The 288,358-nt window shown below is 33.9% G+C and overlaps 2 pseudogenes; both read left to right on the top strand.

Annotated features, from left to right (window-relative positions):
* The first annotated feature begins 74,959 nt into the window (after window positions 1-74,959).
* Window positions 74,960-76,717, top strand: LOC149559829 (uncharacterized; annotated as a pseudogene).
* Window positions 76,718-77,195: 478 nt separating this feature from the next.
* Window positions 77,196-211,014, top strand: LOC149559828 (BTB/POZ domain-containing protein At1g21780 pseudogene; annotated as a pseudogene).
* Window positions 211,015-288,358: the final 77,344 nt, after the last annotated feature.

Below are 288,358 nucleotides of genomic sequence, written 5' to 3'. Positions count from 1 at the left end.
TTAAATCCTTGAATTCATCCATCTCTTCAATCAATTCAATCTCATCCATCCATGTGTCCTTAATTATCTCTCCACCATTAGATGGTGCCACCTAGGCTAGGGTCTATCCAAAGTCTATAAAAGGAATCTCTTTCTCATCTTTTCATCATCTAGGATCATAATCAATTATAGAATTTGAAATTATCATTTAGAAGCATTCTCAAGAAATCAATCATCTATTTTCATAATCCATTTTCATTACTATCCATCTTTATCATTTAGTTATTTTAGGATCATTCCATTTGATCTTGCATTGAAGTTCATAAATCTCCAACATCTTGAATCAATCTTGTAGAAAGGAGGTGATCAAAATATGAGGGCTCAAAAATTGAGAAAACTCAAGACTAGTTGGAAAATGGAGGCACATTGCATATGGTAAGGAAAGGTAAAGATTTCATTTTGATTTGAAATCCTTCATTGTGTATGTGTTTATTAGTTTAGATTTGATATTCAAGCATTGACACATAAATTTGCATACACTACGACTCCCTCCCTCAAACACCTTAGACATGTCACTCAGAAAGTAAAACATATAGGTACACCATACACATACAAGTGTAGGGTAAGTAGCCATAATCTATAAATAATCATCATCATGAACATACTATACTCATTTAATGAAAGAATTTAAAACACCATTAAAGGAATAAACATTATCAATGATAACATGTGAAATATTGGAGTATTAAATAGCTCATCAAATATGTAATACAAAACATGTAAACAATATCAACTAATTAGGCACCCAAGTACTACTAAATAAATCATGATATCATGAAAACTAGCCTAAAATAATTCAAAAATATAACATAAAAGAAAACTAGGGGTAGGCACTACATGTTATGTCAACTTAGTGGTCAACCCAATCATTCAACATACACATTTCTAAGAAAGAAAAAAATTATAATGAGGATGTCAATCTCATTAAGGAGAATGATCATAGAAAACAAGTCCATACATGGGAGAACATCATAGTGCAGAAGAGGTGATGGATCCTTTGAATGAAGAAAGAAATGTAAGATAATGATACCTTGCTCCACAAAACAGGAAACAAAGAGGAGTTCCTAATATGATACCCTTAATGTTCATTACATAAAGAGCCTTCCTCAGTGAAGAGAAACATACAAAAATAATATGCTAATGTTTAATTTTGATATCAAGAAAAGGTAAAATATCCAGTGTTAAATGAAGAAAATAGTTATTAACCAAATCTTGAAAATTTTATCTAAACTTGTTACAATAAAAAAGAGAATATTTTTTATTATAATAAAAGAAAAAGAAAAAAATCACAATATATAGGTCTTTGGTTATTTGGGAAATTGATACGTGGGAATAAAATTCTAGAGTCATATTTGATTCTCCAAAATATTCTTTTGGCTAATGTTAAATGGTCATCAAAAGGTGGTGTATCAATAGATGGTGAAGGCAAAATAATGTAAAGAAGAGGTTTTGGTTGAGATGATGAAGGAAAAAGGGTATCTTGAGGAATGGAACCTAGACCACAATTTTTGAGCTAGTTAGGACGATCAATAAAAAATTCAATGTCTTTTCCATTGATTTCTAAGCCATTATATCCATGCTGAGTGGTGATATCATGTCTAGTATTGTATTTGGCCTTTAATATAGAAGATGTGAGAGATTCATCTTAAAGAATGTGTAAGTGTATGGTATAAGGAGAAATAGAGGGAGGAATTTCTCCTTGGGAATATCCCTAGCATTAATATTCTCATTCTTAGGTTGCAAAGAAGAAGAAGGCTTATCATCATGTTCTTTTCCACTTGATTTTCTTGGAGATGAACCATCAAGAAAATGTATAACATTTGGTTTATAAAAATATCTTGATAAGAATATAATTTTCAAATGTCATCAAAGGATTTTCACAAATTAGCCTCTTTGAGACTATCTATTAAAGTAGGCCAAGGAACAAAATATTTAGGCCTTACTACAATAGGATCACTACAAGATAGATTAGTAGGTGTTATAGGAGTATGATTAGGAGGATTATTATTATGCTTAGGTTTATTCATAAAGATCCTTATGTTACCTATATACTCCACGAAATTTGTTCAAATTTGAAGAAGAAAGTCACATGAGATATTGATAAAGGTCTTGAAATACACCTTGTGAGGAAGAGATATATTGGTTAAACTCATAATTCCATTTCTAAGAATACCATGAAGGATTAAAAATGTAACAAACTAAAAGAAACTATGATTCACCCCATGTGTTGGATAAATAAAAGAAAGAAGACATGTAACAATATAGGTTGTCAGTTAGTATCCAAACCCTTAGTCATTTACTAGGCAAGATTACAAGGTCATCAATGTGACCGAGTTATCTTGTAAAGGTTGAGCATACAATTCTTATACCAAGAAGGATAGTGATTGTTGAGTATTAGTAGTATCTGAGTAGATGTACACATTGAGCAATATAGTTGGAGCTAAGCAATATACTTGAGACCGAGCATGTTGACAAGTTACTAAGTGTTGAGCAAGAAGGTATATAGAAGTTGAGTAACAACATGAAGAAGTACACATGATCGAGCATCACATCATTCAAGTGCCAAGTAGTTTAGTTTTAATATATAAGTTTTTAATGAAAAAAAACATATGAAAATAATTTTGGCTGAATTTTCTATGATATTTAATATTTTTTGAGCTAGATAAGGAGACAATCATGTGTAATTTTAGAAGGTAATGATCCCAAGATGTACAATTCAACAAATTAGAAAATAATATAGAAACAAAAAAAGATGATGAAGTGTAAGTCATTGATCAAGATCTAGAACCTTCACTAGAAAATTTATTTAAGGATGATTTTGACCCTAGAATTTTGTGTAGAGAGAAGGATAAGTATCATAGAAAGAGCATATAGAGAAGCAAAGGAATGAAAAGAGTTGTCAGATTAGGAAATTTTATCAAAGAATCATTAAATAGGAGACCCAAGATTAGGTTATAGAGAAAACTGAGGGTTAGGTACTGAATTATCTATTGTTAATTGAGATAGGGTAAATCTCTTAATAGAGTGGTCTTAACAGACCTATGTAAACCTGCTAACAAAGTCCTTACTTCATTGTTGGTGTAAAATAATTTAACAAGGTCAGACCTAATAGTCTCTTAAGCTTTTAATAGGGTATACCCCTCACAAAGTAGATCATATCTTATGATCAAACATTGTAACCCTAAAAGGTTAACTTTATTGCTACAACAATGAAGATTTGTGGGTCTCATCCCCATCCTAGTTTTACCTTCATCTTGAAGTGTTTTTGGGTAACCAAATCATTGTGTTACTTGTTTCCCATATAATCCCAACAAGTTAACACACACTAATCCAACTTATAAATTTTCATAGTTAATTCAAAGGTGTAAATGCATTGCCTAAAAGTATATCTATACAAAATATGAGAAGTATGTAGGAAGAGTCTGATGAACAAAAATGCACAATATGTTAACCTATATATTTGAATATATAGAAAGTAGGAAAGATGGGATGAAAAAGAGAATCTAACTACCAAATTAGAATGGAAATGGATGTTCCAGGTTCATCAAAATGTATAGTGGGAAATGGGAAGAAATGCTATGATATAAATTACTCCTCACTTCATGCTTTGTACATTAGGAAGAAAGGATGAAGCTCTTAATGGGAATAAAATATGTTCTTCCTTGAGATTTAAAATGATAGAACTAGAAGAATGTCTAAGTTAAAAAATTATCTATTAAGAAACTCCCTAAAAATCTAATAAAAACAAATTGATACAAACAAATATTGAGCTAAGACTTATGGAAACAAAAATTACCAGAAAATTTAGCCAAATTAGGTTAAAAATTGGCATGTACTTAGGGATAGGTTGAAACTTGACTTATACATGAGGAAAAGTCAGATTTGGTGATTTCTTCCAAATACCTCCAAATAAAACTTACGTAGATTCTACATCAAATCCTATTCTACCTAGAAAAGATTTAATAACTTTGCAACTTATTCCTACACACACAAAATATGGAAGAAGGTTGAAAAGGAGATTTCCTCAGTCAAAACACTATTTCAGAGTCAACCTTGAAATAACAAAAAGCACATTTTCATGTAGTAGAGGCTAGATCCAGAAAATGAATTAAATCACACCTTTTAAATTAAACTACTTATTTAAATTTGATCAAGTATGTTGATGCAATAGATTTGATTAGACACAAAAACCCAAAAAGAAATCATGCAAGACAAAATATCATGGAATATATGTTATAATATTACACAATATTTGATTGGGGAAAAGAGAGAAGAATGAAGCTTGATGGATGAATTTGGATCTCCTTCCTTAATAGAAAAATCCTCTGCTTTACCTCCAATGAGGTAAAAAATCTAGATCTATGGAATACAACACCTTGATTTCTTGATAGGAATGTATTTGTGAAAACTTGAAGTCTCTTAATTTGTTTCTTACACTTGAATTCTTGATTTAGTGACTATAATCTATTCTCATAATAGATTCATGATTATCAAATGAGGGGATATAGGGAGTTTATATACATTTAAGATAATTTGGGGCGTTAAAATTGAGAATGCCAATCAGGAGCTCACTTTTACCCTCTGAAATATTTGCATATGGATCTAGGCTAGATTTGGGCCATATTATTAGGGGACACATCATCAATGGTATATTAAATAATAGAGGTCCCTGTACTCCTTTAGATTGTGGTATTCCAAAGGAAGCATGGAAAAGAAATAAGGTGAGTTGTGCTTTTTCTCAGAGCCTTTGCTTATGAATATTTTGCACATGTAGATTATAAAACTAGGACTAAGATGGAATCTAAGTCAAAGAAATGTGTATTTGTTTGTTGTGACATTGATAAATTTGGATATAGGCTTTGTAATTTTGAAAATAATAAAATTGTAAGAAGAAGGGATGTCGTATTCAATGATAAGTGTTGTACAAAGATGTGTTGCAATAACATGAGAATAAATAAAATGATTATGCAGTATAAAATGATACTCCAAAAGATGATATTCTAGTGGTCCATGATGCTCTACAAAAAAACCAATAATAACAAAAAATAGCATAAACTCCAATGAATATTAAATAATAAACAAGGCTAAGTAAACCTCCTAAAATATTTTCTCCCTCTTTGTACTCTATTTTATTAATAGATGCTAGTGGACTAGAAGGATATGATGAAGATATGTAGTTGGATACAAATAATCAATGGGAATCTACAATGATAGAAAAAATGACTCCTTGCTAAAAAAGTAGACTTGAGAATTATGCAAGTTACCTACAAGTAAAAGGGCTTTACAAAATAAATGGTTTTATAGGATGAAAGAGTGGGGTATAGGTAATAAATAATTTAAATCTAGGCTAGCTATAAAAATATTTGTACAGTAAAAGGTATTGATTTTGACGAGATATTTCTCCAGTTGCTAAAATGACTTATATTCATACTATTTTAAGTGTTATAGCTACTAAAGATTTTCATTTCAAATAATTTGGAGTTAAAACAACTTTTCTCCATGGTGATTTGGAAGAAGAGATATATATATATATATATATATATATATATATATATATATATATATATATGGAGGATGACAACTATATTATTTTATGTTTAAATGTTAATGATATAATTTTTAGGAGGCCTAATATGGATCACATTAAGGGGTTGAAATAATAGTTGAAAAATTCTTTTGTAATGAAGGATTTAGTAGAAGAAAAAGAAATCCTTTGTATGAAAAATTGAAGAGATAGGAAGAAAAGGAAATTGACCCTATCTTAGGTTGATTATATTGAAAAGGTTTTGTAGAGATTTTATATGGAGAATGTAAAAGCTATCAGCACACCTTTTCCTAGTCATTTGAAATTGACTAAGGAAATGTGTCCCAAGAAAAAAGATGAGGTAGATAAGATGTCAGAGGTATCTTAAACTTCAACAATGGGTAATTTGATGTATGTTAAGGTATGTACTAGACCAAATATTACATGTGTTGCAAGAGTCATTAGTAGTTATATGAGTCATCGTGGAATTTTTTGGTGTTTTGAAACAATGAGGTTCCAAATTACCCTGATGAGAACAAGATACATCTAGGGGTAGCCACTTCCCATCATCAACATACCATTTAAAATAGTAGGCCAACTATAAGCCTAGGCCTTTCTTCTACTTCAGGCTTTGCAAAACCTAGGAAAGTGTACCTCAGATTCACTTATATGGTATTAGTGCTAAAACATACATTTGAATCTTGAGAAAGCATATAAAAACCCTAAATATTCTAACACTTATGTAAGGATATCAGACATGGAATAGCTAATGACATGACCAAAGAACTTGATAATCTAAGTGAGGGTATCACATTTCAGTTCTTCAACATTTAAATGGGAAAACATTTGATTAATGATGTTGATTTCAAAAAATCTAACATGAAAAATATAACACTATGATCCTATAGCTGATCCTTGCCTTATCTATTGGGAAATCACACAAAACCCTAACATACATCCCTAAAAGTCATTGACATATCCCATTCATTAGGACTTCCTAATCTATCTATCCACCTTGTGAATCAGACATCTACATCTTTCTGAATCTCATACTTGATCTATCCCTTCATGAGATCTGAAATCCTATGATGATGAATCAAGCATTTACATAACTCCTTGAGTCATAAGTAAAATAAATCAACATATGCAAGCAACAGATTGCAATTGAGTTTCATACCCTTTGTTTAAAAAACACAAAAGATCACAAACAACATGAATGGGAGACAAGATATTAAAATGAAAACTAACTCGCTGTTGCATTTTCATTCATTTCTTTGAAACAAATACAATAAGATGCATGAAATTGAAATGTAAAATTGCCTAATAGATCAGAATTATTTGAATTCTTATTTCTTATTGTTCACTACAAGAGAAATTGTTGAAGAATATGGTGGAATTATAGTTATGGATCCAACAATGTGGTTTCACAAACAAAACTAGAACCAACAATGTTGTATCACACTGAAAATTGCCAACCCTTATAATGGATGAGAAAGAGAAAAATACAAAAGAAGAATGGAATCCCAGATCTAATCTAGTAATGACATGTGTCCACTTGAATCTACATTCCTTGCTACTATAAAACCTCTCTCATCTTTTTACCCATGAGGTCTGGTTTGTTTTTCATTATTGTATTGTAACAAACCCAAAATATCTCTTCCTTAATGATGAAAACCATTCTATTGCTAAAATATCTAAAATGCATTATATAATGCCAATAAAACCTTGATTCAATTGATTAGGATGTGATAAAACTTTCCCATAACAGTATTCATGCTTCCTTTTACATTCACTTAGTTTGTCATATAATTGAAAATCCAATCTAAATTGCCCCAACTAAATGAAATTGCAAAATGGGTACCTAAGACAAATCCTTTCATAACTTGAACCAATGACCTCCTATGCAAAAAAAAATTCCAAGAAAGTTTGTTCTCTACTCATTCTAGTAATATATAATATTGCTATATCCACTGACCAGAAATGCCTAGAATCTTAGTTTGAAAAAATCAGCTCCTGTCAAGGCTTCATATAACATATTTGCAAATATTTGACTATTTTATAAAGTTTGAACTATATTATAAATTCAAACTTTATTTAAAACTCTAGCTGCACGTGATTTTATGAGAAAATCATTAAAAAATTAAATTTTCATGCCTTTTTTAAATTTTACTTCCAAAAATCCATCTGGGTCAATCCTAGTTGACCAACCTTGCCATGTGTCAAGTTTTGATTTGCTAGATTCCTACATAGTCACTTGACACTTGCAACCTAGGCAACATGTGGCATCATCTCATTGGTCACTTTTCCTACCATGTCATCATGCCACATCACTGCCATGTCATCGATCACTATATTGCTATCCCAGTTAGCATTTTTCCACCTCATTGTGACATAGCAACCATGTGACACATGTCATTTTCTACCATGTCAGCACCCAGTCAGCATGCCATGAATTTCCCTTTTACCAATTTTGTCCTCCCTATGTTTCATCACTGTCCTGCATTGGACATCTATCATAATCAGGACTTTGAGGTCAATTAGGAATTTCTATAGGATGTCCATAATTTCCCTTATCACCATATGAAACTGAGCATACTCCAAAAATATAACCTTATCCAATGCTTTGTTGTTGTTAATGGAATTCAGATCCTTTGTCACTTTTGTTTGTGACTCATTGAGCATCTTGCCATGCCTTAAGTTTAACATACTTTATCCCTTGGATTGCTTTGTATTTTTACAGACTATATGGGAGGAGAAAAGTTCTTTTTTGACTAGTGCCTCTTTTAATGTGCTTTGCTGTTCAAATTTCACTCCTATGACACTCATCCCAAGACTCCTCACTCTGCAGCTGTATGCATACAAGACAATCTAACAAACAAGGAGTCAAAGTAGTGACCCTCCAAATTAGGTTATTTCCCTCAAGTTTGCATGCTTGCAAACATTACAAAATTCTTACATAAATTTGTGGTATATTTATCTTGTTAACTTTAGGTGCCTTGGGACCACTTGTATAACTATATCACTGTAGACATAACATTTATTGTAAATACTTCCATAAGTCTAATGTTCTTGAATGGAAATGTTACTTAGAAGATAATAATTCCATTCTACTTATAAATACAGTATAACTTAATAGCCACCACTCATTCAAAAATATAGTCTCCTCAAGTGTAGTTATTTTATCCTAGCATCAAAACTAACATTTCATATAACCCTACAAATGCCACTTAAAACTAATCCATATTTGAAATAATTCAGATGTCGTAATAGCTTGGTGAAATTAGTTGGGCCCCACGTGGGTCTGGCTAATTTTTTTTTTTGAATTCAAACACTTGGAATTTTAAACTAGCCCATTCACCATCTGGCACTAATTTGAAACAAATTTGACCACTGGAAACAAATTTGCAACTCACTTTACACTTGTCTGCATACTATCAACTTCATGCAAGGAGGTCCTTTGACTAGCTTTAAAAGCTAACGAAAATAACTAACCAGGCTCTGAAATCAATAATACTGATTCTTTTTTCTATATTCTTGCACCCTTATAAATCTTTTCTCATGAAAAATTCTTAGTCAAAAGATATTAACTGTTGAAGTTTCCCTCTTAGAATTAGCTACAAGCAAACATGTTAGAAAACAATAAACGACATTCTATTTTGGCTTTGAAAATTGGGTAAATGGATACTTGGGGAAATAGAAACTAGGGAATTGGTTCATTTTCACGAGGAAAATATAAATCTACAATTAGGGATCATCACAAATAATTGGACATGTTTGGAAAATGGTCAAAGTGGACTGCTCAAAATTTGTAGACTAGAAACACTAGCAGAAAAGTAAATTTCACAAACAAAATAGACCTATAAAAGTGTGTAGACAGATTCATCAAGACTCAAAAATTGGCACACTTAAATAATTTTTAGAGTAGAACATAGAGGTACAATCCATTAAATCTCACCCATCATAGATTTAGAGTTATGACATCCTAAATAGGGGTACTGACCAATTTGCATTTATTGACACCAGTAAAATTTCACAAATTGCATTTGGAATCGTGTTCAAAAACTGATCAAATGGATTCATCATAAGATCAAAATTAAAACATAGCAAGTCTTTGACCTTTAAAATTCAATGCAAAAGTTATAACAAGTCAAATAGGGCCTCTAAGAATTCTTAACAATTTGCATCAGCAGACAATAATAAATGACCAACTTTGATGGATTCAAAACCTAGTCAAAACATATCAAAATGACTCAAAATCGAAAACAAGGTTCTTTGATATGGATACTAAAACACTTCCAAAGTAGCAAGTCATGAAACATTAATGGGTGCAAGATTTTCAATTGCAAACAAGGCTTCCTGTCATTGTTTGACACTTAGGCAAAAACGTAGATTTGGATATTACTCAAAGTTAAACTTCACAGAATGACTCAGAATGGCAATTTTTCTTCATGGGACAAGTACACATACTAAATGAAAGGTGTTAGAAACATTAAACACCTATTAGGCCTGAAATGGAGATCTGGGTACACATGCATTAAAAAGTGCTTATAGGGCTTGATTTTTTGAATGATACTCAAAATTAGGGCTTCAATTTTAAGTCCCAATAGAATTGAACATTGGAATGTAGTCAAATAGATTCTCATTTACTTGAGAGGTACATATAACAAATGTTTAAAAAGATGATGCCAAGGGAGAAGTTGAATCCCTCTTTAGGTTTGGTTGGTCTTCTAGAAGAAAAATCATAAAAGAATAGAAGAGTCCAAGGTGCTTCAATCTAGTGGGAGCTTGAGGGGTTATGGTGTGGCTATAAGATTAGCCTCTAAGTGCAAGGTGATTTGGTGTAGAGCTTAATTAGTCCTCAAGTACAAGATTTTTGGTGTGTGGTGATTTCTTAACCAAGTATTGCAATTTTTTCATAAGGCATGGGGTTTGAGCTAATATTCCCAAAAAACATTTGGTTAACTCATCAAAATTTTTTGAGTTGACCTCTCAATTGTTTCCCAAGGTTGAATCATCAAGTATGATTAAGATTAGCTTGTTAAGCTGATATAAGTCATGGAATATTGGCTTAGAGTAGGGTTTTCTAATGATAATATATAGTTTCTTGTAGTAGTATTGGGTTGTAAGGGAGATTACATATTGTAATAGGTTGAAGTTACTAGATTATAATATTGAAGTTTCTATTTGGTGGATGTAGCCCAAGATTAGGTGAACCACATTAAATCTTTATGTCTTAAATTTTATTTATGTGTTCTTTAATCCTTCATGTTATTAGTTATATTTTTATGTAAATATTTATTATTATTAAAATAATCCTAACAAAGATCATTTAAATCATCAAAGATTTGAGTTGTGTTGATAAAGGTTATGAAGCTCATAGAAACATAGTGACCCAAAATAATGAATATAAAATTATAGTGCCTCTCCTATGTTGGAATTTATAGTGGGAAGAATAATTTTGAGAGGGGGGGTGTGAATTAGAAGTACCAAACTTTAAGCTATAAAACTTTTAACTGAAATCAATACATGCATCTAACACATCTAATTAACATGAAAGTAAAGGCATGCATGAAAATATACAACACAATATTTGATCACCAAGAAACCCTCCAAAATTAGAAGGTAAAACTGGGGTGGGGATGACACCCACAACTTATCACTACAACAATATGTAACTTGTTAAGGTTACAAAGTTTGACCATAATCAATGGTCTGCCCTATGAGAGGCCTTCCCTATTAAAGGCTCTAACACCCTATTAAAAGTGACCTATCTAAAGGATTTACAAACATTCACTTGGAATGTCACCCTATTAAAGGATTTAAAATATGGCTGTTAAACCAACCTATCTTCATAGGATTTTCATTCTCTTAATACAATGGCTAAAAAGTATAGTAGAATGTGTTGACCTGATAACTTATAATCTTCAATTTCTGATTTCAAATTCTTGTTCTATCCATTTTGATATGATCCTTCTTGATTTGATATGACTCTGTTCAAAGTTTTGATACTTTTTTATGATTACTAATGCTACAATGTTGTCCTTCCTTTAATTCTTTTCACCCCTTTCATCTCCTTCAAACTTCACTGGTATTCACTCCTTGCATGCATTCTCTTTTCACATACTCTCTCCTTCATCTCTGAATTATGGGGTTTCAACCTCCTTAAAAGGGTTTCATGACTTAGGGTTAGGTATGAATCTATGTACGATTGAGATTCATCCATCTTTCCCACTCAATTCTTTCCATTTTTCTAATTGGTTGCATCTTGATTTCATGGGGAATTAAAAAGATTCAATCTTATCTTTTAATCCTTTGAGATTCTTCATATGTCAGCTCAAAAATGGTTTATATCTGAGTTTGTGAGGGCACAAACTCTTATACTGATTCTATGTTACTCATCACTTACTAATTGCTGATGCTTGACACACATAGGAATTTTGTCTTGCTTGACACCTATAGAAATTTTGTCTTGCTGGACACCTATAGTTCACTTGGCTCTTGTACTAGCTTGGCATCTATTAGTCACCTAACATCTAAATGACTTGACACTATCTATCTACTTGGCATCTATTGTAACTCGACACTTGTTGAATTTTTGGCTTGGCACATACTATAACTCAGGATCTATACTATTGGCCCAATTTTTCACCATTCATGTTTTTGTACATTTTAGAAGTGAAAAACCTTGACTATGTCAGTTGAAAATTTGAAATTAGAACAAACCCTAGGTAAAATTCATTAAAAAACCCTAGTGCTTTATCTTGTTTTAACCTAGCTTTTGAAAAAAAATTCAAAATGACTTTAAGCCAGACATTTTATCCTAAGTTTTAAAATTGTACAAGGATGACTTCATAAATTTTGGTTAAACCTTATATCCTTGCTTTTGATTATAGTTAGTGTGAATATTCCAATTGAAAGACTTTACTACAACAACTTTTCGACCCACTATCGAACTTGGTCAGATCAACGGAGGGCGCTTTCCCACATCCGTAAAATGCAAGGATTTTAATTATTTTTGGCAAGTTCCTTTGCACCATGTAGCCCTTCCTTGTGTTGAATATCAGTGTGCAACAAAGATTATCACTTGTTAGAGTTGGTTAGAACCTTTTTGTAGACTTGTCAGCACCATTAGTGCACGTTCTAAAATTCTTGCAATATCATTGGTTGATCTTTTAAGTGAAGGTATTATTTTATGCTCAAGATTTATGCACCATTGATCTTGTTTAGATCAAAGGATAGCGCTTGCTTGCAATAAGAAAATGTGCAAGAATTAAATAATTTGGGGAAGCAAAAATAGGACACATAGCATGACGTGACATCATGGGCCCACCTTTTTAGAATGTAATAATGACATATTCTTTGTGGTAGCTATTAGGTGAAGTGGATTAAAGTGAAGCATCTCATTGGTCACCCAATTGACTTGATGGGGTCAGTGTGTAAGATTTTTAATCGTTGATCTATGCAACATCTATGGTTAGTACATGCCCGCATTATTGAAGTTGCATGAATATTAAGTCATGCGGGGAATCACAAATCTAACGCATGCCAAAGTGGTACCAAATGTGCAAGGTGTTGCATTGAGTTGTGCCAAGCCATAAAGAAGATGTTGATGTGTACTACTAGTTGTGCCAATAAAAAGGTTTTTTTGTCAGAGAGGGTGGAAGCCTTATCAACCGTAGATCTTACGAAGATGAGTGGCAAGCACTTACCCACAATAAGAAAATGTTCAACCATTAAATAATTTGGGCAAGAACCCTTGTGCCACGTGGCCAAGTGGGACCATGTTTTGGAGAGATTGCTGAGTCATTCCATGCTATAAGTCTATAAAGTTTCAAGTGCATTCATTGGCTGAATATAATATGTGTGCTCAGCTAGAAGTGATGATATCATGGGCACAAAAATTCTATCCATTAATACAATAGTCAAATTTATCAGAGCATGAGGGTTAAAAGACACTATTTCATTGCTCCAATTGGATGTCTTGACCATAAAAGACAAAGGTTGTGATCCACCATTGATCTTAGTTAGATCAACAAAGGGTGCTTGCCTACATTATGAACCTGCAAGAAGTTTAAGGAAAGTGGATAAGTGCCATTCATACACGTGTCTCAGGTGAGATCAGTACATTCATCTTAAACTATCAAATCATCCAGCCATTGATCTCTCATAGATCAACAACTAGCACTTGCCCATATAAAGAAAATGCTCACTGGTTAAACAGAGCGGGGATGCACTAGCTTGACATGTGGGAAAGATGATGTCAAAGACTCATTTTCTTAGAGGATAACATGGGACTCGCCTATGTGGAAGTTTGTCAGAAGGAACTAATTTACATGGAGAGTTCTTATTTTTTAGTATAACTGATTAGGCCTTATTCAATTATAGATTTGTATGATCATTGATCTTGTTTTGATTAGTGGATAGCACTTTGCTGCAATTTGAAGTTGGATGATAGATAAATAATGTGGGAAAGCATCGTGATGACATGTGTCCCATGTGATGTCATCAATTTCATCACAAGATATTAATAAGGTTTTAATCATGCCACTATTGATCTTTCATAAATTAATGGCTGGCACTTGCCCACAATTTTAAGTTGCAAGGGTTTTAAATAATGCGGGCATGCGTCAACGTGACACGTGGCATAGTGGAGTCAGCCATTACCAAAGTAGGGTTAATGTCTACAGGATGGAAGTTTTATTATGGAAACTATGTCACACCTTGTACTTGTTGCCACAAAAATGTTTTATTTATCTTAGCCATTGATCTGGAGGAAGTTCGACGACCAGTGCATCCTCACATTTTCAAAATGCAAGAAAGATAAGTAATGCAGGGAAGTGCCTAATCGACACATGGCCATGTTTTTAAAGCCATAAAGCTTGTTTCCTTTTTGAATTAAAGCCATCTAATATGGTGAAATTGATGGATAAGATTCAAATTTGGATGCAATTTGAGAATAATGGCTACTAGAAGTTAATATGGTTTAGAGTTCATTCATGTGATTTCAATGCTCGAATATAATTCACAATCTCACCATTATTGAACCAAAAAATTTCAAAAGGTTATCAAAGTGCAAAAAAGTTTTGGAGATAGGGCATAGAATTTTGTAGAAAAATTTAGTCAAATTATAGCAGAGATTCAATAGGAAAGAAGCATGTTTTTGCAGGTACGTACTCTGCAACTTCTAAAATTCAAGAATATGGTGTTACATAATTCTTATGGTTTTTTCAAGATGCCTCCATGAAAGGAATTCTTAGGACAAACTGACTATCTTAAGAGGCCTATGCATGATGATTTCCTTGAACAATTCTCACTGTCAGTAAATGAAATAACTAAGGGAAGAGAGCTCATCCCAAAGAACCCTAGGGTAGCTGTAATAGAGGGTTTCTATGATAAGGCTAATTGGGTAAGAGACACTCAGGTCTCTATGGGAGGTTTAGATTTGTTCAAGAAATGGTTTTTAGAATGAAAACTTGATACCCCTATGAACAATGTATAGGATTTTGATATTGGAAAATTAATAGTCCCCACAGTTTTCTTTGATAGTGATTTACTGATTGATCTAGCCAAGAAGTATGATCCTATTATGAGGTGGGTGAAGAATCATGATGGAGTAAATCTTTTTAGGGTTTTCCCTAAACTGATTAGTGAGGTTTTCAACCTCAATCCTAACCATGCTCTGCATGAAATTATTGATATGGATGACATTCAAGCAAGGTATGATGCACAAAGGATATACTTAATTACATGGCCATGCAAGAACATGCTGCCAAGATTGGTACATTGTTTGTGATTACTGCCAGTACCCCAAAGCCATTATTGAGGAGACATTTGAATCTTAGGGCTCAAGCATTGTATTTGTCTCTCTACAAGATTTTTGGGATGGATGAAGTAGAGAAAATCCCAGGCTGAATTATTCTTATCATGGCTTAGACTCTACAATTATGGATGAGCACTATTCATGATTTTTCCACCTTCCTTGCATGGGAAATTCACAATGGTTTGGTAGGGATATCCCAAGGGAAAGTAAAAAAACCATTTTGTTGGTACTCTTTGCTCATGCATGTGTATCTATTTAAGGGAGTCACTTATTTCTTTAAGGGCATGGAGTTGGAAGTAACCAAAGATGGAGAGAAGAATCTAGTCCAATTTTGGAGTGTTGACATGACCTTAGAGGCTAGAGATGAAAATTTTGTGAGGTTTGGTAGATATTTTGCATTCAAACTTAGATTTCTCTTGAGAGGAGATAGCCCTAGGATTCCACAATCATTGCTAGAACTAGTCAGACCCAAGGACCATGTAAAAGGGCTTTTGGTTAGTTATAACTAGGAGGATATAATCCCATACAATGTTTCAATAGTGATTAGAGTATATGGATTTTTGGAGAAGCCTCATGTGCTACCATTCCATGTGCCTCTAAAGATAGGGATAACATAGTTGTTGTGGCAGATTGGGACCATTGATGAAAGAGATCTACCCAAGAAAGGTATCTTTTCCCTAGTTGTTAGTGTAGTACATGATTTTGTTTTTGTTAGAAAGGGATGGAAACACCTCAGCTTATTTTTGGATAAGTGTACATGGTAGTCCCATGCATGATTTATTGACCCATAAGGGTTTTATGATCTTCTAAGAGAAAGGACAAAAGCTGCTTGCATGGTGCAACAGGTATATTTTCCTAAAGATATTATAAAAAAAAATTTTCTCTTTATAGGAACAAGAATTGAGGAAAGGAAAATGGATAGTGTTTAGTAAAACTTTAGAATTCACCAATGCTTTTGACTCTTCCTATGATCCCTTGAAAGATAAAAAGTACCAGGGAGCTAAAATGAAAGCATTGATGAACAATTTTGATGTAATAATACAAACAATGAATGAGATAAAAGCTACATATGTTAAAAACTATCCAAACAAGGCTGTAGAAATAAATAGAAGAATAAACAAAAAAAACATAGTTGCTCTTGGTCAATATACTTTTCAAAAGAGGGCAGGATATGTGATGGTACAACATGCACAACAAGCTCCTCCTCAAGAAAGACCAAGGCCAGATAGCCCATCTGTAGCTAGTGACCCAAAGAGACAGAAGTTGGAGCAAGGATCTTCATCCCATGTAGAACAATACTCCCCAAGCCAAAACCCAATTCTAATAGATGATGAAACATCTTTAAGTGAGTAGCTGAGGCAGATTGGTGGAGAAGGGGATGTTATTGTTACTACCACAGATTTGGAGAGTGGAGTACCTTAAGAGTCTCCTGTACCCTCCTTAGACCTTACAGTTGCTGACTATCAAGGTAAGGAGATAGATCCAATAGTTGCCCAAGCTTTTGAGAAAATTATAAATAATGAAAATTTTGCCAAATCCAAATCTTTTGAACAATTTTTGTGGAGAATAAATATAGGAAATTTTTAAAAAACTTGTGAGAAAATAAAAGTAGAGCAACCTGATAAACTAGACTCTGTTATCAAGGAGGAGGTAAAATCTAAGTTTTTGAGTGATTTTTCCCAATTTACACTTGAGGCTAGGAGGCAATTAGTTAAGTAATCAAGGGTCCTCATTTTGCTAGAATGAGACATAGCCAATGCAATGATTTTTGATTCAATAAGAAAAGAAAAAGATGTATAGTATAAAACTGAAGAAAAGGTGTTGCAAGCTCATAGGGGGTCAAATTTAGTGATGACCACCACTCCTTGGTAATATGGTCAATTGAAAAAAGAGAAAAAACTAGAATGCAATAAATCTCCACTGTAGAGCATACTGGTGCATTAACAGTATTCAAGGCTAGTGAGGTTGGCAGTAAACGGATTTTTGGAATGGCTTCAAAGATGATGAAATTTGGCACTGTGGTGTCTATCTAAGAAGATGATAGGTTTGCACTACTTAATGCTAGATTTGAGGAAGTTTTGAAAGCATATAAGGATAGGGGTAAATAGATAAAATCACTAGAAAACCAAGTATCTCAAATGGAGAAACAACTTGGAAAAAGTAGGAGAATTAAGCAGACCCAGGATTACATACCCCAGGCTGCCTATTGAACCCTTTAAGTCAAATCATATTATTAAGATATCAGACACCCCTAAGAGGCCACAATTCTACACTGCAGAGGAATTTGAAGAAGAAAAGAATAATTTATATGCACTAAATGTAGAATTGAATAATCAATATGAAGAGAAAATAAGATAGGGTGTAATGTATTTAATGGATAGGATAGAATGGTCAACATTTTTTCACCAGTTGGAAAGGATTGCAGCCATCAAGGATGACCTCATAGCTTAGTCTAAAAGGGCTGAAGACCATTGTAGGCACTTGGAGAAGATATTCATCAAAGCCTTGGAATATGGAGTATCATTAAACCTTAAGAAATGTACATTTGGGGTAACTAAAGGAAAATTATTGGGACATATAGTATCAAAAGATGGAGTAAAAATAGATCCTAAAAGAGTAGCAACCATTGATAAAGTCCCTAAGCCAAAGAATGTGAAAGGAATCAAATATTTCTTTGGGTAGGTTAATTTCCTAAGGAGATTTGCTACAAATTTTGCTGAAATTAGTAGACCTATTTCTAAAATGCTCAAGAAAGGAGCTACTATTAATTGGGATGGTGAACCTTCATAGGCATTTCAAGATATTAAGATTGATATAAAGAATGCTCTAGTCTAAAGGACCCTTGACTACACTAAGCTAATGCACATATTTTCTTTTGCATTTTTCCACATTGTAGCTATAGTTTTGTTTGCAAAAGAATGAGGAAGGATATGAACAACCCATTTCTTTTTTTAGTAAGTCACTATAGCCTACTAAACTAAAATATGAGATAAATGATCAATAGTGAAAAACCCTAACTATGCAAGTTTAAAATTTAAAATTAGATCAAACCCTGGGTAAAATTCATTAAAAAACCCTAGTACTTTGTCTTGTTTTAACCTAGCTTTTGAAAAAAATTTCAAAATGACTTTAAGCAGGACATTTTATCCTAAGTTTTAAAATTGTGTAAGGATGACTTCATAAATTTTGGTTAAACCTTATATCCTTGCTTTTGATTATAGTTAGTATGAATATTCCAATTGAAAGACTTTATTGCATCACCTTTTTGACCCATCGTCGATCTTGGTCAGATCGATGGAGGGTGCTTTCCTGCATCATTGAAATGTAAGGTTTTTAAATATTGTGGGCAAGTGCCTTTATGCCACATAGCCCTTTCTTGTGTTGAATATTAGTGCACAAAAAAGATTATGACTTGTCAGAGTTGGTCAAAACCTTTTTGTAGACCTATTAGCACCATTAGTGCACGTTCTAAAATTATTGCAATATCATTGGTTGATCTTTTAAGTGAAGGTATTATTTTATGCTCAAGATTTATGCACCACTAATCTTGTTTAGATCAAAGGCTAGCATTTTCTCACAACAAGAAAATGCACAAGAATTAAACAATGCGAGGAAGCGTAAACATGACACATAGCACAACATGACATCATGGGTTGACCTTTTTAGGGGGTAATAAGACATATCCTCCATGGTAGCTATCAGGTGAAGTGGATTAAAGCAAAGCATCTCATTGGTCACCCAGTTGACCTGATGTGGTCAGCATGCAAGATTTTTAATTTTTGATCTTTGCAACATCTATGGTTAGTGCATGCCCACATGACAAAGTTTCATGAATATTAAGTAATGCAGAGAAGTGCAAATCTAATGCATGGAAAAATGGGACCAGATGTGCAAGCTATTATATTGAGTCATGCCAAGCTGTAAAGAAGATGCTGATGTATACTGCCAGTTGTGCCAATAAAAAAGTTTGTCTATCAAAGAGGGTGGAAGCCTTATCAACTGTAGATCTTACAAAGATGAGTGGCTTTCACTTACTTGCAATAAGAAACTAATTGACCTTTAAATAATGCAAGCAAGTGCCCTTGTGCCACATGGCCAAGTGGGACCATGTTTTGGGGAGATTGTTGAGTCATGCTATGCTATAAATTTGTAAAGTTTTAGGTGCATTCATTGGTTGAATATGACATTTGTTCCCAGCTAAAAGTGATGATATCATGCGTGTAGAAATTCTATCAATTAATACGACAGTTAGATTTGTTAGAGCACAAGGGTTAAAAGACACTATTTCATTGGTCCAAGTGGGTGTCTCGACCATAAAAGACAAAATTTGTGATCCACCGTTGATCTTTGTTAGATCAACGAAGGGCGCTTGCCCACATTATGAACCTGCAAGAAGTTTAAGGAAAGCAGGTAAACACCATGCAAACACATGTCCCAGGTGAGACCAGCACATTCATCTTAAAATGTCACATCATCCAGCCATTAATCTCTCATAGATCAATGGCTGGAACTTGCCCACATAAAGAAAACTCTTACTAGTTAAACAAAGTAGGGATGCACCAGCTTGACGTGTGGGAAGATGACGTCAAAGACTTATTTTATTAGAAGATAACATCGGACCCACTTGCATGGAATCTTGTTAGAAAACACTAATTTACATGGAGAGTTCTTATTGGTCAATATAGCTAATTGGGCCTTATTCAATTATAGATTTGTATGATCATTGATCTTTTTTTGATCTGTGGATAGTGCTTTCTTGCAATTTGAAGTTGCATGATAGATAAATAATGTAAGAAAGCACCGTGATGAAATTTGTCCCATGTGATTTCATCATCTTCATCAAAAGCTATTAATAGGATTTAATCATGCGAGCATTGATCTTCCATAGATTAACAGATGGCACTTGCCTACAATTTTAAGTTACAAAGGTTTGAAATAATGCGGGCATGTGCCAACATGACATGTGGCACAGTGGGGCCGACTATTACCAAAGTAGGGTTAATGTTTGCCAGGATGGAAGTTTTATTATCCCAGCTATGTCACACCTTGTACTTATTGCCATAGAAATGTTTATTTATCTTAGCTATTGATCTGGAGGAAGATTGACGGCCTGCACACCCTGCATTTTAAAAATGCAAGAAAGATAAGTAATGCAGGGAAGCATCTGATCAACACATGACCATGTTTTTAAAGCCATTAAGCTTGTTTCCTTTTTGAATTAAAGCCATCCAATCTAGTGAAATTAATAGATAAGATTCAAATTTGGATGCAATTTGAGAATAACGGCTATTGGAAGTTAACATGGCTCAAAGTTTCATGTGATTTCAATGCCCAAATATAATTCATGATCTCACCATTGTTGAACAAAATAATTGCAAAAGGTTATCAGAGTGCAAAGAATTTTGTAAAGAAATCCAGTCAAATTATAGCAGAGATTCAATAGGAAAGAAGCATGATTTCATGGATAAGTACTTTGCAACTTCTAAAATTCAAGAATCTGGTGTTACATAATTCTTAGGATTTTTTCAAGATGCCTTCACAAAAGGAATTCTGAGAATAAACTAAATATCTTAAGAGGGATGTGTATGATGATTTCCTTGAATAATTCCCACTGTCAGTAAATGAAATAACTAAGGGAGGAGAGCTCATCCCAAAGAACCCTATGGTAGTTGTAGTAAAGGCTTTCTATGATAAGGCTAATTGGGTAAGAGATGCCCAAGTCTCTATGGGAGGTTTAGAGTTGTTCAAGAAATGGTTTTTAGAATGAAAACTTGATATCCCTATGAGAAATGTCTGGGAGTTTGACATTGGGAAATGTAATAGTCCCCACAATTTTCTTTGATTGTGATTTACTAATTGATCTGGACAAGAAGTATGATCCTATTATGAGGTGGGTGAAGAATCATGCTAGAGTGAATCTTTTTAGGATTTTCCCTGAATTGATTAGTGAGGTTTTTAACCTCAACCTTGACCATGCTATGCATGAAATCATTGTTATGAATGAACTTCAAGAAAGGTATGATGCACAAAGGATATACTTAAGGACATGGTCATTGCAAGAACATGCTGCCAAGATTGGTACATTGTCTGTGATTACTGCTAGTACCCTAGAGCCATTATTGAGGAGACATTTCAATCTTAGGGCTCAAGCATTATATTTTTCTCTTTGCAAGATTTTTGGGATGGATGAAGTAGAATCAATCCAAGGCTCAATTGTTCTTATCATGGGTCAGACTCTACAATTTAGGATGAGCACTATTCTTGATTTTGTGAACTTCCTTGCATGAGAAATTCACAATGGTTTGGTAGAGATATCCCAAGGGAAAGTAAACAAACCATTTTGTTGGTACTCATTTCTCATGCATGTGTGTCTATTTAATGGAGTCACTTATTTTTCTAAGGGCATGGAGCTTGAAGAAACCAAAGATGGAGAGAAGAATCTAGTCCAATTGTGGAGTGTTGACATGACCTCAAAGGCTATAGATGCTAGTTTTGTGAGATTTGATAGATATTTTGCATCCAAGCTTAGATTGCTCTTTAGAGGAGATAGCCCTAGGATTCCACAATCACTACTAGAATTGGTCAGACACAAGGACCATGCAAAAGGGCTTTTGGTTAGTCATAATTGGGGGAATATAATCCCATAAATCATTTCAATAGTGTTTAGAGTATATGGAATTTTGAGGAAACCTCATGTGCTACCATTCCATGTGCCTCTGAAGATAGGGATAATAGAGTTGTTGTGGTAGATTGGGACCATTGATGAAAGAGATCTTCCCAAGAAAGGTGCCTTTTTCCCAGTTGTTAGTATAGTACATAATTTTGTTTTTGTGAGAAAGGGATGGAAACACCTCAGCTTATTTTTGGATAAGTATAACATGGTAGAGTCCCATGCATGATTTATTGACCCATAAGGGTTTTATGATCTTCTAAGAGAAAGGACAAAAGCTGTCTGCATGGTGCAACAGGTATATTTTCTTGAAGATATTATTGGAAACATTTTCTCTTTACAAGAATAGGAATTGAGGAAAGAAAAATGGATAGTGTTTAGTAAAACTTTAGAATTCATCAATGCTGTTGACTCTTCCTATGATCCCTTGAAAGATAAAAAGTACTAGGGAGCTAAAATGCAAGCATTGATGAACAATTTTGATGTAATAATACAAACAATGAATGAGAAAAAAGCTACATATTTTAAAAACTATCTAGACAAGGTTGTAGAAATATAGAGAAGAATAAACAACAAAAACATAGTAGCTCTTGGCCAATATACTTTGCAAAAGAGGGCAGGATATGTGATGGTGCAACATGTACAACAAGCTAGATAGCCCATCTACAACTAGTGCCCCAAAGAGATAGAAGTTGGAGAAAGGATCTTCATCCCATGTAGAACAATACTCCCTAAGCCAAAACCCAATTCAAATAGATGATGAAACATATTTAAGTGAGTAGTTGAGGTAGATTGGTGGAGAAGGGGATGTTATTGTTACTACCATAGATTTTGAGAGTGGATTACCTTAAGAGTCTCTTGTACCCTCCTTGGACCTTACAGTTGCTGACTATCAAGGTAAGGAGATAGATACAATAGTTGCCCAAGCTTTTGAGAAGTTTATAAATGATGAAAATTTTGTCAAATCTAGAGCTTTTGCATAATTTTTGTGGAGATTAAATATAGGAAATTTTGAAAAAGCTTGTGAGAAAATAAAAGTAGAGCAACTTGATAAACTAGACTTGCTAATCAAGGAGGAGGTAAAATCTAAGTTTTTGAGTGATTTTGTCCAATTTACACCTGAGGCCAGAAGGCAATTATTTAAGTAATCATGGGTCCTCATTTTTCTAGAATGGGAGATAGCCAATGCAATGATTTCTGATTTTAATAAGAAAAGAAAAATATGTACAGTATAAAACTAAACAAGAGGTGCTGCAAGCTCACAGAGGGGTCAAATTTAGTGATGACCACTAGGCCCTAGTAATCTTGTGAATTGAAAAAAGAGACAAAACTAGAATGCAAAAAATCTCCATTGTAGAGCATACTAGTGCATTAACAATATTCAAGGTTGGTGAGGTTGGTAGTAAATAGATTTTTGGAATGGCTTTAGAGATGATGAAATTTGGCACTGTGGTGTCTGGCCAGGAAGATGATAGGTTTGCACTACTTAATGCTAGATTTGAAGAAGTTTTGAAAGAATATGAGGATAGGGGTAAATAGTTACAATCACTAGAAAACCAAGTATCTCAAATGGAGAAATAACTTGGGAAAAGAAAAGTAGGAGAATCAAGTGAACCCAAGATTGTATACCCCAAGCTGCCTATTGAACCCTTTAATTCAACTCCAATTATTGAGATACTAGACACCCCTAAGAGGCCACAATTCTACATTGTAGAGGAATTTGAAGAAGAAAAGAATAAGTTATATGCACTGCATGTAGAATTGAATAATCAATATGAAGAGAAAATAAGACAAGGTGTAATGTATTTAATGGATATGATAGAATGGCCAACATTTTTTGACCAATTGGCAAAGATTGTAGCCATCAAGGATGAATTTAAAGGAAATGAAGAAAGAATGAAATCCATTGTACAGAAATGGACTGAGAGAAACAATGATATTACCATCATGATTGTATCTGTCATCCAGCTATCCTATCACCAGATAGAGAAGATTTTTGACTTGTTAGATAAGTTAGAAAATTTTGATGACAAACATGATTCTTTTAAAATAAGAGTGACAATTTTTTTCTCAAAGTACATAGCTAAAAAGTTTGATTTATTTCCTAGTGCTCTCAAAACTATTGATAAAGTAAAGGAAAAGGACAAGTGGAAAAATGAGCTACATAAAATATTTTGTCAAAGATTGAATAATGTAATAAATGAAACTAGGCATTTATTATCGGTAATGACCAATGAGGTATTGGTTAAAGTGTAGTTATTTTACAATGCCATCAGAAAAGATTTTTTTGAAATAGAAGTAATTGGAAATTCTTTAGTAATTGTACAAAGGGATATACTAAATTTTGATTGGCCTAGAATGACACTATTTACAATGAATGGAAGGAACAATTCATGTCTACAAAATTGATGGAAGAAGATGACAAGGCAGAAGAAGATGCAAATGTAACTATTACTTTAACTGTTGATGATGAAGATAAGGAGAGCGCTCAAGTTAAAGTAGACTTTTAGGTAACTGAAGAGGGCACATCACTTTCAAGTCTCATAGCCACTTATTCTAAAGATTTAGAATAACTGGAGAATCAAATCATAAAACTTCATTGTTCTAAGAGATGTAACAGAAAAGGGGCCTACCAAAAGAATGTAATGATGTTTAATTTTTTTGTTACACACAATTTTGTCTTTTTGTGGCAGCATCAAATGTAAATATTCTTTGTAATGGACACCTGTTAGTTCTCTATGCCTGAAGCTTGTTGCATCTTATATCGTATAAGTGAGATTCTAGGGCTAGAGAAGAGTTTGATTTCTAATGCTTTTTAGTGTTATAGTTAAGTTTTTAGTCCAGTAATTTGAGAAAAATTTATGATGTATCCTCTCTATAAACTTCCTGAGAATACATTAATGTGGAACGATCTCTATGTCTTTTTCGAAGGTCATTCTAAGTTTACTACAATTGTATACAATTTTCAAGGAAAATTAATACATATTTTGAGTTGTCCCCATATAAGTTCTTATTGAATTTTTTCTCCTTTGCTATTACCTGGTTATTTTGAGATTGTGTGAGTAAAGCTTGCTCAATTGAATGCAATTCATTTAGGTTTTATGTCAACTCATTACTGCTATTAATTCAATGAATTATGTAAATGCTTTGATGAATTTGATGGGATTTTAATGGTAATAGAAAGGATGTCTGTAAGAATGAACTTAAGTAAGAATTGATAATAATATTTGTTGTAAGGCAACAAATTAGATCCATAAAATTGCAGTAGACTCTGAGTGCCAATGGACTAGGCACTGATCTTATTAATTCAGTTTGTAGATAGGTATACCATGAAGAAGCTTCAAATCTAAAATCACAATCAGATTTATTTTACTTTTCTTGAGGATTTTTTACAGTGGTCATCAGTTGTTTGCATGAAATTTTTTAGCCTTAGTTAGCCACTATTGGTAGGAATACTTGCAAATCTATAGAAGAATTGTGACCAAATCTACTATATGGGATGTGTTTTATCGAACATGTTAAAATCATGCATGCGTTTGAGGATATGAGATGAGAATTAGAATAAAACTAAAATAATTCTCATACAGTAGCATCTAGCCTTGAATAATCCCTTGGGTATACCCACCTTGGTTTTGCAGAGCCTAAAGAGTAGAAAACCATCCTTGGTTTTGTTGAAGTTGGGTCCAAATGGTTTGCACATGTAATTGCTGATAGGAAATTGCTAATCCTTAGGTTGTGTGAGTAATATCAATTTGGTATTGAGCATTTTTTTTTAGTAGTTTCAAACACCAACAAAATGGTGACTCTATTGAGGATTTGTCCAACACAAGTGTAAAAAGTATTGTAGTTTCTTTAGTCCTCTTGTGTACGTGTGTGTCAGGTCTTTTAGTATTGCTTGTGGTAGTAATTGGCATTTTATAGTGACAAACCTTGAGAATTTAAAAAAAAAGGAGAAAAGAAAACCAATGCCATAGAAATGCATTGATATATCTAGCCTTTCCAAGTGTCTTATCTGTCAAGCAAGAGTTACAGTCTTTTAATCTTAGTGATTGGTCCATCTATGTTAGATATTTCCATTTTAGTTTGTGTCTTTTCTTTTAAGTCAAAAATAATTGTAATTGTGTATTTTCCCAAGAAAAGGGTGGCGACTCAATAAAGGTTTTGAAGCTAGTACTTATTTGATAAATAGTAAAATTGCTAACAAAAGAAAAAATGCAAGAGCTTACACAAGAGCCAATCCTGATGTACCAATGTATACTGATTTTCCTAAAGGTGGTAGGAAGAACTTGAATAAGAAAAGGGTAGATCCAAATCCCACCTAGAAACCCAAAGGTAGTGTATCGGTTAGCTCTCAGTATCAACCAGTGGTAGGAAGAGAGTCTTCTTCACTCAACTTTGAATTAGAAACCACAAGACTCTTAGGAGGGATATTTAGTACCCTAGCACCAAATGAAAGAACAAATCAAGCTAAGGATATGTCACCAGTAGGGAATATATCCCCTAGACCAAATCTCATAGCTGAAATGCATCGTAGGTTAGGACTCAGGAGTTCATTGGGAGATCCTTCTAATCCTAAAATAGTCCTACAGAAGTACAATCAGAGATAGGTTTTCTAAAGAAATGGGTTGATGAGGAAGAAGATAAGTGCATTCATCTAGAAATGGAGAAAGAGAAAGCCACCCTAGATGGTATAGTGGAAAGAGATAATTTGGTTAGAAGGATGGCTACCTTAAAGGAACAACATAAAAAGTTAGAAGAAAGAATGACAACCCTCCATACTGATGTCTTTGGAGATGTAAACAGTTTGAGAGCTAAAATTCAAGAATAAGAAAAACTTCTAATTCAAAAGAAAAACCAGTTATTACTCAAGTCCAAGATTATAAACTTGTCCAAGTAGATCTTGTAAAACCCATTGTGAAAGTTACTAATAAAGGAAAGGCCAAAGCCATAGGGATCCAAATAAATGAACCTCAAGCTCTACCAAGAAAATCCATAAAACCCTTCATGTCAAAATTAGATCTAGATTTGGAGAAGGCTACAAAGGAGAAGGAAGATCTTGCAAAAGAACTTGAGAAGGTGGAGAATGAAGTTCAAGCTATAGAAACTAGGAGAAAAATTTAGTTCATTATGTCTAATTCCACCCTAGCTTCAGTTTCTATACCAGCTTATGGACTAGTAGTTTCAGTTTAGGGAATAAATCAATCTGCTCTTGCCTCATCATCCACCATTAATACTCAAGCCCCTATTGTACAACCTCAACAATCTTAAAGGGTTCCTCTTAACCAAGAAAATGTGGCGAGTACCTCAAATTTTCCTGGTTTTTAGAAGAAACTTGTATACATGAAAAAGTATAGAAAAAATTCATTTGCAGGTATTCTTGGTGCTCCACATCCCATATCTTTTGATTTAAGAGATAAAGTGGTTAAGTTTTCTATAAATAATGTTTTTACTTCTGAAGAACATTTGAGAATTTTCATAGATATGCTAAATGACTATGAAGTTGAACATGAGGATGTGGTAATGGAGTTTTTTTTTCATTCACTAACTAAGGACATAAGGGATTGGTTCAGAAGGTTACCTGATGATAACATTAGTTCATGGAGTGATTTAGAGAAGTTATTCAAAGAACAATATGGAGACAACACTAATGCTAGATTCATGTTAAATGAATTCAATAACATCGAGAAGAATTCTAATGAGTCCACATTTGATTTCAATGTAAGATTCTAGAAAGGTATGCACAAACTATTTCAGGTTATGAGGTTGAATGAGGATGTTTGTCTCACAACATATTTTAATGCTTTTGATAGAAAAATGGCTTACTAGTTGAGGGATAAAGATCCTAAAAGTTTGAGGGATGCTTATAAGATTGTAGTTAATATTGAGAATAATAGAATGGCATCTGGAAAGATTGGTAGGAGAGATGATCCAAAGCTATTCAATCTCGAGAATAACAACAAAAGGGAGGTTGATAAAACTCTTGCAAGAAAGAAGCCAGAAGAACCTACAATAAGTTAGGTATTGGAATTGCTAAAAAGATGAATCCTACTATTTTCAATACCCATAAGCCAAATGTTTTTGAGAAAACCCCTATGAACAATAGCAATTTCAATAGACAACCTAGAATGCAAAATTACCCTTATACCACCCAATGGAAGGATGGCAAGCCAATCCTTAATCAGACCCAAAATGTAAAAGATAAGGGTACACCAAACCCTTTGTAAAGAAGTTCAATAAATATGAATGATAATGTGCCATGGTTTATTATTTTTCAATCATCGCACTCTGTAGAATATTGTGCAGTTGCTCAGTCATTTGCTTCTGATCATAGTTTACAAAATGAGGAGGAGGAAGAATAAAAGAGCCATGATGATGTAAGTTGTAATCTGGTAAGCATGTGTAATGATTGTGAGGATTTTGACTTGTAAGAAATAGAAAGTGATTTGGAGAATAAGAAAATTGCTTATTAGTTACATCATCAACAAGTTTTCTCAGAAAATGAAGGCTATGGTGAAGACTAGGTATGTGTTATATCTTTTGAAGTTGGTCATGTGACTTTGAGAATGCCTTCTAAAGAGGAAATTGATAGGATTACTTTAGAGATGATCTCTTAGGTACATAGAAATTTCAACTTGAGAAACATAATAGTTAAAAATAATGTTGGGAAGCCTTTTGGTATATCATAAAAGATATTACACATAAGATGAAAGATGAAGATGAGAAGGTTAATGTAGAGACAGTCAAGATTAAAGAAATTAAAACCAAGAGGTGGAAACCCAAGAAGAAATTGTAATTCCAAGAAAATGAGATAGCAAAAGAAATTGTGCAAGAGAAGGGATAAGGATCTAATAATGCCAAGAAAATAGTTGTCCCTGCTACTCAGAAGTTTCCTACTCCAGGTATGATTGTGAAACCCACTATGTTTGATCCTATTGACATGATATCCATGTTGTCACAAATTAATATTAAGGTACCCTTGTATGAACTATTTAGAATTGAAGAGGATAAGAGAAATTTTTTTTCATGGTTGGGAGGGATAGGAAACAATAACAAAAATGTAGAACCAAATACCACTCAACAGACCCCCTTAGTAATAGAAGATAGTGGTATCATGTCCAAAATTCCCCAAATGTTCTTAGATGACTCATTAGTAGCATACATAGAAGATATTTACCCATTTTTTCTCAGTCTGATTATAAAAGGAAAGACCCTAAAAAGTTGCATGATAGATTCAAGAGCTTCTAACACCATGATGCCTTTCAAAGTAATGGAATCCCTAGGGCTAAAAGTAGATACTAAGTAAGGCAGATGCAGAGGTATGGATGCTAGAGATGTCCCAGTCATAAGTACTATAAATGCTTTACCATTTAAGCTAGTTGCATATCCTGAGGTATAATTGACCATGTCAATCCTTGTAGTTGATATTCCTCCATACTATGGAATGTTGCTTTCTAGGAAATGGAGGGCTGCTATGGGAGGTAGCCTACAATGTGACTTAACATATGCAAATTTTCACATAGGTGAAAAGGCTATTAAAGTAGATAGAGAGCCAAGGGTTAGTCATATTTTGGATGAAGAAATTGACAAAGATGCTACTTGCTTTATAGATATTGGTGTGAATGCATTCAAAGATGAATTAATTATCCAAGAAGTTGAGAAATTGCCTGCTGTTATTCAACATGAAGTTGAGTGTTGTATGGACTCACCAATATTATGGACAATGTTCTTTGATGGGGCCAATTCTAAAGAAGGTGCAGGGGCAAGGGTAGTGTTTGTTTCTCCTTAGAAAAACACTTTTAGGTACTCATTTACTCTAAAATTTTCATGCACTAATAATATAGCTAAGTATGAAGCATTGTTGTTAGGGTTGAAAGTTGCTACCCACCATTGGATCAAGAAATTGCATGTTATAGGTGATTCTAAATTTATTATCTCATAGATAAGGGGAACATATGCTTCTAAGAACAAAAAGTTGAAACAATATAGAAATGTTGTTTGGGATCAGATTGAATTTTTTGATTCATTTCGTATGTCATGGAGAGATAGAACTTAGAATAAGATGGCTAACTTATTAGAAAATGTAACAATTAAACCCCAAGAGATATCATTTGTAGGAATCCCACAGATTGAAGTTCAAAATAGGCCATCAATACCTGACAATATTGAACATTGGAAAGTCTTTGCAGATGACAAAGACATTGTGAATTTTTTGCTAAATGGAGATAAATACCATGGACAAGAGTTGGACTATAGTGATTTATTTCAAACCATAGATGGGAAGGAAACAAATTTTGGTCAAGAGATTATACAATTAAAAAATAATAAAGTACCTAAAGGTTTGGTTGTTTTGGAGAACATGTTTGATAACAAAGATAGGGCAAGGCTTGGTGCTAAAGATTATAAACCTTAAGAGCTAGAAGAGATAAATTTGGGTACTACTAAGGCCCCTAAGAAAGTTTATATTGGCCCAAATTTGTTAGCTAAGATTAGAAATCCTTTGATTGACTTATTGAGAAAATATAGACATGTCTTTGCCTAGTCATATGATGGCCTAAAAGCCTATAGAGAAGATCATTTTTGACATGTCATGCCTTTGAAAGAAAATGTAAAACCTTTTAGGTAAAAATACTGACCAGTTAATCCCACTCTAGCTCCTAAAATGAAAGAGGAATTAATGAAGTTAAGGGATGGGGGAATAATTAAACCTATTAGACAGTCCACTTGGGTCTCTAATCTAGTACCTGTCAGAAAAAAGAATGGATATATCAGACTGTGTGTAGATTTCAAAAACTTGAACATTGCTTCCCTAAAAGATAATTATGGGTTACCAAACATGGAAGTTATGTTGCAATAGGTAATAGGGTCTAAACTTATGTCTATGATGGATGAATTCTGAGGATATAACCAAGTTTTGGTAAAAGAAGAAGAGAAATTTAAGATAGCTTTTACAAATCCTTGGGGAACTTATGCATATGTTAGAATGCCTTTTGGATTGATTAATGTTGGCGCCACTTTTTAAAGAGCCATGGATGTGGCTTTCCATGAGTACATAAATAAATTTATGGTTATTTACCAAGATGACCTCACAATTTATTCTAAAAGGGCTGAAGACCATTGTAGGCACTTGGAGAAGATATTCATCAAAGCCCTGGAATATAGACTAACAACCCTAAGAAATGTACATTTGGGGTAACTAAAGAAAAATTATTGGGATATATAGTATCAAAGGATGGAGTAAGAATAGATCCTAAAAGAGTAGAAACCATTGATAAAGTCCCTAAGCCAAAAAATATGAAAGGAATCCAATCTTTCTTTGGGTAGGTTAATTTCCTAAGGAGATTTGTTACAAACTTTGTTGAGATTAGTAGACCTATTTCTAAAATGCCCTAGAAAGGAGCTACTATTAATTGGGATGGTAAACCTTCATAGGAATTTCAAGATATTAAGACTGATATAAAGAATGCTCCAGTCCTGAGGACTCCTAACTACACTAAGCGAATGCACATATTTTCTTTTGCATCTTTCCACACTGTAGCTGCAGTTTTGTTGCAAAAGAATGAGGATGGATATGAACAACCCATTTCTTTTTTCAGTAAGTCACTACAGCTTGCTAAACTAAAATATGAGATAAATGAGAAACAAGCTTATGCTTTGGTAAAAGCTATTAAGGCTTTTAGATGCTATTTGGTAGGTGCTATTGTCATTGCATTTGTGCCTAGTGTTGTTGTAAAGGATATTTTTTCTCAACAAGAAGTATCAAGTAGAAGATGTAGATGGATCAATAGGATCCAAGAATTTAACATTGAAATATAGATAAAAAAATTTGTAAGAGGTCAAGGTCTAGCTAAACTTATGGCTCAATCTAATCTAGGTACTAATCATATAAATATAGTAGTTGATGACCTCAGATGTGACCTATGTGACATGGATCATTATGATTGGTATTCTAATGTTATCCATTATCTTTAACACATGGAAGCTCCTTCCCATTTGACTAAAAATAAAAAGAGGAGTACTAAATTAAAAGCTATTAGATACATAATTGTCAAGGGTAGTTTATGGTGGAGAAATTTTGAGGGAGTGTTATTAAAATGTGTTGATCAAGAAAAAGCTAAAGAAGTCTTGAGTGAAATGCATGCTAGAGTGTGTGGGGGACATTACATGGCTAAGACTACTACACACAAGGTAACAAGAGCTAGATTTTTGTGGCCATCCCATTTTAAAGATGCTCAAATCATGGTTAGGAAATGTGATGCATGTCAAAGGTTTGTTGGAAAACTAAAATTTTCAAGTAATACTCCATTAAAGCCAATTGAGGTTCAAGCACCATTTCAAAAATGGGGTATGGATTTCATAGGTGAGATCTCTCCTAAATGTAGCATTAGTTATTCTTGGATTTTAGTTGCTACTAATTATTTCACAAAATGGGTGGAAAAAATCCCTACAAGAAATGCAACTAGTAAAGTTGTCAATAGTTTCTTTTTAAATGACATTATTTCTAGGTTTGGTTGTCCTTAGAGTGTAACAGATAATGCAATGTGCTTTAGGTATGAGGAATTCATAAAATTTTGTGACAAGTATGGAATTACAAGATCAACATCCTCCCCATATCATCAGAAATGGACAGGCTGAGTCCACAAATAGAAGTTTGTTAAAAAGTCATTAAGAGGACCTTGGATGATAAAAAGAAGGCATGGGATTCTAAGTTGCAACTAGCAATATGGGTTGATAGAGTGACTGTGAAGAAAGCCATTAGAGTGGCCCATTTTTTCTAGTATATGGAATTTAGGCAAGGATGCCTAAGAATAACTTGGTAGGAATCTACAATTACATCCAATTGTATGATGAAGATATTATAGATGATATGCAAGAAAGGATGGATGAACTTGTGGGGTTAGTAGAAACTAGAAGAGAAACATCTCTCAGGAACCAAAAGTTGCAATTATAGGTTAAGCATTATATGACAAAAAGATAGTAAGCAAAAAAATTGAAGATGGAGATTTAGTCCTCATGTGGAATGCCAGAATTGAAGATAAAGGAAAACATGGGAAGTTTGATCCTATATGGTTAGATCCCTATTTGATTGAAAGTAGATGGGGAGAAGACTCGTATATTCTCAAGGATTTATTAGATAATATTTTGGAACTACCAATTCATGCACAATTCTTGAAGAGGTATTTCTACTAAAATACTTGTTTTCCATGAATAGTAGTTTAGGGTTTTTGTGTACATTATTGTAAATTCTTTGGTCTATGTATAGTTTCCTATATATTTTTGTTTTTCCCTGTGGTTGTGGCTCTATTAGATTTATTATTTTTAAGTTTTCTTCTTTGTGGTATGCTTCTTCTAGAAATTCTAAGCCCTCTTTTGAATCCATAGCAAAGTACCCTTGCAACTCTTGTAGAGCTTGATCCTGGTGTAGATATTTGCATTGGGATAGTAATAGTGCTTGGCTTTTGAGGCATTCTAGGAGTCCTTGTTGTGGGAAAATTAACCAATGTTTGTATTGCCTCTTGCTCCATCTCCTTTACGACCTCCTCCTCTATTCTGTCTTTGTCAATTACAATGATCTTTGAATTGTACCTTGTGCTTTTGCTATAGAGATAGATTTATCTATCTATCTTGTTGGTTCCCTTATAGGCTCTATCTCCTCTATCCCCTATGTCTTTTGTTCAGTCAAAAATACTTGAACTATGGAATCAACCTTAACTGATGTGTCTTGTGCAATTTTCTCTTGGGATTGTCCACTTGTAGTTGTTGGGATATGAGAGGGTGGTTCTTATGGATTCACCTTATCCCTTGTGATATCAGCTACATCCTTTTACAATTCTTCCACACTCACCAAGACTGGGTTTGTACATAATTGTGCTAGTAGTGTGGTTTGGTGAATAATCTTTTTAAGATCCTTAGTAGTTAGTGCATTTATGTTATGACCAAAGTTGTTAGGAACAACTTGAATAGTTATTGTATCTTTAGGTGTGGGAGTTACATGTGGAGGACTTGGTGGTGACAATTGTGTGTCTTGCACACTCTGTTCTTGTTTCTACTCCTTAGTAGTTGCCATGTTATCTTTTCTTTGTCTCCTTCTCCATTATAACATCTTCCTTTTCTTTTTCTCCTTCTTCCTCCTTATAATTGTCTTCTTCCTCTTCATTGTTTCTACCCTCAAAGGGGTTTGCTTCTCCTTCATTTTCCCTTTAGTAAGTTTATGCATTATTCAAGCCAATGTTGACTCTCTTATTTCTTTTTCCATATTTAGGTAGTAATTCCATTTATTTTCTATAATGGAATATAATTACTTAGGCATTGTATTATCAAGCTCAAGTGGAGTGTTCTTGAACTTGGCCATCATGGTGTAGACTAACTCTTGAACCATGTTTTGTCCCTCTCTATTTAATTTATTAAAATCAATACCTTTTAATCTTGACAAATCTGCATTATCTCTAATGTTATCACAAATTTGTCTAGATCAAATTTGGTGGTGTGACTTACCACTCTAAATTGTCCATTATCATCAAATTCTATTCCTTCTTCATTTGATTTAGGGGGTTCAACATATTTACTTCTCTACTTCTTCTAGGTTGGTCCTCCCTATTGAGTGGCCTTCTTCTTTTCCTACTCCTTTTCTTTCTTTGATCTAGCTCTTGTACTGGCCCTTTTGGTAGGCTTTGTTGGGCTAGGCTTTGCAACTTTCTTTGGCTTGGAAACTAGTTTGGTGGTGGCTTTTCTTTTCTTTTTGTAAGGCATGGCAGATGCTTCTTTATCTTGTTCTTCCTCCTTGGAACCATCTCCCTCTTCTGCATCTTCTCCCATGCCTTGGATTAGTGCAAGTGGGCTTTGATCCTACTCTTCTTCACCTTCACCTTCCTCTTTGGTTGGAACTTACAAGTGGGAAGATTTAGTTTTGAGACGGGGGGGAGGGGGGGGGGGGGGGTGGTTGAATTAGAAGTAACTGACTTTAACCATTTCAAAACCTTTTAGCTAAAAACATTCACATGCATCTAATCCATCTAATAAACATGAAAGTAAAGACATGCATGAAAATAGATAACACAAGATTTGATAATCTAGAAACCCTCCAGAATGAGAAGGTAAAATTGGGGTGGGGATGACACCCACAAAGTATCACTGTAGCAATATGTAACTGTTCAAGGTTACAAAGTTTGACCACATCCAATAGTTTTCCCTATGAAAAGCTTGTCCTATTAAAGACTTTACACCCTATTAAAAGTGACCTAGTTAAAGGATTTACAAACATCCACTTAAAATGTTACCCTGTTAAAGGATTTACAAAAATCCACTTAGAATGTTACCCTGTCAAAGGATTTATAATCCTATTAAGGATCTACAATATGGCTGTTAAACCAATATAGTTACTAAGCCAACCTATCAACATAGGATTTCCATTCCTAATACAATTGCTAGAGAGTATTAGAAAGTCTTGACCTAATGACTTGCAATCATTAATTGCTAATTCCAAATCCTTGTTTTTCTCTATCTGCTTTGATCCTTTCTTGATTTGATATGTCACTCTTTGCAACTTTGATACTCTATTCTTGATCAACTAGATTCTACAATGCTACTCTCCTCTTCTCTAAGTCTTTACACCCTTCTTTATGTCACTATAATTCACCAATACACTTCTCACATGTGCACATACAATGGGGTTTCATCCTCCTTTTAAAGACTTTGAAGACTTAGGGTTAGGTATGAATCTGTGATCAATATTTACTCTTCATATCCAGCTCAATTCTTGCACTTTTTCTATTGGTTGCATACTGATTACATAGGTAATGCAAGAGATTTGATCTTATCTTCAAGATCCTTCGAGATTCATCCTATGTTGGCCTGAAAATGGTTTACATCTAATTTCGTGAATATACAAACTCATATGTTGATTCTATGTTACTTGACACTTACTAGTTGCTAATGCTTGACACATATAGGAATTCTGTCTCGCTCGACATCTGTAGTCTACTTAGCACTTATTGTGACTTGGCATCACTTATCACTTGGCACTTGAACTGCTCTCGGCACCTGAAGTTCACTCAGCACCTATTGAATTCTCTGGCTCAACACACATTGTAGCTTGGCTTTTTTATTATATTCAACATCATCTTGAGAATTGGTTAAGTGTGTTGATACTAAAATTTCAAAACCAATCTAAGACCAACACTGTTCATCATCCTCCTCACCTTCTGTAGTGCCTTCACCAAATCTTGCCTTAAGCTTCTTCACCAATTTTTCCTTTTTCTTCAAAGTTCAAGTAGTTTTCAATTTCATATCCACCTTGGATCTTGCAATATCAAAAGTGCCAAAGGGTTGAGCACTTTTGTCAATGTCCTCTGCTATCAATGCTATGATTGCTACTAATGCCTCATCAATATTGATTTCATATCCAAGTGGCCTTAGCCATCTTACCCTTGGTATTGCTGCTTGGATGTATGTGAAATCAATGTCTACTAAGAAACAAATGTCATTAATATGTTTCTTAATAAGAGAGACAGGTATCCTTAGTCTTTGTTTCATTGATCTCTTAAAATCTTCAAAGTAGCTAGTCATGATAGTTTCAAAATTTCCCCCCATCTATTTGATGTATTCATTCACCTGGACTACTATTGACCTATTTGTCTTCCAACTTACCTTTCCAAAAGAGGGGAATTCATTCTATACATAAAAGAATACACATATTAAAATTGCTCCAAATTTGCATTGGCCCCCCTTAGACCTTCTTATGGCTTCCAAATTTTCCATGATTTTTTGTAATTGTAGTTCAGCTAGATCATAAGTTTGATTCTTCTTAACAATTTTGTATCCCACATCTACTGCAATACAAGGTACATTGTTTAGTTGGCTTGATTGGTAAAATTTATGCAATATGACTCTAACAAAAAATTCTACAAGAGGATCTTTGATGGTGTCAATAGTCATTCCTCTCTTGTTCTACTTTGCACTAGTGTTCTTCTCTATGGCCTCTTTAGAATCACTCCCTAGGCTTTTTGGCTGTTCTAAGGCTGGATACCCAATTACTCTATGTACAATCCTTTTAGATAGTTTGATGGGTCCATCCTCCAACCATAGACATCCATCATGGATATTGCTATGCACAATTCTTACCCATTCTGTCTTGAATATAGTAGGGAAATCTAGGGCATGGGTTAAGCCCCTCCTTTCAAAAATTTGAAACTCTTCTTTTAAAACTCCATTCTCGCACAATTTATTGTATGCTTCCCTAATCTCCATATCACCAATAGCTTGAAATTTTATAGTTATAACATCTTCTAACATATTATACCATCACAACTTTAGGTGGAATCATGGATAAAGCTCCAGCAGGGTTGTTCTTATAAGTAATTTCAGGGATTGGTCTAAAATCAAGTTGTCTCACTTCATTTCTAACCAATTGAACCTCAAACGCCTCTTTGTCCTAGGGTTTCCTAGAGATAGATGCCATTTCTTCAAACTAGGGTTTCAAAATGTAAAAATGGCTTAACTACATATCTCAACACTAGTGTAAATACCTTGAATAGATGAAAAGATGTTGAATCTTGGCTTGAAATCTTCATAAAAGCTTCAATCTTTGCTTGGAATTCATTTTTTCATTCTTCTTGCTCTTGCTCTATGTTCACGATGATGAAAAATGATTGAAAACACAACCTCATACCATTCATTTCATAGCATTTAATGGTTAGTGCATATACAACTATCCACTCAACTTCTTAAGAAATTCTACTTTACTCGGCTTCCATTGTTTTTCCAATACTCGACATATACTAGAGTTTCCCTTGGCTTCAACTGGAATTTCTCTTTACTTGGCATCCCCTACTAACTCGGCTGCAACTAATCACTCAGCTTCTACTAAATTTCGCAAACAACTTGGCATATACTATGATTTTACGTGGCATCTAAAGGAAACTTTCCTTGCTTGGCAACAATGTGAAAATTTTGAAGTTTTATCTTTGCATCTTTATTCATGCTGATCTATCCTTTTTAGTATTGACTTGTCTTGGAATTAATTTATTATAAAAAATTTAATATTAGTCCCACATACCTTTTTTTTTCTTAGTTAGATGAAGTGAGACCACTTGACCTTTTGGGTGAAGTGATCCCTCCATTGGATGTGCTATCTCATTTCGTCTTCTATGTTTTATTCATTTCTCCTCTGACATGTTCAACATTTACCTTCTCTTTTCCTTTGTTGAACTCTGAGTTGGGTGCCTTTGATCTAGTTGGGTAATACTTTCTAATGTGTCCAATCTTCAAACAACTGAAGCATGTAGTTTGGCTGAACCATCTACTGTAGCTTCCACTAAAATGTGTTCTTATGCAATTTTCAAGGATGTGTCCATACTCTTGACACTAGTGACAAGTCTACCTAGTATTGTAGTCCCAATTCTAGTGATGCCCATGAATTTTTGAATTTTTTGGTTGGTTTGGTTTCCACATAGGCTTTGATCTACATTCAAAAGCTCTATGTCCATAGTTCTTGCAATTCTAGCAGTGACCTTCAAATCTTGGTGTTTTGGTGGTTCTAGTCTAGTAGTCATGTGCCTGATGACCTTGCTTATTGCACTTGTGACAGTAATCCATGCTTTTAGGTTTGTAATAGTGTTTGACATTCTTTCTCCTACACACATTAGAGGTATGTCCCTTTTTACCACAAAATGACAAGTGGGTTTTGTGTTGTTACCTTTGTCACTTATTTCTTCTACAATCTTGGATGACTCTCCTTTTTTAATGTTGGTGTATCCTAGTCTTGAAGTGTCATTGCTAGATCTTGGTAATCTCAGTAGCTATTCAAAGTGCTTGATAGCTTCATTAGGTTTGTTGAAGCTCTCTACAATTTCCTTCTCTCTTCTCTGGTCATTTTGTAACTATTCATTTTGCATCTTCAATGTGGAGATCTCAATGTCCTTGACATTTAGCTCATGATGTGAATTCATCATTTGGCTTAGGATGTCTAGCTATAGGTTGGAATTTCTTGCAAGTTCAATTGACTTTTCCTCCAATCTATTGGCAAGGTTTCTATTCTCTTCTTCTATCATAGCTTTATCTTCAATGGCTCTCGTCTTTTATACAGTCACTTCACAAAGCATCATGACTTGTGATTCTTGTTTAATCTTGAGAGTTCTAATCTCTTCTACTTGAGCTCTATTTTTCTCCATCAGGTTTGCTATTGCTGCAACAAATTCCTTAGAATCTCCATTTGCAAACACTTTTGAGGCGTTAATCTCCTTGTACCATGTATTATTGTCAGCTATGGAAATTTCTCTTCTTCTCTTTAGGGATTTCCTCAATTCTTCCCTAGCTTCTTCCAGAGAGTTTAAATTGAGATGTATCTCAATCTCTTGATTCTCTATAATCTTCCCAAGCTTGTAGACCTCCATTTCTAGATATTTTCTTCAAGTTTTAAGGCTTCTCCTTATAAGAACTTGGCTCTAATACCAATTGTTGGAATTTACAAGTGGGAAGAATACTTTTGAGGGGGGTGGGGTGAATCAGAAGTACCAAACTTTAAGATATAAAACTTTTAACTAAAATCAATACATGCATCTAATGCATTTAACTAACTTGAAGGTAAGGACATGCATGAAAATAGACAACACAATATTTGATCACCCAGAAACCCTCCAAAATGAGAATGTAAAATTGGGGTGGGGGTGACACCCACAACTTATCACTGTAGCAATATGTAACTTGTTAAGGTTACAAAGTTTGACTATAATCAATAGTTTGCCCTATGAGAGTCTTTCCCTATTAAACACTCTATCACCCTATTAAAAGTGACCTATCTAAATGATTTACAAACATTCACTTGGAATGTCACCTTGTTAAAGGATTTACAATATGGCTATTAAACCAACCTATCTTCATAGGATTTTCATTCTCCTAATACAATGGCTAAAAAGTATAGTAGAATATGTTGACATGATAACTTACAATCATCAATTGCAGATTTTAGATCCTTGTTCTTTCCATTCTAATATGATCCTTCTTGATCTAATATGACTCTGTTTGAAGTTTTGATAGTTTTTTCTGATAACTAATGTTGCAATGTTGTCCTTCTTCTTAGTCTTTTCACCCCTTTCATTTCCTTCAAACTTCGCTAGTATTCACTCCTTTCATGCATTATCTTTTCTCATACTCTCTCCTTCATCTCTAAATTATGGGGTTTCAACCTCCTTAAAAAGGTTTGATGACTTAGGGTTAGGTATAAATCTACAATTGAGATTCATCCTCTTTCTCGCTCAATTATTTCCATTTTTTTGATTGGTTGCATGTTGATTTCATAGGGAATTAAAATGATTCTCTCTTATCTTTTAATCCTTTGAGATTATTCATATGTTAGCTCAAAAATAGTTTACATCTGAGTTTGTGAGGGCACAAACTCTTATGCTGATTTTGTGTCACTCAACAGTTACTAATTGTTGATGCTCAACACACATAGGAATTCTATCTTGCTTGACACCTATAGAAATATTTTCTTACTAGGCACCTATAGACCACTTAGCTCCTATATTGGCTCGACATCTATTAGTCACTCAACATCTGGATGACTCAGCATTGTCTATCTGCTCGACATCTATTGTAACTCGACACCTATTGAATTTCTGACTCAACACATACTATAACTCAAAATCAACTAATAAAATTACTTAAGTGTGTCGACACTCAATTATCAAAACCAATCGAAGACCAACATCCTATTTATTTATTTTAAGTCTGCCAAAAGGGCGCAACTTTGATGTTTATACTTTGTGAGTGATCTTGTTAGGACCGATGAGTGGCCTACACCCTCAAAGAGATTTTTTTATCATGATTATGCATAGTTTATGAGATTATGATGTATTTGATAGTTTCCTTAAATTTTGGACTAGTGGTTACCTAGGTTCATATGGTATCATGATGATGTGTACCCTTTTTTGACATTGAGGTCAAAGTTTGTTTACTAGACACTTAGTCAATTGGTTAAAGCTAAGTTACCAAGCTTATCTTTTAGTTTGTAGTGTTAACCAAAAGTTCTAGTTTCTACCAAGTTCTAGATGTTAGAATTAACAAGTGGGAAGATTTACTTCTGAGAGGGGGGGGGGGGTGAATTAGAAGTAACTAACTTTAACCTTTTTCAAATTCTTTTAACTAAAACCATTCACATGCATCCAATCTATCTAATAAACTTGAAAGCAAAGACATGCATGAAAATAGACAACACACAAATTTGGTAACCCAGAAACCATCCAAAATGAGAAGGTAAAATTGGGGTGGGGATGACACCCACAAAATATCACTACAACAATGTGTAACTTGTTCAAGGTTACAATGCCTGACTGCTTCTAGGTCTACCCTATGAAAGGCCTGTCTTGTTAAAGACTTTACACTCTGTCAAAAGTGACTTGTTTAAAGGATTCCACTACCCTACTAATAATAGGCCTGGCTAAAGGACTTCTATACATTCACTTGGAATCCCACCTTGTTAAAGGATTTACAAATGGCTTCTAAGCCAACCTAAGTCCATAAAATTTTCATAACTATTACAATTGCTAGAGAGTATTAAAAAACCTTTGACCTGATTACTTGCAATCTTCAATTGTTGATTCCAGATCCTTGTTGTACTCTTGCTGATCCGATCCTTGCTTGATCTAATATGTCACTCTGCTTAGTTCTTCAACAACTGGATTCTGCTATGCTTCTTTGTTCTTTACTAAGTCTTTTAAACTTCTCTCTAAATTTTTCTATAGTTCACCCATACACTTCTCTCATCCATGCATATAATGGGGTTTCATCCTCCTTTTAAATATTTTGAAGACTTAGGATTAGGTATGAATCTATGATCAATATCAAATCTTCATTTCCCATTCATTTCTTGCACTTTTCTTATTGGTTGCATGTCTTCTACATTTTTCTTATTAGCTGCATGCTGATTGCATAGGTGATGCAAAAGATTCAATATTATCTTCAAGTTCCTTCGAGATGCATCTCATGTAAGCTCCAAAAATGATTTACATCTGAGTTTGTGAAGGCACAAACTCATATGCTGATTCTATGTTACTCAACACATATTAGTTGCTGATGCTCGACAGATATAGAAAAATTGGTTCACTTAGCTCCTATAGTGACTCTGTTTCACTCAGCATTTATAGTGACTCAGCACCTATACTATTCTCGGCACTTGAACTTTTCTTGACACCTAAAGATTACTCAGCACCTGAAGTTCACTTGACACCTATTAACTTTTTTGGCTCAGCATCCATTGTAGCTCAACTTCTGTATTATACTTAGCATTGTCTTGAGAATTGGTTAAGTGTGTTGACACTCAAATGTCAAAACCAATCTAAGACCAAAAATCTCCCCCTTTAGCATGAGTGACAAAAACACTTAACTAAGCTTTATGAATTTGATCTTTTTGAGTATACCACATAATCTATTCAGCATATGTACAAGGCTTCAAAAACTTATTCAAAATCTTGTATACCTCAAAATCTTGTAACTCCCCCTGAGCTATTGTGCCATTACCATTCCTATAGCCAAAATTCTTGTGCTAAATATGTCTCATGCTGATATACCTAATTACTCTTTTCCTTATCTAGCTTTACTATATTTGTGTCCTCAAAAATGTGATATTCTCCCCCTTTTTATTAGATGCAATGAATAATCAATTGAATATTTTATTCTCCTCCTTTTTTGACACTTATGTCAAAGGATCCTAAGGATGAATATAATACTTTGCCAAAAATGTTTTATTTACCTTCATGATCATCTTGAGAGAAGCATCCCAATTGTCTAGAGCTATTTCTAATGACTCATGTTGGATGACTATCTCTACTACAAGATGAACAAGGCCTTATAAAGTAGAAAGATTTGGGTCTTTCTTCAGTACATTTTTTGCATAGGCTTGGTCCTTATGAAGTACTTCTAGATGTGGATTTATGGAGGATTGAATTTGCATCAATTTGGCCTTAATGTTGGCCTCCTTTGTTGTCAACACAACTAATTATTTTGTGTGTGAAGCATTGCCACAAAATACTTCTCACTCTAAGTTGGATCTTTTGGGAGTTGAGTGCTAGAAATATATAGATTTATCTCCAAGCTCATTATTCTTTGGCTTGTCTCCTGTGTGAAATATGAGGAATCACACAACTTTGTGTACAATGAGAATACATTCTCAAGTACTTTCTACACTTTTTCAATTTTCTTAGCCAATTCAACTTGTGAAAGTGCTATTTCACTTGATATCTTCTCATTTAGTTTCATCTAGAATTTCTTTTCTAACAATTCCAATAATTTAACATTAGTTTCTAGGTCCTCATTCTATACCTTGTCCACAATATTGGATAGTTGCTCCATTAATTCATCAGGTACTTGCAAGCTAAAGGCATTAAGAAATATTTCTTTGATCTCCACCAATGCTTGCTTCTGCTTATACTCATTTCTAAGTATCTCTTGCCCTTTTCTCCTTTCTAGTGCCTCTTGCACTTCATTTATCTGTTGCAAGTTCATTTTTCTTGAGTCTATTGGTAAACAGATTTGTCACAGAAGAATTTTCCCAATGGAGTGTATGTGGAAAATCGTTCACAACAGTTGGATAGGCCCTTGATATCCGGCCTTCCTCTACGTTTGGAGGGGCAGCTCCCTCGTAAGATATAATTTTTAAAAGGTTTTTCAATTAAAGAATCTAAAACTTCAAAAATTAAGAGAAAGTTGTGGAAGGTGAATGCACCACATGCCCTCACAACCTTCAGAGATTAACAAGATCGATAACAGAGATAACCAAGAACTACACTTGAAAGCAGCCTGTATTATTAAGCACATTCATTATCATCTATAAAAATTCACATAGCACCATGAGAATGTCCACTACAACGTATAACAATTTGGATTTTAAAATAAGAAACCCAAAGTAGATCTCATTTCATTTCCTCGCACCAAGAAAAACAATAGAGATTTTTCAATTCAGAGATAAAAAGTGTACATACTTTCCAAAATTTATCCCTAGATCAAAATTTCAGCATAGTGTTCCCTTATTTTTCCAACCCAAAAAGTCCCTTTACAAAGCCCAAAAGAGCCCTTATATAGACATAGAGGTTAATAACTACCCTTCTGTGGTTAGTAACAACATCTCAAATATGTGATTTGGGTGAGGTTAATTAACCTCAAATAACAATGACCACTAATTGAAATGTATAGCTTGGAACATGTCTTCAGATGGTCGAATCATTGACTTGTTGTGTTGCTTGATAAGACTCTTCTTAATGATATTGCCAAGTTTGACAAGAAACAATCATTCATAACATCAATTTCTCATGCACTGACTGTAGTTTTAGATAGTGACACTACAAATTTGTCTTTTGCTTGATATATGTTATAGAATTTTTGATCTTTTGGGATTGATTTTGATAAGCCATTATCATATCCACCTGTTAGTCATTGCATATATGTTGGACAAAAGTACATAGATTGCAACATCTTCTGGATCCAGACTAAGCAAGTGTTCAGCTGTGCAAATTCTTGACTCTATAACACTGAACATTTCTTCACAACTTAGAGGGTTGTTAATAAATTAAAAAAAAACTTTCTGGTTTTAGGTAGAGCCCCTTCATGAAATGCGAGGCCTACATATCTCCGCTTGTACATTTTGAAAAAAGCATGTGACACACTGAGCACATCATCCCAATTATTTTTATCATCAGTCCTCAGAGACCTCTCGCTTCTTTTATGCAGCCTTTTCTCTCCCTGGACCACATAATTGTAGTCTTCAGGATAACGTATACCTTCAAATTACATAAATTTGTAGAGGCCATTCGTAGAATTAACCATCTGGGTGTTGCTAGCGGATCTCGAGGTGAGTGTTCTCTCTGCATACTTAGTAGCACCAATAATTATGAGAAGAACAGAAGTAGACAATAGACGCCCTTCTAATATGGATATATAATGACATATGGTGCAATGAGAACTTGATAGATCATAATGAACAAGTGCCTTGTCCACAGATCATTATCGGCGATTGAGTATGCGGTGATGGTGTCAGGTACTCCCAAATGGATTAGCAGTATGGGGCCCATAATTCGTAGACTCTGTTCTTGATTGAATGTTTCATGATGCCCAGCGCAGAGATAGCCACGACATCTGCAGCCAAGTAAGCTGCCCACACCACAAACCGCAACAAAGGATTTGAGCTACGATATCTTAGCGCACCAAAGAGAACAAGAGAGAACTGCAACAACATACTGCCGAGCATTACATCTCTCACCAGTCATACAAGTGGAATGTGCAATGGCTTGCTTGGAGTTGGAGATGGGAAACATTGACATGGTATTGAAGAGCATTGATAGCTGTCCATTGCATCTGAGAAAACACAAATTGGCCACCACAGATGCTTCAAAAATTTGGTTCCAAATATAGTCTCAAATTGAATTGCAGCTCTTCTTTCTTAACTTTTCCTTTTTCCTCAGTCAAGTGAATGAAAAGGTCTTCTAATTTTCAAACAAGGGCTTGAATTTTGCATTCTGGATTCTGCCTATGGTACAACTTCTACAGGAGTAACACCTGCCTCATTGAGCTCCATTGCGTTCTCCCTGAGCTTCACATTATAATGATAATCCCGCACAAGAAGATTGGCTACTTGAGCAGCCACTGGAAACCGTGTGGCATCTTGCAATTTTAGTTGTCCATGAGACCGCATTCCATTCTGCAATTCTATCAAACACTTTTCGAGCATACATGGAGCTTCTCAATTTTCCGCACATTATAACTAGCAGGTTATCCAGATACAAGCTCGATTCAAACCCCATTTGAATGGTATGGGCGTGCATCAATTTTCCTAGGGATAGGGTGTTCTTATTTAGGAATCCCGCCGGTAGACAAACATAAGTAGAGGAGTCTAGTGGGGCACCCGTCGCTTGTGAAATGTGAATAGCTTCATTAAGTTGGCCATTGTTATGGAGCTTTTGCACATTTACTCCCGCAACTCTATTGGGTTTAGTATGAAGATGAGTACACTTAGCTTTTGTTTGAGCACTAGTGTCAATGTGATGTAGGCTCTGAGTGAACAAACTAATTGGTTTCTTCTGGATTCTCGCCAACAAAATTGACATTTAGGAAACAAGCCAACTGGACATACCAATTTGCATTGGGTATCAATGTAAATATATTATTGGCTTTGTTGGTAAACAGATTTCCAAAATCCATCGGTATGTTACTTTTCTTCTGTAACCTTCAATATGCCTTCTATCTGGGCACCCACATTGAAGAGGTTAAGAAAAACATGTTTTTGGGGGTTATCATTAACCTTTTACTTGGAGGTTAAGAAAAACACGTTTTTGATGGTTAACATTAACCTTTTAAGAAGTTAAAGGTTAATAAATATGTGTTTTTGGTGGCAATCATTAACCTTTTATATCTTGAGGCTCAGAAGCTGGATTTCAATGATCTCAAGTGCTGTGCGGAACTGCTAACAAGCCAGGGACATGGAGACTTAAGGACTTGCAAATTTCATAGATAGAATGATCAATTTAAGGCTTAAAACTAGGAAAGTTTTAAGTATGAACCATGACTCATAGAATTGGAACAAATTCTATAGTCAGGCAACAGAGTCATAGCTTGGTATGACTATTTCTTCATCAAGTGCAAGGTCTCCATAGTGAAGTACCCTTGCAACCTTGGTAGTGATCGAGCCTGGGACTGATATATACAATGGTACTACATTAATGCTCAACTTCTTATTTGGAGTCCTCAAGGTAGGCAAGTTTACCAACATTTGTATTGCCTCTTGTTCCTTAGGGGTTTTCTCTACTTTTGTCTCCTCTCTTCTACTACTTTGATCGATGATGACAATTTGTAGAGGTTCACCTTGGGTTTGTGCTATAGGAACATCTTGCCTTGTTAGTTCCTTTTTTGGCTCCTTGGTAGTAGTTGTCATTCTAACTATAGAATCAACCTTAGCAATTTTTTCATGTTCTTCTTTCCCTTTAGGTTTGTCTACTATAGCTATAGAAGGTTGTAAGAATTTTTTTTGTGTGGTTTCCTTCTCCTTGGTTATTTCTGCTATAGCTTTCTACAGTTCATCAACACTCACCAATACTTTGAAGTGTTGATTGGTAAAGGATTTTCTTGAGATTTTCTATAGTTAAAGGATTGATGTTTTGAGTTGAAATCTACGGAACATCCTGTATAGTTATTGTGTTTGCATGTGTTGTATGTGGAGGACTTGGTGGTGGTAGTTGGGTGTCTTAGACACTTTGTTCAGTTTTTTGTTCCTCACCATGTTCCTTCTCCACTGTCTCTTTTTTTGTTTCTTTCTCTTCTTCATCTTTTTCTTTCTCCCTTTCATCTTCTTTCTCATTCTCTTCTTCTTCATCATTCCTAACCTCAAATGGGTCTTCCTATCCTTCCTTTACAGTTGTCAATCCATAGATTAATTTCCACATCTATGTGGACTTTTGGACAACATCTTCAATTTGGTTTTGCAAAATTTTGAAGGCTCTATATTTGGGTGCAAATTTTATCCCATGCTTCTTATTAGCCTTTATTATTTGACCTTTAGTAAAGTCTAGCATTACATTAGCCAATGTAGACTCCCTAATTTCCTTCTTTATCTTAGGATAGTAATGTCATTTATTCTCAATTAATGAGCTTAGCTCCTTGGGAATTAAAGTATCTAATTCAAGTGGATGAGTCTTGAACTTAGCCATCATAGTGTATATGGACTCTTACACTATGCTTTGTTGTTCCTTTGATAGCTTATTAAAATCTATGGTCTTTAGACCAAAAAAAATGCATTAGCTCTGATATTGTTGCAAATATTTTCTAATTTAGATGTGGTGGAGCATCTTACCAATCTAAATTGTTCTTCATCAAACTTTGTTCTCTCCTCATCTGATTTTGGAGGTGCAACATAGTTCCTCCTCTTTTTTTGTTCTATAGGTTTTTCTTGTTCTGTCGCCTTTTTTTTTTCTTGCACCTTTGCCCCTTGTGTAGTAGCCTTGGTGTCAGCCCTTGTGGTTGGTTTGGCTGGGCTTGGCTTTGTAAGTTTCTTCTTCTTCCCTTTAGGTTGGACAACTAGCTATTTTTGAGCTTTCCTTTTCTTTGGTTCAGCCTTTGGAGCTTCTTGCTTAACACCTTCTTCTTCATCTATATCTTCTCCCATGCCTTGGGTTAGGGCAAGTGGCCCTTGATCTTTCTCTTCTTCAACACTCTCAACATCTTCACCTTCTTCCTCTACTTCTTCTACAATTCCTTCTCCAAACTTGGCCTTAAGCTTCTTTACAAGCTCATCTTTCTTCTGCAAAGTGAAGGAAATCTTCAACTCCATATCTAGTTTGGATCTCACCATGTCATATGTTCTAAAATGTGGTGCATCCTTGTCAATCTCTTCTATAAGTAGTACAATTATTGCCACTAATGCTTCATCTATATTTATTTCATACCCAAGAGTTCTCAACTATCTCACTCTTGGTATGGCCACCTGTATATCTATATAATCAATATCTACAAGGAAACAAACTTCATTTACATGTTTCTCCACTAAAGAAACTAGAATTCTGAGCCTCTATTTCATTGATTTATTAAAATCTTCAAAATAACTAGTCATCAAATGCTCTATGTATTCATTGACTTGAGCTATGATAGGCTTATCATTCTTCCATGCTGCTTTACCAAAAGAAGGGAATTCATTTTGTACATAAAAGAAAATACGTATCAAAATTGCACCAAATTTATATTGTGCTCCCTTTGTTCTTCTAATTGTTGCTAGATTTCCATTGATTTGTTGTAGTTGCAGCTCGGCAAGATCATATGTATGATCTTTCTTCAACAATTTGTATCCAACATCAACTACAATACAGGGCACACTATTGAGTCTACTAGACTAGTAGAATTTTTGTGCAATGACCTTTATTGCAAAGTCAACTAGAGGGTCTTGGATAGTGTCAATTGTCATCCCTCTTTTATTCCATTTTGCACCTATGTTTTTCTCAATTGCCTCCTTGGCATCACTTGTAAGAGTCTTTGGCTGATGTAGGGTTGGGTACCCTATCAATCTATGTACTATCCTCTTAGTGATCTTGATAGGACCATCTTCTAACCACAAACTACCATCATGCACTCTACTCAACAACACTCTAATCCATTCAGTCTTAAAACTGTGGGGAAATCTAGGGCTTGTGTTAAACCCTTCCTCTCAAAAATTTTGTACTCTTCCTTCAATACTCCATTATCACACAATTTTTCATATGCCTCCCTCATTTCCATGTCACCTATGGCTCCTATCTTGTAGTTATAACATTTTCTTACATCTTGAACCATTACAACTTTTTGGGGTATGATGGAAAGGGCACCAGATGGGTCGTTCTTATATGCAACCTTTAAGATATGATGGAAATCAGGTTGCCTAACCTCCTTGGATACTAATTGAACTTCAAATGTTTCCTTTTCTTGAGTTTTTCTTGAGCTAGATGCTATTTTACTTGAAGGGTTTCAACAGAAAGAAAACACAAAACTGTGTAGTTTGACATAGTCATAAATACCTTATAATCGATGGAATCATGCTAGAATGTTATTGAAATCTTCTTATATGTTGGTTTCTTCACTTTGGATTCACTCTGCACTCTTTCTCATCTTTTCTCTACATTCTTGATGAAGAAAAATGAACGAAAATATGATATTATACCCTATTTTCATCGCATTTAATGCTCAGTACATTTACAACTATCCACTCAACTTCTAAAGGATTATACATTATTTGGCTTCCATTTTCTTTCCACCACTCGACTTCCATAGGGGTATTTCTTGCTTGGCTTCAATTAAGATTTCTTCTTCACTCGACTTCCTCTACCAACTTGGCTTCTACCAATCATTCAGCTTGTATAGTCTTTGCTAATCAACTCAACATGTATTGGATTTTACGTAGCTTCTAAGGGCAACTCGGCAACACTTGTGAAATCTTTAATTTTTAACTTTTCATCTTTATTCATGCTAATCTATTATTTTTCAATACTTTATTTTCCAAGAATTGATGTATGATAAAACTTTGTAAATCAATCCCTTATGCCTTTTCTTGCTTAGTTTGATGAAGTGTGACCACTTGACCTGTTAGGTGAAGTGATCCCTTCATTTGATGTGCTACTCCCATCTTTCTTCTTCCATGTTGTGTTCACTTCTCCTTTGATGTGTCTGACATTTACCTTCTCTTTACCTTCATCATTCTTTGAGTTGGGTTCTTTTGACTTTGTTGGGCAATTTCTGCTAATATGACCAGTCTTCAAGCAACTAAAACATGTGGTTTGGTTCAACCATTTGCTGTAGTTCCCTCTAAAATGTGTCCTTATGCAATTTTTAGGAATGTGTCCATACTCTTGACAGTAATGATAGGTATACCTAGTATTATAGTCCCAATTGTAGTGATGACAATGGTTACCTTCCCTTGTTGCCTGAGTTGATGTCCACATAGGCTTTGATCTACACTCAAATCCTCTATGTACATACTTCTTGTAATTGTAGTAGCGACCTTCAAATTTTGGTGTTTTGATTGTCCTAGTTCTGTAGTTATGTGCTTGATGTCCTTGTTTTTTGCACTTATGACAATAAATTGTATTCTTAGGTTTTTCATTTTAATAGGCATTCTTGCTCCTGCATATATTAGAAGTATGTACCTTTTTACCATAGAAATCACAAGTAGGTTTAGTGTTCTTACCTTTGTTGCTCCTTTCTTCTATAGTCTTGGATGGTTCTCCTTGTTCAATGCTGATGTAACCTAGTCCTGAAGTATCATTACTGGTCCTTGGTGATTTCAATAATTGCTCAAAGTACTTGATGGCCTCATTAGGTTTGTTGAAGCTTTCTGCAATCTCTTTCTCTCTTTTCTGTCATTTTGCAATTGTTCATTTTTCATCTTTAGTGTAGAGATCTCAATGTCCTTGACATTTAGTTCATGATGTGTATTCATCATCTGACTCAGGGTGTCTAGCTGCATGTTTGAGATTCTTGCAAGTTTAATCGACTTCTCTTCCAATCTATTTTTAAGGTTTCTCTTGTCTTCTTCTACCATTTCCTTTTCTTCAATGGCTCTTTTCTTTTGTTCAGTCACCTCACAAAACATCATAGCTTGTGATTCTTTTTCAAGCTTGAGTATTCTAATTTCTTATGCTTGAGCTCTATTCTTCTCCATTAGGTCTGCTATTACTGCATCAAATTCTTAGGAATCTCCATTTGAAAATAGATTTGAGGTGTCAATCTCCAGGTTGTACTATGTGTCATTCTTAACTATGGCAATGTCTTTTCTTCTTTTTAAGGATTTCCTCAATTCTCCTAAAGCTTCTTCCAAAGCATGTAAAGCAAGTTGCATGTCAATTGCCTAATTCTCTATGATCTTCCCAAGTTTGTAGACTTCCATTCCTAGATCTTTTCTCCAAGTTGTGAGGCTTCTCCTTATGAGAACCTTGCTTTGATATGAATTGTTGGAATTAACAAGTGGGAAGATTTACTTCTAAGAGGGAGGGGGTGAATCAAAAGTAACTAACTTTAACCCTTTCAAATTATTTTATCTAAAACCATTCACATGCATCCAATCTATCTAATAAACTTGAAAGTAAAGACATGCATGAAAATAGACAACACACAAATTTGGTAACCTAGAAACTCTCCAAAATGAGAAGGTAAAACTGGGGTGGGGATGACACCCATAAAATATCATTGCAGCAATGTGTAACTTGTTCAAGGTTACAATGTTTGACCTCTTCCAATGGTCTTCCATGTGGAAGGCCTATCCTATTAAAGACTTTACACTATGTCAAAAGTGACTTGGTAAAGGATTTAACTACCTTGCTAAAAGTAGGCCTGGTTAAAGGACTTCTGTACATTCACTTGGAATGCCACCCTATTAAGTGATTTACAAATGGCTACTAAGACAACCTAAGTCCATAGGATTTCCATATCTAATACAATTGCTATAGAGTATTAGAAAATATTTTACCTAATTACTTGCAATCTTCAATTTTTGATTCTAGATCTTTGTTCTGATCTTGCTAATCTGATCCTTGCTTGATCTAATATGTCACTCTGTTGGGTTCTGATACTCTATTCTTCAACAACTGGATTATGCTATGCTACTCTATTCTTCACTAAATCTTTTAAACTTCTCTCTAAATTTTTCTATAGTTCACCCATACACTTCTCTCATCCACACATACAATGGGTTTTCATCCTCCTTTTAAAGATTTCAAAGACTTAGGATTAGGTATGAATCTATGATCAATATTAAATCTCCATTTCCCGCTCATTCCTTGCACTTTTCTTATTGGTTGCATGTATTTTGCATTTTTCTTATTGGCTGCATGCTGATTGCATAGGTAATGTAGAAGATTCGATCTTAACTTCAAGTTCCTTAAAGATTCATCTCATGTTAGCTCAAAAAATGATTTACATCTGAGTTTGTGAAGGCACAAACTCATATGCTGATGCTTTGTTACTCGACACATATTAGTTGTTGATGCTTGACACATATGGAAAAATTGGCTCACTCAACTCCTATAGTGACTTTGTTTCACTTGGCATCTATAGTGACTCAGCACCTATACTTTTCTTGGTACTTGAACTTTTCTTGGCACCAAAAGATTGCTTAGCACTTGAAGTTCACTCAGCACCTATTAACTTTTCTAGCTTGACATCCATTGTAGCTTGGCTCTTGTATTATACTTGACATTGTCTTGAGAATTGGTTAAGTGTGTTGACACTCAAATTTAAAAACCAATCTGAGACCAACACTAAAATCTCTATACATTTCATGAAAAATAGTATCTATCAAGTTATTTAGTGATAGTTCTAACTGAGCTTCACAATATTAACTGAGTTGCACAATATCAACCATGGTCTTTAGTATCTATTGAGCTTATAGTGTTAGTGATATGTATCTAGTGTTAATCAAGCCAAGGAATTCCAACCAAGTGATTTAGTTTATATTGAGCTCATAGTGCTAGTGTTGACCAAGCTATGTAGTGTCAACCAAGTGATTTAGTTTATATGCTGAGCTTTGCTATGTTCACCAAGTCTCAAGTGCTAATCAAGTTTACGCTACTTGGAAGTGAGTAGTATGAACCAAGGTTCTACATATATCAAGTTCATGATAATGCTAAGTGTTGACTATAGTTTTTGAATATTAGAACATCATCAAGTTTGTCTTCTAAACCTGAGTGTTAGCTATTGGACCAATTTTGTGATCTTGATGGAAACCTATGTTGTAGCCGATTGTGTTGAATTGTGATTCAGATTGGTATATATATAATGAATTGTATCATATCCAAATAAGTAAGAATGAAGTGATTATAAAGAGCATAAGTGTGAATTCAAAAGGCTACATGTAGTATAAGGGGCAACAAAGATTTATCTATCACAACAAGGTGATCTTTACATTTCAAAAGAATCTCAACCAAAAAATCATAGTTGTAGATTACATATCAGCCATTGATTCATCCTAACAAGTATATCAGTTAAATTTTTTAACAAGGAAGACTTAATAATCTTTGAAAAATCTCTTTACCAAGTGGATACTTCATTTTATGTTTTGTAAATCTGTTCACAAGGTGGACCTAACAATCCTTATTGCTCCTAACAGTGTAGATAATCAGAAGTGATCAATTGTAAGCCGTACTAAAGCTTGTGGGTATCATCCCCACCCTAGTTTTACTTTCTATTTGAAGGGTTTTTGGGTCACCATATCTTGTGTTAAATTTCTATGAATGTTTATCTGCTTTCATTCTTTTTTGCATGCAATTATATTAGAATATTAATGAAGGATTAAGTAGTTGAATAAGCATAAATTTTTATTGGTTCCTGATTCACCCCTCCCATATTAGTAACCTTGCCTACCTCATATTTCCAACAATTGGTATTAGAGCATTGTGGTTCTCATAGAAGAAATTTAGTAGCTTGAGAAAAGATCAGAGGCAATGGAGGTATACAGGCTAGATAAGGCTATTGACAATGAAATTTGGAACTTGAATTGGCTATTGGGCATCTAAAGAAAGCAAAGAAGCAACTCTCTCAATCATTGGAAAGAAGAAAAGATCTAGCAATACAAATTAATGACAATCTTTACACTAAAGAAAGAATTAAAGATATCTGTCTAGAAAGAAACTTAGATGAAGTTGATGAAGCAATCACAAACCTATTAGAAAATAATTCCAATCTTCAAGAAGAATTTAGAAAGCTGAAAAGAGAACAATAAATTGAATCAATAAGATTAGGTGAAGTCATGGAAGAAAAAGATAAAGCCAAAGAAGAGAGAGAAGAAAAGAACAATGAAATTGAACATCTATCCCTTCAACAAGAAGACTTCATTGATTAGTTCACTAATGCAAATGAAGAAATCATGAATTTGAGATCAAAGAATGAAAAACTATAGAATGATCTAAATGCTAAAAATAAAACCAATGAATGAGTGTTGAAATCTCAAGAAAACATGAATTAGTTGAATGAGAAAAGTTATTATAGACACAAAGGCAAAGATGGAATAGGATACACAGAAGAAGGTGAATCATCCAAGCAAGTAGCTCAAAAGAATCAAAGGCCTACTTGTAATCATTGTGGTAAGTTAGGTCATACATCAAACAAATGTTAGAGTAATGGTAATACAAAATTCAATGAAAAGTGTTACAATTGCAATAAGCATGGTCATAGAGGAAATGAATGCAAGGAGAAACCTAAGTTGGAAGGTAAATGTCACAACTGCAAGAAACAAGGACACAAATATTCTAAATGAAAAACCAAGATATTGAATCCAATAGAATAGAATGTGAAAGAAATATATGGATGGGACAACAATACATGGTGTAGATGCAACTACTATGGAGAATTTGGGCACATTGGAGCAAACTATGTAAAACATCACATGAGGAAATGAAACACCACTGAAAGATGTTTCATTTGTATAGAACTTAGACATCTTGCCAAGAACTATATGCACACTAGAAGAATTAAAGATAAAAAGAAAGAAAGATCTGAAAATATTAGAAAGTAGATGAAGCAACAATAGATACCAAAATCTTTTGAGAATGCAAGCCCAAGTCATGAAGAAGATGTTAGTCGAAAAATTGGTGACTTAATCATCTCAACGTTAATTCTCATAGAAATAACTCGAATTGAGACTCTGAAGTAAACATCTCACATCAGTTCCTACCAGCTAGATGAAAAGGTCCATATCAACATTGGGTTACACTAAAGTATTGTGTGTGGATATTGAGTTGTTAAAGACTCTATTGAGTAATGTTGAGACTATTGAGTTATGGATGTTTGCCAAGTATTGAAAGATAGAACAAAGTGGAAGATAGTTTGTCACCGAGTGAGTGGTCATACCAAAGCATTTATGGTGATTGAAAAGACACAATTTGTTGAAAGGAAGAAAATTGAATTCATTTTTCATTGTGAATTTTTGAGAGCTATTTGCGAAAAGTTATTTTTGTGCTTCCAAGTGATCTATGTGTTTATTATTGGAGGGTAAAAGAATATACCTCTATCACCCTTTTATAAAGGAAAAGGCTAACAAAAGTACAACAATTCATCTTAAATGACATAAAAATTGTAGCATTATTTAGAATTTGATAATGAAGTAAACTAATAAAATATGTAGAAATTGATGAATTTTAGGATTATAATTTTTTATAATTATTTGGAATAAGAATTGACATATTTTTCTAATTTTTAAAGACAATTTTTTACTTGATAAAAAACACTAAGAATTACGGGTCTAGTTCCCACCACAAAATAATGTGGAAATAAACTTATTTCCCTTTGATTTTAGATTATGTTATAGATAAAATATATAGCTAGAACAATCAAAACTAAAAATTGGCTTTAGACCTATATTTTATCTTTTAAAATGACTCAAAATTAACTCATATGAAATCTATAGTTTTCATCTCCCACCACATTTTTCAAAAAAAATCTTTTCTAGCCAAAAGAAAAATTATACATCCTTGAAGAGGACTCTCTCTTGTAGAACATCATGTGATTTTTAAATTTTTTTGATATGATTTAATATTTTTCCCTTTCTGAAACTTGACATCTTCTCGAGTGTAAAATACTTACTAGTAGAATATTTACATTACAATATACTCTATTTAATTAAAACACTATAAAATCTATATGAGAATATTCTTGACTTTGAACTCTATAAAATGGTATTTATATGTGATTAAAAAAAATCATAAAAAATAGTAAGAGTTATTGAAATGTCAATTTTTTGAAGTAATTTTATTTCTTTAGTAATTGGATACAAGCTAGTATAAAACATGCATTCAATAGAGATTTCCAATTGGAAAAGTGTGAGACCATATATAACTTAGGTAGAGTGAATTTTTCTAGATCATATCTTTGAATAAAATTGATTTTTAGTTAGAAATACTCAAATTCAATCATTTTTATAAGTTAGCTTGAAAGGTGATATAGCTTTGTACTTTTGTACCTTGGAAGAATTCTCAAAGTTATTTCAAAACCCTTCAAGACCCTATTGAGCATGGATTCCTCTAGTAGAAAAGTGAAGAAAGGATAAGAAATTTTGATTCAAGGAATATAATACAAGCTTCTAGTATTGAAAATCAGTCCAATAATTGCTGACTCACTGGACCTAGTAGATGCAAAATCTCAAATTGCCTCTTAGGTATTACTCATGCATGATATACACTCATATTTTCAATGTTCTATTCAAGATCTAGGCAAACATGAAATGCATGAGGCATTGAATGAGTTAAGTGTGAATGACACTTTAAAACTTGAACATCGACATATGGAAGAAAAGGACTTGACCCATATTTCATGTATGCTAAGGGATTTTTAGGCAAAAAGGATAAGATTCAGACCAAGCCAAGTTCACAATGGGAAGTTATGGTTGGACCAACTCATTTTGATAACAAGGAAGATGATTCACAAAATCATTAGTCTTCTAATGTTAAACAAAGGCAAGGCAACCAAAACCCTAGGTCAGGCTGAACTAGCAAAGAAGACTCTTGTTGAGTGGAATGGTAGAGGAATGAAGATAAGTGGAATTATAGACATGGAATTGAGATTTTGAATTCATGCAATTGCCCACAGAATCTATAGCTTCAATCATCTCAACAATGTATCATGTGAGGGAGTAGATTTATCTCTCAAGGTAGTGAAGAACAACATGTCATTTGACCTTGTCGAGTTGTAATAAGAACATGGAAAGCATTAGAGGTTTCAAGAACTATCCATGTAAGTTTGATTCACTCATAACTTTTTTATTTTTATTTGTAACAAAATTCTCGCCTTCTAAAGGCACAATTGTATGGAGAAAAGATGTACATATTTTATATCAAATTAATGAATAAATGGAAGAGATGGGTGAAAATTTTGATAGTATAATGGATAAATACTTTGATAAATTCAAAGAAAAGATGAATAATAGATATAAGGTATCAAAGAAACTTGTAGAAGACTAGAAAGATGATATCTATTTCATGGTAGACTATGATAGAGTATACATTCAGGCAGTTAGACCAAGGGTGGCAAGTGTTAAGCCTCTTGAATATAAGGTTAACATTTATGATACAAAAGATATCATTGAGGCTTTACTAAATAAGCCTATAGATCTTGAGGCACCATACTTTGGAACTTATGAAGAAGCCAAAGTGAGGATAGAACTTGAAATTAAGCTTCCTCAAGTAGTCAAGAAAGGAAGAAAGAGGATAGAAAAATTGAAGTAGGAAAATTCTACTCTCCTACTGACATAGGAAAAAGGAGATGATATGGAAGAAGATGAAGTAGAAGAAACCAAGTTTGAGGAAGAAGAGCCCATAAGGAAGAAAGATAAGGTTATCATAACCAAACCTACTTAGTCATCCACTAATGTATTCACAAGATGAGCATCAAAATCCAGGAAGAAATTGAAGTTAGGTGAAGAGGATGTAGAGAAAATTATTTTTAAAAATCCTCCACCTATATTTCAAGAAAAGTTAAATGAAATAGAAAGAGGAGCTACAATATATCAAATTTCAAATCTCATAGATATGAAACTAGGAATGTAGGTGAGAAAAAGCATAATTATTAAAGGAAGAATCTAGGATCAGGGCCACACTTGTAGACATCCAAGGCACAATTCTTCTAAACATGGATGCATTATAGAAACACATTACACATGCCAAGATACTCATCCATGACAATAACTTCTCCATAGCCAATCACATGATGGAATTATTAGTAGAAGTGAAAATTGCATTACATGCAAGAAAGATGCTACAAGAAAATTGGGACAAGACAATGGCATTGATTTTAAAGGTACATTCTTATTTCTTGTCACATTTTGGCATTAACTTGTAGTATACACCTTTGGCATTTATGTCAAAAAAGGGGAGAAGCATAATATAAGGTGATTATATATATGAAGAGTATTGGGGAGAAGTATTATATATATATATATATATATATATGGGGGAAAAACATAGTATTATAGAAATACATGTACAGATAGTTAGAAAACATCTTTTACAAAAGTAATTGTGTGCTAGAAAATGTGACCTGTTAGTAGCATGAGTTAACAAGAAAACATTAGTTAAAAACTTTGAAAGTATATCAAAGATTCATCAAAATGAAAGGAACAAACACTAGCTAATGCTTGCTTGGGTTTTGCAACCCTAAGCAACTGACAAACCCAATCTTCCAACCACCTCTACATCTCAACAAAGGCACCCATAAGAGGCCTTTTTGGTGTGTTAAGATGGGGGTATGTTTGATGTGCTCTCTCAAACACAACAATAAATGAACCTCTTGAGTGAATTAGTGCAAGTGTGTATGCAAGTAAGATATGTATCTAGACTAAATGAGATGAAGAATACCTCAAGAAATGGCTATGGAGAGAGCCATTCTTGAAGGCATTCAAGGATGAAGATGATATTCAATGAAAGAACTAAATAGATATGAAAACTATGATAAAAATTCAAGCTAAAATGAAGCTACAAATGCATGTAGAAACTAGATTAACAATGCATGATGTAAACTAAATCAGCTACCAAATTGTTAGTATAATCCTAGGAATCTCTATGAAAATCAAATTACAATGCAAACTCTTATCATGAGAAGTCAAAACTAAAAATGTCATGGTAACAATTCAAAAATGGGAGATGAAAATGATTGAGACAAGCCCTCTATTTATAGGCTTGAGGGAGGGCTTGGTGAGGTGGCATCCATGTAGATGCCACATAAGGTGACATGCAAGCCATGCAAATGGTCAAGAATTCAAAGTTTTCTCACACATGTGTGAGCAAACTTGAGAAGAAGAGTGGGAGACAAGAGTGTGCAGGCATGCCATCTCACACATGTGTGAGCACACTCTTAGGCTAATGAGGGGGATTAGAGAGATGACTAGGAATTATTAAGTGGGATTAGAGAAGAAATAGGCTTATAGGCTAGGCTCTAGGTTAGGCTTAAGATTAAATTAAATGAAATTTAATTTAATCATGGGTTTAGAAGAATTAATGGGATGTGAGGGTTAAATAAATAAAATTTATTTAAAAATAGGGAAACATGGAGGATCATGTGTTAATTTAATTTAACACATTAAGGCTAGGAGTATTTAAATTAAATTTAAATACCTAGGAGAATGAACTCATTTAATTAATTAGTTTAATTAAATAAGTAGAGGAATGTGAGCAATATAATTAATTAATTGATAATTAATTACAATGTCACAGGCAATATTAAAATTAATTAATATAGTGTTTAGGGATGATTTTAAGCATCTACAATAATTTTGAAAAATCTCAAAAATAGAGTATGATTACTCAATTGTAGATATAGAAAGGAGACAAAAGAATTTTTTGGGACTTGAAATTTTGAGTATTCAATTTTTTATAAGTGTTTTTGTTACTAATGCCAAATGGGGAGATTATTGACATTGAGGTAAAATTTTTTTTATTAATCACTCACATTTAGTTAATTGGTTAAAGTTGCTACCAATCTTATTTTTTAGTATGCAATTTTAACCAAGTGTTCTAGTTTCTACCAAGTTCTACAATTGCTACCAAGTTCTAGAATCTCTATATAGTTCATGACAAGTAGTATCTACGGAGCTATTTAGTGATAGTGCTAAGCTTTACATCATTAAATGAGTTGGATAGTGTCAATCGCAGTCTCTAGTATCTACCAAGCTTGCAGTATTAGTGATGTGAATCTAGTGTTGAACAAACCAAGGAGTCTCAACAAAGTGATTCAATTTATACCAAGCTCATAGTGTTAGTGTTGACCAAGCCTTGCAATATCAACCAAGTGGTTCAGTTTATATGTTGAGTTTTCTAGTGTTCATAGAGTCACAAGTGCTAATTGAGTTTAGGCTACTTGGAAGTGATTAGTACAAATTGAGCTTCTACATCTATTGAGTGCATGACGATGTCAAGTGTTGACTAAGGTTGTTGAGTATCAAAACATCATTGATTTTATCTTCTAAACTTGGGTGTTAGTAGTTGGGTTGACTTTTTGATCTTGATGGAAACCTATGTTGTAGCCAACTTTATTAAATTGTGATTTGGATTGGTATATATGTAATAAATTGTATCATATCCAAATAAGTAACTATGAAGTGATTATATATAGTAGAAGTGTGAATTGAGAAGCCTACAAGTAGTATAACGGGTAGCAAAGATTTATCTATCACAACAAGGTGATCTTTACATTTCAAAGGAATCTCAACCAGAAAATTAAAGTTGTAGATCTAAAATTAGCCACTGGTTCATCCTAACTGGTGTATTAGTTAAATCTTTTAACAAGGTAGACTTAACAGCCTTTGACAAATCTCTTTACCGAGTGCATACTTCATTGTATGTTTGGTAAATCCTTTCACAAGGTGGACCTAATAGTCCTTATTACTCCAACTTTATAATGCAATACTAAAGCTTGTGGGTATCATCCCCACCTCAGTTTTTCTTTCTATTTAGAAGGTCTTTGGGTCACTATATCTTGTGTTAATTTCTATGAATGTTTATTTGCTTTCATTATTTCTTGCATGTAATTCGATTAGAATATTAATGAAGGATTAAGTGGTGGAATAAGCATAAAGTTTTATTGGTAACTAATTGACCTCTCCCCTCTCAATAACCTTGCCTACCTCATATTTCCAACACCCTTGAGATAGGAACAATGGTTGCAATGTATTTTATTTTTCTACTATAGCTGATTGGGTTCCTGCAATAGTGTTTGACCATGTTAACTTATGATATTTTGGTCATATCTATGTCATGGTGTGTTATGATATTAATTGGTACATTTTACATTCGAGGTTTATGATTTTTCTTTAGGATTTCTATTTTGTTAGAGTAAATTGGATTTTCCAAATTTCACTTTTTACTTAAGTTTAGTTAGGTGAGTTTATTTTATATATTTAGGAAATATTGTGAGATATTATGAGACATATTTAATTCCTCATAAGGATTAAACATGTCTTAATTTTTTACATGCCACCTTCCTTTGGTAGATGCCTAACTTTGGTAGGTATCTAACTTTGGTAGGTGCCCAACTTTGACTCTTTCCTATATAAATAGGCTATCTCACATGTAATAGATAAACAAGACTCTAATCTCTCATTGTAACATTATCATGTAGGTTTTTCTCTTGATAAATATATTGCAGATTTGTGTCATTACTTCAGTTCTTCCATGTAACAGGTATTTTATTGCCAAATTATTATCCTAGCTCCTTTAGAATTTTTATACAAATTCTAACATGCTAATAGAGCCTTGTACTAAAAGCTACCCACTCATGTTTAAAGAAATTTGGAGTGTTTGATATATTTGAAGGATTTAGAGGTTTTCCAATTGGATATGTAGAGGAGCTTTTGTTCGAAGCACCTTAGGCCCAAACAACCTCATAATTAGATTGTTGGTATGTCAAAACTCTTGGCACACAAATGGAGGATTTTTTTTTTAAAATAATACATTTTGTCTACACTTTTTTGTGTAATTTTTTTTGGAATATATATAGTTATATATTTTTTTAAATAAGTAAAATTAATTGCCTACCCCACAATTTTTTTTTCATTTTCTCATAGGCACCACCAAATTGCCACTCATGCCCACCAAAGTAGACTCCATGATCACAAAAGCCATTGCGACCATTCCTATAGCCACTCATGTGGCCTTCTAGCCATCATGGCCGCTATTTCCACCACACCTATGACCCCCTCTCTACTACACTAGCCTCCATGTGGCCTCTACTCCCACCGCCTGAGTGATTCTCTTCCAACCCATCTACATCACCCCTGTGGTGCCCCTTTTTCTACCTTGTGTCCCTCCTTTTTTTGTCCAACAACCTCCATCATGTCCAAACAAACATTTATGACCCTCTACACTTTTGTCACCTGAGCAACCCATCTACCCTCCTCTTCAATCACTGAGCCACCATTGTGCCCACCACATAGTCACCCTAGTAACCATCTACACCACTAGCTCTCTTTCTAGCCACTAGCTAGTATCCTAGTGCTAGAATGTCTTTTCCAGTGGTCGACCCTTTTTTGTTTCCAGTAGCTAATATTTTTGGCAGAAAGATAATTGTTTCACAAGGAGATTTTTCTTCATGGAAATTGAATTTTTTTCTAAGGGGGGAACCTTTTTTTTGTCAAAGGAGATTTTTTTCAGCATTTGATATTTTTCAAGGTGGGGGTGGGGGGACATTCTTTACTTGAGTGATTTGGGGGTGTGTCTTGTGTTCTTCTCTCTTGTGTCTCTCATTTTTGCATCGTGGGTTCTCTTAGATTTCTCCAATTAACTCCACATAACTATTCTACATGAAATGGAAATTATGGAGTAAGTTAATGATGAACGGCTTAAATCATTATGTATATGGTATAATTAATTAACCATCAAGTCTACATATGGATATAAAGGAACTAAATGATTAGAAAACTCAAAACTCTAGGGTTTTAGGGATGATAAGAAAACATGTTTCTCAAGATCTTTTGTTTCACATTACACCCTTTGAAAATGCCAAGGAGGCTTGGGAAATACTTGAAGATTTGTATGGTAAAGTGGATGAGGATATGCGATTCATAGTTCAAGAAAATCTTCTCAAATTAGATCCTAAGAACTTTGATACAATTCAAGATTTCATTAACAAAGCCATGAGTTAAGAGCACAACTTAAGGATGGTGGTATCACCATAAAGAGTTCAAAGTTGATTCACCATATGATGGCCAAACTTCCTTCAGAATACCCAGCCTTTGTTTCAAGTTACAATACTCACAAGTTGAGCATGGATAGTGCTTTCAGCATTCTTTCATTTGAGTCATTTGGAGAAATGTTGATGTAGGAACAAACAAAGTTAATGACTATGGGAATTCTCAAGTCTTCAAAGTGTAAGGCATTGGTGGCTAATAAAGATAATCAAGGAAGGAAGAAGCAAAATAATCAGCAACAAAAGCCATGACATGGGAAAGAACACTCAACCTACTCCACCAATAAATGGGAAAATCCCAAGAAGGATTTTCTCAAGTGTGTATATTTGAAGAAGATTGGACATGAAGAACATCATTGCTACAAAAAGGATACATATGAACTAAATAATCTTCTTTGAAAGAATAAAATAATTCTACTTTCATGAATGATTACTCCATCCTCCTCTTCACATTTTGATCAAGGAAAGGATCAAAAAAAGGATAAGGGAAAAAAATCAAGCCTTAATTGCTACTTCAAGTCATGATTCAGGGAGATGGCTTCTAGATTCAAGATCTTCTCATGATATGACATCTTTTTAGTCTTTGTATTCTACATTTGAGCCTTACAATGCATCACCTAATAATACTTACATGAATGTGATTTGGAAAGGAAAAATTGATAAAGGGGAGCAAAGCTTCAATGGTGTATTATGTGTACCTCACTTAACCCATTATCTCCTTTCCATCTATGAACTCATGAATGGGCCAACATGAAGGACTGTGGAATTCACTCTTGAATCATGTACATGAGTGGTTGATCATGAATCTAAAATATATTACTTTGTAGACTTTTCTTCTGATGATGAAAATGATTGTCCAACATATTATGATCACACTTATAGTTTTGATTTACATATTGAGGAGAAATTTGGTTGCCCAAACTTGGGTATTCTCACATATGATCAAGTTCTTGAGCCATCCATCACTTCTCCTCCTATTGATGTTGTACCTATAGTCATTCCTCCTGATGTTGAGATTTCTTTAAACATAGGTTTAGATGATTTAGTGCAACAAGATACTCCTTGTCTTCCATCTACATCTTCACAAGAATTCTACTTGATAGACAATTCAAGCACTAGTAGAATTTTGGCAAATAAATGACTATGTGACTAAAATTTTTAGTCACAAGACTAAAAGTTTTAGTCATGTGACCAAAAATGGTCAGATTCTAGTAATGTCTTATAATTTATAAGTGACTAAATAAATGACTAGTTTGATCACTGGGTAAAACCACAAGGTTAGACAAAGATAAGTGACTAAATAAATGATCAAATAAGTGATTAAATAGTTGGTCATTAATAATTAGTCATACAATTAAGGGCAAGTGTGTAACCAAGTTGGTATAATGCGAGTTGTGAAGCATAGTTATTGTTCACCTAATAATCTCATGGCTTTGTTTTATGAATTTTTATTAATCAAGTCTCCCTTTCCCTTTGAAAAGAAAGATTAAATGTCCCCCTATCATATGTTATTATAATTATGTCAAAAAAATTATCTACCAACACTATATAGAGTGGCCAACAAGACTTTAAACATTTTTTTGTGGTTTTCATAAATCAAACTCCAATAGGTTATGGTTATCAATAATGGTCACATCTGTAAAAATTGACTTGTTACAAAATGACCACCTTTTATTTTTTATAAAAAAAAAAACTAATCCACTTTTAGTATAAATATTAGCTATATTATTCCATGAAAAAGCTTGTAATTAATTAGAATACATTATTTTAAAGATAAAGCTTGCATTAGAATTAAATTTACCAACTAAAAAGCTATTATTTTATTTTGATTGTTTCTTTTATTTGACAAGTTAATTTATTTTTATTATTAAATAGGTTCATTTTTCATTAATTTTGATTTCATTTGTGTATACATTTTTAGCATCAAAGTTTTGAATTATGTGATCTATCATCAAGATAGAAGAATAGTCATGGTGGTGAAATATGGCTAATTGTGTATTTATGAAAACTTTAAAGAAGTATCTAAGAGTAAATTTTAACACAAAGATTGAATAAGAGAAAACATAAAGAACTAAAAAAAACCACAAACTAAGACTTAATGGATAGAAAAATATAATCTCAACATTTTCAAAGCCAACCACTATGTGATCCATCAAATTTGTTTTTGATTAGATAAATAGGTTTTACAGGGAACCTGAAACCCAATAGTTAAAACATAAAAGGCTGATAATAACTGTGAAAGCCCAACCAAAAAAGTATAAGTTCAAAGGCTGATAATAAGCATAAAGCACAGCCAAAAAGTAGAGTTTTGAAAAAAGACCAGGAAAAAAGACAGGAAAAGCCACGGCCTAAAGCTAGAACAAAAAGCCAAAAGACAACAAGAAACAAAAGAACAAGCGAGAGTTATTCCTCGTTCTTTCACTCTAGCTCTTGCATAACCTGAGCAACCTCAAAGGCCAATTGATTCTCCTCGACTTCTAGCTATTGCACCCTTTGGTTCCCCAGGTCCTGATTAGGAATGGAGTTGTCCTTTGCATAGTCATCCTCCGTTCTAGCTTCAACCCTATCTTTTCCTTCCTCATCTTCCTACATTTCTTTGTCTTTGATCCAGCCCATAAGAGAGATGGTGTTGTTGTTAATGGATCTTAACAAAGAGAACATCTAATTTGCAAGGTTGTGGTTGTAGTTCTCCAAGTTATGTATCCTTTTTCTGCCAAACTGAGCCTGTCAACCGAATCTGTCCTCCTGTTAGCATCCATCCCTTTTCTTGTTGCCTCAATATGATTGACCTAATCTTTGACCTCCTCCATCTCATGGAAAAGCCACTTGATTGATCTAAAATTATGAATCATATTGTTACGAGCATTATTCAAGAGGTTCATCCCTGTCTCCCTAGCTCTGTCCGAAATAGCCATAATCACTGGGTCACTGAGTTCTTCTAGCCACTTTTCTTCTTGATTTTCCACAAGGATTTGGGGATTCATGGCCTCCCTGAAGATGCCCATCTTTGAAGTTTCAACATTGAAGTTTATCCAAGATTTCCTCCTATCATTGGTCTACACTTCCCCTTCTACATACCTAGCTTTCTCCTCTTTTTTCTCCTTAGGATGGAGATGGACAGGAGAAAGGGGCAGCATAGATGACTCCTCAAATTGATAACACACTTCCTCCAAACTCTCCCTCCTACGTTTCTTCCTTCCACTTTCCTCCTTAATTTCCTCCTGCATCTCCTTTACCACCTCCTTAGATTCCGGATCCTCCTCATCATCACTGTCTCCGTCCTCAGCTTTCTCTAGAGGCTTCTACCCAAGATCCCTAGTGCTTTTTCTGCTAGGGTTTATGGGGGAGGGCAATTTTTTATCTTGGTAAGGCACAACTTTCCTTGATGAAGAGATCCCTCCTTTCTCAGAGCTGAGGCTCTGTATTTCATTTGAGTCAGAGGAGTAACTAGAACTACCAAACTCCACATTCTCTGCCTAAGGGGAGGGTGATGCTTATAGTTTGAGCCTTGAAGTGCTCGTGGATAAGCAACATCAACCCCTCGTGCAGAGCCAGGTTAGTGATGGGCTTCTTTTTGAAGCTATCCACCACCTTTCTCATTGAGGTTAATAGATAATATGGAAATGAAATTTTTGCATTATGCCAAAAATGATTCAAAATATCAAAGTGGTGAGTATGAGCTCTATGAAACCTAGGGTCCAAAGTTATGTACTCGATAACCGCTTTCAGAACATACCTCCACTACTTCTTCATGGAGTTGGGGATATAGTAGGTGTCAATATTTTTCAACACCTTATATTCCTTCTCACTTTGCACAAAGTCCTTAACCACATTAGCTAAGAGCTTCTTATCCTTGAAGAATTTAAAACCCTTGATAGGGATTTTAGTGATAGTCGCAATCACCTCCTCTATTATCCGGAAGTAGATACCATTCACCTTCACCCTACCATCCTTCCAGGACCCCACCATACTTTTGGTCACCTCCTAATTGAATCCATATAGCTTCATGATATAATTGGTAACCCCACCCTCTTCAAGCTTTTCCCACACTTTCGGCCTACTTCTCCATTTCTCAAAATCTCCCACCAGCTCCTTTCTACATCTCTCACCTACCATTTCTGCACACTGCACACCCACTTTACTCATGTGCTCTTCACTCTATGACTGAAATGGACCTCCAAGAGTTAGCAAAGAATAGAGAAAATAACCTTGTTGTTGCTCTAGAAGCGATTGCAAAAAGAAACCCATAAAACGTGTCGATTAATCAATACTGGATTACTGCATTTACAATTTCCCATGCTTCTATGATGAAAAGTACCCTTATTTATTAACACCTTCATATTCATAATTAAATCTTGATTTCCTCTATACTTCCTTGGATTTTATCCAAGTCGATCAAACTTTTAATGTCCACTAGCAAATAAGTTCTGGGAAGCCAAGTCATTTTTTAGTCTGTGCCGACCCCTATATTTGCAAACTTGTTGGCAACTGAGTTTCCTTCCCAAAAAAATGAGTGACGTGGATTCTATTAAATTTGGTGAGGGTCACTCGAGTCTCAACAATAAGATTTGCAATCATCCATGATGGATGTGAGTTGCCATTGATGCACTTTATAATGTTATTCAAGTCCCCTTCGAGCCATAAATTGGTAACCCCAATTTCAAAAGCCAATTTTACTACATTGCATGCAGCATTGACTTTTGCAAAATGACCTATTTGGAATCCCAATGGGAGAGAAAAAGCTGCAATACTATCTCCATTTTCATTCCTTATCACACCTCCACTCCCCAAGGATCTAGGGTTGCCCTTGGAGGCTCTGTTGAAGTTGGCTTTGTGCTAGCCTTTAGGGGGGAGGAGCCACTTGGCTTCCTATCTTTTCCTCGCTCTTTCTTTTTCCTTCTCCTTTTTCTTGCCTCCTACCTCATAATCTCCCCCCTTCCTCATAGTAAATTTTTCCTTTATGTTATTGAAAATCTTCCTCCTAACAACTAAAGTCAGCTCCTCCCTATCTCTAAAAATCTAATTTTTTCTCTCCTTCCATATGCTCCAACAAAAATGGGGTAGGATCTAGGAGCTAATTTCTTGCAAGGCAGACACATTGAACATGCCATGCCATTGATAGAAGAAGTCTAGAAGGTTAGAAGGAGAGCACCAGTTGTGGCCTAAGTCCTCGGTGAGGAAGCCCCAAACTATCCTGGTGTAAGAATAGTGAACAAACATATGGTTACCTATCTTTGACTCTTCTTTACACAAAACACATCTACTGGGCATGATGTGACCTCTTTTGATGAGATTTTCCTGGGTGAGAGTTTTTTCCTGAAGAGCCAACCAAAAAACCATGTTGAATTTTGGTGTGAGGCCAGGGAACCAAGCTCTTGACCAAGGGGGAAACTCTTTTAAGCTCCATAAAGTAGAGTACCCAAAGGCAATCGAATAGAGCCCATTGGAATTATCCCTCCAAACTAGTTCATCCTTATTGTTGTGAAGGGATAAAGAATAAAGGATGATCATGATTGGTTTGAGGTCCTTCCACCCCTGTTCGATCCTATAATTGCTGAATTTGTGCCCATAAAGGTTGATGCAATCATTAGCCCATAATCTAAAGCTGGGGTTGTTAATAAGGGGGCCCTAAGAAAGCCAAAAATTAGACCATAACAGAATGTTCTCCCCATTACCCAGCTTCCAGGAGACTTTTGAGTTAGCCAATTCCCTGGCTTTTAAGAAACCATCCCAAACAACATAGCCTCTTGGGATATCCTCACTGAAAAGTGTGAACTGAATAGAGGGCATTTTTATATACTTATTTACCATAGTGTCTCTCCATTCCTCCATACTACTAAAGATGCACCAAGTTTTCTTTTCCAAGAGGGCCTTATTGAGGTGAGTGAGCTTCCTGATTCCTAGAACTCCTTTCTTCTTAGGGAGGCAAACTTTGTCCCATGCAACAAGGGGGTACCTTTTATTCCTTTTAGTTCCCATCCATAAAAAATCCCTTTGGATTTTCTCCATCCTCTCGGCATACTTCACCAGTATGGTGAAAAGGCTCAGAGCATATATCGACAAGTTTTGGAGGATGGATTTAACTAGTTGACATTTTCTAGCTTGGCTAAGAATGGCTCCTTTCCAGCTAGCTAACTTCTTATCAAACCTTTCCATGATGCCATTCCAGAAGGAGTCAGATGGGGTCATTCCCAAGGGGAGACCAAGGTAGGTAGAAGGAAGCTTCCCCACCTGACACCCTAGGATTTTGGAGATTCTCTTCTATCTTTCCTCTGAAGTATTCATAAAGAAAATAGAGCTTTTGTCCCAATTGATGAGTTGCCCTGACCCTCTAGAATAGGTTGCCAAAGTGTCTGTCATAGTCTTTGCCTCCTTGACCGAGACCTCTCCACCCATAATAGTGTCATCAACAAATTACTGTTGCATAAAGAGGGTGCATTTGGAAGAAGGTTTAAAACCTTTGATCCTCCCTTCTTTCTTTTTCTTCTCCATGAGTCTTCCAATGCATTCTGCCAGGATAATAAAGAGTATAGGTGATAGAGGATCCCCTTGACATAGGTCTTTGGTAGGTTTGAAGAAATCAAAGGGGGATCCATTCACTAAAATAGCTAGAGAGGGGGTGGTGACTAGCTGGGAGATTAGCTTACATGATTTAACATCAAAGCCAAAAGCCTTCAACACCAATTCCAAAAAAGAGAAATCCACCCGATTGTAAGCTTTGGACATGTCTAGTTTGAGTAACATCCCTTCTCTCTTTCTAGCTTCCATAGAGTGAATCACTTCATGCACGATAATAATTGAATCTAAAATCTATCTGCCCGAGACAAAACTAGATTGTTGCTGAGAATTGATCAGGGGGAGAAGCTTAAGCATCCTCAAAGTGAGCACCTTCAAGATGATCTTATAAAATGAGTTACATAAACTAATGGGTCTAAACTTATCTAGCATGTCAGCTCCTGGAACTTTGGGAATAAGAATTAAGAATGTAGAGTTAATTTCGTTCAGAATACTTTTGACTCCAAAGAATTCTTGAACCAACTTTACAACATTCTTCGTAATGATGGACCAGTAAATTTGGAAAAAGAAGGTGGGAAAGCCATCAGGTCTAGGCGATTTATCCATCAGAAGAGAAAAAAGAGTTTCTCTAACTTCAAAAATAGAAGGAATGACTCAGAGCAAATTATTATGGTGTAGTTGGAGGATCTGAGGGATACAAGAAACAATGTCATCCTAGTTCACTTTAGAGAGAAAAGGATCCCAAGATAGCAGGGAGGAGAAAAAAGAAACAAATTCATTTGATATATCTTCTTCCTTAGTTAGCACACCCTGGTCTTTCTTCAAGCTAGAAATCCTATTATTTGCTTTATTCTTAAGAGTAGATAAATGGAAGAACTTTGTGTTTTGGTCTCCTTCCTTGAGCCAGTTGATTCTAGATCTTTTCCTCCAAAACTTTTCCTCTTTGCTAATGATGTCATGTAAATCAGACAGGATGGATAGCTCTTCTTCCCTATTTGAGGCATCATACCCATTTTCTTGAATGAAGGCTTGGATAGAAGAGAGATTTGTAGAGAGATCCTCTTTAAGAGAGAATAAATGACCAAAATTTGACTTATTCCAAGCTTTTACCATCCTTTTTACATTGCTAAGTTTTCTACCCACCCTAAACATTGTAGTGCCTTCCACATCTATGCTCCACTAGACCTTACTTATTTCTAAAAGTTCAGGGTGGGAAGTCCACATTTTCTCAAAATGGAAGGGAGGAGGTCTAATGGGATCAAAAGGAATGATTGAAAGGGAGATGGGGGAGTGATCAGACCCAACTCTAGGCAAAAGAGCTAACTTGCAAGAGGAAGACTGTAGCCAATCGGGAGAAATGAGAGCTCTATCCAGTCTAACCTAAATACAATCCTTGCCTAAGAATTTATTGGACCAAGTGAAGTCACCTCCCATTAGGTCTAGATATAGAAAAGCCAATCCATTGATGAAGTTAGAAAGGTCATGCTTGCTATCCCAGTCCTGAGGTAGATCCATCGAATTTGTTCCTTCCTCAAAGCCCTTGCATCTGTGGGTTGGAGCCAAGGCCTTTCCAAAATTTGGTTCTTCCATTTTTTCCCAAAGCTTTGAGCTTCTAGGATCAAAATTGGCATTCCCAAAAGATACATAACACTCTTAGATTAAGTCTAAAGGGAATGGTTGGAATTGGGTGAATCCCAATTTTATTCTATTCGGATCAAAAAAGCCCTCATAGACCATCTCAGTTGAAAACCCTAAGGGAGATCATAACTCTAAAAAAGTTGATTCTTATTAGGTGAAATAGCTCAGAAAATAATCTGAGAAAAGAAAAAGATAGGGTAGAATCACATGTGCCTCTAGCCTCCTTTGGAATTGAGAATAATGAATCAATTGGTATAAATATGATAAAAAAATGTGCTGACATTTTTGCTTCTAGTCCTTGACCTAAATTACAAGGTTTAAGTTCAAGCTTGAGTTGACAATAATAAAATTTGGATGAAGTTCAATCAGGATGAAAAGTTAGGAAAGAAATCGACATAAAATTTTCCTTACATAAATTTTAATTTTAAAATATAAATAGTGCATCTAATAAAATATCAAACTAGTTAATTTTTTTTTTTGAAAGATCTTAAATTTTAATTTATTATAACTAAATATTAATATTTTGAAAAAATATATAAATAATATAAATTTTAAACTTTTTATGGACATTGAAGATGATATCTAAATTAAAAATATAAAATTCAATAACATATTTTTAAAATTTAATAATAGAACCTTAAAAGAGAAATTTTAATGTTTTGTATAATGTTAAAACAAAAAAAAAGAAAATCTAAAAGAAAAGAAAAACAATTAAAATCTTTCGAGAAGAAGGGCATTAATTAAATATACTAGTGCTCGCACCTAATGAGATGCAATTGTATTGTTGATAGATTTATTTCCTAATTCAAAATTTTAAAAGGGAATAACTAAACTATTATTTACTCTCTTGTGGCTATCACATTTTTTAAGTTATCCTTATAATTTTCCCTTATTTTACTTGGGATAGGAGAATAGATTTTAGGGCATACTAATTTTTATATATTATTTATTGTAAACAAGTGGTAGTAATTATTTATTAATATAGAACACGTCATTAATTTTTAATTTAAAATTAATTTATATTTCTAATTTTGACAAATGTTAGAATATGTTAATGCTAGAAAGAAAACATATTTAAACTAGAAATGTATTAAATCTAAGAATAAGGGTGAATAAATGGAATTGAATACAAAAAAGGACAATTTCATGTTGAAGGTTAGATTTGCTAAAATAATTTAAATTATAAAAAAAATGAACTTGAAGATCAATATATAATTTTTAGAAGATATTTATTTTGTCCATGTTTTTTGAAATATTTAAAATTAATAAAACAATTGATAACATCTAAAATAATGAAATTTCATATCTAACATTAGTTATTGTTAACTTATTCTAATATATTTTCAAATTCTTTTTCATTAAACAATTTGCAGGAATGAATAATTATTGTAATTAATTATTTACCATAAATTTTGTTAAAAAATTGAGATTTTGATTTTCTCTTTGAACATCTATATAAAATTATTTGATCTATTACAGTTCAATAAATTTATGAATATGAAAGGTATACAAATAAAACATTGTAAATATGATATTTTATATTAAAATTATAATCATAAAATTATTTGCACATTCAAGTAAATTTTTAGTAAAGCATTATAATATTTATATAAATATAATCATTATATAATTTTTCTACTCCCTACAATCTAAATTAAGAAATAATCATACCAACTTTTGTCACTTAGTCTTGAAAATGTCACGTGTTCTTGCCAAAGTCTCCTCATTGTTGCATTTCTAGTGATGCATAAGCACATTCAAGCTGGAGTAGTACTAGGAAGGGTGACCTCCTACAAAGTCTCAATTATTCACCTCTATGATCATCTCCTAGATCCAATGAGTGTTAGGTGTTCCATTCATTCTCATGAAAGACGGGTTAGTGTGAACCACTATGCATGGATTTGACATGTAAAAAATCTCTCTTGCTTATCAATTGAAGATCTCAAAGAGATTTTTAATGAATGGTTTATAAGGCACAAAACTTGGTGAATGTTCTATACATGGGGTTTCAATCCAAGTGAATTTAGCATAGAATAATCTTAGTTAAGCATGCTCAAGATAGAGTAATACTAGGATGGGTGACCTCCTAAGAAGTTTAGATTCTTCACCTCTACAAGCATCCCCTAGATGCAATGAGTGTTAAGTGTTTCATTCATTCTCATGAGAGACGAGTTCATGTGAACTAGTACTCATGACACATGGAATAATGACTTTGACTCAAAAAACTACACAGTTGAATACTAATAAAAATATTGTAATTTGGCTTACTCAAAATTTTTGACCAAGTTAAAATTTCTAAATGTATTATGAGCATGTAAAAGAAAATCCTAGCCATAAATAATTGTGTATCTTTCTCATATATTTTCCATATATGTTTAAATAAATTTTAACAATTTTAATCATCCAAACTAAAATCAATACAACACTTATGATATAATTAATGCACAAGATGTTAATTTTAGACCAATTTTTTGTGAATTTTAAGTTAGAGTGAGTTTCTTAGAATGTAATTTCTAATGTTTACTTATTATTTCAATTAACTAAAACAAACCTTCATAATGAGATTTCAATATTTAATCCTAGGACTTAAAACCATTATAATTTAAAAATGGGAAACATTTGTATAATATCTAACATTGGAAAGTTTCTAAAATATTATACAAAATACAATTTAAATATTATACAACTTAGAAACCATAAATAATTAGAAAAATACCAATTAGCATGAGATCTTAAGGAAACCTAAAATTTTCCATTTTGATCAAATAATCCATACCTCGATCGACTAAAAATTTGGAGGTTATATACTTTTTCTCCTATGATTTCAATCGGTGTCCATTTCAATCTTCAATCTAGTGTGAAGAATGTTGATTTTCGTGTTAGTGACAGTTTAATTCTTCGCTAAAAATTTGATGGGTTGGATTTAAACTATTTCAAAGATGAATTGATTCAAAAAATAAGAGAGGATTACAAAGGATCAGGGATTTTCTATGTAGTGAACCATGTAATTTTGGCAGATCTTGTAGATGCGATGTCCCAAATCAAGAAATTAAGTGCAATGCATGTTGAAGTTAAAGAAAGAGCGAGAAAAATCTTGCCTCATGGTGGAAACCCTAAATTTTGGTACAAATTTTACTTATGTATTATAGTATTTTCAGAGTTCTAAAATTTGATTGTCTCTAAAAATAGTTATAATACTTATTGGCTCTATATTTACAAACTATTTTTCAAAATGCTTTAGAGAAATGTTCTCACATGGATATGTTTACCAAATGTGGAATTGTTTTTTAAAGATATGCATAGTTTAAAATTGAATTTCTCAACCATTGTCAATACACCTCTTTTTATGTGGCAGAATGGGAATTTGAGAACAAGATATGGACATCCATTTAAAAATAAATAGTAGAGAATTTGGCCCAATATTGAGGTTGAAAATGATTTGGCAAATATAATGTAAAATATGGATGCACAGAAGACACATCAATTGTTTGACATAATGCGACATTTCATTTAACATAATCAATAAAGAATTTACATATGATGATTTGGTGAAAGAGACCTGGAAAAAAATATAGATGTGTATCAAGGAAAAATGGAGAAGATTCTATTAAATGTTAAATTTGCTTCATTTACACACATTTTCTCTTCCATTTCAAATGCCCATATCAAGTGCAATGCTCCATGGTATATGATACCAAACCTGCTACACTCTTCGGCTGCAAGAAGTTCAATGACACCAATAGAGGAGGACGCACTTTTTTTGGATCTCGAGGATTGCAAGCTTTCTGCGAATTCCTCAGATGCTATTTTTTGTGAGCTTATAGATTATTCAGTCTTACCAAGCAAGGAGGATGAGGGGAAGCATTATTCAAATGCAATTAAGAGTCCCCTAGGAGATGGAGGGTTGGTGGATAGGGTATGGAAACACTAGAGGAATTTGGGAGAGCCCAAATTCATAGTTGCACCCATGGTGCACCAATCTGAGCTGCCTTTCAGAATGCTTTGTAGAAAGTATGGAGCTATAGTTTCTTATACTCCTATGCTTCATTCCTGTATCTTTGCCAAATACCTATAATATCAAAGTGTTGAGTTCACTACTTGTAAGGAATATTGCCCTTTGTTCGTGCAGTTTATTGCAAATGACCCTGAAAGGTTGGTGGCTACTATTCAGATTGTTCAACCTTATTGTGATTACATTGATATTAATTTTGGGTGCCCAAAACATATCACCAAAGGAGGTAATTAAGGAGCTTATTTGATGTACAACTTGCCTCTGGTGAAGTCACTCGTTGAAAATATAGCATCTAATCTACCTGTGCATGTATCTTTTAAGATTCAGATATTTCCATTGCTTGAGGACACCATAGCTTATGCAAAGATGATCTCTCCTCACTATCCATGGAAGAACTAGGGATAAAAAAGATGGAAGTAATAGAGCATACTGGTCTAGCATTAAAGTTGTTAAGAAGGCATCTAGTATCTAATCTATCTATGCCTTATCTAGTAAGATTTAGATATTTCCATTTCTTGAGTAATCCATAGCTTATGCAAAGATGCTCTCTCCTTGCTATCCATGGAAGAAATAGGGATAAAAAATATGGAAGTAACAGAGCATACTGGTCTAGCATTAAAGCTGTTAAGAAGGTCTCTAGCATCTAATCTATCTGTGCATGTATCTAGTAAGATAAAGATATTTCCATTGCTTGAGTAAACCATAGCTTATGCAAAGATGCTCTCTCCTCATTATCCATGGAAGAACTAGGGATCAAAAAGATGGAAGGAATAGAGCATACTAGTCTAGCATTAAAGTTGTTAAGAAGGCATCTAGCATCTAATCTATCTGTGCCTATATCTAGTAAGATTCAGATATTTCCATTGCTTGAGTAAACCATAGCTTATGAAAAGATGCTCTCTCCTTATTGTCCATGGAAGAACTAGGGATCAAAAAAATGGAAGTAACATAGCAGACTAAGCTAGCATTAAATTAGTTAAGAAGGCACATAGGATTCTCGTATTAGCTAATGGGAATATAAGGCATTTGCAAGATGTTTATGATTTTTTAAGAGAAATTGGAGTAGATGGAATTTTATCAACTAATTCCCTCCTCCAAAACCCTACACTATTTGTAGGGTATCAGTTGGAAACAAAATGGTCTAATAATGTAATTTTCTAAGTAGGAGTATTGGAGAAGTATAAGAAGCTAAAACATTCTGAGAATGGATTTGAAAAAGCATTGGATCAAGCCACTTTTCTCTTGAAATATTTTGATCTCTGTGAAACATATCCAGTTGTCTGGCATATGATTTGAGCCCATGTGCATTGAATGTTAGGTGATTGGTTCAGGATCTGAGTGATGGGAGACCCCTCCAACATGGCCAATCATGGCAAGAGTTTGCAATAGTGGAAAAATTTCAAATCTATGAACCATGGGGTACAAATTGTTTATGAAGTAGCAATATTATGTTTTAATGGTGAAATATAGCATTAAAATGTATTATAAAGGCATTTCCCTTGTATTAGGAAAGAGATCTCCATGAGGAGAAAATGAGGCATTAAAAGTGGAAATATGGTTTTAATAACCATCATTAAATAACCACTATGCACACTTTAAAAAGAAAGTGGAAAACCGAATGATGTAGTTAGGATCAACAAGCAAGAAAAGACGTGAGTTGAGAGTCTTTTGAGGAGAAATTTGGAGGGCTCTCTAGCAATAGCTAGAGAGCCAAGTATTGTAAAAGCTTTGCTAAGTTGAAGCATTTTTTTGTTACATCAGAGTGGTATCAGAGCTAGCGAATGGTCTGGTGACATTGCAGTGGGAAGAAGCATAAATGGTTGCATTAATCCATCAAGCTGCAGGAAGAACGAAGAGAGTTCTTGGGAAGGTCTCAGGCGGAGATCTCGGTATTGTCTCCATGAGGATGAAGCTGGGTAGAAGGTGCAAGAAGCAACCACTGAGCGAGAGTGGGAAGCATCTTCCAGAATCTTCGATGGCTACGATGACCATATAGTAGCAGTATGAAGAATGGTGGACAACAATGACAATGCAAGGACGTCATCAGAGTGACACAACAAAAGCTAAAGAGTGAAAGACCACGAAGAAGAAGCAAGCACATTTCCTTGGGACAAGGAAATTTGTCAGTCCGGGAGTTTGATGGGAGACCCCTCCAACATGGCCAATCATGGCAAGAGTTTGCAATAGTGGAAAAATTTCAAATCTGGGAACCATGGGGTACAAATTGTTTATGAAGTAGCAATATTATGTTTTAATGGTGAAATATAGCATTAAAATGTATTATAAAGGCATTTCCCTTGTATTAGGAAAGAGATCTCCATGAGGAGACAATAATGCATTAAAATAGGAAATATGGTTTTGTAACCATAACTATGTAACCGATTGCAACTCTTTAATAGAGAGCAAGTATAAGGAAAGAGGGGGATAGGGGTGAAAAGAGAGAGTTAGAGTTTTGAGATTCTTAAAGGGAAAAATATCTCAAGGGCCCTCTGGTAGCAGCCAGAGAGCCAAGCATTGTAAAAGCTTGGTTAAGCATTAATGAATAGTTTTTTTTGTGTGCAGTTTTGTTTTGTTCCTATCGTTTTGTTCTTCTCTTTATGCATTCAATTTTGCTTTAGATCTCTATTGAATGAGCATGGAAAAGAGTGATCATTGTTTATTGGCAAAGAATATTGGTTTCAAAACTATTATTGGAACCACGAACCAGCTTGGAAAAGTTGAGGAAATCTGAGCATGAGCGACATCAACACATTAATTGGAGAAACATTTTGTTACAAAAATTTGGGTCTTCTTGCGAGGGTCATCTCTCACAAACCCACCATTGGATTTCTCTCCATTTTTGATATGTTTGAAAGAACCTAATTGCACAGCTTCTCACTGGAGCAATTTGGCAGATGTTATGTCTATAAAAAGTTATTAAGGTCTGTTTACGAGTCTATGAAGAGAGGCAGCTTAAGTGTAGAAAGGTGGCAGCATTATTATTAAGGTGGTAAACAATATAGATTCAAATGCTATGATAATTAGAGTTTTATTTCTATAAGAATAAGCATAATGGAGCTAAGGTGATTAGTATGGTATTATCATAGCCCAATAATGTCCATTGTTAGGCTGATAGTGAGTATGAAAACCCAAGAAACCTAAGAGCAATGCCAATTAGATTGAAGATTCAGTTATGAAAATGATTTAAGTCTGAAGATTGAAGCACCGGACAGACATTTAGTTGGTCTTTTCATTGAACATGGGGTGGAAGCATTTTTTTGTTACATCACTGAGCAACACAATTCGAGATGACTTCCTTCCATCATTGAGAACAAGTATAGGTGTGAATTGAGTGTTTATACTCTACATAAATGATGAGAAAGAAGGGGATATGTAATAATGAAAGCTCTAGTTTTTTTCAAAAATAGTAATATAGCACCGTATTTTTTATAGGATCATCCTCTTCTTTTCTATTTAATGGAAACATTCTTCTTGAGATAAAAAAATTAAAAAATAGAATCTTTTATGAATATTTTTCAAGGGAATATTTTATAGCACACATCAAACCCTACATTTTAAATTATAAAATCCTTAGAAGACCAGAAATTCCTATTGTCTAGATGGTTAATTTCTACACATGCATTTCTGCCTTTCCACAAATTGTTATCTTTGACAATTGAATGGTATGCTTGAGCTCATGTAATAGAAGAAAATATTTTAGAATATTTAGAGAGAAAAATGTGTATATTTGTAAGATCATTTTTATCATCTTTGTTGTTAGTTTTGTCAACAATTTCAATAGTTTTTAATAGCAATATCACAATGACTTTTGTGGAAAATAGCTCCTATTTATTAATTGATGATCTTGAGGGGCTTTCTAAAGAATTTTTCATAAGACACAACACTTAGTAAAGGTTTTTCAAATTGAGTTGCATAAGAAAAAAAAAAATATAAACACATGACACCATTTGGAAATCTTATTTGGGTTGAGCACAACTAGTTGGACATTTTATCAGTGCTAAGAAATGCCACAGATGTAACTTTTAGGGTACAAGTCAAATATCATTTGCCTCTAGTGAAGATAATAGCTTGAAAATATGTTGACACCTATTGTACTTCTAAAATTAACTTATTTTTCTAATAGGTACACCTAATGTTTGTCCCTCTAGAGCTTTTCTACTCACTGATGTTTTGTATTTCAATTTTCATATTTTTCTTTTATAGAGAAGATCAATGTCCTATTTTATTCTAATGAATGCAATAACTACATCTCTAGATGGCCATGTTAATATTTCTATTATTAAGTGTATCTTTTGTTATTCAACATAGCATGATGTTGAATGGAATAATTGTAAAAAACAACCAGTGTCCCTTCGCCCTGCATTGGAATAAAATAAGTGACCTTCAATAAATGCTTTCTACATATTGTCCTTGATTTATTTATTTTATTCACTTCTTATTTAATTTTCTTTTAAATCCTATGAGAACCATATTCCTTATTTAGTTGAGTGCTTAGCTATCCTCTAGAAGTGATCAGAATAGTTTTTCATGTGGTAATCATTTTATATTTTAAATAGTTCTGATGTGACAATTGGTTTTTTATTTTTTTTATTTTTTTTACAATTTGTGTATTTTCCTTATTGGTAATAAGAGACAAGTTTATTGTGCACAACATTCTAAAAAATGATCCAGAACTCTATTTTGTCTCAGCTATTCTCAAAAGAAGGAAGATATATGAGGCTTCTATTCCTTTCTATTTGTTAGAACCCTCATCTATACAGCTAAAAACACTTGACATATTGGAAATTCTTGTAGAAGTAATATACGATGGGAGCTACTATGTTAAGGGACCAATTCATCTTCCATGGACCATGAGTTTTTAAGCAGTGATGATGATTAAATTATTAGTCAATTTGTTTGATTATTTGAGAAATGACTCACATCTTCAAGCTATAGCATATGTCAGTATCCTTCCAGAACTTTTGGATATCCAATAATCTCAAACTTCAATGATAACATTTTCTACATTTCAGGTTCATGTTGCTTCCTTAAAACTGAACATCATATGCACTAGCAAACAATATCTAATACTAACCTTAAATATTATCATTCATTCCATTGGAAACTAGTGCTCTACATCTTGTGAATTTGGAAATCATTACCCAACTGAGAATCACTATGATGATACTAGTATAGTCCTTAACAGAGGCCATTGCATCAGTAGGGATAGTATACCAGAGCCTAAGGATGAGGTGTCCATCTTCAATATTTACTAGACATGTTCTAACCTAACCTATAGCCCTCTTCCTATTCTCTTCACTCCCTTCAATTCTAGTTTTTGATTCCAATCCATTCTATCAACATCTTATACAATAGTTTTCCAAAATGTAGAATATAAATCATTTTGATCTACAAGTTGGGATTTGGTAGCATAGGAATATAACTGCACCTACTAAACAAGTTGGGCTTGGGAAGGGCACTCAGATGGGTTAGAGGTTGTTGTTCCTGCTACATCCACATTATTTGAAGACCCTCTGGCTTCTCTAGTATTAGATCTTTTTCTTTGGGTTTCTTGCAAAACAATGAAAAAAGGGAAAAAAAGTGCAACAAAGTTGTGTAATAAACAAATGGAAAATGAAAAAAATACTTGGAATGAAGAAGATTTGATGGAAAAACCTCAACATTTAGCCAAGTTGGTAGGAAGAGATGTTACAATTGTCTGGAGATACATATGAAAGTCTTGCAATATAAGTAGTAGTAGCTCTGTTATTGAGGTTTAGGATAAGTTGAAGAAGCTTGAGGGAGAGAAGAACTTCTTAAGATAGCAACCATGTATATATGAATTTCATACTTCTGGGAACTAGTAACTTGAATTTTTAAAGAATATTTTCTATACCCAAAATGAATAAGGTAAGTCACCATTTGCATTGAAGTTACAACTATAGAAGTAGTCTAGTAGATGCTTATTGCTTGAGCTCATTGTGCTTAATTGATTCTATTATATAGAGAATGTTTGAGGAAATAATAACAAACTAGAAGTAATGAGAAAAAGGAGAAACATTGGTAAGGCTATTTGCATCATTTTTTCAATGGGTACAGTAGATATTGATTGATTTGTTAGCATTATGGTTTGTCTTACTACTACAAACTTGTGACAAATAATTAATGGGTAGGATGTTTGTTATAAAACATTTATATTAGCTAGAGTTAAGCTCAATGCTACTACATACCATAGAAATACTTTTGATCTTTGAGATGACTATAAATAGTTTGTTTCACAAAAAAAATTGTTGTCTAATATTTATAGCCTACTTAAATATGCCTTAGTATTGTGTCATGCTCTTGTGAATTCTACCACTTATCTATGTTTTGGTTTTTAAAATGGCATCCAAATTTAGATAGAATATAAACTCCTTGCGTGCAATTCATGTTCATTGTCCAAGTTGAGAGTAAAAATATTGGAAATTAAATAATAATAAGATATAATGCTTCCAAATTTTTAGAGTAATGTGTGTGCTATTAGACTTAATATATGTTTCAAAGGTGTTTTAATGTAATCAAGTATTTTATGCAGATTGCGGGGCCAGGCTCTTTGGCAGAATTTTGTCAACTTTCAAGAGGTCTAGATCTAACTCTAGTGCAACCTTCTTATGGTCATGGTGCTATCGGAAAGAGAAGAAATTTTGACCTTGGTGCTATAGGTGATAATTTGGTTGGTTCAATTGACAATTCTAGAGGAGCACATGATCACATTTACAATCTCTAGATGCTTGATGCAACATACCACAAGCTTCCTCAATCCAAAGATTCAAAATGCTTGAGGAGGTATGTACCTATACGTAAGATTTCCTCTATAGTAAAAAAAGAAGCTTAAACATATTATTCATATGCATGATATGGAAGGTGGACATGACTATATTTTAGGTCTGTTATTTAATTATGTTGATTCATCATCTATGAAATGTGCAGAGATAAGCTGCTATAACACTTGCAAGCTTTCCTCAAGTTCAATTGCCAATATTTGAAAATACTACCTTTTGGGAGCACTTGGATTACATATACTCTCTTTTTTTCTTTTTACTACCAGCAGGTAGGGTACAATTCTACAAGATTAATACTCAATGGTTTTAAATCAACACAAGCTCTTTATATTGAATGTTATTTATCTAGTAAAGATACATCCTGGCTTGAAAACATGACAGAATACATATCAACAATATTGCAAGAGAATTGAAGAAAGAGTCATGGAGGAATCATAGGAAATATAATACATGGTTCCAAAGACATGAGGAACTGAAAGTCACAATAGATGAATATGAGCATGGTACATATGTGCACTTTAATTTTAACATATTGCATGATGACTACCAACATGGTTGGTATGATATTTTTCAAGTTTTGTGTTTTGTCATAATTTCTCAATGAATTATTTTGGATAAATATGTAGGTTCTTGTTGCTACCATGAACAAAGTATATCATAAGAAGAGTGTATCATGTTACAGTGACCATGATCATGGTAGATCTAATGTTGGGAAGACAACTTTGTCAATTTTTTGCATTATTCTTTAAAGGGTACTAGCTCAATGGAAGAGCACCTACTTTATAAGTAGAAGGATGGTGGTTCAATTCCATCATGCCCTAATATGACTAAATTATTGATTAAATAAACCACCAAATAAACTACCAATTATATTACCAAATATACTACCATATATACTACAAAATATACTACCCAAAAAACTACCAAATATACTACCAAATCAACTACTAAATATACTACCAAATCAACTACCAAATATACTACCCAAAAAATACCAAATATACTACCAAATAAACTACATGTAAACTACCAAGTAACAATAATAAGTGACTAAATCAATGACTTAATCAATGATTAAAATAGTTTGGTCATAAATTTGGTTGGGAGATAAATGTCTAGAAATAAATTACCATTAGTCACGTGATCAAAATTAGTCACATATCTACAATTTTTAGTAGTTTATTTAGTAATACATTGTTGTTTTTGTACTAGCAAAGTTTGTTTGAGGAATCATACATTGCAGATTTAGGAGACGTCATCAATGATTTAAATCTTCTCTTTGATGAAGATGCTCCTTCTTTAGTTGTTGTGAGGGGACACTTTGACCCTCACACTCATACTCCACATGATCAATCTTTTGAGGTTCAAGTGACTATGGATCTATTGTCACAAAAATTTGCACCCTAGTCCAAATTTTTAATCTAAGGACAACCTTGTGAAACATGGAAACAATCTCCAAGTTGTGGAACTTGAATAATGAGGCCGAGTCTCTAGAGAAGGCTAGCTTCCTTTACTATTAGGATGCACCTAGACTATACTTGGAGAGGAAAATGAAAGGAGAATGCCTAAAAGTGAACTACTTAATCTATTCTGAGGTCATGCACCAAAATAGGATGTTCAAACCAATCTTTGCCTATACATGCAAATTACAATTATCATAACAATGCAAAGATATACAGATTCAAAATTGTTTTGATCCAATAGCCACATGTAGATTAGACAACCAAATGAGTGACACAAGGGAGAAGAGATTCACTTCTTATCATTCATAGGCCAAAAGAGATACCAACATGTAGGTTATAGATATCCACAATACATCAAAGAGAGGCAAATAAAGCTTGTACAATGCATCAATGGCTGAAAGAGATAAGACTGAGTGCCATATAATTTAGAGGCAAAAAGGGAATCTACAGTAGTATGCTAGAGCAATAATAGAGAAACAAAGAAGGTCCAAACCTAAGAAAGATTACAAAATCTACTTTTATTGTATAAGCATAACTTAGATAGCTTCCACTCTAAGATAAAACTCAAAAAATGCATTCAAATTTCTGGAGAATAATTACTACAAACTGAAAAAGATCTTATCACAATGCAAATCCAGACATGGAATATCTCTTATACACCAAAGAATCTCTGAGAGGATAGGAATGATGGCCATTAATCTTTTGACTAAGTAGATGGATCAAGAGGTGGTGATGGAGTGTTCTTTCACATTTATTAGACCTGGGGAATAATGAAAGTGGTTGTAGGAGATCAAAAGGATTGAATCTATCATCAAAGAGTTGCTTTCTCTATCATCAATTTTCCAAATCAAATAAAAAGAATAGGTCAAATATATTCAACTATCACTCTATAACTTTCTTGCTATCTGATTGATCAGGAACTCCTCTTTTTCTAGTTTGGTGAGTGAAGCTCCTTATATATTTTTTGTCAACACTAAAACTCACAATCCTACACTTGTCAACTATGGTCAAACCCTTCATGTCACCTTTTGTTCATAACCCTAACTTCTATGATCTTATGATTACCTATACCTTGTAGCATCAAGCCCATCCTTCATTCTCCTTATGATCCTTTTACAAAAACAATACCTATGATTCATCATAATGTCAGTAATCATGGCAATAACCCTTGTAATCCTATGATTGTGGTTTAACTATCTTTTGTCATGACCTTGGGAGGCATCCTTTCTTGTACTTGCAACCTTATGATAGAGGAATATCATAAGATTAGAACACCTAACATCTATCTAAAATTTGCCTCCACCCCTTTCTTGCCTTGTGATCTTATGACTCTTAAGATCATATGACCAACCTTCCCCTTCATAGCATCAACAACCTGTGAAGTCAACCCTATGATCCTACAATTGTTAACTTTTGTGGTGTCAAAATACATATCACTTTGACTTATAATCATATGAGATATCTAATATCATGACAACCTGATGCTATGCCAATGCTCCACCTCATGTCCTTGGAAGACATCCTTGCAATACCTACAATCTCACAATCATTTATTATCATAACATCATGAAAGACTTTTCTTTGGATTACGATCCTTCGACTATTTGTGATGTCATGAGAACTTGAAACTCAACTAACAAGAGCCTCATATCATCTTATCACTGCTTGATTCACCTAATGATCCTCCAATACATGAGTTATCATAAGATGGAGACCATACCATTTTTTTGTGGCTCTGGGACTTGAAATATAACATGAACTTGAATCTCATGACCATTGGTTGGGTTTAAATATTTTAATTCAATCCTTAGCTAGAGGACACCTTTGGCCAACATGATCCTTATGTACAACAACTATAGGAGGTCTTTATATCTTCAAAGGAGACAATTGAGTCTTTAGTACCCGTTCTACATTCATCGTCACTAGATCTTGAATTTTTGTATTCAATAGAGCGGTTTAGTGCACCTATTTTGGAAGGGCTAACCTTCAATATCAACATGGGGACATTTGATAAGTTTTCAAAGATTCTACATTTTTTGAGGTTTATTTGTATAGATTGGGGAGATGTTTCTCATACACCTTGATTCTCCCTAAAGGAAGGAATGTGGTTTAGTTTTCATGGAGGAATTTATGCATCAAGCTTGGAGCATCAATCAGTGGTGTACATTCTCTATTGAGGGGCTACTTGGTATCTCTTCCATTGTTATCCTCCTATGGAGGGATTTTCTATTGTAAATACATGATGTATTTCATAATGGGGGTGGGGGGGATGTGTCTTGAGTACTCCATCCATCATGCATCTTGATTTTAATCTCTCTTTTTGGGGGAGGGTTTTTCCCATGAGGTTTTCCCTCTTTCTTCTCTTTATGAGAGATTTCATGTTTTATGAACTTTGTACATGGGTACCTAACATGGCCTAGTAGCTAGGACTCATCTTTCATTTCATGTATCTTTGTGTGCTTAAGTATTTCTCCCTAAGTTACACTTAAGGGGGGTGTTAGAGTAAACTAGATTTTCCCAATTTCACTCTTTACTTTAGTTTACTTGGGTGATTTCAGTTTACTTATTTAGGATTTATTGTGAGATATTATGAGACATATATTTATTCCTCATAAGGATTGAACATATCTCTTTATTTCTCATATGCCACCTACCTTTGGTAGGTGCCTAACTTTGGTAGGAGTCAAACTTCAGTAGGTGCCCAACTTTGACTCTTACCTATATATGTATATGAACAATGTTAGTATGCTAATAGAAACCAAATTTAAATAAAGGTTCTACAAACTAAACAAAATTCATAAACTTCAAGATAGACTAAGATGAGCTCTCAATTAAGAATATGAGCCATTAATGGGCTCTCTCAATAAGAAGCTCTCTTGTTGAGTGGCTTTGTCTAAATAGATAGGATGTATGCTCAAGCTTATGCTTCAAAAATGGCTTCAAATGGAGTTGGAATTTGGGTGTGAGTGTATGGTTTTGATGTAAAATGGCTTCTCAAAATGGCATTATGACTTTACTTCATGGATTGTGTTATTTTGCAAAGGGGAAGGATCCAATTTATAGGCAAGAGGCTTGAGGGATTGAGGGCTAAGATGCAAGGATGGGAAAAAGCTCATGGAGGGCTCAGATTGCATGAGAGGAGAGCACATGGATTGTGCTTCCTTATAGCCAATCAGGGAGTGACACATGTCACAGGGTGAGAGGATGGAGGAAAGGGGAAGGATGAGTCAACAAAGGAGTCTCAAGGGATAAAATCTTCATAAAGACCCTCATAATGGCTTGTAAGAGCAATAAAAGGGCTTGGAAGAGTCATTTATGGCCTAGTGGGCTTCATAAAGTTTTATGGTTGAGATATTTTGAGGGAGATGAGAGAAATTTTGACTTGGGCTTGATTAGGAGGGTTTTAAGCTTGCTTAGGCTTGTGCAAATGATTAGAGGATGGATTAGGATGGTTTAGGATTAGCTTAGGGATAGGCAAGTGGATGGAATTTAATGAGGGTGGGTGAAAGAGGAGATATTTGTTAACTTTGGCTTGGGTTAGTAAGTCTTAACCCATGTTTAGAGAATGTGACAAGGTTAGGAGGGGATTAGGATTAGGTTTAAAGACATCTTCTAGAAGAGTCTAGACTTTGGATGAGGATAAAGACTTTCTAGAATAGTCTAGAATTTCCTACGGTGAGGATGAAGACTTCCTAGAAGAGTCTAGAACTTCTTAGAATGAGGATAAATTAGATTTTTAGGAAATAAATAAAGTTTTATTTATTTCAAGGGTTTGGGTAGAGGAGATATTTATTAAAACTTTTTTAATAAACATGAGGATTAATATTTAATCTTAATTAAATATTTTGAGTTGGGATTAGGGGTAGGAAATGATGGGATTAGCCTTTAATCAAAATTAAAAAAGGATTAGAAGATTTTTGGAAGAGATTAGTGGTCTTAAGGAAATTGGCCAAGTTTTGGGCAAAAAACAAATTTTTTATTTATTTTGGGTTTTTTGGTCAATTTATTAATTAAATAATTAATAAGTAAGGAAATAATGTTTAAATAAGATTTAAACATTTTTGGGAGGGATTCCTTAATTAAATATTTTTAATTAAGATAAAGGGATTTAATGGCATAAAAATAAATAAATAAATTAAATAATTAATTAATTAATAAATGATGATGTCATCAAAAAATTTTCAGAAAATAAAAATACTTTATTTTCTAAAGGTTTTTAGGTGCCTACAATATAAATAGGCTATCTCACATGTAATAGATGAACAAGACTCAAATCTCTTATTGCAACATTATCATGTAGGTTTTTCTCTTGATAAATATATTGCATATTTGAGATCATATTTGTGTCATTGTGTCAATTCTTCCATGTAGCAAGTATTTTTCTGCCAAATTATAATCCCACTCCTTTAGAATTGTTATACAATTTCTAACATATTTGAGATTCATTTATATTGTTCCTTTTGTGTTGTTGAGTATTATGTTATAAGTTCCATTATTAAATTCTTAGAATAATTATAAATGAGATATCCATATTAGATTCATATAATTACACACTACAAATATCTATTTTGTTCCTTTTAGTAGAATTATTTAAATTGATTATTCAAATAAGATTAATTAGATGCTTAATTATATGATTTATGTACTTGCTAATTTAGCTATTATATATTGTTCATCTACACTTGATTGTGTTTGTTTACTATGTATGACTTATATCCCTAGTAGTGACACACAGAGTTAGTGACCAAACCTTTCATGTTGAGCCAATTGTTAGCGCAATTGATAGTGAGAGATTGTTAGGTGATGATGTAATGAACATATGTAAAAGAGTCATGTTAGTTGTTATATTTTTATTGATGTCAAAGTCTTAATTGGATACATGTTATTCTAACTCAAGGAAGTACCATATCATTTGACTGATGAAGAGGATTTGAAGAAAGTATGATGAACACTATTAGAGATCACAAGCTTAACTAAGTCACACGGTTAATGAAGGGAGACTTTATTCACTAAGTGACTATAGTATTACCTAAGTGATTGCAAAGAAAAAGGAAGATTATAGTACTGCCTGAGCAAGTAAGTATTAACCAATTTATATGTTTGCTAAGTAAATGTAATGTTTAGTGAGTGACAAATAGAAAAACAAGATTGAGAAATCAAAATCTGACGTTGGCTTTTGATGGAAATTTGGAAAGTGTTTGAAGGTCTATTGTGAGAGTCAATGTTTATTGCAAGATTAACAATAAAAAGAATTCAATAAGGGTCTAACAAAGGAAATTGATGAAGGTTAAGGATGGACACAAAGCTCTATGTAAAATTATATTTTCTATGTGTCCATTTATTCATTGTATGAAGAAATTTCATTGTAAACCTAAGATGGATGATTCTAATTAAGCAACAAAAGATGGAAGGATATGGAAGCATTGAAAAATATATTTGAGGAGGAGAAAAATGCCAGTTTAGGTTGTTGAATTGATTTCAAAAGGTTCTGAATATAATCTCATGTTGCTAGCTAGAAGGTGATTATGTTAAAGTGTTAAAGTTTCAATGAGTGTAAATTGTTGAAGAAAGTGAGAGAAGAATGAAGTATTGAGCCAAGTAAATTAAGAAGATAAGAGAGAAGAGAAGAAGAAGAGTTTGTGGAAGATTGAATAAGCCAAGTAGTAAAAGACAGAGAAGGAGCTATACAAGAAAAGGTAGTTGTTATTCTTAACAAATTACTTTACATTGTAATTTTTTAACCATTGTAGTACAAAATTTTGGAAGCATCTATATGGAAAAATCAATTAGTGGTGTTTCTAAGTCGTTTAAATTAGGCCACTCTTTTTAATCCTAGATAGGGAGTGATAAGATTTAGATGATCTTTTTGTGAAATTCTCTAACAAGGCCACTTGAACAAAGTGTACATGTAACCTTTAACAAGGTAGTCTCCTAACAAAGATCACTTCATAAGAGTGAAATTTTTGGCTTACCAATTTGAGGTGGTTTTTCCCTTAATAGAGTTTACATGTTAAAATATTTATGTCAAAATTGTATGAATATTTTTACAATCTACTGTGACTCGGTAATAACTAGGTTATCTCTAGGTAATAACTAGAAATTTACTAACAGTCAATAATGCAAGGAAAATTTTGATAATAGTTTAGAAAGAATTCAATGTATGAGTTAAGTTTAAATTTGGATATGTCTATTGAGTGATTGGATGTATTGAAGTTATTATTATTGATTTTTATGTTTCTTTGATGGTCATGAAAAGTTTGAAGGGACTATGAAATAACTAGACATATTTGATTCACACCTCTTGGTTATTTAACAATTTTGGTATCAAAGAAGAGTTCTTGAAGAAATAAATTAAAGGAACATAAGCTAAAGATCCTTATAAGAGAGACCCAACAAAGCTAAAAAAGGAGAGATTTTTACCATGCCAAGGCCAAAAAATGTTGCATCTTTCAGGTATTAGAGATAATGTCACACATTGGTTATTGGTCCTCTAACTAAAGATCAAATGAATGAAAAGAGGAATCAAAATAGTATGATTATTGATATTGTATCTTTTCTCAATAATTTTGAATTTGATGATGTTGAGAACTATGCCAATGCAAGAAAATGTGGGATAAATCAAAGCTTGTCTATGGTGGAGATGACAATATACGGAGAGCCAAAGATAAAATATTGAGAGGTAATTATGATGATATGATAATGAAAGAAGGTGAAAATATTTCACAATTTGTGAACAAAATCCAAGGATGTTGTGAGTGCAATCAGAGTTTCTAGAGGTACCATTCAGGATTTTGAAAATTTAAGTAAATTCCTTAAGAACTATTTTGTCTATTTATGCTATCAAAGTTTATGTTATTCAAGAAGTAAGAGTTATCTTGGAAATGATCTAACACTTGATGGTCTCATTGGTTGGTTGACTACATTTGAGTTTAGCAATTATGATAACAATATGGTTATGATTGGAAATGCTTTTAAGTCTTCACTAACCATCAGTAATCCAAAGAAAGAGAAGAAATGAAAGAAGAAAAAGAATCTAAAACTAAAAATCATCTAGATGATATTTAAGAATTACTTAAAAAAAGGTAATCAAGTGGTAAAGGTAAATACAAAGGTAAATTGACCTTGATCTATTTCAAATGTAATGAGGTTGGTCTCTTTGCTACTAAATGTCCTAAGTGAGGAAAATTTGATAGGTATGATATAAATTACAAGAAATATTATAAGTATAGTAATAACATAGATTACAAAGACAAAGGCAAGAAGTCATGTTATATTTTTGAAGAAAAGCATATCAAGGCAAGTTCTGATGATGGCAAGGAAGCAATTGGAATGGTCTATGTTGCAATCAAGGAAGATCCAAATGGTGAAAGTTATGATAATGAATCTTCCCTTATTTCACATGTTACAAAGAATGATTCATATATTATTGATAGTGTTTTTTCACATCATATGATTAGTGATTAAGTAAGTTTGAAAATTTTGAAGAAATTGATGATGGTGGGACTGTTAAGTTTGGTAGTGATGCTTGGTACTGGGTGAAGAGTAAATGATCACTAATGTTGAATAATAAGATTAGATTTGATGATGCATGTAGGGTCCAAGGACTCAAATATAATCTTTTGAGTGTTCATTGGTTGAATAAATTAGGTCATAAGCTTGCATTTGAGAAAATAAAGGTCAAAATCTTTGATGATCAAAGTAATATGATATGAACAAGAGTGAAGAATAAGTAAAACTTATTCTACCTTGATCCTATAGTTGAGACATGTTATTTTTTAGAATTAAGGATGTTTGATTATGGAATCAAAGGTTGTGTCATCTTAACTTTGAAAATATGGTGAAAATAAATAGAAAGAAAATAATAAAGGTTTACCGAATCTGCAAAAAACTAATAATTCTATGTGTAAAGAATATTAACTCGATAAGATGACAAGGCCTAGTTTTTCTATCAAGTCACACACTTCCAATGATGTTATGAAATTAGTGCATATTGATCTATATGGTCCAATTAGAGTTGATAGTTACTATGGTGATAAATATTTTATATTATTTGTGGATGATTATTTAAGGATGATGAATGTAATGTTCATGCAAGTAAAATTACATGCTTTTGATATTTTAAAGTGGCACAAAGAAAGAGTTGAAAAGAAAACTAGTAAATATTTCAAATGTTTAAGATTTGATAGAGATGGTGAATTTATGTCTGCTAAATTCACTAAATTTTGTGCTAAGAATGGTATGAAGAGAAAATTATTTTCACTAAGGAAACCATAATGGAATGGTATTTTTGAAAGGAGAAATAGGTCTATCATGGATCTTGTAAGGACATTGATGATTGAGAAGGAGGTCTCTCAGATATTATAGAGAGAAGTAATTAGTATTGTTGTTTACACTCTCAACCAAGTTCAATGAAGAAAGGAACAAACAAGATACCTTATTAGCTATAGTATGGTCATGCACCAAATGTAAGTTATTTTAAGATCTTTGGAAGTAAATGTTACATTAAATGATGCTAGGAATGAAAAAATTGATGTTAGAGGTGATGAAGGTATATTCTTAGGATATTCATCTAAGAGAAAGGCTTACAAATGTTTGAACAAGGCTACGAACAAGATGATTGAAAAAGAAAATGTAAGATTTGATGAGCTTACAGAGAAGAATGATATGGAAAGCAAGAAAGAACTTGAAGACTACAAAAAACTTATCTATGTCTATGAAGATGCACAAGACACTCTACCTGAGTTATAGTTTAGAGCTACTGAGCATCAAATAGTGGAAAAAGGCATTAAATAATGGTTATCAAGTCTCATATATTTATACTCAAGCACTAGATAGTATAACCAAAGAAATAATATGAACTCCTATTAATGAATTAAATGTTGAGAATTAGAGAATTGAACCTATATTTTCCAATTATGTGAGAAATAACCATTCACTTGAATAAATAATTAGAGATATAAGTGTTGGAGTACAAACAAGAAGAAAACTACCATAAGGTATTGTTAGCATGAATACTGATGATATTTCTATGGGGGAGTATTTTAGCATTGTTGGAGCATTGAAGAGATTGGAAGCATGTTTGTGTGTTGTATTCATGACTATATTTGTCATTGATGTCAACATACTATGAAGAGATTTTACAGATCAATTACTAAAGATGAGATTGAGTGTAGTTAGGGACATGTTCTAAAGTGTGTCTTGATTTAGTGGTTAAGAGTGTGAGAAAAAAGTCGACGACTACTAGATTTTTTTGATGATTTCTAGAAGATAGTTCGTAGAAAAAGTTCTTGAGAAGCAATTTTTGGTGATCAAATCATCTCTCCTAACAAGGATAGAACCTAGTTGCATAAAGTTAGATTGATACATAACATAGCCTAAAGATGATTTCAAAAAGTGGACAAAATCTGCAGTCACATGTGTGAGAAGTTATGAAGACTATGAGCTAACAATATTTTGTAATTATGGAAAGATGTAATGTATTGTATGATCTTAATAAGGACTTTTTGTAATTAATTGGAAAAGCCTCAAGGTTGACTCAATGAATTATTTTGAGGACTTGGTATAAAGGAAGGATTATTTCCTTGGTTGTAACATGGATGTAAGAGAATTGTATTAGGTATTTTAAGATTGGTAAATCCAAGTAATCAATCAAAGGGATCATTGTGATGCAAGTTAACAAATATAGTATTGATATTTGAGAAGTGTTTTGGTGTAGTAGTGGAATAGTAAGAGGACATACCAAATATTGTGTTTATGAGATTAGTTGCATTTCTATTATTCTAAAAGGAATAATACATAGGACAGTTGGACAATGAGTTCGATGGTCTCTCCACTGAGGTTGTTTGGATAGTGAGTCCTTCTACTTTCTATAACTCCTAAGAGGGTTTGCACGATTCCTAATAGGGTTGGAATCTCCTCACATGGATTCAAAGTCTCCTTAGAGATTGATATGTACTTAATGTATTTCATTGGCTCCTAAATAGAGTCCATCCTCTTACAAGGAACTTATATATTAGTACATAATTTTGTGGGTACCATCCCCATCGGGGTTTTCCCTTTGATTAAGGGTTTCTCTAGTTAAAATATCCAACATTATTGTGTATGTGTATCTTATTATGATTTATATTTATATTGATCACATATTTGAATTTTAATAAGGTTGATAAAACTAATATTAATCGGATAATTGATTCACCCCCTACCCTCTTAGTTATTTTGGTGGACTTTACTTTCAAACAGTTGGTATTATAGCATCGAGTCCTTGAAGGAAGAGATTAATGGCTTAAGAAGATCAATGGTAGCTCATTTAAGAAAAAAAAGTCCTAATTTTGATGGATTTAACTATGATAGCTAGAATGAGGAAGATCAGAAGCAAGATGAAGGTATGAAGATTTTTGTTTGTTGGGCATGTAAAGAATTTGGTCATTTTTCATCCAAATGTCGTAAGATAGTAAAGTAGACTACGAAGCCTTACAAGTCAAGAATGCATAAGGAATTCCCTTTTTATGATGAGAAGTTTTATGCAAGATTAAAATAATTTTTAAATGATAGTGATGATGAAGATGATGAGTTGGGATTTGTTGAGAAAAAGGAATTAATGGAAGAGATAACTTTAGTACTTGTTGTTGATGATTATAATTATGATGAATATATTAATCCAAAGGCTAATGAAGAGAATATTGAGTTGTTTTATGAAAAAAAAAATGATTTGTAGAAGGATATCTAAGTTGTAGAGGAATCAAGATTTGAACCGAGACCAAAAGAAAGAGTTGAGACAATGACACCAACACTAAATGAGACAAAGGAGTTATGACAAGAAACATAGTACATGAAGAATTATGTTTGATTTCTCAAGTTGAACTAAAGACTATAGATAAATCATGTAAGGATTATCATTGGATTCAAGAAATGAAGGAAGAACTAGTTGAGATTGTGAAGAATGAGATATGAGAATTGGTCCCTAGACCAAATGACAAAAATATTATAGGAACAAAGCAGGTTTTAAGAAAAAAATGAATGAAAAAGGTGAGGTTGTGAGAAACAAAGCTAGACTAGTATGCAAAGCATATTCACAACAAGAAGGTATAGAATATGAAGAGACATTTGCACCTATTGCTAGAATTGAACTTGTAAGAATGTTCTTGGCTTATGCAACAAACAAGAAGTTCAAAGTGTATTAGATGGATGTGAAGTCAATATTTTTGAATGGGGAACTTAAAGAAGAATTCTACATTGAGAAATCTAAAGGATTTCCTTTGATAGAAGAAGGAGATATGGTATGTAAGTTAAAGAAAGGATTGTATAAATTAAAAAAAGCACCTAGAACCTAGTATGCAAGGTTGGATAAGTATTAGGAAAAACTGGGATTTTCTAAAGGTACTATAGAAAGTAACTTATATTTGAAAGAAATCGACAGTGGTTAATTGATTATTGTGATATTTTTGGGTGACATAATCTTTCAAGTTGATGATGAAGCAAGTGAAAAATTTGTTGATGAAATGAAGAATGAATTTGAGATAAACATGATTGGTGAGATGAAATATTTCTTGGGTTTGAAGATGTACAAAACATTAATGGTATTTACCTATCATAGATTAATTATTTGAAATATTTGTTGAAGAGGTTTGGTTTGGAAAGTTGTAAGCCTATTGGTACACCTATGACAACTAGTCACAAGTTATCTAGTAGAAATTAGACACCTACAGTTGAGTAGAGGAAGTACAGATCCATTACTGGAGGATTGCAATATTTAACTCACACAAGACCAGATAAAGAAAATGTAGTCAATATAGTAGCAAGATAGATTTTCCTAAGGAATCACACTATGCAATAGTAAAAATGATATTTAGATATTTAAAGGGTACACCTAATTTTGGGTTGTGGTATGATACAACAAATGACTTTACCCTATGTACATATGTTGATGTAGACTAGGCAAGTAGTATGGATGACATAAAGAGTAAAAGTGGTGGATATTTTTTCCTTGGAGGAAGATTGGTTTCTTGGTTAAGAAAGAAATATGAGTGTGTTTTATAGAGTACAGTAGAAGAAGAGTATGTAGAAACAACAAATAATTGTAATCACATCATCTAGATGAAACATATGCTGAAGGATATTAGGATAGATGTTTTAGAACCTATTATAATACATTCTAATTACACAAGTATAGTAAGTATGTCTTAAAATCCTCTATTACATTCTAAGATGAAGCACATATCAATTAAGTATCATGTTTTGAGAGAGAAGGTTGAAGTGAAAGAGATCAAACTGAAGTATGTTAATACAAAGGAGTAGATTATAGATATATTTGCAAAGCCTTTTCTTAAGGATACATTGACTATTTGTGAGTTATTCTTGGGGTTATTGACATGCCTACATCAGAGCAGATGATGGATAGATTGCATCAGTCCAGTGGTACAGATCACTATTCTTCATCTAGACTAAATGTTGATAACTCCTTAATGGGAGAGTATTTATGTTTGATTTCAGTCATAAAGGACTCTTGGTAGCTAGTATTAAACAATGTCTTTGGATGATTTTTTTCATCTGCGTTGCCATCAATTACAAATGGGGGCATTTTTAGAATGCATTATGATGATATTCCTATGGGGGAGTATCCTAGCATTTCTAGAGCAATGGAGAGATTGACAACATGCCCAGGTGTGTTGTATTAATGAGTATGTTCATCATTGATGCCAAAATATAGTGAAGATTGGTAGAGTAATAGACAAAGATTATGGTTGTATGGATTGAGTACTAAAGATGATGTCAATCACAATCAGGGGCATGTTCTATAGTGTGTCTTGATTTAGTGATTAAGAGTGTGAGAAGAAAGTCAAAGACTAGTAGTAGTTATTGATGATTTACAAAAGAAAATTTTCAGATAGAGTTCTTAAGAAATATTTTTTAGTGATTGGATTATATCTCCTAATAGGGATATAATCTAGTTGCATGAAGTTAGATGGAGGTAGAAGATAGCCTTATCATGATGTCAATGAGTACCTGAAGTCTGAAGTCTTATATGTGAGAAGTTATGAGGATTGTAAGCCAACAGTATTTTGTAATTATGAAAAGATGTAATGTATTATATTATCTTAATGAGGTCCTATTTTAATTAATTAGGAAAGCCTCAATGCTGAATCAATGCATTATTTTGAGGACTTTGTATAAAGGAAGGATTGTTTTCTTGATTGTAACATGGATGTAAGAAAATTGTATTAGGATTGGTAATGTGAGTAAGCAATCAAAAGGATCATTGTGATGCAAGTTAGTAGATTTGGTATTGAGATATGAGAAGTGTTTTGGTGTGGTAGTGGAATGGTAAGAGGAAAAAGGAAGAATTAAGTTGCTAAGATTAGTTGCATTTCTATTATTATGAAAGGAATAATACAAAGGCTAGTTAGATAGTAGTTTAGTGGTCTTGCCCTAAAGTAGTTTGGATGATTGGTCTTTCTACCTTCTACAGCTCCTAATAGGGTTGGCATTAAGAAAATATATGGTGAGGAGAAATAGGAAGAAATTAAGAAGTTGGATCCCTAATATGATCCATTGGTATCCTTGTCTCATTTTTCTATGAAAATGAGTACCTTATTCAATTTATTTGAAGATGTTTTTAGGAATTGAGGCCTTTTTTGGCACTTGGATGAGTAGTTGTTATGTTGTATTAATAATTATTTATTTCATTGATAACAACATATGTTTTTATGTTCATGACAAACACATATTTTTTATATCCTAGGTTGATTTTTTAGTATGATGAAGTTGGTATGCAATAGAATATGTTATGCAAGCTTATATTTGTGTATTAGTGTTAGTGAATAGTTCTTCCCTTTTTTAAAAAAATGAAGCACAAAAGGTAATGAACAAGAAAAAATTCCACAGCAATTGAGTTCCTTTGATCGAACTCTCTTTGTTTTGAGGCACAATTCCCTCCTTAAATGATGGACAATAATTTAATTTATTTCAAAAGAATTTATCAAGTGAGATATTTTAACCAGAAAGAACTAAAGATTTTTAGAAATACTTTTCAATCTATTATGTAAAATTATTGTAAGGATAATGTTGTTTTGAAAATAAGCTCAAAGACTCAATAAAAGAAGTACCAGAGAATAACTAAAAATAAGGATGATTGATTCCACTAAACAATATAATTAAAAACCATTCATAGAATAGAGTATATCTCCATTGATCACAATCAAGAATACATTTCATATGAAATGAATTCAGATTAATAAAACCATATGATCACAAATGACCAACAATATATAACCAATATCAAAAGATTTTTGTTTATATTTCTTGTCCACGTAAATAGCATAAACAAAATGGTTCAGTCTAAACCTGCTTTAACAACTTAAGTTACTCTCATAGAATTACTAGAGTATCAATACCAAAAACATTTAAATTCTTACAATATATAGCAATGCAAGGCTTATAAAATAGTTATAAAACTAACTATAGCTAGAGTTGATAATACTAAGATTAGAATGATAAAAGAACTAACTTACGAGCTATGAGACTAAATGGCTGAAGCCTTAGTTCTAAGCTAAGAAATTGAAATATTAATTAGATTTCCTGGTTGTTCTTTCTTAAAAGTTGCTACCATTTGTAGTTTTCCAATCCTTGTAGGTGATTTTGAAATCCACAATCTCTTTCTTCTATGACACTCTCATTTGTTTTGTTTATAGGTTCTAGATGGTAATTGATGGGGACACAACCCAAGAACAGAATGGACACAACAGAAAAGAGAAATTGTATTAACTAAAAAATAAGCTAGTACATTCAGTACAGAGAAAATAAACTTCAAAACATGCCCTAAGGGCTTACAATAGCATAAATGTGGAGATAATTTCTCCTTTCAGTACCTCCTCTATAAACTCCACTCCCAACTGCCTTTACAATGCTTGAAATCTCCTTAAATAGACCTTGAAGGGTTAAGGACTAGGAGTACATTCTAGAAAGTGATAGTAGGCATCCACCAACCAAATAGAAGGCTTCAGAAGTTGTGTTAGAAGTCGGCGCAAATCTAGAAGAATCCAAAAATGATAACCAAACTTTCGAGAGGCATAACTTTTGAACTGTAGCTCCGATTGACGAACCGTTTACATTTTCAAAAAGCTCTCAAAACACTCTATAGCCCTATGGACAAGCTTTGCTCATTCCCCATTTTTTGGCCCTTTTCAAGGTCATTTAATGCCCCCAACCTGACTTTGAAGCATTCTTAGGAGGTCTCCAAAACTTGAAAAACTGTAATAACTTTCAAACTGTGGGGCCTTTTGACCTGATTCTTTTTCTAGAATGCTCTAAATTACAATTACATTCATCTAGCCAATTTACACCTCCTAGTTCAACAAAATAATGGCTCAATTACATACTCCTATTTTTTTTGGATTTATACAAACACTGATAGTGGAACTGTGAGAGTTGGAACCTTTATTTGACCCAAATGGGTATCCAAAAATGAAAACACATGAAACAGAAACTAAGTCTAAGTATATTTTTTGGGTGACACAGGATTGCCCTTATACCTCTGGATGATCCTGCATCAGTAATGACCCAATAGGCATGCTCCATTGTCTTAATCTGCATCATCAAATGATTGTCATTGATTATGATCATGGAATCTATTTGAGAAATGATCATTAAACTCATAGCAAATACCTCCTTAACATCCTTCAGAGATCATAGCTCGTCTTGGCATGTAGTTTCTATCTCCTTCAAATCCTTATTGGACCGGTCTTTATTATCTAAGATCTCAACATTGATACATTTCACATCATTGTGTAGGCTCTCTTTTAGGCAATTGATTTCTTTGACTAGCTCTAAACACTCCTCTAGGCATTATTCAATGACCATATTTCTCCATTCTAGGTTATATGTGGAGACATATAGGAAATATGCATCAATCCTAAAATTATGATTTTCAACCAAAAACTTATATGCTCCATACTCTTGAACTTCTATGATATGACCCATGACATCCTCCCATCTCTCCTTTTCCTTAGCCTACACATTTAACTTTGCTTCCAAATTAGGCATCATTTGTTTATCCTTCCCCTTCATTTTAGCTATGTGAGCTATGTATATAACTTCACAAGAAACTACTGCCTCAAACTATTCATCAAAAGCTTTAGAGACTAACCTATCCCTTTTTACCTAGTCTATGAATTTTTGATTTTCCTGGGAAATCATGTTGATCATGGAATTAGCCTAGGGCTAGCATTCAGATTATGTTTTTTGTAGATTAAGGATGTGCTTTGCCAGTATGCAGATAGATTTTTTTTAGTTCCTTCTTCTCTTTTCAATCTTTCCAAATATGACTGGTGACCCTAGCATGTCCTATATCTAGTATTTTCATATCCATAGCTCTATAGGCTAGTTCAAGAACTCTTTTCTCTATAGTGTAGTTTTAAGGGGTGATGTTGTCAAGAGTTTTGTCTTTGGATGGTTTGAACACATCAATCTATTAGAATTACAAGTGGGAAGAAAGTAAACTTCTAAGGGGGGGGAGGGGGGGGGGGCGGGGGGGGTGAATTAGGAGTTTAAACTTGGACCCATAAAACTTTCACCATTCATACATCACATGCATTAATATATTGAAATAACATGTAAATAATATGCATCAATCATGTAAACATGCAATCAAACACACACATAACACCAAATATGATTACCTAGAAACCCTCCAAGTGAGAAGGTAAAACTTGGGTGGGGATGACACTCACAAATCTTCACTACTATAGCAATAAAGTGTATCCAATGAAGTTTACAATGATTTGACCATGAATCATGGTCTGCCCTATTAAAGGATTACAAAGATTCTTAAGTCCCACCTTGTTAGAGGATTTCAAGACCCTGTTAGAAGTGTGCTTGGTTAAAGGACTACAACTTATAATTAAGTAAGCACCATGTTAAAGGACTTCATATAGCTTGTTAGGACTACTCTATTAAGAGATTTAACTAAAATCACCTATTAAAATGTCTCAACATATATCCTACAATTGACACTTGCTTTCCTAATAACAGATCACCTCTACACAATGTTTGATTAATCCTTCATGATTTGATGTATCACTATTGTATCCTTCTCTATCCTCTATTCTTCTCTATCTAATTCTACACTTTACTCTTACTACTAATTCACCTTGAATGCTTTGCAAATTATCTTGTTCACTCTTCCAATTGGATCATTCACCCCTTTTTCACTAATTAAGAATTTGGGGATTCATCCTCCTTAAGAAGACTTTGGTGGCTTAGGGTTAGGTATAAATCTATGACTAAGATTCATCCATTTTTCCACTTAAACCTTCCCATTTTCTAATTGGCTTCATGTAATTGCATAGGGAATCTGCATATAGATTTATCAATACCTCCAAAAGATCATAGTCTATCCTTAAGTTGGGTTAGAAACAATTTACATAGTTGTTTGTGCCATTACAAAAAAATATGTCCAAGCTATGTCACTTGACACATGAAGTCACAGATGCTCAACATACATTGTATTTTTGCCTCTGAGTTGGCACCTGTAATACTTGTCATCTATTGTTTACTCAACACTTGAATTCACTCAGCATGGTCTATTTTCTTGACACTAGAGTGGCTCAACTAATGAGTGACTTGGCACTCATTGCAACTCAGCATGGTCTAATATTTACATGTGCTCAACATGTATTACTAGTTTGGCATGAACTAATTAAATGGTTAAGTGTGTGGACACTCACTTGTCAAAACCAATTTTGGATCAACATAGTCACCCAATTTCCTATTTTTCATCTACCTCAAGTATAGTTTCTATCTTTGGCATTTTGACTTTGGTTGTCTTTCCCAAACATTTCCCAATGATATCCTTGATGGAAATGCTTACATGCACCAAGATCCTTTTCTTTTTCATAGATGCACCAAAAAATTTGGTGCTGAAGAGGTACCTTTGGATGGAGGGGTTTGCAAGGTAGGGGAAGCATAATTGGTGATCATTAAACCTGATGCATTAGCATCACCTGTCACTAGTTGATTACTCTAATCCATAGCCTCCTATGTTCTTTTACATATTCTACCTTAACTAGATCTATATAGGTATCCTTCATGATAACCTTTATGGCTTTCTCCTTTTTGGTGCAAGAATGAGTCTGCCTTGCTGGTCTGGTGTGTTGAACTAAGCTTTAAACCCTAGGTACAACTTCAACTTCAAGGTTCAAAATACCTATAGAGGAAAATGTGACATCCTTATTAGTATCAGTATCATGAATGGGCAAAAGTGAGCTAGAGCTAATGAGGGCTTCTTTTGAGGCTTTCTCTTCATTTTTTATTTTTTACTTCTTTTTCTCATTTAGTAAATTTTTATTTCTCACTATGACTGGGTTAGTCTTGGACTACATGTCATCCTCCTTAGGAAAATCCCAATCTATTTTTGGCACAAGAAAAGCTTCAACCGGTGCTATATAAAAAGGATCAACAACTTCTTCATCTTTGTTCTCCCTTACCCCTTTTACATTCATTTGAATTTTAAATTCTTTTATCTACTTCAAGGTCAATCTAGACCACCACCTCTTCATGACTTCATAATCATCATCATAGTCAGCCCTAAATTCTTTTAAGTGAGGGACATGCGATAACTCTTGTCATAGTTCAAATAGGGGCTGAGAAAAGTCTTTGCCATCAAAGTCAAGGCAAAAAGTATGAGCCTCTAAGTTCATCAAATTCAATTCATGTTTGAGATCAAAGGCATATTGTATAGTTTTGCATTTGTAATGGCCAAGTTCTATAGGGAATTTACACCTGGAACCTCTCTGAACCTTGCAACTTCTATCAACTTTAGCTACTTGCCTGCAAACTTCCATTAAAACATATCTATCTAGGCAATGCCTTGGAATTTTTAGTGGTTTTCCTTCATACCTATTGACATAGATATATGTGAACTTAGATAACTAGGTGAAGAAACTACCATAGATTAATATGAATTATGTTGCCTCTTCTATCAACCTCTTATATTCCTTCCCTTGTAGCTCAAAGACTAGTTTAGAAAGGAATATATCTTGCACTCTCTTGGATTCATCTCTATTCTTTTCTCTTTAAATATAGGGAAAATATTCATAAATAAGCATTTTATTTACCCAAATGGTATGAGGAAGTCTAACCCATTCTTTACAACATGCCAGGAAATAAAATAGGTATGAACTCATAAAGAAACTAGGCACTCCAGATGCTTGGGAAAGCTCTTCGTGCAACCTATCAACTATGATTTATTCCTAGAAAATGCATTTTTTTTTATCGCTCAAGATGGTTTGGATAAAGAAATACATCCAATTCTTCTAGTGAAAGGCATGTTTATTTCCTTTGACCCTATTCAAGAGAGTAATCACATCTTTGATATTAAGAATCATGTGTTCTCTTGTCAACAGGCGAGGAAGATGAGAACCGCCTTTCTCTAGCTTGAGTAACTAATTCTTGGAAATAGCATTATTGAACATGTTGGGGTTTTTTGAAAATTTAATATTTGAGAGAGCAATCATCCATGCTTCATATTCTTCATGTTGTGGAATCCTCAGAGCACCCATGATTGTAACTCTATATATATACAGATTAGAAATTCTCCAAGATATGTCCTAATGCATCTCTGGGTAACAACATACCTATTTCTGCATTCTAAAACTAGTTCTAGGAAAAGAACTAACAATCCACTATTAGCTATCCTTTCAATAATGGAACTAGGGTTTGGCTTAGAGAACCTAGATATTAGCTTGTTTATGTTAGAAATAATAGTCCACCAAGATAACTCAGAGGGGGGCAGGGGAAGGGGTGAATCATTTATCCAATGATTAAGACATTTATCCACCTCAAATAAACTTAACCATTCAACCAAAGTAAACAACAACCATACAAAGATGGACATACACAATTACACCAGATATGTTAACTATGGAAACCCTTGGTCAGAGGGAAAACCCTAGTGGGAATGATATCCACAAGATGATGTACTAATATAAATATTCCTTCTTAGAGGATGGACCCTGTTAAAAGTTTATTATAACATTTAGTTCAAATGAGTCCTTGTTAGGAGACTTTGAATCCTTTTTAGAAGATTGCAATCCTATTAGGAGTTGTGCCAACCCTATTAGGTGTTGTAGAAGACAGAAGGACCCACTATCTAAATAGCTTCTAGGGAAAGATCATTGAACTCACTATCCACCTTTCAGAGCAACTATATGAGCTATACTTTAACTTCCTTCCTCTATCCTATTAGTTGGACCAATCACTATCAAACCTTGTAGACTAGGTCATGAACCTCGGATCCAAGTATCAAACTTTGGGTCACACAATAAAACCTCAACAATGAAGTTTTTTCACTTCTACTTTTCTTGACTTATCTTTGCATTCCACAATTATGTTGCTTACAATTATTTGCATACATCCATAAATGATAAAGAAAAATGTCCTTCCTTTATATGGAATCCATAAAAAAATTCCTCTAGTTAGTTGTTACACTTTCTCAATTAATTACTATAGGACCACACTAAGAACATGTTACACTTAGCGATAACATTAATCTTCCACCTTGCAACTTGAATATCTTTCCATACACGTGTCATTATAATGAGAAATCTTGGCCAAGTCATCTCCAAAATGTCTTCTTCACATCTTTAACTTTAGCTTCTCAAAATAACAAATTTGGTAAGAGATATAAGAAGTTTACTAGACATGTCTTTGTAAACTCTATCTTAGAACAATCTTCACTAAAACTTGCATAACTTCCTCCAAACTTAATATCTTATGCTTTTGAGGTTAGCTGGATATACTAGACACATAGTAGTATCTCCCTTTAACCTTGCTACTGAAAATTCTTGAGAATCTATATGTACCAACTTGATCTTTCCACTGTTCTTTTGTTAGATACCACATAAAATTGCTATATTGACATCAATGACAAACACAGTCATGAATGTAACATATCATGATGATAATATCTAATCATGTTTCTACAATACTCCCCCATAGAAATATCATTAGCATTCAGTCTTCCAACAATCACCCCCTTTGGCATTGATGACAACATATATGAAAAACATCTAGCTTCAAGAATACCAATTGTTAAACATCTTTCTTTTCAAATCCTCTTCATCAATCATTCTTCCATGTTGTAGTTTACCTATTTTCTAAACTATTTTACCATGCACACTATTTTTCATGTTGTACTTCTCCCCCATTAACATCAATGTCAAAGGTTTTAGCAACCAACAATCTCTACAACAACTATTTTTGACTAGCTCAAGTGTCCAAAGACACTATTCAAAAGAAACATCCAACAAGAGTCTTAGATGATTCTATTCAATATAGATACTCCCCCATATAGGAAGAATCAACATGCAATCCAAATAAACAATATTGCTCTATTACACTGGAATGATGCACTCTTGCATCATCTATTTTGATGTAGGAAGGGGCATAACCCCTAGCATACCTCACAAATACTCAAATGTCTCTTTGGTAGGAGGCTTAGTGAAAATATCTGCAATCTTCTCTTTAGTGCTTACATACTCCAATCTAATTTCCTTTTCTACAACTTCCTCTCTCAACATGTGATACTTGATAGAAATGTCCTTGGTCTTAGAATGCAACACTAGATTCTTAGACATATTTATTGTGCTTGTGTTGTCACAATATATGACAATAGGTTCATTGAATTCTATCCTTATATCCTTTAGCATCTACTTCATCCAAACAACTTGATTACAATCTTTTTTTGTTGCAACATATTTTTCTTCTACTATACTTTGTGAGGTACAACCCTTCTTCTTGCTTAGCCAAGAAACCGATCTTCCTCCAAGAAAGAAGGCTCCACAATTGGTGCTATTTCTATCATCCATTCTGCCTCCCCAATTAGCATCAATATAAGCATATAGAGTGAAATAATTAGATTTATCATACCACAATATGAACTTTGGTGTTCCTTTTAGGTATCTAAATATTCTTTTGACTATTGCATAATGTGCTTCTCTAGGATTAGCTTGAAATCTTGCAACAATTCCAACCACATTTTCTATATCTAACCTTATGTGAGTTAGATTGTCATGATCCCTGATTGGCATGAATAATACAAATATATATATTTAAATACCTTATTATTATTATTGATAAGTATGACATTAAATATTAAATAATAATTAATATAATATTAACAATCATATAGTATAATTTATTATCATATTATAATAGTACATGATATATTAATATGAGAATTAAATGTTATATTAGGCAATAAAATATAAAATTTAGATTAATAATAAATAAACTAAATATATTATGCATTATATGTAATGGTATTAATATTAATATAAGAAATATAATTGATATATTATCAATACAATATATTTTATAATCTAATCATTAATGTAATTATAATATTAATATAATATAGTTATATAATAAATGAAAAGACATAACTCTTAAAATAAAAATCTATATATAGGGAGAATTCTAACATTGAGAGATATTCATGGAAAAATATGAAGAAAAATATAGGAAAATAAAAGGGTTAAATGGGCAATCAAATTAGAGAATTGTGGAGAAGTGCAAAAGGAAAAAAATGAGATATTTTATTTGTGAAGGGAAATGCCTTTAAAAATTTAATGTCCCAGTTGGGGGACATTACATAGATATTGCAATACTTTGATCATAGATCTATACTTCTTCTTCTTAACAGTAGGTGTCTCATCCTTTGTAGATAACTTGTGTCCAGTTACCATAGGTAATCTTGTTAGAATTCTTTAGAATAATTGAGAGGGGGGGGGTGTGAATCAATTATACAAGGTCTAAAATGCCCTAATAATCCTTTTTCCTAATTATAGTGAGTCCATTAAACTATTCATCCATCCAAGCTTAAATCAATCATCCTAGCAAGTTACAGTAAATCAACATGCAAGAATAAACCATGCCATATCAACACATGACACAATGATTTACGTGGAAACCAAATTTGGGAAAAACCACCAGTAACATGCTACTTAATTCTCACTCTTCTAAAGTGATGCCCTATTAAAAGCCTACCTTATTAAAGGCTTACAACACACTGTTAGATGTGACATTGTTAGAGGATTTCACCATACTGTTAGGAATGGGCCTAGTCAAAGGACTTTGGAACATTCACTTGGAATGTCACCCTGTTAAAGGATTTATAACATGGCTATTAAACCAACCTAAGTTCATAGGATTTATCTTAACTGTTACAATTTCTAGAGAGTAACAACAATGGATTTTGATTTGATACAACTTACAACATATCTTGTAGATTTTATATCACACTTCAGTTCAATCCTTTGCTCGGCTTTAATCACTTTTGCTCTGACAGCTTGTCATCTCAAGCTCCATCTCCTTCAATCTTCTTACTCATCATACCAATGCAATTATCTTTGTGGTCATCTATCAAAATAGAGTTTCTGTGCTTTCTTCATTCTTAGCACCTTCTTCAGCACTTCATGCTTTCATGCTTGACCAACTACTTGTTTTGTGACCTGATGACTCCTTAAATAGAAATCTGGAATACCTTTCCCTCTTGATTCTCCCTCTCCAACTTTAGGGTTTCAAATGGATTAGGTAGGATACCATGTATCTACCCCATATCTTGCTCCTATCTAGAAACTTCATCTAGAGTTTAGTTGTATTCGCCAAAAATGTTTTACATGGTGTTTTGTGCCACCAGCTCATTACTCTTATCTTCTATTTGATTCATAAACTTCTAGATAATGACTATGTTGACTTAGATCTAACAAATATTTGATTTTCAAAATAATGCATCAACTTGGCATTATTGATTTACGGATGCTCGACACCTTTTGTATTACTTAGCTTTTTTATTCTACTCGACATCTAATCTTCACTTGCCACCTATTTCTTGCTCGACACTTGTTTCTTGCTCGAAACTTGTTTCTTGCTTGGCACCTATTTCTTGCTCGACACCTAAAGATCACTCGACACTTGATATTTACTCAACACTTGAAGATCACTCGGAACACTCTAAAGTTGAGCTTGCTCAGCTTCAACTAAGAATCTATTCGTCACTGACTAGCTTACTCGGCACTCTCTTATGAACTTAGTTAGGCTTTACAAGTGACTTAGCTAAACCTTACATCTTTGATGTGTTTTAGTGTATCCATTCTCTATGTTTTAGAATATGTCATCAATACATTATTTCATCAATGGCTTAGCTAATCCTTGTACTTCATTACAACATCATAACTTCAACCTTTCTCTAGGTGTTCTAATTATATCTTATTGATTTCCACCTCCTTGTCAATCAACCAATTGATAGTATTTGGATCACTAAGGCGATTGTCATTCCTGCAAGTAGAAAGTTTGACATCAATGACAAAACAATGATTGAAAATAGTCTGTACCAATTTCATTATTCTTCATTAATGATCTCTTCAATAATTTCCAACAAATCCAATGAGTTTACATGTTTCCAAACCAAACCTTTTCATTAAATATTTCAAATACTTAGCCTAAGAGATAAATATTCCTTCTTTATCTTGCACAATTTGTAATCCTAGAAAATATTTCATTTCTTGTATCATGCTCATTTCAAATTCCTTCTTCTTTTCTTCTTCAAACTTGTCACTTTCATCATCATTTCCTCCAAATTGATGTCATCAACAAATATTACCAAAATCATTAATCCATCATCAATTTCTTTCCAATAGAGTTTACTATCTACCATAACTTTGCTATATCCAAGTTTTGTCAAATGCTTTTCCAATCTTACATACTATGTTCTAGGTGCTTGCATCAGGCCACACAATGTTTTGTTCAATCTACATACTATGTCCTTATCATATGTCAAAGAATAACCTTTACGTTGTTTTAGTTATACCTCTTCTTCAAGTTCTCCATTCAACAATGTTGAGTTGGCATCCATCTAATATACCTTGAATTTCTTATGTGTTGCATAGGCTAAGAATAACCTTACTACTTCTATTCTTGCCACATGAGCATAGGTCTCATCATAGTCTATTCCTTATTGTAGTGGTTGAGTATGGTTTAGGATAGAAAATATCTCAGTTATGCCTAAGCTATAAAGGCAATTTTTGTAAGTTTTGTTAGGGTCAAGTCTTCTCTATTTTCTTGATATTGCTTTCCAAGTTCACTATAAATTCCCTTTGCCTCTAAACCTATATGACATTCTACTTTATCTCCTCTAGACATTGATGTCTTGTGCAAGACATATTTGCCTATCATTAGTATATTGTGGATATCTACAATCTTGCATGACTGTATCTCCTTTTAACCTATGATTGATATATAAATGAATCCTCTTCTTCCTTGTGTCATTTATTTGGGTTTTTTGATCTGATCTGCATCTGCATGAGGTTGTTAAATTAAAACAAGTCTAGATGTGTATATCTTTTGGTGTAATGATGGTTCAAGTGTTCATGCATGGGCAAAGATTGGTTTGGACATTCTATTTTGGTGCATCACCATTTAGGTTTGAATAGGTAGATTTTCTTTCCTCCATCCCTTCTCCCTTTTCCTCTCTAAGGGTTGCTAGGTGCATCCTGAAGCAAAGGAAGCTAGCCTTCTCTAGAGACTCAACCTCATAGTTCAAGCCCCATGACTTGGAGGTTGTTTCCATGTTTCACAAGATTTTCCTTAGGTAAAACTTTGGACAAGGGTGCAAACTTTTTTGAAAACATTTTTTGGCACACCCAGTGGGACTATATTCTAGAAGATTTCAAGTCTATTGGTGTCAAAGAAAAAAAATTCAAGTTGATGCTGAGGAAACAGTGTTGCTCTTAGTATTCCAAGCCTTCAAGAGGCCAATTTCTACAAAGCTCTTGGAAAATATACAACCTTCATATCTAATTTCCAAACCAAAGTTGTAGTGATTCATTCCCAAAGCTAAAACAAGCACATCTTCTATAGGTTAATTCCATTATTAAGAGCTTTTATTTTCAAATCCTAGAAGGAAGAAGACTAGATTGTCTTTATCACTAGTTAGGAGTATAGAGGAAACACATACCCTTGCAAGATCCATTTCTACTCCTCCTGTTGTCAGATATCAATCTAGAATACCATTAGCTCATATCAATAGATCACTTTCTTATATGGCACAACCTAGAGCTTATTCTTTTGCTACTTTTAGTGGTGGAAGTCCCCTATTACTAGCTCAAATACATGACATACCAATATCAGCTCTCAAAAGTATACTAGATTTCAAAAGTGAAACTTCTATCTCTCCCTTAGAACACATTCAAGAGGTTGTAAATGTTTGTAATATTCATGGTATATTTGAGGATGATGTTGCAATTAGGCTTATAGCTTCATTTTTAAAAGGGAAAACACTTTAATGGTATAGAGGGTTGCCTCATAACTCTATAATAAATTGGGATGGATTAGGAGTAGGACTATTGAAATATTTGAGGACAAAAGTGACTACTCATCACTTTTGGAACAACTAACTACCATAGAAAGAGCCCCCTGTGAATGCATGAATGATTTCAATTAACAATTTTAGAAAACATGGGACATAATACCTACTTTAGTAAAACCTACCCCTGGTAATGCCTTCTTACATTATCTTAGAGCTTTTAATAGTGACATTGCCACCACAATCCAAACCATGGGAAGAGACACTTTACCTAATGCTTATGAAATAGCAATAAGGGCAAACAATATATTGATACAAGAAGGGAAGTTAGCTCCAAGGCCTCCTATTCCCTTCTTCCTTGATGTCCCAAATCACCAACCAACAATGGCCCCTATTCCCATAAATTCCACATCACAATCCATTTCTCTAGTCCCTCAAGCTTCCACATCTTCAAATGGAATAGATGAAATCAAGGGGATGATGCAGTCTATGATGTTGAACATAGATAAAAGATTGCAAGGCCAATAGAAGAAATTGGAAGACAACGTCTCTATGATGCAAAAAATGGGAAACAAAGTGGTGACTTTGGAAAGGCAGCAAGCTCAAGGTAGTAATGCTCATAAATTGCAATATCAAACTCCAAACAATGGTAGGCCTCCAAATTATAATTATGGGAATAATCCTTTTGATCAGAGTAGGTAGAATAGTCATGCCTCTACTTCAAATGAAAATCAAAGTAGGAACATAGTCCCTCAAAAAAATATGGCTTAGGATCAAGATTTGTGTCCTTCCTAAAACTACTCCTATGCCTATTGTATGTGTTAGAAGGCTGAATCTTATTTGTATTTGACCATTCAAGAGCCTATAGCAAGACAATCATACAAGGAGAACCAATCCAAAGATGCCTCATATATGCAAAGACAAGATGATTGCTACTTTCTGAATCATTAGGTGGAGGAACATTGTAATGTAAACCAAACTTTCTTTTCTGACAACACTAGGAGAAAAAGAAGAGCTATTGAAGATGCTACCCCTCCTCCTGACCAGGCTTCAACATCATTTAATGTAGTGCCTCTTTTATAGGTAGCAAATGACCAACCCAATGTTCCTCTACAAAAAAAATAGAGTAATTCTAGAGGGGATGTGAATGACCCCCAAGCTATTCCAACTCAACCCTCTATAGATGTAGCTCCCAAGGCTCCAAAAAAGCACCTAATTCCTTATTTAGTGTGGTAGATCAGATGAAGATGAAAAATGTGAATATTCCCATGTGGGATGTTGTTGCTATTATACCCATGCAAAAGAAGTTTCTATAGTAGGATTTGGAAAGTATTGAACCAAAGGATCAGCCACCTAGCATGGAGAGTGCCACAAGTCTAGTACAACCATCAAGGGAGGTTGAAACAAATAAAAAGGTTAGAACTCCTCCATTTTATGTTTCTCTAATTATAGGGGATAAACTAGTCCACAATTGCATGATTGATTCAGGGGCTAGTAGTTCAGTGATACCTAAGTGTGTTGTTGATGCTTTAGAAATGAAATATGAGCCCATTGTTAGGGATGTATTATAGATGGATGGTAGTACTATCAAGACTATAGGGATCCTTAAGAATGTGGAAATTTCCCTACATGTATTCCCTAGTTGTACTGTAACTCAAGATATATTAGTTGTTGAAGTTAAGCTACATTTTTCCATTTGTCTATCAAGAGACTTTACTACCCAAATAGGTGGTTATGTATGTTCTGATTGGTCATATATTTTTTTTAGAACAAGATATGGGACCAAGGATTCAATCAAAGTAGAGCCTCTTTCCCTCCATCATATTGAATCCTACACTCCTGATTTTATAAATATGAATTGCACTATCCTAGAAATGGATGAGAATGACATAGTGAATGAACTTGCCACTTCTCTAGTAGAGATACTTGATTTTCTCTTAGATGAATGGGCTAATGCATATCCATTGGAATACATATAAGAAACCCTTGAGATGGGTTTTGGTACATACTATATGTCAGAAAAGGATTCTCTTATCCCTAACCTTATAAAGGCACAAGAAGATATGAGTGTGATATGGAGTATGTATTTTGATGGATCAAGAAATAACAATGGATCAAGGGCTGATGTGATGTTGATTTCTCCTACACAAGTAAGGTACTACTTTTCATATGGGCTACAATTCAGTTACACTAATAATGTGGTAGAATATGAAGCTCTAATCCAAGGTCTCCAATAGGCACAAAGGAGAGGCATCATACTCTTAAAGGTATTTTGGGATTGTGATTTGGTTGTCAATCAAATTAGAAATCAGAATGTCATGACAAAAAACCTTCTAAAATCATCCAAACATAGAGTTTGGGATCAACTTGAAGGCTTTTAGGCTTTCAATATTTAGAGCATCCTAAGAACAAAAAAAAAACATGCTGATAGGCTTGCAGCAATTGGTACTCATTATGATATACTAGAGCATGTTACTGATGAAAAGAAGCAACAAATCAAAAAATTTGTAAGGCCTATCACCCCATAAAATCACACAAATTGGAAAGTATTTGATTCTAATTTACTTATTATTAATTTCTTGAAAAATGAAGGAGAATTCTCTACTAGAAATTAGTCCAAGCTAAAAAGTTAGTATGGGGACCAGATTATGAACCTAAACTCCAAAAAATTACCTAAAGGTCTAGTCACCTTAGAGGGCATTTTCAACTCTGATGATCAAGAAAAAGGAAAAATTTCAAACCTAACTACAAAGAGGGAAGATTGCACACCTATCACTATTCTTGATGGAAAGACTCTTAACTTGGGAAAAGTATGCACTAATGTTGAACAAGAAGTTTTCATTAATTTATGTCAAGAATTCAATGATGTTATTGCTTGGATATATGAAGACTTAAATGGTTTTAACCCAAGTTTATTTCAGCATACTATAGATTTAAACCATGGTGCTAAGCCTATTAGAACAAAGAAAAGGCCAATCAACCCAAAGATAGAACCTTTAATGAGAAAGGAACTATCCAAACTTATAGAAGCCAATAGCATCTTCCCTATTAAACACTCTTCATGGGTAGCCAATCTTGTTCTTGTTAGAAAGAAGAATGGAGAAATCAGATTGTGTGTAGATTTTAGGGATCTTAATAAGGCTTCTCTTAAAAATCACCATCCACTTCCTTCTATGGAGTAGATTTTGTCCAAGGTTAGTAGCTCAGAAAAGTTTCCCTTCTTAGATGGTTTTTTAGGCTATAATTAGGTGCTAGTCCAAGAGTCAAATAGATATAAGACAACATTCACTACCAAATGGGGTGGGTACCTATGCTTTTTGTAAGATACCATTTGGACTAACCAATGCAGGTGCCACATTTTAGAAGGCAATGGATATGGCCTTCAAGGGTGTGCTAGGAAATTATGTACTAGTCTATCTTGATGATATAACTTTCTTCTCAAAAATGAAGTAGATCATTTTGATCATTTGAGATAGGTATTTGAAAGATGGAGATGGTATGATGTGCCCCTAAATCCCAAGAAGTGTGTGTTTTCCACTAACCAAGGAAAGCTCCTAGGACATATTGTGTCAATAAATGGGCTAACAATAGATCCAAAGAGAGTAGAAGAAATTCTCTCTTTCCCACTTCCCAGTCATAAGAAAGGATTACAAAGCTTTCTTGGTAGGATCAACTTTGTAAGAAGGTTCATCCCCAATCTTACCTCAATGGTGAAGCCTCTCACAACTATGTTGAAAAAGAATATGATGTTTACTTTGACCAAGGAGAGAAGGCTAGTTTTGAAGAGATCAAGAAATTAGTTGCATTAGCTCCCACTCTTATCAATCCCAAGTTTGATAGAAACTTTTCCCTTTACTCCCTTGGAGGAGAATCAAGTATATCAATTATTCTTACACATCTAAATGATGAGAATTTGGAGTAGCCAATTGCTTTCTTTAGTGAGGTGCTAAAGGATTATGAAAGAAGATACAACTATGTAGAGAAATAAGTCTTTGCTATTGTAAGGGCTCTCAAAAAAATTAGACATCTTTTGTCTCATGACAAGGTTTAGCTCTTGGTTCCACATGCAAGTGTAAAGGAGTTCCTATTGAACAAAGATATCAATGGAAAAAGAGCTAGACGGATCACAAAAGTCATGGAATATGAAATTGATATTAGGATCACCAAACTTATGAGAGGTAGGGGATTGTGTGAGAAAATGGTCTCTTCTTTTGAGACACCTGAGGAAGATTCCCTCTTAATATACGATGAGCAACCAATAGAGAATGAAAATTAAAATGATTGGTTGCACAATATGACTACTTTCTTGGTAGAGGGAAGATATCCTCATGGCCAAAATAGAGCTAAGAAAAGATAATTCAGATTGCAGTCTATCCCATATGTCTTGGTGGATAGAATGCTATTCAAGAATGATTCTAATGGGGTCCTATTGAGGTGTTTCATAACAGATCAGGTTAGTAGGCTATCAAAAGAGTTCCATGATGGGCCTGCTAGTGGTCATTTCTAAGCTAGGGTTATAGAAATGAAAATAATGAGGGATAGTTATTATAAGCCAACTCTTTTCAATGATTTCCACAAACATGTGAGGAAATGTGAGAAATGTGATTTCCTCTCAAGAAAGGAAAGATTTTTTTCTCTTCCTCTCCATCCCATCCAAGTAGACCAACCCTTTGCTCAATGGGGTTTAGATTTTATTGGTCCAATAAACTAGCCCTCTAGTGCTGGTCACAAATGGTTCTTGGTAGTAACAAATTATTTCACAAGATGGATAGAGGCAGGAGCTTTAAAAGATGCAAAAAAAGCTTCAATGGTTGAGTTCCTTGATGGAATAGTGACTAGATTTAGCATTCCATCAACCATCATATTAGATAATGCCAAATCTTTTATTAGAAATCATATATGCTCATGGGCTCTAGAATATGGAATATATTTGAGCATTTTCCCAAATTATTATCACCAAGGGAATGACTTGGTAAAATCCTCTAATAAGAACCTCATTAGAATAATGAAGAGGACAATTGAAGACAATAAGAGGTGTTGGCATGCTAAGTTCAAGACTATCCTTTGGGCTAACAAAATTACACCCCAGAGAGCAATTAAGAACTCACCCTTCATGGTAGTATATAGAAGGGAAGCAAGGCTTCCTATTTCATTTGAGTTTTCCTCTCTTGAACTAGCTTATCAATTGGAGCTAGTTGAGGATGATGCTATGATAGTCTGGCTGGCTGAAATAATAGAATTGGAGGAAAATAGATAGTAGGCCATGTAGACCCTAGAAACACATCAAAAGTAGGTAAAAAAGTGTTTTGTAGGAGGGCTCGGGTCAAAATATTTAGGGAGGGTGATCTAGTATTAAAATGGAATGCAAATAGGAAAATATCAGGGAGGCAATTCAAATTTGATGATATGTGGAGTGGCCCATATGTTATCACCAACTATAAAGAGGCCAATTTTTTTTAGCTATCTAGGCCTAATGGTGAAGTTCTCCCAATCTTAGTTAATTGGATTTACCTTAAACCTTTCTTTTAGGGGAAGTTAAATGGTTTTTGTACATATTAGAATAGATACCTTGCTTTCTAACAGGTGCACAAGCATAGGTTGTCTCTCTATGGGATGACTAGGTTTCTTTTGAAAATTTGAAGTTTTGTAGTTGCAGAGAAGTAGGGGTAGGGCTATTGGTTTTAATGTGTTCATATCTTCATGTTTTATGACTCTATAGCTTAATGGATGCATAAGGTCACTGGTCTATACACAGTAGGCTGGCATTCCCCTTGAGTCACCAAAATTGTTGGCCATTTTTGCCTGCCCACCAAAATTTCCCTATTTGAATTCAAATATAGTAATGTTCACATATTGAGAATTCAAATAAATGGGGCACAAAATAATTTATATTAAAACCTTATGTTATATTGTTTGGCTACACTTTTTCATCTTATGGGTTGTATTTCATCCACCATCAGATTGAAGATGATCTATGGCAAGTGCTTTCCTATAATATGGAGATTTAATTTTTTTAATGAATGTGTAGAAGTAACCTTCTTCCACACATCCTAGGTGGGGCATTGCTTCCTATTTTTTTGCCACCATAGACAAGGTGGATGAGTTGTTAGGTGAGTTGGCATATAGCTAGATTTCTATTAGTAGTCACTTTCCTGCATTCTATCTTTCATCAGACCTTCTAACAATGTGGAAAAGTGACATTGTGCCATGTGGATTGGTGGGGTTAGGTTTTATTTGGTGGGCCATTGTGTGATTATCCTGATGTGTCTAGCAAGTTGACATACGGGTGGTTCCTAGTTGGTTGCAAGTACTAATGGGGACCACATGTTTTTAGTTCTATCTGTGTCATTAGATCTTCCTGGATCAATGGTTGTTGCATCCTCACTTTTTGAAATTGTGAGAACTTTAGACATTGTAGAGAAGTTCCCAAAGGCAATGTGTCCTTGTGGACCTAGTTTGAAAGAAAGGTAGTCATAATTAAGGTTAACCGTTATGTGATATCGCAGTTAAGTTGGAAGGTTGGTGCAGTTAGTAGGTTACATGGTCAAACATGTAAAGACCTAGCAAGGTGGAAAAAAGATAAAAGAATATTGGTCAACATGGTACCTTTTGGTTGTAAAACTCATTTAACCTTGCTGACTCATGAGCCAAAAACAAGGGGAAGAGATGTTTTCTTTCAAAATCCAATCTTCATGATCGATTCCAACCACTCTCCAATGAATGCCTTGCTTGGTAAATGAAGGAAACACTCCACTATCTCTAGTGTTATCCATCTACTTGGTCAGAGTGATTTAATGATGTCATTTTTATCTTCTCAAGGCTCTATTTTGGTAAAATGTGGATTTCATTGCATCAGAATCTATGTTGAGATCAAATTTTCTCCAGATCTATATGATTATTCTCTATAATCTTAAATGTTAGTGGTTGAGTTTGGTTTAGGACAGAAAATATCTCATTTATGCCTAAGCTATAAAGGTAGTTTTTGTAAATTTTTTTAGGGTCAACTCTTCTCTATTTTCTTGATATTTCTCTACAAGTTCACTATAAATTCCCTTATCCTCTAAACCTATATGACATTCTAATTTATCTCCTCTAGACATTGATGTATTGTGCAAGACCTATTTGCCTCTCATTATTATTTTTTAGATATCTAAAATCTTGTATGACTGTATCTTCTTTTGACCTATGAATGATATATAAGTGAATTCTCTTCTTCCATGTGTCATTTATTTGGTTTTTTTTATTTACATCTATATGTGGTTCTTAGATTAAAATAAGTTTGTATGTGTACATCTTTTGGTTTTGTGATGGTTCAAGTGTGCATGTATGGGTAGAGATTGGTTTGAACACTCTATTTTGGTGCATCACCCCTTAGGTTAGAATGGGTAGATTTTCTTTCATGCATCCCTTCTCCATTTTCCTCTCCAAGAGTAGTTAGATGCATCCTGATAGCAAAGGAAGCCAACCTTCTCTAGAGACTCAACCTCACAGTTCAAGTTCCACAACTTGGAGATTGTTTCCATGTTTCACAAGGTTGGCACTAGGTAAAAAATTTGGAGAAGGGAAAAATCTTTTGTGACAACAACAACCTATCCTAGTTGCATTAAATTGAACAAGCTTTTCCTGTACAACCTCAAGATGACTAGTCAATAATAATGGAGATAAGATTCATAGAAAATAGATATGGTGATAGCTCATCTTTTTGTTAATTCTCTTCGAAAATTATATAAAATTGGAGTATCACTCAAAACAACTCAAGACAAAAAAACATGATCTTTGAATGTTAATGTATTCTCAGGTTTGTAGAGAAAATACATCACAAAATTGGCATCAAGGAAACTAGATCAAATGTAAACTTAGCAAAAACCAAAAATTACATAATAGTTGTGAGGGCCCTCTCTAACCTTGGGATCTCATTTAAATAACATGAGATGAGACAAACTTTAGGCCTAGAGAGTACTAATAGTTGTCCTTAAGACAGAAAAATATTCTACAAAAAGTTACTGATAGAAAAGACAAAATTTGGTGCAACAAAGTAAATTACATCATGAATATTCTTTTGTGGGACCATTTCTGCTATGGCTTCTTTGTTAATGAGGATTTTTTTATTGGCATTGATTATGATGCTTGTGATGGGCCTAGTTCTAATACTTGAAAACTAAGATTAACTTGTGGTTATCCATCCAGGTCATTATGCACTAATAAACTGACAGTTACACTTGATTCTCCTACTGCCAGGTCATGAATTTGAATCTATGTGCTTGTTATTGTAGTTTATTGTTTATATTTGTCTTCTTCTACCTTACCTAATGCATTAGTTGTTTGCAAATCATCTTCTTCTATCTCATCTTTGTTGGTTTCACCAAGCACTAACTTTTTTTAATGTACAAAATTTTCCATCCATTTGTTAAAATTTGTGTCATCTGGCCAATCGTTCTTTAAAAAAAAATCTCATAACTTATTTATATCAAAAAATTCTTCTCTAATAAAATCATAGAATATTTGAACTCTGACAACTTCCTCAATTTTTTTTTTCCACAATGCATGCCCCTTTTCATTTATAACCCCATTAATGCTAAGGCATAATAAATCATCTAATTCTTTGGTGCATTCCTCCTTATCTTTTAATTTATCTATTTTTTTGAGTGCATGGGGAAAAGTTCAATTTTTTTAGCAAGATACTTTGAGAAATAGATTACAATCCTCTTTTGCACTACAACCCTCTTATCATCAAAATCAGATAAATCATTAGTCATGTCAAAGGTTTTTTTTATCTATTCACAAGATAGATTAATGACTAAAATACATAAAAGGGTGACATCCTTATCCTTTCTACCCTATTTACTCATAATGGGCTTCAAAGCATCCTCACCACCTTTTATCTCATTCCTCATGTCCATTATTTTTGCCAATTGTTCATAGAATGTGGGCCAATCAATCTTATCTACTAGATACAAGATTGTTTTTTTGATTTTGTCCTCATATTCATCATTTAACTCCACATGTAATGCCCAAAGTTTATTCTTATCCTCTTCAAAATCCTTAGGTGTATAAAATTGTGCTCTTTATGGAGTATCTAATAGCTCTACAAGGGGAGTTGACTTAAAGGGATCAACTGGAGGATGAGGATAAGGAATCCTGGGCTAGCTAGATTCTCCCACTTTTCTCTTTCCAAGTTTCTTATCCATTTGGGCCACTTGAGCCTCCAATTCATGTATCCTATTTCCTCTCTCCTCATATGCTTCCAACATCTCTTCAAATTTATCATTGAGCTCCGAGAATTTTTTTTTGTCTTTCACAAAAATAACAACTCCAAAGTCCACCATTTCTTTGGTAATTTTGGATACCTTTTCACTATTTGCCACCTCTACTTTATAGAGAGGCTATCTATATGCTCAAGATCTTAAACTTCTTGCATCCTAGTCTTATCCCTTTCCTCAATAGAACATATCACCAATTCTTGATGATCATCAGTATATTTCAATCCCTTATGTGCCTACAAGACCTATTCCTTAGTTTTAAGCTAAGTATCCTTTTTTTTCCTCACAGTATCAATAATCATGACATTTGCAATGTCCCATTTAGGTAAAATCAAATTTCCTAAATCCTTCAAAAATTGTCTTCCCCCTTTAGGGGCTATCTATGCAAACTCTTCCATGAAACTAGCTTTGACTTCATCTTCAATTTCAGAGTCCTTTTTGTTAGGTTGCTCTGCTTTGATCATTTTACACTTGGCCTCAAAATAATTAATATTTCTTCTCCATAAGAATTGAGAAAATGCCCTAGACATGAAAAAACTCTCATCATCAATAATTATTTTAGAAGCCTATGCTATTATAGGATCTATTTCCTTACCTCTATAATCTCCCACAGTGAGAGCTAGTGTAGGAATAGGAGGTTCTTCATGTACTCCTTCTATATCTATAGTTATAACTACAATATCCCTCTCCCCTCCTATTTTTCTTAGCTCTTCTCTCAAGGATACTTCATCATCTATCCTAAGTGGGGTTTGGGTAGTTGAATATTCTTCAATCCAAGAAGATGATCCCTACTCCAATTTTTTTTTCGTAGGTGCATGTGTAGCAAGTGGGCTTTTATAACTTGGCCTTTTATATGGAGGAAAGGGTTGTACACTCCTAGCCACTATGTACCCAAATCTTTTTTGCAATGTATACTGCCCTAGGTTAAAAATCATTTTACTTGCCAATCTATTTTCCACCTCAATGGTCTTGTTCAGGTATGCTTGTAACAAAATTTCATTCTTTTCATTTAGAGTTTTCATAATCCTAGAAAATTTATCCATCAACATATCTACTTTCATACCCCAATATTTTCTATTAGCTAGGGGATCATAATCTAGTTCAAAAGCATTTATAAAATTTAGGACTTTATTGTATACTTTCCACTTCCTCCTAAGCTCTTGCTCTTGTAATGAGAATTTATTTCTAACTATGTCCTCTAGAAAGTACACCCTTTTCTTATGAGCTGTAGGTTTAGTTCTCTCTCTAAAAAGATCATAAATTCCCTTTGAATCTATAAAATTGGCATGGGATTGAGCCATTTGATATTTGTCTAAGACTTTCTCCAAGTTCCTCCATCCCTTCTTGAAAAAAAAAGAGTTATGCACAATAGAAATTTGGGGAAAGAAAGTACCTTTAGATTTTCCCAATAATTATCTTTCTTCCACTGATCCCATCTTCCATATAAGCTCAACAATTCCTACTTCTAGAGGCACTTGATAAGGTAGTGCATGTGGTTTTCCCAAAAAGCCATAAACTTTTAAAACAGTAGACATTGCATATGGGATGATGTCTCCCCAATTGTGACTTACCATCAACCCTTCAACATGATCTTTTGGTCTAACCAACTCTAGTATATGTTGTGGTATTCTAGGGCTATCCCCTATAACAACATTCTAAGTTTAGAAGCAAAATACTATTCAAAACTAACAAAACTGGCATCAATCACCTCCCATGTCATATTTGCACTCCATAATTAGACAAGGAGATTTTCTCCATCTCTTTCCAATTCCAACTTTATTTTTTATAGAAAAATGTAACTTCCTTATACAAGCATATCTACATTAGCATGAAGTACTAACAAAAGGGCTTATCAACTTTAGCCTTTGCAATTCCTATTAATCCAGTATGAATTTCTTCTACTAAGAGAGTAGTAAAGTCAAAGATAGAACTCATAGAATATTGAAAGTTTGGAGTGATAATGAAGAAAATGGAGCCTAGGATGTGGTCTTGCTCATCCATGACAAAGATTTTGTAGAGAGAGAAATACAATTCCTATGCTCTAGGGTTGAAAAATTTTTTCAACAAAGGCTCAGGGGTGTTTTTTGTAACCAAGGGCAATGATCCTATTCTAACAAATTGCTCCTACAATGGTCCTCCCCTTATATATACTCTTTGTACATCATACCTAGCCTAGAGGTCTTCCATGTCTATCTTTCCATGGATTGCATTGTTAGGGTTTAACTTAAAAACCTCTATGAGATCAATTTTGGTGAACCCCTAAAAAGATTATCAATAGCATGATTCTTCACAATATTGGTAATTGGATCATATTTATCTGTCATTATTGCAAGAAAATCATTGTCAAAGAAAAATCTTGAGATAATTAATTTTCCTATATTCAATTCCTATACATTATTCAAGGGAGTATCTAGTCTTCTTTTTGCAAACCATTTATGAAAAAACACTAATCCTTATCCCTCAACCAACTTTATTTATCATAAAAACCCTCACTAGCCACTAACCTATGTTGGAAATACAATAGGAAGGTAAACTTCTAAGGGGGCAAGGGGGTCGAGGTAGGGGGTGGGGGGCGCAGGGAGATTAGCAATTTAAACTTGGACCCATACAACTTTCATCACACATCCATCTCATACATTCAATGTAAAAACTGAAATAACATGTAAAGAATGTACATACAAAGCATGTAAGAAAGTAAACATTCACACACATAACACTAGATATGATTACCCAAAAACCCTCCAAGTGAGAAGGTAAAATTGGGGTGGGGATAACACCCACAAATCTCTACTACTGTAGTAATAAAGTGTATCCAATGAAGGTTACAATATTTTGACCATGAAACATGATCTACCCTATGAAAGGTCTACCCTATTAAAGGCTTACAAAGACTATTAGGTCTCACCTTGTTAGATGATTTCAACACCTTGTTAGAAGTGTGCCTTTCTAAAAGACTTTAACTTGCAACTAAATAAGCACCATATTAAAGGATTTCAATATAGCCTGTTAGGACTACTCTATTAAGATATTTTGACTAAAATCACTTGTTAAAATGTCTCAGCATTCATCCTACGGTCAACACTTGTTTCCTTGATGATATATCACCTCTAAAAAATTGTCTTCTTGATCCTTCTTGATCAGATGTCTCTTTGTTGTATCCTTTTCCTTTCCTCTATTATGCTCTAACTGATTTTGCAATGTTGTCTCATTTCATAACTCCTTAGTCACCATGAATGCTTTATTTGTACATGCAAACTTCTCTCTTCGCTCTTTCAATATTCATAGAAAATTTAGGGTTTGTCCTCCTTAAAAGACTTTGGTGACTTAGGGTTAGGTATGAATCTATGGCTGAGATTCATCCCTTTTGCCACTTAATCCTTCCCTTTTTTTGATTGGTTGCATGTAATTACATAGGGAATCCAACTTCATATTTATCCTTATCTCAAAAATATCACAATTCATCCTTAAATCATCTCAAAAATAGTTTACATAGTTTTTTGTGCCATTACAAACAAATATGTGAAAACTATCTTACTCAGCATCTGAAGCTTTAATGCTTGACATACACTAATATTTCCACTATGACTTGACATTTGTGTCACTCAGCATACACTATCTACATGACACTTGAGTGACTCGACACTCACTATGAACTTGACATGGTCTATTATTTACATGTTGTGCTTAGCATGTACTACTTGTTCAACATGAACTAAGTAAATAACTTAACTATGTTGGCACTCACTTGTCAAAACTAATCTGAGATCAACAATGTCCCCCTTTGACATGAGTGTCAAAACTACTTGAGTATGCATTAATACCCTTAATCTCATTAGCATAACATATCTCTAACTTGGCTTATATACAAAACTTCAAAATTTTAAAATTTTGCAATAACTTGGATACCTCAAAATCTAATAACTCCCCTTGAGTTGATATGTCTATTCTATATCCAAAACTTGTGTATTCTTTTTGAGTAAATATGTCTCATTTGTTACTATTTGACTTCATACTCTATTTTGTGCTTGCTCCCCCTTAGCTTAATCTATCTTTACTCTATCCTTGTTTTTTTACTCTCCATCTTTATGTCTCACTCTACTTATATCTCCCCAAAAAATTTATTCTCCCCCAAAATGTCTCCACCTTTGTCTTATTCTCCCCCCTTTTGATACTTATGTCAATGGGCTATACACTTATAGTGTATTTGTCTAGAAAAGACTTATGGACATCCAATATTATCTTGAGAGCTACATCCCAGTTCTCACATGCTATATCCAATGACTTGATTTGGATAGCTAGCTTGATAGCAAGGTGGACTAGACCATCTATTGTAACAAGATCTAGGTCTTTCTTCATTAGGGTTTTAGCATAGCCTAGTTCCTTGTGCAAAATTTCCATATGGGGGGTGGGAGTGGTCTAGATGCTAATCATTTTGGCCCTTATGTTTGCCTCACCTAATGTAAATATAACTAATTGACTATGGGTTTGAAGCAATTTCCTAAAATGCTTCTCACTTTGAGCTGGATTCATAGGAAACTTTGTACTTGATGCATTGATGTGGCTCTCTAGGCCAAAAATGTGACTTTAGTTTCTTGGGTGAAGAGTGATAGATTGCATAATTTAGTATACAATGAGAATATGTTCAAGTACCTTCTTCACATCCTCAACCTTAGTTGGCAATGAAACTTGTGTTAGTGCTATATCACCTAATATCTTTTCATTGACTCTTCTTTGAAACTTCTTTTCTAACCATTCTAATAACTTAGCATTAGTATCTAGGTCTTCATCACTAACCTTCTCCACTATCTTTGTTAGCTATTCCATTAGTTTCTTGGTCTCATCTAGAGTTGGTAGATTAAATGCATCCAAAATGATGTCTTTTATATCTTACAATACCTGCTTCTACATGTGCTCCCTTCTAAACATTTCCTGATGCTTCTTCCTTGTTAGGGCTTATTGGAGTATGCCTATCTATTCTATGGTCATTGTATCATAGTCATACTTTGGCCAAATGATTTATTCATCAAGGCTCACATCTCCATATTGTATGACTTCCTCTACCTTTTATGAACTTGGGCTTGGCATTGATATCTACAAAGGAGTTGCATCTATGCTCGGCTTCTAAAGAGTTTGGGTAGAAGGAGTGCCAGATGCTGGTAAGGTTACTAGGGCTTGGATGGCAACTTGCTCCTTCACCTTATGTATTAGTTCTTCCCCTTCATGCTTGTCCTGTTCTACCATAATGACTTGATTTTCACCTTGAACTTGTGCTATAGGTGTAGATAAGTCTATTTGACCTATTTCTTGCAATTCTATAGTACAAACATGTGTTTCCACTATGCTCTTCTCTACTATATCAACCTTGATAGATGTATCTTCTAGTTTTTGGACCAAAGGTTATACATTAGTGACTGGAGGGATGATAGAAGGTGGTTCTTATGGATTCACCTTTTCCCTTTCAGTATCAATCATTATCTTCTATAGTTTGTCCATAGTAACTATTCGAATTACAATCAAAATGGTAAACTTTTGAGAGGGAGGCTGAATTAGTAGTTAAAACTTGGGCCCATAAAAATTTCACCACACATCCATCACATGCATTCAATGAATAAATTGAAATAATATGTAAAGTGTATACATCTAAATCATATAACCATGTAAGCATATAAAGACATAACACCAGGTCTGATTACCTAGCAACATTCAAAGTGAGAAGGTAAAAATGGAGTGGGGATGACACCTACAAATCTTCACTACTACAATAATAAAGTGTATCTAATGAAGGTTACAATGTTTTGACCATGAAACATGATCTACCCTATGAAAGGTCTGCCCTATTAAAGGGTTACAAAGACTTTTAGGTCTCACCTTGTTAGAGGATTTCAACACCCTGTTAGAAGTGCTCCTTGTTAGAGGACTACAACTTACATCTAAGTAAGCACCCTGTTAAAGGATTTCATATAGCATGTTAGGACTACTCTATTAAGAGATTTCACTGAAAACACCTGTTAAAATGTTTTAGCATAGATCCTATGGTTGAAACTTTCTTGCTTGATAATATATCAACTCTAAAAAATGTCTTCTTGATCCTTCACAATTAGGTGTCTCAATGTTGTATCCTTTTCTCTATCCTCTATCCTTCCTTAACTAATTCTACAATTCACTCTTTCTTGATAAATTCTGAGTCACCATGAATGCTCTACATGCAAACTATCTTGTTGACTCCTTCAATTCCTTAAATACTCCATACCAGAAAGAGTTTTGGGCTTCATCATCCTTAAGAAGAATTTGGTGGCTTAGGGTTAAGTATGAATCTACAGCTAAGATTCATTCATTTTTTCACTTAATCCTTCCCATTTTCTAATTGGCTGCATGTAATTGAATAGGGAATCCAAATAAAGATTCATCTTTATCTAAAAAATATCACAATTTAATCTTAAGTCATCTCAAAAATAGTTTACATAGTTGTTTGTGCCATTACAAAGAAATATGTCAAAACTATGTCACTTAACATATGAAGTCTGTGATGCTCAGCATGCACTGTTCTATATACTATGACTCAGCACCTACATTTCTTGGTATCCATTGTTTACTCAGCTCCTAAATCACTTGGCATGGTCTATCTTCTTAGCACTTGAGTGACTCAGCACATGAGTGACTCAGCACATGAGTGACTCAACACTCATTTCAACTCAACATGGTCTAATATTTATATGTTGTGCTCAATATGTATTACTAGTTCACCATCAACTAAGTAGATGACTTAAGTGTGTTGAAACTAACGAGTCAAAACTAATATGAGATCAACAATCTCCTCCTTTGACATGAGTGTCAAAAATAATTGAATATACTATATTATCCTTAATCTCTAGAGCATAACATATCCATGACTTGACTTATATACAAAACTTCAAAATTTCAAAATTTTGCACTAACTTGTATACCTCAAAATTTGATGTCTATTTTGTATCCATAATTTGTGCTCTTCTCTGCTAATACACTTTTACTTCAATGTGTTGATACTCTATCCTTTGATATATCTCTACTACTATGCTCCCCCTTTCTTATTCTCTCTTATTGTGCATCATACTTTGTCACTCCCCCTTTTATTCTCTTACTTTCTTAACACTTTATGTCAAATGGGCTATACACTTATTGTGTGTTTGTCTAGAAAAGATTTATGGAAATCCATGATTATCTTGAGGGCTACATCCTAGTTATCACATGAAACATCTAATGACCTAATTTGAATATTAAGCTTGGTAGCAAGCTGTACTAGACCATCTAAAGTAGAAAGATTAGGGTCTTTCTTCAATAGAGTTTCAGCATAGCCTAGCTCCTTGTGCAATATCTGCATGTGTGGGGTGAGGGTAGCTTGTATACTTGTTAGTTTGGCTCTAATGTTAGCCTCATCTACTATTAAGATAGCTAACTAACTTTGTGTCTAAAGTAATGTCCTAAAATGCTTCTCATTCTAAGCTGGATTTGTTGGTAGTCTCGCACCTAATGTAGATATTTCACTTTCCAAGCTCAGAATGTGACTTTTGGTCTCTTGGGTGAAGAGTATAGGATTGCATAGTTTTTTGTACAATGAGAATATATTCTCAAATACCTTCTTCACATCCTTAACCTTGTTTTCCTATGCAAATTGAGTAAGTGCTATATCATTAGATATTTTCTTATTTACTCTATTTTGGAACTTCTTTTCAGACCATTCTAATAGTTTTGCATTTGTATCAAGATCTTCATTATTGACCTTATCCACTATGTCTATGAGTTGTTCTATTAGTGGCTTGGTCTCTTTAGGAGTTGGAAGACTAAATGCATCTAGAAAGATATCCTTGATATCTTGAAGTCCTTGCTTCTACCTATGTTCTCTCCCAAGAATTTCTTGATGCCTTTTCCTTTCTAAAGCATATTGTAGTATGCCTATTTGTTCCAATGTCATAATATCATTATTATACTTTGGTATAACAAGTTCTTCATCAAGGCTTATATCTCCATAATGAATTACCTTTTCAACTTTTGATGAGCTTGGGCTTGGCTCTATGATCTGAAATGGAGTAGCATCCGTGCTCAGCTTCTGAAGAGTTTGTGTGCAAGGAATTCTAGATACTAGTAAGGCTACCAGTGCTTGCATGGCCACTTGTTCCTTCACCTTTGGTTCTACCTCTTTATGCTTTCCTTGTTCTATCACTATTACTTTGCTTTAACCTTGTTCTTTTGATGTAGGTATAGATGAATCTATTTCTCTTGTCTCCTTCTTTTGTCCCATAGTGGTGTCTTTCTCTTTTGTTATTTTCTTCTCAATTGTATCAACCTTAGTAGTTGTATCTACTATCATTTGGATCAAAGTTTGTACATTAGTAACTAAAGGGATGATGGAAGGTGGTTCTTGTGGATTCACCTTTTCCCTTGTGACATCAATTATCGCCTTTTGTAGTTCTTCTACACTAACCAAAACTAGATTGCCACATCGTTTGGCTTTCAATGTAGATTGATCTAAGATCTTATTTAAATCTTCTACAGTAAGAAGATTGATGTTCTAAGCTGATGGATCATAGACATCTTTGATATTTATAGTTATAGTTCTCTTGGTTGTGTCATGGGGAGGACTAAATCTTGGCAATTGTGTGTCATGAACACTCTATTCTTCTTGCTGCTCAGGCTCAGTTGTTGCCTTATCATCTTCTTTTGTTTTTGTCTCTCCTCCAACTATGTTGTCTTTTTTATCATCTTTCTTATCATCATTTTTAACCTTTAAAGGGTCTCTTTCTCCTTTCTTCTGTTAGAATCTGAAAAGATTAATAACCCAGAAAACTAGTGCAAAGAGTAAATATCTAAACTATGAATGCAAATGATACAAAATCAAAATAGCATCATAGAGTTAGTCTCCAAGAGAGTAATGCAAATGCTTGAAGCAAAATAGCATTAAGAGGATGCAAAAATAAGAGATACAAATACAAGCCAGGTAGCATGCTTATATAGGCAAGGAAGAGAGAGGAGGTGACAACACCAACCAATGAGGAGCAACCATCTATCGGACTAAAGATAGCAAAGTATCTTCCCAAGATAGCTAATGGATGCTCACATGTAGGAAGGTGACACCTCATAACCATTCACCTAATAAGACATGCTTTATTAACCTAAGAGAGATTATTAAAAGTGTAGGAAAAATCTATCAAAATAGGAAAAATAAAAAACTACACTAACACCCCCCCATAGGCGAAGCTTAGGAGGATGTAGAAATGGGTCTCAGAAAGTCAAGCCTGATGAGGTACCCATGTACATAAAATTCCCCCAAAAGAGAGAGAAAAGAGACTCCCCAAAGAAAATTAGGACTCCAAGTGAGAGGAAGAGGCCCCCCCAAAAGATGAAGCATCCCGCTCCTCCAGCAAAGCTTGCAAATTTTGTCTGGTTGATCCACTTACATCGAACAAGTTTTCTTCCCTTAGGAAAAGGGACAAGATCCCAAGTGTGGTTCCTCATCAAGGAACTATACTCTTCCTACATAGCTGTATCCCACTCAGAAATACCAGAAGCCTCATGAAAGGACTGTGGATTTGAGGCAGTAGCAATGAAGATATGTAGAGCATCTTGGAATTGCAAACGAGTCTGCTTGGTGTCTGATGGATCCCCAACCCAATCACCTGCAAACTGCAAGGTCTGTCTAGCCCAAAGTGGACCAAAAGACGGAGAATCTAGAGGAGAATCATCAACCTGTGAATAATGACTAGGAGAGGAAGGAGGTGAGTCCTCTGAATCACTCTTTGCATCAAAAGTGGAGGTAGAAGACTGCTCAAGTGAATCTGACCCATCATGTATTCCAAGTGACTCCAATGTCAAAGTAGAAGGCAACCCTGTGACCATGCTCTGTTGGTTAAGCTGATGCAAGTAGTGGAAGTTAAGATGGCCAAACTGCTCATGCCATAATCTTCTCACATTATTAGAGTGAATGAGTGAAACAGTCAAAGGAGGATCAGGAACAAAGTGAGAAAACATATAGAGTCGTGACTGATGATCTGCTCTCCCAACTGCAACTGTAGAATCATTGTGCAACTCACATATCTCCACTGAATCAGGAGTGAACTCAACCCACTTGCTTGAACCTATGTGAGTGATCTGGTATACTGATAGGAGATTAGTTGACAATGAGGGTACACAAGGAACATCATGGAATGTGCCAACCCCCACATCAACAGACCCTCTCCCACACACCTCAACAGGAGTGTTATCACCCATCAAAATAGAAGGCATAGTACATGGCTCCAAGGATGCAAGTTCTTCCTTAGATGAAGCTATGTGGTGTGAAGCACCCGAATCAAGAACCCAAGTGAATGGTGAGGAAGCAACTGCAAAAAGGGCCTTGCCCTTTCCTTTCCCCTTGCTGTTTTCTTTTTCTTTGTTAGACCCTTCATTAGAACTTTGTTTGATAGACTCAGGAACACTGATATTATTCTTCTCAAGAATGTATGTCAAGTGATCAAGTTGTTTCTGCAAACATTTATGTTCATCATGACCATGTCTTTTACAATAGGCACATTTGACCTTTTCTTTCTTAGGCTTATCGCCCTTGGAAGATGGTGTTTTAATAGTTGCTTTTGAAGAAACTGGCATCTGATCCTTCTTCTCCTCGCTATTCTTTTGTTTCTTGTCCTTACTATTGTTGTTACTACTTTGTCCTTGTTGTTCTTTTGTGCCTTGGTTAGCAGCCAAGGCATGTGACTTAAAGGACTTAAGAATGCCCATCTGGATTAGCTTGTCCTGTTCTCGAGTGAGATTGACAGCAAAATCATCTAAAGATGGCATGGTGAATTGAGTACCAAGTGCACCCTTAGTAGCATAGAAGGTAGAAACAAACACAGAATATTCTGAACTTAGCTTAGAGAGAATACTAAGAATCAGTTGTTCATCTTTCTTTTCAATTCCACATTGTTTTAATTGCAGCCTTAGTGATTTCAATTTGGTGAAGAAATCTTGGATTGTGTTGAAATTGCCTGGACTCAAACTAATTAATTCATTTTCCAACATATGACCCCTCATTGAATCTTGTGTGCCAAATAGTGTCTCTAGCTTTGTCCATACTTCATTTGGTGTATCCAAAGACTCAATGTGAAATAGCAAGTCAGGAGAAATAGACAAACACAATGTTCCATATGCCTCATCACATTTGTTAAACCACTTAGGCTTGTCTTCATCTTTAGTAGGTTCAGTTTCAAGTCCCATAGTTATCCTATTTAATCCAGCTTTCTTTAAGTGAATTGTCATGCGTGATTTCCACTCAAAGTAATTGTATGGAGTTAGGATGGGCATATTTATTTGATCCATGATGAAGAAATGCAGAGAAGAAATGCTGAAAAGAAGAGAACCCAGCCACGACAATGCCCCCCCCTCTTTACTCAATCAAAGAACCCCCCCTCAAAGAAATATGATTTGGCACTTTATTTTAGTGCGTTTACAACTACCACTAGAAAGAATTACTTAGTGGTCTTGATTTCAATGCATTACAAACCCTCATGAAGAGCATATGCTAGAAGTGAAACTTGGGCACAATAATCAAGGGAAAAAATAGCACCAATGTGATCTACTCGAAAAATCATGCACTTTCAAAAAAAGAATCACCTCGATACGAGGTCGTATGAGAAAGTTATGATCCTCCGAAGTTTCCAAAATGAGAACTGTGCACAGTCACAGCTGAGAAGCTGCAATTTCTAAAGAATTCATGCATGAAAATCAAAAAACAACTTCACTAGTGGATAGAGCACAAAAAAATAGCCAAGTTCATAACAAGAATCATCAAAATCGGAGTCCGTATGAGCAAGAACGAGACATTTGAAAACTGCATTCAAATCTGCGACTCCCAACGGAGAGCGGTATGGCTGTATCTTTGCATGCTCAATTTTGAAAAATATACAGCTTGCATGCAAAATCTAAAAGATACCCAAATGGTTTTTCGGGGCTGCGAACAAAACCCAGAAAGCATTTTTCTTGTTGATGTACAGAAGATGTTTCTGTAGTGTAAATTAGACTCCTTTAACAGTAAAAAATGGCTCCAAAAATTAAAAAACGACCCCAGCAACCAAAATATGACATGCAAATGTTGGATCAGCTTCTTAAGTCCATCAATGGCATGCTGGAACCTGCAAAACTGATTGAAAACTCCAAATATGCAAGTTGGTTGTCAGATTTGAGATTGAAACCCCAGAGAAAAATCGTTTTTGTCAAAACTTTTCTGATTCTCAGGATCATCCAAAGATGCAAGAGAAGAGCATACTTCATTTTTCAAAAAACTACAATAAAGTTTATTAGCCCCCTCCGAATCTCTCAAATAAGGAAACTAAAATCTACTCTTGCACGTGGAAAAGCTCTGATACCATGTTAGAATCTGAAAAGATTAATAACCCAGAAAACTAGTGCAAAGAGTAAATATCTAAACTATGAATGCAAATGATACAAAATCAAAATAGCATCATAGAGTTAGTCTCCAAGAGAGTAATGCAAATGCTTGAAGCAAAATAGCATTAAGAGGATGCAAAAATAAGAGATACAAATACAAGCCAGGTAGCATGCTTATATAGGCAAGGAAGAGAGAGGAGGTGACAACACCAACCAATGAGGAGCAACCATCTATCAGACTAAAGATAGCAAAGTATCTTCCCAAGATAGCTAATGGATGCTCACATGTAGGAAGGTGACACCTCATAACCATTCACCTAATAAGACATGCTTTATTAACCTAAGCGAGATTATTAAAAGTGTAGGAAAAATCTATCAAAATAGGAAAAATAAAAAACTACACTAACATCTTCACTATGGTTAACCAATAAATGAGTTTCCATATCTTTGTTGACTTCTTAACAACATCATATATATTATTTTGGAGAATGCTAAAGGCTCTGTATTTAAGTGTGAACCTAACTTCATATTTCTTTACTACCTTAGCAATTTTTCCCTTAGTCGACTCAAGAATTACTTGAGCTAGTGTTGTCTCCCTAATTTGTCTTTCCAAATTTAGACAATAATGCCATTTTTACTCATGCCATATAGACTTTTAGGTACTCAATTGGAAAATTCTAGTGGTGTTATCTTAAACTTTGACATCATGGCATATAATGCCTCTTCCACTTTTTTTTTCTCCTCTTTACCCAATTTTTCAAAATAAACATGGCTAGAACCTAATAAATGTGTGTTGATCTTGACATTTTCACATAAATTCTCAAGATCTAAGAGAGGATTGTGACTTACCACCTTGAATTGGCTATTGTCATTTGATTTTGTCTTCTCTTCATCAGAATCTAGTTGAACCACATACTTCCTTCTCTGTCTTTTCTACTCCTGACCTCCTTGCTCTATCTACTTTGTCTTTTCTTTAGCCTTTTGTGTTGTAGCACATGTGCTAACTCTAGTTGTAGGTGTAATGGGCTTTGGCTGACTTGGTTTAACAAGTTTCTTTGTCCTTTCCACTAGTTGTGCCTTTGCCTTTCTTTTCTTTTGTTTGGTAGGAGTAGGTGCTTCCCTCGCTTCTTCTCCCTTGACATTATCAATATCCTCCTCTTCCTTATCTTCTCCCATTCCATGTGCCAATGCTAGAGGTTCTTGAGCTTGAGTTTCTTCTTCCTTTAAAACTTCTTTACTATACTTTCATTTTTCTTCATGGCAGAGGCAGTCTTCAAATCCATGGTAATCTTAGATTTTCACCATGTCATATTTTCCAAAAACATTTACAATTTTGTCTACCTCTTCTACAAGTAAAATTTTTATTGCTACAAAGGCTTCATCTACATTTACCTCATAACCTAAGGGTCTTAACCATCTTACCCTTGGTGTGGCGGCTTGCACAAATGTGTAGTTAATATCAACAAGTAAAAAACATCATTATAATGTTTCTCAACTAAAAAAATTAGTATCCTTAGTCTCTACTTCATCGACTTCTTGAAGTCTTGAAAGTAGCTAATCATTAAGTATTCAAAATTTTCTCCTAGCTACTCAATGTATTCACTAATCTATACTATAACTGATCTATTAGTCTTCCATCCTACTATTCCACATGAGGAGAATGTGTTTTTTACATAGAAGAATATGCAGATTAATATTGAACCAAACTTGCACTGTGCACTCTTGGTTTTCCTTATTGCTCTAAGGTTCTCCATAAGTTGTTGCAATTGAAGGTCTACTAGATCATATGTATGATCTTTCTTGACAATTTTATAACCAAAAATTAAAGCTATACAGGGTACATTATTATATCTACTAAATCAATAGAATTTGTGTGAGATTACCCTTATAAAAAAGTTAATAAGAGGATCTATGATTGTATCTATAGTCATATCTCTCTTATTCTAGACTACTCTACTATCTTCTCAATCATGTCCTTGGAATCACTTCTAAGTGTCTTAAGCTAATCTAGGGTTGGGTAGCTAGTAACCCTATGAATTATTCTCTTAGTTATCTTGATTGGTCCACTCTCTAGCCACAAGGAACCATCTTAAATTTGGCTCAACACAATTTTTATCCATTCTATTTTGAAAACATTTGAAAAATCTAGGGTTCATGTTAAACCCTTTTTCTCAAAAATTTTGCATTCTTCTTTCAAAACAATGTTTTCACATAACTTGTTGTATGCACCTCTTATTTCCATGTCACCAATGTTTTCTATCTTGTAATTGTAACATTTCCTCACATCTAGTACCATTATTACATTTGGTGGGATCATTGATAATGCACCAGAAGGGTCTTGTTTATAAGTGATGTTAGGAATGGCTTTAAACATGGGTTGCTTAACTTCATTATTAACTAGTTGAATGTTTTAAACTTCCTTTCCTTCAACATTTTCTGAACTTGATGGCATTGTGTCAAGCTAGGGTTTATGAAAATTTAAACTACATAGCTTGACTCCATATAAATACCTTGCAAGATCAGTCAAAATGGTGATGACTTACTGCACATATCTTCTGCAATTGCTTTGGACTAATTTCTAGATCACCTCTTACTCTTCTTGCTCTTTCTCAATTTTGAAATGATGAGAAATGAGCTCAAATAAATCATATACCTTTTTGAATACCTTGTATTTAATGTTAAGTGCTTACACAATTGTAAGCTCATTAACCAATTTTTGGTTCACTTGGCATCCATTAACATTTCCATTATTTGGCAGCTACTACTAGTTCAACATCATCTTCCTTGTCTGAAAGCTCAGCATCCTCTAACATTCTAGTTGGCACATATAGGAAACATTTCATGCTAAAAAACAACATCAAAAACTTAAATATTTTTCTTGAATTTCTAACAATATCTTGCATCTTTATTCATGCTAATGTATTCTTTTTAGTACTATCTCCTTTTGGAACTAATGTATAATATAACCTTTGAATATTAGTCCCACATACCTCTTGTTTGCCTATTTTAATGAGGTGTGATCACTTGACCCATTAGGTGAAGTGATCCATTCTCCATTTGATGTGCTAATAACATCTTTCTTTTTCCATGTCTTGTTCATCTCACCTCAAATGTGTTCAACATCTACCTTGGCTTTACCTTTATTAAACTCACAACTTGGTGCCTTTGACCTAGTTGGACAATATTTATTGATATGACTAGTCTTCAAACTACTAAAACATTTAGTTTGACTTAACCATCTTTGGTAGTTACCTATGAAGTGTGTCCTACTACAATTCTTAGGAACATGTCCATATTCTTGACAATAATGACAGCTATATCTTGTATTATAATCCCAATTATAAGAGTTGCCATTGTTCCTTACCTTTGTTTTCTTGTTTGATGACCACATGGATTTTGATTTGCATTTGAAAGCTCTATATTCATACTTCTAACAATTGTAGCAATATCCTTCAGATATTTGTGTATGCATGGTCCTAGTTGTGCATTCATGTGCCTAATAACCTTGCTTGTGGCATTTATGAAAATGAGTCATGTTCTTAAGCTTGACATTCTAATTTGTAGTTTTGCTTTTGCACACATTGGTAGCATGTCCTTTCTTACCACAATTATGACAAGTAGGTTTGGAGTTCTTACCTTTGGTGTTCCTTTCTTCTGCACTTTTGGATGATTCTCCTTCTTCAGTGCTTGAGTAACCTAGTCCTAATGTATAATTCTTGGATTTAGGAGATCTGAATAATTGCTCAAAAGTATTTGATGGCTTCATTTGGCTTGTTGAAACTTTTAGCAAATTCCTTTTCTCTCTTTAGATCATTTTGCAATTGTTCATTCTAAAACTTCAATGTAGTTATCTTGACGTCCTTAACATTTAATTCATAGTTGACATTCATCATTTGACTTAGAGTATCCAATTGCATATTGGAAATCTTAGTTAGCTCTTTTGACTTCACTTCCAATCTGTTGGAAAAAATTATTTTGTCTTCTTCAATCATGGATTTATCTTCCATAATTTTCTTCTTTTGTTTAGTTACCTCATATAGCAATATATCTTGTGATTCTTGTTCTATCTTGAGATTTATGATTTCCTTAGCTTGAACTCTATCCTTTTCCATTATATCTACAACTGCTGCATCAAATTTATTGGAGTCTCCATCTACAAATAACTTAGTAGTTTCTATCTCCTTGTATTGAGTGGCATTCTCTACAAGAGCAATTTCATTCCTTCTCTTCAAGGATTTCTTTAGTTCGTCTCTTGCTTCATTTAGTTGATGTAGTATGAGATGTATTTCAATCTCTTGGTTCTCAATAGTCTTTCCCAACTTGTATACTTCCATATCTTTCCTCAAAGCTACAAAGCTTCTCTTTTAGAGAGCAAGGCTCTAATACCAATTTTTGGAATTACAATGGGAAAGGTAAACTTGGGGGGGGGGGGGGGGGGGGCGAGCGTGTGTGAATTAGTAGTTTAAACTTGGACCCATAAATCTTTCACCACACATCTATCACATGCATTTAATAAATGAACTGAAATAACATGTAAAGTGTATACATCTAAATCATATAACTATGTAAGCATTCACACACATAACACTAGATATGATTACCTAGAAACCTTCCAAGTGAGAAGGTAAAACTAGGGTGGGCATGACACCCACAAATATTCACTAATATAGTAATAAAGTGTATTTAATGAAGGTTACAATGTTTTAACCATGAAACATGATCTACCCTGTGAAAGGTCTACCCTGTTAAAGGCTTACAAAAACTATTATGTCTCACCTTGTTAGAGAATTTCAACACCTTGTTAGAAGTGTGCCTTGTTAGAGGACTACAACTTACAACTAAGTAAGCACCTTGTTAAAGAATTTCATACATCCTATTAGGACTACTCTATTGAGAGATTTGACTAAAATTACCTGTTAAAATGTCTCAACATAGATCCTATGGTTGGCACTTGCTTTCCTAATAATAGATCACTTCTAAACAATGTCTTCTTGATCCTTCACGATTAGGTGTCTTAATGTTGTATGTTTTTCTCTATCCTCTGTTCTTCTCTAATTGATTCTATAATTCACTCTTTCTTTATAACTTCTAATTCACCATGAATGCTCTACATGCAAACTATCTTGTTTACTCCTTCAATTCCTTAAACACTCCATACCATAAAGATTTTTGGGCTTTGTACTCCTTAATAAGACTTTGGTGGCTTAGGGTTATATATGAATCTATGGATGAGATTCATTCATTTTTCCACTTAATCCTTCCCATTTTTTGATTGGTTGCATGTAATTGCATAGGGAATCCAAATAGAGATTCATCCTTATCTCAAAAATATCACAATTTAATCTTAGGTTCGTTCAAAAATAGTTTACATAGTTATTTGTGCCATTAGAAGTAAATATGTCAAAACTATGTCACTTGGCATATGAAGTCTCTAATGGTTTCCATTCATTGTTCTATATATGGTGACTTAGCACCTACATTTCTCTCCATCCATTATTTACTCGGCTCCTAAATCACTCAATATGATTTATCTACTTGGCACTTGAGTGACTCGACACATGCATGACTCAACACTCATTGCAACTCAACATGGTCTAATATTTACATGTTGTGTTCAGCATGTATTACTAGTTTGGTATGAACTAAGTAGATGACTTAAGTGTGTTGACACTCACTAGTCAAAACTAATCTGAGATAAACACTGACCAGTACATGATTGTCACAAAGTTTTTTCTAAAGTGTGGACTAGTCTAGGATCTTCTTGAGATCTTCATTGGTAAGGGGATTGATGTTCTATGATGTGACATTAGAAACATCCTTAAAAATTACTATTTCAATGTTCTCACTTGTGACATGTGGAGGACTATCACTTTGCAAGTGTGTGTCTTGCATACTTTTTTCTTCATGTTACTCTAGCTCAGTTGTTGCCTTGTCATATATTTTCACTTTTGTTCCTACCTTAACTGTGTTTTCTTGATCATCTTCTTCATTATCCTTGACCTCTATGGACTCTTCCTTACCTTCCTTCACTATAGTTAACCCATAATTAAGCTTCCACATCTAAGTGATTTTCTTAACTACATCTTCAATATTATTTTGTAAAATGCTAAAGACTTTGTATTTGAGTACAAACCTAACTGCATATTTCTTTATAGCCTTAGTAATTTGTGCCTTATTTAGTTTAGGCATCACTTGTGCTAGAGATGTTTCTCTAATTTGTCTCTCCAAGTTTAGACAATAGTAACATTTCTCCTCAACTTTATCATTTAAATTCTTTGGCATAGAGTTGGAAAATTCTAGTTGAGTAGTTTTGAATTTTTCCATCATGGCATATATGGCTTCCTACACTTGATTTTTCTCCACTTTACCCAAATTATCAAAATCAACATGTGTAAATCCTAATAAGTCTACACTATTCTTAACATTTTCACATAAATTTTCAAGATCTAAAGGAGGATTGTGACTCACCACCTTAAATTTGTTGTTGTCATCTTACTTTATTTTCTCCTCATCAAATTCCATTTATGCCACACATTTCCTTCTTGGCTTTTTTTATGATTGACCTCATTGATCTAATGGTTTGGTCTTTTCCTTGGCCTTTTGTGTTATTGCACATGTACTAGCCCTTGTAGTAGGTGTAGTTGGCTTGGGCTAACTTAGATTAGCTACCTTTTTGGCTTTTGTTACTGGTTGGGCTTTAGCCTTCCTCTTCTTTGGCTTTTTAGGAGTAGGTGTTTCCTCAGCTTCTTCTCCCTCGACACCTTTAGTCTCCTTGTCTTCTTGATCTTCTCCCATATTCTAAGTTAGTGTAAGAGGTTCTTTTATTTGAGATTCTTCCTCCTCTTCATCCTCTTTTTCTTCTTCTTCTTCTTCTTCTTCTTCTTCCTTCTCTATATTCTCTCCATATTTAGCTTTCAACTTCTTCACTATCTTCTCCTTTTTCTTCATAGCAGAGGCTTTCTTTAGTTCCATTGTGTTTCTGGACTTTTTCAATTCATAATTCCCAAATGCCTTAGCATTTTTATCCACCTCTTCTATAAGTAAAGTTTCTATAGCTACAGAGGCTTCATCCACATTTATTTCATAACCTAAGGGTCTCAACCATCTGATCCTTGGTGTAGCAGCTTGTACAAAAGTATAGTCAATATCCACTAGGAAACAAACATCATGATAGTGTTTCTCTATTAGTGATACTGGTATTCTCAACCTCTTTTCATTGACTACTTAAATTCATCAAAATAAATTTTCAATTAAGATTAAAAATTCTCACCTAATTGCTCAATGTGTTCACCAATCTATACTACCACTAATCTATTCATTTTCCATCCCATAGTGCCAAATGAAGGGAATTTATTTTGAACATAAAAGAATATGTATATCAATATAGAACCAAATTTACATTGGCACTCTTTGTCTTTTTTATTGTTCTAAGGTTCTCCATCAATGGTTGAAGTTGTAGCTCTGAAAGATCATATGTGTGATCTTTCTTGACAATCTTGTATCCAACATCTACTGTTATACATGGAACGCTATTTAATCTACTAGATTGATAAAACTTGTATGATATAACCCTTACAAAAAAATATATTAGAGGATCAGTGATTGTGTCAATTGACATGCCTCTCTTGTTCCATACAACTCTAGTATTTTTCTCGATCACCTCCTTCAAATCACTTCTCAATGTCTTAAGTCGATCTAGGGTTGGGTAACCAGTAACCCTATGGATTATTCTCTTATTAATTTTCATAGGTCCATTGTCCAGCCATAATGAACCATCATGAATTCAGCTAAGCATTATCCTTATCCATTCTATTTTAAACACATTTGGAAAATCTAGGGCTTGTGTCAACACTTTCCTTTCAACAATTTTGAATTCTTCTTTCAATGTACCATTATCATAGAGTCTTTCATATGCTTCCCTAATCTCCATATAGTCAATGCTTCCTATCTTATAGCTATAGCATTTTCTCACATCTTGCACCATTAAGATGTTTGGTGGTATCATGGATAACGTACCAAAAGGGTGTTGCTTGTAAGAAATGTCAGGAATAGATTTGAAAATGGGTTCCTTGACCTCATTACTCACTAATTGAACATTCAAAACTTCCTTTCCCTCTACATTCTTAGAACTTGATGCCATAATGTGAAACAAGGGTTTTTGAAAATATAAACTGCATAGCTCAGCTCTTGATAAATACCTTATGAAATCTAATGAATTGGTGATTAATTGTTGCTCAAAATTTCTACAATAACTTTGAATGTTATTTGCAAATTTCCTTCTACTCTACTCACTCTTTCTCAAATTTGAAATGAGCTAAAATTGATCAAATACCCTTTGAAACTCTATAATTAATGTTGAGTTCTTAGACAGTTGTAAGCTTGGCATCAACCAATTTTAGGCTCCCTTGGCATCCATTACCATTTCATTTACTCAGAAACCACTACAAGCTCAACATCAACTAGCCAATTTATTAGCTCAACATCTTCTAGTATTCCACTTGGCACAGATATGAAATATTTCATGCTCAACAATACCATGAAAAACTTAAAGATTTATCTTGAATTCCTAATAACATCTTGTATCTTTATTTGTGCTAATGTAATCTTTTCAATACTAGATCCTTTGGAATTGATGCATGATATAACCTTTAATTATTAGTCCCACATACCTTTTGATTACCTAGTTTGATGAGGTGTGATCACTTGACCCATTGGGTGAAGTGATCCCTTCTCCATTTGATGTACTGTAACCATCTTTCTTCTTCCATTTCTTATTCATTTTATTTCTAATATTTTCAACATATGCCTTACCTTTTCCTTTATCAAATTCACAACTTGGTGCCTTTCACCTTGTTGTGCAATACCTACTGATGTGACCAGTCTTCAAATAGCTAAAACATGTGGTTTGACTCAACCACCTTTTAAAGTCACCTCTGAACTATGTCCTAACATAATTCTTAGGAACATGTCCATATTCCATATTCTTGACAATAATGATAGCTATACCTTGTAGTACAATCCCAGTTATTAGAATTGCCATTGTTCCTTACGTTTGTTTTCCTATTTGATGAGCACATGGGTTTGGATCTACATTCAAAATCTATATGTCTATACTTCTAATAGTTGTAGCAATATACATCAAATCTTTGTGTATGCATGGTCTTGGTTCTACATTCATGTGCCTGATGACCTTGCTTGTTGCATTCTTGGTAGTGAGCTATGGTCTTATGATTGACATTCTGATTTGTTAGTCTTGCTCCTACACACATTAGTAGTATGTCCTTTCTTTCCACAATTATGACAAGTAGGTTTAAAATTCTTACATTTGTTGCTCCTTTCTTTTGCACTTTTGGATGACTCTCCTTTTTTTGTGCCTGTATAACCTAGGTTGGATGTCTCTTTATTGGATCTAGGGGATCTCAATAATTTCTCAAAGTATTTCATGGCTTCATTAGGCTTATTGAAACTTTTACAAAATTCCTTTTCCCTTCTTAGGTCACTTTGCAGTTGTTCATTTTGTAACTTCAATGTAGTTATCTCAATGTGCTTGACATTTAGTTCATAGTTGTTCATCATTTGACTTAGAGTATCCAATTGCATGTTTGAAATCTTGGTTAGTTCTAATGATTTCTCTTCCAATTTGTTGGCCAAAATTATTTTATCTTCTTTAATCATTGCTTTCTCTTCCATGGCTTTCTTCTTCTATTTAGTCACCTTACATAGCAATATAGCTTGTGATTCTTGCTCTAACTTGAGATTTCTAATTTCCTTATCTTGGGCTCTATTCTTTTCCATTAGATCTGCAATGGTTGCATCAAATTCATTATAGTCTCCATCTGTAAATACCTTAGTAGTGTCTATCTCTCTATATTGTGTGTCATTCTTTGCAATAGCAATTTTCTTCCTTCTCTTGCTTCATTTAGTTGATTTAGAATGAGATGTATTTCAATCTCCTAATTCTCAATAGTCTTTCCCAAACTGTAGATATCTATTTCAAGATCTTTCTTCAAAGCTGCAAAGCTTCTCTTTTAGAGAATAAGGCTCTGATACCAAGTGTTTGAATTACAATAGGAAAGGATGTTGGAAGTCTGATTGAAAAGATCATTGTTGAAGATCAAAGAGGGAGATTGTTGCAAAGAAGGAAGTTGGTTGATAAAGAATGTTTTCGATCATTATTTTTTTATTGATTTCAAACCTGCTATTTGTAGGGATGACAAATGCTTATAAGATCCAAACATTATCCCCTAGTTGATTGATGAAGAGGATTTGATCAACCAGATGTAACAAGAGTACCTAAGGGAAAGGTTTGTATGCATGAATATGTGACCTCTGCTAACACACACACTTCAACATGGTCATTGTATGCAGATTCATCTTGAAATGAACATTGGATTGTTCATCCGAAAATCAGCCTACAAAGCGACCTGTTGCCTTCTATCTAAAAGGATTTTGCCTGTTAATATCCTCAGAATCAAGGTGCAGGCAACCAGACCCTGTAAGAACGAAGGATTTGAATGAAATTTAAGATATATGAATGTGCAAGTAATCTAGATGAAGTACAAGCAATTAATCTAAGAAATAAAAGACATTAAACTAAAAATGTATGCATTATTAAGCTAGATGAATTCAAACTAAGAATGCAAGATGTATGTAAAAATATGAGCAAATGTGAGTATGAATTCCAGTAGCGATTCGATGCAAATTCTCCAAATTCATCCTCTCAAAATGAAGAGACGAGGATCTTTTAAATAGACTTTCCTGGAATCCATCAACGATTGAGATCGATTTCAATCAATGGTCAGGATTAAAGGTGAAGTTCAGTCATAAAGGGAGATTCCCAAATTAAAGGAAGTTAACAAATTTAATTTGAGTAAAATAAGGAGTTAACTGATTCAATTTGAGTAGAAAAAGGAGTTAACTGATTTAACTCATTTTTGATCAATAGTGAACTGGAAATTTCCCTTTTTGAAGTGAAGAGAGATTTTTTTGAGATATTTAATTTTAATAAAATGAGATATGCTCTCATAATTAATTTTTCTATTTAATTAAATAATCTTTAATTAATTAGAGATACTTTTCTTATTTAATTAAATAACTCCATTCAATTAATCAGGAATGGCTTCCCATTTAATTAAATAACTTTGTTTAATTAATTAGAAGTAAGTACTCCATTTAATTAAATAATTTCATTTAATTAATTAGAAATACTTTTCCCATTTAATTAAATAATTATATTTAATTAATTAAGATAGGTGTATTTATTAAATTAAATAAATTTAATTTTGTATTACATTAGCCTTAGGATATAATTATAATTTAATTAAAGTATAAATACTTAATAATTAAATTATAATTAAATCAAGTAGGTTTAATGCGACTAATATGAGTGCGTACTATAGAAATTAAATAAGAAATTTGATGAATGTAGATTAGGGTTTTTTGTATTTGATAATTAAGTCAAGTAGCGAATAACAGAATGAGAATTGCCTATTAGAATAGGTCTTAGGATTGATCAGAAATAGACTAGAATTGGTATCATGGCAATGAGCCAATTTTGGGGTATTACAAGGTTGAGTTATGATTTTGTAATGAAGTGCAAGGATTAGTTAAGACAATGGTTAAATGATGTATTGATAACATACTTGAAGATATAGAGGTTGGCCACACTTAAAATATTGAAGGAATAATTTGTAATAAGGTTTGCTACAAAGCTTAAACTAAGCTCATCAGTGGGTGTCGAGCAAGCTAGTTTAAGCCGAGAAAATTTTTAGTTGGAGCAAAGAAAATGCAAAATCTAGTGTGTGCCGAGTGAACTTTGGGTGCCAAGTGAAATTTAAGTGCCGATTGATATAGAAGGACCCGAGTGTCAGAAAAATCTTAGTAGGTGTCAAGCATCAGTAAAACATAGTTGGTACCAAGTAACATAGTATGTGTCGAGTACCAAAATTTAAATACTATCGAGCTACTGCATTATTGAAAATGTCAAAGATTCACCAAATCTAAGTTGACAGAGTTGTTATCTTTAATTTTGTGAACTAGTTTGAGGATAAGGATGATGAGCTAGTTTCACATAATTCTATGTAATCCATTTTTGAGAAAATTCAAGAGGATTCTTCATGATGTTTCTAGAAGAAAAAAAATATGGGTTAGATTCAATGAATCCTACCTAATCCATACAAATTTAAATTAAAGGATGGAAGAATCAAGCAAGAAAAGAAGCTCCAAGACATCTATTTAAGGAGTCACGGACCAAGAAGCAAGAGTAGCTAGAGTGCCAAATTGCAAAGTGGTTGAAGTGTGTCAAGAAGAAGACATCTAGGAGAAGTAATAATAGAGCATAGAGACTTTGCTTTGACAAGTGGTCAGGAAGAGAGGATCAAACTAGTACATTGAGCATGGAGACTCAAGGAGACAAAGCTTGAAAGGAGGGAAAGCTATTAGAGTTGCAAAGATGGAAAGCCAGATAATGTTATGAGCTAAGAAGTTATCTAAAATCTACAAGATAAGTTGTAAATTGTAATCAGGTCAAAACCCCTTATTGTTACTCTCTAGAAATTGTATCAGTTAGGGTAAAGGAAAATTTGATGGACTTAGGTTGGTTTAATGGCCATTTGTAAATCCTTTAATAGGGTGGCATTCCAAGTGAATGTTCTAAAGTCCTCTAACTAGGCCCACTTCTAATAGGGTGGTTAAATCCTTTAACCATGTCACATTTAACAATGTGTTGTAGCCTTTAACAAGGCAAGCCTTTCATAGGGCATAACTTCAGAAGAGTGATAATTGAGTAGCATGTTACTGGTGGTTTTTCTCGAATTGGATTTCTGCATAAATCACTGTGTTATGTGTTGATCTTTTTATGTGTTATGTTTGCATGCTAATTTATAATAACTTGCTGAATAGGAAAGTTAAAGCTTGAATTAATGAATAAGTTTGAATATGACATTTGGACCTTGAATAACTAATTCAACCCCCCCTCCTAGTTATTCTAAAGCATTTCTAGCAATTGGTATTAGAGCCAACTATTGATTTAGTTTCAAGATACTATAAGCAGGAAGATCAAGATGTCCAAGAGAAGTTTACAAGCTCAACAAAGACAACAATGTTGCATGGTAGAGTCTGATGAAATTGTACCTTGGATTAATAGGTGATTATGCAAATACCTCAATTGGAACTAAACATGTAGACATAGTTGGACCCCTATTTGCAGATGATTTGAACATAAGGAAGGAGCACAATCAAGAAATGTTGGAGATTGCCTCTACACTAGGCTATGTTGAATTTGATGACATTAAAGGATGTGACACTATATTCAAGATGTGGAAATCCCTGTTAGATATCTATGGAGGAGATCAGAATTTCCAGAGAGTAAAGAGAGAAAGCCTTAGAGGAAAGTTTGATGACATGAAAATGGAAGAAGGTGAAAATGTTGCTCAATATGTTGCTAGAATGAAAGAAGTGGTAAGTGCAATAAGAAGTTTGGATGGTTAATTGGAAGAAGAGACTGTTAATAGCATATACTTAAGGACTCTGCTTCCCATCTATGCTATTAGATTTTTAGCCATCCAAGAGCTAAGGTGTGTACAAGGAAACACACTAACCTTTGAAGGAATAGTGGAAAGACTCACTGCATTTGAATTGTCCAACTTTGAGAACTATAGACCTGAGAACCTTGAATCTACTTTCAAGGCCAAGCTGACATTGAAGGATACTAAGGAAGTGACATCGAAGAAGAAGAGTAGAAAAGGAAAACATGCATCTAGTGACAATAACATAGATGAGGAAGATGTGGAATAGTTAGAAGTACTACTAGCTAGAAGATTCCATAGAGCCAAAGGTAAATCCAAAGGTAAGCTCCCTATCATTTTTTTTAATTATAATGAAGTAGGTCATATTGCTGCAAGGTGTACAAAAAAGAAGAACTAAAAAGAAGGAAACAAGTACAAGAACAAAAGAGAAGATGATAGTAGAGATTATAAGGACAAAGGCAAAAGATGTGACATTGTTGAAGAACATTATAATGAGAATGATGATGAAGTAGCCTATGTGGCCATGAAGGATGAATCAGATGAAGATGAAGAAATAACGCTGATAACTTGTGTGAACAAAAATGACAAATGGATCATAGATAGTGGATGCTCACATCACATGACAAGAGACAAAAGTAAGTTTATTACCTTTACTCAATATGATGGAAATAGTGTTAGATTTGAAAATGATGCTCCATGCCAAATCAAAGAAAAAGGTTCAATTAAACACAAAGATAAGATTTCATGTGATAATGCATACTATGTTGAAGGATTGAACTACAACTTGTTGAGTGTATCACAGTTAGGCAATGTAGGTTGCCAAGTAGAGTTTGGAAATAAAATTGCCAAAATCTATGACACTAATGGAAATATAATAGGAAAAGGTGAACAAACTAGAACTTATTTTACCTAGATATGGAAGATGCAACCTATCTTGTTTTAAGACTTGATGATGTGTGGTTATGGCATACAAGATTGTGTCATGTCAACTTTGACAATCTGATTGGCATCAGACAAAAGAAGAAAGTTAGATGTTTGCTCAAACTGAAGAAACCTGAAAATATAATGTGCAAAAAATGTTGATTAGGAAAGATTACTAAATCTAGTTTCAAAAGAAAAACATACACTTCCAAAGTAGTACTTGAGCTAGTCCATATAGACTTATCTGGACAAATAGAAGTACAAAGCTACCAAGGAGATAGATACATAATGCTATTTGTAGATGACTATTTTAGGATGATGACTACCATGTTCTTGAAGCAAAAATCTAATGCATTTTAAATGTTTAAGTGGTATTTGACCAGAGTTGAGAAGGAAACAAGAAAGAGTTTAAAGTGCCTAAGATTAGATAGAGGAGGTGAGTTTCCATCAAAAGAATTTGAAATATTCTGCAATGACAAAGGTATCAAAATGCAAACATTAGCACCAAGAACTCCACCTCAGAATGACATTGCTAAAAGAAGGAATATGTTAGTAATAGACTGTGCTAGAACCTTGATGATGAGGAAAAATGTTTCTCTAATGTACTGGAGAGAAGCTATAAGTACTGTTGTTTACACCTTGAATAGAGTTCAAGTCAAGAAAGGTACAAATGCAACACATTTTGAATTATGGTATGGTGACTCACCTAATGTTAAATATTTCAAAGTATTTGGTTGTAAATTCTATATTCTTAAAGATACTAGAAATAGAAAGTTTGATGCAAAAAGTGATAAAGGTACATTTCTTGGATACTCCACTAGAAGTAAGGCATATAAGTGTTTGAACACTAACACTAACAAGATAGTGGAAAGTGAAAATGTAAATTTTGATGAGTATGCAAAAGTCCAAGTTGATGAATCTAGGAAATCAGAAGATTATAGATCTTTTGTATACTTCTATGAAGGAATGACTGTTGAAGATAATGTTGCCAATCAAGTTGGGAATCAGCAAAAAATCTTAGTATCAACCAAGTCATAGCCAGTGAATGTCGAGCTGAATTCAAAAGCCAAGTTGCAGAATAAAGGAAATGCACATTCTGACTCTAGAATTAGTTCACATGAAAGATATAATGAAATAATAGATGGAGAAGAAAAAATGACTATGAAGCTAAAGAAACAAACATGGAAAGAAGGACAAAACCAAGACTAACAAAGTATGTGAGGAGACAGCATCCTATAGATCAAATCATTGGTGAAAAGGATGCCAAACCAATGACAAGGAAAAAACTAAGAAATGAATAATGTTTGTTGAGAAAGGTTGAGCCTAAAATAGTAAAAGATGCACTACAAGATGATGATTGGTATAAATCTATGAAAGAGGAGATAGACCAGATTGAGGAAAAAAAAACCTATTCCTAGACCAAGTGACAAGAATGTAATTGGTACCAAATGGGTGTTTAGGAAAAAACTTGATGAGAATGGTGAGATAATAAAAAATAAAGCTAGATTAGTTTGCAAAGGCTATGCACAAGAAGAAGGACTAGATTATGGGAAAACATTTGCCCCTATTGCAAGAATGGAAGTAGTAAGAAAACTACTTGCATATGCTACCTACAAAGGTTTCAAAGTCTACCAAATGGATGTGAAGTCTTCTTTTGTAAATGGTATACTAGAAGAGGAAGTCTACATAGAACAACCAGAGGGATTTGTTGATGAAAATAACAAGGATATGGTCTACAAATTGCATAAGTCACTCTATGGTTTGAAGCAAGCACCTAGAGCATGGTATGAGAGACTGCACAAATATCTTGTAAAGATTGGATTTGAGAGAAAAGATGACAACAACAACCTATACATCAAGGAAGAAAAAGGTAAAGACATTTTGATATCTGAAATCTTTGTTGATGATATAATATTTGGAGGAAAAGATATTCTATGCAAAGATTTTGCTAATCAAATGAAACATGAGTTTGAAATGTCAATGTCTGGAGAAATCAAATTCTTCATTGGATTGCAAGTACATCAATTGAAGCATGGCATATTTATGACCCAATAAAAATACATCAAGGAGATACTCAAGAAATTTGGATTAGAAGACTCAAAATTAGTTAGCACACCAATGGTAATAGGACATAAGTTATCCAAGAATGATGAGTTAGTAGAAGTAAATTAGACAATGTATAGATCAATGATTGGAATATTGTAGTATGTTTTACATAGTAGATCAAACATTGCATTAGCTATTGGAATAGTGGAAAAAAAAATTTCCAATTCAAGGGAAAATCATCTAATGGTAGTAAAGAGAATACCGAGGCATCTAAAAGGAACTAATGACTTTGGTTTGTACTACAAGAGGAGTGAAAATTTTGAGCTAAGAGCCTACACTAATGTAGATTGGGGATGCACTATTGATGGTAGAAAAAGCACTAGTGGAGGAGTACTCTTCTTAGGGAGAAGATTGATTACTTGGACCAATAAAAAGAGAAGTTGTACCTCACAGTCTATAGCAGAAGCTAAATACGTTGTAGCTACTATCAATTGCATTAATATTGTATGGATCAAACATTTGTTGCAAGGTATGAAGGAAGAAGTAAACGAGCCTATGATACTTTATTGTGATAATACAAGTGTCATCAACATATCAAAGAAACCTATAATGCATGCCAAAACCAAACATATTGCAATTAAGTATCGCTATGTAAGAAAATTGGTAGAAGACGAACAATTGAAGATGAAATATGTTAGCTCAAATGAATAGATTGATGACATCTTCACAAAAGCACTACCTAAAGATGCTTTTGAGTATCTTAGAGGTAAGTTAGGGGTGATACCGCTAGCCAAAGTAACTTGAAGTAAAAGCAAGATTGTCCTACATCAAATGTTTTGATTATTGGAATATTACACATTGATGTAGAGGATACTTACTTTAGGATTTTTCTTGAAGTAATTAAAGTGCTAAAGTTTCAAATTAGTCACAAGCAAGGTGATAGAGGGAGAAATTGGGAGTTCTAAAAAATGCTAAACTTGCATGTTAAGATGCTGAGATAATATGTCTTTGGCATTGTTGTCAAAGAGGGAGATAAGATGAAGAAACTGATCAATAGTTGAAAGAATAAGATGAGGAAGCTGATCAAAAAATATGGATAGAGAAAGAAATAGTAGAAGATGACCAATACATACAAAGGGAGAGAATGTAAGAAGGATAGAAAGGAGAGAAAAAGGATACATCAGCAAATAGGGAGAATCAGATAGTGAATGTGGAAACTGATGGTAACACAATTTCCTTTTGGCATTTGACTTACTATTCTAACCTAGTCAGCATTTTGATAACATGGTTGAATAGTTTGGTCAAATGGTTGACCAGTTTGGTTTTCCATCAATGCCAAAGAGGGAGATTGTTGGAAATTTGATTTAAAAGATCATTTTTGAAGATCAAAGAGGGATATTGTTGCAAAGAAGGATGTTGGTTGATAAAGAATGTGTTCAATCATTGTTTTGTCATTGATGTCAAACTTGCTATTTGTAGGGATGAAAAATACTTATCAGATCTAAGCATTATCACTTAGTTGATTGATGAAGAGGATTTGATCAACAAGATGTAACAAGAGTACCTAAGGGAAAAGTTGAGTTATGATTTTGTAATGAAGTGCAAGGATCATTTAAGACAATGGTTAAATATGTATTGATAACATGCTTGAAGATATAGAGGTTGGCCACACTTAGAAACATTGGAGGAATAAGTTGTAATAAGGTTGATTGCAAAGCTTAATCTAAGTTCATTAGTGGGTATCGAGCAAGCTAGCTTAAGCCAAGAAAATTTTTAGTTGGAGCCAAACAAATACAAAATCTAGTGTGTGCTGAGTGAACTTCAAGTGCCCAGTGAACTTTAGGTGTTGAGTGAAGTTCAAGTGCCAAGTGATATAGAAGGAGCCGAGTGTTAGAAAAATCTTAGTAGGTGTCGACTAAACTTCATTGAGCATCAATAAAACATAGTTGGTGCTGAGTAACATAGTATGTGTCGAGCACTAGAACTTCAATATTGTTGAGCTGCTACATTATTGGAAATGTTAAAGATTCACCAAATCTAAGCTAAGAGAGTTGTTACCTTGAATTTTATGAACCAGTTAGAGGATAAGGATGACAAACTGGTGGCATAGAATTCTATGTAAACCATTTTGAGTGAATTCAAGAGGATTCTTCATGATGTTTCTAGAAGAAAGAAAATATGGGTTAGATTCAATGAATCCTACCTAATCCATACAAATTGAAATTAAAGGAGGGAAGGATTGAGTAGGAAAAGAAACTCCAAGACTTCTATTTAAGGAGTCATAGACCAAGAAGCAAGATTAGTTGAAGTGCCAAATTGTGAAGTGGTTGAAGGGTGTCAAGGAGAAGACATCTAGGAGAAGGAAGAATAAAGCACAGAGACTTAGCTTCAACAAGTGTTTAGGAAGAGAAGATTGCACTAGTACATTGAGCATGGAGACTCAAGGAGACAAAGCTTGAAAGGTGAAAAAGTTTTCAGAGCTACAAAGACTAAAATCCAGGCAATGTTATGAGCTAAGAAGTGATCTAAAATCTGCAAGATAAGTTGTAAATTGTAATTAGGTCAAAACCCCTTATTGTTACTCTCTAAAAATTGTATCAGTTAGGGTAAAGGAAAATCCTATGGACTTAGGTTGGTTTAATAGCCTTTTGTAAATCCTTTAACAGGGTGGCATTCCAAGTGAATGTTCTAAAGTCTTCTAACCAGGTCACATTTAATAGTGTGTTGTAGCTTTTAACAAGGTAGGCCTTTCATAGGGCATCACTTTAGAAGAGTGAGAATGGAGTAACATATTATTGGTGGTTTTTCCCAAATTGGTTTTCCACATAAATCATTATGCTATGTGTCGATCTTTTTATGTATTATGTTTGCATGCTAATTTATAGTAACTTGCTGAATAGGAAAGTTAAAGCTTGGATGAATGAATAAGTTTGAATTGGACATTTGGACATTGAATAAATGATTCACCCCCCCTCTCAATTATTCTAAAGCATTTATAACAAAGCTAAATAGTATTTTAAAGATAAGCCACACATCCATCTCTTACATTCAATACACAAACTGAAATAACATGTAAAGCATGTACATATAAAGCATGTAAGCAAGTAAACATTCACAAACATAACACTAGATATGATTACCCAAAAACCCTCCAAGTGAGAAGGTAAAACTAGGGTGGGGATGACACCCACAAATATTCATTACTATAGTAATAAAGTTTATCCAATGAAGGTTACAATATTTTGACCATGAAACATGATCTGCCCTGTGAAAGGTGTGCCCTATTAAAGGCTTATAAAGACTATTAGATCTCACCTTATTAGAGGAGTTCAACACCTTGTTAGAAGTGTGCCTTGCTAAAGGACTTTAACTTACAACTAACTAAGCACCTATTAAAGGATTTTAATATGACCTATTAGGACTACTATGTTAAGAGATTTTGACTAAAATCACCTATTAAAATATTGTATCTTTGATCCTACTGTCAGCACTTGTTTTCCTGATGATAGATAACCTCTGAAAAATTGTCTTCTTGATCTTTCTTGATCAAATGTCTCTTTTTTGTATCATTTTCTTTTCCTCTATTCTACTCTAACTGATTCTACAATGTTGTCTCACTTCATAACTCCTTAGTCACCATGAATGCTCTGTTTACAAATGCAAACTTCTCTCTTCACTCCTTCAACGTTCATAGAAAATTTAGGATTTGTCCTCCTTTAGAAGACTTTGGTGACCTAGGGTTAGGTATGAATCTATGGCTGAGATTCATCCCTTTTTCCACTTAATCCTTCCCTTTTTCTGATTGGCTACATGTAATTGCAAGGGAATCCAACCTAAGATTTTCCCTTATCTTCAAAATATTGTAATTCATCCTTAAGTCATCTCAAAAATAGTTTACATAGTTATTTGTTCCATTATAGATAAATATGTCAAAACTATCTTACTCGGCATCTGAAGTCTCTGATGCTCAACATATACTAATCTTTCTACTATGACTCAGCATCCAGGTGTCACTCAGCATACATTATTTATATGAAACTTGAGTCACTTGGCACATGAGTGACTTGACACTCACTATGAACTTGACATGGTTTATTATTTATATGTTGTGCTTGGCATGTACTACTTGTTCAGTATAAACTGAGTAAATAAATTAAGTGTGTTGACACTCACTTGTCGAAACCAATTTGAAATCAATAACCTAGGGTTCTTTAGAATAAACTCTTTCCCCCTAGCAAGCTCATTCATGGATTGTGGTATTTTCTCTAAGAAATCATCATGCACAAATCTTTTCAAATAATCTACTTTCCCTAAAAATCCCTTTGTGGAGGCATGTTTGAAAATTATACTACTACAAATATAACTTATCAATTTTCTAGAAACCCAACAGACTCTCCCAATTTTCTTGTTTTTCTCCTTTGAAAGTTTCTTAGCAGCAAATCAAAACCCTTGGAAAATTTTTCCCTTGGCTCTAAAAATCCTTGCTCTATGATAATTTTGTAACCTTACTATTTAATAATGGAAAACCATAATTCTTATTGCCAAATTAACTTTACACGAAAACTATTGACTAGAATTAATGTTTCAACAGTTATATTTTGTGTTGCACTGTGAAATTTGAAATTCCACCATCAATATTCAAGAATTGAATGGCTTAGATTGAAATCCAAATGATTTTGTTAACCCTTTATGAAACTAGCCACATGTCAACAAGGCACTTCCCCACATTTGTTAAAGTTTGGACAATTTCATATTGCAGGAAAGTGTCAATCGTCAACCTTCAAGAGATTGATGATCATGAGAACTCTTGGAGTTTCCTACATCTAGTTTTAATTTTTTGGGCCCACTTACATAGTCACCTTCCAGATTAGAAAAAACATAGACTACTCAACAAATTGTTGTAATCTATTTCAGCATGCATTCCAACTCATCCTAACTAGGCAACCTTTTAAGCAACTGGCCCCACTTATCCATATGTCAATCAAGTGCTTCCCTAGTTTTGTTAAACATTAGATATTTCCATAAAGTGGGAAAGCACTATGCATTGGTCTTCAAATGATTGATGGTCCCATAAGATTCATCCTATTAGTAATCTAGTCAACATCAACAACTAATAAAATGGATCAAATTTTCCAACATGTGCTAACAACCATCTGATAATTCTAAACTTGTTCTAACACATCCAATTTTTGTGTCTCATTTAGGAACTAATGTTGTCAAGGGCTACATGTCATGCAGGTGCTTTCCTACATTTTCTAAAGGTCGAGCAAGTTCATAATATAGGAAAGCACTCGTCATTGATCTTTCTTTGATCAATAGTTCACAAATGTAAACCCTACAGTGGTTAAAAACACTTTTAAGAATACTAAGGAATTATCACAGGGTTAAAACCAAAGCTAAAAAAAGTTTAATGAGCAAAAGATATATTTTATTGGGAAAGTAATTTAAAATAAATATGGGAAAAGGTAAAGAGAAAACCTTAAAGTGAAAAGCTTCCCATGCAATTTTCAAAATAAAACAATACTTTCCAAATTTTTTGAAAACTAGGGGAAAACAACAAGGGTTTCATGAAACTTAGAATTTTCATCTAGGTTCTTTCACACACCTTATCTCTTAAAATATAAAACCATTGGTTTTGACTATGAAATGTAACAAAACTATGAAAGGTGAAAAAACCAGGCCAACAATTCCAATTACCTTTCCATCAATATCTCTGATCATGCATGTCTTCTTTGTGAACTACAACTGATAACCTTTATCCACTAGTTGTCTAGCACTCAAAAGATTGTGTTTCAAACCATCAACAAAATATACATCCCTAGTGTCAATTTTTCCAACAAGAGTTATAGATCTAATACCTTTAACTTGGCATGATGTATTGTTTCCAACTCTGACAATACCTCCATCATGACTTTTGAAGTCAAAAAAATTGTTCATATCACCAGTCATATGATGTGAACAACCAATGTCAATTATCCATTTAGATTTCTTTTCAACCTATGGTAACAAAGCCATTTTCTCTAGACTTTCTTCTTTAGTAGCTTCAAATCAAAATTTTATCATCACTAGCACTTATTGCTTGTTTGTTAGAATCATCCTCTTCATTTGTATATAGACATTCTCTATCTCTTCTCAATTTGAAATTATCTCTATACTTTTTCTCTCTTTTAGGACACTTAGATGTATAATTACCAAATTCATTACAAGTCCAACATTTAAAGATTTTCTTACCATCCTTTTATCTTCTTACCAAAAGGATTACTCCTTCTTCCATCTTTCTATCCTCGTTAGATCTGCTACTACTAGAAAAGTCTCCTCTAGTACTTGTGCTCCTTGATAAACTAGGTTGAATATTCAAGGCACTGAAACCTATTTTTGTTTTGGTCAATTCTTTGAATTGTCTAAGCTCATTCTCAACTGCTTCAAGTCTTCCAAGTAATGTTTCCTTTGTAAAATCTTTGGTACAAGATATAAATAACTTTATCATTTGAACTACTAGCTTAAATGGTGGTGTTAAGCTCTTTAATATCTTCCATATAACCTCATTATCCTCTTTAGTTCCTCCTTGAGATCAAATACCTATAGTAACTTCTAATATTCTTCCTACATATGTTCTTATAGATTCATTTTCCATCACTTTAGCATCTTGAAATGCACAAATCCAACTTTGTAGTCTCAATTTCATAGAATATTCATCACCTTCAAAACTATTTTCCAAATCTTTCCAAATCAAATGAGAAGTAACAAGTGACTTTACCTGGTTATATTCGATTTTAGTAAGTGTAGACAATAGTGCTTCTCTAGCTCTCATGTCACACATGAAAAAGTATCTTTCTTCCTTAGTACAAGTTTCTAAATCTTTCTCAACAATGTTTGTCTTTGATGATTTTATCATGATCTAATATCCTAGACCCATACATAGAGGATGTGTCTTCATGTTTTCCTTCCAACTATCATAATTTGTTCCATCAAACTTCAAACTATCTTTCTCGAACATGTTTGTCATGGATCTCCCAAAGTTGTTAAACTTTATTTTCAAGGACCTAATGCTCTGATACCAATTGTTAGAAATAATAGTCCACCAAGATAATTGGGGAGGGGGGGGGAAGGTGAATCAGTTGTCCAATGATTAAAAAATTTATCCTCCTTAAATAAACTTAACCATTCAACTAAAGTAAACATCAACCATACAAAGATGCACATACACAAATACACTAGATATGTTAACTAGGGAAACCCTTAAACAGAGGGAAACCCCCACTGGGAATGATGCCCACAAGAGTATATACAAATATAAATATTCCTTGTTAGAGGATGTACCCTATTAGAAGTTTATTACAACATTTAGTACATATGAGTCCATGTTAGGAGACTTTGAATCCTTGTCAGAATATTCTAACCCTATTAGGAGTTGTAGAAGATAGAAGGATCCATTGTCCAAATAGCTTTTGGGGAAAGTTCACCAAACTCATTGTCGAATTGATATCTCAACTATTCCTTTCAGAATAATTGTATTAACTATACTTTAACTTCCTTCCTCTATCATGTCAATCAAACCAATCATTGTCCAACCTTGTAGACTAGGTCATGAACCTCAGATCCAATTATCAAACTTTGGATCCCACAATAAAACCTTGGCAATCAAGTTTCCTTCACTTTTACTTTGTTCTTCTTATCTTCACATTTCAAAATTGTGATACTTACAATTATCTGCATACATCCATACATGATAAAGGAAAATGTCCTTCCTATATACTGAATCCATAAAACAATTCCCTATGTCAACTATTACACCTTCTCAATTAATTATTATAGGACCACATAAAGAACACATTACACTTAGCGATAACATTAATCCTTCGCCTTGCAACTTGAATATGTTTTTGTACATGTGTCATTATGACAAGTGAACTTGGCCACATCATTTCCAAAATTTATTCTTCACATCTTTAACTTTGGCTTCTCAGAATAATAACTTTGCTAAGAGATATAATAAGTTTACAAAAACATGCATCTATAAACTGTCTTAGAATAGTCTTCACCAAAACTTGCATAAATTCTTATAGACTTAATATCTTATGCTTCTAAGGTTAGCTGCATATACTAGACACTTAGTAGTATCTCCCTTTAACCTTGCTACTAAAAATGCTCCACGATCTATCCATACCAACTTGATATTTATGTTGTTCTTCTATCAAATACCACAGAAAACTACTATGTTGACATCAATGACAAACACAATCATGAATGTAATGTATCATCATGATAATGATCTTATCATATTTCTACAATACTCCACCATAGGAATATCATCAACATTCATACTTCCAATAGTTTATGTTTTCATCAGCAAGGAAGGTATCCTTTAGTGTGGGCAAGAAATAGGTAAGGGATGTGACAGGCTTTTCTTTTGGTAATTTAGGGCAAGAACTAGCCATGGAAACAAATTCTCAACAATATTTTTTAAAAATAGTTAAGAACAAATAGAAATGGAGGAGGTTAATAAAGTTACTCACTTAAGTGAAAGAAGCAACAATAACCATTACGAAGCTAAAAGAAACTCATCATGCAGGAGAACCAACAATGTACTTCCATGAACAATTGTGTTGCAGTTTTCCTATGACTCCATACAAGGGTGAGTATTTACCTTATTGCTAGTATCATAATAAAAAGGAAAATAGCCTAGAAAATCCTTTAAATGGATACTCACATCATGACTTGACGTGGAAATTACTGATTTGATAGGATCACTAAAATCATTGATGAGAGTATTTTCCTTTGCACATAACAAATATTTCCACTACACTTTTTACCAATCATTTATCACAAGGTGTCACTTCTACCTTTTTAGAATGATTCTATCACATCTTTGTACCTCTACTTGCTAGTCTTTTTGAATGTTTAGGGCTTGTGAACTAAAACCTTGAACTATTTAGAAGTTCATATTTCAAGTTCAAACCTAATGAGTATAGAAATTCAGGCTTATGAAACCATCATTAACTTCATCAAAAGGATATGGATGATGAGCATTGAAGTCTGAAAGAAAATGACATTTCAAAGTTCTATTTCAAAATGTACCCAATATTCAATAGATTTTATATCAACTCCAAGCCTGGTTACCATTTGGACAAGCTAGTTGAAATTTGATCTTTGAACTTAATTAATTTAGTGTTCAAGTTCAAGGGTGCAATTTTTTAAAACATTTATAGGTCCGAAAAAAAAAGAAACGAGTGAACTTGAACATTGAACCTAACCGAGTTCAAGGTTCAAAGTCCAAAACTTAGACTAAAAAGGGAGTTATTGAAAATCATTGGCATAAATTACATGGGGCTTTTACATGGGAAAAAATAAAAGTGAGCATAGACATCATACCTATGTTCATTGAGTTTTATGTTATGTTTTAGATGAGTTGCAACTTATTTGGTGATGACAAGTAGCAAACTAGTGTATAGGAAATAATGATAGAGAGAGCTGGTAGTATTTTTGTTGTATCCTATTAGCAAGAAGGAATTAATCTTAGAAGGCTTGGGATATGCTAGAAGGCTTATTTTTCTATCAATGCTTTATTTTGGGAAACATTAGCATCGTGAAATGCACAAATCCAACTTTGTAGCCTCAATTTCTTAGAATATTCATCACCTTCAAAATTATTTTCCAAATCTTTCCAAATCAAATGAGAAGTAAAAAGTGAGTTTACCTAGTTATATTCGATTTTAGGAAGTGTAGACAATAGTGCTTCTCTAGCTTTCATGTCACAAATGAAAAAATATCTTTCTTCCTCAGTACAAGTTTCCAAATCTTTCTCAACAATGATTGTCTTTGATGATTTTATCATGATCTAATATCCTAGACCCATACATAGAGGATGTGTCTTCATCTTTTCCTTTCAACTATCATAATTTGTTCCATCAGACTTCATACTATCTTTCTTAAACATTTTTGTCATGGATTTCCCAAATTTATTAAAATTTATCTTCAAGGACCTAATGCTCTGATGCCAATTGTTAGAAATAATAGTCCACCAAGATAATTGGGTGGGAGGAGGGGAGGGGGGGAATTAGTTATCTAATGATTAAAAAATTTATCCACCTTAAATAAACTTAACCATTCAACCAAAGTAAACATCAACCATACATAGATGCACATACACAATTACATCAAATATGTTTACTAGGGAAACCCTTGAATAGAGGGAAAAACCCAGTGCGAATGATGCCCACAAGATGATATACTAAGATAAATATTCCTTATTAGAGTATGGACCCTATTAGGAGTCTATCACAACATTTAGTACATATGAGTCCATGTTAGGAGACTTTGAATCATTGTTAAAATATTTTGACCCTATTAGGAATTGTAGGGGATAGAAGTTTTCGTGGCAAGTTCACCAAACTCATTGTCTAATTGATCTCTCACTTATTCCTTTCATATTAATTGTATGAACGATAATTTAACTTCCTTCCTCTATCATTTAATTCAAACCAATCACTATCCAACCTTGTAGACCAAGTCATGAACCTCGGATCCAAGTATCAAACTTTGGATCACACAATAAAACCTTGGCAATGAAGTTTCCTTGACTTTTTACTTTGGTCTTCTTATCTTTAAATTTCACACTTGTGCTGGTTACAATTTTCTACATACATCCATACATGATAAAGGAAAATTTCCTTCCTTTATACTGAATCCATAAAATAATTCCCTATGTTAGCTATTACACCTTCTCAATTAATTATTATAGGACAACATAAAGAACACATTACACTTAGTGATAACATTAATCCTTCACCTTGAATGAAAACAAATTGTGAATAAAAATATTGTGGATACCCTCCATACCTTGAATGAAAACATTGTTAATCTGGGAGACTATCTGACCAATGCTGGTCTTGTGGGGAACATGGAGTAGAGTACAGAGCACAGAACCAGTCGGGAAGATCCTCAGAAAGAGACTGGAAACCAGGAAAGTCAAGGGGACCAAAAACATTTCCTCCCCAGGATCAAAGAGGAAGAGGCCAACCAGAAGGAAAGCGATGTTGCAGAAACCCTGCAGGCAATGGAAAAGAAGGGACACTAGTATGCCCGCTAGGCTTTGTTCTTGGCCTTTGTTTCTCAGGCTTCGGGCATTTCTGTTTTTGGCCTTTTGAGGAAGCTTTTTTTCTGTCTTTTTAGTTTTAAGTTGTTTTTTGCTGTAAAACTTTGGGTTTCAGGATCCCTGTAAAACCTATTTTCCTAATCAAAAACATTAATCCTTCACCTTGCAACTTTAATATCTTTTCGTACATCTGTCATTATGACAAGTGAACTTGGCCATATTATCTCCAAAATTTCTTCTTCACATCTTTAACTTTGGCTTCTCAGAATAACAACTCTGCTAAGAGATATAACAAGATTACCAGAAATTGCCTCTATAAACTTTGTCTTAGAATAGTCTTCACTGAAACTTTCATAAATTCTTCTAGACTTAATATCTTATGATTTTGAGGTTAGTTTCATATACTAGACACTTAGTCATATCTCCCTTTAACCTTGCTACTAAAAATGCTTGATGATCTATCCATACCAACTTGATCTTTCTATTGTTCTTCTGTTAGATACCACAAAAAACTACTATGTTGACATCAATGAAAAACATAGTCATGCATGTAAAATATCATCATGATAATGATCTAATCATGTTTCTAAAATACTCCCCCATAGGAATATCATCAACATTCATGCTTCCAATAGTTTATGTCTTCATTGGAAAGGAAGGTATCCTTTAGTGTGGGCAAGAAATAGGTAAGGGAAGTGACAAGCTTTTATTTTGGTAACTTAGGGAAAGAAATGGACATGGAAACAAATTCTGAACAATATTTTTCAAAAATAGTTAAGAACAAATAGAAATGGAGGAGGTTAATAAAGTTACTCACTTAAATGAAAGAAGTAACAATAACCATTACGAAGGTTAATGAAACTCATCATGTGAGAGAACCAAAATGTGCTTCCATGAACAATTATGTTGTAGACTGCCTATGACTCCATAAAAGGGTGAGTATTTACCTTATTGCTAGTATCATAATAAAAATGAAAACAACCTAGAAAATCCGTTAAATGGATACTCGGATCATGACTTGACGTGGAAATTACCAATTTGATAGGATCACTAAAATCATTGATGAGAGTATTTTCCTTTGCACATAAAAAATCTTTCCACCACACTTTGTACCAATCATTTATCACAAGGTGTCACTTCAACCTTTTTAGAATGATTCTAATGCATCTTTGTACCTCTACTTGCTAGTCTTTTTGAATGTTTAGGGCTTGTGAACTAAAACCTTGAACTATTTAGAAGTTCAAATTTCAAGTTCAAACCCAATGAATATAGAAATTCAGGCATATGAAACCATCATTAACTTCATCAAAAGGGTATGGATGAAAAGTAATGAAGTTTGAAAGAAAATGACTTTTTGAAGTTTAGTTTCAAAAAGTGCCCAATATTCGACAGATTTTATATCAACTCTAAGCCTAGCTACCACTTGGACAAGCTGGTTGAAATTTGATCTTTGAACTTAATCAATTTAGGGTTCAAGTTCAAAGGTGCAATTTTTTTTTACATTTATAGGCCTAAAAAAAAAGAAACTAGTGAACTTGAATATTGAACCTAATTGAGTTCAAGGTTCAAAGTTCAAAACTTAGACTAAAAAGGGAGTTATTGAAAATCATCGACATAAATTACATGGGGCTTTTACATGGGCAACAATCAAAATGAGCATAGACATCATACCTATTTCATTACGTTTTATGTTATGTTTTCAATGAGTTGCGACTTATTTAGTGATGAAAAGTAGTAGACTGGTGTACAGGAAATAATGATAGAGAGATCTATTAGTATTTTTTTGTATCCTATTATCAAGAAGGAATTACTCTTAGAAAGCTTGGGATATGATAGAAGGCTTGTTTTTCTATCAATGTTTTATATTGGGAAACATTAGCATCTTGAAATGCACAAATCCAACTTTGTAGCCTCAATTTCTTAGAATATTCATCACCTTCAAAACTATTTTCCAAATCTTTCCAAATCAAATGAGAAGTAACAAGTGACTTTACCTGGTTATATTAAATTTTAGGAAGTGTAGACAATAGTGCTTCTCTAGCTCTCATGTCACACATGAAAAAATATCTATCTTCCTCGATAAAAGTTTCCAAATCTTTCTCAACAATGATTTTCTTTGATGATTTTATCATGATCTAATATCCTAGACCCATACATAGAGGATGTGTCTTCATCTTTTCCTTCCAACTATCATAATTTTTTCCATCAAACTTTAGACTATCTTTCTTGAACAAGTTTGTCATGGATCTCCCAAAGTTGTTAACTTTATCTTCAAGGACCTAATGCTCTGAAACCAATTGTTAGAAACAATAGTCCACCAAGATAATTGGTGGGGGGGGGATTGGTTGGTTGGTGAATTAGTTGTCCAATTATTAAAACATTTATCCAACTTAAATAAACTTAACCATTCAACCAAAGTAAACATCAACCATACAAAGATGCACATACATAATTACACTAGATATGTTTACTAGGGAAACCCTTCAACAGAGGGAAAGCCCTAGTGGGAATGATGCCCACAAGATGATATACTAATATAAATATTCCTTGTTAGAGGATGGACCCTATTAGGAGTCTATTACAACATTTAGTACATATGATTCCATGTTACGAGACTTTGAATCCTTGTTAGAATATTCTGACCCTGTTAGGAGTTGTAGAGGATAGAAGAACCCACTATCCAAATAGCTTTTGGGGTAAGTTCATCAAACTCACTGTCCAACTAATCTGTCAACTATTCCTTTTAGAATAATTGTATGAACTATACTTTAACTTCCTTCCTCTATCATGTCAATCAAACCAATCACTATCCAACCTTGTAGACTACGTCATGAACCTCGTATCCAAGTATCAAACTTTGGATCACAAAATAAAACCTTGGAAATGAAGTTTCCTTCACTTTTAATTTTCTCTTCTTATCTTCGCATTTCACACTTGTGCTACTTACAATTATCTGCATACATCCATACATGATAAAGGAAAATGTCCTTCCTTTATACTAAATCCATAAAACAATTCCTTATGTTAGTTATTACACCTTCTCAATTAATTATTATAGAACCACATAAAGAACACATTAAACTTAGCAATAACATTAATCATTTTCCTTGAAACTTGAATATGTTTCCATACATGTGTCATTATGACAAGTGAACTTGGCCACATCATCTCCAAAAATTATTCTTCGCATATTCAACTTTGGCTTCTTAGAATAACAACTCTACTAAGAGATATAACAAGTTTACTAGAACATGTGTCTGTAAACTCTGTCTTAGAATAGTCTTCACTAAAACTTGTATAAATTATTTCAAACTTAATATCTTATGCTTTTGAGGTTAGATGCATATAGTAGACACTTAATAGTATCTCCCTTTAACCTTGCTATTGAAAATGCTCGATGATCTATCCATACCAACTTGATCTTTCCATTGTTCTTCTATCAGATACTACATAAAACTACTATGTTGATATCAATGAAAAACATAGTCATGAATGTAAAATATCATCATGATAATGATCTAATCATGTTTCTACAATACTCCCCCATAGGAATATCATCAACATTCATGCTTCCAATAGTTTATGTCTTCATCAATAAGGAATGTATCCTTTAGTGTGGGCAAGATATAGGTAAGGGAAGTAACAGGCTTTTCTTCAGGTAACTTCGAGCAAGAACCAGCCATGGAAACAAATTCTCAACAATATTTTTCAAAGATAGTTAAGAAAAAATAGAAATGGAGGAGGTTAATAAAGTTACTCACTTAAGTGAAAGAAGTAACAGTAACCATTACGAAGGTAAAAGAAACTCATCGTGTGGGAGAACCAATAGTGTACTTCCATGAACAATTATGTTTCAAACTGCCTATTACTCCATACAAGGGTGAGTATTTACCTTATTGATAGTATCATAATAAAAAGGAAAACAACCTAGAAAATCCTATAAATGGATACTTGCTAATATTTTTTAATGTTTAGGGCTTGTGAACTAAAACCTTGAACTATTTAGAAGTTTAGATTTCAATTTCAAACCCAATGAATATATAAATTTAGGCATATGAAACCATCATTATCTTCATCAAAAGGATATGGATGAAAAGAAATGATGTTTGAAGTAAAATGACTTTTCAAAGTTTAGTTTCAAAAAGTGCCCAATACTCAATAGATTTTATATCAACTCAAAGCCTGGCTACCATTTGGACAAGTTGGTTGAAATTTGATCTTTGAACTTAATTAATTTAGGGTTAAAGTTCAAGGGTGAAATTTTTTTTCACATTTATAGGCCTGACAAAAAAAGAAACTAGTGAACTTGAACATTGAAGCTAATTGAGTTCAAGGTTCAAAGTTCAAAACTCAAACTAAAAAGGGAGTTATTGAAAATAATTGACATAAATTACATGGGACTTTTAAATGGGCAACGATCAAAATGAGCATATAAATCATACCTATGTTCATTGATTTTTATGTTATGTTTTGGATGAGTTGTGACTTATTTGGTAATGAAAAGTAGCAAACCAATGTACAGGAAATAATGACAGAGAGAGTTGGTAGTATTTTTGTTGTATCCTATTAGCAAGAAGGAATTAATCTTAGAAATCTTGGGATATGCTAGAAGGCTATTTTTCTATCAATGTTTTATGTTGGGAAATATTTGGGCTATTCTAGAAAGTTTGGTATTGTGTCACATGTGATATATTTATTAATAGTTGATTGTGTTGAGCAAGTGTGTTATCTATCGTTGTAAAATGTAATATCTCTATTATAAAATATGGGAACCATATTGTATTAATTGTTATAATGATTATGAATATGTATGTTTATGCATTAGCATGGACCTATGTAATTAAATGTATATTGGGGAATCTCTAACATGATGACCTAACTAATTGATTATAAGGGGTATAAAGGAAAGGTGTTTTCATTAGATGGGTATCATCATGTATGCTACTTGTGTGATCAATTAATGTGGATGCAATCTTGTATGTTTGATGATTAGAGTAGAGTACTGGCAATGTTGTATTATTGAGGTGAGATTCAAAGGAACTATCTTGGCAAGTAATTTGCAGATCATTTAGTTTATGATTTTAGATATGATATCCTAAAAGGTTTTCTTTCACACTTTCTTGAGCATTTAGGAATTGGGTCTATTTGTTTACTTTCATCCTTTAATAGGTTTAGAATGTTATAACAACATTAAAATTTTTCCTAATAGGGATTTTTTCTTTATATTAAATGCATTGTATTTGTCTAATAAAATGGTCACATCCATTCACAAGGAACTGATATATTACTACATTATCTTATGGGTATTGTCCCTACCAAGGTTTTCCCTCTAATCAATAGTTTTCCTTGATAACAAATCATTATTTTATGGTTCATGGTTATTATTAGAGATCAAATTTATAAGCTTATTTTTAATTATATTTGGTTACAACTAATTTTCCCACCACCCTCTTGGTTTTATGTAGACTTTACTTCTTAATGGATGTTTTTAATAATTTGAGACAAAAGTATAACACATTGAAGGTTTGTCGCTATAACACCTTCTAAGGCCTAAGCTCTAGTACAATTAGATTTAGGTGATAAAATAAAAGAGAGACCATCCTTGATACCTCTACTTTTTGAGATGGTAGACAAAAGAGAAAGAGGGGATAAGGTTAGTGATATTGACTTTTAGGAGGAGAAAAGAATAAGGAAGGGAAAAATATAATGATTAGAAGTGAGCATGTTGTGCCTCATCCTAGGACATTGAAAAGAATAAGCATAATTGACCTTAAGGATCTACCAAGGAGGCATCCTTTTCTATCATTTGTAGACCTCCATATTCTACTACTAAAAAGATACATATAAAGTGATTGAATTTGAGATGAAGAAGAGAAAGGAAAAGGGGATAAGTCTTATTCCATTATTGTTTTATTTAGATGAAGGTGTCTCTAGTGATAGGGGTGAGGAGGATGTCTTTTTCATCCCTGAATGGGATTTACAAGTTGATATTTTCCTACTTTTGATTTCCCCACTACCAGATTTCACATCCCTTGAAATGTAGAGAAAAGTTCATTGAAACTTACAAAAGTGGGAATGAAAAAAAAAATTATGTGATGTAAGATTTGTGAAATCTTTAGACTTCCAAAAAATATGTGGAAGCAAAATATTCAAGATATCAAAGTAGATTGGAAGAGAGGAAGGCACAAAGTACTATGTTTCATAAGAAAGAAGTTGTGAATGAAGTTCAATTGGAGATGTATAAGTAATTTTAGGAAATTACACTTGACGAGGGAAGTAGAATCATACACGAGGCAAGTGTTTTGATATTACCTAAATGGGACATTAAAGATATAGTGGCCTTTAATGTTGTGAGAAAAATTATGAGCCTCCATGATACAAAGGTGGAAAAAGTTGAGAAGACCTTGAAAAGGGCATCATAAAGATTATGCAATCTTGCCTATTTTATCATTGGCTCTTGCAACATAAGAGATTGAGATTTCTAATATAAATCTAGGTTTGAGAGGAAGTGTGAATTGTAAAGAGTAGGAGACATGGAAGGACTGGATGCCACAAATCTTTTTGTGGAATCAACAAGGTGGTATCATGATGTGGCTCACAACGAAAAGAAGAGACTTGAAGACTTGGGATTGGTGGAAAATATATTTTTAGGGAGTATGGAAACTCCTACAAAATATGTGTGAAATTAGAAGCCCATGTTGCAATATTGCACCAAAGAATCAAGGATTTGGAGGTAATTCTTCCTATGGATTTGTTTGGGGGGAAATAGAAGAACTCAATAAGATGTGTGTATCAAATGAGATATTCAACCTAACACTCAAATGCAAGAGAAAAAAGGGCTCCCAATAATAACTCTCAACATAATTCAAGTTGGATTAGCATGACTCATGTAAGATAAAGGGATACTAATAGAAAACTCAAGTTATAGTAAGGAAGTATGCAAGAAAGTCTATTTCATGCAATGTTAATTGACTAAATTGAACTAATTGAAGTTGGTATGTGATAGCTTAGGTCTAAATGGTTTAATTACAAGACATGCAAGTACAACCCTAATTATGCAAGAATTTAGATTTGAAACATAAATAAGCAAATGAGAACATGAATTACCTTGATAAATTGAAGAGGAAGACACTTTGAAGGCCTAAAAATAGTAGATTTGAAGTAGAGGGAACAAAATAAAGACTAGATCTAAAATCTAGAAGTTGGTAGAAAAAAAATCAAAGACTAATTTATACCAAGTACAGATCAACCTATGGCAACATATACATCATAATGGAGGGTATACTTCAACTTGGAGGTATACATTGGCCTAAGTCAACATATACTAGAGCATAAAATGTATGTGGATATTGAAATTTCTATGAAAAGAGTACTCAAATCCATATTAGAAACTCTAATCCTTGACTTGCACACAAATAAAATAAGGTTTTTTTTGTTGGGGAAGGATTTTCCTTGGTCAAGTCCTAGATGATAAATTAACCTTAAAATGAAATAATACATAAAGAATGTAAGGAATCAATATAAACTTTAAATAATTCATCTCACTTCATGAAACCCTTATTAGGAAGGATTTTGTGATAATACATAACTATGTAGTTTCTTGAGTCAAATTCATTGAGTTATGTTTCATGAGTAGTGGTTTACACAAATCCATCTCTCATGAGAATAAATGGAACACTTAACACTCATTGGGTGTAGGTGATGCAATGCTAGATATTATTGATGTTGAGTCTTTAATGTGAAGTAGGGGATTTCCACAAATGCAATGAATATAATCAATGCCAAATTATGGTTTCATATATGTAGGTGTGATTAAAGGAATAAGAAGAAAAATAATGAATGAAATGTATACCTTCTTCTTGATGACCAACACTAGATGTTAGATCTTGAAGAGGAAATTCTCCCAATGAATACCTTGAATGCTTGAATATGCCAATGCTCTTGAACATAGATGTCTCATGAATGCATAAGATATCTCTTGTGCATCTATTCTATCCTTATGTGTACATGACATTTGAAAATGAAATGCCCAAACTCCCTTATATACTAGTTTTTGGGATAAAAATCAAAACAAGATTTTTGGAGTATTGGAGGAAAAAAATGGGAACCCAAGAGGGCACATGATCTAAATTAGATTTGGTCTTAGATGTATTTCCACTTGGGTTGAACTATATAAATTATATGTCAACCTAGGTTGACCTATATCTAAGTGAATCTAGGCATCTATGATTATAAGTTCTTAGGGGTTGTGCACAAAGAATCATAAAATGAAAAATTGGAGGAAGGAAAAGAGCCACTTCAAGTACAAATAAGTCCAGAGATCATAAATCCACTAAATATTGGGAACTAGTCTCAAATAATGGATGCTTCCATTTTAAGATGATAAAAGGTTTTTAACTCCCATCTTCCTCTATTACACTAGTTCCATCAAGCCAAACAATAATTATACTACGTATAGTTGAAAGGGATACTTCTTCTCCACCTCATGTACCTAAAGTTTTATAGATTGAATGCTCAATTGATGCAAAAAAGACTCAACTCCACCATAAAATAAGAGAACTTGAGGAAGCCTCAAGTAAATTTAAGAGTCCTTTTAGAAGAAGAAAGTATGACTTGTGTAATCAATTTTGTATCATCTAAATGAAAAGGTTGAAGAAAGATTGGAAATTATGCATTTATATTATTCTTTATTATTTGAGGCAATCAATAATTTTTACAAGGACAAGGAAGTGGAAAGAATACTATATAATAGGTAGATCCAAAGAACTAAAAATGTGAGTGTGATAAATTTGGGTTGTAATCATCACAAGGAAATGTCTTCCATAATTCAACCTACTTTCTAATTTGTGACAAGTTTGTAGGATTTTTAAATGCTTCCAAATCATATTAAGGGTAGGATGAAGGAACTAGAGAGGAACTTCAATGATATGAAGGATACTCTCCTACACACTACCATTTTTCAAAATGGAAAGTTTAAGAAAGTGCACACATGGAGGGATGAAGCAAAGACAAATTTGGAGGCTTTGGTTGAAGAGATTTGTGACGATCTGGAAAAGGGTACACTTGAAGGTAGCATGGATAAGATCATCACCACAAGGTTATTTTTTGATAGTTTTGAAAAATAAGTAAATCAATGTGTTGTTAAATATACCCCACAAAGAAGAAATTTTGATGAAATAATGAGTTTCGATTGGCACTCAAAGGAAGAGTACATAGTCAATTTAACCAACAAAATATTATTGCATCATTTTGAATGACATCACCTACAATTGTTAGCAATAATTCATTGGTTTAGTACTCATGTCGACATCACCAAGATTGTTCTTGTAGGTGAATGAAGAATATTCCATGTAGTAGTTGTTATTTTGTCCTTTTTTGTAACTACCTTTTGTAGAAAGAATGCAGGATTTTGACAAATGTCTCCTATGGTCTGTAGCTTTTTTATGCACTTATTTATATTAATGGATAACCTAGGCCATGAGATAGGGTCCAAAATTTGATGAATTCATTACTTTTTGGGTGTCAGATGATCCTTTTTGTGTAGTCTAATGTTATTTCTAAATATGCATTAAAAATATTAGAGAGAGAAAAGGGTTTTTTTAAGTAATAACTAGTGCCTTTTGTTGAAATTTTTAAGTCACTTTAAGCATTTTCATATTTTTTAAAGTATAACTCATATTAATGAAATATAAAAATAAATTATATTTTGATACCTCTCCTTTCACAAATCTTATAGATTTGGTATGATTGGATCAAGGATCTTGTTATCTCATTACATCATTATGTTGTATGTGGTAAATTAATGCTATATTAAAAAATAAATAAAAAAATTCTCAAGTTCTAATACAAGCTCATAAGATCTTTGTAATATCCCCACTAATAGGGTGGGTTATGTACAAGTAATGTTAGAAATGCTTTAGAATAATTGGTGGGGGGTGGGGGGTGGTGGGTGTGAATCCTTATTCAAGGTCCAAATGTCCTATTCAAGTTTTTTCAATAAGTGTATTGAGTCCATTCAACCATTCATTCATCCAAGCTTTAATATTCCTATTCAGCAAGTTACTGTAAATCAACATGCAAGCATAACACATAAAAGATTAACACATAACACAGTGATTTAGGTGGAAACTCAACTTGGAAAAAACTACCAGTAACATGCTACTCAATTCTCACTCTTCTAAAGTGATGCCCTATGAAAGGCCTGCCCTGTTAAAGGCTTACAACACACTGTTAAATGTGACCTTGTTAGAGGATTTATCCACCTTGCTAGAAGTGGGACTTGCTAGAGGACTTTAGAACATTCACTTGGAATGTCACCTTGTTAAATGATTTAAAAATGGTTTCTAGGCCAACCTAAGTCCATAGGATTTTCCTTCCATCCTAACTGATACAATAGGTAGAGATTAATAATTAGGAATTTTGATCTGATTATAGCATACAACTCAACTTGTAGATCTCAGATCATTTCATAGCTCATACCATTGTCTGGCCTTCAATCTTAGCAACTCATGATAGCTTGCCCTCCTTTCAATCTTAGTCTCCTTGAGTCTCCATGCTCAATGTACTAGTGCAAACATCTCTTATTGACCACTTGTAAAAGTAGAGCCTCTATGCTCTATTATTCTCCTAGATATCTTCTCCTTTACACCCTTCTAACCACTTTGCAATTTGGCACTTTAGCAACATCAACAACATTCACTTCCCGGTCTATGAATCCTTAAATAGAAGTCTTGGAGTTCCTTTCTCGCTTGATTCTTCCATTCTTTAATTTCAATTTGTATGGATTAGGTAGGATTCATTGTATCTAATTCAGATTTTATTTCCTCTAGAAACTTCTTGAATAATCCTTTTGAATTCACCCAAAAATGGTTTACATAGAATTATGTGCCACTAGCTCATCATCCTTATCCTCTAACTGGTTCACAAAATTCAAGGTAATAACTTTGTTGGCTTAGATTTGGTTAATCTTCATCATTTAAAATAATGCAGTAGCTTGGCACTATTGAAATCCTAATGCTCAGCACATACTATGTTACATGGCACTTACTATGTGCTTATTGATGCTCGGCACCTAAAGTTCACTCGGCACCAACTAAGATTTTTTGATGCTCGGCACTTGAACTTCACTTGGCACCTAAAGATCACTTGGCACACACTACAATTTCCTATTACTTAGCTCCAACTGGGAATTTTCTTAGCTTCAACTAGCTTGCTCGACACCCACTGATAAACTTAGCTTAAGCTTTGCAGTCAACCTTATTACAACTTATACTTCTAATGTTTCCAAGTGTGACCAACCTATGTATCTTTGAGTATGTTATCAATACATCATTTAACCATTGTCTTAATTGATCCTTGCACTTCATTACAACATTAGAACTCAACCGTTCCCTTAGGTACTCTTGTTATATCTTTTTGATCAAATCCTCTTCATCAATCAACTAAGTGATAGTGTTTGGATATTATAAGAAAATGGCATTCCTACAAATAGTAGGTTTGACATCAATGACAAAAAAATGATTGAAAAAAATCTTTTAATAACAAACTTTCTTCTTTACAACAATCTCCCTCTTTGATCTTCAACAATGAGCTTTTCAATCAAATTTCCAAAAATCTCCCTCTTTGGCATTGATGGCAAACCAAACTTATCAACCATCAAACTAAACTATTCAACCATAAGCCATCTAGGTTAGAAAATAAGTCAAATGCCAAAAATTAATTGTGTCACCATCATTTTTCACATCTCCCTCTACTATCCTAATTACTTCATTTTTGCTTCTCCCTCTTAGCTATTGTATCCTCTTCATCTATTTTCTCCTCTATATGTATTGCTCATCTTCTACTATTTTCTATTCTGATCAGCTTCTTCATCTTCTCCTATAAACTATTGATCATTTCTACCTACTTCTCCCTCTATCTTTACTTGATCCATTTTTGCATTTCCTTGACATTTCTCCCTCATACTTTTGATCAAATACTATTGATCATTTTCTCACTATTTCTCCCTCTTTGACAATAATGCCAAAGACATATTAGCATCTTATCATGCAAGTGTAGCATTTGCAAGTTCATTTAATTTCTCCCTCTATCACCTTACTTGTGACTAATTTGTAACTTTTTCACTTTGATTACTTCAGGCATGAATCCTAATGTAAACATCCTCTGCACCAATGTGTAAAATATTCAACAATCAGCTCATTTGATGCAGGGCAATCTTGCCTTTACCTCAAGTAGCCTTGGTTAGGGGTATCACCCCTAACTTACCTCTAAGATACTTAGAAGCATCTTTAGGTAGTTTTTTTGTGAAGATATCAACAATCTATTCCTTTGAGCTAACATATTCCATCTTCACTTGTTTATCTTCCACCAATTCTCTTGCATAGTGATACTTGATTGCAATATGCTTGGTTCTAGCATGCATTATAGGATTATTTGATATGTTGACAGTACTTGTATTATCACAATAAAGTATCATAGGCTCATTTACCTCTTCCTTCTTACCTTGTAAAAAAATTTTGATCAATACAATATTCGTGCAAGTTATGGCAGTTGCAACATATTCAACTTCTGCAGTGGACTGTGAGGTACAACTTTACTTTTTTCTAGTCCATGTAATCAATCTTTATCCCAAGAAAAGTGCTCATCCACTGGTTCTTTTCCTATCATCAATGCTACCTCCCCAATCTGCATCAATGTAGGCTCTTAGATCAAACTTTTCACTTCTCTTGTAATACAAACCAAAGTCATTAGTTCCTTTTAGATACCCCAGTATTCTCTTCACTGCCATCAAGTGATTTTCTCTTGGATTTGCAAAAAATATTTCCACTATTCCAATAGCTAATGCAATGTCTAGTCTACTACGTACAACATACTACAACTTTCCAATCATTGATCTATACAATGTTTGGTTCACTTTAGTTGATTCATCATTCTTGGACAACTTATGTCCTATTATCATTGGTGTGCTAATTGGTTTTGACTCTTCTAATCCAAATGTCTTGAGTATCTCCTTGATGTATTTTGATTGGGTCAAAAATATGCCATTCTTTAATTGATGTACTTGCAATCCAATGAAGAACTTGATTTCTCCAAACATTAACATCTCAAACTCATGTTTTATTTTATTAGCAAAATCTTTGCATAGAGCATCTTTACCTCCAAATATTATATCATCAACAAAGATTTTTTAGATTAAATATTCTTTACCTTTTTCAACTTTGATGTACAAGTTGTTGTTGTAATCTGTTCTCTCAAATCCTATCTTCACAAGATATTTGTGCAGTCTCTCATACCATGCTCTAGGTGATTGCTTCAAACCATAAAGTGCTTTGTGCAATTTGTAGACCATATCCTTGTTCTTTTCATCAAAAAATCCCTCTGGTTGTTCTATGTAGACTTCCTCTTCTAGTGTATGATTCAAAAAAGTAGATTTCACATCCATTTGGTAAACTTTGAAACCTTTGTATGTAGCATATTCAAGTAGTTTTCTTACTGCTTTCATTCTTGCAATAGGGGCAAATGCTTCCCCATAATTCAGTCCTTCTTGTACATAGCCTTTGAACATTAGTCTGGCTTTGTTTCTTTTTATCTCACCATTTTCATCAAGTTTTTTCCTAAAAACCCATTTGGTACCAATTACATTCTTATTAGTTGGTCTAGGAACTCAGTTCTAGGTTTTGTTCTTCTCAATCTGATCTATCTCCTCTTCCATAGCTTTATACTAGTCATCATCTTGTAGTGCATCTTTTACTATTTTAGGTTCAACCTTGCTCAACAAATGTGATTCATTTCTTAGTCTATTCCTTTTCATTGGTCTTGCATCCTTGTCACCAATGATTTGATCAGTAGGGTGATGTCTTCTCACATACTTCGCTAATCTTGGTTTTGTCCTTCTTTCCATGTTTGATTCTTCACCTTCAAGGTCATTTTTCTCTTCTCCTTTATATGGTACTTCATCATTTCTCTCATGTGCACTGATTTTAGATTCAGAATGTGCATTTTCTACATTCTACTACTTGTCTTCTAAATGTAACTCATCATTCATTGACTGTGACTTGGCTAATACTAAAATTTGTTGTTGATTCCCAACTTGATTGGCAACATTGTCTTCAATAGTCATTCCTTCATATAACTATACAAAAGAACTATAATTCTCTAATTTCTTAGTTCCATCAACTTTAATTTTTGCATGCTCATCAAAATTTATATTTACACTCTCCACAATCTTGTTAGTGTTAGTATTCAACCACTTATATGCTTTGCTTCTAGTGGAGTATCCAAGGAATATGCCTTCATCACTTTTTGCATCAAACTTGCCATTTCTAGTATCTTTAAGAATATAGCATTTACAACCAAATACTTTGAAATGTTTAACATTAGGTGAGTCACCATACCACAATTCAAAAGGTGTTACATTTGTACCTTTATTGACTTGGACTCAATTCAGTGTGTAGATTGCAGTACTTACAGCTTCTCTCCAATACTTTAGTGCAACATTTTTCTCCATCATCAAGCTTCTAGCATAGTCTATCACTGATCTATTCCTTCTTTTAGCAATACCATTCTGTGGTGGAGTTCTTAGTGCTAATGTTTTCCTTTTGATGCTTTTTTCATTGCAGAATATCTCAAATTCTTTTGATGTAAACTCACCTCCTCTATTTGACCTTAGTCATTTCAGTCTCTTCCCTATTTCTTTCTCAACTCTGGCCAAATACCACTTGAACATTTGAAATGCATCATATTTTTGCTTCAAAAACATAGCAATCATCATCCTTGAATATTCATCTACAAATAGCATTAAGTATCTGTCTCCTAGGTAACTTTATACTTCTATTAGACCACATAAGTCTATATGGACTAACTCTAGTACTTCTTTGGAAGTGTATGTTTTTTTTTTGAAACTAGACTTAGTCATCTTCCCAAGTTGACATTGTTTGCACATTTTGTTTTCAAGGTTCTTCAATTTGGGTAACCCTCTGACTTTTTTCTTTTTGTCGATGCTAATCAGATTGTCAAAGTTAACATGACACAATCTTTTATGCCACAACCACACATCATCAAGTCTAACAACAAGACAAGTTGCATCTTCTATATCTAGGTAAAATAGATTACTCCTAGTTTTTTCACCTTTTCCTATCAAACTTCCATCAATGTCATAGATCTTGGTAGTTTTGTTTCCAAGCTCTACTTTGCAACCTACATTACCTAACTATGATACACTCAAGAAGTTGTAGTTCAATCCTTCAACATAGTATGCATTATCACATGAATTTTTTTCTATGAGTTTAATTGAGCCTTTTCCTTTGATTTGAAATGGAGCATCATTACCAAATCTAACACTATTTCCATCATATTGAGTAAAGGTAATGAACTTACTTTTATCTCCTATCATGTTATGTTAGCAACCATGTCTATGATCCACTTGTCATTCTTGTTCACACAAGTAACCAATGTTTTTGCATCATCTTCATATTTATCTTATTCATCTTTCATGGCCACATAGACTACTTCATCATAATTCTCATCAAAATCTTCTTCAACAATGTAGCATCTATTTCCTTTTTCATTGTAGTCTTTGCTATCATCTTCTCTCTTGTTCCTATCCTTGTTTCCTTCTTTGTAATTCTTCTTATATGTACATCTTGTAGCAATATGACCTACTTCATTACAATTGAAACATATGATAGGGAGCTTACCTTTGAATTTACCTTTGCCTCTATGGAATCTTCTAGCTAGTAATGCTGCCAATTGTTCCACATCTTCCTCATCTATGTTGCTAACACTAGATGCATGATTTCCTTTTCTTCTCCTCTTGTTTGATGTCTTCTCCTCAATGTCTTTTATTATCAACTTGGCCTTGAAAGTAGATTCAAGGTTCTCAGATTTGTAGTTATCAAAGTTGGATAACTCAAATGTAGTAAGTCTTCCCAATATTCCGTCAAAGGTTAGTGTGTTGCCTTGTACACACCTTAGCTTTTGGATTGTTGAAACTCTAATAGCATAGATATGGAGTAGAGTTCTCAAGTATTTGATGTTAATAGTTTCTTCTTCGAATTGACCACCTAGACTTCTTATTGCACTTACCACTTCTTTCATTCTAGTAGCATATTGAGTAGCATTTTCTCCTTCCTCCATTTTATGTCATCAAACTTTCCTCTTAGGCTTTCTCTCTTTTCTCTCTAGACATTCTGATCTCCTCCATAGATATCTATTAGGTCTTTCCACATCTTGAATGCAGTATCACAATCTTTGATGTCATCATATTCTATATAGCTAAGTGTAGAGGCAATCTCTAGTATTTCTTGATTGTGCTCCTTCCTTTTGCTCAAATCATCTACAGAAAGAGGTCTAGTTGAATTTACATATTCTATTCCAATTGAGGTTGGTGCATAGTTACCTATTGATCCAAGTTGCAATTTCATTAGACTCTGCCATGCAACAAAGTTGTCTTTATTGAGCTTGAGAACTTCCCTCTTGGACATCTTGATCTTCTTACTTCTAGTACCTTGAAACTAAAATAGTAGATGGATTTGATACCAATTGTTAGAAATGCTTTAGAATAACTGAGAGTGGGGTGAGGGGTGAATTAGTTATTCAAGGTCCAAATGTCCTATTCAAACTTTTTCACTAAGTGTGGTGAGTCCATTCAACCATTCATTCATCTAAGCTTTAATATTCCTATTCAATAAGTTACTGTAAATCAACATGCAAGAATAACACATAAAAGATCAACACATAACATAGTGATTTATGTGGAAACTCAATTTGGGAAAAACCACTAATAACATGGTACTCAATTCTCACTCTTCTAAAGTGATGCCCTGTGAAAGACCTACCCTATTAAAGGCTTACAAAACACTATTAAATGTGACCTTTTTAGAGGATTTATCCACCCTATTAGAAGTGGGCCTTTCTAGAGGACTTTAGAACATTCACTTGGAATGCCACCTTGTTAAAGAATTTATTAATGGTTGTTAGGCCAACCTAAGTCCATAGGATTTTCCTTCTATCTTAACTAACACAATTGCTAGAGAGTAACAATTAGGGATTTTAACCTAATTACATCATACAACTCAACTTGCAGATCTCATATCACTTCTCAGCTCATACCATTGCATGGCCTTCAATCTCTACAATGCTTGACAGCTTGCCCAATTTTCAAGCTCAGTCTCCATGCTCAATGTACCAGTGCAAACATCTCTTCTTGACCACTTGTAGAAGTAGAGCCTCTGTGCTCTATTCTTCTCCTAGATGTCTTCTCCTTGACACCCTTCTAACCACTTTGCAATTTGGCACTTCAGCAGTAGCAGCATCAACAAGATTGTCTTCCTAGTTTATGACTCCTTAAATATAAGTCTTGGAGTTCCTTTCCTGCTCAATTCTTCCATTCTATAATTTCAATTCATATCGATTAGGTAGGATTCATTGTATCTAACCCATATTCTATTTCTTCTAGAAACTTCTTGAATAATCATTTTGAATTCACCCAAAAATGGTTTACATAGAATTCTATGCCACCAGCTCATCATCCTTATCCTCCAATTGGTTCACAATTTTCAAGGCAACAACTTTGTCAGCTCAAATTTGGTGAATCTTTGTCATTTAAAATAATGCAGTAGCTCAACACTATTGAAATCTTGATGCTTAGCACATACTTTGTTACTCGACACCTACTACATTTTTATTGATGCTCAGCACTAAAAAGTTTTCTCGGTACCAACTAAGATTTTTTGATGCTCGGCACTTGAACTTCACTTGGCACCTAAAGATCACTTAACACACACTAGAATTTCTTATTACTCAACTCCAACTAAGAATTTTCTCAGCTTCAACTAGCTTGCTCAACACCCACTGATAAACTTATTTTAAGCTTTGCAGTCAACCTTATTACAACTTATACTTCTAATGTGTATAAGTGCAACCAACCTATGTATCTTTGATTATATTATCAGTACATCATTTAACCATTGTCTTAACTAATCCTTGGATGCCATTACAACATCATAACTCAACCTTTCCCTTAGGTACTCTTGTTACATCTTGTTGATGAAATCCTCTTCATCAATCAACTAAGTGATAGTGCTTTGATCTTATAAGAAAATTTTGTTCCTACAAATAGCAGGTTTGACATCAATGATAAAACAATGATTGAAAACATTCTTTTAACAAAAAACTTTCTTCTTTACAACAATCTCACTCTTTGATCTTAAACAATGAGCTTTTTAATTAGATTTCCAACAAGTAATACATGCAAAATAACTGTTAGAATTACAATAATAATAAGGCTAACTATATTATTCTACCCTCTGAGTTAACCCCAATCTTAAGGACATCTCCAAATTAGGATTCATAACTCATAGCTACTTCATTATCATCCTGGGAGTGCACCCCTTAAGATTTTTTTTAGATGTGCATCCTCTATCCAAGGCCAATGACATATGCATATGTTTGACAACATCAAAATATTCTAGAAACATGGAGAATTCTTAGCCATGGTGGTCAGTTCAAGGTGTTAATACCTTGCTACCCCCATGCTTCAAGTCTTATAATTCTCCTAATAGATTAATGTATTATTACAGACAAATTTAACTATAGAAATTATGAGAAATTCAATTCTATTCTATTGATTGACAACCAGGGATTCCAATATTCAATATATCTTTAAGGATCCCTTAATCTAGCTTCCTAACCCTTTGGAAGGATCCCCTGTGTTCATCAGGAATGGTCTTCGATTATTTAGCCTTCTTCCCTAATACTACCTTTCAAGTCAAACCTCATAACCCTCTGGGAAGACCCATTGGGTTCCTTAGAATGATCCTCGATTAGTTAGCCATTATCCTTCAAAGACCTACGAGACTATCTTAACACATGTACTACATTTCTCTTCAATAGATTCATTAATATAAATAAATTCATAAACATAATTAAATAAATATAATCCATAAACATACCTTTCTTACCTTCTTTTCTTGGTCTATGTAGCTCTACCCTTAGTTGGCCCTTCAATGAATTGTTCCTTCTAGATTATCTCAACTCTACATTTACTTTCCAAAATTCTTCATTTTCTAATTATAAGAAAAGGGAAAAATGTATTTTTTCATTTCTTCTTTTCCAAGAGTCACAACCTTTCATAATACAAATCCTTTGAAAAGTCACAATACTTTATAGTTGTAATCCTTTCGAAAAGTCACAATAATTTATAACTAAAATCTTTTAGAAAATTCTCTATACTTTATAATCAAAATATTCTTTGAAGAGTCACAATTGTTCATAATTATGACCCCTTTAAAGGTTCACATCCTTTCAATATCATTGATACCTTTAAGAAAGTCACTTCCTTATTTTCTTCATATTACTTTCCTCTTCCATTTTTCCTTTTTGAACTCTTCCCCTCTTCACTTCTTTTTTTCTACTCTCTAAAATAAACTCTCCTCCCTTTTATATCTTAAATTTTGGGAGTCATGTGTATTTGTTAAACATCTCTTAACTTTTCTTTAGATTTTATTTAATTTATATTATTCTATGTCATATTATTTATTTACTTACTTATTTGTGTTTATTTTATTTATTATTAAGCTCTATTTAGAAATTTAACATACTTTCTACAATATTGTCTCTTGTATTTAATTTTCTTTCTTTCTTTACTTATTGAAATTTAATTATTTTTTAATTATTTAAAATATCACACTAAATATTATTTTATTAATAATATAGATTAAATAATTATTATTTTATTGTTTTATATTTTAGTATTAGTTTTAATATAACTTTATTATGTACTTAGTAACATTGTATTATCTAATTATTATTAAAATTCTATCTTAAAATGAGGATATGACAATCTTGCTCAAGGACTTTGATAATGAATAAATAAATAAAATCTCATATTAATACTTTGTAATGCAATAATTTTATGAATGATACAATTATAGCTCTTAAACTTGTGGTAAAGTAATGTATTTTTAAAATAGTGAAAGACCCAATGGATAAGGCACTACTCTAGGATAGGGTTTTTCTTTGCATTCAATTTCATCATTATCCATAGGATAATTTATTTTTTATTTTCATTATTGAAGAAAGTTAATATCATACTCAATACAAGTTAGTGTTAAATGGAGAATTCATCATTTTCTAGTGTCTCCTTTGTATGTTGAGGTTTATGTGAGATATTTGTTGTAATGGTCTTGAGTTAAAAAAAATTGATGCATAATTTGAAGTGTTGTATTAGTAATGGTCTTAAGTTGGGAGTTGTAGAAGGTAGATGGACCCACTATCCAAACAAATTTAGGGAAAATACCACTAGATTCACTATCCAAAAAGTCTCTATATTATTATTCTCATAATAATAGAAATGAAATTGATCTCCACAACTTGAACTCTTGTTCTATCCTCTTACTACACCAATATCATACCAAATACCTTTCATATATCAATGCCACATCTTCAAATTCACATCATATTGATCCCTTTGATCTCTTGCTCACATTTACAAATTTTTCCTATGACTTACAATTTTCTCTTACACATTACACATTTGGTGCAAGGAGGGGTGAACAACTAGGTCCAAGGGCACACCTAGCTATCCAAACCACCATATACAGTAAACACAAAGAAAGAAAACACACACAAAGCAACACCAAGGAGAGAGAGAACAAAATACTTTTATGATTCATCAAGTTATCAACATACATGCCTAGGTGTAAGGCCTTCTAGGTTATGGCCAAATACAAAAAATAACTGCAAGATCTACAATCCAACTTTAACTCATAACATTTTCTTTTACTCTGTACTTTCCTCCCTCATCCTAAACTAAACCAAATACCTCTACTTATACTTGCCAAAATGGCTCACATAAAATTCTAGAACATTGCAAAGAAGAAGGCCAACCTCAAAATGATAAACACTCATCCGTAGAAAAGATACCATAATTAAATTCATGATCTAAATTAAATACAAGAGTTGGCTCCCACTAAGGACCAAAACATAGACAACTTAGTTAAAGAAGGACCAAAGAAATAGAAATAGTAGATTCACTCAGTGACTAAATGAATGCTTGGTCAGCAAAGTAACAAATTAGTTCAAACTAATGAATCTCTATCACCATAAGAATAGCTCAATTAACCCTAATGAACATGGTAAGGTCTAAAGAACTTAGTGAAACTATCACAAAGAATGAAGGTGCAAGATCGAAAGGAAACCCAAGATACTCCTACATCAATACCTCCTCACAAGGAAACTAATTTTCCTTTATACCATATCCTCTAAAATTCACTAATTTAGCCTTGAGGCTTTCAGAATTAATAACAATAGGACCTCATTAAGATAGTATAATTCATTATATATTTTCACAATTACAAAATACTGTCAACTCACAGTAATTATAACTTTTCACATGTGCAACCTTAAACCTCACGTACTTGATAATTTCATCATTAGGATATCCATTATCATATTCTAACTTCACTAATCATGATTCTATGCCAATTAAGAGATACAATCCAAAAATCAAAAACCACTTCTTAGGTAACTTGTCTACACACTATCTTTTGTAAATCACAAATAACTTTCACATATCTTTTCCTTTTTGCATGTGCACTTTTCCACATCATCAGGACATATTATAGAACATATCCTCAACTATTGTGATATGGAGCCTAATCAAACTTGAAGGTTTTTGGTGTGGTTTCCCCCAAATTATTTCTATAGGGGTTTGGGGGCAGCACCCCTTGTAGGGTCCTAAGGTAGTGCCCCAGGTGTGCTCCTTGTTGTAGTATAGGGTAGGGTCGAGGGGCAATGTCATGCAAGGGTTTTGGGGGGAAGCACCCCTAAAGCCAAAAATAACTCTACTATTGTAAAAGGAATTGTCAATTATTTTTCTATTGAATGACTTATTCTAGCCCTAATTTTGTAATCAAAGAAAGCTTGTATAAAATGGCTTAGGGTTAGGGATTTCCTAATGTATGATACAATTATAGCTTCTTGTGATGGTATTGAGTTGTAAGGGATTTTGAATTGTAATAATTGAATAATAATAATAATATTGGATTTATTGCTAGTGGACATAGCCCATGGATTGGGTGAACCATGTTAAATCCTTGTGTCTTGTGTTATCTTTTGTAGCATCTATTATTTTCTAATATTGGTTATGTTTACATGTAATTATTATTTCTATCTATGATTAGTCCTAACATAAACCATGCTTGATCTCATCATCAATACACAGTTAGTATGACCTCATTCTTTCTCTACTACTCTACCATTCTTTACATAATAGTACTATGTTGATATCAATGAAAAAAATAGTCATGAATGCAACATGTCAATCTCTAAAATATTCTAAAAATACTTAGAATACTCCCCCAAAGGATTACCATCAGCATTCATGCTAACAATCTCCCCCTTTAGTATTGATTATAACATAGATGAAAAATATCAAAGTCCATGAATACCAAATCCATCTCTGTTGCTGCCACTACTCTCATCTTTTCAAATCCTCTTCATCAAAATTTGAAACCTATAAGAATAATAATTAGTACTTCCTCATGCTTACATGGATGAAATTAATTATTCACACATCTCCACATTGATATAACTCAACGTGATTATACATCTCCCTCAAAATATCAAAAGGTGTTTTTATATGCACTCACTCTCCCCCATTCATACAAGATGTTTTCATGCATTACCTCCCCCATTGACATCAATGACAAAAGCATCATTATGTTAATCAACTGCTCAAAGTCTTCAAATAGCTCAAGTGTCCAAAGACATTGTTTTATACTAGCTACCATGATTCCTTAATGACTCTTCTCAACTATAGATTCTCCCCCATACAAGAAGCGTCAACATTTAGTATAGATAGACAATAGTGCTATGTACCACTAGACTAATGTAATCTATACATCATCTATTCTAAAGAAGGTGGGGGAACAACCCAAATAATACCTCGTAAATACTCAAATACATCCTTAGGAAAATACTTTGTAAAAATATATGCAATCTTCTCTTTTGTATTAGCATGCTCTAATATGATTTATTTCTCTACAATTTCCTCTCTCAAAACATGATACTTAATAGATTTATGTTTTATCTTAGAATATAACATAGGGTTCTTAGACATACTCATCATACTTGTGTTATCAAAATGTATGATAACATGTTCTAAAAACTCTATCCCAATATCCTTCAGCATCTATTCATCCACATGATCTGATTGCAATTATTTACTACTGCTACATACTTTTCTTCTATTGTACTCTAAAATACAATCTTTTTTCTTGCTTAGCCACTTGAAACCAATATTCTTCCAAGGAAAAATGCTATACCACTTTTACTCACTCTATCATCCATATTTCCTACCCAATCTATATCATTATATGCATATAGAGAAAATTCATTTAACCTATCATACCATAACCCAAAATTATGTGCACCCTTCAAATTTTTCAATATCCTCTTTATTGTTACATAGTGTGATTCCTTAGGGTTTGATTAAAATACTTCTACTTTAATAGCTACATTTTATATATCTAGTCTTGTGTGAGTTAGATATTAAAAACCTCAAATCATGGTTTTGTACCTCTTCTACTCAACTGTGGGTGTTTCATCTTTGCAAGATAACTTGTGACCAGTTATCATAGGTGTACCAATAGGCTTACAACTTTCCAAGCATAATCTCTTTAACAAATCTTTCAAATACATAGTCCATGTAGGAAAATACCATCACTCTTCAGCAAAATTTCTAAACCTAAGAAATATTCCATTTCACCAATCATGCTCATCTCAAATTCATTATTCATTTCATCAAAAAAATTATCACTTGCTTCATCTTTACCTCCAAAGACTATGTCATCTAAAAATATCACAATAATCAACAAGTCATTCTCAAATTATTTCAAATACAAGTAACTATCTATAGTACCTTTATCAACTCCCATTTTTTCTAAATACTTGTCCAGCCTCACATACCAGGTTATAAGTGCTTGCTTTAGTCCCTACTATGTCTTCTTCAACTTGTATACCATGTCTTCTTCTTTCATTAAAGGAAATCCTTTAGGATACTCAATGTAAACTTTTCTTCAAGTTCTCTATTTACAAATGTCTACTTCACATCCATCTTATACACTTTAAATTTCTTGCTCGGTGCTTAAGCCAAGATCATCCTTATTGCTTCAATTTAGGCAATGGGTACAAATATCTCTTCATTTTCTATACCTTCTTGCTATGAATATCCTTTATATATCAATCTTTCTTTGTTTCTCACAACCTCACCTTGTTCATTCATCATATTTCTGAAAACCCAATTAGTTCCTATAATGTTCTTATCTTTAGGACTAGGAACCAATTTCCATTTATCATTCTTCACAACATGATCTAGTTCTTCCTTCATTTCTTGAATCCAATGATCATCATTGCATGCTTCATCTCCACTCTTTGGTTCAAATTGAGAAATCAAACATAATTCTTCATGTACTCTATTTATTTTCATAACTCCTATGTCTTTGCTTCCAATAATCTAATTAGCAGGGTGATTCTTTATCTTATTCTTGTTTGGTGTCATTGTCTCAATTATTACTTCTTCTCTAGGTTCAAATCTTGGTTCTTCTCTCTATTCCACTACTTTAATGTCATTCTAAAAATAATTGTTAGTCTCAAAGGAAGTTTGATATTTTATTGGATAGGCTTAAAATTAACTTCTTCATTATCAAAATTATAATCAAGCATTCTATCTTTAACTCCAAACTTCTCATCCACTTTCACATTTACATTCTCAGTAATAGTATTAGTTCTCTAATTAAAACATCTATAATGTTTACTTTTCAAGTAATAACCAAGGAACATTCCTTTATCGCTTCTTACATAAAACTTACCAATGTCATCATCTCTCTTGATATAACATTTACTTCTAAAAATTCTAAAATATTTCATGGATGGTTCATATCCAAACCATAGTTCATAGGATATCTTGTTTATACCATTTCTAATATGTACTATGTTCATTATATATACTGTTATATTGACTACTTCTCTCCAAAATGTCTTTGATACATCATTCTCAATATCATGGATCTTGTTGCTTTTATTATTGACCTATTTCTTCTCTTAGCAATTCCATTATTCTCATAAGTCTTAGGAGCTAGTATTTTCCTCTTAATTCTATTCACATCACAAAATTTTTAAAATGCATTCAAGATAAATTCTCCACCTCTATAAGATGTTAACATTTAATATTCAATCCAAATTCATTTTCAACTCTATTCTTAAACAACTTAAACTTACATTGATTTTTTTTTGGACTCGATTGTGTAAATATTTTTACCATCAATGTTTTGAATCACACTTCATTATTCATCATTAGGATGAAAGAGAGAAAGAGATGCAAAGTAAAGTGAGTTGCAGATGTTGACTGGCCAAAAGATATTGGGACCAAGGGAAGAGAGATTGCATACATTGTTAGATTGTGGTGATTGATCAGAGAAGTTTTGTACATACTCCATAATTCTTTGGTAGGGTTCAAGGTTGCACCAACCCTGAGTAGAGATTTGGGGGTTGTGACCCCCAATAGAGCTGGGGCCATTAGGCCAAGATTGTCTAGGGGTTAAGGGGCAGAGCCCCAAAAAAAATTAGGCCCTACTTTATCAAGATTTTGGGCCAACATGTAATTATTAATTATAACCCTAAAATGGTAAAAATACTTGTATAAAAGGGCTTAGGGTTAGGGATTTTTTTATTTTTGTGATGCAAAAATTGGTTCTTGCAGAGGTATTGAGCTATAAGGGATTATAGATGGTAATCAGGTTGTAATCACTAGATCATAATAATACTAGACTTACTATTTGGTGGATGTAGCCTAGGGATTGGGTGAACCACATTAAATCTTGGTGTCTTGTGTTATTTCTTGTATGATCTATTATTTTTTGATATTGTTTATATTTGCATGTAATTGTTATTTCTATCTGTGGTTTAATCCTAACAAGTGGTATCTAAGTGGGGTTTTTTTTTCATTTATCCTCTCTAGGAAAGTCTCATGGTTGAGTGGGAGCAATGGAAGACAAGGGTAAGCTAAGGTTTGATAGGTTTAATGGGTATAACTTTTAGTTATGGAAGATGAAGATGAAAATGAAAGACTATCTTTATCAGAAGGATTTATGGAAGTCATTGGAAGGACAAACCAAGAATCAGGGATCTATGTCAAATGATGACTATGATATTTGGGACAGAAAGGCACTTGGAAGAATTCAATTATGCCTGGTACCATTAGTGATATTTAATATTACAAAAGTAAATACAACAAAAGAGTTGATGAAAACCCTAGTGAAACTATATGGAAAGCCCTATGCTTCAAACAAGGTATTTCTCATGAAGCATTTATTTAATATGAAAATGATAGAATGTGGAGTTGTTGTAGATTATTTAAATGAATTTAATACTATTACTCATCATTTATCTTCTATCGGTATCAATATTGATGAAGAAATTAGAGCTCTCTTTTTTTTTTTTCTTTCCCTAAAAGTTGCAATGGCTTGGTAATGACTATGAGTAATTTTGTTCCTAGATCTAGTACCCTAAAATATGATGATGTGATAAGTGTTATTTTTAGTGAGAAAACTTGTAGGAAAACCTCATGTGGATCTACATCAGGAATTTCTTTGAACACACAAAGTCAAGATAGAACAACTAAGAGAGGAAGTAATTCTAAAAATCATGGGAAATCAAGAGAAAAGTCAAAGGGGAGTAGGTCTCAATCAAGAGGACCGAATGATTGCTAGTACTGTGGAAAACTAGGGCATAAAAAGAAAGATTGTTGGACTCAAAAGAAACATGGTGGAGATAAACTAGATGGAGATAAGGAGGAAAATGTGGTAAGTAACAAATCTAAAGAGGATGCTTTGCTTCTATCTTTAGAAAGTGTTGATGATTCATGGGTTTTAGATTTTGGTACTTCATTTAATGCTACACCTCATAGAGGTTATTTCAATGATTATGTCCAAGGGGATTTTGGACTTGTTTATTTTGAGGATAATGAACCTTGCTAGATTATTGGAAAGGGAAAGTTAAGATTAAGTTGTAGAATGGGAATCATTGGCAACTACATGAGGTAAGACATGTATTAGGAATTTAATTTTAGTAGGGCAACTTGGTGATGACGATTATGTGTTACTTTTAATGATAAATTTTTGAAGGTTTCAAAAAGTTCCCTTGTAGTAGCAAAAGGTGTTAAAGTAGGCATCTTATATCTTTGTACAGGTCATATTGTTTCTTCTGCTTTAATTGTTTTAGAGAAAAATGAATGTTCAAGAATAGTTTCTACAATTGAGTAGGGAGAACAAATAGCTACTATAGATTCTGATGCAACTCTATGGCATAATAGACTTGGGCATATGAGTGAGAAAGGTATGAAATTACTTCATTCAAAAAAATTTTTACCAAGTCTTAAAAATATCAATATGGATTTCTATGAATGTTGTGTGTACGGAAAACAAAAGAGAGTGATTTTTGTGAAGACTACGAAGGAAAATAAAAAGAAAAAATTAGAACTTATGCATACCAATTTATGGGGACTGACTCAAGTATCTTCCCTTGGTGGCTCTCATTATTATGTTACATTAATTAATGATGCAACTAGAAAAGTATGGGTTTATTTATTTAGATATAAATTTGATGTATTTTAAAATTTTAAAAAATAGAAATGCTTGGTTGAAAATGAGACTGGTAAGAAATTAAAATGCCTCAAATCTAATAATAGTGGTGAGTATTGTAGTCATGAGTTTGAAGATTATTGCTCCACTAATGGTATTTGTAGAAAAAAAACTATTCCAAGGACTCCATAGGAAAATGGAGTGGTTGAACGCATGAGCATGACTATAATGGAGTGTTCAAGGAGTAGGAGATTGCATGTTGGGTTTCCCTTGCACATGTCATTGGAGGCTATCAATATTGCTATATATTTGATTAATAAAGGCCTCTCTACTCCTTTGGGTTGTGGTATTCCAGAGGAAGCATAGACTAGTAAGAAGGTGAGTTATTCTTTTCTCAAAATCTTTGGTTGTGAAGCATTTGCTCACATAGATTCTAAAAATAGAACCAAGCTGGAAGTTAAGTCAAAGAAATGTGTATTTATTGGATATGGCATTACTAAATTTGGTTATAGGCTTTGAGATTTTGAAAATTATAAAATTATAAGAAGCAAGGATGTCATATTCAATGAGAAAGTGTTGTACAAAGATCTATCGTAGCAACATGAGAAGAAATAAGACGATTATGTAGTGTTGGATGATACTCCAAAAGATGATGTTCCATCCATTCCTCATATTGTGCAACAACTGCAACAACAAATACAACACACACTAGTGAATGTCAAATGGCCAACAAGGAAAATTAGACCTCCGTAAATATTTTCTCCCTCTTTGTATTATATTTTACTAATAGACACTAGTGAACCTAAATGTTATGATGAAGCGGTGCAGGTGGATACTAAGATTCAGTAGGAGTTTGCAATCAAAGAGGAAATAGACTCTTTGTTAAAAAATAAGACATGGGATTTATTCAAGTTTCTTGCAAGTAAAAGGACTTTATAGAATAAGTGGGTTTATAGGTTAAAAGAAGAGGATGGAGGTAAGAAATGATTTAAAGTTAGGTTAGTTGCAAAAGAATTTGCACAAAAAAAGGGCATTGATTTTGTTGAGATATTTTCTCCTATTGTTAAGATGACTTCTATCAATACTATTTTAAGTATTGTGGCTCCTAAATATTTTTATTTAGAGTAGCTTGATGTTAAAATAGCCTTCCTTTATGGTGATTTTGGTGAAGAGATATATATGGCTTAGCTATAGGGATTTGAGGTCAAAGGTAAGGAGAACTTAGTGTACAAATTCAAGAAAAGTTTATATAGCTTGAAGCAAGCACCTTGGCAATGGTATTTAAAATTTGATAGTTTTATAAATGAGCATTGGTATAGTAGGTGTCATTTAGATCATTTTATTTACTTTAAGAGGTTGGTTGATGATAGCTACATTATTTTATGTTTATATGTTGATGATATGCTTGTAGTTGGGTCTAACATGAATCAAATTAAGGGGTTGAAATACCAGTTAGCACATGCATTTTCTATGAAGGATTTGGGGTCAGCAAAACAAATCCTTAGTATGAAGATCTATAGAGATAGGAAGAATAGGAAAATGATGCTATCTTAAGTTGATTATGTTGAGAAGGTGTTGCAACATTTCTTTATAGAGAATGCTGAAGTTGTTGACACACCTTTGCTTGGTCATTTGAAGATGACTAAGGAGATGTTTTCCAAGACACAAGAAGAGGAGAAGATGTCAAAGGTACCATATGCTTCAGCTATAGGAAGCTTGATGTATGTATGGTATGGTATGTATAAGGCTAGATATTGCACATGTAGTGGGAGTCATTAGCAGGTATATGAGTCATCTAGGAATTGAGCATTGGAATTTCATCAAATGGATTCTCAGATATTTGAGAGGAACATCCAATAAGTTTTTACACTTTGGGGGCTCTACTATTGATTTACAAGGCTATGTTGACTCAAATTTGGTAGGGGAGATTGATACCATGTGGAGTGCTATAGGTTATGTCTTTACTATTGATGGGGTAGCTATGAGCTATGTTTCTAGGTTACAGAAGGTTAATGCTTTATTCACTACAAAGGTAGAGTATGTTGCTACTACAGAGGAAGCAAAGGAGATGATATGGCTTCAGTTCTTCTTGGAAGAATTGGGATACCCTCAAAAGGATATCCCATTCAGTTTAACTATCGTTTTGAGGGTATCCCACACATACAGTTATGGTACAATTCCATTTAGTCAATTTTGGATGATGGATAGTTAAAATTGGACAAGAAACATATTGATGATGATCCAGTAGATATGTTTACAAAAGTAGTAATAAGGGAGAAGTTGAACTCCTCTTCAGCTTTGGTTGGTCTTCTAGATTGAACATGAATAAAATAGTAGGAGAGTCCAAGGTGGTTTAATCTAGTGGGAGCCTCATGGAGTAGCAACATAGTTATAGGACCAGTCTCTAAGTGGGAGATTGTTGTTTAGTGTGGAGCTTGATCAATCCCCAAGTGGGAGATTGTTAGATTGTGGTGACTAATCAGGGAAGTACTATACATATTCTATAATTCCTTGGTAGGGTTTGAGGTCAGGCCAAGCCCCGAGTGGGGGTTTGGGGGTGTTAGCCCCCAATACAACCAGGGTCATTAGGCCATAGTTGTCTAGGGGTTTAGGTGTAGTGCCTCTCCCATTTGACTTTTGTAAGTCATCCTGATGGATGCAACCTTGCTGATCTTTTGTTGTGATGGATCATGATTGTGACCCTGAGTGGTCTACATTGTTGAGGTGTTTGGATTTATGTTTCTTTATCAGTTGCGTTGATTATGCTTTTGACTGATCTTTGAGATTTTGATGTGATTTTTGGTTCACTGAGGTTTGTGCCAGTGGTCACCAGGATCGATGTGGTATCATGAGGTTGTTATATCATTACCCTGAGATGTGTGCAGAGATTGCACTGTGTACTATTACCATGCTACACTGGACTAGGTTCCTGCAGCAGTGGTTAGTCATGTTTATGACTGTGTTTGCTTATGTGTTTTAAGTGCCTTATTAAATGCATTAATGATTAGAAATGGATTATTCTAGTTGGATTCTTTGGTTATGAGCTGTGGACATCTACCTTGTTTTATTTTCATTAGAGAGATATTTGTTACTCATGTTATGTTTTACATTTGAGATGACCTGAGGGTCAAATGTTACTCTTTGATTCCAGTATCATAGATATTAGACTACTATGTTGTTCAGTTAATCATATTGCATGATGATGCCATTTTGAGATGACAGTGTGTTTTGTGATGTTATCTGGTATTTGGACATATCTCTTATTATGTTATGTGATGGATTTAATGCTATGGTTATTTACTTCATTCCTACGTTGATATGCCTTTTGCGAACATGAGTGATGTAAATAGATTATTTTAATATAATTAAATAAATGGTTAAATTAGGTGATTTAATGCATTTATTGCTTCGACTATATTATTATATGCAATTGGACTTGATCATGTTGTTTAGTGTGCAGGATTATATCCCTGGTAGTGGCACATGGAGTTAGTGATTCAGCCATTCATATTTTACCAATGTCACCCTTGTATGGTCGATGTATCCTTTATTAAATGTTTAATTTAAACCTTTCGGTGATTATTAAATCCAAACTCATTTGCATTATGTGATTAGACCAGTAAGTGTGTCTGTGCATTTAGAGTTTCACTTTGTCGCGAAAGTTGTTTAGGAGATTTATGTGTTTTTGGGTTTTTGGGCTTTTTAATTATTTTATTTTAATTTTTGGCAGCTTTGCCATAGATGAATTCCTATTTATAGGAATAGCCTATTTTTGTTTGGGTCGATTCAGAGTTTAACTAGATTGGCTGGTTAAATGCCCTAATCGATTATTCACCCGAAAAGTGAATAAATATCCAAAAAGGAATTTAATTCTTGACTTCTCACTTTCAAATTGGAAAGTTGGAGAGTAAAACCCAAAATCCTCTTCATGAGGATTTACTGTTTTGTTCGTTGTGGGAGCTACGGGCATGGGATCATCACGAGGTTGAGCTCGTTGGATCCAGCTCGGAGAAACCTTGGATTGTCGCAATTTTTAGCTACTTCTGCGAGATATTTATTTTATGGTTCAGATTCCCGTTTTGCCCTTTTGGCTGTGAGGTAGGGCTTTCCCATTTTATTGTTTCTGCTTCGTTTCAGCTTTTGTTTTTGGTAGCCGTTTGTTTGGAGGTTGAGAACTAGTGTTCCCCTCCATTTTTGTATGCTAGTTCTACCCGATTGGGCGGGTATGAACGTTTCTCTATTTTTTGAGATGAGAGTTTGGGATTTTATGCCGTTATGCTGGCCGTTTTTGCATACGGTGTTCGATTTCATTTATTTTTGGATTTTTGGGGTTTTTGAACCCAAAGGCCAAATTGGTTTTAATTTTGAAGTTTTTCAAATTTTTGGGGTTTTTACCTCATTTTGCGTGCTACCCTATTTTCTTGGGTTTTCTTGGCACAATGTGGGTCGTGGACCTTGATGATCCGTTTGGATATCAGTCAGACCACTTTAGCACTGTTATGTTGCATTGGGATGCCTGTCGCATCCATACTCCCGACGTTGTGTTCGGTTGAGTGATTTTATACCTGGTGTTATGGTTTCCTTTAGACCTTTTCTTTTGTTTTGTGAACGCTAGGATTTGTGTAGAATCCATACTCTCGGATTGAGGCCGATTGAGTGAGTTTGTGATGTTTGGTCTTGTTACATCATTGGGATTCGTGTAGAATCCATACTCTCGGATTGAGGTCGATTGAGTGAGTTCATGATGTTTGGTCTTGTTCCATCATTGGGATTCGTGTAGAATCCATACTCTCGGATTGAGGCCGGTTGAGTGATTTTATGATGTATGGTTTTGTTGGCTTTAGGATTCGTGTAGAATCCATCCTCTTAAGTTGCTTTTCGTTGGGTGTTTTGTTTTGCATTATGTTCTCATTCCTGTCCTTGTGTTATGATCTTCGTGATGGTGGTGCGCCACACACGAGTACGTACGCGTACATTTGTTGGGTGACTTGCGAGGCCCGATCTTTCGTGGATTTTCTGAAAGCTATGATCATTGGGGTTGGGATGGGAGTATGCATGCTCACGGGCACTTGTCGTAGGATGAGCATGGGTAGGGTAGGGTAGCATATGGAGGGGGCTTCTACCTCGCAGCCTGGTGATCATTGTGCCCAGAGGGTTGGCGAAGGAAGCTTTAATTAAGTGAAAATTAAATATAATGTGTGACTGGTAATAAAACTTAAGATAATAAAAAGGTCTGGGGTGCAAGAGCCTTTCCATTGAGGGATGTTGAATCTGCGCAAGTCCTAGCTTGGGATTTTTGATGCCAAGTGACTCTCCATGATGTCAGCCCCTACTTAGTAGCTTTTTGAGTGTCTGACTAGGACCTGTACTCCTTGCATTGTTTTAGGTTCTTGGTTCAGCCATCATACTGTCTGGCGTGAGTGTTAGCCATGGATGTTGTGTTTTATGTGTGTTTCTGGTTGGATCATTATCTCCATCAGCATGGTGGGTGTGGACCTATGGGTGCCACGTGGTTGGGAGGCGTAGCTACCTTCACCACTGCTAGGGATCGGTGTACAGAGATGATCTTTTTTCCTAGTGCGACCGTTGTTGGATCTCTTCACTTGGTACTTCGAGTTTCGGAGTATGCTTTCTTGTGATTTATGCTTTCATTGGGATCCTTGTATATCATGTTTAGATGATGTTAGTTTACTTGACGCATTCCCTTATCATGATGTTTAGCATATGATTAGATGATGTGATTTGCTTTAGTAGTATATATGTTGCTTACTGTTGTTTAGCATGTGATAGGTGATGTTATCTACTGTAGGATTATCTTATGCGTTATCACTAGCATGTTAGATTTCCTTGTGCTTATATTGTTGCATGTTTTAGTAGTGACATCCCTATTACGACAATACCGACGATTTGGTCGGTGGCTTGGGATGTTATGCGCGGGGGATGGCTAGGACCCACGATGGTCTTATGATGCTATTGAGAGTTGGGAGGAACCGCGTACTTAGTTTGGTTGTTTTGTTCCTGAGATGTATTTATGTACATTGCGATGTTGCTTTTGTTCTCTACGATGTTTATATTCAGTGTGTTCTTTGCTGTTGTAGTTTAGATGGTTGATGTTCTCCATTTTGTGTTGTTCTTGCACTCGAGTGTTCATTCCTTGAGCCTTTGTGGATCCGGTACTCCCTGGTGTGGAGGTTCCTTGCTCTATTTTGGCCCTTTTTGCTTCTGGGAGTGTTTTTGTGTTTCTATGGGCGACATTTGTTCAGCATGGTGCGACACTTTAAAAAGTATCGCACGCCCATGCAAACTATGTCGTATGACACTGTAAAGTATCGCACGGCTTCTTGAGAAATGTCGTACGACATTGGAAGAGTGTCGCACGCCTTCTTGAGAAATGTCGTACGATGCTGAAAAGTGTCGCATGCCTTCTTGAGAAATGTCGTACGACACTGGAAGAGTGTCGCACGCCTTAAGGAGAAGTATCGCCCTCCCATAGTAAAAAGTGTCACACGGTTTGTGTGAAAAACCTGCGCGTGCCATCAGCGAGCACTTTTCTTCATGATCCAATCTTTTTGAGAGTGGTTTTGGATACCCTTTTGGGCATTCTTCGACCCTATGTTGTTGCATTTTGAATTCTATCGGTTTCTCTTGAAATTGAGTTTTCATGTTTTTGTTTTTGTCTCTTGGGGTTTAAAATATATGTAAATATCAAATCAAAGATAAGTTATGGATTCTAGGAAATTTTAGGGCTTCAGAAATCCAGACTTAGCCAATTTTCAGGGCTTTAGGATTTCAGACTTAGCCAACTTTTGGGATTCTGCATTTTACCCCAGCTTGGTTTTTTGTTGATGAGTGGTCATTTCTTGTGCCCTCATCTTGTTGTTGTCATTGTTGGCTTTTTTTGTGTGTGTCAGTTTGGTAGTGGCGTTCAGAGATTCATTGGTTGTCGGGATTGTGTTGAAGTCTTCCGTTGCGATCGTTGTGATCCCTATATGATGTTGTCATGTGCATTCATACTTCTAAAAAAAAAATATCTTGGCTTGATTTGAATCCTTGTTTCCAAGGATCTTCGGGTGGGGCATTACATTAGGGGTGGAGCCCTAAAAAAAAAAAAATGGGCCCTATTTTATCAAGATTTTGGGTTGACATGTAATTATTAATTATAACCCTAAAATGGTAAAATACTTGTATAAAAGGGCTTAGGCTTAGGGATTTTTTTATTGTTTTGATATTAAAATTGGTTCTTGTGGAGGTATTGAGTTGTAAGGGATTATAGATTGTAATCAAGTTCTAATCACTAGATCGTAATAATATCAAACTTTTTGTTTGGTGGACGTAGCCCAGGGATTGGGTGAACCACGTTAAATCTTGATGTCTTCTGTTCTTTTTTGTGTGATCTATTACATTCTAATATTTCTTATATTTGCATGTAATTTTTGTTTCTATCTATGGTTTGATCCTAACATGCACACCAAGGTTAGAAATAAAATAATAGATAAGATGGTTGGACAAGAAACCACAAGGAATAGACTCCCAAAGACAAAAAAGAATGAAAGAACATGAGAAGTAAAAGTGAGAACAAAATAAATAAATAAATGAGATGTTAGAAATTGAGGATATGTAAATATCAAATCAAAAGGTAGGAAAAAAAAAAGATAGGGAGAAAGGAGGTCATAACTAACCAAACCTAAAGAACAAATAAAATCTATGCATCGTCAAACAAATATATTATTATTAAAAGTATTGTATGTGAACATATAATATATAACATGTATTATATGTTTACACACTTTCATATATAAAGCATGCATGTTATATTATCATAATACATGATATGTATATAAGCCACAAACAATATATAAGTACATGTGTGTATCTCTAAAACAAGTGTGTTTGTAAGTGAGTGTTATGCTTTCCACAACAAATGCCACATTTCTATTTGAAATGGGGCACCCCCTAGTTTATTTTTTTCTTTTCCAGACCCCTATTCTAGGGTCCAAGTCTTTTTTAGGGATTTATTTGGTGTGTGAATCAACTCTGGCCGTTTTCTTGAGAAACCCAGATATCAGAAACTAGAGACTTTGATCATAAATGTGATTTTATGTGAAAAAGGTGTGGACTAGCACACCTAGTACACATGTGCACCTTCCAAGGTGTGCTAGTTCACTTAGTGGCTTAGTGTGGGAGCACATTCTCTTGGATTTGCACACATGCATAGTTGCACACCTCCAAGAGGTGCACTCCATCCTAAGCCCATAAAAGCCTGGGACCACCCCTTCTTCCTCACACTTTATGCTGACAAGACCTCTATTAGTGTACCTCCACACCTATAGAGGTATACTATCTTTAGATACCTACACACACAAAATATCACCTATCCAAGGTGCACAAGCTGTGCACCTTTCAAAAAAAAAGAACCTAAAAAAACTTAACACTTTACAAAACCTAAAGCAAAGACATCATATGAATGGTGCACAATTGTGCACATTTCCAAGGTGTGCAACTGTGCACCATTTTTTGGTTTTGAAGGCCAACTCTTTAAGAAATTAGGTGTGCTCATATGCACCCCACAAGGTGTCCATATGTGCACTTGGTTTCACACAATATGCTTAAGGCCTTTTTGAAATGTAAGGGTGTGCACATTGTGCACCCCAAAAGGTGCACAAGGTATGTACCCTATTTTGAAAAAAACTTGTTAAGTAAAAACAAGGTGCACAAGGTGTGCTAAAACTTGCATAACATAGTAGATTTGGGTTTTTGAGTGTTTTAAATAGTTTTTAGGGTCTTGGGTAAGCTTTCTTAGCAATTAGGATTTGTTTAAAATTGATTTTTTCACCTTTTAGACTAATAGGATTTTGTTTTTGTGTAGATATAATGTCTTCTTCTTCATCCTCCCTTCTATAAAAGATTCCTCCTAAGCTAGTGGTTTTTAGGTTTTAGGGTGTACCATCAAAATCACATTTTTAGGATGTGTATTTAGAGATTCAAGACATGGAGATGGGTCATATTGACTAGAATGCATTCCTAGTTCTATAAAACAAATCAAATGAGAGGACCCCAGTGGTTTTTTCACTCATAAGATCAAGATTAGTAAACATAGCTTCATGCCCTATTTCAATACAATCTTCCAAGTTGATCCTGGGTTTGGTCAAGAATTATGTTTCAGAAGAGAGGGTGGTAAAAATAATAATAGGAGAGATCATTCTCAATCTAAGACTTAAGAACATTGAGAAATTATTCCATCTTTTGAGGAAAAATTCATATATAGGGTTGACATACCATCAAGCAGAAAGGTGGTATAGAGATCATAAATAAGAAGCTATAGAAATTATTCAATCTTTATATCTCATTAATAGAACACCTCTTGGGCAAAGACCATGTAAAGTAGATATGACAAGAGGTTAGATGAAGGATGACATTGGACATTCCATAGTGCTCCTAAGTAGGATCATGGGATTACTAACAATAGGACACTTAAACATATGGATGGTACACTTCATTGAAACCATGAGAATGACAAAGATGCTAATTGATTGGACCATAGTTCTCAATGAGAATTTAGATGAATAGCTGGTGGTAGTAAAAAATGATTTAAGGTTTTATATGACATCTTATTTGGTGTATCTATTAGCAGTAAGGACTATAGAATACCTAGGGTTGTTTAAGAGGGGCAACATGCAAGATGCTAATGCATGGCCTTATGTGGTATACCCCAACTAGTGAAAAAAAATCTCTCAAATAACAACAAAGAATACAAAATACTGAATGATTCTTTCTTTTTTGCAATCATCTAGTTCATTAAGGGAGACTATGTAAAAAGGATGTCAGAAGAGGTAGTAGCAAGAATTACATAAATATGTACCTACTACATCTAATTCAAGACATTCACCTACTTAAGCATAGTAGGTACAACTATAAATCATAAGAAGCTCCCTAGGTATCCATGTGATAGACTCATTTTGTTGGAGATTGCATGACAACTCTCATCTGCATATGACAGAGTGAGAACACAACATAAGAAGATGTGGGTATGGCCATCACCATATGTCTATTTGGTGTCAAGTAGAAGTAAGATATCATGACTTTTGAATCAGAATGGGATCAATATCCTATGGAGGACCATAACTCCCCTTGTCTATACTTTGACAATATTGAAAGATTTCAATACTTGGTGGGAAAACAATTTAAACATGAAGATTCCATAGAGGATCACTGGATGAATGTAGTAGATGACTACAATATCAAGATAATGGATTATTGTAGGATGAATCTTTATTTGGCAAGTAGTTCCTTGAAAATAAAAGTACCATTGAAGGTTGTTCAATAAGAAACTTTAGATGTCTTAGATCCCCTATACAGTTGAGATAAAATATTTGATTAACCAATCATGAATGCAGAGATTGATAGGGAGGAGAATGCAGATATCAATTACAAGGCAAGACATATTATTCAATTAACTAAGAATTGGATCAAGAAGCCCTTAAAACTAGACTTGGATCTACAAGCAGTAGTTTTCCAAGCTACATCCCCCCCAATGAAAGGTAGATGTGTGAAGGTTATAGTACCAACGTTCATAACCCAATCTCCAATTAGGCTAGAGACAATGTATCAGAACAATACAAAAGTTGGATTCTTCAAGGCACAAAAAGGAAAGAATAAAAGGAAAAGATTTTCTCCATAGTGAGTTAACCCAAAGTTGAAGGGACTCAAGCCCAAGAGGCACTTCAAGCCCAAGAAGCCACTCAAGCTCAAGATAATCCACAAGTGCCACCATTAGAATAAGGATAGGGACCTAAAGAGGAAGCATAAGAGGTGTCCCCACAAGTTTAAGAAGAAGAAGCCTATCCTTCAGCTCCTAAGATAAAAAAAAGGCCAAGACTCCAATTAAAAAGACTAGAAGATAGAAAGTGCAAAGTAAGGTTATTCCTATTCCTTTGGTCCTAGAAACCATTCTCAAAGAAGATTAAGAAGACAAAGAAGATGAAGAGAATAACCTTCCTTTGAGTTAGAGGACTCATCTGGCTAGGGCTACTGAGGCAAACTGAAGAAGGAGTTCCACTATAACATCCATTTCTACACAACCTATTCAAATTACTACTTTAGAGGATAAGCTACAACAATGGATTGAAGAGAAAGAGAACCAAGGAAATGATGAATTTAATATGTCATATTTTGACTTCATGCCTATAAGAACTAAACTTGTTGGCAATAAGATAATGGATACACCAAAAAATCAGCCTTTAGAAGGGGGTTGGAGTTAATCACCACCTCCACCACAAGGAATTCAAGGTACCCCACCAACACCAAGTCAAGATTTATCTTTCTTGGATAAATTTTTAGCCACTCCTCTCTCTCCAATCAATGAAGAATAGGTGCAACCCATGCAAGAAGAAAATTCACAATAAAGAATTGCTAATGAAGTATCAAAGGAGGGGAAAATACATGAAGAATTCCATCAAACTTCTAAAGATATAGAGATAAGGACTGTAGGCTCAATAGACATAGGGATGCCTATTGTAGATCCCTCACAGAAAGAAATGACTCCAAAGAGGAGTGATAAGGGAAAGGGTCTAGTAGAATAAACCTCCTCTTCATCTAAGTATAACTCTTCGATGGAAACTACTCCAAGATGGTTGAGAAAAGAGGTGATGGTTATGCATAAAAGGAAACTATATTGTAGTGAGGAAGAGGGAATAAGAGAATTAGTTGAAGCCCTCAAGAAGCCTGAGTTACCTAAGGGTGATGCATGTACACTGGGCTTTATTATGAGGAACCAAAATCAAGAATTTTTTGCTCACATTTCTACCTCTCCTCTACATAAAGATACTAAAGATATAACCACAAAATATTATTAGATTAAAGAGGTCTTTCTGGGAAATCCAACTATGGACACAACTTAATTGATGGTCACCAAAGGAATAAAGAAGTGTTTTAACAACTTAGAAAAAGATGGGGCTAAATTGGTCAAGTTGAGAAAGTAGTGAAACCATGAGGGCATTTCTAAATAAATTAGTTAGTCCTATTGACCCAAATGATGTGCAAGCCACTCTTGAAGTAGCTCTAGAGAGGAAACATAAAGAGGAGGCAGTTATATAGGTGGATCCATTTTTAAAGGCTTGTGAGTTATGGTGAGAAATTTTTGAGGAAAAGGGTGTGTAGATAATACATGGGAACCTTGAGTGATTGCAACATATGTAGAATAATGTGGAGAAACTGGTTGCTATTTTGATCTAGGATTTTGGGTTGATGGACAAGGTACATACCTAGGGGAAAGACCTTTGAGTGTTGTAGTCAATAAAAGGTCAGAGGTATCATATGTTGATGGATGTATATATAGTGGATGAGTTAGAGAAGATATATGATTAGATTGAGAATATTGCAACTAGTAATAAAGTAATAGATACATTACATGTGGATATTCATAGGCTCAAGGATCAAACCCAAGAGCAAATTTTGGAAGCAAAGAAGTATTATAGTGATGTGTGCTTTGACATTTTTGAAGATGAGACAAGAGATAAACTCTTACCAATTCAAATAGTCATCAAAAAAATTTGAAAGATATTTGAAGAAGATTTGACTGATGAAGACATTAGACAAGCATTTAAGATAGAGGAAGCATTGCTAGAATTGGACGTAAAGCTGGAAGACTTTGCGGAGACTTGCATTGAAGTAGGCAACTACCAGCAAATTGTAAAGGATAAGTATGATACTTTGGATTTACCATATGTAACTCAAGTGATAGAAATCATAGATAAATTCAAGAGCAAACATCCAAACATAGCTCTGGTATAAAGGGGAACAAAACACATAAGCTAGAATTTCAATTTTTGCACTTGGGAAAATTTTGCATTTTTTGGACTTTTCTCCAAGGTGCACAAGGTGCATCTTAGTAAATAGTTTTTCCCCTTTAATTTTAAACCTCAAAGAGAGAAAACTATTGATAAACTAATAGATTAAAATACCCAAAATGTGTAAGGAATTCTCTGCTTAGTATTATTTCACAAGACTATAAGGTGCAACAACCAATTTGAAAATATATTTATTAATTCATCTTTTGAGGGAAAACCTTCCCAACAAGTATTTTAAAAAAATACTAAAAAAGCTTAAACAATCAATTCATAAAAATGAAAAGAATGTGTAGATTGAAAAACCATTTAAATTTAATAACCATGATCATCCACATGTTTAATCCCTATAGATGAAAATGATTTGAAGTTCACTTTTACTACTATCCTTTCAAATTCTCTCAACTTCAATAGCAAGATTCTAAATTGTAATAAGATAATGTAAACCTTTTTACAAATGATCAATTCCCTCAAGGATAAAATCATTATAGAACATACAATATTATTTATTCTAGAAAAGCTTCAAAACATAAAACTGCAGAGTCTTATATTTCCTTATCACAACCAAAATTTTTCATCAAAGTTTTATTTTCAAAATGTAGATACCAAATCAAAAATATTTTTGGTTTTTCATACCTTGAGAGAGAGGGTCTTTTGAAAATAGTTATTACATATGTATACCTGTACGAGGCTAGATAACAAAATCCAAAATTACCCCACTAGGAGTAGATGGTTATTTTGTCACTTAACCAAGCTAAACAACTAAAACAAAGTAGAGAAAATAAAAACTAGATACGTAACTAAGAAATTCTAAGTGTCATAAGGATTTTTCCACACCAGTGGAAATCCTTCTAGCTTTCCAACTTTTATACATAGAAGTAAATGATGAGATGATTGATTGATGTGGAAGACCGAGAAAAGCAATCCTCTATTTCCAAACTTGTTTTCCCTTCTTTTGCTCCATTATCTTTCCTTCATGCATCTCTAGGTGATTCTAGTCGATTATCAACAAGTCTTCAACATGGGCAATGTTAGAAAAGTCTTGTTTCACAACCAATTTCTTTACTTGAAGTTCCAAGAATTTCTTCTATATTTGTTTGATGATATCTTCTATGGGTAAGACAAAGTCACCTTCTCCTTCTGTACATTGCCTATAAAACCACTTTAGGTCACCACGAATTATATCATCTATGACCCCAAGCTCAGATAGTGTTTCTTTGAATTGAGCTACACCCTATGTAATTACTTCATTTCTCCATTCAATGCATTCTCAAATCATGTGGAAAATTTTATTGTCGAGACCATCCATAGGGCATTCAGAGAGGAACTTTTGTAGGCCATACCCCTGTATTTCATCAATGCATAGTATCACTTTCATCCAATTATTTTTCTCCTTCTCATATCTCTCAATATTTCATTCAACCTTCTTAGTGACAATTGAAGTTTCTTGACAAATATCACTTAGGAGATTCACTTGTGTTACTACTCTATTCCATACAATCCGAACCCATTCTTCAAATTTCTTAGTTATGGCTTTAAAATTTTGTAAATTATGCAAGTATTGTTGATTGGCTAGAGACTTGACATCAATAGTGGCTAACATTTTATTGATTGGCTTTGGTTTAGGATGTAGAATTTCATTGATATATTGGGCCATGCTTTCCATAGCTTCCTTCACATTTTACTTATTTTTAGCATATTTCCATACCCAGTCTACAATCTTCTTGTTAGACACCTCAAATATTTTCATGTCCATGGCTCTACTGCCTTTACCTAGGTCTACTTTTGATTCCTAATAATATTGAGGTGTGAGTTCTTCCTGAAGCTTATCCTATGGAGGCTTGGCAATTTATGCCAACCTCCATTCTATGTAATTGTCAAAATCAATCCAAGACTCTATTTTTTCTTTCTTAACTTTAGAATACCTTCCAAGGAATTTACTCACCAAGTCATCCACTAGCATGGAGAGTGGTACCATGATTCATTTATTTTTTATAGAAGTCTCTAACCACTTAGGTGTTGCAGGCTCCTTTCTAGGCATGGCAGTGTTGTCAATCAAAGCCAGAGTACTCATTGATACACTATCTCCTTCTACCATTTTATGTCAAACTTATATTGAGTCAAACATATCAGGAGAAATGATTTTTTCTATTACTACTTTAGTTTCTAGGGAATCCAATTTTATCACAATTTCACTCTCTACTCTGTTTTGCACAGCCTTCTTGCTTCAGGTGTATGAATGAGTAGTTCTTTTAGTGTTCACTATTTAAAGGTGAACTTGAAGTCGTGTTGGTGTTTGAAAATGCTGGAGGGTTTTCAATTATCCCAATGAGAATATAACACATCTAGGGGTAGCTAACTCCCATTTTCAACATGCCATTTCAGACATCGGGCCAACTATAAGGCATGACCCTTCCTCTACTTTAGGCTCTACTAAACCTAGGTGGGTAGACCTCAAATTCAATTGATATCATACTAGTGCAAAAACATATCCCTACGTCTATTAAGCAAATGAAAACCCTTATATCTCCTAATGACTCATGAAATGACATAGATCTACAGTAGCTAAATGCAAAGCTATGAATCTCATAAGCTGAGTGAGGGCATCACATTTAGGTTCTTCAACATGAAAGGGAAAGAACGTTTGATTAATAATATTGATTTTCAACAAATCCTCAAATATGCAGCAATAAGAACTAATTGATCCTACAAATGATCAGTGCCTAATCCATTGGGCAATTCCATGAATTGAATAAATACATCTGTGATATCCAGGACATATTTCATACACCAAGATATCAGATCCATCCTATCGCTTTGTGATTCAGACATCAGTGTTCATTAAGACCTCATTCTTATGAAATATCCTTCTCAAAATAACCAGCAACCTTGTCAAACACATCAAGCATTTACTTGGCCCTTTGTTCCAACAACAAAACATATGTGACATACAACTTTATAGGGATGCAAATGGGTCTCAGCTCTTTGTTCCTAGACCACATAAGACTACAAATTATTGAGCTAGGAGACGAGAATCAGAATGAAACTAAAGAAATTCTAGCTCACTGGTATTCATTTCCTTGAAATTATACATTCAAATGCATGAAATTCAAAAAAAACAAACACCTAACAAATATTAAACTAGTTGAATTAACTTCACTACTGCTATTCATACAAAAGAGAAATTGTTGAATGAATGGTGTCTCACTATTGGGAATACATCAAAATAGGAACCAAAATATGGTCTCACAATAATGTGCAAATTTTCTCCAAAGAATTGGAACCTCTACAATGAGAAAGAAAGGGAAAGATATAGCAGGAAGGAATTTCCAGATTGAAATATGTAACTCACAGGTCTCCATTCAGAAATCCTTCCCAAGAAGATGAAAAACCTCTTTCTACCCTCTCTCCTTAACTACTAGAATCAAATCTCCATCATTTGATTTCCAAAAGCTAGAAATATCTCAATGAAAGACAAAGATCTGATAATTGAACCCAGATATGTGCCAAATTATCAATTTGGAGCCAAACACAACAAAGCCTTAAAATAATAAAAAACAAGACCACTGAATATGTTTTAAGGTATTTCTTTACTGAATTCTACAAGTAGTGACTTGAAATACCTGATAAAACATGCCATTCAATCTCTGAGAGAAAACCTTTTGTAGCATGAACTAGTTGCTTCCTATGCAAAAAGTAACTGCATAATCGAAAAATTCATTCTTTTCAATTCTGATGGTATATTACACTACACATTTCAGGTAAAAATTCCCCCCCTGAGACCATTCTGAAAAACTACCTCCCAGACTGAACAAAGCCATTAAAAAATGAAAAAAATTTCAAAGTTCATATAGTCAAACTATATAAAACTTTAAAAAATATTCCAAATCTTTTCAAATTTAAAACTCAAGCATTCAAATATTATGAAATATGATTTTAAAATCATTTTCTACTTCCCCTTAATCTACCATAGTGCCAAGTGTCAATCCCATATTCGTTGAGCGGGCCCCACATTGCACATTGGACTTTTGCCAGATTTTGAAATTTTTCAGCAAGTCACTAAGTCACTTGTCAAATTTTTTGAGATTTTTTGGCAAGCGCTATGGTGACTTGCCAGATTTTCTAAGATTTTCTGGCAAGCATTATGGCGACTTGCCAGATTTTGAACTTTTTTGGTCATTTGTTATTTTTCGTTAGGCTTTTTCGACACATTTTTCATTTTGTATGCCCGTCCAAAATGTCTTTAGGCGACCTACCAACTAGCATCCATGTTCAGGGGCCCCACATGCAAGCCTTGGCTTTCAAAAGCCATTTTCCTTTAGACACAATGCATAGTGTTAGAAATAGTATTTAAAGATCAAAAAGTTTCACTCCCCAGCCAATGTGAGATATATGTTTTAGACTATTCTTTTCTTTGTTCCCAGCTACACATTATTCTTCTTTATGTGTTTTTCCTCTTCAAACATGGGAGTTCAACACTGATTGTAATGTCTACCTCTTCAAGCATTGATGAATTAAAAATCTCTTCTCTTCTCCCAAATTATTTTCTTTGCACAAACTCCCTCTTTTGTTTTCACTATGGCTTCTTCATTTGACTAGCAAATCTTCTTCTTATGTTGTTGCCTCTACTTCAAACTTAGTGGCTAAGTGGGTTAAGAGACCCCTCTTAAACATAAGATTTTCTATTTTGCACTAAGCTTCTACACGTGAGGCTCTACCCTTGCTTTAATTTTGCCATTTTATTTGGCATCCAACTAAGCTCAAATTGTAGTGAGCATGGACTTTACTTGTGTGCAGCAGCATGAGCAAACAAGAAGAAATTTTTATATATGGGTTTTTCCTGCTATCAACATGCCTTACCTCTTTGGATTTGCTCTCTTTTTCATTATTGAACCTTCAAAGTATAATACCAATAGATTTTTCTCCACACAAGAGACTATGCACAGGTTTTTCTGGCCATGGAAAATCATTTCTTCCCTTTCAAAAATTTCAATGAGATCTTGAAACATTTTTGCAAATTTAAAATGTCTCCACAAGTGCCTTCTCTTGTTTAATCACGAAGGCTTCCTTTTCTTGTGGCTGCATTTTATTTTTTATTTTTATTTTTTTGTTGTTTCTTTGTTCTTTTGCATGAAATTTCTAAATATTTATGCATCGGTTTTCAATTTCAAAACAAAGGCCTCCCTTGTCGATTCTCCCTGTAGAAGCTCTTTACCTCTGTAATATTGCTGATTGTTGTGGATTGCTCCTTCATTTGTGAATTTAGAATGTAATGGAAAGGTGAAGTTGGCAACCCTACATCCGCTTTAGATCCACATTATTGCAAAATGCACTTCATACCTTATAAAAGGCCATGCTGGAAAACTGGTACCATGAGTTAGCGTGTAGATTGGGAATAAGACACTAATGTGAGGGTCTTTCATTTTACCTTTATTCCAAAGTCTTTATTTTAAAAACAACTTCCCCAAAATCATAAACAACTTCCATTTAAATAAAAGTTGACACCCAATTTTTCATGCAACAAAAGAAAATTCTTTGCTTCTATGTGTTTGCGGATCTACTCAAAACATTACCATTCTCCTCTTTAAAAAACCTTCAGTTTCCTTAATTTTATCAATTTTTAATCAATTTTGCAAATTGTGATTTTGTATCTAGAGGCCTGCTAGCTGGCCTTAAAAACTTATTTAATCAAGTAACCAGGCCACAAAAATCGGCATGAGTGTTGAATCCTACCTGCTCTACCATACTGCAAATTCTCAACCCATGAAGAATTCCCAATCAAAATATTTTAATCGTCAAACATCCATACTTTAATTATTCTACAGGCAAACAGTGTTAAAAAACATAAATTGGGCTTGGGTTTGACACTATAACCTAGGTTATTGATCATTTGAGGTTTTGAAAACCAGGATATAGGTTCTTTGACATGAGGAGAAAATAATTCTATGTTTTGGGCTCATGACAAATCACAAGACACATTTGGCAAATTTATGAAAATAGGCACTTGGTAATTTTAAACTGGCAAATATGTCAAAAAGTAGTTTTTGGTAAATGGATAGACATAAGAAAGTATGCAGATGGATTCGTCATGACTTGGGAATTGGCATACTTGAAGGACTTTCAAGACACAACACAATGGTACAATCAATTTAGGCTTACCAATCATGGGATCAAAGTTATAACGTGCCGAATAGGGGTACAAATCAATCTAGATACCTTAGTCATAACAAAACAATGTAAACTGGGTTTTAATCATGTTAGCAAATTGATCAAATGGATTCTTCATGATCCCAAAATTGAACATATGAAGTATCTGAACCCTATAACATAGTGCAAAAATAATTTCTTCATTTGGGTCAATTGGGTCAAAGATATCATTGGTTGAACAGGGCTTCCCAGAATTGTAAACAACTACACAAATGTACAAAACAGTAAATGACCAACTTTGAGGGGTTCGAAACCTAGTCAAAAAGATTTGAAATGACTTGAAACTTGGAACATAGGTTCTCTAATATGCATACTAAACATCCCCAAAGTGGTAGGTCATGAAACATTTCTGGGTAAAAGATATTCAAAGACAAACTAGGCTACTCTACGCATTTTGACACGGGCAAAATTGCGAATTTTGACACTAGCTCAAAATGGGACTTCACCAAATGATTCGAGATGGAAAAATAACATTGTGGATCACATGCATATTTCTAATGAAAGGTGTTAAGCCACTCAAACACCATCTAGGCCTCAAACCAACAATTGACTACATATGCATAGAAAGCACTTTAGGGCATTGATTCTTCAAAAAAATTCAAAATGTGAATTAAAATGGACCATGCAACTTTCAATCCCAACAAGTTGAACCAGAGGAACAGACACTTCAACTTCAACTTCCTTTTGATCTATGATAGAATCATCAATAGCAACATTAGAGGGCATAGCTAGCTTTCTTAAAGGCTTCTCTTTTTTTCCTCTTGAGTGCTTTTTGGGCTTTTCTTGAATTGACACTTGATTCATCTTTTGAGCTAACCAATTTTATGTTCTCTTCAAAACTCCTCTCATGCAAGAATACAAATCATCTTCTTCTCTCTTCTTCTAGTCTAGCTCAAGGATAGGGAGACATTTTTTTTTTTGATATACACAGGATCAACCACATCCTTATTATCATTTTCTTTTATCTCACTGATGTCAAGTTGAACTTTGAATTTTTTTATTTCGCTTATGGTCAACTTTGACCACAATCTTTTTCACACTTCAAACTCATTAGGGCAATTGGCCTAGTAGTCTTCTAAGTGAGGAATGTTCCTAAAGGAGGATGCATATTTTAGATTTTCCATGGCAAATCCTACATAATCAAAGTTCTCTCTAGCAAGGTAGGGCTTAAGGCACATTTTAGACATTGTTGAATCTATCAACATAGCCTGTTTGACATTAGGATATCTATAGTGGTCAATTTCTATAGGAAATAGGGTAGCACGAGTCTTTTTAATATTTTCAAACAAATTAGTGGCATGTAGGAGTTGCCTGTAGATTTCAGATAGGACAATTTCATCAATTTTACAAAGGAGATTATTGAGAATAGATTGATGCAAGTATGATAAATGTGTTTCAATCATTATTTTTTCACTAATGTCAAACCTGCTATTTTTTTGGTAAGACAACTACTTATATGATTTACGTACTATCACTTATTTGATTGATAAAGAAGATTTGATGAAATGATGTAACAATAACACCTAGAAGAAAGTTTGAGTTATGATATAAAAAGGAGTACAAATATCAGCTAAGACAGTGATATCATAGTGCATTGGTAATCTACTTAAGGTTGCAAAGGTTGGCTACACTACGCAAGTTCAAAAGAACAAGTTAAACAAAGTTTGTCTGTGAAGCTTGACTGAATCGATAGTAGGTGTTGAGAAAAGTTAGTGCAAGCCAAGCAAAAAATTAGTTGGAACTGAGTGAAAGTCTATTTTAGTGTATGCTGAGCAAAATAGTGGATGTTGAGAAAAGTTTAGTTGATGTTGAGCACTAGTACACTTTAGTTCATGCCAAGTGATTTTTAAGAGGATGTCGAGCAACACAGTATGTGTCAAGCATCAGAAGCAAGTTAATGTTGAGTGCCAACATTATTAGAAAGATCATGAATTCAATGGATCTAACCTAACAAGTTTTTTTCTTAGATTCTGTGAACCAGGTCAAAGATAAGACTGATGACCTAGTGGCACACAATTCATGGTGTTGGGACTGAAAATTGCATGGTCCATTTTTCAATCACATTTTTAATTTTTTGTAGAATCAAGCCCTATAAATGCTCATAAATGCATGTGTACCAAGTTGTAGCTTTGAGGCCCCTAAGGTGTTTAATGTTTCTAACACCTTTCATTTAGAATATCCACATGTTCCATGATGTTAAATTGCCATTCCGAGTCATTTTGTGAAGTCTCGTTTTGAGATAGTTTCAAATCTGCATTTTCACCGAAGTGTCAATCAGTGATAAGAGCCTATGTTTGCAAGTGAATATCTCACACCCAGAAATGTTTTGTGATTTTTTTCTTTGGGAGTGTCTAGTGTCCATATATAAGAACCTATTTTTTAGATTTTGAGTCATTTTGAATCTGTTTGACTAGGTTTTAAATCCCTCAAAGTTGCTAGTTTACTATTTTCATGTTTTTGCACTTTGCACATAATTTTGGGAAGCCCTATTTGAAAAGTTATAATTTTGATCCATTCAACCGTAATGCTAAAATTCATTTTTTTTTGCATTATAGACATTAGAGACTTGTTATATTTCAAGTTTTAGCTTATGACAAATCAGTTTGATCAATTTTCAAATGAGATTCCAAATGAAATTTCTAAAGTTTTACTGGTGTCAGCATTTGCACATTGTTTGGTACCCCTGTTTGAGATCTTATATCTTGAGATCCTTGATAGGTCAGATAAAATGGATTGTACCACTATGTTGTCCTCCAAAAATAATTTAAGTGTGCCAATTTTTAGGTCTTAACAAATCCATTTGCATACTTTTCCAGGTCATTTCCATTTGCAAAAAATCATTTTTCAGCCATTGTCTCAATCTACAAAATCCCAGTAGCCCACTTTGACCGCTCGCCATTTGCGCCTAGTTATTTTTCATGAGCCCAAATCATAGATCCATACTCTCCTCATGATAGTGAACCAGCGTCCCAGTTTTCATGTCATGTGCTCATTTGCCTAGTTTTTAAAGCTGAATCTGAACCCAGTTTATTGTTTTGACATGTTTTCTTGTAGGTAGTTCTGAGAGGTCAACTTTGATAGCGAATATCTTTTGACCCCAAATTTTTCATGAGATGAGATTCAACATGGTAGGAGTATGCAGAACAAAGAATCAATGTACCTATTTTTAGAGCACGATCAGATGTTCGAATCAGTTTTTAAAGACAGCCGACAAGCCCTATTAGCTAAAAATCATAAGTTTGCAGATAAATGATAAAATGAGTTTTAATGGTAGAGCATTGATCAAATTTGACTCCAGTCAGTGTCAAATGTTCAGTAGGCTAGTTTGAGAACTAAATTGTTTGGAAACGAAAAAACATTTAGTCAAACCCACTTTGGGGTCAGACTAATTGCGTCAGATTTATCAAATTCTAGGGACTTGAAGATATTTTGAAGGAGGCCTTAATTATTATAAGAGTTGAAAGTCTTCTATTTCAGGCAAGCTCCTATTGAAAATGTGAGCTATTGAGTGAAGAGTCTCATTCTCATCCTCGTTATATCAATGGATTCATAAACTTAAGATGTGAGTCTTAAGTAATTAAGCTATGAAATGTGTAATGATTCATCAATTATTCCTTAAGGATTATAGTGCTGAGCGGAATACTTAGAGTAGCTCGTCAAAAAGCGTTGACATATAATTGGACAAGTGAAACCTTGGATCTTCTTCTCTTAGTGCCAAAGGGTCAGATGTTGTTTTAATACCACTATTTTTTATTTTCAATGGAAGTGAAATTGCAAACTATCATCATTCAATTTGCCTCTGAATTTTTATATATGAAAACTACCATCCTTGGAGGCACTCATAATCATTATCTTTAGGAGGAAAATCAAAGGCTTTAATCATCCCCTCAAAAAGAAAACAAAGGTTAAAAGGATTTGAAAGCAAACATAAACATTATTATTCCCCCCATCAAAGGGAAAACTTGGTCAACAATATTTGAATGGAGATCTAAAATAATATAGCCAGCGATTTGTTGTAAAGTTGGGATTTATAAGTAAGTGTGAAAAGAGAAGGTCAATGTGAAAATTAGATGTTTGGGGTGATAGAAAATGTGCACCTTAGTGTATCATGCCTGTCACTCTCAAGCAAATGCCACATTAGTAAGTATTTTCAATTTTGTTAAAGGCAGATCTTTGAATGTATAAGGGCACGCCCATGCATGAGCAGAAGAAAAGATTACTTGTGCAAGGACAAGAAGGAAATTAGCGTAGTGGCCAACCATGGTGGAGAATCATAGGTCAACAAGGAGGATGGACTTAGTTTTCCATGCCCTCCAGCTGGGTTCTTCTTCATGGACTTTGATTTGATTTCAAAGGAAACCACGATGAAGATGATTTGGAAGATGAGTAGCATTCATAACTAAACAAGGGCATGAATATCAGAAGTAGCGGTAGGGGCAAGGAAGCCTGTGAATTTGAGGGGGAGCTACCAAAGTCAGAGTTAGCCAGACATTGCATCATGCAAGCTTTTGGAAAGGAGACCCTGCACAAAGAAAAGAATAGCCACCAATTGTAACATTTGTGCTTCGCATCTTCAATGTAGGAGGAAGTTGGCAGCCTTGGACTTCATCGGGCCATAATAAGTTACTCTGCAGTAGTGAGGACTTTGTATGGCCTGTAGATAGTAGCTTTCATGGACAATTGGTCATTGACATGGAATCTCTAGATCTGAAAGTTGCTACAACGAATGGTGCAGATGCATGTTCCATATGGCCTAACGAGGGAGCCATGCAGCTGCAAGCAACTAATGGTGCACTAAAATGTCTTTCCCGTATGTTGGGCGATGGTCTTCACACAAATGTAACTATTAATAATTCTAATGGAAGTGTTAGAGCAAATTGGGCTATTTTGGCAGCTCGATCCCCCTTTTTTTTTTAGAGTGTGTTCTTAGATGATCTCAAAGAAAAGGAATCATTAGTAACTAACATCGAAGACATATCTATTGAAGCTTGTATGGCTCTTCTAAGCTACATCTATGGTGGTATCAAACATGAAGAATGATTCAATGCACAGGCAAAAGACATAAAGGAGAGAGTCAGCATATAAGATGGAACTGCTTGCGCAAGACAGAAGAAGTAGGAGAAACTGTCAAATAAAATTATCCCACACTGATAACACTGGGAGCTTTTTAAGTTTTTAAATAGTATTGGACTCAAAAGATAAGTTGTCTTTAAGACAAGTGGCTTTTGTGAAAGCCAATGCTTTGTGGTGGGTTTGACCTAGGTAGTTGGAGGTGAGTAAAGGTAAACTTTTAAACAAACATGCATATTAAGTAGGATGACATCAACAAAATACAAGTCACTGGAAAAATCCAAAGTTCAGCAATTTACTACCTCGCTAGTCACAAAATCCAAGGTTTTCTAGCTAGTGACATAGCGAGTCATCGAAAAACTTCAAAACCCAGCAAGACAGCAATGGGTCCATGTGGTGATGATGTGGTACCATCAGGGAACCAATGAATGACATGTGGCAAGTAGCTGGTGATGTGGCAAGCAGATGCAACAGATGAACTAGATGGTGACACATGGCACATCTAATGATCATCACTATCTCACCATAGGGGAAGATGCACGATGATTACCATAGTGACATGGTGAGTGTTGAGGTGGTGATGAAACATGGTGCCCAAGTGACAGGGAACCAATCACATGTTGATACATTGCAAGGATGGTCAAACCAAGTTTGACCCGACTGAAAAATGATGAAAAAATCAAAGTCCCAAAATTATTTTTTATAAACTCACGTGCAGACTCTCAAAATCAAATTTGAAAAATTTGATTTAAAATTGTAATTTTCTATAGTTCTAACTATAGGATTTTGAAAAAATTTCAAATTTGATATTTTAATGATTTTTTCATGAATGAAGACCTAAACTTCAAAGAGGCATAACTAGAGAAATTTTTAACCAAAATGGGCACTCCAATATACCACCAAAACTAGAACAAGATGAAATTTCCTAATATGAGGTTAGATTGTGCACAAGTACTCACCGGTTCAGTCTATAGGCCAATTTGTAAAATTTAGGGCATTGGTAGAAAAACATGCAGATTTGATCATGGAACATCAAAATTGGTTAGAGGGCAGATCTAAAGGCTTGTTGGGATCTAAATGTGAAGAAAATCAAATTTAAACAGTTTTCTTGCATTCTAGAGGTTACATTAAATTGATTTTTACTTTTACTATAGTTCACCTTGGCATCAAAAATCAGTTATGATGGTGAACCAAATATCTGAGATTCTTTATGCCTTTAAGAGCTAAATGATGGGGATTTGATATGCAGTTATAGAGAAAAGGTAGAGAGAAGCTTTTTCATCTTCTTGGGAAGGAATTATGAGGGTACACATGTCAGTTGCAGATTTAATTCGAGAATTGCTTCCTTTCTATATCTTTCTTTCTTCTTCTCTTTTGGGAGGTTGTTGGTAGTTTTCTCTGGGTAATACCAGTAGGCTTCTAGTGTTTTACTATAAAAACCAGGATTGTAGATGGTTTTACTTCCTATCTATTGAGTTGTGCTCTAGCAATGAAGGCCACACATCCATCTTGTGTAGATTTGCATTTCATTTTCATGTGTTGTTTCTGAGATATGATAATGGATTCTAGATTATGTGACATATCTTGAGCTTCATTTAGTTTTACTAGTCTAATGTATTCAGTCTTTCCATTGATGAATATAAAATAGGATCTACACAAATTATCTAGGTTTCCTTATTTTGTCTCCTAATTCTTCATATGTTATTAACTTTGAGATTAAATGGATAATGTTCATTTAATTTAAGGTAGCTTGGATGAGTTGTGTATCATATCCATTGTTGCTTTTGATTCAAGTAGTCAAGTAAATGCTTCATTGTTCTGATAGGGGTTCTGAGTGTATGAAGGGGATATTGCATAAGAATGGGATTAGGGAATTTTAGTTGATAAACTTAATTGTAATGCAAGCAAGTTAGGTCATCCTACTAGTAATGACTCTATGTTTCAATGGATAAGGCATTGATCACTAAATCAGATGCAAGTTGATATGAATGTCATTTGCAAAAATTATTTTAATCAAATAAATTCAATTTTTCATTTCTTGTAGTGGGCTAAAAAGAATTAATCCTCACTTAACTTATGTGATTCATAGATTTTCAGTTAGCTACTGTAGATATTTGTTATTGCATGAGTTATTAGGAGATATAAGGGGTTTTCATCTACAGTAATTAGGTTTAGATTTATGTTTTAAATGCACTGGTACCATTCATTAGAACCTCAAGGTTAACCCACCTAGGTCTTGTAGAGCCTGAAGTGAAGAAGGGTCACGCCTTATAGTTGGCTTAGTGTTTGAAAAGATATGTCAAAAATGGGAGTTAGCTACCCGTAGATGTGTCATATTCTCACCAGGGTAATTGGAAACCTACAATATTTTCAAACACCAACACATGGTAAACCATTTTGAGGAAAATTTAAAGAGGATTGAAGGAGAAGTTTTTAGAAATGATATGGAATGAGGGGTAGATTCATTGAATCCTACCTAATCTATCCTAACCCTAATTTGGATGATGGAAAATGAACGAAAAAGATCATAATTATCTATTTATAGGGATGGTTGGTCAGAACCTAAGGAAGATAAGGATTCAAGGGTATTGCTTCATTGAGTGACCTAATTGAAAGTTTACATTGGCATGTTAAGCAAGATAGCTTAAGGGTATGGATGTTTAAAGGGTGAACAAGCTATCAGCACTGAAATGTGTGAAAGCCAAGTAGAATGGAGGACTAAAATAGAGATATGTAATGTATAAATGAAGTTGTAAGTTGTTATTAGATCAAGCCTTACTGTTACTCTCTAATAATTGTATCAGTCTAGGATAAATCTTTTGGATTAAGGTTGACCTAATAGTCATTTGTAAATTCTTTAACCATGTGGCATTCTAGGTGAATGGTCTAAAGTCATCTAACAAGGCTCACTCTTAATAGGGTGATTAAAATCCTTTAATAGGGTCACATTTAATAGTGTTTATTGTAACCTTTAACAAGGTTGGCTTTTCACAGGGCATCACTTCAGAAGAGTGAAAAAGAGTAGCATGTTACTAGTGATTTTTCCCAAATTGAGTTTCCACATAAATCATTGTGTCAAGTGTGTTGTTGAATCTATTATGTTTCATATTTATATTTCTACAAATTGATTTGATAGTAACCTACAAGTTTTAAGTGATTGCATAATCTTATGGATGCATGCATCATGGTAAATGTTTTATGGGTTTACTAAGCTATGAAAAGTTTAATTTATACATCTAGACCTTAGATAACTAATTCACCCCCTTCTTAGTTATTTTAAAGAATTCCAAAAATTGGTATCAGAGCCATCTGCTTAAGAGGACTAGTTTGAAGGTATTAGAAGCATAAAGATCAAGATCTCAAAAAGATATGTACCCAAGCTTAATAGAGATAACTTCCCTGCATGGTAAAGTTTGATGAAGCTATAACTTAGAGGACTTGGAGATCATGCACAATCTACCATTACTACTAAACATGTTGATCCTTCTAGAACCCTAACTACTGAGGATTTGAAAAAGAAGAAAGAACACAACCAGGTAATGTTGGATATTGCCTCTTCCCTAAGCTATGATGAATTCAATGATATCAAAAGTCTTGACAGTGCAAAGAAAATATGGGATTATTTACACACCATCTATGAAGGAGACAAAAATGTCCTAAGAGCCAAATTTGAGAGTCTCAGAGGGAAGTTTGATGATATGACAATGCAAGAAGGTGAAAGTATTGCTCAATATTGGTCAAGAATAAAATTTTTTAATACAATAAGAGGAGCTACTAGTACAATAGATGATGATACTAAACTAAGAAAAGTTTTCAAAACATTGCTACCTATATATGCTATTAGAGCTTCTGCAATACAAGAACTGAGATGTATACCAGGGAATGATCTAACTCTTGAAGGTCTAGTAGGTAGACTCACTTATTTTAAGCTATCTAACTTTGATAATTAAAAACCTAAAAATGTTGAATATTCTTTCAAAGCTAAGATGTCATTGAAAGAATCTAATGTGAAGAAGAAAATTACAAAGTATGTATCTAGTGATGATGATACAGATGAGGAGGATGTAGATCAACTTGAAGCACTACTAGCAAGGAGAATCATAGAGGTAAAGGCAATTTTAAAAGTAAATACCTATCATTTGTTTCAATTGCAATGAGATTGGTCATATTACTGCTAGATGTCTAGAGAAGAAGAACTACAAAGGTGGTGACAAGTATAAAAGTAGAAGAAATTAAGACAACGAAGTTACAAAGAAAAAGGAAAGAAGTTTAGCTACATTGCAAAAGAGGAAACAAAAGATGAATCCGATGAACATGATGATCAATTGATGTATGTTGTAATGAAGGATGAATCTGATGAAGATGAGGCAACTACACTTGTGTCTTGTGTGAACAAGAATGACAGATGGATCATTGATATTGGGCATTCACATCACATGACTAGAGATAAAAGTAAGTTGATTACCTTGAATTGTTATTATGGAAATAGTGTAAGATTTGGTAATGATACACCATGTTTGATAAAAGGAAAAGGTTCTATCAAACTTATAGAAAAGATTTTATGTGATAATACATACTATGTTGAAAGATTAACTATAATCTATTGAGTGTTTCACAATTGAATAATTTAGGATGTAAGGTTGAGTTTGAAGACAATATTACTAAAATATATGATACTAATAGAAAATTGATTGGAAAGGGTGATCAAACTAAGATTAATCTATCCTACCTTGATATAGAGGATGCTACTTGTCTAATTGTAAAATTTGATGATGTATGGCTATGGCACATGAGGTTATATCATGTTAATTTTGATAACTTGGTCAGTATCAATAACATAAGAAAAGTTAGAGGTTTACATAAGTTGAAGAAGCCTAATAATATAATGTGCAAACAATGTTAGGAAAAATGACAAAGTCAAGTTTTAAGAGTAAAACTCATACCTCTAAAGGAATATTAGAGATTGTTCATACTGATTTGTGTGGACCAATTTAAGTGCAAAGCTACAAAGGAGACAAATACATTATGCCACGTGTTGATGATTATTCTAGAATGATGATGGTCATGATTTTGAAATAGAAATCCAATGCTTTCAAAATGTTTAAGTGGTATTTAGAAAGAGTTGAGAAGGAAATAGATAAAAGTCTGAAATGTTTGAGATCTAATAGAGGAGGAGAGTTTACATCAAATTATTTTGAGATGTTCTATAATGACAAAGGAATCAAAAAATAGATATCTGCTACTAGAACCTCTCCACAAAATGGAATTGCTAAAAGGAGGAATAGGTGTGTAATGGACTATACTAGGACACTCATGACGAAGAAAAATGTTGCTTTAAATATTGGAGAGAAGCTATAAGTATAGCTATCTATACCTTGAACTATGTACAAGTCAATAAAGGTACTCATTCAACACCTTTTGAACTATGGTATGGATATTCACCCAATGTAAAATATTTTAAGGTATTTGGAAGCAAATGCTTTATTCTCAAAGATTTTAGGAATAGTAAACTAGATGAAAAATGTCAAGAAGGTATATTCCTAGGTTATTCTACAAGAAGCAAAGCTTATAAGTGTTTATATACTAACACTAACAAAATTGTGGAAAGTGCAAATGTGAAATTTAATGAATATACAAAAGTACACAAGGCTGAGTGTATGAAAGAACTAGAAGAATACAAATCATTTGTATACTTTTATGAAAGTATGACTATAGACACTAAAAATTGTCCCGAATAACTTTATTAATTTAATTAATAATGGTCACATTCTTCTACTTATTTAATTAAAATTATTTTAATTAAATAGGTTCATTTTTGGCCTAAGTATTTAAATTTAATTTAAGTACTTCTTAGCCTTAATGTGTTAAATTTAATTTAACACATGATTCTCCATTTATTCTTTTTTTTTTAAAATAAATTTTATTTATTTAAATCCTTCATATCCTATTAATTTCTTCTAGACCTAAATTAAATTAAATTTTATTTAATTTAATTTTTATCCTAATTTATAAGCCTAAGAATATGTGTACTCTTATGAGTTGTCATCATAAGGGTTTACATTTTTTTTTAAGCACATGGTGTCTACAACTTGAGAACTTTTTACACACATGTGCCACCTCATCATTTTATCCTCCCAACTAAGGATATGAGATAAGGTGCTTGATTGTTAATCCTTATCCTTATCTTTTAGACACCCTCTAGATGTTTCCTAAGAGTCTTTAAATAGAAGTCTTGTCTCAAGCATTGCATATAGAGGATTATTGGATTGCATTGACACACCGTCACTTTGAGTCTAGAATCACCACATTGAGAGCTTGCATTATAGCTACATTTCCATATGGAGTTCATAGGTTGCATCTTAGTGATTGGATAGTTGGTAAGATTTACGTTTTGTATTGCATCTTGGATAGTTGGTAAGATTTACATTTTGTATTGCATCTTAGTTTTTGTTGTGCATGCATATTTAGTTTTCATTCTAGTTTTAGTTTTTATTCTAGTTATAGCTTGTATTCCTAGGTAGTTTTCATTATTTCATGTTTATTGCATCATAGAATACCTTTGAGTGTGACTTCCTCCATAGTCATATCTTGAAAGTATTCTTCTTATCATATAGTCTAGGATCATATTGCACATTCACTTTGCACTCACACTCACATTTGCACTTCCATACAAGGGATTTACTTATTGTTGTGTTTGTGAGAGCATACCAAACACACCCTCCATCAAGGATACACCAACAATGGCTACACATAGCTGCCCTTGTTGAGTAGTAGAGGTGGTTGGAATTTTGGTTTGTTGGTTGCTTTTGTGAATTTCTTTTAAATTAGCTTGATTCCTTAAGCTTCCAGCAATTTGTACATTTTTTCAGCACACATTTTGGCACGCCCGGTGGGACCCACGTCCTTGATCTCACTTCAGAAGTCTGCCAATAAAACTTTCTGCAAGTCGGATTAGCGTTTTGTCATCTCTGATAGTCTCAGTGTCGTCTGCATTGCGCATCTATGCATATCAGCGTCTCCATAGATCGGCATCTCTGAGAACAAGCGTCTGCGCTGCTGCCACAAAATTAGGTTTTTTTTTTTTTTTTTTTTTTTTTTTTTTGCATCTCCGTCTAATTTATTCTGTCGTCTAAGTTAGGGTTTTTTCATCTGCGCTTATTTTTCTGTCATTTCCGCACTGTGATCTGTCATCTGTGATCTGAAATTGGCATCTTCACTTTTTATTTTGGCGTCTGTGCTCTGCACTTTGTCGTCTTCATGTTTTAGCATCTTCGACTATTAGCGTCTGCAATTGTTGAGATTTAAACTAACGGTTAACAGTTTCTTGAGCATTTTGTGATTTTGCAGGTTGGGGATTTGTGTTAGAGGGAAAACTCGAGTGTAAAAGACTTGGTTACATTTGAAATTGGAGCGTTTTAAATGGGTACATTTAGTATAGAGCATATTTGGATTTGGGCCTTAAAATGAAATCACATTCAAAGCCTTAAGGAAAATTAACTTCATTTCAGCATTTTCATTTTCAGCATTTTCTTTTAGTATTTTATTTTCTGCCATTTAAAGTTGGAAAGAACCTTGTATGCTCTAAACACGCATGTCTTCAATTAAAGTAGCAAACTTAAATTTTTGTGGGTAATGAACAAGTGTCTTTTAAACCCCAAGTCCACTTATGTATTCTCTCCCCTCGCGCCTTTTGGGCGATCTTGGGTGCATAAGAAATAAGTGAATTTGCTTTTCATTTTATAAGGAGGCCTGCTTGGGAATTTCATCACCCCTTGGGACGACCTCAACTCCAGCGTTCTGGCGAAGTATAAAAATTAGGAGGTGAATCGAAGACACCTCTCTTGGAAGTGTAAATATTGTCACTCTTGGCTAAGCCCCAAAGAATTTTATACCTTTGGGAAGTGAAGGAGGAGATTTGGGTTACTGTCTCCCCCCGACTGTGTGGAAGTATTTCCTTTCATCTGCAGAATTGGGCCTCACGTACCTAGTGTATATTGAGGATGCCCTTTAGCTAAGCCTTGTACAGCCTAGTATCAACCTTATTAGGATTGTTGTTGTGTTTGGTGTGTTTGTTCAAATAATCAAAAAATCAAAACAAAAACTTCAAAAAAAAAAAAAAAAAAGGAGTGAAATTGTGAGGGAACCTTTTCAGTTTTAAGTCTGGAAGAGAAGCATGGTGGTTTGGCTAGATTGGGGCCTTCTTCTGCTCTTCTTCGGAAACACATATCTCTTTTGCATCTCTCTGATGTTAAGCCTTCTAATGGCCTCTATACTTGGAATAATCGCAGGACTGGTGCTGCTACTATCTCAGAATGCCTGGATAGATTTCTTGTTTCTTGCTTCTAGCTTAGTGGCACCCTTACTATCTCTTCAGAAATCCTTGATTGGAGGGGTTCAGATCATTGGCCAATCAAATTTTTTGCTATAGGGGCTTATGTTCCGAATCATCCTCCTTTTAAGTTCTAGTTGATGTGGCTTCGTGACTCCTCTCTTCATGATTTTGTTTTTTGTTGGTGGAAAGATGGTGCCCCTGCATATGGTACTGCAATGTTCTCATTTTCTAAAAGGCTTCAATATGTTAAAAGGTAGCTCAAGATATGGAATAGGGAATGCTTTGGGAATCTTCACTTTATGAAGAGGCTTGCTCAAGAAAATCTTGATGTCATCACAAGGGAGATTAGAGATCGAGGTTTCTCGGAGGATCTTGGCCAGGCTGAATCCCTTGCTTCTAGAGCTCTAGAAGAATGGGAACTTCGAGAGGAAATTTTTTGGAAGCAAAAGGCTCGAGTTGATTGGCTCCAGGAAGGTGATTGAAACACTGCCTTTTTCCATAAAACAGTGCAATCTCGCCAGAATCAGAGCACTATCTCTTCTTTGGTTAATTCTCAAGGTATCCAACTGAATTCCTTGCCAGCTTTGTTCCAGGAGGATATTTTGTACTTCTCTACCCTCTTCTCTGAGGACTCTCCTCCTGCTGATAATGAAGAAAATATTATTTTTTCCTGTATTCCTTCCCTTATCACTCAGGAAATGAATGATTATCTCATGCGTCCTATCTCTTTGGAAGAGCTGGAGGTGGTGGTCTTTGGCATGCCTAAGGGGAAGGCTCCTGGTCCTGATGGTTTTCCAATTGAATTCTTTCAGGAATTTTGGGACATCATTAATCATGATTTGTTGGAGGTGGTTAAAGAATCCTATGCTAGCAAGTAGATGCTTCGAGCTTTGAACTCTACATTCTTGACTCTTATTCCTAAGAGAGAGGGTGCTAATCAATTGGAGTTTTTTAGACCAATTGCCTTATGTAATGTGGTCTACAAAGTTATTACTAAGTTGATTGCTAAAAGACTAAAAAGGTGGCTTCCCATTATTATCTCAGAAGAACAAGGTGGTTTTGTTGCTGGAAGAAAATTTTTGGATGGGGTGGTTATTGCTGCTGAGGCTATTCACTCTATGGCTACTTCAAGGGAGAGAGCCATGTTTGTTAAATTGGATACGGCTAAGGCCTACGATAGAGTTAAATGGAGCTTCCTAAGGAGTATTCTTCTTTCTTTTGGATTTAGCTCTGATTGGGTGAGTTGGATTATGAGTTGAGTTACTTCTGCCTCTTTTTCTATTCTTATCAATGGTCAACCTTCACAACTATTTGGTGCTTCTAGAGGCCTCCGCCAGGGTGACCCTCTCTCCCCATATCTATTCATCATCATGGCTAAAGGCTTGGGCAGATTCATTAAGCATCAGGTGTCCCAGAATTCTATTCAAGGCTGGCGGTGGGGTAATGGCTTACCTTCTCTTTCCCATCTTCAATTTGTTGATGATTCTGCTCTTGCCGGTCTTGCTAGGATCAAGGAAGCTGAAGCCTTTCGACATGCTTTGGACATTTATTTGGCAGCTTCAGGCCAGAAAGTTAATGAGCACAAATCTTTCATTTACTTTTTTAACACTCCTGATTCTATTCAGCACAGGATTGTTGGTATCCTACTATTTCAGATAGGTTCACTTCCTCTGACTTATCTTGGCATTCCTATTGTTGTTTCCAGGCAGCCACGTCTCTTTTGGAAAAATTTGATTACCAAGCTTCAAGATAAGGTAAATCATTGGACTCATAGATGGCTTTCTACTGCTGCCCGGGTTACTCTTCTTCAAGCTGTTATCCAAGCTCTTCCTACTTATAGAAGCATGGTTCATGCTGCACCTATTTACTTTCTCAAGGAGTTTGATGCTCTTTCTCGACAATTCCTTTGGAGTGGTAATTTGCGTAGTACTAAATGGAGCTTGGTTAATTGGGCAACTGTTTGTAGGCCTAAAAAGGAGGGTGGTCTTGGTCTTCGTTCTGCTCTATTGAGTAGACAAGCTTTGGCTGCTAAACTTTATTGGCGATGGTGCTCTGGATAGCATCAACTTTGGGCTCGTATTATCACTCATAAATATTTTCATGGTGCTGATCGTTGCTCTGTTTCTGCACTTCCTCTTGAAGGTCGTGGCTTAATGGTTTGGCATACTTTGAAGACAGGTGCGATGTTGGTGAAGAGGGTTCTGTTCTGGATATGTAAAGGAGGTTCTCAGGCTTTGTTTTGGTCTGATGCTTGGGATGGATTCCCTTCCATTTTATCCATATACCCTCATCTTTAGCCTCTTTGTGACTCTTTTCTTGCCGCTGGATGGGATAAAGTCACTCATTACAAGACTCCTTATCAATTGGGACCTGTTGTTGGTTATAGATGGAAGCATTCCTCTGATTGGCCTCCTGGAGGTACAGACATGGATCGTCAGGAGCTTTCTCAAATTTTGGCCTCTAGAGAGTGTTCCTCTTTGCTTGGTCCAGATGTATTGGCTTGGGGTGGTACCGTGTCTGGTAAATATCATGTCTCTGCTGGGTATCAGGAGATAACTAGACAATTATTTGGGGATGCTGAGGTCCCTTGGTGGAAGCAAGTCTGGAATAAAGTTTCTTGGTCCAAGTGCAATTTTTTCATGTGGCTAGTGGCTCACAACTGTTGTCTTACCTGGGATAATCTTTGTAAACGTGGATTTCAGGGCCCCTCTTATTGTGTTTTGTGTGGTAATGGAGAGGAGTCGGTCTCCCATCTATTCTTCCATTGCTCCTATTCTACTCAGATATGGCACCTTTGGTAGAGCGCTTGGGGTTGCTCTTGTCGGCATGCTTCCTCTTTGCCTGAGTTCTAGGCTCGCTTGGGTAGTGCTCCCTCCAAGTCTTCTTCTCTCCATGCTGCTTGGATTGCTGGCCCATCTTTCATGCTTTGGCATATCTGGTTGAAGAGGAATTGTCGCATGTTCCAAGATGTTCGGCTTGGTGTTTTGCATCTTTGGTGGAAAATATCACATTCTCTCTAGGAAACTATTCTTGTGAAGTGTGAGCTTGATGGGGGTATGGATCCGGTTGATCTTGCTATCTGTAATCACCTCAATTTTCATCTGCAGGATGGGGTTGCGGCTCATAGGTTTCCTTCTATGTCCAGGAAGCTTCACCATCAGAGGAAGGGTCAGGTTAACCGGGATGGGCACTGGACTCCTCCTCCCTGTGGAGTTCTGAAAATTAACACTGATGGTTCTTCTCGTGGGAATCCTAGTCCGACTGGTATTGGCAGAGTGGCTCATTGTAGTTCTGGGAATGTTAAATTTTTCTTCTCAATTCATAAGGGTGATTATACTAACAATCTCATGGAAGCTCAAGCTATTTTATATGTTGTGGAACAGTGTTGCTTGTGGGGATGGAGTAAGATTATTTGTGAGTCTGATTCCCAGGTGGTGGTGAACATGCTTTCTTCGCAAGAGCTTGAGGATGTTAGTTGGCAGCTGGCCACTATTGTTAAGTAGATTCTTTTCTTCTCTTCCTCTTTTCAGTTCATTAGGTTCAAGTATATTCCACGAGAATGGAATAGACCTGCTGATTGTTTAGCCAAATGGGCTTCTAGTCATGATCCAAGTTGGAATGTTAGGGATAGGGGGCAACTGTCCTTTGAGATGGTGCAATAATTTGATGATCTTGTTGCTCAGGATCAAGCTCCTTGTTGAGCTCTCCTTTTTGTATTCCTTTCTGTCTTAATAAATTTTTACCCCTCTTTTTGCTAAAAAAAAGATAGGTTAGGTGAGGTCTCTTTGACTCACAGTCATCTTTTGGAAGTTTTTGCACTAGAGTCACGTTTTGAGTTTTGGTTGAGTTTATTTTTGATGTCAAGAAGTTTGAGTCTTGTTTTTTTCTTGCCATGACCAAAAACATCAACCAGACCAAGCATAAGAAAGTGAAACTGTCCAAACCACCTGTCTACAAAGAAAGGAAGAGACTAACACACGTTGACAAACAATTCAGCTATGCGGTCAAGGACATTCAAAAAGAGGAAGCTAGGCAAGACCGCTACGATAGAATCACCTATAACGGAAAACTTCAAAACTGGTCTGCTTTCCCAGGTGTAAACCCAAGGTTCTTATTTCCCATAAATGAAAATTGAATCAACCGTATAAGTGGCCATCATATATTCATCTTTCTTATTCATTTCCATTTCTTCCATCTTCAAACTTTCTTCTAAGGGAGCTAAAAACCTAAGAACATCTTTTTATCGTGACATTAGACCTTACATCCATAAGCAAACACCATATCCTAATCACATTCTCTTATTTGGGACCACAAGTCAGTCTCCAAATAGCAAGAAATCCATTTAGTGTCCTATCTTGCCTATAAGATCATATTTGACTATCTTTGGTAAGAGAAAGATACTCAAGTCTTACTTATTTGGGATCACAAGTCAATCTCCAAATAGTAAGCAGTCCACTCAATACCTTACCTAGCTTATTTGGGACCACAAGTCAGTCTCCAAATAGTAAGTGATCCATTTGGTATCTTATCTTTCCTACAAGATCATATTTGACTATCTTTGGTAAGAAAAGGATACTATTATCTTTCAATATCGTTTTGTTTGCTAAACTAAGGTCTCTTGTTCAAATTTGCATAGTTGACCCACTAATCATCTAAGGTTAAGAGCTCTCATTTTCATTTTCTATTTCTCTCATAAGCCTTCATTCATCATTTGGCCATTCTTGTATGGTAAACACACGATTAGGAAGGTTTACATTCAACCCCAAAACACATTTGTGGGAATCAAAAAAGCAATCAGAAATGGAGAATCTTCCTCCCTCAGCTGCAACTTCATTAGGGGATGTGCTTCCCTCTAATTCGAAACTTGGTATGCCTAATATCCAAGAGCCGCAACAACCTTTTCATAACAAAAATCTAGGTGATAATGATGAAGAAGTATACCAAGATGAAGACCCTATTGATTTCGGTAATATTTCTAGTGAGGTTAAGACCTTCCTTGCAGACCCTTACAATGTAGAGATGATGGAGAAATCCATTAAGGCAAACAAGACCGACATATTCTTAAATCTGATCAAGGATGGTGTTAACATTCCTACAAGTTTTGATGAGAACATCCTATTTACTCAAGTCAAGAAAGGTGGTGCTCCCTTAGCACCTAGTTTAAGTGCAATGCCAACATCAAGCAAAGGAAAAGGACCTATGGTGACAACTAGTGCAATGCCCACATCTAGCACTTTACACAACCAACGCTTCAAACCAACCCTAAAATCTTTCAACAATTCATCAATGCTCTATCTAATCTTGCCACATATGCTAATGCTCCACAAAACGTCTCAACAACTTCAAATGTAGGATACCTTGGTATTAGTCAAGCACCAACTCAACCAATGGTCATTTCTACATAGCCTACACCTTCACCTCAGTTGCATGTGCCTACGATCATGGTAACAACATCGGCGCCAAATGCAACGAGTGCATATCGACAGGGTGGTTCAAATGGAGCAACTCCACCACCCCAGCAGTCACAAGCCCAAACGAACTCTGAAGTAACACATCTCGCTCAAATGTTTCATGAACTACGAAATGAGGTGCGCAACACAAACAATAAAGGGGTAAAACACTTGTCTCTTGATGAGATTTGTCCTTTTGATAAATCTGTTCCTGTTACTCCATTCTCGATTGGTTTTGAGATTCCAAAGTTTGACAAATATATGGGAAAAACATGCCCTATCGCACATGTAAGGGAGTTCTATATTTTGTGTCAAGAGGTGGCATACAGTGATGATTACCTTAAGAGACTCTTTCCATGAAGTCTTGGAGGCCCTGCATTTGAGTGGTTCATAAATCTGCCTAAGGATTCTCATTCTACCTTCGATGAATTGGCAAATAAGTTCATAGCACAATACTCTTACAACATGGACAATCAGGTTTCATTAAGTGACTTGTGTAATACTAAGCAACGAAATGGAGAAACTTTTTCCAATTTCTTGCAAAGATGGAGACATCTTGCTAGTCGTATGCCATACAAAATTGAGGACTCTCATCTTGTAGATATGTTCATCAAAAATTTGATACCTGAAATGTCCTTTCACTTGAAAATGGTGAGTCCTGAGGACTTTCCTACGCTAATCAAAAAGGGTAAAAACATTGAAAGTGGACTTTTAGAAAAAGGCACCATCAAACATTATAGTTCTTCATCTTCCCATAATGAATCAAACAATGATAACAAGCCTAGATCATGGTCTAAGAATAGGGGTGTTGCGCCCGATGGTGTTACGGATGTCAAAAGCCTTCGAGGAAGTAGCAACAATAATTACCGCAACCGTAACAACAATAACTCAAATCAAGACAACCAGGGTAATCAACAAACTCGATTCTTTTCGCGTAACAATTACAATCATGATTATGATCGAAATAGGACATTCACCAACTTCTGTGAACCATTGGAAACACTATACAAACATTGTATAGATCAAATAGCTACTTAAAGGTGTGAAGGAAGAGACACTAAACCAGTGATACTTTATTGTGATAATACAATTGTTATAAATATATTAAAGAATCTTGTGATGTACACAAATATTAAGCACATTACAATCAAGTATCATTACTTAAGAGAGTTAGTTCAAGGTAGAGAGGTGAAGATGGAATATGTTAACACAAAAGAGAAAATTACTAATATCTTCACAAAAGCATTACCTAAGGATGCTCATGAGTATATAAGAGGTAAACTAGGGGTGATACCCCTATCAAAGACTATCTAAGAAACAAGAGTGGTGCCCTACATCAAACAAGCTGATTGACATATGTTACTCATTGATGTTATGGATCTTACTTTAGGAGCTACCTAAAGTAATAAAATTGCTAAAACTACAAATCAATCACAAGCAAGGTGATAAGAGAGAAATTAAAGAATTTTGTATTTGCATATCAAGATGACAAGTCTTTGACATTGTTGTCAAAGAGGGAGATAGTCACTAATAAGGGGAAATACAAGAAATGGAGATAGATACTGATAAGGAGAGATGTTGCTGAAAGACATTGTTATCATCACATAAAGGAATTGGACATAAAGAGGGAGAAATCCTAACAAATAGTATGAGGGAGATATTCTAATTGATTAGAATGAAAGTGTATCTGCTTATTACATCTACCTAGTAAGAGAAAGATAATGTAGAGGGAGATATAAGAAGTAATTTAGAGGGAGTCATAAGGATGAGTTGATTGTCTATTGATTAGAATAGAATAGAATTTTGTAACCTATTCAGAAGATGAAAGTTGTTGATAGAGGGAGAGATTTCAATATAAGGAATTATTTTCTTTTTGGTATTATGTTGGTCTTATTATTTTAACTGAGCCAGTTTGGTTGAACAGTTTGGGTTGCCATCAATGCAAAAGAGGGAGATTGTTACGAAGGAGATTGTTGAAAATAGATTGATACAAGTATGATAAATATAGTTTAATCATCATTTTTTCACTGATGCCAAACCTGCTATTTTATTGGTAAGACAACTACTTACATGATTTAAGTACTATCACTTACAAGAATCATCTAAGACAATGATATCATAGTGCATTGATAATCTACTTAAGGTTGCAAAGGTTGGCTATATTGAGTAAGTTCTAAAGAACAAGTTAAACAAATTTTGTCTATCAAGCTTGACTGAATAGATAGTAGGTGCCAAGAAAAGTTAGTGCAAGCTGAGCAAAAAATTAGTTGGAGTTGAGTAAAAGTCTATTTTAGTGTATGTCAAGCAAAATAGTCATGGCTACGAAAACTTCAATCAAGAGAAAGAAGAGCAAGAAAGAAAAATATATAGAGGAAGTTGAAATGTGCACCCCCTAGTTTCTACTAAGTCAAGCACTTCCAATTTTGCTCTTATCAACTTGATGTGTTGGGCTCTGACATAGTAAGATAGGCAATTAAACCTGAAATGGAAGGATTTTAAAGCATGAGATTTCAAAAAATCAAGTACAAATATGGAGTGTGTGAAATCATTAACATCAGCATGTGAATTTATTTGAAAAAGACTTTCTAGCTATTTATCATTGATCATCTCCATCACATCAACATGTGAACCCATTTTAATGATGCTAGATAATCATTACTTTTACTTTCCTAGAAATAACTAGTACATTTGACACATGTTGCTTAATTATCAAATTTATTTGCTTTTGCATCTTCGACACATGAAAAGGAAATGGGGCCTCCTTTAAGTAAAATGTGTATGCTTTGGTTAACTAAATTCCTATAAGAAGAAAACAAGTGAAATCATTAGAAATAAAAGAGATGAAGTTGAAGTTGATGTTACAATTTCTTGTTTCAACTTCAACTCCTTTGTATAGGACCTATTGGACTGATGGAGAAACAGGAAGAAGGATTTTGCATTTGCACAAAAGATACCAACTTGAAGTAGAATTGAAATAAATGGGTACTAGGTTCAAGTTCAAGTTCACTTTAGAAAACTTATGGGTATCAGTATCTACAATCAGCAAGACAAATTTGGGGCTAATAGTGTGCAAGGTACGCAAGGTGCACCTCTCTAAAGGTGCGCTTCTCCAAAGGTGCATTGAATTTTTTTGAAGAAGAGAGAGTTACACTGACAAATAACTACCTGTTCCAAATTTAGAGCTCCCCATGCACCAAAAATGCATTCGAATGGAAGTTCAACACCTGTAAACATCTAGAGAAGGTTGAGCTTCTATTTTTGGCATCTCCAGAGACTCCTACATCATCTAATCTATTCCTTCTTCTTGTCTACTGCTTCTTTCTTTGTTGTAAGACATGCAAAGTCGCATGCACCCATTAAATGATATAAAAAGGGTGGAGTCCCACTTAGCACCTCCTAGAGAGTCAGTTTGTATATTTTTAGATTTGTTTTATTAGTTTTAAGCGTATATTTGCATGAAGGATTCTCTCACTCTCAACTCAAACTGAGGAGAAGATTGCCTATAAATTGAGGAATTAAATATGTATTCAAGGCCATTATTTTGATGCAATAATATATGTTATTGGTGCTCTCATTCTGAGTGTAGTTATTCTTACCAAAGTGTGTTATATTTTGTGAATGTATATTCATGACATGTAATGGAGCCAATTATTTTATTGTGTTATTTTGATTGAGTGATCTTTTAATTCTGGTTTTTGTCACATATTTACAAATTTCATTGGTGTATTTAGTTGGAGAAGAGATCACCCCATTGGCTCCTGATTTAACAGTTTTGGAAATAACCAAGAAACTAGACCAATACATCTAAGGTTAGAAAATTCCTATGGTGGATGCACTTGACTGCAGTCTTGGGCCAACTATAAGGATAAATACTTCTTCTTCTTTAGGCTTTGTTAGACCTAGGCGGGTGGACCTTAGATTCTTTATATGGTACCAGTGTAAAGGCATACAACTGAATCTAGAAAATAGGTAAAATCCATTAATCTTCTATGTTTATACAAGCATTCATGGATGAAATAGCTACTTAACAAAGCACATGAACCTGATAAACTAAGTTAGGGAAAACTCTTTTAATTTTTAAACATAAAAGAAAGATATTTGATTAAGATTTGTATCTCAGCATAACCCTGGTATGCAACAATAGGGAACATGCATCCTTCAAGCTGACCAATCCCTTATCCATTGGGCATCAACTAAACCTTAACATGCAAATGGATACCTAAAGTATACTCATATATTTAAGCATCTGATCTATCTATTTGACTTGCAAACAGACATCAATCTTCATAACAACTCTCGTACTTATCAAAAAATCCTTCTAGTGTAACCTGCAACCCTATTAGTATAAACACTCATTTGCTTGGCTCTTTGTTCCAACAGCAAGTCCATTTTAAAATACAACCTTAAGGGGTTGCAACTGAGTCTGAGCTCTTTTTTCTCAAACACAAAACATTACAGATAATAGAAGGAGATGAGAATCAAAATGAAACTAAGAAACTTAAACTCTTTGCATTAATTTCCTTGAAACCAATACATGATCTACATATCAGAACTTAGAAAATACACAAAGAATGATTGTGTAATATAAAAAATTCCTCAAAACCAATACAATATGCTGCTCATAATAGAAGAACACTGAGAAAATGGTATCATAACTATGAGAAAAATCTCAAGAAATTGGAGCAAAACTAGTCTCACAATCCACCTAAAATCTTCAAAGAATTGGAACCCTTACAAAGAGCAGAGAGGGAAGATATATAGGAGAGAAGATCTTTCAGGAAATGTAATGTGGAATTGACATTTGTCCCATTGAAAAACTCTTCAAACTGGAGTTGCTGAAACTGAACTTCCTCATCTACCTGCAATTGAAAACCACAAATGATGCCAAAATATCTAATATATCCCCACTTAAAATATGCAAATATCTCATGGAGAAATATCATGAAATCATCACAATCTATACTGAGGCTCCAAAAAATCTGATTTCAACATGTCACATTTGCTTTGCCATGAAATTCACTTGCGTTGTTGCCAAAAACATAACTGCTCCCAACTGCATCAAAAACATTCAATTCATCCTTACAGTTGCTAGAGAAGTCAAATCAGATGAAAATATCTCTATATTTGATTGTAATTTCATCTACAACATTAAATTTTTAATTTTCACTATAAAGCCCCTGAAATCAGAAAACCTCGTGTAGCTTCTACGGGCTAACACCTATACAAAATATGACTACAAAAATAAAGAGCTCATTCTTTTCTGGTTCCAACGGTATATTACACTATAAATTTCACACAAAAATTGCCCCCTTTAGAGCATTCTGAAAATCTAGCCTCCATGACTGAACATAACCATTAAAATTGAAATTTTTTTTAAGTTCATATAGTATCAACTATATAAAACTTTAAAAATAATTCAAATTCTTTAAAATTTAAAACTCATGTGTTCAAGTGATTTTGGATTATGAATTTTATAATCATATTTGACTTTTGTCTTTCCTCCCCACATCCACATTTTGCTCTTTCATTTGCTAACTGGGCCCACTTTATATTTCATTTGAAATGTATGATATTTTGGATATATTATAGGTCTATGATATTACAATGAAATCATAACATTGTAGACTATTTACTTAGAATTCTTGATCATACACAAATCCATACATTTGAAATCATCCCTCATTTTAATATATTAATCATTTTAACTCCCCCTTTATCCATATCTTCGTGACATCGCAAGCCATCAAACAGAGCCCCCCCGACCACATGAAAAAGCCAAGCTCATAGCATCTCCCAGCTAAAATATTTGCGTTATGACCCTACGATATGGAGCCCGTCGTAGCATCACATCATCCTTATCCTTATTTCCCAATAATATGACCCAATCGTATTATCGCGACCCTCTTTGCTTTACCTTGCGATCATATGACAAACTTGAATTCATAACATCTTACCTTGATTTTAGTTGCCTCCCAACATCATGACCACATTGTAACATCACGCACCTCCAATTTTAGATCTCTAATCATACAATGTGGTCGTAATATCGGGGAACCCCTCTCTTTGCATCCCAATCTAGTGACTAGGCACCAAGAGCTACCATGTGTTACTTCATTACTACATTTCGCAGGTCAAAAATCTACTGACCTCACCCACTACTAAGTGAGTAGGCCCTTCCAAAGGGCACCGGCTACGGTGCAACATATTTGCACCGTGCCGTTTGCGTTTCCGTCAGTCTCCCCACTCTTCTGATGGCTTTTTCGACATGCACGCTTTCAACTCTCCCGTACTCTGTTGAAAGTGCTGGACTTTTTGACATGTACTTTTACATCCCTCTTTTATTATTATGATGTTTATATTATTTTGTTTTTGTAAATTGTAAATGTTTAAATGAGTAGAATATGTATTATTTTTTTATTTTAGATAAGTAAAAAGATTTTAGATACATATTTTTAATGTAAATTTTAAATTTTAAAAATATAGAAATAAGATAAAAAAACATTTATTTTAAATAAGTAAATTATCTATAAAAAAATTTGAATTTTTTTAAATTTATTTATTTATTATTATTATTTTTTAATTAATGGATAAGAAATCGAAGCCACAAAATTTGAATATCTTAATTAGAATGGGAGATTAAAAAAATTCAATAATTTCTTATATTTTATAATCACATTATTATCAATATATTATAAAATTTAACAATTTTTTATATATTATTAAATAAAAAATACTTTACCAATAAGTAAATTTTAATATATTTAAGATTTCTAAAAATCTTTCATTTATTTTATAAAATTTAATTTATTAATTTAATTTTATTATATATTCTATGTTTGTGTACTTGTGACTCTTTTATTTTTTATTTTTTTTATCTTTATACTATAGTTGTGCATCATCTTTAATTTTGAAATAATCATAATGTTAAGATATTAGATCATGACCATTAGCTATGTTAATTTGTTACGTTATTATTCAATTTTATTTTTTTAAAATTATAAATGAATTTATTTATGAATATATTATAAAATTTAATAATTTTTTTATATATTATTAAATAAAAAATACTTTATCAATAAGTATATTTTAATATATTTAAGATTTCTAAAAAAATTTCATTTATTTTATAAAATTTAATTTAATTATATATTCTATGTTTATGTACTTGTGACTCTTTGAATTTTTATTTTTTTATCTTTATACTATAATTGTGCATCATCTTTAATTTTGAAGGATAATCATAATGTTAAGATATTAGATCATCGTCATTAGCTATGTTAATTTGTTATGTTATTATTCAATTTTATTTTTAAAAAAATTATAAATAAATTTATTTAGAATTTTATTAAATGAATTTTTTAATTGTATTTGGGCATATCAATCACTATAATTATTATTCTTAAATTCTGAACCTATTGTCTATTGCATTATTGCATTTATTGGACATCGGAGATTAATTAACACAAGCATAATTTTTTTACTTTTTTTACATTTATTTAACTATATTATGTTATAGTTATTTCATGAATGTTCCACTTTAGATTTGGGATTCCTTTACTTGTATTTTATTTTCATGTTAAATGACTTAGATGAATTAGAGGAGTGGAAGTCACATTTTAGTACTTAAATGAATTAAATGACTTAGATGAATTAGAGGAGTGAGAGTCGTAATCTTAAATGAAGGAATTACTTAGATGAATTAAATGACTTAGGTGAATTAGATGAATTAGAGGAGTGAGAGTCTTTGAATGACTTAGATGAATTAGATTAAATAACATGGCTAATAAAAAAGGTGAAAGTAATATTAAATAACATGGCTAATAAAAAAGGTGAAAGTAATATTAAATAACATGGCTAATAAAAAAGGTGAAAGTCATATTAAACAACATGAGTATTAAAAAAAGTGAAAGTCGTGAATATTAAAAAAGGTCATTCTTTAGTGTTAAAAGGTCAACTTAAATTCAATTTAAAAGAGACTTCAACTTATTCATTTAATCTATCTAATTCATCTAAGTCATTTAACATGAATACTAAAAATGAATAAGTTGGCTAATAAAAAAGGTGAAAGTAATATTAAATAACATGGCTAATAAAAAAGGTGAAAGTAATATTAAATAACATGGCTAATAAAAAAGGTGAAAGTCATATTAAACAACATGAGTATTAAAAAAAGTGAAAGTCGTGAATATTAAAAAAGGTCATTCTTTAGTGTTAAAAGGTCAACTTAAATTCAATTTAAAAGAGACTTCAACTTATTCATTTAATCTATCTAATTCATCTAAGTCATTTAACATGAATACTAAAAATGAATACCAACTTATTCATTTAATCTAATTCATCTAAGTCATTCAAAGACTCTCACTCCTCTAATTCATCTAATTCACCTAAGTCATTTAATTCATCTAAGTAATTCCTTCATTTAAGATTACGACTCTCACTCCTCTAATTCATCTAAGTCATTTAATTCATTTAAGTACTAAAATGTGACTTCCACTCCTCTAATTCATCTAAGTCATTTAACATGAAAATAAAATACAAGTAAAGGAATCCCAAATCTAAAGTGGAACATTCATGAAATAACTATAACATAATATAGTTAAATAAATGTAAAAAAAGTAAAAAATTTATGCTTGTGTTAATTAATCTCCGATGTCCAATAAATGCAATAATGCAATAGACAATAGGTTCAGAATTTAAGAATAATAATTATAGTGATTGATATGCCCAAATACAATTAAAAAATTCATTTAATAAAATTCTAAATAAATTTATTTATAATTTTTTTAAAAATAAAATTGAATAATAACATAACAAATTAACATAGCTAATGACGATGATCTAATATCTTAACATTATGATTATCCTTCAAAATTAAAGATGATGCACAATTATAGTATAAAGATAAAAAAATAAAAATTCAAAGAGTCACAAGTACATAAACATAGAATATATAATTAAATTAAATTTTATAAAATAAATGAAATTTTTTTAGAAATCTTAAATATATTAAAATATACTTATTGATAAAGTATTTTTTATTTAATAATATATAAAAAAATTATTAAATTTTATAATATATTCATAAATAAATTCATTTATAATTTTAAAAAAATAAAATTGAATAATAACGTAACAAATTAACATAGCTAATGGTCATGATCTAATATCTTAACATTATGATTATTTCAAAATTAAAGATGATGCACAACTATAGTATAAAGATAAAAAAAATAAAAAATAAAAGAGTCACAAGTACACAAACATAGAATATATAATAAAATTAAATTAATAAATTAAATTTTATAAAATAAATGAAAGATTTTTAGAAATCTTAAATATATTAAAATTTACTTATTGGTAAAGTATTTTTTATTTAATAATATATAAAAAATTGTTAAATTTTATAATATATTGATAATAATGTGATTATAAAATATAAGAAATTATTGAATTTTTTTAATCTCCCATTCTAATTAAGATATTCAAATTTTGTGGCTTCGATTTCTTATCCATTAATTAAAAAATAATAATAATAAATAAATAAATTTAAAAAAATTCAAATTTTTTTATAGATAATTTACTTATTTAAAATAAATGTTGTTTTATCTTATTTCTATATTTTTAAAATTTAAAATTTACATTAAAAATATGTATCTAAAATCTTTTTACTTATCTAAAATAAAAAAATAATACATATTCTACTCATTTAAACATTTGCAATTTACAAAAACAAAATAATATAAACATCATAATAATAAAAGAGGGATGTAAAAGTACATGTCAGAAAGTCCAGCACTTTCAACAGAGTACGGGAGAGTTGAAAGCGTGCATGTCGGAAAAGCCGTCAGAAGAGTGGGGAGACTGACGGAAACGCAAACGGCACGGTGCAAATATGTTGCACCGTAGCCGGTGCCCTTCCAAAGGGTAGCACTATCCACATGCAACGTGTCTTAAGATATTTAAATCTGGTAGAACAATTTTATTAAAAACTCACAAATTTCGCCAAGTTCCCAATGTGGGATAAATATTGAAGCCATTGCCTGCCGCCAACTCTTCCTATGTGGACTACTCCAGCTATGATGCACATGGAGGGTCTGAATCTTTTGGTGTCCCCTACTACTTTATACATACTCTTCCTTTCTATGGATGTTCTCTACTGGTGTAGCTTCATTCTTCCACGTGAGTGCATGGACATGGAGCTAGATGATTTCCTTTCCATTCTATGTGAGATCCCCCTGCAATTTTTGAGCTTCCTCCTCATTTAGCGTGAGTCGTGGAGCTATGGATGTCATTAACGATATCGTGCCCTTTCAAATGTGGGTTGCCCCATTTCCTCAGACGTGAGTCTCTTGCAGGTCATCCCTTGCAGTCTTAACATGGGCTATGTTTGCTCCCTAATGGCATGTCCCCTACCGTCAAAATTCCAATCTACTGACGTGGGGGAGTCGTCTTTGTCTATTACGTGAGGCCCCTGCCATGTTTGGATTTGGATGGGAGTGGGAGCCCCTTGGGTATTTTATTTTTTTGAATTCTTGGCTTTACAATTCAGTGGCTTGGAGATTTTTGTGAAACAGGGGATACATTAGCTTTGAAGTTGTTCTTGGCATTGTAATTGAAGGTGTGTGGGTTTCTTCATTTCTTTGTTCATTGGAAACCCATTAATCTATTGAAGACATTTGTGCTTGTTAATATGGCTTTTATATTTGATGTTTGGAAAGGTACAATGCTGCAATGGCTGCTGCTGAACGTTTTCTTATGCTTATGTGATGATAATGATTGATCCTAATCCTCATTCACTTGCCTGCTCTGACAAATTCATGCATGGGGCTATGATCATCACTAAAAGAAAACTTTGAAATGTTATTTAGCCTTATTTTGATCATCATGAATGTGGATGACCCTCTTCAAGACTTTCAAGTAATGACTACACCCTACCAATCTAATGGAATCAGTCGAACCCCAAAATGGGTCCGACTAAAAAAAATTTCATTTCTAAAAAACTGATATGGAAAATTGATCCATCAACCCTATTGAACTGACTGGAATCACATTTGATTACAAGCTCACCACTAAAACTCATTTTAAATCATTTTTGCACGACTGTGAAAACTCTGTTAGGAGGCCTGTTGCCTGGCTTTAAAAAACTAATTCAAACATCTGGCTAGGCTCTAAAACTTTGGATATATTATCTCTCTGACACGTTCAATAAGCCTACCAAATCTCATTGCATGACAACATCAAGGTCAAAATATATTGACCTTCGAACATGCCTTCTTAAAATCACCTGCATATAAACATGTCAAAAAGTTGGAAAGTGCGTTTGATTTTGGCCTTGAAAACTAGGCAAACAGGGAAATGGTACTTTTTCATGAAGAGAATATAATTCTATGATTTGGGCTCATGATGAATCACAAGACGCAATTGGAAAGCATCTGAAGTGGGCTATCTGGATTTGCAGGATAGTGAATACCAGTAAAACAACATTTTTTGCGAATGGAATGGCCCTAGTAAAGTGTGTAGACGGATTCGTCAAGGCTTGAAAATTGACACACTTGTAATATTTTCAGAGTAGAAGATAGGGGAATAAACCATTTTATCTCACCAATCACAAACTCAAAGATATAACATCCTGAAGAGGGCTCCCAATCAATCTACACTTCTGAATACCAGTGAAACCTTAAAAATTTGCAAATGGAATCGTGTTTGAAAACTGATCAAATGGATTCATTATAATCTCAAATTTTGAACATAGAAATTCTCTGACCCCTAGAATATGATGCAAAATGAATTTTCTTACCTGGGTAAACTACTCAAAAGTTATTGCTTTTCAAACAGGGCTACCCAGAATTATGAATAGAATGCAAATTTGCAACAGAGGTAACTGACCAACTTTGAGGGGTTTAAAACCTAGCCAAAACATGTCAAAATGACTTGAAACTTGGAACATAGGTTCTTTGATATGCATACTAAACATCCACAAAGTGGTAGGTCATGAATCATAACTGGGTAAAAGATATTCAAATGCAAACATGCCCTCCTGTCAATGTTTGACACTTAGGCAAAAAATGTAGGACTGAAAACAACTCAAAATGGGACTTTGTAGAATGGTTCAAAATGTCGTTTTATCAATATGAAACACATGGAAGGGCTGAATAAAGGGTGTTAGAAACATAAAACACCACTTAGGAATTAATTCTATAGCCGAGCACATAGGCATGAAAAGCATTCATAGGGGGCTCAAAACTTAGAACTAGGTACTCAAAATTGAAATGCAATTTTGAGCATCAACACACCCTATTATTATTGCATAGCTTTTTTTCTTGCATGAGTACACTTTCTGTGGCCTTGAAATTTGATGAAAAGTGAAATATCTTACAGTTACTAAATTCCCATCGATGATTACATCTATAGAATTGAGGAAGCATTGCTTCTATTTTCATTGGTTACCTACTGATCTTTTCAAAGGTTTAGATCACAAACATGTTGTTTCCATGGCTTATGTCCATTAGGGATTTACTTTTTAAGTCATTTGCTTAAACTTCTTGTTACCCTATCTTTCTTATTTTCTTTTACAAATACTTGGTTAATTTAGGAATTCATATAGTTACATAATTAAAACTGCATTCATTACTAAAAAAAATACAAAAATATATTTCGTTTTGTCTATATTTTTTTTTAAATAGTAAGTAGATTCAACATCTTATCCAAAATTGGTTGAGCCAGCAAAGGCCTCCTCATGAACACTCATTTTTATCTTCTTTTGATTAGATTCTACTAGGTCGCAAGATTGTCTGAAACCTTGGAGTTGATTCGAGATCAATTTTTCAAGAGAGGAATTTGAAAGGATTCCTACCATTAAGCATCATGCAAAATGATAGCTCAACAGTGAGTAGTAAAACATACATGCAAATAATGCATGTTTATTAATACATATATAAATATATAAAAACACAAACTATACATGTCTATGTGTGCGCATGCATGTGTACATGTGTGTGCACATGCATGTGTGTACATGTACACACACACACACACACACACACACACACACACACACACAAATACATAAATCTATTTGTGTGTGTGTATGTGTGCACATGCGCGCACATGTGTTTTATTTAGCACATAATAGATATATTACTAGGTGTGTGTGTGTGTGTATATATATATATATATATATATATATATATATATATATATATATATATATATATATATATATATATATATATATGTATGTATGTGTATGTGTATATGTGTGCATATATATATATTTATATATACATGTATATCTATTCACAACAATATAAAAATATAAAAATATATATATATATATATATATATATATATATATATATATATATATATATATATATATATATATATATGACAACAAGAGCTGCAGAAGCAAGAGACAAAGTGTAAGAGAAATCAATGCTACAAAAACCAAAAACAACCTAAGACAAAGAAAAAAGGACGAACACAAGTACACCAAAGCCAACACTAGCCTTCCAAGAGGTAGCAAGATAGAGGTTCAAGAGGTGCCAAAAAAGAAGAACTACAAGGTGAATACACCATCAAGGTGGAGGGGGATTGTGATCCACTCAAAGAAAAGAAATAGAAGAATAAAGAGAAAGAAGTACCTTAAAATCCTTAGATGCTTTACAGGTTTCTCTAAGGAACACTACCCACATCATCCTAGTATAGTCATTAACAATAATCATGAAGTACCTTTCACCATAGAATCATCTTGTCTTCGTGGGACCACTCATATTTGTATGAATAATCTCCAATTTTGTTGTTGTGGTAAACTTCTTGGTAGGAAAGGAGCTTTTCTTCTTCTTAGCCATAACACAATCCTTACACATAACATTAGTGGGCTTAATAATTTTTGGTAAATCTCTAATAGAAAATATACTACTTGCCTTCACAATATTATCAAATTTTATATGAAATGGTGTTCTATGCCACAACCAATTGTTATCAACTTTTACAACCAAACATGTCATCTCTGTAGGGTTTAGCTAAAAAACATTACTTCTAGATCTTGTACTAGTGTCAATCAACTTACCATCTTTGTCTTTAGTAATGCATGTATTTTCTATGAATTGTAGCTGATATCACTTATAAACCAACTATCCAACACTCAATAGGTTATTCATTAGTCCATCAACAAATTAAACATCATTTGTGTTAGTTGTTCTATCAAAAGTAATAGATCCTATTCTCATGATGTGACAAGTTGTATTTTTACCAACTCTAACAATTCCTTCATCATGACTATTAAAATTTTAAAAATTATTCATATCACTAGCCATATGATGTGAAAACCACTATCTATGTGTTGGAAATCTGATTGAAAAGATCATTGTTTAAGATTAAAGAGGGAGATTGTTGTTAAAAGAATGTTTTCAATCATTGTTTTGTCATTGATGTCAAAATTGCTATGTGTAGGAATGGAAATTGCTTATAAGATCCAAGTACTATCACTTAGTTGATTGATGAAGATGATTTAATCAACAAGATGTAACAAGAGTACCTTAGGAAAAGGTTGAGTTATGATTTTGTAATGAAGTGCAAGGATCAATTAAGACAATGGTTAACTATAAGAAGTTATGCTACACTTGGAAATATTAGAAGTATAAGTTGTAACAAGGTTAACTATAAAGCTTAAACTAAGTTCATCAGTGGGTGCCAAGAAAGCTAGTTTAAGCCGAGCAAATTTTTAGTAGGAGTTGAGAAGATAGAAAATCTAGTGTGTGCCAAGTGAACTTTAGGTGTCAAGTGAAGTTCAAGTGGTAAGAAAAGTAATAGGTGTTGAGCATTAGAAAATCTTAGTAGGTGCCAAGTAAACTTCAAGTGTCAAGCATCAGTAAAAACATAGTTGGTGTTGAGTAACATAGTATGTGCCAATCACTAGAATTTCAATATTGTTTGGCTACTGTATTATTGGAAATGACAAAGATTTACCAAATCTGAGCTAACAAAGTTGTTACCTTGAATTTTGTGAACCAGTTGGAGGATAAGGATGATGAGCTGGTGGCATAGAATTTTATGTAAACTATTTTTGAGTGAATTCAAGAGGATTCTTCATGATATTTCTAGAAGAAGAAAAATATGGGTAGATTCAATGAATCCTACCTAATCCATATGAATTGAAATTAAAAGAGGGAAGAATCAGGTGGGAAAAGAAACTCCAAGACTTCTATTTAAGGAGTCATAGACCAAGAAGCAAGAGCTTTTGGTGTGTCAAATTGTAAAGTGGTTAGAAGGGTGTCAAGGAGAAGACATCTAGGAGAAGGAAGAACAGAGTACATAGACTCTACTTTGACAAGTGGTCAAAAAGAGAAGATCGCACTAGTACATTAAGCATGGAGACTCAAGGAGACAAAGCTTGAAAGGAGAGCAAGTTGTCAAGAGTTGTAGAGACTAAAAGCCAAGCAATGTTATGAGCTAAGAAGTGCTATGAAATTTGCAAGTTAACTTGTATGTTGTAATTAGGTCAAATCCCTTGTTGTTACTCTCTAGAAATTATATCAGTTAGGGTAAAGGAAAATCCTATGGACTTAGGTTGGTCTAACAGCCATCTGCAAATCCTTTAACAGGGTGGCATTCCAAGTGAATATTCTAAAGTCCTCTAACCAGGCCCACTTCTAATAGAGTGGCTAAATCCTTTAACCAAGTCACATTTAATAGTGTGTTGTAGCCTTTAACAGGGAAGGCCTTTCATAGGGCATCACTTTAGAAGAGTGAAAATTAAGAAGCATATTACTAGTGGTTTTTACCAAATTGGGTTTCCATGTAAATCACTATGTTATGTGTTGAATCTTTTCATGTATTATGCTTTCATGTTGATTTACAGTAACTTGTTAAATGGGAAAGTTAAAGCTTGGATGAATGAATAAGTTTTATGGGCACACTTTCCTTGATGAAAAAGTTTGAATAGGACATTTGGACCTTGAATAACTAATTCAAACCACCTCCCCCCCCTTAGTTATTCTAAAGCATTTCTAAAAATTGGTAGTAGAGCCATCTGTTGATTTAGTTTCAAGGTACTAGAAGTAGGAAGATTAAGATGTCCAAGAGAGAAGTTTCCAAGCTCAACAAAGACAAATTTGTTGCATGGTAGAGTCTGATGAAATTATACCTTGGATCAATAGGTGATTATGCAAAAACCTCAATTGGAACAGATCATGTAGACCCAGTTGGACCTCTTACTACAGATGATTTGAGCAAAAGGAAGGAGCACAATCAGGTAATGTTGGAGATTGCCTATGCACTTAGCTATGCTGAATTCGATGACATCAAGGGATGTGATACTACATTCAAAATGTGGAAAGACCTATCAAATATCTATGGAGGAGATTAGAATGTTCAAAGAGTAAAGAGAGAAAGCATCAAAGAAAAGTTTGATGACATGAAAATGGAGGACAGTGAGAATGTTGCTCAATATGGATCCAAAATGAAAGAAGTGGTAAGTGCAATAAGAAGTCTAGGTGGTCAATTGGAAGAAGAGACTGTAAATAGAAAATACTTGAGAACCCTGCTCCCTATCTATGCTATTATAGTTTCTGCCATCCAAGAGCTAAGGTGTGAACAAGGAAACAGAAATACCTTTGAAGGAATAGTGGGAAGACTTACTGCACTTGAATTGTCAAATTTTGATAACAATAAACCTAAGAACCTTGAATATGCTTTCAAGGCCAAGCTAACATTGAATGACACTAAGGAGGTGACATCCAAGAAAAAGAATAGAAAAGGAAAACATGCATCCAGTGATAGCAATACAAATGAAGAAGATGTGGAACAGTTGGAACCACTACTGGCTAGGAGATTCTATAGAGGCAAATCTAAATTTAAAGGTAAGCTCCTTTTCATTTGTTTCAATTGCAACGAAGTAGGTCAAATTGCTGCAAGATGTACATAGAGGAAAAACTACAAAGAAGGAAACAAGTACAAGAACAAAAGTGAAGATAATAGCAGAGATTACAAGGACAAAGGCAAAAGATGCTACATTGTTGAAGAAGACTCTAATAAGAAAGATGATGAAGTCTATGTGGCCATGAAGGATGAATTAGATGAAGATGAAGCTATAGTACTAGTAACCTATGTGAACAAGAATGACAAGTGGATCATAGATAGTGGCTGCTCACATCACACGACAGTAGACAAAAGTAAGTTTATTACCTTTTTTCAGTATGATGGAAATAGTGTTAGATTTGGAAATGATGCTCCATGTCAAATCAAAGGAAAAGGCTCAATTAAACTTACAAAGAAAATTCATGTGATAATGCATACTATGTTGAAGGACTAAACTACAATCTATTGAGTGTATCATAGTTAGGCAATGTAGGTTGCAAAGTAGAGTTTGGAAACAAAATTTCCAAAATCTATGACACTAATGGAAATCTAATAGGAAAAGGTGAACAAACCAAAAGTAATCTATTTTACCTAGATATGGAAGATGAAACTTATCTTGTTGTTAGACTTGATGATGTGTGGTTGTGGCATAAAATATTGTGTCATGTTGACTTTGAAAATCTAATTAGCATTAGCAAGAAGAAGAAAGTTAGAGGTTTGCCTAAATTGAAGAAACTTGAGAACACAATGTGCAAACAATGTCAACTAGGGAAGATGACTAAATCTAGTTTCAAAAGTAAAACATATACTTCCAAGGAAGTACTAGAACTAGTCCATATAGACTTATGTGGTCCAATAGAAGTGCAAAGTTATCTAGGAGACAGATACATAATGCTATTTGTAGATGACTACTCCAGGATGATGGTTGCCATGTTTTTAAAGCAAAAATTTAATGCATTTCAAATGCTTAAGTGGTATTTGGCTAGAGTTGAGAAGGAAATAGGAAAGAGTTGAAGTGCCTAAGATCATACAGAGGAGGAGAGTTTACATCAAATGAATTTGAGATATTATGCAATGACAAAGGTATTAAAAGGCAAACATCAACACCAAGAACTCCACCACAAAATGGTATTGTTGAAAGAAGGAATAGATCAGTAATAAACTAAGATAGAACCTTAATGATGGAGAAAAATGTTGCTCTAAACTACTAGAGAGAAGCTATAAGTATTTTTTTTACACCCTAAATAGAGTACAAGTAAAGAAAGGTACAAATGCAACACCTTTTGAATTGCGATACAGCCACTCACCTAATGTAAAATATTTCAAAATATTTTCTTGTAAATGCTATATTCTTAAAGATACTAGAAATGGAAAGTTTGATGCAAAGAGTGATGAAGGCATATTCCTTGGATACTCCACTAGAAGAAAAGCATATAAGTGTTTGAATACTAACACTAACAAGATAGTGGAGAGTGCAAATGTAAATTTTGATGAGCATGTAGAAGTCCAAGCTAATGAGTCCACAAAATCAAAAGATTATAGATCTTTTGTATACTTATATGAAGGAATGACTATTGAAGATAATGCTACCAATCAAGTTGGGAATCAACAACAAATCTCAGTATCAGCTGAGTCATAGCTAGTGAATGTTGAGCTATATTCAGAAGCCAAGTTGTAGAATGAAGAAAATGCACATTCTAACTCTAAAAATAGTACACATGAAAGAGATGATGAAGTACCAAATAGAGAAGAGAAAAATGAATCTAAAGTTGAAGGATCAAACATGGAAAGAAGGACATGACCAAGATTAGCCAAGTATGTGAGAAGACATCACCCAACAGATCAAATAATTGGTGACAAGGATGCCAAACCAATGACAAGGAATAGACTAAGGAATGAATCATGTTTTTTGAGCAAGGTTGAGCCCAAAATAGTAAAAGATGCACTAAAAGATGATGACTAGTATAAAGCTATGGAAGAGGAGATAGATTAGATTGAGAAGAACAAAACTTGGACCCTAGTTCCTAGACCAGCTGATAAGAATGTAATTGGTACCAAATGGGTGTTTAAGAAAAAAGTTGATGAGAATGGTGAGATAACTATAAAAAAAGCTAGATTAGTTTACAAAGTCTATGCACAAGAAGAAGGACTAGATTATGGGGAAACATTTGCCCCTATTGCAAGAATGGAAGAAGTAAGAACATTACTCGCATATGCTACTAACAAAGGTTTCAAATTCTACCAAATGGATGTGAAGTCTACCTTTTTAAATGGTATACTAGAAGAAGTCTATATAAAAAAACTAGAGGGATTTGTTGATAAAAACAACAAAGATATGGTTTGCAAACTACATAAGGCACTTTATGTTTTGAAGCAAGCACCTAGAGCATGGTATGAGAGACTACACAAATATCTTGTGAAGATAGGATTTGAGAGAATAGATGATAACGAAAAGTTGTATATCAAGGCTAAAAAAGGTAAAGACAATATGATATCTGAAATCTTTGTTGATGATATAATATTTAGAGGAAAAGATGTTCTATGCAAAGATTTTGCTGATGAAATGAAACATGAGTTTGAAATGTCAATGTTTGGAGAAATCAAATTCTTTGTTGGATTACAAGTACATCAATTGAAGCATGACATATTTTCAACCTAATCAAAATACATCAAGGAGATACTCAAAACATTTGGATTGGAAGACTCAAAACTAGTCAGCACACCAATGGTGACAGGACATAAGTTATCCAAGAATGATGAGTCAGCTAAAGTGAATCAGACAATGTATAGATCAATGATTGGAAAGTTGCAATATGTTGTATATAGTAGACCATACATTGCATTAGTTGTTGGAATTGTGGCAAGATTTTTTGCAAATCTAAGGAAAAATCATCTAATGGTAGTAAAGAGAATAATGAGATACCTAAAAGGAACTGATGACTTTGGTCTGTTCTACAAGAGGAGTGAAAATTTTGAGCTAAGAGCCTACAATGATGTAGATTGGGGAGGTAATATTGATGATATAAAAAGCACTAGTGGAGGAGAATTTTTCTTGGGAAGAAGCTTGATTACATGGACTAGCAAAAAACAAAGTTGTACCTCACAATCAACAGCAGAAGTTGAATATGTTACAGCTGCTATCAATTGCACCAATATTGTATGGATCAAACATTTATTGTAAGGTATGAAGGAATAAGTGAATGAGCTTGTGATACATTATTGTGACAATAAAAGTGCTATCAACATATCAAAGAACCTTGTAATGCATGCTAAAACCAAGCATATTGCAATCAAGTATCACTATGTAAGAGAATTGGTGGAAGACAAACAAGTTAAGATGTAGTATGTTAGCTCAAAGGAACAAATTTTTGACATCTTCATAAAATCACTACCTAAAGATGCTTTTGAGTATGTTACAGGTAAGTTAGGGGTGATACCCCTAGCCAAGGCTACTTAAGATAAAGCAAGATTTCCCTACATCAAATGAGCTGATTGTTGAGATATTACACATTGATGTAGAGGATATTTACTTTAGGATTCATGCCTAAAGTAATTAAAGTGATGAAGTCCCAAATTAGTCACAAGTAAGGTGACAGAGGGAGAAATTGAAGGAACTTATAAATGCTACACTTGCATGATAAGATGTTGAAATGTTAATATGTCTTTGGCATTGTTGTCAAAGAGGGAGAAATGTCAAGAAACTAATCAACAACATTTGATCAATAGTTGAGGGAGAAGATGAAGAAGCTGATTAGAATAAAAAAAAGCAGAAGATGAGCAATGCACACAAAGGGAGAAAATGTAGGAAGGAAGAAAGAAAATAAAAAGTATACAGTAGCTAAGAGGGAGAAGTAGAAATGAAGCAATTAGGACAGTAGATCAAAAGAGGGAGATGTGAAAACTAATGGTAACACAATTAATTTTTGGCATTTGACTTACTGTTCTAACCTAGTTAGCATTTGTTTAAATAGTTTAGTCTGATGGTTAATCAGTTTGGTTTGCCATCAATGCCAAAGAGGGAGATTGTTGGAAATCTAGTTGAAAAGATCATTATTGAAGATCAAATAGGGAGATTGTTGTTAAAAGAATGTTTTCAATCAAGGATACAACAACTAAGAGGGAGAAGAAGAAATCAAGTAATCAGAATAGTAGATCAAAAGAGGGAGATGTGAAAACTAATGGTAACACAATTACTTTTTGGCATTTGACTTACTATTCTAACCTAGTTAGCATTTGGTTAAATAGTTTAGTCTGATGGTTGATTAATTTGATTTTCCATCAATGGCAAAGAGGGAGATTGTTGAAAATCTAATTGAAAAGATCATTGTTGAAGATCAAAGAGGGAGATTGTTGTCAAAACAATGTTTTCAATCATTGTTTTGTCATTGTTGTCAAACCTACTAAGTGTAGGAATGACAATTGCTTATAAGATCCAAGTACTATGACTTAGTTGATTGATGAAGAGGGTTTAATCAATAAGATGTAACAAAAGTACCTAAGGAAAAGGTTGAGTTATGATTTTGTAATGAAGCGCAAGAATCAATTAAGACAATGGTTAAATGATGTATTGATAACATATCAAAGATATAGAGGTTGGCTACACTTGGAAATATTAGAAGTATAAGTTGTAACAAGGTTAACTATAAAGCTTAAACTATGTTCATTAGTGGGTACCAAGAAAGCTAGCTTAAGTTGAGAAAATTTTTAGGAGTCAAGAAGATAGAAAATCTAGTGTGTGCCAAGTGAACTTCAGGTGTCAAGTGAAGTTCAAGTGGCAAGAAAAGTAATCGGTGCCGAGCATTAGAAAATCTTAGTAGGTACTGAGTAAACTTTAGGTGTCGAGCATCAGTAAAAACATAGTTGGTGTCGAGTAATACAGTATGTGTCGATCACTAGAATTTCAAGAGTGTTGAGTTGTTGCATCATTAGAAATGATGAAGATTCATCAAATCTGAGCTAACAAACTTGTTACCTTGAATTTTGTGAACTAGTTGGAGGATAAGGATGATGAGCTGGTGGTACAGAATTCTATGTAAACCATTTTTGAGTGAATTCAAGAGGATTCTTCATGATATTTCTAGAAGAAACAAAATATGGTTAGATTCAATGAATCCTACCTAATCCATACAAATTGAAATTAAAAGAGGGAAGAATCAAGTGGGAAAAGAAACTCCAAGACTTCTATTTAAGGAGTCATAGACCAAGAAGCAAGAGATTTTGGTGTGTCAAATTGTAAAGTGGTTAGAAGGGTGTCAAGGAGAAGACATCTAGGAGAAGGAAGAACAGAGTACAGAAACTCTACTTTGACAAGTGGTCAGAAAGAGAACATTGCACTGGTACATTAAGCATGGAGACTCAAGGAGACAAATCTTGAAAGGAGGGAAAGTTGTCCAGAGTTGCAGAGACTAAAATCCAGGAAATTTTATGAGCTAAGAAGTGATGTGAAATTTTCAAGTTAAATTGTATGCTATAATCAAGTCAAATCCCTTAGTGTTACTCTCTAGCAATTGTATCAATTAGGGTAAAGGAAAATCCTATGGACTTAGGTTGGTCTAACAACCATTTGTAAATCCTTTAATAGGATGGCATTCCAGATGAATGTTCTAAACCCACTTCTAACAGGGTGATTAAATCCTTTAACTAGGTCACATTTAACAATGTGTTGGAGCCTTTAATAGGGCATCACTTCAGAAGAATGAAAATTGAGTATCATGTTACTGGTGGTTTTTCCCAAATTAGGTTTCCACATAAATCACTATGTTATGTGTTGAATCTTTTCATGTGTTATGCTTGCATGTTGATTTACAGTAACTTGTTGAATGGGAAAGTTAAAGCTTGAATGAATGAATAAGTTTTACGAGTACACTTTACTTGATGAAAAAGTTTGAATAGGACATTTTGACCTTGAATAACTAATTCACCCCCCCCCCAGTTATTCTAAAACATTTCTAACACTATGGTCCAATGAGCTTTCTTCTCAACTTGCAACACTAGGGCTTTCTCTTCTCTCTCTTCTTTTTCAAGATTTTCTTCTTTTATAGCTACAAATTCTAACTCATCATTACTTTCACTCTGAACTCTCTAATTAGGCTCATCATCTTCATTTGCAAAACATTCTCTAGGCCTTCTAGAATTGAAATTATTTTTGTACTTTTTCATTCTTTTAGGATACTTAGAAGCACAATGACCAAATTCATCACAAGTCCACCATTTAAAAAATTTCTTACCATTTGGTTCTCTCCTTTCAATTAAGGAAATTCATTTTTCATTTATTTTCTCTTCCTCAAATCTCAATCTACTACTACTAGTATAAACTCCATTGGTGCTTGCACTTCTTGACAAGGAAGGGTGAATACTTAATGTACTAAAAGTAGTTCCCCTCTAAGAAATCTTTAACAGGTTTCAAGTCTTTTTTTGTTGCTTCCAATCTTCCAAGAAGGGTTTCTTTGGTAAATTTATCAATAAAAGGTACCACTTGTTCAATCATTTGTGTTGTCTTCTTGAATAGTATTGTTAGTGTTTTCCAAATCTTCCATATAATCTCATCTTCATCTTTAGATCCATTATAGGACTTGATTCTTGCAATAATTTTTGATATTCTACCAATATAGCTTCTTACATATTCATCTTCCATCATTTTAGCATCTTGAAATAAACATATCCAATTTTGTAATTTGATTCTCTTAGCACTCTTATCACCTTCAAAAGTAGATTTCAAAGATGTCAAAATTCCATGAGATGTTTATAAGGATTTTACTTGACTATATTCATTTTCAAGAAGAGCTGACAATAATGCTTCTCTAGCAAGCATGTCACACGTAAATAGATCTATTTCAACTTCATTACATTCTTCAAGTTTTCTTTCTTCCACAATCTTCTTTCCATTCTTCATCATTAGCCAATATCCTAGACCCATGCATAGAAAACATGTCTTCATCTTCTCTTTCCAGTTTTCATAGATAACTTTGTCAAACTTAGAAATTTTCTTTTTGAAATGAACCCCCATTGATCTCCTTAATTTTTTAATATTTTCCTTCAAGGAATTGATGCTCTGATACCAATTGTTAGATAGTTGTTGGTAAACAGATTGTTCTTTCCAATGTAACTCTTAAATGCCCAAACCTATGAGAAACAATTTGATACCAACAGTTGGATAATCTATCATGAGATTGATAGATTTCCTCTGAATTGAAAGGTACAGCTCCCTTCTCAATGATATTCAGTGAATTTGTTTGTTCCTAAACTAATTGGGTACGTTCTTAACCCAAGAACAAAAGAGGAAAACCAAGCCAGCCCTAGACAGAGCTAACTCAGGCAGAGAATTCAGTTCTACACCTAGCCGACCCCAGGAATTCACATTTCCTATGACTTCCCGACATTGGTAATGCAATATGAATGCTATGTATGCAAATGCATTGGAAAATGAAATGAAAGAGAGTGTTAAATAATCCCAATTCTTGTAATCGAAACGTCTGCAAATACTCTAATCTACAACCCATTCATAATTCAACACAAGATGGAAGATGATGCCCAAAACTAAAAATAACAATACTCTGATTGATAATAATCAAAGGAGAAATACTAAATGCCCTAATTTAGAATAAAACCCTTGTTGTTTTAAACATCACAAATAAGAATACTCAGATTTTATTTGCTCACAACTTATGCTCAATCTATTAAAAAAACTCGAACTCTTAACATGCATAATGAAAATGCAAAACAAGTTAAACTAAGTTCCTCCCCCTACGCCAGCTCCTGTCTCTTGCAGAAAAGAAGAACCCCCATCAATGGAAAAGGTTTTACAATAATTACATTCTCCAGCAACTGTTGGTTTCTTCTAGTGACTTTTCAGTTCTGTAACCGATCTTCTCTCTTTGACTTCTCAAATTTTTCCTTTTGAAAACTAATATGCTTATTAACTTTTAAAGTTAATAATGATAGATATTAACATATTTAAATTATATGTTAACAATTGACATTTAAATATGTTAAATCAATATCAAAATCTTTCCTTCATTGAGTGGACAGCAAAATAAATAGTTCTGCCAGGTAAAAATGAGCTATTTTTCTTGGGGCATATCCTTTTATTCCACCATTGGATTGAGCTCATTTTTGGATATGTTCTTCCAAACTTAGTTATCTTCATCCAGACTAGAGCGATCGGAAAAATAGTCAATGAGTAAAAAGATATGAATTTCTAAATTCTGCTCTATATGACTGCTACAAAATCAGAATTAATAAAATAAAATTTCCAGCCATTGTTCTTTCAATGCTCTATAATCCATGTCTTCAATCTGCAACAATTTTATCTTCAATGCTTACAATGTTATTATTTTCTAAAATTTGGGAGAGATTCTCTGGAATTCTTATAGCGGAAATCTGATTTTTGTCTTCTCCCTTGGTGGAAAATTGAACTTTGATTGCGAAAGTCGCAGTTGAAAATGAACTTTCCATTTCCATGTAGTGGGCACAATTTTGATGTAGATTGATTCACAAATTATTTTTCTAGAGTAATCTTGATGATAGACCCCATATACCTTCATCTTGGATTGAGATTTTCCTTTTCTCTCCTCATGTGGGAAATTGGACTTTGCTTGCAAAAGTCGTAGTTGAAAATGAATTTTTCGTTATGCATTTTTCTTTTTGCTGGAAAATGAAATATTTCCTTCTCCAATGGAAAATTAGAAAATGACTACGAAAAGCGAAGTAGAAAATGATTTTTCCATTACACATTTTTCCTTTGGTGGAAAATGAAACATTTGCTTCTCCAATGGAAAATTTGAAAATGACTGCGAAAGTCGCAGTGGAAAATGAGTTTTCCACTACACTTCATTTTTCCTTTGGTGGAAAATCCCAAGTTGACTTCTCCATTGCAAAAAATTAGAAAAGTACTTCTCCATGATGGAAAAATTAATTTTGACTTCTCTATTGCAAAAAATTAGAAAATGACTACGAAAGCCGCAGTGGAAAATGAGTTTTCCACTACACTTCATTTTTCCTTTGGTGGAAAATCCCAAGTTGACTTCTCCATTACAGAAAATTAGAAAAGTACTTCTCCATGGTGGAAAAATGAATTTTGACTTCTATTTGCTTCCACATTTGCATATTTGGACTAAGAAATTATTCAATCCTTCATAGAAATTTTATTAAACACACTGAGAACAATTTTAAGAAATTCTTTATGGGTGACGACTTTAAAAGTTTTTAAAATGGTGTACTGAAAGTGCACCTATAGTTGGCTCTGAATGGGGATTATGTGCTACAAAGTGCATAAAGAAATGAGAATCTCTAGCAAAAGACAAGTGCCTATCCATTGAGTTACAGAGTCTAAGCACAAAGAAGGCCATCAAAGAATTGCTTGTCGAGAGGGCGGAGGGGAGTAAGGCAAAACCAAAATTGAGAATGCAAAGAACATTAAGCTACACACACTGAAATTGTGGAAACAAAAGCTTATTTACAAATACAGGTGAGGAGACCTCACCAAAAAAAAGAGCAAGCAGGAAGAAATTCACACATGGCCATTAATCGGAAGAGAGAAGTATGAACCTTTCTGAAAAAGAAAATTATGCTCTAGCAAGTTAAACCAACAACATTTACCCTTGGAAACTTCATCATAATAAAAATTGAATCCAAAGGTACACTAAAAATACGTGGCCCAGAAATCCCTTCCAAACAACAATTCTTCATCATATATTTCTGATTCATCTGTGCCTACCTGCACATTACTTCTTGCACCAGTAATCATTTTTTGTGAGGAAGAAAGGTATAAAGATTCTGAATCTAGTATGGGAACACACTCACCTTCATATCTTTCTACAACATCATTTTTAATAGAGATTCCAACAGCTGAAACAATATTAAAAAATTTAGGATACTCAAATGGTTCTAAAAATGATGTTCCATCATATGCACCTTTATCACAGTCGGTTTGAATAGAACTTTTAGATTTCAAATCTAGGCTGAAGTAAAATGATTCTTCATCACACATAGGGTCAATTTGGACTGAAGTAAATTCATCCTTTCTAGTAGCTATCAAGTCTGAAAACTCCTTATCCAAATTCAAAACTTCAATACTTGAATCGGTTGTAGAAGAAGACTTACATTTGGCAAGCACCAAGACTCGATTAGCTTCTATTTTATGGCAAATAAAAATATAATCTAGTTCTTTGTCCTCCCCATGATGTTGCAACACTTTGTCAGTCAAAGAGAATCTCTGCTCAAACTTTGTTCTTGCAACCACTTCTTCAATCATATTTTTAGATTTGGTAAAATAATTATCAACACATGCTCCATCCTTTTTGTCAACACAAATTTCTTCAAGAAAACTCAGAGTTGTATTATCTTTGAAATAAAATGATTCCAACATAGAATCATCATCAACTTGTGTAGGTTTAAAATCACTTTTACAAATATCTTCTTCAAACTTAAAAGTTTCATATTCCACTTGCTTACAAACCAAAGGATGATTTTCAAATAAAACTTTATGTAAAACATGATCATCATTTTCATCAAATCTAAAACTTGTAACCTCAAGAACAAAAGAAACCATCGACAAATCGTCATTTTCTATTTCACTTACCATTTCCCAGTCGCTATCAAGAGTGTCTTTTTCCATTGAAATTTGTGCCTTTGGAAATTGGGGTATTTCTTGTTCTCTAAGAACTAAACAATTAACTAACATTGGTTCTTGATTTATTGGTTTTTCTTCAGGCACATTTGCTGAAACATAACTCCCTTTTCTTTGGTCTTGGACATTAAAGTACTGCTGGTATACACACCTCAACAATAGAGTGGATTGATGATCTTCGGAGAGACTTAATCTCTTCTTTTCAGCTTTAGCAATGCTTTGTTTAAACGCAGTCCAAAGAAATTGTAAATTGAAATCACTTTCAGCTTCTATCTCTTTGAATGTGGGTTTTCTTTTGGTTTTCTTTCTTGGTTGAACCTCTTGTTCACTCAAGACCGAAAAATTATAGGAGATGTGATGGTGCGGAACTTCTGCAATCTCATCATTATCTACCTTCAATTCTTTTCTTAGCTGCAACACCCTTTCTCTACAATGGTGCAATAACTTTCATTTTACTTCCAGCTCCTTTAATTTGTGATACCTAGCACAAACACTTCTCCATAAAAGGATTGGTGCATGATCTTCTTCAATGCTCAAATTCATTTTTCTCCCACGAGTAATGCTTTCTCTAAAAGCATCAAACAAATCACACAATACTGGATCATGTGTTTGATGAAGTTCAATCGAAGAAGGATCTGGCCTTCTTCCTTTCACAACTTTAATGGGCATGGTCTTTGAATAACAGAGTCGCCAATCTCCTGCAAGTAGAGATAATAATAATTCTAAAAATGAAAGCACTAGACTCTTCAACCAAAAATGATGAGAATCAAAATAGAGTTGCCAATCTCAAGTAGAGATAATAATAAAAATTGAGGAAGTAAAACATCAACACTAATCTTCTTTTCCGCTCCCCCAGCAGAGTTTCCAAAAATCTATTGGTAAAAAAAATGTTCTTAACAATGTAACTCTTAAATGCCCAAACCTGTGAGAAATAATTTGATACCAATAGTTGGATAATCTATCATGAGATTGATAGATTTCCTCTGAATTGAAAGGTACAGCTCCCTTATCAATGATATTCAATGAATTTGTTTGTTCCTAAACTAATTGGGTATGTTCTTAACCCAAGAATGAAAGAGGAAAACCAAGCCATCCCTAGACAGAACTAACTCAGGTAGAGAATTCAGTTCTACACCTAGCCAACCCTAGGAATTCACATTTCCTATGACTTCCCGACATTGGTAATGCAATATGAATGCTATGTATGCAAATGCATTGGAAAATGAAATGAAAGAGAGTGTTAAATAATCCCAATTTTTGTAATAGGAATGTCTGCAAATACTCTGATCTACAACCCATTCATAATTCAACACAAGATGGAAGACGATGCCCAAGAGGGAAAATAACAATACTCTGATTGATAATAATCAAAGGAGAAATACTAAATTCTTTGATTTAGAATAAAACCCCTATTTTTTTGAACATCACAAATAAGAATACTCAGATTTTATTTTCTCACAACTTATGCTCAATCTATTACAAAAACTCAAACTCTTAACATGCATAATGAAAATGGAAAACAAATTAAACTAAGTTCCTCCCCCTACTCTAGCTCCTGTCTCTTGCAGAAAAGAAGAACCCCCATCAATGGAAAAGGTTTTACAATAATTACATTCTCCAGCAACTGTTGGTTTCTTCCAGTGACTTTTCAGTTCCGTAACCGATCTTGTCTTTGACTTCTCATATTTTTCCTTTTGAAAACTGATATGCTTATTAACTTTTAAAGTTAATAATGATAGATATTAACATATTTAAATTATATGGTAACAATTGGCATTTAAATATGTTAAATCAATATCAAAATCTTTCCTTCATTGAGTGGACAGCAAAATAAATAGTTCTGCCAGGTAAAAATGTGTCATTTTTCGTGGGGCATATCTTTTTATTCCACCGTTGGATTGAGCTCATTTTTGGATTTGTTCTTCCAAACTTAGTTATATTCATCCAGACTAGAGCGATCGAAAAAATAATCAATGAGTAAAAAGATATGAATTTTTGAATTCTGCTCTATATGACTGCTACAAAATCAGAATTAATAAAATAAAATTTCCAGCCATTGTTCTTTCAATGCTTTATAATCCATGTCTTCAATATGCAAAAATGTTATCTTCAATTCTTACAATCTTAATTCTCTGCTAAAATTTGGGAGAGATTCTATGGAATTCTCATAGCGAAAATTTGACTTTTGTCTTTTGCCTTGGTGGAAAATTGAACTTTGACTGCGAAAGTCGCAGTGGAAAAAGAATTTTCCATTTCCATGTAGTGGGCACAATTTTGATGTAGATTGATTCACAAATTATTTTTCTGGAGTAATCTTGATGCTAGACCCCATATACCTTCATCTTGGATTGAGATTTTCCTTTTCTCTCCTCATGTGGAAAATTGGACTTTGCCTATGAAAGTCATAGTGGAAAATGAATTTTCAGCTATGCATTTTACTTTTTCCTTGAAAATGAAATATTTGCTTCTCTAATGGAAAATTAGAAAATGACTACGAAAAGTGAAGTAGAAAATGAGTTTTCCATTACACATTTTTCCTTTGGTGGAAAATGAAACATTTTCTTCTCCAATGGAAAATCTAAAAATGACTACGAAAGTCGCAGTGGAAAATGAGTTTTCCACTACACTTCATTTTTCCTTTGGTGGAAAATCCCAAGTTGACTTCTACATTGTGGAAAATTAGAAAAGTACTTCTCCATGGTGGAAAAATGAATTTTGACTTCTCCATTACGAAAAATTAGAATATGACTGCAAAAGTCGCAGTGGAAAATGAGTTTTCCACTACACTTCATTTTTCCTTTGGTGTAAAATCCCAAGTTGACTTCTCCATTGCGGAAAATTAGAAAAGTGCTTCTCCATGGTGGAAAAATGAATTTTGACTTCTATTTGCTTCCACATTTGCATATCTGGACTAAGAAATAATTCAATCCTTCATAGAAATTTTATTAAACACACTGAGAACAATTTTAAGAAATTCTTTATGGGTGGCGACTTTAAAAGTTTTTAAAATGGTGTACTGAAAGTGCACCTATAGTTGGCTCTGAATGGGGATTATGTGCTGCAAAGTGCATAAAGAATCCAGAATCTCTAGCAAAAGACAAGTGCCTATCCATTGGGTTACAGAGTCTAAGCACAAAGAAGACCATCAAAGAATTGCTTGTCAGGAGGACGGAGGGGAGTAAGGAAAAACCAAAATTGAGAATGCAGGGAACATTAAGCTACACACACCAAAATTGTGGAAACAAAAGCTTATTTACAAATACAAGTGAGGAGACCTCACCAAAAAAAAGAGCAAGCAAGAAGAAACTCACACATGGCCATTAACCGGTAGAGAGAAGTATGAATAGTTCTGGAAAAGAAAATTATGCTCCAACAAGTTAAACCAACAACATTTCCCCTTGGAAACTTCATCATAATCAAAACTGAATCCAGAGGTACACTGAAAATACGTGGCCCAAAAATCCCTTCCAAACAACCATCCTTCATCATATATTTCTAATTCATCTGTGCCTGCCTGCACATTACTTCTTGCACCATTAATCATTTTTTCTGAGGAAGAAAGGTATAAAGATTCTGAATCTAGTACAGGAAAACACTCACCTTCATATCTTTCTACAACATCATTTTTAATAGAGATTCCAATAGCTGAAACAATATTGAAAAATTCAGGATACTCAAATGGTTCTGAAAATGATGCTCCATCATATGCACCTTTATCACAGTCGGTTCGAATAGAACTTTTAGATTTCAAATCCAGGCTGAAGTAAAATGATTCTTCATCACACATAGGGTCAATCTGGACTGAAGTAACTTCATCCTTTCTACTAGCTATCAAGTCTGAAAACTCCCTATCCAAATTCAAAACTTCAATACTTCAATTGGTTGTAGAAGAAGACTTACATTTGGCAGGCACCAAGACTCGATTGGCTTCTATTTTATGGAAACTAAAAATATAATCTGGTTCTTTGTCCTCCCCATGATGTTGCAACACTTTGTCAGTCAAAGAGAATTTCTGCTCAAACTTTTTTCTTGCAACCATTTCTTCAATCATATTTTTAGATTTGGTAAAATGATTATCAACACATGCTCCAGCCTTTTTGTCAACACAAATTTCTTCAAGAAAACTCAGAGTTGTATTATCTTTGAAATAAAATGATTCCAACATAGAATCATCATCAACTTGTGTAGGTTTAAAATCACTTTTACAAATATCTTCTTCAAACTTAAAATTTTCATATTCCACTTGCTTACAAACCAAAGGATGATTTTCAAATAAAACTTTATGTAAAAGATGATCATCATTTTCATCAAATCTAAAACTTGTAACCTCAGGAACAAAAGAAACCATAGAAAAATCTTCATTTTCTATTTCACTTACCATTTCCTAGTCACTATCAAGAGTGTCTTTTCCCATTGAAATTTGTGCCTTCGGAAGTTGGGGTACTTCTTGTTCTCTAAGAACTGAACAATTAACTAACATTGGTTCTTGATTTAATGGTTTTTCTTCAGGCACATTTGCTGAAACATAACTCCCTTTTCTTTGGTCTTGGACATTAAAGTACCACTGGTATACACACCTCAACAATAGAGCGGATTGATGATCTTCAGACAGACTTAATCTCTTCTTTTCAGCTTCAGCAATGCTTTGTTTAAATTCAGTCCAAAGAAATTGTAAATTGAAATCACTTTCAGCTTCTATCTCTTTGAATGTGGGTTTTCTTTTGGTTTTCTTTCTTGGTTGAACCTCTTGTTCACTCAAGACCAAAAAATTATAGGAGATGTGATGGTGCAGAACTTCTGCAATCTCAGCATTATCTACCTTCAATTCTTTTCTTAGCTGCAACACCCTTTCTCTACAATGGTGCAATAACTTTCATTTTACTTCCAACTCCTTTAATTTGTGATACCTAGCACAAACACTTCTCCATAAAAGGATTGGTGCATGATCTTCTTCAATGCTCAAATTCATTTTTCTCCCACGAGTAATGCTTTCTCTAAAAGCATCAAACAAATCATGCAATACTGGATCATGTGTTTGATGAAGTTCAATTAAAGAAGGATCTGGCCTTCTTCCTTTCACAACTTTAATGGGCATGGTCTTTGAATAACAGAATCGCCAATCTCTTGCAAGTAGAGATAATAATAATTCTGAAAATGAAAGCACTAGACTCTTCAACCAAAAATGATGAGAATCAAAATAGAGTCGCCAATCTCAAGTAGAGATAATAATAAAAATTGAGGAATTAAAACTTTAGCACTAATCTTCTTTTCCACTTCCCCAGCAGAGTAGCCAAAAATCTGTTGGTAAACAAATTGTTCATTCCAATGTAACTCTTAAATGCCCGAAACTATGAGAAACAATTTGATACCAACAATTGGCTAATCTATCATGAGATTGATAGATTTCCTCTGAATTGAAAGGTACAGCTCCCTTATCAATAATATTCAGTGAATTTGTTTGTTCCTAAACTAATTGGGTACGTTCTTAACTCGAGAACGAAAGAGGAAAACCAAGCCAGCCCTAGATAGAACTAACTCAGGAAGAGAATTTAGTTCTACACCTAGCCAACCCTAGGAATTCACATTTCCTATGACTTCCCGACATTGGTAATTCAATATGAATGCTATGTATGCAAATGCATTGGAAAATGAAATGAAAGAGAGTGTTAAATAATCCCAATTCTTGTAATAGGAACGTTTGCAAATACTCTAATCTACAACCCATTCATAATTCAAAACAAGATGGAAGATGATGCCCAAAACTGAAAATAACAATACTCTGATTGATAATAATCAAAGGAGAAATACTAAATGCTTTGATTTCGAATAAAACCCCTATTGTTTTGAACATCACAAATTAGAATACTCAGATTTTATTTGCTCACAACTTATGCTCAATCTATTACAAAAACTCGAACTCTTAACATGCACAATGAAAATGAAAAACAAATTAAACTAAGTTCCTCCCCCTACTCCAGCTCCTGTCTCTTGCAGAAAAGAAGAACCCCCATCAATGGAAAAGGTTTTACAATAATTACATTCTCCAGCAACCATTGGTTTCTTCCAGTGACTTTTCAGTTCTGTAACCGATCTTGTCTCTTTGACTTCTCATATTTTTCCTTTTGAAAACTGATATGCTTATTAACTTTTAAAGTTAATAATGATAGATATTAACATATTTAAATTATATGTTAACAATTAGAATTTAAATATGTTAAATCAATATCAAAATCTTTCCTTCATTGAGTGGACAGCAAAATAAATAGTTCTGCCAGGTAAAAATGTGTCATTTTTCATGGGGCATATCTTTGTATTCCACCATTGGATTGAGCTCATTTTTCGATATGTTATTCCAAACTTAGTTATCTTCATCTAGAGTGGAGCGATCATAAAACTAATCAATGAGTAAAAAGATATGAATTTCTAAATTCTGCTCTGTATCACTACTACAAAATCAGAATTAATAAAATAAAATTTCCAGCCATTGTTCTTTTAATGCTCTATAATCCATGTCTTCAATCTGCAACAATGTTATCTTCAATGCTTACAATGTTAATTCTTTTCTAAAATTTGGGAGAGATTCTCTGGAATTCTTATAGCAGAAATTTCACTTTTGTCTTCTCCCTTGGTGGAAAATTGAACTTTGACTATGAAAGTCGCAGTGGAAAATGAATTTTCCATTTCAATGTAGTGGGCAAAATTTTGATGTAGATATATTCACAAATTATTTTTCCAAAGTAATCTTGATGCTAGACCCCATATACCTTCATCTTGTATTGATATTTTTCTTTTCTCTCCTCATGTGGAAAATTGGACTTTGCCTGCGAAAGTCGTAGTGGAAAATGAATTTTTCGCTATGCATTTTTCTTTTTGCTGGAAAATGAAATATTTTCTTCTCCAATGGAAAATTAGAAAATGACTATGAAAAGACAAGTAGAAAATGAGATTTCCATTACACATTTTTCCTTTGGTGGAAAATGAAACATTTGCTTCTCCAATGGAAAATTTGAAAATGACTGTGGAAGTCGCAGTGGAAAATGAGTTTTCCACTACACTTCATTTTTCCTTTGGTGGAAAATCACAAGTTGACTTCTACATTGCAGAAAATTAGAAAGGTACTTCTCCATGGTGGAAAAATGAATTTTGACTTCTCCATTGCGAAAAATTAGAAAATGACTGCGAAAGTCGCAATGGAAAATGAGGTTTCCACTACACTTCATTTTTCCTTTGGTGGAAATCCCAAGTTGACTTCTCCATTGTGGAAAATTAGAAAAGTGCTTCTCCATGGTGGAAAAATGAATTTTGACTTCTATTTGCTTCCACATTTGCATATCTAGACTAAGAAATAATTCAATCCTTCATAGAAATTTTATTAAACACACTGAGAACAATTTTAAGAAATTCTTTATGGGTGGCGACTTTAAAAGTTTTTAAAATGGTGTACTAAAAGTGCACCTATAGCTGGCTCTAAATGGGGATTATGTGCTGCAAAGTGCATAAAGAATCCAGAATCTCTAGCAAAAGACAAGTGCCTATCCATTGGGTTACAGAGTCTAAGCACAAAGAAGACCATCAAAGAATTGCTTGTTGGGAGGGCAGAGGGGAGTAAGGCAAAACCAAAATTGAGAATGAAGGGAACATTAAGCTACGCAAACCAAAATTGTGGAAACAAAAGCTTATTTACAAATACAGGTGAGGAGACCTCACCAAAAAAAAGAGCAAGCAGGAAGAAACTCACACATGGCCATTAACCGGAAGAGAGAAGTATGAATCTTTCTGGAAAAGAAAATTATGCTCCAGAAAGTTAAACCAACAACATTTCCCCTTGGAAAATTCATCAAAATCAAAACTAAATATAGAGGTGCACTAAAAATACGTGGCCCAGAAATCCCTTCCAAACAACCATCCTTCATCATATATTTTTGATTCATCTGTGCCTGCCTGCACATTACTTCTTGCACCATTAATCATTTTTTTTGAGGAAGAAAGGTATAAAGATTTTGAATCTAGTATGGGAACACACTCACCTTCATATCTTTCTACAACATCATTTTTAATAGAGATTCCAACAGCTGAAACAATATTGAAAAATTCAGGATACTCAAATGGTTCTGAAAATGATGTTCCATCATATGCACCTTTATCACAGTTGGTTTGAATAGAACTTTTAGATTTCAAATCCAGGCTGAAGTAAAATGATTCTTCATCACACATAGGGTCAATCTGGACTGAAGTAACTTCATCCTTTCTAGCAGTTATCAAGTCTAAAAACTCCCTATCCAAATTCAAAACTTCAATAATTGAATCAGTTGTAGAAGTAGGCACCAAGACTTGATTAGCTTCTATTTTATGGCAAATAAAAATATAATCTGGTTCTTTTTCCTCCCCATGATGTTGCAACACTTTGTCAATCAACGAGAATCTCTGCTCAAACTTTGTTCTTGCAACCATTTCTTCAATCATATTTTCAGATTTGGTAAAATGATTATCAACACATGCTCCAGCCTTTTTGTCAACACAAATTTCTTCAAGAAAAATCAGAGTTGTATTATCATTGAAATAAAATGATTCCAACATAGAATCATCATCAACTTGTGTAGGTTTACAATCACTTTTACAAATATCTTCTTCAAACTTAAAAGTTTCATATTCCACTTGCTTACAAACCAAAGGATGATTTTCAAATAAAACTTTATGTAAAAGATGATCATCATTTTCATCAAATCTAAAACTTGTAACCTCAGGAACAAAAGAAATCATAGGAAAATCCTCATTTTCTATTTCACTTACCATTTCCCAGTCACTATCAAGAGTTTCTTTTCCCATTGAAATTTGTGCCTTCAAAAGTTGGGGTATTTCTTGTTCTCTAAGAACTGAACAATTAACTAACATTGGTTCTTGATTTACTAGTTTTTCTTCAAGTACATTTGCGGAAACATAACTCCCTTTTCTTTGGTCTTGGACATTAAAGTACTGCTGGTATACACACCTCAACAATAGAGTGGATTGATGATCTTTGGAGAGACTTAATCTCTTCTTTTCAACTTCAGCAATGCTTTGTTTAAATGCAGTCCAAAGAAATTGTAAATTGAAATCACTTTCAGCTTCTATCTCTTTGAATGTGGGTTTTCTTTTGGTTTTCTTTCTTGGTTGAACCTCTTGTTCACTCAAGACCAAAAAATTATAGGATATGTGATAGTGTGAAACTTCTGCAATCTCATCATTATCTACCTTCAATTCTTTTCTTAGCTGCAACACCCTTTCTCTACAATGGTGCAATAACTTTGATTTTACTTCCAACTTCTTTAATTTGTGATACCTAGCACAAACACTTCTCCATAAAAGGATTGGTGCATGATCTTCTTCAATGCTCAAATTCATTTTTCTCCCAGGAGTAATTCTTTCTCTAAAAGCATCAAACGAATCATGCGATACTGGATCATGTGTTTGATGAAGTTCAATCAAAGAAGGATCTAGCCTTCTTCCTTTCACAACTTTAATGGGCATGGTCTTTGAATAACAGAGTCGCCAATCTCCTGCAAGTAGAGATAATAATAATTCTGAAAATGAAAGCACTGGACTCTTCAACCAAAAATGATGAGAATCAAAATAGAGTCTCCAATCTCAAGTAGAGTTAATAATAAAATTTGAGGAAGTAAAACTTCAACACTAATCTTCTTTTCTGCTTCCCCAGCAGAGTCACCAAAAATCTGTTGGTAAATAGATTATTCTTTCCAATGTAACTCTTAAATGCCCGAACCTATGAGAAACAATTTGATACCATCAATTGGATAATCTATCATGAGATTGATAGATTTCCTCTGAATTGAAAGGTACAGCTCCCTTATCAATGATATTCAGTGAATTGGTTTTTTCCTAAACTAATTGGGTATTTTCTTAACCCGAGAACAAAAGAGGAAAACCAAGCCAACCCTAGATAGAACTAACTCAGGCAGAGAATTCAGTTCTACACCTAGCCAACCCCAAGAATTCACATTTCCTATGACTTCCTGACATTGGTAATGCAATATGAATGCTATGTATGCAAATGCATTGGAAAATGAAATGAAAGAGAGTGTTAAATAATCCCAATTCTTGTAATAGGAACATCTGCAAATACTCTGATCTACAACCCATTCATAATTCAACACAAGATGGAAGATGATGCCCAAAATTGAAAATAACAATACTCTGATTGATAATAATCAAAGGAGAAATACTAAATGCTATGATTTAGAATAAAACCCCTATTGTTTTGAACATCACAAATAAGAATACTTAGATTTTATTTGCTCACAACTTATGCTCAATCTATTACAAAAACTCAAACTCTTAACATGCATAATGAAAATGCAAAACAAATTAAACTAAGTTCCTCCCCCTACTCCAGCTCCTGTCTCTTGTAGAAAAGAAGAACCCCCATCAATGGAAAAGGTTTTACAATAATTACATTCTCCAGCAACCATTGGTTTCTTCCAGTGACTTTTTAGTTCTGTAACCGATCTTGTCTCTTTGACTTCTCATATTTTTCCTTTTGAAAACTAATATGCTTATTAACTTTTAAAGTTAATAATGATAGATATTAACATATTTAAATTATATGTTAACAATTGGAATTTAAATTTGTTAAATCAATATCAAAATCTTTCCTTCATTGAGTGGACAGCAAAATAAATAGTTCTGCCAGGTAAAAATGTGCCATTTTTCGCAGGGCATATCTTTTTATTCCACTGTTGGATTGAGCTCATTTTTGGATATGTTCTTCCAATCTTAGTTGTCTTCATCCAAACTGGAGCGATCGAAAAAATAATCAATGAGTAAAAAGAGATGAATTTCTAAATTCTTCTCTATATGACTGCTACACAATCAGAATTAATAAAATAAAATTTCCAGCCATTGTTCTTTCAATGCTCTATAATCCATGTCTTCAATCTGCAATAGTGTTATCTTCAATGCTTACAATGTTAATTCTTTGCTAAAATTTGGAAGAGATTCTCTAGAATTCTTATAGCAGAAATCTGAGTTTTGTCTTCTCCCTTGGTGGAAAATTGAACTTTGACTGCGAAAGTCGCAGTTGAAAATGAATTTTCCATTTCCATGTAGTGGGCACAATTTTGATGTAGATTGATTCAAAAATTATTTTTTTGGAGTAATCTTGATGCTAGACCCCATATACCTTCATCTTGGATTGAGAGTTTCCTTTTCTCTCCTCATGTGGAAAATTGGACTTTGCTTGCGAAAGTTGTAGTGGAAAATGAATTTTTCGCTATGTATTTTTCTTTTTGCTGGAAAATGAAATATTTCCTTCTCCAATGGAAAATTAGAAAATGACTACGAAAAGAAAAGTAGAAAATGAGTTTTCCATTACACATTTTTCCTTTGGTGGAAAATGAAACATTTGCTTCTCCAATGGAAAATCTAAAAATGACTGTGAAAGTCGCAGTGGAAAATGAGTTTTCCACTACACTTCATTTTTCCTTTGGTGGAAAATCCCAAGTTGACTTCTATATTGCGAAAAATTAGAAAAGTACTTCTCCATGGTGGAAAAATGAATTTTGACTTCTCCATTGCGGAAAATTAGAAAATGACTACAAAAGTCGCAGTGGAAAATGAGTTTTCCACTACACTTCATTTTTCCTTTGGTGGAAAATCCCAAGTTGACTTCTCCATTACAAAAAATTAGAAAAGTGATTCTCCATGGTGGAAAAATGAATTTTGACTTCTATTTGCTTCCACATTTGCATATCTGAACTAAGAAATAATTCAATCCTTCATAGAAATTTTATTAAACACACTGAGAGTAATTTTAAGGAATTCTTTATGGGTGGCTTTAAAAGTTTTTAAAATGGTGTACTGAAAGTGCACCTGCAATAATAAAGTCCACCAAGATTATTGAGAGGGAAGGGGAGGGGATAAATTAGTTATCAGATTAGTATTACTTTTATCAACCTTATTAAACCTTTAAAATGTGAGCAATATAATTAGCAACCATAAGAAGATACACATACACAATAAGACCAAATATGTTAACTAGGGAAACCCTTGATCAGAGGGAAAACCCTAGTGGGGATGGCACCCACAAAATGATGTATTGATATAAATGTTCCTTGTAAGAGGATGGACTATGTTAGGAGCCAATGAAATAAATTTAGCATATATTAGTCCATGTTAAGAGACCTTGAATCCCTGTGAGGAGATTCCAACCCTGTTAGGAGTTGTACCAACACTATTAGGACTTGTAGAAGGTACGACCCACTATCTAAATAGATTCAGGGGCAAGACCATGAAACTCACTATCCAACTAAACGATGTATTATTCCTTTCAAAATAATATAAATGAAACTAATCTCCACAACTCAAACTCTTGCTCTGTCCTCTTACTATTCCAATACCACAACAAATACTTTTTACATCTCAATATCAAATCTTCAAATTCACTTCACACTATCCCTTTGATCACTTACATACATTTCCCAACTTTGCATATTACTTACACATTACATAGTTCATTACAAGGAATATAACTTTCCTTTATACCATCTCCTCAAAATAATTCACCAAGTTTTCCTTAAGGCTTTCTAAATTAATTACATTAGGATCTCATTAAGATAGTATAATTTATTACATCTTTCCACAATTACAAAATACTATCGGCTCACAGTAGTTTCAAATTTGTACATGTGCAACCTTGGACCTCAAGCAGTTGCTAACATCATCATCAATCTATCTAATATTACTATCTAACTTCACTCATCACAATTCTATCCCTATTAAGAGATGCAATCTGAACATTAGAAACCACTTCCTAGGTACTCTGTGTATATATTGTCTTTTGTAAATCACAAATATTTTTCACTTTCTACATAGGCACTTTTCCATGTCATCATGACATATTATACAACATATCCTCAACTAGGCTTGAACTCATCATCAATACATAGTTTGACCTTTTTTGTGTCTTCTACTATGGTAGTCTTTACAAAAACAATACCATGTTTACATCAATTATAGACACAGTCGTCAATGCAACATGTCAATCTCCCAAATGTTCCAATAATACTTAGAAGATTCCCCCAAAGGAATACCATCAAGATTCATTTGAAGATCAATTGTTGAAATTCCTACTTCAATCCCAAAATTTTTAAATCTTTGGTAGTGTCCTTAGTGGTTTTTCCCAAAATAACCTCTTGTATCTCAAAATCTTGAGGTATAATTGACTCTTGGATTTGTATGTGTTAGAGGAATAGAAATATGTTCTACTATGTCATCTTTTATATTCCTTGAAATAAATGCCATCTTATGTTTCTCTTCCATGGGGAATGATTTAGTTTGTACATCTTATTTTAGCATTGACATCCCCTCTGTCTTAGTCTATATGTATTTTCTTTGATGATAGCTCTCCACTGCTTATGTTACCCATTTTGGATTCATTCCCAAAGAGGATATATCTTGGCTAGCTAAGGATATAGTTGTAACCAATAAGAACTTTCCCCTATCCATACTCCCCAAAGTTTCTTCTATTCCTATCTATTCTACATTAGATGTGACCACTATTATTGTAGGGACAACGAGGGGTGGCTACATTTTTAGAGGGGATTGTTCCTCACTTTGACCTTCTAAATAGGATTATTCTATATTAGTCACATTTTCTCCTCCTTCTTCATCACCTTATACTTTCTCTCTACTTACTGGAGAGGTCACTTGTACATTCACTTGTATTGGTGGTTGTAGAGGAGGTATATATGGTTTTCCAGTTGGTGGAGGATGTATGCCTATCAATTCCTATGGGAGGGGAGGTATATTTTTCTATTCATTGCCCCAAGTCACTTAGAATTGTGTACCTTAGATTTATCCTTCCTCTAAATGTGTATCCACATGCATGAAATCAAAATCAAACCATTCAAACAAATGTGACCCACTCCAAAGTGTCAACTCTATCCATCCTTCCTATTTTGGATATGTGGTATCATTGACCTAAATTGGTTGGTCTTGTGTGTCTAGAGGTGTCTATTTGGAACTCCTTCTTCTCCTTTTCTCTTCCACCACCCATGCTAAGTGTGCTCCTTTTTTCAAGGAAATATTATCTACCACTTCTTCTACTTCTATTTCCTTTGTTATAATTTCTAGGATAGAGGGTATAGTCAATGTCTTCTTCAACCTTCTCTTTTTCACTCAAGTAATGATCATCTCGATCCTCATCTTCTTTTTTATTAAGGGAGAAACTTCTATCTATGATTTTTGAGGTTATGCATCTTCTTGTACTGTAGTCACTTTCTTCTTCTTCTAACCCTTAGCCCTTTCTTTCCTCTCAAAATAATCCACATCCCTTTTGTGTTGGTGAATAATCTTTGTTCTGCCCAAAGAATTTTCCTTACATGTAGGAATGGTAACCTTCGTCCCCTTTCCTTTCTTCATCCTAGTGGGTACCTTCAGTGTGGGTATGTTGGATAGAGGGTCTAGTGGGAAAGGCTTGCATACCCAAGCTCTAGTCATATCAATAACCTATTAGGCCCTATGCATAATGTCATCATTTTCTTCATAGTCTAGCTCAGTATTCATGACTAGGGTCTTGAAGATCTTGTCTCTTTTATAAATAGGATCAAGAATTATCCTTTTCCTAGACCTCAAGTGGTATCGAAAAGTTTAAGGCCTTCTCTACTAATGCTAGCTCCATTTTGCAATAATTGTTTATTCTAACTTAATAATCATCAACACAATTCCAGTGGTCCTCAATGGCCAAATTTGGTATGAACTCCCTACTTGTGACATGCTAAAACATTCCTTTATTATCAAAATAAGGATATGCCATGGGATAATCCTCCAAAGGATATCTTTTCCATTCGACCTCACATGTGGCAATATCTTTCTTTTGCTTGACCTCATAAGGCCCTATCATAATAGATCATACCCATATTTTCTACTGCTTCTTCATGACCCTATCATATGATGAGGCATGTTGTCAGGAAATCTATAAGAACCTATCAAATTGATAGTGTGGTAGCTTCTTTCAAAGAAGTAGGTTTCTAGTCACTCATATGTATGTGATTGTGTGGAACTTGATAAAATGCCCAACAACTTGTGTTACCTAGGTTGCCGCCTCTATTAAAAATATCTTTACATAATCAACTTCAATAAACCAAATTATGTTGAAGATGAAAGAATCATACACCATCTATACCTAGGGCTATCTTCCTAGAGATCTTCCTTCAATGGGTAAACCACATACAGCCAAGCATTCATGTCCTTAATTTTTTTTCTCCTTGTGAGCCCTAAATAATAAGGTGGAGTAGCAACTAAAAAATACACCACATATGATGTCATTTTAAAAAGTGGATTGTTTTATATAGAGACTAGTTGGTCATGCAAAGAATCATTGATGATGAAACCCTAGTCTATCATGTTTTCTCTTGCCCAAATCTTCTCAATGAAGTGGACCATCCAATTCTCCAAATGATTGGTTGTGGGTAGGCTCATTACTCTACTTAGGAGCACGATGCAGTAGCCAATGTCTTTGGTCATATATCTGTAGCTCACATCAACTTTTCCTAGATTCTTATGTGGGGTCTAGGTAATTAGGTACATTATTTGTACTATATCATTGACTTTTCCTTGATTTTCTTGATACCTTCAAGCAATGCTCTCATATGAGATGCTATAATATTGATTTGAGTATAGAAAATGAAAGACCTTATCTAAGTTATGTGATTAGATGTCAAGGGAAATCTCTTTGATAACACTCTTGATGACCTTTTTATGAAGAACATGATTCTTTTCCAAGGCCATAATCAATTCTAAAGATAGTATAGATATAAGGTGTGATGCAACGTTAACCAATCAATTTTGATTGAGGTTTGTGAACATCTCTAACCTCTCATAGGGTTTGTTTTACAGTATCAAAATTGTATTTTAGTCTATATGCTTGAGTTTGCTATCTTTGATTTCTAAATGGAAGTTTATGAATTTTGATTTATTGGGCACCCCTTCAAATTTGAATGTCACCAATTTTGGGGAATCCTCAATCGTGTGAATGATGACAAAGCAATGATTACCTATATAAAGGATGGGAGTTAGTACTATGTTGATCAAAAACCTTAAAAATGATTAATAAGTCCAAAAAATAGATTCCAAACTAACTAGATTACTAAAAATATTTTTAAAATAGGAAATATGCACATGCACACTTGCACAAGTGTATGAGGCTAGCTAGGCATGGGTTAGGCCAAAAAAGGTGGGCATCTGCACTTTGCACAAGTGTGAAATTGCACACCATGGAGAAGTCAACTATGGTGAATGTAGATGTGTGCATGAGGAGGAACCTACATGGTTAATGCACTTACACACCTATGCAAGTGCGCAAATGTGCACCAGGGTCATTAAATTAGATTTGTTCATGATGCGATCTATGAGTGCTCTAGGAATTGTAGACCTTTAATAGTGCATAGGTACAAAATTGAGGGATCAAAGAATATGAATAAAGGGGGGGTAGTGCCTAATTTATAGGTGTATAGGGATTGTGCACCCTTTGCACCTTCCCATGGTGCATAGGTGCATAACATGTGCAAGTACACACCTACACATCTACTCCTTTGGGAAGGTCAAGTTGTGCACCATGCACATGTGCACAAGTGTGCACCTTCCTTAATGCTCAGAATGTACCCTCATGACTACTAGAACTTTGAAAACACTAGTTTTATTGACTCCTAGCCTAGGCCATAGTAATACTACTCCTTGAGGCACCTTAGAGGACATACTATTTTGGGGAGAGGGTTCCTACAACTCAAAATTAAAAAGAGGGGGTCCTCATTTCTTAATCAAAAAAAGGGTGTGTTGTGAAGCCACAATAAATAGCCCCTATGAAAGGAAGAAATGACAATGGGAATTTATTTATTAATAAGCATTCTTTAAGAGTGTATCAAGCATGAACTTGGTCACTCAACATAAAACTTAGACCTTTGTCCTTTACTCTCAATTTTTTTTTTAGTATCTTAATTACTCCACATTTCTTGAGCACTTGTCACCATCGGCTTTTAATATTTTTAGAACAAGCCTTCTCTAACCAACAAGAGTTTCTAAAACTTCCCATAAGAAGACTTACAATCATTTTTGAGAAAATACAAGAATCTGTTGAGAGAGCTCTTAATGAGACATTATTTTTCCATTTTTAGGTATCATTGGTCCCTTATCAACCTTGCAGAGCTCACATGTTTCCATTTGATTCTTCTTTAAACCTTGATTTTTTTAGCAAGGGGTCAATTAGGTGGTGATAACCTTGTTTGACCCTTTTTTTCTTGTGATGTTCTTTTGTGACACTATTCATCATTTTATTTTTTCTTTCTTTTGTACCCTCTCAACTATGCTTAGACTATGTCATCAAGAGGTGGTGTTCATTTTTTGGACCCTCACCTTTTGATGTCTTTTTTGTTCCTATTTTATTGAACTTTTGGGAAACCCACATGCCAGCAAGTGATATTGGTATGGTCATGGGAAAGAACCTTTTCTCAAATTAGAAAGTTCTAGATAGGGCTTAGTCATTACCTACCTAGGCCATGAAAAATTTAGTTAGTCTTTTCCTTATAAGAATCATTATTTTTTAGAGTGATCAACCTAGTGTTTGGGCTAAGAGACAAGGATCTCCCATTAGCTATACATGACACTAGTATTTAGTATTTTCAAGAGATGATGTTATCTAACTATTTTGATGAAGAAATACCTCTTCCAAAGGTCAAGGTCAGTTGAGGTGGTTCAATTACTTATAGAACACCTGAATACACATTGACTCTCAACTCAAACTAGAACAAGCACAACATAAATAATTAGGTCTAACTACCACTCAATTTATTATTATTATTTTGAATAATTCAATCCTTGAAATGGTGTTTGAGGAATTGGTCATTGATTGGAAAAGGAATCCATTTCCCTTCAAGTGTTCATAGCCTGAAAGTATAATCCCATGGAATTTTTGTGATCTAGTAGGGGTCGATCCATAGGTGTTGGAATTTTGTATGACTTCTTATTTATCCTTCACTCTATCCCACATGAGAACTAAGTTAAAGATTCTAAAATCCTTTATTATGGCTCTTTTATCTAACCAAAATTTGACAATAGTTTGATGTTTCAATATATATTCTAATTTCAATGTCCTTTTCTCATCCAACTCTAATAGGTTCATTAGTCTAACTTGGAGTATGTTCATGTTTTTAACATATCCCCTCATGAATTTTTGCAATAGAATCTATAGATTGATGAGAAAGATAGGCTCTCAGTCATCAACCAAAAAATAGCAGGATGTGCCAAAAGTATTATTCACTCTAACCCTATTAGTCCATAAGGTATATTTTAACTATGTATGCTAGTCTCTTGGGTTATCTATGAGTAAAAATTTTATGAACATGACCAATTATTGTTGGTAGACTCAAAAACTCTATTTTCTTGTGGATAGTATTTGGATGAAAACTTAATTATCACCTAATTCTACAAAGCCCATTGGATAAGGAATATTGATGCAAAGGAGGATCCATTGTTGTACATACTAGAAAGAAAGGTAGCCCAAACCTAATTACAATATGTTCTTCAAGAAAATTGGTAACTACTTATGCAATGTAATTTTAAAATGTTTCATCTTTAGTCCAATTTTTGTAATAGTCTATAGCTATGAATATGAAAGCATGCCCTATCAAAGATAGTGGGTTCACTGGCTTGATCAAATCCAACCCCAACTTAGTGAAAGAGTAAACTTCATAGTTTGGTTGCAAAGGCATGGTTGGATTTCTCTCTCTATTGGAACTTATTTAAAAAACATGATAGGACCACACATGCTCAGACATATCCTTGAAAAGGGTAGCCCAATAATATCTAGACCTCAAAATATGACGAGTCATACCTTCTTCCTACCCATGCCTAGTACCATATTTACTATGATATTTCTCCAACACCTCTTTGTCTTCCTTGTAGTTGAAATGCTTGAGTTATATTCCTTCATAGTTCCTCTTTTAAATTTTTCCATCTTACAACATATAAGACTCACATTTCATCTTAAAACCTTTGGATAGTTAGTTTTTTATTCTGTGATGGAATCATTTTTGTAGAAGTTAATACACAATGTCTTGATACTAGACATATATTATGACCCCTTCATTTATGTATACATGAAATACTATGTCATGTTCTTCATTGCTGGTCATCAGCTTGGTTAACCCTTTTCCTCTCACTACCTTCATTGGTTGAATTTCCAAGTCAAATTCTTCTAAGATAGCCATTCATTTCCCTATCCTCTCTCCTAGCTCATTCTGCATCAATAATTATTTAACCATTGTGTTGGGCATGATGGAATATACCTTGCTTCATAGTATATAATGGAAGAAATTTGTGATTTCTTTTAATAAGGAAAATAATTTTTTTTCTAGGTTAGGGTAATTCACTTCTGCATTCTTCAGAGGGAAGTTGACGAACATATTAGGCCTCCCATCTTCACCATCCCTTTTTTGTCTAAGAATACTCTCACATGAGTGCTCTAAAGAAAAAGAGTACACTTTGAATAATAGTTGATAGTCTAGGCTAACAAGTATTAGGGAAATAGAAATAGCCACCTTGACGTCTTCAAAATATTTCTTGACTTCTGGTATCCATTTGATCCTTACCTCTTTCTTTAGTAAATTATTGAGAGGGCATACTATTTTAGAAAAACCACTGATGAATTTCCACATAAAATTGATCTTCCTAAAGAAATACTAACTCTTTATGGTTGTTGGGTGGCAAATTTTTTAGTATCGCCTCTACTCTCTTAGGGTCAATAGAAATGTCTTCTTTACAAATAATGTGTTTAAGGAGTTTCCCCTTTGTAACCTCAAATGAACTTTTCTTAGGATTAAGGAATATGTCATATTTTATACATCACTTAAGTAATTAGTTCAAGTCAAAAAAATTATTGCTTCTCACTTTCAAGAAAACTATGAGATCATCCATGTAGATGATGATGCATTTGTTTACCAAAGCTTTGAACATTGTGTCCATGGATCATTGAAATTTAGCTTTGACGTTGATTAGGCCAAAGGGAGTCCACTTCTATGTGAATGTTCCCAACTTGGTTGTGAATGCTTCCTTCAATCTATCCTCATCTACTATCACTTGGTTTTATCTAGAGTACTAATCTAAAAATGACATCATCTTGGATCGGTTCACTATCTATAATGCTTTATCAAGTAGAGACAATGGGTAATTATCTTTCTAAGATGCTTGGTTCAGGTTCCTAAAGTTGGCATAATGGTGGATTTCTCCACTAGTTTTCCTCACTAGCACCTGGTTGGAAACCTAAGTGGAGTGTCCAACTAGGAAAATGATCTTAGAGTTCAACAATTTCTAGACCTCTTTCATCACTAGTGGCTCAATGATTGGGTTCACTAGTCTTTTCCTTCAACAAAAAGGTTTAGAATTTGGCTTCAAAGGGATATTATGTGTAATAATGTTGGATCATAAGTTTTAATTTCTTCATAAATCCAAGCAATGAAATCCCTATACTCAGTAAGAAGGCATAACATTTCATCCTTTTCTTGGGTAGTACATGCTTTCCTCATGTTGTTCATCTTGGGATCATCTTCGATGCCCAATTTGTGAGAATCATATTCATCATTACCTTTCTCCTTTGGGGTTTTCTTTTTTCATGTAGACTCATCATGATCAAAGATAGATTCCAACTCCACCATCACTTCGGTGATAGTTTTGGTTTTCAAGTTCAAGATGTCATCTTGATCTTCTTCTTCTTCTTCTTTTTCTTTGTGGTATTTTTGAGCTTTCCATCAATCATCTTCCCTTCGAATAAACCATTGCACATAATGAACTCAAGGATGTGTCGATCATCTTGAAAGACTTGAAATTTTTTTTGTGATGTGGAGCCTAATTAGACTGAAAGGTTAATAATTTTTCACTTTATTTGGTTTGGTTTCACCCCAAATTATCACTGTGGGGATATGGGGGAAATGCCCCCAAAATGGGGTCAAGGGGAAGCACCCCTTGTGAGGTCCTAGGGAAGTATAGGGTGGGTCAAGGAGAAATGACCCCATGGGGTTTTTTGGGGGTAGCCCCCACCACTCTGAAAGCTCAAATGAATATATTATTGTAAAAGGAATTAGCTACTATATGATGACTTATTCTAGCCCTAATTTTGTAAGCAATAATTTTTTTTGTATAAAATGGCTTAGGGTTAGGGATTTCATAATATATGATGATATTGTAGCTTCTTGTGGTGATACACTAGCACACTTGAGGTTAATTTTTTACCTTTGATTTTGACTAAGGCCTTTTCTTGGCTTGTTAAATTCTTTTTTGTTTATGACCCCAATTTGGTCAAAATTTTGACCAAATCAAGCTCATTAACAAAAAAATTAAAAAGGCATGTGCAATATTTATTTAACAATTTGGGCATTTTGGGCAAGAGCTAATTTGGAAGTCTACACACTTTGGAGATCTACATTTTGGGAAACTAAAATTAGAGATAGGGGAGGGATTTTTATTCTAGGAGGGGGAGTTTCTAGTGCTTGCAAAGGGGGGCATAAAGAAGTTGATGGGTCATAGGGTGTTTCAGCCTCATTGGGGTGAATTTATAATGTTCCACCCATAATTATGTTGAAACTAAAAAATTCCACCAGATCTGGATTGTTGTTCATATATCAAAGAGTGTGAGATTCAATTGTGTTAATTGATCTCAGTAGAGAAAGCATGAATGCCTACTTTTGAGGTCTACGAGTGTGAGATTCAGTTTTGTTAATCCCAATGGAGAAGATGTAAATACGTGCTTTGTAGCTAGGTCTACAAGTGATGTGAGTTTGAAGACATTTTCCTTCACACATTTGTTGAGCATTTCTTTAGTATTCTTGTTTATTCATGTAGGTAGATATTTGTTCTTGTTCTTTCTATAACATTAAAAATCTCATTAAATTGATTTAGGTATTTTTCAAGTGCTTCATGTGATTGAGAACTTGCTCTAGTCAAGACTTAATCTCTCCCCACACTGTTACAAGTTTATACCTGGGATACAATGTTTTTATCTACATTTTATCATCACCACCAAATGTTAATTTATGGGCATATAAGGTCATAGGAAGTCATCATAAAAGTCACAAGTAGTTTTAAAGGTGTCACTTTTGGCTAGTGGATAGGGGTATGAGATTGCTAAACCCTAGCTAAGAAGGTTCACTAGCAAAGTAAACCTAGATTATGAAGGCAACAAGGAAAACCTTCATCATGGTAAACCAATATGACAAAAGGAAAAGTGTGTAGATATTTTTGGCTTCCTTTTAAGTGTTATGTCACTTCAATATTGTAAATTTATGTTCAAATTGTGGTTTTACTCTAAGCATACAAATAGGTACACAAATATGTATGATAACATTAGACTTCCATGAAATCATTTCTCTAGTACATTCTAGAAGATGCAAATAAATATAGATATAATGGAAGTTGATATACATGTAAGGTTCAATTCTAGAGCATAATTTATATTCTATTCATATTTAGGCACTTGGTCATTTGGCTATGTTTTGTGCCTGAAGAAGAAACTTACTCTACATCTAACAAAAAATATAACCATAATTTGTAGCAATGAGTGAAAGAGAAAGCCAAAAGATGTATGATTGTTCAACTCAATACGGTTGAATAGAGACTCTATGACCTTGCTGAAGGATATTTTTAAAAGGGGACAAGTTCAAAACACAATTTCATTCATTTATTTAGAATCATCTTCTTCGGTTGTTTTCTTTCACCATGATTCAAAGTGCACAAACAAAAACTTGAGTGACCTTGGTAAATATTCTAACATGCATTCATATGTTGTTCAATGTTGATTTAAGCCTTCACTATTCCTTTCCTAAGTTTACTCCTTACTCCTAGGGTTTGTCTTCCTTCAAAGGCATAAAAAAATACAAGGTGATTATTAGAGTCCTAGGACACTCTATACTTGTTCAAATGATGTATTTATTGTAAATATCAACAATCAAAACACCTTATTAAGTTTGGACACACAAACTGCAATTTTGTGGCTTTAGCCTTCTTACAAACTAGGTCTCTCCTAGTATTTTTCCTCTAAAACAAGGGTAAGGATGTGGACTTAGGAACTTTTGAGATGTACTTAGTCTACTCAAATGTAACACTTTCACTTCCCTGAACACCAAGTACCAATCTTACTCCCGGAAACACAAAACACTTGCAAACAACACTTTAGCCTAATTGATCAAGTTAGACTAGGGCTTGATAGAAATTATTCAAGTTGGGTGAATGATATTGATCCAATAGTCTGGTGTCCTTCTAAATACTTTCTTTTATCAAATACATCATAATATTAGGACCCACAACCTCCCTATGATGTTACCACACTCAAACAGTTGATTTTTAAGCTAAACATAGAGGCTTATTTAGCCTAAGGCATCAAATTACAACAAGAAAACAACCTTCCCCTATCCTAGCCTTTTGGAATAATGAAGTATAATATCCTAAATTTCATTTCACCAAGTGGCATTTAATTCCAATGGTGAACTTTCAAGTTTAGACCACATCTCTATTTCAAACCCTGAATTTGAGGGTTTCAAACCTACGTTCACACAAAATGTTCTAACTTCCTCTACACAAAACCATAATTGATCAAGTCTAGATTACAATGAAATCTGATCACAACTCCAATTTCACATAAAATTTATTTTCTTCAACCAATACATAAAATTACATACAAAATAAGTTCCTTTCAAAAAATAGGTTTTTCTTTCATAAAATGTTGGTACAGTCCATACAATTTGATGATCTACTCACAAAAAGATATTTTATGCCTTAAATATATTCAACCAACCAATTAAAACCAACTCTTGGTGGTTATTAACACTTGGAAGTTAAAATACCTTTTCCTCACAACTTTTCAAAAAGTTGCATTAGATATTTTCGCAATTTTTACCAAATATGACAACTTTTAGCATTTTGACTTCTAATTGATGCCAAATTATTCTAAACCCTTAGTAATGGTAGAAAATAAATATCTAAGAAAAAAATGACTTTTTTTCAATTATTAGACTCCAAAACACACAAAACAATAAAACACATCCTAGTGGACTAAGGACTCTTTTGGTTTATAAGATTATGACAAAGATCCTTGTGTACACAAAAGGATAAAACCAACACACAATGGATGGTGTCAACACATCACATCCTTGCTACATCAACAACAAATGAAAAAACAACTCTTCAAGAAGGAGAAAGGTATAGTTTCCTTAAACCACACTAGCTTAGGTTAAGGAATGATACTTATATATTCAATATGTTGGGCCTTTTTCTCAACTTTGTGACCTTGTGATGTCAGAAGGAAATTTGGCTGTAACATTAGGCACATCTTGAACCATAACATGTAGGTTAAGAGAGTTTTGATCTACTTGAGGCCTTTGACATTCAATATTGCTTCTTTGAATTGTCTTCTTTATCTTTTAACCCTTATGTCTCTTTGAACCATCTTCTTTATTCCCATCAATTAATGTTTATTCACTTCTCTTTCTTTTTTCAAAGATACAATGAGACTTTTTTAGGGCATCAAATTCTACGATATGGATAGTCTATAACAAAATTATAGGCTTTGAAATAGGAAATACCTTAATCATAAACTCACACTAAATGAATGACTTCATACTAAAACCACCATCTACTCTGATTTTTTTGAGAAACTGACAATATTTTAGGACTTCAAATTTAAATGACATAGATGGAAGGGTTGTACAGTGGAGAAAATTTTAATGTTGGCTAAACATTTAAAGAAAAGAATGAACTAACATCCTCAAATTTTAGTGAGATTAGCACAAAAATATTGACAACACTTTACAAATTGGAATAAATATGTACACAACTTGACAAAAAATAACTAAAACCTATACAAAAACAAAGCTAACTATTATATCTAACTTCTATGAATAGTGGCAAGAATACAACAAATTCACTAGTAAAACTCAATTTTTAAAATATAGTTTTGTAAAAACTTGTTCCCAAATTGTACAATTGCCATTGTAAAGAATTAAATAGGATTTTTAATATCATTACCACCTTAGGAAAAGTAAAAATACCTCACATTGTAAATATCTTACTTCTCCAAGGTTGCACAAAGTTGCAACATGGCAACTTTGTCAAATTTTCCAATTTTTCTATTTTTGCAAATTATACAAATTCATTACAACTTTGGGCTTCCTTACCACCAATGGAGGAAATAATGAAGTATAATGATTTTTCAAACCTCATTACACCTCACTCCACCTTATTTCATGTCTGGTGACCATGTTGTGGTTGTTTGACTAATGTTGACCTCCTAGGAAGCATTTTGATGTTTTAAATGAGTCTAGAAATATGCAAATTGGTTGACCTTGTTGAAATGTCTTAATAGGAAGAGTGCTTCTGAGAGGGGGGTGAATCAGAAGTAGTAGCCTTTTATTGTACTTTAAATCCTTAATAACATATAACTAAAATTAACGTGCATGCATAAAAACATTAAGCAATCATGAGAAGCAAACATGCATCAACACATAACACTTGAGATTTTGATGACCCAAAAACCCTCTAGGAATAAGAAGCTAAAACTGGGGTGGGGATGATACCCATGAAATTACTGCAGCAATTGATTTCAACCACTTTTGATGGTTTTCCCTGTTAAAGGCTACAACACACTATTAAATGTGACCCTATTAAAGGATTTCTACACCCTGTTAGGAGTGTGCCTTGTTAGAGGACTTAAGAACATTCAACTTAGAATGCCACCCTATTAAAGGATTTACATAAGGCTGTTAAACCCACCTAACTCAATAGGATTTCCAAATTCCTAATACAATTGTGAGAGAGTATTAGAATAATACACCTAATCTAATGCAATCTCTAATGCTGATCTCAGGCTCTTGATCTGCTCTTCTATCTCTAATCTCTACTAGATCTGATCTATTGATTGTGTTCCTTGTTCTATTCTGATCAACTAGATGTGTAAATGTCATCCTTTCACTAAATCTTTGACACCAATGTTCTGCGATGACCTTAATAATAGGCTCTACTTTTTCTTCTTCTTTCAACTCCACTCCTCTACTCTATTCAATTTTGTCAAGACTCCCTTATAAATGTTAGTGGTTTGTTATGCATCCTTGATTCAAGTGTTCCCACTAAAATCCTAAAAATTCACCCATTGGCTGCATGCAGTCTCCAATTTTCTAATTGGTTGCATGAGGATCACATAGGTGGTTGAGAGGATTTGATCTTATCTTTTTATCCTATTATGAGTCATGCATAACCATTTTACATCTTTTTTTACGATTGCACAAAATTTCTGTTAGTAATAAGGTCTCTCAACCTTGGATAATTCCTATTCTTATTATTTATTTTGTAAAATGTATTTCTTGCAAATAATGTTGATGTGCCAGCATCTTGAATTGTGTATAAGGAGATCATCGCTATAACGGTTATGAAAGATTCCTATGACTCATAAGAGCTATGTCAGGAAGATTCAATGATAGGTGAAGACATGTGGCAACTAATAAATTTGAGTACTATACACTATACCCCAATAGTAAAACCCTAATACGGTTACCTTTAGGAGTAGCCCTAAAAGTCAAGCACATGTTATAAGTGTTTTTAGGGTTGTGAAGAGGTGGAATGCGAGAAAGTGTATTGTTGGTACCATGAGTTGCTACTGATGTCTTTTGTTGTCACTGTTGAACTTGCATTGCAAGTGTATTGTAACCTTGTGTTGAAGAATAATACATTGTGTAGGTTCTAGAGGGGTGGGGTTGTTTTACCAAAAGGTTTTTCCCCACCAAAAAATCTTGTGTTATCTGTTTCTTTCTCTATCTATTTTCTTTATGCTTGGTTGGCTGAAATGTTGTTGTTTACATGATATTGAATCTGTAAGTGTAAAAGATTTTAATAAGATTTGCACCATACTTCTCTTAAGAGATTAGTGTAGGAAGTTGTTTCCGCACTTGAGTTTCCTTACACTTTCATGTTGATCCTGCATTTCTTGGCACATGAAGTAATACTGATGATTGGCACCATCTATTCTAGATTTCTTAGCATCCACTATGTTTCCTACATTTCTCAGCTCCTATAGAATTACTGTGTCACTCGAAAACTATTAGTTTTCTACATTGCTCAGCTTCTATTGATTCCTAAATCACTCGGCTCCTATTAACTTCACAATGCTCAGCTCCTTTTGGATCCTGAGTTACTCGGCACATATTAGTTTCATCTGCTCGACACCTACTATGACTTGCTCGACACATATTGTCTTCTAGTCTACTCGAAACTATCTGTAACTTGGCATGTGTTAGAGTTCTAGCTTAGCTTCCATTTTATACTCAGCATGTATAGAGAAAATGGTTAAGTGTGTTGACACTCATTTGTCAATCTTACTTATTTGATCAACAATCTCCCCCTTTCACATGAGTGTCAAAAACACTTAACTGATCATTCATCATCTAAACCTTATGTGTCCATTCTTCACTTACAAAATTTCAAAGAGATATTGTGAACAATAGTATACCTTATGACTCCCCCTGAGTTGATTATGTCATGTGAATTCTGATGTTTGGTGCCATTGTGCTTGATGTACTTTTTTCTTTGACTTGTTTCTAACCTGTTCTTGCCTTCTGATCCTGTTATCTCCTTATTTTACTATATGCATTTCTCCTCCTTTAATATATCTCCCCTTAAAATATTATCTCCTACATTATCTCCCCCTTTGAATATTTTCTCCCCCTTTTTGACACTTATGTCAAAGGATTCTAAATGGTAATTCCATGCTTGGCCAAAAATGTCTTATTTACCTCAAGGAGAATTTTGAGAGCTGCATCCCAGTTATTCAATGCAATATCCAATGACTTGTCTTGGATTGCAAGCTCTGCTATTAGATCAACAAGTCCTTCATTTGTAGAAATATTTGGATCCTTCTTCAAGACTATTTCTACATACATTTTCTCCTTGTGTAAGACTTCCAAATGGGGAGTGATAGAGGCTTGTATTTGCATCAGCTTTTCTTTAACAGTGGCCTCTTTTGCTGATAATGCAGCTAATTCCATCTAAGTAAGAAGCATTTGAGAAAAATGCTTCTTAGTTTGTGTAGGATTTGAGCATAGTTGCATGTTGGAGAGCTTTAGTTTTCTCTCAAGGTTAAAAATTTTTGGATTTATTTCTTGTGTGAACTTGGAAAAGTCACACAATTTTCTATAAAGGGAAAAGATGTTCCCTAGTACAGTCTTTACCTTATCCAATTTCTTGGCTAGGTCAACCTATCCCAAAATAATGTTACTAGCTATCTTTTGGTTGACCTTGCCTAGAAACTTCTTTTCTTACCAATCCATTAGTTTTATATTTGTATCATGGTCTTCATTATTCACTTTTTCAACTATATCAAATAGTTGCTCAAGGATTGGCCTGCTTGAATCTGGAGGTTGTAGGCTGAAGGCATTAATGAATATATCTTTGATCTCATTCATTGCCTACTTGTATTTGAAGTCTTTCCTCATTGCCTTTTGCCTCCTTCTTTTATCCAATGCACTTTGTATTTCATTCATCTTTTCCTTAGTTAGAGTGCTTGAATTATAATAGGGTATTTGGATTTCTTCATCAAGCTCAGGAATACCATAATGAATGGTCCTGGCTACCCTAGTAGAACTTGAGCTTGGTTTACTAACTTGTAAGGTCAACTTGTTAGTACTCGGTTGCTGAACAGGTTTGGTAGGAGTTCCTATTTTTGGCAATTCAACCAAAGTTTTTTATTGCAGACTCTTTATCATGTGTTTCTTCTTTATCCTCTTCTTGTGCCATGCTACTGGGGGTGTACTTGTTATCTGTACTAATTTACCTATGACTTCCCTTACTATCATACTCAGCTCCTGCTAAGCTTGCATGGCTATTCTTGGTGGTGATGGAAGTGGCAGAAATGGAAGTCCAGTAGTTTGAGTGATTTAAGGTGGTTCTTGTGGTGACACCTTGGCTTCTTTGAGTTTATCTACTGACTTTTGGAGCTCATCTACACTGAACAATATGGGACTTGTAGACAATTGTGCTTGAAGCATTGTTTGGTCAAGGATCTTAGTGAGATTCTTCGTAGTTAATGGATTGATGTTTTGACTTGAGGTATCAACAAAATTTTTAATCTTTATGATTTCATCAGGTGTGGTGGTAGAGTGAGGAGGACTAGGAGGTGGAAGTTGTGTGTCTTGCACACTTTGCTGCTCATCAATACCCCTATCTTCATCTTTTCTTTCCTCCTCTTCAACCTTTTTCTCTACTTTTTTCTTCTCTTGTCTCCTCTTTCTTCTCTCTTATGGTTTAGCTGTGGCTTCTTCTTTGTATTCCTCTTCAAGGACATCTTCAATTTTCTGATACAAATTCTTCAATGATCTTGTTGTCCTTTGTACAACTTCTTCAATTTTATTTTGCAAAATGGAGAATGCCCTATACTTTGGTGTAAACCTTTTATTATGCCTTTTGACTTCTTTAGTTATTTATTCCCTTGTCAAATTAGGCAGTATACTTGCTAGGGTTGATTCCCTCATTTCTTTCTCCATTTTCAAATAGAAATGCCATCTGTCTTCTACAATTTTAGACAATTCCTTTGGCAATTGTCCATCTAGTTCAAGAGGTGTATACTTGAATTGTGCCATCATTACATACACTAATTCTTCTATTCTATTTTGTACCTCTGTAGTGAACTTAATGAAATCAATCTTTTTCATTTCACTTAAGTCTCCATTCCTAATCTTTTCACATAATATATCAACTAAAGACTTAGGAGGATGACTTACCTTTTTAGAATGATCTTCTTCATCACTATTAGGTTGAGCCACATATCTTTTCCTTTTCCTTGGCTCTTTTTGTGCCTTCTTGATTGTTTGCTTCTTCCTTTTAGCTTCTCTTTGGCTTTTTGTGTGGTGGCCCTTGTTGTAGCTCTAGTTGTTGGCTTCTTTGGTGTAGACTGAGAAGCAAGAGGTGTCTTTGCCTTCCTTTCGATGGCCTTTCCTTTGATGGGTGCATCCTTGGCTCCTTCTTCCTTGGCACTCTCATCTTTGTCTTCACCTTGGCCTTGTGACAATTCAAGTGGCCTTTGTTCTAGCTCATCCTCATCTTTCTCATCATCATATTCCTCTTCACTTTCACTAATTTCTTCAGCTTCTCCTACTGCACTTGTTGTTTCAACACCAAATTTCTTCTTTATTTTCTTCACTAGCTTTTCCTTCTTCTTCACTACTATTGCTATCTTGAGTTTTGTAACAACTCTTGATTTGACAGTGTCATAAGTTCCAAATGCCTTGGCAGATTTGTCTATTTCCTCTACAAGTAATGTTGTAATAGTTGCAGAAGCTTGATCAACATCAAGCTCATATCCCAATGGTCTAAGCCATCTTACTCTTGGAAGGATTGCTTGGATGTAAGTATAATCAATGTCAACAAGAAAGCATATGTCATTCTCATGTTTTTCTAACAATGAAATTGGTATCCTCATTCTCCTTTTCATTGCATTCTTGAAATCATCAAAATATATAGTCATTTGATCATCAAAACTATCTCCCATTTGTGCAATGAAATCATTTATTTGATCAACAATTGTTTTGTTCAGACTCCAGTTGACTTTGCCAAATGAAGGGAATTCCTTCATCACATAAAAGAACATACAAACTAACACTGACCCAAATTTGCATTGTTCTCCCTTGGACTTTCTAATTGCTCCAAGATTTTCATTAATCTATTGAACATGAGCTCTGCAAGGTCATATGTATGATCCTTCTTTATCAGTTTGAATGCAACATCAATAGCTATACAAGGTACACTATTTAATCTTTTGGACTGATAAAATTTGTGTGATATGATCCTCACAGAAAAATCTAATAGGGGTTCTTTTACTATGTCAATTTTCATTCCCCTATTATTCCATTTTGCACCTGTGTTCTTCTCTATTGTTTCTTTCTTTTCACTTCTCAGTGTCTTGGGCTGATCTAAGGTTGGAAATCTTGTAACCCTATGAACCATCTTCTTGGTAATTTTAACTGGTCCTTGCTCTAACTAGAATGATCCATCATGAATTCTACTAAGTATTATCTGTATCCACTCAGTTTTGAATACGATTGGAAAAACTAGGGCTTTGGTTAAACCCTTCTTGTCTATAATTGAAAATTCATCCTTCAATAAACCATTGTCACAAAGTTTGTCAAAGGCATTAAAGATTTCCAAGTCTCCTATGGCTCTTATTTTGCAATTATAACACCTTCGCACATCCTAAACCATAACAACTTTATCAATGATGGTGGATAGGGCACCAATGGGATCATTTTTCTATGCAACTTTTGGGATTGGCCTGAATTCGGGTTGCTTAACCTCGTTGCTCACAAGTTGAATTTCATGGCTCTCTTTCCCTTTGGTGGATTTTGAACTAGATGCCATTTTTAACTAAACTAGGGTTTGATGTTTAAAATAAACTTCACAAACTATACAACTCAACACCTAAAGGAAATACTTGGTTAAATGCTTAAATCGCTTGGGTAGATGCTGAATCGCTGAAAATCATTGGTTGAATGCTTGAAAATTGCTTAGTCATGCTTCTAGTAATCGCTCTTCATTTGAATGGCTCAAAATGAATCAATTTTCACCTTTAAGCATCTCAAAAACCTTGCATTTAATACATTCTTGTACCTTCACCTATCACTCAGCTTCCAAAGGTTTTCAACTCGGCATCTATTCTATTTCACTCGGTAGCTATTCTCACTTAGCATCTACTAACTTCTTTGATAACTCGGCAACCACTGTAGTTTTTACTCGACTTCCTCTAAACTTCTTGACTCAGCTTCCAAAGCAGTTTCATTCAGCAACCAAAGACAGCTTGACATCATCATTCAAGTTTTGTCTTAGCATCTTATCTCATGCAAATTTATACTTTACAGTACTTCATCATGGTTTAGGGCTGATGTATGATACTTCCTTATATGTATCAGCCCCATAGGCTCATCTTGTGATTAGTTGGATGAGATATGATCACTTGACTTCTTGGGTGAAGTGACTCTTCCATTAGTTGCATTATGTACATCCTTTTTCTACCTTGTCTTCTTTACATTTGTTCTGATGTGTTCCTCATCAACCTTCTCTTTGCCCTTATTTTCTTTAGTCTTGGGTGCCTTGGCCTTTGTTGGACAATTCCTTCTAACATGTCCAATTTTCAAGCAACTAAAACAAGTAGTTTTGTTCAACCGTCTTTTATAGTTCCCTTTGAAGTGTGTTCTTATGCAGTTTTGGGGTATATGTCCATATTCTTGACAATAATGACAACTTTGTCTTGTATTGTAGTCCCAATTGTAATGGTGTACATAGTTGTCCCTTCTTACATGTTGATTTGGTGTCCACATAGGCTTTCATCTACACTCAAAGGCTCTATGTCCATACTTCTTGCAATTATGGTAGTGTCCATCAAAACTTTGTGTCCTTGTGACTTTAGACCTACAGTCTTGTGTCATGTGTCCTTGCATATTGCACTTGTGATAGTAACCCTTGCTTTTGAGTGTGTTTTGCTTATTGATACTTCTACTCTTGCAAACATTAGTAGTATGCCCCTTTTTATTATAGTAATGACAAGTGGGTTTAGAACTAATCCTTACCTTTGTTACTTCTTTTCTTAGCACTCTTTGATGATTCACAAACTTTAGTGCTGGTGTATCCAAGTCCTGATGTATCATGGGCTGATCTTGGAGATTTCAGCAATTGTTCAAAGTACTTGATAGCTTCACTTGACTTCTTGAGATTCTCTGTTGTTTATTTTTCTCTCTTCAATTCATTCTGCAGTTGTTCATTCTACATCCTCAAAGTAGAGATCTCAATATCTTTCATATTGAGTTCATGATTAAGATTCATCAGTTGGGCAAGTGTATCCATCTGCATGTTTGATATCCTTGTTAATTTAGTACATTTTTCTTCAAGTCTATTTGCAAGATTTCTTTTTTCATCTTCCATTATGACGCTATCCTCAACTGCTCTTTTCTTTTGCTCAATGATTTCACATAGCATCATGGCCTTTGATTCATGCTCCATCTCAAGAGTTCTTATCTCTTCTACTTGAACTCTATTTTTCTCCATCAGTTCTACTATTGCTACATCAAATTCTTTGGAATATCCTTTAGAAAACACTTGTGTGGTGTCAATCTCCTTGTAGTGAATATCATTTTCAGCTATAGCTATTTCCTTCCTTCTTTTTAAGGATTTTCTTAGTTCCTCTCTAGCTTCCTCTACCTTGTGTAGAGCGAGATGCATATCTATCACCTGGTTCTCAATGATCTTCCCAAGTTTGAAGACTTCCATCTTTAGATCTTTTCCTCCAAGCTATTAGGCTTCTTCTTGAGAGAACTTGACTCTGATACCAATTTTTGAAATGTCTTAATGGGAAGAGTGCTTCTGAGAGGGGGGGTGAATCAGAAGTACTAGCCTTTTATTGTACTTTAAATCCTTAATAACATATAACTTAACTTAACATGCATGCATAAAAACATTAAACAATCATGAGAAGCAAACCTGCATCACCACATAATACTTGAGATTTTGATGACCCATAAACCCTCCAGGAATAAGAAGGTAAAACTGGGGTGGGGATGATACCCATAAAATTACTACAGTAATTGATTTCAACCACTTTTGATGTTTTTCCCTGTTAAAGGCTACAACACATTGTTAAATGTGACCCTATTAAAGGATTTCTACACCATGTTAGGAGTGTGCCTTGTTAGAGGACTTAAGAACATTCTATAGACACCTAAAAACCTTTAGAAAATAAAGTATTTTTATTTTCTGAAAAATTCCTGATGACATCATCATTTATTAATTAATTATTTATTTAATTTATTTATTTATTTTTATGCCATTAAATCCATCTTAATTAAAAATATTTAATTAAGGAATCCCTCCCAAAAATGTTTAAATCTTATTTAAACATTATTTCTTTATTTATTAATTATTTAATTAATAAATTGACCAAAAAACCCAAAATAAATAAAAAATTTATTTTTTGCCCAAAACTTGGCCAATTTCCTTAAGACGACTAATTTCTTCCAAAATCTTCTAATCCTTCTTTAATTTTGATTAAAGGTTGATCCCATCATTTCCTACCCCTAATCCCAACTCAAAATATTTAATTAAGATTAAATATTAATCCTCATGTTTATTAAAAAAGTTTTAATAAATATCTCCTCAACCCAAACCCTTAAAATAAATAAAACTTTATTTATTTCCTAAAAATCTAATTTATCCTCATCCTAAGAAGTTCTAGACTCTTCTAGAAAGTCTTCATCCTCATCCTAGGAAGTTCTAGACTATTCTAGAAAGTCTTTATCCTCATCCAAAGTCTAGACTCTTCTAGAAGATGTCTTTAAACCTAATCCTAATCCCCTCCTAACCTTGTCACATTTTCTAAACATGGTTTAAGACTTACTAACCCAAGCCAAAGTTAACAAATATCTCCTCCTTCACCCACCCTCATTAAATGCCATCCACTTGCCTATCCCTAAGCTAATCCTAAACCATCCTAATCCATCCTCTAATCATTTGCACAATTCTAAGCAAGCTTAAAACCCTCCTAATCAAGCCCAAGTCAAAATTCCTCTCATCTCCTTCAAAATATCTCAACCATAAAACTTTATGAAGCCCACTAGGCCATAAATGACTCTTCCAAGCTCTTTTATTTCTCTTTCAAGCCATTATGAGGGTCTTTATGAAGATTTTATCCCTTGAGCCTCCTTTGTTGACTCATCCTTCCCCTTTCCTCCATCCTCTCACCATGTGACCTGTGTCACTCCTTGATTGGCTATAAGGAAGCACAATCCATGTGCTCTCCTCTCATGCAATTTGAGCCCTCCATGAGCTTTTTCCCATCCTTGCATCTTAGCCCTCAATCCCTCAAGCCTCTTGCCTATAAATTGGATCCTCTCCCAAGCCATTTCAACACAATCCATGAAGTAAAGTCATAATGCCATTTTACATCAAAACCATACACTCACACCCAAATTCCAACTCCATTTGAAGCCCTTTTTGAAGCATAAAGCTTCAGCATACATCCTATCTATTTAGACAAAGCTACTCAACAAGAGAGCTTCTCATTGAGAGAGCCCATTAATGGCTCATATTCTCAATTGAGAGCTCATCTTAGTCTATCTTGAAGTTTATGAATTTTGTTTAGTTTGTAGAAGCTTTATTTAAATTTGGTTTCTATTAGCATACTAACATTGCTCATATACACATTCAACTTAGAATGCCACCTTGTTAAAGGATTTACATAAGGCTGTTAAACCCACCTAACTCAATAGGATTTTTAAATTCCTAATACAATTTTGAGAGAGTATTAGAATAATACACCTTATCTAATGCACTCTCTGATGCTGATCTCAAGTACTTGATTTGCTCTACTATCACTGATCTCTACTAGATCTGATTTTTCGATTGTGTTCCTTGTTCTATTTTGATCAACTAGATGTCTAAATGCCATTCTTTCACTAAATCTTTAACACCAATGTTTTGCAATGACCTTAATAATAGGCTCTACTTTTTCTTCTTCTTTTGACTTCGCTCCTCTACTCTATTCAATTTCTTCAAGACTCCCTTATAAAGATTAGTGGTTTGTTATGCATCCTTGATTCAAGTGTTCCCGCTCAAATCATAAAAATTCACCCATTGGCTGCATGTAGTCTCCAATTTTTTGATTGGCTACATGAGTATTGCATAGGTGGTTGGAAGGATTTGATCTTATCTTTTTATCTTGTTATGAGTCATGCATAACCATTTTACATCTTTGTTTACAATTGCACAAACTTTCATGTTGATCCTGCATTTCTTGGCACATGAAGTAATACTGATGCTTGGCACCATCTATTCTAGATTGCTTGGCATCCACTGTGTTTCCTACATTACTTGGCTCCTATAGAATTATTGTATCACTCGGCACCTATTAGTTTTCTACATTTCTTGGCTTCTACTAATTCCTGAATCACTTGGCTCCTATTAACTTCGCAATGCTTAGCTCCTGTTGGATCCTGAATTACTCGGCACATATTGGTTTCATCTACTCAGAAC

The sequence above is a fragment of the Cupressus sempervirens genome, chromosome 4, assembly GCF_028749045.1.
Source record: "Cupressus sempervirens isolate cs-2001-9-10 chromosome 4, ASM2874904v1, whole genome shotgun sequence".
NCBI classification, from domain to species: domain Eukaryota; kingdom Viridiplantae; phylum Streptophyta; class Pinopsida; order Cupressales; family Cupressaceae; genus Cupressus; species Cupressus sempervirens.
This window is presented reverse-complemented; position numbering and strand designations above follow the sequence as displayed.